This window comes from Vicugna pacos, chromosome 5 (assembly GCF_048564905.1).
Source record: "Vicugna pacos chromosome 5, VicPac4, whole genome shotgun sequence".
Lineage (NCBI taxonomy): Eukaryota > Metazoa > Chordata > Mammalia > Artiodactyla > Camelidae > Vicugna > Vicugna pacos.
In genome coordinates this window covers 39,023,633-39,308,450 of record NC_132991.1, presented here as the reverse complement: position 1 = coordinate 39,308,450, position 284,818 = coordinate 39,023,633, and the positions used below count along the sequence as shown (strand labels likewise).

At 36.6% G+C, this 284,818-nt stretch overlaps 2 protein-coding genes, 1 long non-coding RNA gene and 1 pseudogene across 12 annotated transcripts; 3 read left to right on the top strand and 1 right to left on the bottom strand.

Annotated features, from left to right (window-relative positions):
- The first annotated feature begins 31,174 nt into the window (after positions 1-31,174).
- SLC38A11 (solute carrier family 38 member 11) lies at positions 31,175-78,970 on the top strand. 8 transcript variants are annotated; one of them, XM_072962091.1, is made up of 12 exons: positions 31,175-31,236; positions 32,370-32,487; positions 34,336-34,410; positions 40,412-40,546; positions 41,480-41,545; positions 45,760-45,866; positions 48,266-48,345; positions 63,618-63,688; positions 64,372-64,533; positions 67,562-67,674; positions 70,568-70,699; positions 78,458-78,970. In XM_072962091.1, exons 1-12 carry the CDS (start codon positions 31,222-31,224, stop codon positions 78,749-78,751), a joined length of 1,368 nt encoding a protein of 455 aa, XP_072818192.1. In that variant the 5' UTR covers positions 31,175-31,221; the 3' UTR covers positions 78,752-78,970. The 8 variants fall into 8 exon arrangements, with proteins under 8 accessions (XP_072818192.1, XP_006202274.2, XP_072818195.1 ...); XM_006202212.3 differs by lacking the exon at positions 31,175-31,236 and adding an exon at positions 31,794-31,876; XM_072962094.1 differs by lacking the exons at positions 31,175-31,236; positions 78,458-78,970 and adding exons at positions 31,794-31,876; positions 75,665-75,754.
- Positions 78,971-107,157: 28,187 nt separating this feature from the next.
- LOC116280492 (uncharacterized) lies at positions 107,158-117,147 on the bottom strand. Its single transcript, XR_012073104.1, has 4 exons — positions 117,086-117,147; positions 116,742-116,832; positions 108,985-109,103; positions 107,158-107,418 (listed from the first exon to the last, which is right to left on the bottom strand). It is a non-coding gene; the product is annotated as an uncharacterized lncRNA (long non-coding RNA).
- A 457-nt stretch (positions 117,148-117,604) lies between these two features.
- Positions 117,605-119,235, top strand: LOC102531111 (keratin, type II cytoskeletal 7 pseudogene; annotated as a pseudogene).
- A 20,677-nt stretch (positions 119,236-139,912) lies between these two features.
- COBLL1 (cordon-bleu WH2 repeat protein like 1) lies at positions 139,913-281,915 on the top strand. Of its 3 annotated transcripts, none has more exons than XM_072961071.1 (16): positions 139,913-140,143; positions 140,816-140,930; positions 222,648-222,836; positions 235,580-235,781; positions 237,343-237,571; positions 238,385-238,423; positions 242,611-242,708; positions 242,821-243,057; positions 260,824-260,977; positions 261,448-261,522; positions 262,719-262,838; positions 266,719-266,953; positions 267,970-268,064; positions 271,701-273,379; positions 275,221-275,397; positions 280,638-281,915. In XM_072961071.1, exons 1-16 carry the CDS (start codon positions 140,134-140,136, stop codon positions 280,722-280,724), a joined length of 3,741 nt encoding a protein of 1,246 aa, XP_072817172.1. In that variant the 5' UTR covers positions 139,913-140,133; the 3' UTR covers positions 280,725-281,915. The 3 variants fall into 3 exon arrangements, with proteins under 3 accessions (XP_072817172.1, XP_072817171.1, XP_072817173.1); XM_072961070.1 differs by having other exon boundaries at positions 271,698-273,379; XM_072961072.1 differs by lacking the exon at positions 262,719-262,838 and having other exon boundaries at positions 271,698-273,379.
- The last annotated feature ends 2,903 nt before the right edge of the window (positions 281,916-284,818 follow it).

The window sequence follows — 284,818 nt, the reverse complement described above, 5'->3', positions numbered from 1 at the left end:
TTTGTTTTTTTTTTTAATGCAAGCACCTCCATAGTCCTGTTCAAAACAAAAAGCCTTCAAAAGAAGCTAAGCTCATTACTGTGCAATTAAGAGTGTCAATTTATATAGTTTATATAATTTCTAATTATAGAAATGTGGAAGCATCTTAAAAAGTGCTGAAAAAGCTAATTGTTAATATAGAGTGTTGTCAATTTGGTTAGTATGATATAAATAATATATACATATAAATATAGAAATAGAAAGGTGAGTCGCCTCTGTGTAACACAAATGTACCAACACCACTCATAGAATGTTATACTTTCATGCGAAAGTTAAAATTAAGAAAATTTAGTTGATCTCAGTAACATCCGGGTTCACTCTCAAAAACAACAGAAAACTTATCTACAGACATGTTGAACAATTACATATACGATTATACTTAAAACTGAATAATAGAAAAATCAATTTTACAAGTATCTCTATTTTTTTAAGATGCCCCTCAGAAGACAGAAAAAGATATGTCTTACAACCTGATAATTTTTTTTATTGAAGTACAGTCAGTTTGCAATGCTGTGTCAATTTCTGGTGTACAGCAGAGTCATACGTATACATACGTATATTCATTTTCTTATTCTTTTTCATTATAGGTTACAATAAGATATTGAATATAGGTCCTTGTGCTATACAGTATAAACTTATTGTTTGTCTATTTTATATATAATAGTTAGTATCTGCAAATCTTGAACTCCCAATTTAATAATTTTTAAATCAATTTTCCATAATTAAATATTCTCTTCCTGTGATCTCAACCTTTTAAAATTTCTATTCTTTTTCTCTGAAACTCACCTATCACTTCTATAATCATCTTAAGCTTCCCATGTCTACATCTGTTTTTTTTCCCTCATCCAATGGCCACGATCCACAACAAATACACTTTCTATATCCCTCTGATTAAAAACTTTATTGCCAATATTTCCAGTTTCAAAAACTCAAAAATTGGTGCATGGGGTGTTCAAGGACTCAGGTGGTCTCCGTAATTCTTCTGTGTAAACAATATAGGACACACAGTCTTTTCTCCCTGAGAAGTTAACACACACAAATTCTTTCTTCATCCCCTGCTCATATATTTTTCTCAAAAGTGCGTATGTGCACATGCCTTCAGGATGTACTGCCTCAGAGCAATTATGAAGCCTGTGTATGGAATGTCTCACTTTCCCTAATGCTGATTGTTCAAACTTTAAATTGCTTATTGGACTATGTTAAAGTCTTTATACAAAAATTTTCCTTCATGGCATTAAAGAGATGAACACTATCAATTCAAACATTTGTGTTAGACCTGCATTATTCTTACAGAGTGACAGTTTATTCAGGAAATAGTTTTGAAATCATAATTGTTACCAGAAAAGACCTTACTCCTAGATTATGCAAAATAATCATTCACCATACAAAAATCTCAGTGGAATCCAGAAATTTTAATTGGTTGAGGCAAAGAAAAAATAAATGAGGCAGCATATCCTGGATAGGAGTCCTGGGATTTGGTTGCAGGATAATTAATTTTCAATTAAACAAAAGCCACAAGAAGTGCTATTCAAATCAAACTGGGTGAATAAAGAAAGGGATCCAAAATGTACATTTATGCTGACACATATATGGTCTTGGAAAATGGGCCAGTTATGGGAGGGTCATTTTGTATAGTCAATGATGCAGATATTTCATGAATAAATGACTTTTTTTTATCCGTCTCAGTGCAATAAATCTAAACAAAAGTCATTTTCACTCTCTACTCGTATCCCAATTGAAGTATTAATCTCTACAACTCTGTGCATATAATAAAAAAGCATGGATTTACCCCCATGTTTGAACAAACTAAAACTTTCCCTGTAGGCTTAATTTCCTTAGTTCCCCATTTTAAAGAATTTCTCAGTAAAGAAAATGGTAATTTTTTAACTAGTCTCTGCTTCCCCTTTTACTCTCTCCTCTACAAGCCATCCAGTGTATCTTCCGTAATTTCTCCAAAGGGACTGAATTCGAATGTGAAAGCACAGTATCGAATTAAGTGGAGTGTTTAGCGACAATATTAAGGGTTAGAAAAGTCAGGAAAGAGAAAAATATATCCTTTCCTCACCATGGACTCTGTCCAAAAGTACTAGGTTTCTAAGAAACAGTGTCACCTGAAGTATGTCTCTTGTGAACTCCATAGGAATTTTGACCAAGAAATGCCCATCATTAGGATTGGCTTTGTGTAAGGACAAAGGACGTGGAGAAGAGGACAGCATCTTTAGTAATTTACAGGAATTTACAGGAAATCATGCAGTTATGTTTCAGGGACTCGTCTCCACATTAGTGCCCTGATTTGCATCCTGAAGAAATGAGACACAAAATGAGGAAAACTAGAATAGTGATAGAGGGAGGCAAAAACAGGCTCTAGGAATTAAATTGGGTGTCTCCATATACCGTCGCAGGGTCCCACAGATGCCCTTCAGGTAATTTACCATCTAACTTTTCACTTGGCTAGCTGCTATCACCTCTCACTTCACTGGATTCAGGAAGTTTTATTGAGAGTGTCTTCTGCACCTTATCTTGAACAGTGTAGGGCATGAAAGAGAAAACAGTCCCCACCCTCAAGGAGCTTACAATCTAATTGAGGGGATAATGCGTATGAGGCAAACACACATGAAAATATACTAAATGAGGGACTACAAAAAGAAATGGTAACAGAAAGCCGGCAAGCATAATAAGGGTGACAGAGGAAGAAGCCAGTGTAGGTGGGGTCCACCTATAAGAAATGGAGCCTGCAATGGTGTCACTGCTAAGAGATTTTGTGATATATACACATTTTTGCATGCAGCATGTTTAAAGGAGAGCATTTATAAATGTCCCCTCCCGGTGCTAATATACACCAGAAAAAAAAGTGTATCAAAATGTACTTTAATAAAAGCAAATCTTCTTGATGGGGCTCTGTAATTGGCAACTTAAATTCTAAATGTCGTAGTAACTTCTCAACTATGAAGACTAACAACTTGGTCAAATTATTTGGTTTTCTGCCTAGGTATTGGTATGAGTCACATAATATTATTTCTTCTGTCCTTTTAATATCAATCAGAGAGTGGTGGGTTTCCCCGCAAATATCTTAAGATTTTTCACATCACAAAGCCTTCTGGATACAAAGCAACATTTTGTAGGAGCAAATCTTAAAAGAAGTAAGATGCTACCCTCTAGTGGTCAATGTACAAAACTGATGAAAACCGAGTATTGTTCTTTCTTGTTATTGAACAGCAACCAAAGCTAGAGAGCAGTATTCAGGTTTTAATGGGTATGCAATTTAAAAGACTAGAACACATCGATGAGACAAAAGCAAATCCTTCAAGAAATGAAATTCTGAACCAGATGGGATTAAAGTGTTTTAAAACGGGACCCAGCACTCTAATTACCATGACTCTACATACATACAGATTTTTCCTGCAAGGAGTTCAAAATTTGACTTAAAATCCAATGATCGTAATTTCTGGTCCAATCCTTACCAACTAGGGAACTGTTCACACTAAATATTCAATAGAAAATTTATCAGAACCTACTTCTTGTTCCCAGCCAGATGCGTTCTTTCCCTGGTCTGAATTTCAGTAAGACTTGATTCTACATTTGTACAGGTCTTGTGTCTGGTTGGCAAGGAATATTTTTAGTCCTTTTGTGCCCATGGGCATGACACTTAGGGTATGCTTAATGAATGAATGAGTGGGAATTGAATGATAAATGGGCAGATGGATATGTAATAAAAGGTAAAACAATCACCCTTAATTTAGGAGAGAAAAAATACTATTCTTTGCACAAATACAAATACTTCCAAGGCTCTGCATTGGCTTAGAGGCCACAGCACACAACTATTTTTTTTTTAATCACAAAGACAAGAACAACTCCACATCAAGCCTGGGAGCCCTACGGTACTCTGCTGGCACCAGGAATGGACGCTGGCTCTGCCTGCTCCTTCTGTGGGCCCTCCGAGGATTACACAGGTGTTTGAGCACAAAAGCAGAGAATAAGAAAACTTGAGAAGGTTGGAGCAGGTTCCTCACCCTACTGTCCTCGGGAAATGCTCCTCAGTGGGTCACAGAACTAAAAGCGCAAGTCAAATGCTTCCTTGGAGCTTGGTAGACATGACATAAACAATGGCTTCTGGTGCACCCCAGAATCAAGTCCATCCCTGAGTTTCTGGTTCCGGCTCAGGTGTTCCATGAATGGTCCGTGATGTTGATGGCTGAGAAGTAGTAATATGTAACAATATTAAAAGCCTGCCCCATGCAGACTGTTTAAACGGCCCCTGCTTGCCCTTGAAGGAGCCAGCTGGGAGAGCGTGGATGTTTACAGCAGGTATCTACACGTAGCTCCAGGCTTCTCCATACAAAACCCTACTTGTCCCCTCCGCTGTGGGTTGTTTGAAGATTTCTGCTCTTCAGTCCCATTGGTCTAAGCTATGGACCTCGACTTCTGTTTTCTGAAAAGCTCTTTTATAGATAACTTGACTCAGTCATAAACAACCGACTTCATGACAACTTCTTGTATCTACCTCTGGCTGTCAGTACCACAGTGTGAATAAAAAGCTCAGTGTATTGCTCTGCTTGGCACTGTGACAACTGGATGATAGGCTTGCCTTTCAGCCAGGATTCCATTTCCCTAGAGAATAGGAGATATTGGAAGAGACAGGATCTAAGGGGCAAAAGTGAAAAAGGGAAAGTGGCCTCCACACACACAATGTATACAAAACAAGCAGCACATACACAAATACATGTGCACAATTCTAACCGCCAATCTCTCCTCTAAAGGATGTTTGAGACCAGTGCCATTTCCTTACCATATACTAATTCCTTGACCTCCTTTCACCACAATACACAGACTGTCTCTTAAGGAACTCCAGTGGCCTCCTTGGTGAATACCATGATCTTTCCTCGGTTTTTATTCCCTTTGGCATCTCCTCAACATCTGACACTTCTGGTATCTTTGATTACTCATTCCCAGACAGTCTCCTGATTTTCCTCTCAAGATAATCAATCATTGGTTAGTAGGAGTCCAAGCCACTTCCATTTTTGTAACAGTTCAAACAATTTGGAATGTTTTAAATGTGTAGTAATGAAATTAGACGTTCAATACATACTGACAAAATACGGTGGTGTGATCTCACTTGGAGATCATGTCAAAAATCTAAACTTGAAGTCACGATGACTATGAAGGGCAACTATGAGAGGACAGGGATGGAATGTCCTGCTTTCTATCTGGTTTCCACATCTCTTTCACTAACTCTTCTTCCTCTTTTTTGCTGTAAGATTCAGTCCTCAGTTCCAGTATCAATCCACTTACTTTCCACTGGCCAACTGATCCTGCCTCCTAACACAAATTATCACCTCCTGCTATGGTTTACACTCTTGTGATGGTTAATTTATCTTCAGCATATTTCAGTCATAAAAAAATGCTCTAAATCCATATTTTAAAATGATTGTCATTGCAGCATTATTTACAGCAGATAAAAAGATGGAAGCAACCCAAATATCCATCAATTGGATGAATGAATAAAAATAATGTGGTCTATACATACAATAGAATATTATTCAGTCTTAAGAAGTATAAGACTGATACATCCTGCAACATGGATGAAATGTTAGGACATTATGCTAAGTGAAATGAGCCAGTCATGAAAAGACAAATACTGTATGATTCTACCTACATGGCTTATCTAGAGTAGTCAAACTCAGAGAAATTAGAGTGGTGGTTGTCAGGGGCTGATGGAAGAGGGAGGAGAATGAGGAGTTTTGTTTTATTTTTTTAAATTGAAGTATAGTTGATTTACAATGTTGTGATAGTTTCTGGTGTACAGCAAAGTGATTCAGATAAATAGATATGCATATATATATTCTTTTTCAGATTCTTTTCTATTTAAGTTACTACAAGTTATTGAATATATTTCCCTGTGCCATACAGTAGGTCCTTGTTGTTTGTTGTTTGTTGTTTGTTTTTCATGTCGTAGTGTGTATCTGTTGATCCCATACTCCTAGTTCATCCCTCCCCACCACCACCCTTTCCCCTCTGGTAACCATAGACTTGTTTTCTATGTCTGTGAGTCTATTTCTGTTTTGTAAATAAGTTCATTTGTATCCTATTTTAGATTCCACACATAATTGATGTCATGTGGTATTTTGTCTTTCTCTGTATGACTTACTTCACTTAGGATGACATTCTCCAGGTCCATCCATGTTGCTGCAGATGGTGTTATTCCATTCTTTTTATGGCTGAGTAGTATTCCATTGTATATATGTATTACAACTTCTTTATCCAATTATCTGTCGATATACATTTAGGTGCTTCCATCTCTTGGCTATTGTAAATAGTGCTGCTATGAACACTGAGGTGCATGCATCTTTCAAATTAGAGTTTTCTCTGGATATACGCCCAGGAGTGGGATTGCTGGATCATGTAGTAACTCCGTTTTTAGTTTTGTAAGGAACGTCCACACTTTTCTCCATAGTGGCTGCACCAATTTACATTCCCACCAGCAGTGTAGGAGGGTTCCCTTTTCTCCACACCCTCTCCAGGATTTATCATTTGTAGACTTTTTGATGATGGCCATTCCGACAGGTGTAAGATGATACCTCACTGTAGTTTTGATTTGCATTTCTCTGATTATTAGTGATACTGAGCATTATTTCACGTGTCTGTTGGCCATCTGTATGTGTTCTTTTGAGAAATGTCTATTTAGGTCTTCTGGGGAGTTATTTTTTAAAGAATTTCAGTTTTTCAGGATGAAAAAAATTCTGGAGATGGATACTGGCAATGTTTGCAGAACAATCTGATTGTGCTGAAATACCACTGAACCAAACACTTAAAAATGATAAAGATGGTAAATTTCATGTTATATGTACTTTACCACAATTTTGAAAAATTGGAAAAATGACTCTCATACCATATCACTCATCCTAGAACAAGTGGGTAATTTTCCTTTCCTTTGCAATGTTTTCTCATAATGTAAACACTCCTCTTCTCAAACACCCCTATTCACACTGCATACATCCAGGGTTCTTTTTTCAAATATAATAACTCCAGTTGTGGATTACAGCTTTAGTTAATTCCAAATGGTACAGATTAAAGGATGATTTATTAAACCTTCAGATAACAAGAGACAAGCAACAGAGTTTTAAATAACCTAGCTGGTGATCACTTGCCCACCTGGTGTTTATATTTACTCACCTCACTGACTAGCCATCTGTCTTTTGTCTAGTGAACCTCAGCCTCATTAATCCACTTAGCAGCAAATATGATCACAGCCGGCAGTAATCGAAAGATGCTCCAACTTTAACAAGGCAGCTTGGATTTGTACAAAGTCATCTGAGTCTAAACCTGTGCTCCTAAGACACTCCACTATATCACCTCAATGAAACATAAAAACACTTTTTAAATAATAATTTACATTTTCAGCAATATATTCATATTACTTACAATTATTATATTACAAAGATTTGAGTCATTATACTTATTTAAAAAGAAAAATCTGAAATCATTAAAAGTAGTTTCATAAAGGGTAAAATGTGTGTATCAAATTCAGAAAGCCAATAAAAACACAAAAAACAGTAAATTAAGTCCTTTAAGATAGGAGGAAGGGAGTAATTTATAAAATCAACTTTAGGCATTTTTTTCAGAACTAAAAGGAAAATAAAATGTAGTTGAAGATAATAAAGAAGTTAAGAGACTTGCTAAACAAACTGTGGAACATCAACACCCAGGAATAACTCAGTAATAACAAGGTGCCAACTACTGACACACACAACAGCTTAGACGATCTCAAGGGCATTATGTGAGCGAAATAAGCCAATCTCAAAAAGTCCCATACTATTTGATTCCACTTATATAATATTCTCAAATTACAAAGAAAACTTCCAAAGATACATAATGCATAGGGAAGAAGAAAACAGTTAGTATAAACCATAAATTATAAAATAAAATAACAAAGTAAGACCAAAAATGACTTGCCACAGTAAACATAAATGGCCTAAGAGGAAAATACCATCAGATTGGAACAAGAGGTAAAATCGAAGTCATTGTTAATGACAAGAAGCATAAATTTAAATAAACTGACAGAGAAATGTTGGAAATTTCCTTGGGGCTCAAAGGGGTTCAGAAAGTTTCTACAGTCAAAATGAAGATGAAAAAGTTAGAGGAGCAGAGAGGTAAGAATATTAGAATCAAAGGGCCATGTATCAGGGCAAAAAATATAAAATGAGAAAAATAATTATTATATATTTATGAAAATTACAATGTACAATAAAAATATAACAATTGTGAACAATCCATATAGTATAGAAATACATAAAATAGAAACCATTAAAAAGGAAAGAAAAAATTTACTTAACATTTAGCGTAACTCTTTAACAAGTAGATCAAGGAGATGAAACAGAATTTCAAGAATTATAAGAAAAATCATAAAATATCAGTCATAGGTATGATTAGAGTTGGTATTATCCAGAGAACACCCTTCTGCAACATCCACAGAAAAATATTAAAATTGACTCTATCAGTTTTAATAAAGTAGCATTTTTACCCATCTACCCCAAAAGGTTTATTCTTTCCATATCCATTGTGCAGCCCAAGATGGTAAGAAATAATATTTTCCAATCCTTAAAAGATCGTAGCCATGAAGATAAGAGTTAGCCCTGATTGGGTAGCAATCTTATAAGACTCTTAGAGACCACATGCAAATAAAACTCACACCAGCTTCTTTATACACTTTACCTGACTATACCAGTAAAGGCCTCCAAACACATCCCAATCCGAATTCCCTGAAATTGTGAATGTTACCTGCTACGGCAAAAGGGACTATGCAGGTGTGACAAAGGATCTTAATATGTAAAGATTATTCTGGATTATTTAGGTGGGCCCTAAGTGAAATCATGAGTGTTCTTACAAGAGGGAGACAGAAGGAAATTCCACTGCAGAAAAGGAGAAAGCAATGGGACCCTCGGGGCAGAGATTGAAGTCGTGTGGCCACAAGCCAAGGAATGCTGGCAGCCACCAGAAGCCGGAAAAGACAAGGAATAAATTCTCAGTTCTCCCCTAGGACCTCCAGAGGGACATCTTGACTTCAGCCCAGTGATCGCGATTTCAGACTTCTGGCCTCCAGAATTGTGAGTGAATAAATCTGTGTTGTCTTTTAAGCTGTCAAGTGTGTGTTTTAAGCCACCTGCCACGGGAAACTAACACACAGATATTCTCACTGGGTGTCTACCTAGTTCTTCTCTCTGAGATTCTCAACATATCAGCAAATGACACCATTATTTTCCTTGTCACCCAATCACCACGAACTTCACCCTTCTTGTATCTATGTCCAAAGTCAGAGGAGGAGAGAGAAAAGAGTGAATTTTCATCTTATTTCCTTCCCCTTTAGTGAATAAATCACATTTGAAAATATCTCTACAAGAGATAACTAAATATCACTTTAAAGTGAAATTACCTTAGTTTGTATTCTTGACCTCTCCTGGGGAAACTACCAGAAATGAAGAAAGTATCTTAGCAACCTAAAGGCAGTGGACTGAAAAGAGAGGCAAGAAAAGCACAGAGCACCAGCCAAGTCTTCAAAACAGTTTCTTGCATCCCTTCCTCCTACCAAAACTTGAAGTTGCTAATACACTTATCATTATAATTTTATTTTTAATTAATGCTCTTAATGGAAAAGCAACGTGTTTGTTAGATGCAGAGGCTACAATAAAGCCATCTGTCCTAAGAACCATGAAGCACACAATCTCATTCAGTACTTCTTTAAAGATTTCCCCCACCTTGATTTACACGGGCCTTAATCTCAAGAGATTCAAGTTCAACAAAAAGTAGATCCTGTATTTCCTTCAAGATTGACCCAAAGGGACATAAAACAAACATTTCTTTTGATGCCAGTGGCCACTGTAGGAACTAGTTTGGGTCAGCTCAGTGTATTCATGCTTCTATTTTCCTTCCTCGATTGTTTAAAGCACTTTCACTGCTCTAAAGTAAATAAGAAACATTTAATGACTATGGATTAGTCATAGGCTAACCAGAAAAACAGAAACCGTTTCCAGTGTTCACAGTGGAAGGAATGGAAAGCACACAGGTTCATGGAGAAAGGAGAGGCTGAGAATTAAGCAGGACCCTGGAAAGTAACCCTGGAGATGGGCAAGAGCAGGAAGTTTTATCAGTCTTCAGCTGAAGGGACAATGGGAAAACAGGCAATTCCTGGAACCAGAAGGTGACGATGGCCCTGTGGAAACTGGAAACTCCAGTGGGTCTGGATGCAGTGGAGCCTGAGCCACAGAGGAGATAAAACCACTAGAGAAGCCATCCTAGGCTGAAAGGGGTGGGGAGGTCTTAATTTCTCCCTCCACCAAACCCCCTCATTACCTTGCCCTCCAATCTTCCACCATCGACTTAAGCCTGCCTCCCCTCAACTTAATCCTGCTAGAAGTCAGCTAACATGGGAGCCTGGAAATGTCACCTGCAGGGGATCATCTGTACAGGAGAGGAGCAAAGGAGAGCCCTGAGGGCAATCAGCCCCAGGACCCAACACTTTCTGACACAATGATTTTATAGTGTTAGATAATGCAAACTATCATTTAATTCAACTCCTTCATTTTACAGAGAGGAAATGAGGTCCAGGGAGATGAAACCATTTACCCAAGTGCAAGCTTTTAGGTCCAGGCACATAGAAGGCTTTTATTAGGATCTACTATTTACTATGACACTGTTTCTGTCTAATTGAAGCCACGTGGCGAAGTGCTTGGTCGCTGGGCCCATTTCCAATTGATCCCTAGTCTCTGATTTCCCTGGTACAGAGACAACACTCAAGAAAATATTTATCAAATTAATACAAATTAAAAGAGAAAACACAGCCCATCAACTGATTTGAGGAGTTTTAAATGTTTTCCAGTTAATATGGGTTCCTGAGCAAGTTAAACGAAAGAGTCTGCCAAAGCCACATCTCTTAAATGTTTTAAAGAAAGTGCACATTCTCATTGGCCTGTGATGGTTTAAGTTCTGTACCATTCAAAACAGGGACAAAGATATGATCCTCTTTGAACTACTGTACTGACCTTTTATCTGAAATCAGTGAAGTCAGCATCAGGATGTCAGCAATGAAAAACTGTGCCGGTTGTACAGGAGACAGATAAACAAATTTAAAAACTAATAAATACTTCTGTCGTCATATGTGGGAGGCATTGCCTAGAGTGTTTCCCCCACAGTCATGACTACGGAGCAGAAAAGGAAATGTAGGAAAAAATATATCCCAAGAGGGATATTTAAATAGCATGGTGGGCAGTGGGAGAACGATGACTAATACTGCTGTTAGTAGTGGTTTGGAAACAAAAGAAATAAGTCTAATAGAGATCTTTTGATTTCCTCTGTTACTGTTCCCCTTTAAAGCTAATGCTGGAAAGGACGAAGAAAGGGAGGGAGGGAGGGAAGGAGGGACAGGAGGGATAAATGAAGGAAGGGTGGACATTGGAGAGAATGCCAAGTTGAAAACCTATTTCCTGCCTTTGGCCAAACAGTAATATACATATTTAAAGCTCATTTTGCTGGAAGCCCAACTTAGGTCAAATTAATAAAACTCTAGCATTACTTAAAACTTTAAATTAGTTCACAAAAACTTAACATGCATTGAATCAACATCATAACACCTAATGGAAGTCAAAGAAACTGCAGTTCAAAATTTAGGGGGAGAGAAAATACTATTTAATTTGAAGTGGAGAGAATTTGAAAGGTAAAGAGAGAATGGCTAAATAAATAGAAAGGATTTCCTCTGAAATCACAATTGTTGGGAGATTTTTTTTTTTTACAGAAAGCTTCCTAGGGGTCAGGAAAGAATCTCTGACCCTCAGATCAGCCATCAGTCCACACCATTGACTGCTAATTTAGGGGTGAAAGGAAAAGAGACCAAATGCGTAAGAAGGAAGGTGAAGGAGGACAAGGAAGGGGAGAGGGGTCAGGAGGAACTATTCTGTTTCAACAAAACTATGCAAAGTGAAATTCTGTTAGAACTTTCTGAGTCACATTAGGGATAGATGTGATGGTAGGTTTGATCCTTCTGCAAATAATTTTTAAAATACTAATTTTTTTAATATAGGATTTTTTTCTAGGTGACTGAAATAAAATGAAATTTTAAGTATGATTTGTTAAATAAATTTGTTTTCAACAACTTACGTTAGAGTACTTATGTCAGGAGAATAGATATCATGGGATTAAGTTGAAAAAAAATGGGTATTAGACCTCAAAGTAAGTAAAACATAGGAGACAAGTAACTTAAAGCAATTTCAGCTGCTTCAGAGTTTTCCCTTTCTTTTCTTAAAAATAAAAATATAATTTTATTACCCTGGACACAGGTGAATAAACTAGAAAAAAAAATCAGGAGAGGAAATTCAAAACTTGCATAGAACAGGATAAATTCTATTTTAAAAAGGCATGTTTCTGTTTCACTTCAGTGCTGGCCAAAAGATGTCATTTCTTAGAATAAATGTAATATCAGAATTTAACATTTTTAAAGTCTGTATTAGAAAGACACATCATCACCTATGTAATATTTTTGTCAACATTACTTTGTCTAAAAATAATCATGAATAAGTAATCAGACAAATTCTAATTTAGAACAACCTATAAAAAGAATAGCTTGGACTCTTTGTTAACATAAAAACATAAAATAAAATAAAATAAACTAAGAAGGTAGAGAAACTGTTCTTCCCCTTTTGCATCCATAGGGTTGGATTGCACTTCCTGGCCCCTGGGTGGTGGGTGGGGTTAGGTGATTAGTCCTAGTTGAGGATAAGTGATGAGTAGTTGTGACCAACCACTTGTGGGCCAGAGCATCTAATTGTTGGTGAGAAATTCACCACAGTTCTCTCTTCTGTCTCCAGCACAGTAGACCAGCAATTTTCTAGGTGGTGGTTGCCCTACCTAATGAGTTTCTAAATGACTACCATGAGCAGAGGTCTCCTTTGTACCCATACTGGGTAGTGTGAGCAAGTGTGAGCCACCTAGGATGAGCAAGAAACACACATATTGTTCAAGCACTAAGATTTAGGGATGGTTTGTTATCAGAGACTTACCTAGCCTATCCTGACAGATAAATTAATCAAATTGAAGAATGTACTTGTAAAAGGTGTATGCTTCAGTAGCCTGGCCCATCATACAGCAAGAGAAGGGCTGTGGTACAGTACTCATATTGCTTAAATGTTTAACACAAAACTCCTGGTTTAAATAAACTCTTGAGTTCATCGTTTATTAAAGACATTGCAAGATGCATAATATTTGTGTAATTGGCTTTCTGTAAATAAGATATTCCCACAATTCTTTATAGAGTTATACTAGCATTAGATGGGTCATTCTTCATTTATCTTTACTGGTTCTGAGCAACTGGAATAAGAAAGAGTTACTAGGAGAACACATGAGTAGAGCCTCCTGAAAGGAAAAGGAAAAGTCCTATTTTGCAGATGGCATTAGTCCCTCTGTCAATTAAATGAAGAGAAACCATTCATGAGAACTTAATCTTAGGGAACCCAAGAAGTAGAAGCCAAAGGACAACATGTGGCGAAAGAATAAAGTAGCTAGGCTTTATTCCAAGAGTTCCACCACAAACTGTGCGATTTTAGCCAGGTCACTCAGATGTCTAGAATTTCTTTCAGGTACAGGTAAGATTACGTTAGGCCAACCAGGACAAGAAAAAAGATCAAGCTCTTGTAGGCCCTTTTGCATAAAGTGTGAAATTACCATGTTATTTGAATTATTTATTTATACCTCTACATTGTTACAAAAAGGATTTAAAACAGATTCCATATTATTTTATTCACAACAACAAAAAAAACCCTTGTGGTTTTCTGCTATCAGATTTCTGAGTCTTTCAAGCATACTGTAGAATTTATTCACTCATAGATTGTATACAAGCTTAAGTGAAAATGAAAATCTCTTCTCCAGAAACTCATAACACCTAGAAAGCACAGCAACAAAGAAAGAGGAAGATCACATTTAGAAGTTTCTGTCTGACTTCCTACGTGGTAAGTTTTCTGATGCCCTACTCCAGACACCAAAATAACTGCATTTACCCCCAAATAAGATACTCAAATCTCTGTAAATTAAGGATAACGATTTCATAATATACATATTTTTTATTTATAGAGTATGTGTAAGTTAATGATATCTTTTTTACCAACTAGTATTCGATATAATGGTATGGTTTTAATCTTCCAATATGTATGTATATCATCTAAAATATCAAAATATCACTGACCTTACTGTGGGTTTGTCACCAGTTGTGGGTTCTGGCCAGCAGAAGTCCCACCGAGACGGAATGAATTACTCAAGACTCCGTGGAAAAAGTCAAGAGAGCGAGAGGGAGCCAACTCCACGAACCTCTCAAATGCTCCCACATTTATTGTGTACAGTCAAAGGAGAAATCACTGACAGTTGTGTGATGGAATGCAGGAATTCAGGGAAAGACAGGGTGGGATCAAGATTGTAGAGTTTGGCTCAAGGTCAGAAGACCCTTTATGTTTTGGTAAATCATGTTCGTGTTGGCATCAGCGAGCCTTACAGCTTATCAGGGCGGAACATATGAGAAGCAGCTGCTTAACATTTTTCTTGGACTCAGGCGGCTGTGCCTGTCTTAGGTTGCCCCGCTCTGGGGATCTTACCCGACATTGGCTAACCAGCCTTCTCACCTCTGAGTCTGCAGCTTTTTATAACTTGTTTACCATTCCAGCCCAAGACTTGTTCCTTTGGGGGCCTACAATTTACCTTTAGGGAAGTCATGGGAAGAGGGGAGCAAGATACATTCTTATAGATATGTTAAAGCAGACCACCAGCCCAGCCAGTTCCTTGCTTTGGGGATAGAAGACTGTCTAACAGCAGGTACGCCCAGCGTTTATAGCCCAGGGCCTGGGTCATTGTTTTGCAAGGAGCAGAGTGCTATCTAAAACCCCAACTATGCAAGCAAGGCAGTTACTAAGCACATTTACTCTTCTTTAAGGAGACAAGCGGCTGGGGTCTGTTACAATTTGTTAGCCCAATCATGGGCTCCCACACCTTACAGTATAATCATATATAAAGGTGATTAACTTAAGCCAAATGAATTTTAACAGCCTATTTTTAAATATTTAAATGCTACGTAAATATTTTAAATTATTCCTTTTGTAAAACACAATTTTATAGGGTGTTGATAACTAAAAATCTACTCTATTATGGATTTTCAGAGGTCTTCATGAATATTAAATCATAAATTCTTATGGATTTCCCAATTGTTAAATGTCTCATTTCATTAGATACTGTATATAAGTTTTTGCAATGGAGTATTGGCCAAAGTAGGAACTTTGGAATTCTCCAAACGGGTTTACCAGCTTAACAAAGCACATATTGTATAGCCTTGGATAATCATCTGCTTAAAGTGAAGAGCTTCATCACCAACATTTCTAAATTGGGGATGGTAATCTGCCTTGAGGGTGGGGGGTATAGCTCAGTGCATGAGGTCCTGGGTTCAATCCCTAGTGCCTCCGTTAAGGAGAAAAGAAAATCTGCTCTCTCTAAATCAGGGATGGTATTACTCACCCTTTAGATATATTATAAACAATAAATAAAGCTATTCAATTACATTCAATAAGTTAACAACCCCCACGTGAATGCAACAGTAAAGTTATATACGTGTGAAGTTATATACCTGTAAAGCACTGACCAGAAACCAAACACCCATTAGTTAATCCTTACTTCCCCTTTTCCTCAACCCAACCCAAACTCTTAATAAATGTAAGGAGAAATAGGGACAGTTTAAGAAATTTTCTTCAACCAATAAAAACAGGATATCTGAGGGCTCATCCATTTATTTTAGTCTATAGATAGATTCTTTGTGACTAAGAATACCAAAATTAGACATTATTTTTATCTCTAAATTTCAAAGCAGTTGTTAAGAGCTGTGATTAAGCTACCAAAGTGAAGAATCTTAGAAGAATAACGAACATTGACTACAAATTAAACTGATGATTACATATTCCCTCTGGTGATTTGAGAGGCCACTTCTAATTGTACACTACACTTCAATGAAAAAAGTAGCATACACAAAGCAAGTACTTAAGAATAAGAAAAACTCAGACTTAAAATGAGCTGTCAATGTAATGTGAAATGTTAGAGAGGAATAATAATTAAAATATGCCTCAAGGGCTAAGTGAGGTTTTCTTCTGTCAAAGAATACTACAAAGGAGGGGGCATGAGGGTGAACAATTCAATCAAAATGGCCAGATCAATGATGCTTATAGGAGTTTCCTGTTCTTGACATCTGAGCCTCATTATAATGCTCTATTTCCTGTATTTCCTTGTCTCAATAGAATTTTGCTTCAGGCAACTTTTTGCTGAACTTCTGTGTGTAGAAACCAGGGACTCTTATTGAATTGTTTCTCACTGACTACTTAATGTCAACAAAGCATTGAAACAGACTGATGCCCTCAGTTGTGTGATGGAGAGTTCCAGCCTATCAGTTGGCTGCACAGAGCACACATACAGCTCATATGAGACAAGGCTAAATGCAGTTACAGAACTCAGAGCTGATACACAGAGGACTATCTTTTTTAGACAACTCACCTCTGAAATGCTTATAAAATAATTTAGTAAAAGATGATACAACATCTTTTTTTTAGGAAACAAAGATACCACCTAATATGTGGGTCTCCCCAAATACATACTGGTTTAAAGGTTCATTTTTAAAATAAGTTACCTAAAACTTGTAATACATTTTCATGAAGGGAAGTAAATTTTGAGTGATGACAGACAGGAAGAAATAAATGTGTCAAAACAGGAATTGAATAAAACATAAATTCAATAAAATGGTATAGAAAAATCAATGTTTTAAATTTATCCTGATTTAAATATAAAGAGAATTAAATTGAGGATGAGAAAATGTGGTTTCTAATCTTTGTTCTGCCACTACCTATGTGGCCCTGAGAAAACTGCCTGGGGATCATATTTGATAGACACAAAAAATTGTACAATTTCTTTTAAATTCTTGAGAATTAGCTTTAGTTCTCTCCTTTGATAATTCGTTCAGTAACTGATAAATACTAGAGAATGATTTAGACTTGACTCAGTTCCTCAGATGAGCTGCATTTTCTGTATTCAGTTTGTGTAAGTTCAACAAATATTTTTTGAGGGGCTTTTGAATTGTGGGTACTGTGTCTAAACAAAATATTTTAAAAGATACTTCATAAAAGATGATATAGGATGTTCAAATCACCAGTCATCATTAAAATGTAAATTAAAATCATAATGAGCCATCACTATATATCCATTAGTTTGTCCAATATTTTAAAGCTGTCAATATCAAATACGGGGAAGGATACAGAGCAACTGGAAGACTCATACATTGTTGATGGGAAGGTAAAACTGCATCATTTGTGAAGCTAAACATACACTTACCACGTTACCCAAAAATACCACCAAGCATTCACCAAGAGAAAACAATTTCCATATTCATAAATGTTCATAGTAGCTTTATTCAGAATAGCTGAAAACTGGAAATAACTCAACTATACAAGTAAATTGATAAAGTATTCTCTGTCAATTAGTGGAATACTATTGAGCAAAAAAAAGGAATGAATTAACAATATACTCATTGACACAAAAGAATCTCAAAATCATTATCCTAAGTTACTGAGGCCAGACACAAATGAATACATACTATATGATTTCATCTGCATGAAATTTTACAATGAAAAAGCTAATCTATAACAACAGAAAGCATATTAGAAGTTGCCTGAGCTCAGGGGTGGAGGAGAATTGACTGTAAAAATGCACAAGGAAACTCACTGAGTTAATGGGAATATTCTATATCCTGACTGGCAAAATGGTTACAAGAATGTATGTCTTTTTCCAAACTCTGAGCATACGCTTAAGATATGGATGGCCAGATTGCCAGGAGCTTCTGAGGGAGTGAACAACCTATGGGGTAAAGTAAAACGTACTTGAATTGAGAGACTCCCAGGAATGGAGGAGGAATATTCAGAGCCCGTGAAATCAATCCACAAGAGAAGAGAAAGCTTTCATCGTTTAAATCCAAAGAGAAGAAGCCTGTTTACAGTAACACCAGTCATGTATGAGCTTGAAAGAGAAGACTTTCTTAGATTTTCAAATGCCAGAGCTGCCAAAATCTGTCTGGCAAAATGAAGAGAGCAGAGGGGTCAAGGAAGACAGAGGAAGCCAACAAGTCCTCACTCTGGCTCCCAGACAACCAGTGCCCATCTGCTTCCCTGGAAAGCTTCAGTTACTGAATTGAGACCATAAGAGTTTGTTACCTAAACGTCATGGGTGCTGTTGAAAATACCATTTGGTAATGAGGGAACATTTTCCTAATGAATAAATTTTAAGGGGAGAATCAAGGAACAAAAATAAAGTTATGTTCTAATCACAAGGTTTGCTATGCCAAAGTGACTTGGAAATAAGCAAGGTAACATGACCAATCATCCCCGCCCCCTAGCCTCCTCATCGCTGGTTCTCAACAAAACGCTGAGAAAATCTTGACGCTTCCATCACTCAGTCAATCAGTTACAACTGGGAATAGAGCCATTTTACTAAAATGCAGATGCTGCTGTTCATCTCTTTGAAATGTGTGCAGGTATTAAAAATTAAAATGGTAAGGGGAGAATCTTAAAAAGAGCATATAAGGGAACTGTGCACAAAATTTAGGCTACAAGTAAGTTAACACAGTTAGCCTTTTCTTGCTCCACTGTGCACAATAAGAAGGACCTAAGTTCTTCTGCCCCGAGACAATGAAGACTTGACATCACTACAGCCAGGCTGGAATCTAGCCTCTGGGAAGAAAGAGGAGGGAAGAATGGATTGAGGAAATAGGTAGAAGGAAGAAATTTTAAAAAAAGAGAGACAGAGAGTGGAAAAAAAAAAAAGGAAAATTCTCAGATTCCTGAGGTAGATTCTACTTTGGCTACTGGTGACATGATGAGAAAATTTTTTTAATGTTTGTATCATCCTCTGGACCCCAAATGCAACTCTTTGGAGATGCTGTAGCCAAATTCACCACATAAAAGTCTGGATGGTCTGAGATCCCCACAATACTGATCCCAGGAGCTGGGCTTCTTACTTCTTTAAGGACTAGATCATGGGACCTTGCAAAATGAACTATGAATCATTTAACCACCAAAGACTATGTTTCTCTGACTGTGAACATTTTTGTTATCACTGCAGTCAGTGAAGGAGTTGCCTCCCTTGAATCTTATCAGCAGACACATCACCCACAAAAAGATGTCAGTTACTGGCTTACCAGAAAAATGATTAGAGATCATTTGAACCAATACAGAAACGTATCACAAATGGATTATGAAACAATAATAATTTCAGAGTTTGTTGCATTTTCCAATTCATTTTTCACATTATTTTAAATCCTACCTTTACCATAATATTTGAGTAGATAGCAAGAGACTTATATAAAACAAGTATGTATAGTCACATGATACTTAAAATAGAAAATGACTTCAAAAGGAATTTCTAAAAGGGAGATTTATCTTCTAATTAGGATACAGAAAAATGTATATATGAAAAAAATGTGGTTGTTTTTCTCTTTAGCTGAATCAATGAAGAGTTAATGTGCCCTGATAATCACTAGGGTGGGTTCTAATCTGTCAACCAGTCAATGGCCAGACCATTGGACCAACTACTGTGGCTTTCCTGCCAAGCACTAGGGAGTGGGGTTGAGGAAAATAGTTAGCTAAAGGTGGGCCTGTGCCATGGCCTGAACCATGACCAGGATAGATGGAAACACTAGATGGCCTTAAGTGTCCTCTGGAACCTGTAATTCCCCATTCTATGATATGAGGAAGGATTCAAGTTGGACCTTGATCATTAAACGTAAGATAAGGCAGGGTTGTGCCAAATTCCCCATATGGGGAAAAGGCAGAAAAGGGCAAAAGTGTACATGATTTATTTTCATTTCATTCCATTTAATTTAATTTGGTGTGTGTGTGTTATGTCTTTGGCAAAAGGGATGCATTCAACTTATTAGCTTGTTCTTTTTTTCCTTAGAAGTCACCCATAGAGAAGATTTGCAGGCTTTTTAGTAGGATATACTTCATACCAAAAAAGTTTTCTGATTTGTACATTAAATTTTCCCACACACTCACACCCACACACCCACACCCACACCCACACACTTGCACACACACTGTCTTCTTCTGGCCTGCTTGCTCTGGTTGTTGCTACTATTCCACATTTCCAATCGTTAACTCCATGGTTTCTTCCCTTTAGATAATTTACACTTTAAATGCAGTATGTTTTACATTCTAAGTTACCATTTTTTTCTGCCTTTGTAGTAGGAACACTTAAGGCCAGGGCTACATGACGCATACAAAGACTCAGTATGGGCTTTGCTGTCCAGTGTTTCTCACCACATCTGGGTCAGGTCCTTGCAAAGCAAGGTCGTGAGAATGTGACCGATGTCTGCACTGCTCTTTTCTTAGCCCTTGGAGACATACAGGTCCTTTTGGACACTAAGTTAAAGAAGGTAGTAGTATTTAGAACAAATACACACAGATTTTTACCATTCTTGCCCATACTATTTTAAAACTTCTTTTTATAATTGGGCTCAGCTCCTGACTGGCTATGTGGCAAGAGGCCACTTTGCTTACACTGACATTTTTCTAGAAAACATCTTAGAGTCTCTTATTGAGAAGGAGATAGGTTGGAATAGCTGTGGGAAAAAAAACACAGCTGAGAATGGGAAAATTAAAGCAAAATGAACTAAAATTAAAAAATGATTGCCTTTAAAAAAAAAGAAATAAAAGGCTCAAGTGAAAAAATGCTTTGTTTCATTCTTGCTTTCACATCATTTTCCCACATGGCTCTCAATACAGAAAAATCAGCCACTAGTAAGAATGAAGCTACTTATTAAAACATGTTATTTCTAACTTTATAAAATACTCATGGGGCTTCATATTTTTAAAAAAAAGTCTTATATCTTGGCAAATTGAGTACCTTGTCTACTTTTTGTTCAGTAGTAGATGTGTGGTACCTCCACAGGTAACAGGAAGAAAGTATTTAGTAAAGGTCAATATTACAAACTAAGAAGTAATGAGAATTAATAATAAAGCTAACTAAAATCTGCTTTTATCTAGTTCCAGACACTCCTTTCTCTTTCTTATTTTATTTACCCAAGTAAGACCTGGTTGCACTTTATTCCTCATATTGGGAATTGGCATAACCCTCCTCCCATCTTACTTTTCATGATCAAGGTCCAACTCAAATCCTACCTCACATCATGGAATTGGTAAATATCAGATTTCAGAGGACACTTATGACCATCTAGTGTTTCCACTTATTCTAGTCATGATTCAGGCCATGGCCCAGGTCCACCTTTAGCTCAAATTGTTTTCTCAACCCTATTCCCCAGTGCTTGGCAGGAAAGCCACAGTAGCTGGTCCAGTGAAAGGTCTGGCCATTGACTGCATGAAAGATTGGAGCCCAACCCAAAAGAGAACTCATTCCTGGGCTGGCAGCTTCCCAGGAGGAGGTGTGGTTCAAAAGGCTGTGCTCAATGGAGGTGAAGGTATTTAGTGAACCTGTCAAATTCACTTCCTCCAGAATTTGTCCAGGAAAATTGAGTAGCTAGCTGGTCAGTTGCAATAGAAGCATGGATAGATCCACAGAGAGAAGCCAAAATTCCATGAACTAAAGGTCACACTGGCCATGAAAGACAGAAGACAAACATCCAGGGCTATTGAGAACCCTGCCAGATTTTCCAGTGATAAATCCACTATGTAAATTCTTCTAGTAACCACCTCTCCTCATTCCTAAAGAAGCCCAAGTAAGTTTCTGTTACTTGCAAGCAAAGAACAACCAGCATCCTTCCTATCCTTCATCACCCCCCACAGCACTTTATCACACAACACCCCTGCCCAGTGATCATGCTCACGTTTAAGTATCTCCGGTAGAAGTTAAACACTCAAATTATCCCAGTATCTCTAGGAAATTAGATTACAGAGCCATTTCTTATACTGAGTGAAGCTTTATTCCCCTGAATCTTATATCATCCAGTCATTTAAATCTTCATAGAGCTGTTCATCATTCTGATTACTCTCTTCTGAAAATGTTGCAGTGTATTCGTAAATTTCCCAAACTGTGGCTTCCATAGCTGAAAACAATAGTCCATGTGTGGTATGACCAACACAGATGGCCTGGACTATCACTTTCCTTGTTCTGTGTAATATATTTCAAGAACTATTGGCTAAGACTTTTTTCAATGACATTGTTAAATTATTTTAAACTTATTGTTAGCCAAAAGCACTAAAAACTCATTTTTAAATGAGTTTCAGATAACCCACATGTCCCCCCTACCATGGGCCTATGTAGTGGGTTTTTAGCTCCAAGATCAGGATGTTAAGTTTGTAAGTTAAATTTTATCTTTGCTAGGCTAAATTTTATCAGTTTCTAGTCTTCCATCAAATGTCTCTGACCACTGACTCCAGCCTTTTATGATCACTTGATCCTCTGTATTACTCCAGCAAATACATCTATTTCACTCATTTGGTGCATCACTCATACCACTTAATCAAGTTATTTATCCTTTAATAAAGGTTGACTCTAAAGTATAGAGCTGATATATCTTGTTTTCAGAAACTAGCAAGAGCTATACTCAAAAGCCTTATTTGTAAATAGTAATAATAATAAAAAATGAATATTGTGAACATATCCAGTAGGTCTTACACTGCTTTTCTGGTCAACGTCTGTGAGCTTCCAGATATGTGATTCGAGTAGGTCTGGGCAAGGGAGCCTAGAACATTCTTTCCCTTCATTTTGGAAGATGAGAGGATAACCCTCTTGAAAAACAAGTGAATAATTTTTACCTTCAGCTGTTAGTATTTTGGGTGTCCTTTGCATCTATTTAAAATATTTCTAATAAACATTTACAAGACAGCACCTGTCACAGGTGTTGAAATGGCTTGATTTGTCAATGTTTGAAAATTCTCAGATTTAGACATTAACTCTACATGAAGTTGTACATACAGCTATAGAGATACACTAAAGAGATTAAATTACATCACTCACAAGAAATTTCAAAATCATGTCCTATTAAAACAGCACTTCATCTTTATGCATTATGAATAAATATATTTTAATATATCTTTATAATTATTGTATGAATCACAGAATGATAATACACTGTACTTTGAACTTAAAGGCAAAGAATTGATTTGTTAAGTGGAAACATTTAAGACCACATCACAACTTTGTGTCACTCTGCTCCATAATTTTTTTATTTTTTCCAATATTCTGGTTGCATTAATAAATGGAGATGAGCCAGACCTTTCTCAATTGCACAGAGGCCCTCGAGGCAAATGAGCATCACAATCTCATCACTGAAATATTCTCCTGATGGCCCTTATTTCTGGCCACATTAAACTTATTCTCACTTAACAACAAGGCGTTTTACAAGCTGATTCCTCTTGAGATTGTTTCTTCCATTTGGTACATTTTTAATGAGCAGCAGGAACTGTATGAATCACCATACTAGGTTCAGTGAAGAAAAAAACAACATCATTGACAGAACGAAATCAATGTGATCCTCTCCATCAAGGAGCTTACCGTTCCCAAAGATGAGTCCGCAATTACCAACAGCACAAAGTAAAGGACTGGGTATTGTATTTTAGGAGTAAACAAAACTACATGAGACCAGAAAGGAGACATCAATCAGATTAGAGATTTGGAAAGTTTGCCAGCTCCATATTTCTACAGTATGGACAATCCTGGCACTAGTAATAAAGTTCTTTTTGGTCCCTTTGCTCTCACTTCCTGATTTTAACCCCACTTGCCATTCTTGGTGAGAAAAGGTTATTTCCGACACACATCAAGCATGAGAAAGCAATGCTGGGAGAGGAAACACAGTCACAGTTGTTGCTAACACTTCTGCTGCCAAAACTGCACCCCACTCCTTGCTCCAGTCCTGCAAGTTCTTGGGCTGATTTAGTCCAAAATACTGTCCTGACGAGTCTCTGATCTTCCTATCCAGCCCATTGGAGGGATACACAATATCCTTTCTCTCAGTCTAATTCAACTGATACAGGGCTGAAATATTGCAAATGAAGCTTAATTAAAACAAAAGAAGAAAGATCAACATAGGTAAATGAGTCCTTCCTTATTTTAGTGTAACCTTCATAGATTACGTTGTCTGAAAGGCATGAACAGGCACACACACTCAATTTCATTTCTTCAACTCTGTCACTGTAAGTGTTTCCTCACCCAAAAATGTGGGCATATTTATTATCGGGTGATAAACACTGATACTCTTTGATTATAAATCTCAGGTTGCTCACCTTAGTCATGAATTATGTTATCCACCTTGTAGTGGACACGAAGTGACTAAGCTGTAAGAGCCATTCACCTCCAGCTTCCGGAACTTGGGAAATGGTTCTGATTTTACAAAGTAAATACCGTGAGGTGCAAATATGAGGGATCAAATTTAAGGTAAGATTCCCAATAGAGAGACATATTTCCATTAAGAATCTTAAGTCTTAGCCAACGTATGCAGAGAGTACAAGCAGTAGAGGGGAAGAAGCTGAGTGTACACTCACGTCAGAGTTAGAGCTGCCGTTTTGCTGGGTCAGTCTTCAGGATAATGACTAAAGGCAAAGAATCTCTGTGATGAGTGATGCAGACCCTGAAACAAGACACAGACAACCAGTGCTTCCCAGGCACCCAAGGATCTAAGGGTAAGATCAACACAAGACACAGGGAAGGGGACCCACATCATATTGAAGAAAGTATATTTCCCAGACATATTAGCCAAGGTTTATTACCAGTTCATTAGTAAGGCAAAACTAAAAATGTCAAAATCTAACAATTTATAGTTTATTATATATGCATGTAACAGTAAACTGTGTGTGTATATATATATATATGTATATGTATAACACACAGTGTTTAATTAAGCAAAATAAATCCTCCTATTACTTCTACAAGGAATTCAGTTAAAGAACCACATTAGGTGCTATAATAGAGAAATATCTGGATTGAATGAATCTTATTTGACTATTATAATCATAGCTTTGTACTCAGAGAAGGAGCATTAATAAAGATTCAATTTTTCTGTAAATGACAAATCACAAATAATAGTACTTTAAACATGATCAAGTTTACCTCCATTTCACACCACCTGAACAATCCAGATCTGGCAAGACCAGCTCCCTTCTATCTTGTTACTCAGACATCTTCAATATGAAGTTTCCAATAGGTGGTTGGTCCAGAATAAAGCTCCAGTTTCATCCATCATGCCTCTGCACTCCAGCCAGTAGGAAGGAGCAAAACAGAGGTAAAGGCATTACCCTTCTTGTTAAGGATTATATTCCACCTACATTCTTGGTCATGACTTAGCCACAACCAGCTGCAAGTGAAAATGTGAATTTTATTCCTCTTTGTAAGTGGCCATGGCCCAGACAAAAATCAGAGACTCCACCATGGTGGAAGAATGGAGAATGGGTATTTAGAGCCAAACAGCAGTTCCTGCCTCAGTAGCCAAAATTCCCTCTACCTTATATGACTTTGGCCTGACAAATTACATTTCTGTTTGGATAAAGCAGCAGCAAACATTTACTGAGAGCATATTTTGTGTCAAGCACTTAATTAAAACCTTTAATTGTGTCCCCCAATTAAGATATGTTGAAATCCTAACCCAAATACCTTAGAAGGTGATCTTATTTGGAAATAGGGTTTTTCCAGGTATAGTCAAGTTAAGATGAGGTCATTAGGGTGGACCCTTATCCAATATTGTTGGCATCCTTATAAAAAGGTGAACTTGGACACTGACACAGACATGCACAGAGGGAAGAGTGAGTAAAGAGTCACAGAGAGACTACCATATGAAGATGGAGCACTGAAGCGATGCATCTACACACCAAGGGACACCGAAGACTCAGTAAACCACCAGAAGGTAGAACGAGGCAAGAAAGGATTTCTCTGCATGTTTCAGAGGGAGCGTGGCCCCAATGATACCTTGATTTAGAACTTCTAGCTTCCAGAATGGTGAAAATAAATCTCTGCTGTTTTAAGTCACTCAGTTTCTGGTACTTTGTTACAGCAGCCATAGGAACCTAACACAAAGAGGTTATCTCATTTAATTCCCACAACTACTGCTATGTAAGAGGTATTCATAGCATGTTATTCTATGTTATTATGGCATGTTATTCTGTTATTCTTCGCTTTTTACAAATAAGGAACTTAAGGCTCAAAAAGTTATGCAACAAGCCAAGATCCATTGAGTTTTGAAAGTCCCCTAGGTTTTTCTGATTCCAGACCCGCAACTCCTAATCTGCGATACTAACTAAGGAATTAACCAAAAGCCCTTGTTTTTTAAATCTTCCATCCCTTCCCAGCTTGGGCACCACTAGAAAAAATTATGAAGTGCTATGCAAATATTAAATGGTAATACTATCCCCCAGGTAGGTGCCTTTGCAACATGATGCTGTAACTTTTCCTACAAACTGGGACACTTTCAAGAATGAAAATGATGCTATTTGTAATTATAGTGGAACAAGAAGCCTAAACCAGGACTATCTTGGGCAAACCAGGGCTTACAATTCCACTAATTTTAACTCACTCCAGAGTGCTCCACCCACCCTGACTCCTAGCCAGAAATGTCATTATAGTGCCTATACAAAATTCGATTATGTTAGAAAACATCAAAAACCTTAACTATGCAGTAATAATAACATGGTACCAGAAAAATAAGATATTCCTTGATAATGAACAGTATAGACCACAGCAGATAGCTACAAAAATAATTTTGTAAGACGATAAATCCACAAAAAGAAAGAATACATTATTGATTATTTAGCTAAAAGCATCTGAGTAACTCTTCCAGACCTCTAAAAACTGAACACCCCCACCTCCGGAAAGTTAAAAAAGTGGGAAAAAAAGGTTTATCTTGTTTGTGACTCTGCATGTGAAGGCTCTACTGATGCTAGCAGAATTAATAATCTAATACCGTGGAGAATATTAAGCATCCATTTTTATTTAAAAAAAAATTACCCCCTTCTAGACTCCTTTCCAAAGTTGAAGAAAAAGTTAACTTCCCCAGGGAGGTGGGTTGAAAATTGTTGTCTCTAGTCTCATGCAAACTTGAACCTTAACAATGTCAGAAAGAAGTCAGATTAGCCATCAGGAAGAGCTTTGTAAATTCAGACTTCTGCCAAGATAGAGTCTTCTCTGTTTATTTCTAAGAGACCTAGGTGCTCTTAGAGGTCACCTCATCTGGACTGTAACCAAATACTGAAGAAAAGTCATAATTCTACATGAGCATAGTGTACTATCTACATAATTGTACAATCTGCTGAAAGTTCAAATTTAGACTCTCTACATCCCTGAAAGTCTGGCTTCCATAGCCTTTATCTGGGGCTAAGACAGACTCAATAAAACTGCTGACATGCACATGAATATGCACTTATCCTCCACATCCAACACTGTATAATCTGAGTAAACTGTAAGGTTCTAAAATGTTAACTGTGTTTACCTCTGCATGGAGGGATTTCCAATGATTATGTGTTCTATTCTTTCTTCTTCGTGGTTTTTCATTGAGAATATAGTACTTTTGAAATTGTATTAAATTATACTTTTGAAATTAGAAAAAAAAAGGTCTTTAAGATCATTAAATTATATATTAAGAAATTTGTTTCTGGTCCAGCCTATAAGAAGCTGGAATATGCCGCTCTGTCTTAAACAAGAAGTAAAAAGCTAACCAAACTGAAAAATCAACAACTCCTCTTAGACCCTACAGAGAAGTGAGATCACAGGGAAAACTACTGCCTCCAAAATTACACAGATCATCAGACAAATACAGGAAGTCACAAACCTCCATGGGAACCAGTACCAGGTAGGGAAACCTGAGCTGAAACTGATGAATTGGTACCGAGTCATCAGGGGCCCCCACACTTCTGTGAATTTTACCTCCAGGAGCTCAATCAAGCTCTCACAGTATATACTGGAGAAAAATCTCCTCTTGCTTCTTGCAGGAGGAGGGGAAAGGAACCATTTTTAAACACTCCAGAGCATTCTGTTCTTCTTATGATGGTCTGCCCTTAGGAGAAACTATTTAACCAGAGCCTAACCTGCTGACATTTTATCAGAGCTTAACTGACCTGGGGGAAGAAAACACATAACCCCAGCCTACTATAACCATTCTGTTCCACCTAAGGAGGAGAGGAGTCCTGAGAAGCATGTGTGGAGTTCACAATCCAGGGGAACCAGCTCACTAAAGGACAGAGATCTACTCGTAGGACCAGCGAATGCTTCCTCTCCCTCCTCTTCACCATCAGGTTTCTAAAGGTCTATTTACAGCAGTTCCTTGTTCCCATTACCTCATGTCCAGCTATCAAGGAAAAGTTATACGACGTACTAAAAGATAAAAAATACAGTCTAAAGAGACAGAGCAGGCATTAGAACCAGACTGATGCAGGAGGCATGTTGGAACTAACAGACAAGGAATTTTGAAAACTCTGATTAAGATGCTAACTATTCTAATGGCTAGACAACATACAAGAACAGACAGGCAATGTAAGCAGACAGATAGAAATCCTAAGAACCAAAATAAAATGCTATAGGCAAAAAACACTCTCTAACAAATACAAATGCCTTGATGGGCTTATTTGTAGACCAGATATGGCTGAAGAAAGAAGTTCTGAGCTTGAATATATCCAAATAGAAACCTCCAAAAACGAAAAGCCAAAAAAAAAAAAAAAAAGACTGCAAAGAAAAAACTCCAGTCCCAGAACAGGATATCCCCAAACTGTGGGACGACTACAAAAAGTGTAATACATGCCCAACAGTAATACCCAAAGAAGAGAGAGAAACAGAACAAATATTTGAAAAAGCAATAAAAATTGCCTCAAATTAATATCAGATACCAAATCACAGATCCAAGAAGCTCAGAAAACACCAAGCTGGAGGAATGCAAAATTATACTACACATAACAAATATCATTTTCAAACTACAGAAAATCAAAGATAAAGTTCTGGGGAAAAAAATGGGAAAAAAAAACACCTGACCTATAGAGGAACAAAGAAAGGTAAGAATTATATCCAACTTCTCCTCAGAAACCATGTAAGCAAAAAAATGAAATGAAATATTTAAAGTGTTAAGAGAAAAAACCACCTACTTAGAAGAATTCTGTATCCTGTAAAAAATATCCTTCAAAAGTGAAGGAGAAATAAAAACTTTCTCAGACAAACAAAAATTGAGGGAATTTGTTACCGACAGACATGCATTGCAAAATATTAAATTAAGTTATTTAAGGAGAAGGAAAATTATATAAGTCAGAAACTTAGATCTACGTAAACAAAAGAAAAGTATTAAAGGAGGAGTAAGTGAAGGTAAAATAAAAACATTTCTTTTTCTTATTCTTAATTGATCTAACAGATAACAGTTTGTTCAAAATAATAATAGCAATGATATATTCAATCATATATGCATAGTGTGTACTATTAGAATGGCCAAAATGTACAACACTGACAACACCAAACACTGGCAGGAACTCTCATTCATTCATTGTATCATTCAATACAAAATGGTATAGCCACTTTGAAAGACAATTCGGTGGTTTCTTACAAAGGTAAACACTTACCAAAGGATCCAGCAATTGTGCTTGTTGGCATTTGCCCAAAGGCACTGAAAACTTACATCTACACAAAAACCTACACATAGGTATTTATAGTAGCTTTATCAATAATTGTCAAAACTTGGAAGCAACCAAGATATCCTTCAGTAGGTGAATAGATAAGTAAACTGTGGTACAATGGAGTATTATTTAATGCTAAAAAGAAATGAGCTATCAACCATGAAAAGAAATGGAGGAAACTTAAATGCATATTACTAAGTGAAATAAGCCAATCTGAAAAGGCCACATACTATATGATTCCAACTATATGACATTCTAGAAAAGACAAAACTATGGAGACAGTAAAAATATCAGTGGTTGTCAGGGATTAGGGGAGGGATGAATCAGCTCAACACAGAGGATATTTAAGGCAGTGAACTATTCTGTATGATACTACTGTGGTAGAAACATACCATTTCACATTTGTCCAAACCCATCAAATGTACAACACAAAGAGCAAACCATAATGTAAATTATGAACTGTGGGTGATGATGTGTCAATGTAGGGTCATCAGCTGTAATAAATGTACAACTCTAGTGGAGAATACTATTAACGGCGGAGGCTCTGGATGTATGGAGACAAAGGGTAAATGGGAAATCTCTGTACCTTCTGCTCAATGTTGCAGTGAACCTAAAGCCACTCAAAATAAAATAAATTCAATTTGTAAAACTTAATTAGTAAAGACTAAACACCTCCCCCCAAAAAGTACAGAAATCCTATCTTAGTTTTCCTTCGTTGTGTAACAAATACCCCCAAAACCAGTGGTCTAGAACAACAATAGACATTTTTTATTTCACTTCTGTGGATCAGGAAGGGATAGCTTGGTTGGGTGGCCCTGGCTCAGGCTGCATTTGGAATGTTGGCTGGGGGTGTAGTCATCTGAAGGGTTGACTAGGGTTAAAGGATCATTTTTCAACATGTTTTACTCACAAGGCGTTGGCAGTAGACTCAGTTTCTTGCTGCAGGAGCCTTGAATGTCCTCATGACACTGCAGCTGGCTTTGCCCAGAGCGAGAGGTCTGAAAGTGAACAAGGTAGAAACCACAACGACTTTAATGACTTAGTATCAGAGATCACACATGTCACTTTCATCATATGCAGTTTATTAGAAGCAATTTTGAAGGAAATCTGACAAAATATTAATATTTGTTACTTCGACAGTGGAGAATATATGAAGTTTATAATTCTCTTTAGGTTTTTCTCTGGTTTTTGCATGTTTCATAATTTTAAATAAATGTTTATGAAAAAAAACTTCTTTATTTGGTAAGTAGATGTTTTATTACACCTCTTACTATCCCTGAAACTGTTCTTTATGTATTCTGTCTCTTTGTGATTGAATATTCTCTGGGCCTGTTTCCTCATCTGTGAGGTAAGACGGGTGAAAAAAGGGTCATTTAAGATTCTTTGTAGCTCAGATACCTAAATGCCTTTCCCTTTCCATCCCCTGACACCCCACTCCGCTCGCTTTTAAGTTTCGTTATGCGATTCCATTATCAATCCATCTTCCTTTCCTTTGTGTAAATCTCCTTTTCCGAAAAGTCACCTGGAAACATTTGACCAAAGCATGCTTAGCAATCAGGTTTGCTAAAACTCTAGAGAAGTTTTTTATTTTCCATTTAAATGTTCTACATTTTCATCTGTTATCTCTGACATAAAAGAGGTGTAAGGAGCACGAGGAGGTGGTAATAGAGATGTTCCGTGGGAGCAGGGGTGCTACTGCGATCTTACCTGGACATCAGACTCCAGCCAAGGAGCAGCTAACTTGGGATGGACTAAATTAGTCCGTCTTAACTCTGTGTACAATCTGGGCAGGTCATCGCGGGCGGAACAAACCGTACTTTGCAGCTGGAGGTTGGAAGGGAGGGTAAAATCAGGGAGGGTGCGGGGAGAGAGGGCTGCCGGATCAGACACACCCTGTAGCATCTCCGCCTGAGGAGAAAGGTGCCCCTGGCTCCGCAAGCTCCGCAGAAAAACTGCGGAGGGCTGCTCGAGCCAAGTGAGCTCCGGCGGCAGCCCGCGCAGCCCGCGGAGGAGGGGGCGGGGGCGTCCGCGCAGCCTCCCAACCCGACTCTCCAGCCGCGCGCTGACCCCGGCCTGGGAGGTCGCGGAGGAGGCTGTTTCCGCCAGCGTCCAGCACCCAGGGCCGCGAACCTTCCACCTACGAGGGCGCTGGTGCAAACATGGGCTACCAGGGGCAGCGCCGGGTCGTCCCGCCGCAGGTAACGCTGGAGACGGGCGGGTTGTGAAGGCAGGTCCCTTCAAGTTTCATTCACCCTACAACAGGGTTTAGCTGTCTTCATTTGGTGTCTTGATTTAGCACCGCGGAAGGTTCTCCAGGAGAAAAAGTTTTGCCTTGATGTGACTTTTTTTTTTTTCCTTGGGAGGCGTTTTTCCATATAACCCCTTTAATTTCACAAAATCACGTCATTGGTTCCTCAGAGATCCTGTACTCAAGGATTTCATGCAGCAGTCCGAGAACTTGGCGCAGCTTGTGATCAGGGCACTTTAGGATGGCGTTTATTTATAAAGTTCTGTTGAATTACTAGGTATTATTGTTACTCTTCATTATCATCCTCATCATTATTTTCTTATCATTATTGACATTACTTATTACTACTGATTTCGTGTTAGTCTCTTACACTGCGTATTTGTCATAATTTTATGATTTTTTTGAGCTAGTCAATATGTATTTAATTGCTATTTTATATATAGAGCGATCTAGATGACAGAGAGACCCTCGTTTCGGAGCATAAGCACAAAGGGGAAACTTGTCGTCAGTCTGCTGCTGTTTTTAATGTTGTCAACTCGATTATAGGATCTGGTATCATAGGTAAGTTTTTTGTTTTTTGGTTTTTGGTTTTTTTTTTTTTGAGTAACAAGTCTCAGTTTAAAACATTTATTGTGTTGGTAGTATTCTTAGATTATTTTTAAAGGAAAAAATCTTTAATTATAAAATTGGTAATTTTTTCCCCATAAACGTCTTTCCTTTCTTCCAATGTAACAGTGTGCACACATCAGTCTTTTCTGCTGAGGGTTGTGATTCATACTCTTTCCATGTTTTAGAGCATCCTCTACATGTGGTAGATTAAGGTGAAGCTGACAATGGGAGATGCTGATTTTTTTTTCCATAGGCTTCATGATCAATTGATAACGTTAGCTAATTAATTTTTTTCCCCTTTTCCTGGAGTGACCACCATTACTTGAATCACCTCTGTATGACCTTCTAGAAGTGTAAAACCTCCAGGTATTTGGAAGTATTGGAGGTACAAAAATTTAATGTGAAAACATAACAATCTTGTGAAAAATTAAATCTGTGCAGTATTTCCTTACCCATTTATGTAGTGTTAAACTTTAAAGTACAAACTTACTATGATACATTAATTTTAAATATCATGTAATCAATACATAGAAATTGGTTAAATGTTTTTTTTTTTAATAAAGGAGACAAATAGTCAGAATTGAAAGAAATGAGCAGCTCATATTTTCCCAAATTGAAGCAAGGGAAAAATTCTGACAAAATTAAGTGCATGGCATTATAATAATAAAGGCAGGTTTTTTTTAGTGCTTATTATTCTTTTTATTATTTGAAAACATCCGATTTTAGAAAAAGCAGAGACCAAACAAAACCCTATAAATATTCATTGAGAATATTACTTTTTCCTATAAAGTTTTGACATTTTAGTCAGTCATCTGGATTGACTGTGGGTGTGGGTGTATGTGCATGTAAAACAATTATTGCACAATTTAAGTTGCAGGAATAAGCAATTAAATAGTATTACTTTTCTTAACTTTCACAAGTTGATGTGTTTCTTGATTTTACTTTCCATATATAGACAATTTGTTTTTCAAATGGTGGATAAAATTTAGGAACCTGAGGCAAAGTAGTAGGAAGTACTGGCAAAGGCTTGTTTGAAATTCTGCCTCAATGTACCACGGAGGTTTGGGCAAAATTCCAGAGCTCATTCCTAATATGAACAATTTAAGCTGATCCGTGTCAGCAACTTTAAAAAGTACCTTTTAATTAGGCTCAGCAGATTTTTTTCGGGGGGAATTTTTCAGAGAATACAAATCCTGGATGGAAATATTTTAAAGATGTTTTATTTTAAATATTATATTGTGATTAATGTAAAATTGCCCATTTCCAGAGAACTTCATAAGAAATAATGTTACTTACCCCCATCAGCTTTATAAAATATATTTTTGCCTCTCCTTTTCCTACAGGGTTGCCCATTTTGACCCCAGAGTTGCTCTTTCCTCATAGCTCATAACCCTTCTACCCTCTCATTACCGGCTCTGCTTTCCCAGCCAGCATGTGAAGAGAGCACGGACAGCCCTGGGTCATTACCCTCCACAGATTCTAGGTTATTTGTCCCCCTGACCCTGAAGTGAACATTTCTCATGTGAACTGGCATCTGTTATTCATCTGATGCTTTCTAATTCTTACTCTTCCATTTTATCAACTTGCTTTCTTGACAAGTCCTTAACTTACAATATTTTATTCTGAAATAGGTATTAATATGCTAACATTTAACTTTAGTATTCCTATGCACTGTTTGTGACTATGTGATATAAGCGTGCCAATTTACTTAGCCTATTATGTATAGGAATTGGGGGGAAATATCTGTATTTCTGTATATTTTATTAATGTGATGGGTGGGGTATTTTATGTTTTTTGCAGGATTGCCTTATTCGATGAACCAAGCTGGCTTTCCTCTGGGAATATTGCTTCTATTTTGGGTTTCGTATATCACAGGTAAAATACTATTTAATTGCTTATTCCTGCAACTTAAATTGTGCAAGAATTGTTTTACATGCACACACACCCACACCCACCGACCCACGCACACACACACACACACACACACATCCTGTAACTGAATTTTCCAATTAAAAAGTGCATCAAAGGATCCTGAAGAATTTAGACATTTATGTCTGAAGAGATTTTCTTTTCTTGCTAATCCTCTGAACAGATTAGAAAAGCATTATATATTACCAGGCCCAAATCCTTTTCATGTGCCTTTTTCACTTTATGCAGAACGTGGTAGATGAGGGAGTCATTTTAAAGATTGATTAAAGCTGAGACTCTCCTCTCAAAATGTAGACTTCAGGGACTCCTTTCCTGAAAAAACCATGGGCAGGTGCACACTAATGAACAACCTTTTCCAGCTCTGTTGGTGCAGGGGACACCGAGAGCCCTGGTGCTCAGCCAGCCTGGGTCACCACTCCCTCCCCACCCAGCCCTTGTCGGCCCGGGCTCCCTGCCTGCCACCGTCTTCAAGTGCAGCAGTAAGGTGCTTCGGTATCCTTTCTTCTGTTCTGCTTCTCACTTTTCATGTAACATGTTCATTCACACCCAGATTTGGCCACTCCACCGTTTAAGTGCAGGCGTTACAACTCTCAGTCATCTCCCCTCCTGATGTTCTCACCCCTGCCCCGTCATCCCACCAGCTCACCTCATGACAAATGCAAGTTCTTCCCTCTACCTTAGAATCACTGTGTGTGTATGTGTGTCTGTGTGTGTGTGCGCGTATCTGTGTACAGCAATCACAAAGAGACACTCCCCTGCAGTGGTGGCCACTGTGTGGGACCACCTTGATGTCTGTCCCCAGGGAATGCAGAACACCTCAGCTGTCTCCCTCTCCAGAGTGGGGACCTGGGCCTCAGTGATATCACCTTCCTGTGAGGTCATGAACCCCAGCCACCATTTCCCCACAGCCTTCAGTCAAAGACTGACTGGCAGAAGCCCCAAAGCTGGCTTCCCTGCATCCAGGAGGAACCAATGTGTGGTGCACTTGGAGCTCAGGGTGCCCAGCTCATGCTGGGCAAGGCTGCAGCTGGTCTCCACCTAAGACCACATCCCTGCTGAGCTCTCTCCCTGCCCTGTCCCTTCACTCCCCTTCTCCTGGGAGTGCTCCCTGAAATCCCTCGCCTAAGAATCTCTGCCTCAGCTCTGCTTCTGGAGACCCTGACCAAGACACCATCCCTCACAAAACCTCAGGTTTCCAAACGCAGCCTGTAATTCGGCTGTTTTTCCTTAGGCTGAGAAAGAAAGTAAAGCATGTGGTAGATAGCAAAGTCAGAGCTGCAGAGGCCCTGGCTCCCTTCCTCCCTGATTCTTCTCACCACACCGACTCCCCAAACCTGAGCTGCTTTTAGTTTTTACAGCTCTTAATTTCTAGCTTAAGACCCATAACTTGGTAACGTGGAACCCATTACTTTGTGCTTATTCAGAGTTGCTGGTATTTAAAAATTGCATTTTATTCATGAGAGCATTTATTACACTAAAAATTTCATTCAAGGATTTGCCCTTGTCATTTTTAATTTCCTCTTTCCCAGTCAATCAGCACTGACAAATAATTCATTTCCCCCCAAGTGTAATAACCAGGGCTTATCTAAGTGCATTGTAAACATTTATGCACATTGTAAACCATTAGATAGAGAAAATTTTAAAATATATACCACCTAAGGATTCAATCAATACTTGAGGAGAATGAATAGCTTCTTAAAGCCAAGTCACATTATACATCCATAGATCACAATGTGAATAACTTTTTCAACTGATGCTATACATAAACCTACAGCAATGACTATGAGCAATTCTTTGCAAAGCCATATATTGCAAAATTACTAATCCGTGGAAGTTAGTTACTCTTATTAATTAAACTGCAAGATAAAAATCCTTAAATGATTTTGATGAATAAAGGATGACCACACAGATGCAAAAAAAAATTGTAGACTGTGATTCATTTTTTTTCTTTTTTTCTTTTCATTTTATTTCGAAATTAGGCTTTTAAGAGCAAAATCTACAAATTGGGGTATAATATTGAATTGTTCTTTAAATTGACGCTATAATTATACAGTGGTTTGTTTCTACAATTATTCTTTTGTCTTTTTAAAGTCTTTGGCTTTTTAAATGAGGTATGTCCAGTTCAACAAGTAGTGTTTCTAAGTTCTGTTTTCATGTTTGTGAAATGTTGGGGAACGAGGAAGAATTGTAAATATTTACACCAAATAGTTTTATTTTAATTTGCTTTAAGATTCTCATATTTGTTGATAAGAGTAAAATAATTTTTATTGTCCAAGCATACATAATGATGGAAAAGAAAATTTCCCTCTTAAATAACACAGATTCATTCACAGATTATCTAAGATTTGCATAAAATATATTTAAAGTGAGATCAAAATGTTACAGGGATTGATGTTTGAGATTCTTAAAACTTTTTAAAGAAATTTATTTATAGCTCATATTTAACAAGTAGATGAAAACATTTATTATTAACCAAATTCTTAGCAAGTTGTTAACTTTAAGCAATACATTTTGAACTTTTATAAAGTTAAGCATTCTCATCCCAAGCATACAGTTCTTCACCAAAACTTCACAATATCTATGAAACTGGTTACCTCCTGTTACTCAAGTCCTCATTGATTCTCTTTCTCAGCCAGTAAGTTGCTGTTGAGTTTTCCTGCCTTTAGCATCTGTCTACTTCCTGATCTGTCCTCCATATTGTTGCAGGAGTTATCTTTGTAAAACTTCAGCATGGTCTCTGTTACGCCCCCACTCAAGACATGTCAACACCCTATAATGACAACAGAAAAAAATATATTGCATTTAAATCCTCGCATGTTTCAGCCACTGTCTACATTTTTTGTCTCATCTCCCCACTAATTTGACTTCTTTCACCCTGTCACCAACACTGCGATGTGTGGGATTTATGTTTTAGCCGTTCTGGACTATTGCATTCCCCACATGTAGAATATGCCTTCACACTGACGTTCCACGGACAGTCCCCCTGCTTGACATTTTTTTTATTTCACTACCTGGTGAAAACCTGTTTGAAGTATTTCAAAGCACTCCTCAACTCTTCTGTGTAGCTTTTCTTAGTTTTGAACAAAGAACATAGAATTAATTACTATGCCATTTGTGCTTGCAGAATATTTTAAAATATATGTATTAGGTCATTTATCATGTTAAATCTGAATCAGATATGTAGACGTCTAGCCATCTTGCTATACTGATCATAGATTCATTCAACAAATATTCACTGACACTGCTGCCATTATAGCAATGAAGACCATTATTCCTGCCTACATGAAGCTCACACTGTAGTATGTTAGGCAGGAAAAAAACCCCACATAATTATAATGTTTCATGAAAAATACCATAATACAAATATGTGCACAATAGGGATACTGGCATTTAACCCAGCTTTAAGGGTGCAGGCATGTTTGGAGGAGAAAGAGACACCTTCGCTGACTGTTAATGGAAAAATGTGAGTGAGCAAAGAAGATGAAAGGGTACTCTAAGCAGATGGAAATGTGGAAATGCAGAGGAGAACTGTATAAGTGATTCAGTCTGGCCAAAGTGTAGGGTTGATGTTCGTAAGTGGAAAGAGACGAAGTTAGGTTTGCAGAGGCATTTATGAAGATTCCCATGTAATGATAATCATTACCATTTCCTGAGGACTAGCTCAATGCTGAGCATAATGCAGCCACTATACTTTATCTCCTGACTCCATGAAGTAGGTATTCATGTTCTAATTTTTATGGAGGAGGAAATTGAGACTTTAATAAGTTAAAATGATTTGCCCAGAGTCTGCAGTTACTGGCAGCAGAGTTGAGGTTTTGGTTAAGTGCATGGATTCCGGGGCTAGACTGCCAGGACTCTTCCTAAATGGGACATCATAATAGCACCTACCTAGGGTTGTTGTGAAGATTAAACAAGTTAATATACATAAAGCATTTAGGAGAAGGCCTGACGCACATAAACTGTTGTGAAGTATTTGCTAGTGCTTTACCATTACCATCGGACTTCAAATACAAGGCTTTTTCCACCACCATTTGCAGCCTATAGATAATAACCAAGAATAGCACAAGTTCTCATTCCTTTAGCCTCTAGAGCATGCCAGGCATAGTGGTGGGCATTTAAACATCATCCTGCACACAGACTCTTCAAGGCTGGGCTATTGCCTTACTTTGCATGTGAGATTCAGGAAAGTCAAGTCCTTCACCCAAGATCCCACAGCAAATAAATGATTTTTTTCTGGAAAAAAATATGAAAAGGAGTTGATTTTTATCCAGAGGCATCAGAGGATTCCCCAGGAGGATTTTAAGCAGAAGGCATGGTGAGATTAATGCTGTGGTCAGATTCATCTGATAGAGGGAGAATGTCAAGAAACTCTTAGTAGGGAGGAGATGCCAACAAGTGTCTTGATCGGGGGCCAGATTGGTGGAGAGAACTATTAGGAGTTTTTGCAGTAATCCAGGTGAGAAGTGATAAAGGCCTAAACCCTAAGATTAAGCAGGTTAGAGACTGGAAATAGGAGACAGAGTTGAATAATTTATGATGCAGTAGTTAATGAATTTGGTGACTAAAGGAATATCGAAGGTGATGGATAATGAGAACTCTAGGGCGATTCTCAGGTTTCTGTTGATATTATTCACAGTTTGGAGAAATGTGGATACAGAAGCAGGTTCCCGAACAAATATATAAATTAGAAGTTGGACATTTAAAATCAAGATGCCTATGAGATCTCCAAGGTAAAATATTTATTAGACAGCTAGATGTAGAAATCTGGAGTTTTGGAGGAATCTGGGCTGAAGATACAAATTTGAGGGTTACTAACATCTGTATGAAAATTGAAACCACAGGCATGACTAAGATGACAGTAGGATATCTTGAAAAATGAGGAAAAAGCCCAAGAATACAGGGTTTGAAGAGAGTTAAAGAAACTGGAGAAAAACTGAGTATAATTGGCCCAAAATGTAGGAGGAAATCCAAGAGGAAGTGATGTCACAAAGGCCAAGGGAGGATGGTTGAGAAAGAGGGGAATGATAAAGAGGAAAAATGCTCCTGAATGCAAATATGATTGAGATTTAGGAGGTATCAGTTGGATTTATCAACTTGGAGCTCATGGATGAACTTGGTGAAAGAAGTTTCAGTGAAGCAGGGGGGACTCATAATTTGTCTTTTCTTCTTTGTCTTCAAATACATTTCCAAATAACTTAAAGGATCAAAAATTCAGCTGTGAATTTTGGAAGTGTGAGTGAGAAAAAAGAAAAAGCAGTAACTGTGTACCCAATACAGCAGTTGGTGTTCAAAAAACACCAAGTTAAATGAAAAAAGAGAGAGAGATAAACTTTTAATTATGTAATTTCTGTGTATTTGTATCTTCAGCTTAAACTCCAAAACTGGAACTTAAACATCTAAATGTAAATTAAAAAACAATTCTTAGAGTGCTCTCTTAACCATAATAACTATAAAATAAAGTTACTAGTAGTACTTTGTTATAAACACACGACTTGATTCTTCTAAATCTTTTTTTTTTCTGAATGCTTACAGCATTTTTTATTTTCAGTCTTTAAGCGTTGAATGCCTGTGAAATATTGGATTAATAACTATTTTCTATTGCTTGGACAGTTGAGCCACGTCTTGTTAATAGTTGTTGCACTGGTTAGGTTAGGAAAGTAAAATGGGAAACCAAAGCTTTAACTCTGGTCTTCATACCCTCTTCTGTCCAGTTCATTGCATGGATATGTTACGTATCTTTGCATCTCAATTGAAAAACATATAACGAAACAGTACAGTTTCATGAAACATAATGTTTTATGAAAAGAAAGTAAGCCTTGCCATGCTAAATTACTGTAGCATTAAATTCTTCTTAAAAGTTTCTCTTTTTCTTTAAGTCAAAACATAAAAAGAAAACCTTTATATTAAATATAATCTGACATTTGTTTAATGGTTATTTTTGCCACAGACTTTTCCCTTGTTTTATTGATAAAAGGAGGGGCCCTCTCTGGAACAGACACTTACCAGTCTTTGGTCAATAAAACTTTTGGCTTTCCAGGATATCTCCTACTCTCAGTTCTACAATTTTTATATCCTTTCATAGGTAAGATGAATGCAAAAATGAATATTGTAATTATTTGCATAAACACACAGCCATTTCTGAATAGAATAGTTTTAATAGTCATTAAATAGTCATTAAAGAATACTAGCGGTTGAAATATTTTCCACGTGAAGTGTTTATCTTTAGCCGTTTTCCCCTTGTTTTCTGGTTCTTTTCGTTGGTATTCTACATATTTCATTGAAATAAAATGAGGGTGATTTTCATTCAGTTAATGGTTATAATTCCCTAGTTTGGTGAAAAATAGAATGAGCTGGTATTACACTGAATGAAAGAAATAATAGATTTCTTCTGGGGCTGAAATATTTTTCGAAAACCTAAGGATCTGTGGACATGATGTACAAGGTCAACATGCTATTTAAAGTTTGCACCTAGCACTTCTTAAATAAGTAAAATGTTAACATTAACCAATGGCCAAATTGACTTCATTTTAAAATTAGTAACGCAGAAGCTATTGTTCAAACCACTGGTTCCTTCTGTCTACACAGAAGGCTAAGGATATATCTTCCCCAAATCTTACTTTATTAACTGAGGGGATATTTTGGAGCCTTCACAATTTTCTATTGTTGTTCCTCACTTTGAGCAATACATGTGTTCCTAAAACCGTGTTTAGAAACTGAGATTTCATAACAAAACGAATTCCATTTTAAATGACTACCAAAACTCACTATTATTTAAAGATTGATTCTGAAAGAATCGATTTGTAAAATGAAAATCTTTTTGTAATACAAATTGATATTATCCCATAAATCTGTTGTCTAGTTATTTTTAAAGTTGTACATAATTGTTATTATAATATATACTTGAAAGTAAGATTATGCCGATATTTGGGAAGTGATAACAGATTACTTTCAAAATATTCAAGATGAAATATGTGATGGCTTGTTGGTGACTGTATTATTTTAATTATGCTTTTAGCTATGATAAGTTACAACATAATAACTGGAGATACTTTGAGCAAAGTTTTCCAGAGAATCCCTGGAGGTAAGTCAATGAGTTTATTTTATATAGTTATTCACAGTTAATGTGGTCCATAAAAAATTTTTTCATAATAATTTTAAAGTAAAATATTTGCAAATGTTGCAATTGAGTGACTTCAAATATCTAGTAACATCTATGATCCAGTCTGATACTTAAGTATTAATGTCCTTTTAAATATAGTTTTGTTCTTATTTAACTGTTTAATAAATTATTATTTATATACTTTGAATACTTTATTTTTTTAATATTTTATGCTACATAGGTACTATTTGTGCTACACCATTTCTTAAATAAGCAAACTGACCTTTGTCCCCACGATTTGTATTAAGATATTTAATATTGTAAAATTAGCCCTTTTTAATGTGTAGTGCTGTGAGTTTTGACAAATGCATACAGTCATACAACCATGGCCACAATCAAAATACAGTCCAATTCCATTATCCCGCCCCCCAAATTTCCCTGTTCCCCTTCATAATCAAAGTTACCCACATCTCCAGCCCCTGGAAGTCAGTGATCTGATTTTTCTTCCTACTTTGGCTTTTCCCTCAATGCCTAATAAATGGCATCATATAGTAGGTAGCCTTTGCAGCTTGACTTCACTCACTTAGTATAGTGCATTTGAGATACATCCGTGTTTTGGGGTGTATCAGTAGTTTGCTCTTTTATCTTTCATTGCTGAGGAATATTCCACTACGTGGATGAATACAGTTTACCTGTCATCCAGTTGAGGGACACTGAGATTGTTTCCAGGTTCATGTAATTATGAAAAAGCTACTATGCAGGGAAGAAACTATATTCAATACCTTGTAATAGCCTATAATGAAAGAGACTATGAAGAGGAAGATAGGTATGTGCAACTGAATCACTATGCTGTACACCAGAAATTAACACAACACTGTAAGTCGACTATACTTCTATTAAAAACAAAGAAAAAGCTGCCACGAACATTTCAAGCAGAACTTTTCAGCATGCCACTACCCCACTCCCTGTTGGCCCTTTTACCATATCATGGGCTATTGGAATAATTCAGAGATCATGAGTCTTTTTCTTTGAAGAGTTCCTCATCCAAGCCACATAATCCCCATTTCGTAGTGACTTAACTCTATAGTTGTTTTATCGTTGAAACCGATGCAAAAACACCTTTCCTCTTAGTGCATGAATCAGTCATTCTAGAGACATCCAAACAGAGTAAAACGAAACCTAAAACTTACTCCTCTCACAGAGTTTAGTGGAAACTAAAACCAGGGACATTTGAGCATCAAATCACAGACCTACTACTTGCTAGCTGTGTGAACTTGAGAAGGCTAATGCCCTCTCTGAGTTCTAGCCCCTCATCACTAAGTTATGAATTAGAGTATCACCTGCTTCATAGAATTAATGTGTGAAACAGGAGAGACAACACAAACAAGGCCTTGCATAGGGAAGGCTTACCCAGCATCGTTACCTGTCGTCTGTAGTTGCTGTCCTAGCCCCCAACCTCCAAATCATGTTTTCATAAACTGAGATCATGTGAGCGGATAGAATGCGAAAGAAAATGAGAAGAATGTATACCTTATATACAAAATAATGTCAATTATGTAAAATATCTATTTCCATAAATAAGGACAAAATAAGAAAAATATATTCACATATAAACTGTGGTTATCTTTTAATTGTGGGACACATGGGATTTTTATTTTCTTTGTTATTTTTCAGTTTTTCAAAAGAGCATTATGATTTAGAAAAAAGCTTTTTATCACCTTATTTTCTTATTTGAGAAGTAATACATATGTGTGAGGACAATATTAGAAAACACAGCTAAGCAAAATAGAGAAGATAGGACATACTCATAATCTCCTTTTTTTGAGACAACCAAGGAAGGACAATCCTTCTAAGAGTTCATTCCTTCTTTCCTTTTTTCTTCCTTTTTAATGTATGCTTCAGAGTTTTAAGGATGCATGAAACTTCAGACATTCTTATAAATAACACTGTATGTCTTGTGTTATAACATGCCTCTTCACATTCTCATATCAAAATATAGAGATCTGTCCTATTTACTTTAACGGTAGTTCAGTATTCTATGTAGTATCTGCTGTACAAGTGAGATAGACCACAATTAATTTAATTTTCTCTGAAACATTTTGATCACTTACTGATTTTTAATTTCACAAATAATATATGAATACATACTCTTCATAAAAATAAAACATCATAGAGAAGTCTGAAGTTTCCTTTGAAACCCCCTTCCTGGTTGTTAATTTTATAATCATCAAAAATGACTTTTAAAAAAATAAGTCACATAACAAAGAGCACACTTGATTCTTATCACAGTTTTCTCATAGTTGTTAAATGGGATAGTTTATCATGTGTGGTTTGTTTGTATGTCTTGTAAAGCCAAATTATTTTTAGAAGTAAGGAAAATCCGTAGCAAAGTCATATTTTTCCCCTGAAATATATCACCAATGTCTTAGACTGGCAAGTGGACAGTTGCTTTTACTTTTCTCAGTTAACCAAAGCCTTGGTTCTTGATACAAGTTAAAGTAATGAGAAATAATTATTAGAAGTAGTGTGTGTAGATGATTTTGAAATTTTTCAAAAATTTCAATGTTCCACAACATTGTAAAATGATTATAAATCAGTAAAAATGTTTAAAAAAATTTCAATGTTCAATTTTCTTTACTATTGTTTAAACATTTAAAATCCTTGTTCAGGCACATTTCTGTTAAAAGACACATGTAGGTAATAGATCTCAGCATTGGATCGTTAGGGAAAAAAGTCCTTTATGCTGATGGAGACCCTCAGTTACTGGGCTCCTGCATGCTCTAGGGCTGTGAATTTTCCCAGTAGAAGGAAATATATTTTCTACCAAACATATTTGTAGAGCAAATGGCTTGAAGGGATACAAAGACCAGATACACAAATAATTTAATTCAAATTATGTTCACTGAGAACTATGTAAATAATTGAGTTCAAGGTTTTTGGAACTTGAACTTCCTGTTTTATTGTTTTGATTCACAATGTTAAGATGATTGTTTAGTTATGGCTGAATTGAATGAATACCCACGGTAAATTATTTCCATTCTGGTATATACGTGTGTGTGTGTGTGTGTGTGTGTCTGTGTGTCTGAGTGTCTGTGTGTGTACACGTGCATGTGTGTGTGAAATTTATGCCACATTGAAGTTCCCATCTTGGAACTTCCTTGTACGTTAGTGTATTGACCATTTAAGAAAATCAGTCTCACTTCTCAGAGTAATAGCTCTTTTGTTTTTGTTTTTGTTTTTTACCACACTCACTTATTTGACAGACTTGGCTTCTATAGACTTCAGAGTCTGCAGAAACTAATGTACACAGACTTGGTACCACTGAGAACGTTTCAAAAATAAATGACATGAACTCTGAAGGAATTTAATATGAGCTAAAAAATTAAACAATGGTGTCTTCATTGGTTAGCTTCATTTAAAGCTGTGACTAGCCAGCTTTAAAAATACATTAATTCTTGTAAATATGTTTTATTTTGTGTTTACTTTTGTTTATATTTGATCACACACACACACACACTCTCACACTCACACTCTATTATAATTTCCTTGTTATTAAAGCCAGGAGTCTGCAATGTACGTCAGGTTTCAGCAGCTTTCCTATGACATTTTCCCTATCCAAAAAGTTGCTCTGTCTACTTTCCTTCACTTCTTTCACAAATATAGTGAATATTTTTGTCTAAACCTTGATTTGTGAAATTTAAAATTTTACTCTTCAAATCTTTCTGGGACACAGAAGTTAAAAAACAAAAAAAAGCCTCAGAATATATCCTGTCCTCATGTAGCTTACTTTCTGACTGAAGGGCTTTGCCGTTAGAGGGTTTGAGACAAGGAGTGACATAATGGTTTTAGCCTTTGGAAAGGATCTCTGTAATTTCTAGGTTAAAAATATACTCTAAGGGGACAAAGGAAGATAAAAGCAGGAAAACTGACTGGGAGGCTATTAAATAATTTGAATGCAAAATATGATAACATTATTTGAACTGTAGGTTCATCCTTAAGTTATTTTGTATTTACATTTTTGTGAATTATTTCTATTTTTAGACAGTTTTATGGAATTTATTTACCCAAAATTGTCACTTACGTAGCATTTTGTATTATTTAAGTCATTTTTATAATTAAATATTTGACTGTTTTCTTGTGTCACTGGTGTGTTACTCGTATCTATTAACACTTCATAATATTTATTGTGTTTTTAGTTGATCCTGAAAACTTGCTTATTGGTCGCCATTTCATTATTGTGCTTTCCACCATTGCCTTTACTCTGCCTTTGTCCTTGTATCGAGATATAGCAAAGCTTGGAAAGGTAATTTTTACATTTTAAATAGGCACAGAAATGTACTTTGTTACCTGTGTTAATTCTGTCAAACTGCTGTCTATATGGCCAAGTTCTTAATTACAGTATTCATCTTTAGTTTCATTTAGTTTATAATTATATTAGAGTGAGCTGTGTTTGATATTTTATTTTAGGAAACTGATGGTTAAGTAATTGATGAATATGAAATAAATATGTCCTTTCTTTTCCTTTTTAAGGTAGGTTCTCTGATGTTAGACAGCACACTAAATTTAGAAGATATAAAGAACTCTACTTAAACCAAGTCTAATTTACTAAAAAAAAGTTCTATCATTTTTATAGATAGTAAGCAATTTAAAATTAAATTAACTTTAAGAAGCAAGAATTAATCACTTCATTGGCTTAAAATTTTTTTGTAAATTACAGTGTCTATTATGCCCGTTTTTCATCCTGTGAATTTAAATGTCAATATGTTGATTAATTAATTGTTAGGAGTCTGGCCAATACTTATGATTCTTATTTGCTAAAGAGAAATGATGATTTATTTCTAATGAAACCACCCAAATAAATATTCAGCTTACCACAAATGCTTATCTTCATGCATTAGCATTTATCTGACTGTATTTTATTTTCTTACTCTCATGGAATGTTTGTATTTACTCAAAATATTATTGGTGTTGCATCTACAGTATGCCAAGTATTCTAGTGAAACAAAATTTAAAGAGTTTTCATGTATTTTTTTTATATCCTATTTTGAAAAATTCAACAGTTGATTAATTTTACTTTTCACTGTGATATTTCATGTGTATCCACAGTTGTGAAGTCCCTCAGGTTGAGCTGAATGTGGAGATGGTCTTCCAAAGTTTTCTGACCACTCTGCCTTCCTTCCCTAACAGGCATACAGAGATAAACCAGAGTGTATTAAGAGGCATTTTTTTGGTGAATTATCTGAAATGTCTGAACTATTTTCCATTTCACATGGTTAACGTAGACATAAATGCTTTCTTCTGAGAGCAGAAGGCAAGAATCTATGAAAAGAAAGCTAATAATCTATCATATTGTTAATAACTGAACATTTTATCCCTAAATGTCCCTTTAAAATGTCATATTGAAGTATCTAAATAAATCTCCCAATGAGTGAAGCAGAGGGGTTAGGAGCCCTGATCCAGAGTCAGGCTGCACATTGGGCTCCCCGAGCCACTTCCTAGCAGTATGACTTTGGGATTCTTTCCTAATATCTCAGTGGATTAGAGGACTCATAATAGAACCTTCTTTCTAGTTAAAAACTAACATCCTAGGGAACAAAATTAATGACAGTAAAATGAATAAAAGCAATTTTGTACATTATATTTTTCTTATCAGACAAAAAAGTCTAAAATATGCTTATCCATTAAAAAATTGAGTAGCAATGCAGGTCTAATGTAATGAGTGCACAGAACACATACACACAGACCAGTTTATATTTTAACCAGTTGAAATAGTGACAGAAGAGAGAGGAAGAAGCAAAGACTTTAGAAACAAAGACCAAAGGGCAAACCCACATAGGAAAAATAGACTACTAGAGGTAGAAAGCATAAAGAAAAAAGCAGGGCACCCCAAAAGTATGTGTGAGTGGGTGGGTGTGGGGCGATGTGTTGGAAGGAGCAGGGTAAGATACAGACAGAAGCTAAAGAAGCAATTAGAAAAAAAGCACAAGTTAACACTGAAACAGAATCTGAAGGAAAAAGAAAGCATAATTTCACTTTATGAAATAGTTGTATTTGATACTTGTTCTATTATGGGGGAAAAAAACTAAGACTATGATTCTGACAAAAAATTTACATGCCTGAAAGTCAAGTATCATATGATATCACTTATATGTGAAATCTGAAAAAAAATGATACAAATAAACTTATTTACAAAATAGAAAGAGACTCCAAGGCATGGAAAACAAATTTATGGTTACTAAAGGGGAAAGATCAGGGAGGGGTAAATTAAGAGTTTAGGATTAACAGATAAACACTACTGTATATAAAATAGATAAACAGCAGGGTCCTACAGTATAGCACAGGGAACTATGTTCTTGTAATTTCTTATAATAACCTATAATGGAAAAGAATCTGAAAAAGAATTTGTATATACGTATATACATATATATACATACGTGTATGTGTGTGTATATATATATTTTTATATATATAAAACTGAGTCACTTTGCTGTACACCTGAAACACTATAAATCAACTATACTTCAATTTAAAAACAAAAAAGTTACATGCCTGAGATTATCAACACTAATCTATAGCAATAAACAACTAAAGAATTTTATTTTTAAAACTGCACATAAGTTTACTCAAGTAAAAAACAAATCACCTGTTCAATAAAATAATGTCTATTCTACTTACAATACATCTTTACATTTTCTTTTGCAGATCTCTCTTGTTTCCACAGTTTTAACAACTCTGATTCTTGGAATTGTAATGGCAAGGGTAGTTTCACTGAGTCCACACATGTAAGTTTTGTTGCTTCATTTGATTTATACTCATCATTTAGATGTTTATATAACACATTATAAATACAGAAATATAAAGTAATGATGGTACCAGAAGCATAATTTATCTTTAATATTGGACAAAATGAGAAGTGATTAAGTTTAAGTAGATCTGTATTTTTCCCCTGGACCCTGCATGGCTGATGGGATTAAACTTTATTATTTCAATGGCCTGCTGGAAGAATTAAAATAAGGAAGGGATTTTGAATAGTGAAAAACAGGAACAAAGTAGAGCAGTGATAGACAGCAGAAGGAGAAGTGGTAGATGGCAGAAATTTCTGTATCTATCCCAGAGATGGGTTTGTTCTTAGCAAAGTTTTCACCAGTCTAGGCTGAAATGAAAAGAATAAAGAATATAGTGCAGGTTTTTCTCCATTAAAAGAAATGCAATCACTTGAAAACCCTTGATTCTCTGCTAAGATTATATTCTTCATTTTGTGTTAAAATACTTTGTCATTTGTGAACTGCTGGTAATAGTTGATAGTGGTATTTATTTGTTTTTTATGTTATTATTCAGCCAAATAAAATGCTGCTAACTTGGTATTGGCTCCCCAAATTTTGTAAATGTTGCTTATCCATGAAATTCAAAGTGGGGGCACTGCTGATCTAAACTACACAGTTTTTATGCTTTGACTATAGAACAGATTCATCAGATAAGGCCTGGGTTGTTTATATCCACATTCCCAAGAGAATGCTGGAATGAAACTACCTTAATTGGCTTTAAACACAAAATTGAATTCCCACAATGCACAATAAGTATTTGTTGAAATAAATAATACGTTATGGAGTTTCCTTGAGACCTTAAATAATATTTTCTTTATCCTAAATAACACAAATAAAATTAATTTATAACATAATACAGTACAAGGAACATGCTGGGTCTTCAATTAATGTTATCCATGAAGAAAGAAAGAAACCTGGTGAATAGCTAACATTGATAATGACGTCCCTAAGGTAACTTATTTTTCCCTGTTGCTTAATTGTTGTTCTACAAAATCATTTCATTTTCTGCTATATATGTTTATATCTGGCTTCTTAATTTAGCAGGAAAATACCAAAAAGTATGCCTTAGATTTATTTGAAAGGAAATATAAAGTATCTAGACTAATTGCATTTCATATAGTTTTTTCTTTGAAAAACATTTGTTTTTTAAGAATTTTGATAAAAGGGAAAAGTATAAATATCTATCATGTTTATATTAATATTCTCTTTGAATAATGTAATCCTAGTTCACAGTTGAACTAGTCAGCTTGGCCTGCTGGAACAAAATACTGTAGACTGGGTGACTTAAACAACAGATTTTATTTTCTCATAGTTCTGGAGGCTGCCAGCATGGTCACATTCTGGTGAGGGATTTTTCCTGACTTGCAGAGGGCTAATGTCCTGCTATGTCTTCACATTGCAGAGAGTGAGAGAGACAGCAAGCTCTCTGGTATCTTCTTATAAAGGCACTAATCCCATCAAGAGAGTCCCACTCTTATGACCTCATCTAAACCTAATTATTTCTCAAAGTCGCATCTCCAGATACCATCACACTGGGGGATTAGGGCTTCAACATATGAATTTAGGGGGGGACAGTTCAATCCATAGTGATAGTATTTTTGAAATGTACCTAGTTCACTTCAACATGGCCATTTATTCTTTCATTTAGTAAACACTTACTGAATGCCTATTGTTTCTAACCATTGTGCTGTGCCCTGAAAGAAAAAGAGCAGAGAGGCATAAGCCAGCACTTACTGCAAGTTGTTCACAACCAAGAATGGAGAGTGGATTTATTTTTAGAACAGAAAAGAAAAAGAAATGACAGTACAGTATTAGAAGTACAAAATAGAAGCATAAGTGAGGGGCCGTGGCAGCACCAAAGAAGAGAATCCTTAATAGTCTGAATTAAGGAGAGCTTCCTAGAGGAAGAGAAATATGATATGGGTGTTTGGAAAGATGGATCTGAATTTTTCCAGAGAGTTAAGGGTGTAAAAAGGCCTTGCAGGCCTGGGAAAGATAAGCATAGAAGCACAAACACATATATTAAATTCTACTGACATTTATTGAGCACCTGTTGTATTGGTGCTGTATTCAGCTCTGGTTTTCAATTCATAGCAACAAAAGGCTAAAAGTATATTGAATAGAATACAATAAATAATTTTTGGTTAAAATTTTTAATTGTATAAGACAACTATTTTAATTGAAGCTTTTCTCAGGAAAAGTGATTCTGGAGAATAAATCATTAAGTTATAATAAAAAGTGTTATAGATTTGGTTAATAGGGTATTATGAGACAATATTGAGGGGAAAAAAAGCAAGTAGCTGGAAGTTGGAGGTAAATAAATAAGTCATTAATTGAGCCCCAGCAGAACAGTTTAATGCAATGATTGTCATCTCTGGCTTCACATTAGAATTACCTGACAAGGTTTTAAAAACATTGATGCCAGGGACCTACCTGCAGCGATTCTGAAGGAATTGGTCTAGGAGCCAGGTGTTTGGATTTATTATTTAACATTTGTGAGTCTGTGAACAAGGGTCTAAATCTACTCTTGGATTGAAGATTAAAGTCATTAGTGCACATTTTAACTGACACATTTCTAAAAATAGACTGAAGATTTTGTGTTATCTTAGTTATCCTTATATCATTATTTTTCATGATTCAGTCTTCACTTTTTTTTTTCAGTATCTTCTGTACGCAAAATGTATTTGAGACACTTCTGTGAATACAGAGAAAAAAATAACCTCTACTCTGAGGGGCTCTCAGTTCAGTGGGGAAGATAAGATGCTACAAATGACTGTCATATAGGTAGTGCATCTTGATACAAAGGAAAGGGGAAGGAGAGACCACTTCCTGGTGGTGCTAAATGAACTGATTTTTATGGCCAAAGAGCTGTTTATTTCTGTTGTAAACAGAATGTGGCCTGTATCTTTTTGACCTTCCTCTAGTGCTGGTATCAAATTTTATCTGAGTCTGAATGTTTTTTTAATAACAAGGATTATTTACTTAGCTCTTTCAATATTTAGATGTTAAAGAACTGTGTTTTTTTAATACTGTGCTGCCTTTTATTTCTGTTTGAATACTATTGCAAACAACTTCTGTTTGTCCAGATCTACAATCAGGCTAATCAAATCCCATGTTCAGGAGTTGGCATAGTAGCTAGTTAGGCAGACTTCTTTCTGAAAATATGACAACCACGAATGCTTATCATCCATAAAACATGAGAAATTCAATACTCATTTTTTCGTTCAGATGAATGATCAGAAAAGCTGTACTTTTTCATACGGCTTTTAAAGTGGTATTTGAAAAAGATCTTTAAATCCACTATCAGAAAGAAGGAAGGTCTACAATGGCTACTGGTACTGACCTTGTTACCATGGAAACACCTTTTTAGTGGTTGTATTTTAAAAATAAAACATACAATTCAATTTCCTTTTCCATAACTCATAGGGCCATAAATCCTGCTTTTGGATATGATTTGAAATATCTCACAGCCCAATGACTTTCAGTTCTTTTTGGAACTGAAATGTTCAGTTTTATTGTATTTTCTAACCTTTTACTTTCTAAAAACTGAGGTGGCAAACCAATTTAATTGCTTTCCAGAAAGTGCTAGTATCAAAATGCAATAACATAGTTCTCCCATTTTTTTTCAAACTGCAATCAGAGACATTATCCCTGTGAAAACTTCCCATTCTGTGCCTCATTAATATTCAGCTCTTTACATTCAGGATGGAAATGATAGCATGCAGTCCAAATTTACACCTATTTTCTCTTCATATAACATCTCTTTTATAGCATATAGTCAATCAATAGTGTAGTATCCCAAACATAATTTTTTAAATGTATCTATACTTTAACAGATATTTATCCATATAAACTGTGCCTTTTCCAAGGATCTCAATACATATTGGCTTTGTTATCCCTTATTCATTCTAACTCTGAAATTCTACAATTGTAGCAATATATAAAGACAAATTAGAGGGCATAAAAGAAAGATGAGAAAAAAATGGATAAGGACAGAGAAATGGTGCATATTTTAAAAAGGGGGTGATTAGCTTTGGCAAATACTAGCCACTGATTTTTTTGATGGTGCATAAATTACTGCCTTTTTTCTTGTAAATGACAACAACCATAAAACCATAACTGGTTGAACTCACACAGCTATAAAGTTCAAAAGTATTCCTGTTATTGGATTTGGTTGGATTTAGGAACTCAATCAATGAAATCATAGTTTCTCTTTTTTCATCTTTTGGGTTTGCTTCCTGTTTTGGCTCTAGTTTCTGAAAGATTTTCCCCTCATTGTAACAAGATGGCAATAGCAGTTCCAGCCTACATCTATTCAAGTCCAAGTCCATAAAAAGAGAAAGAGCTTTCTCTTTAATTTTACCTCAAACCTCACTTCCAGTATTAGTTCAGATTGACTCTAATAAGGACGCCCGACGATCATGGCTTGCGTTGAGTTGCTTATGTTTAGGTTACATGCCTACCCTTGATGCTACGGATAAGATCAGCTCAACTAAAGCACATAATATGAGTAGAGGGAAAGGTGTCCCAAAGGAACTCAAGGCAATGACACCAGGAGAAAAGGGAGTAGCCTTTGCATGATGCAAACTACAGGTGTGCACTTCAGGTGATAGGACGTTACTGGTAACCGTCAGGACATTCACCTACCAAATGATTAGAGAGAATTAAGACTAAGTGAATTTGACATAATCCCTCCTTTGTTTTTTAAGAGCATCAATGAGTGAAAAACCACATGACATAAGAGTGGATTAAGACAGTAAGAAATCTAAAGCATACCTTTTTTACCGTGGGAGATACGGAGCATGTTGTAGACTAAGCCAAAAGATGGAGCCAAATTCCCCCAGGAGATCTTGAAAAGTTGAAATTTATTATGTAGAGTAATCCTTGGAGAGGATTGAAGTAATGGGATAATAAAAATGATCTTAGGACAATAAAAATTTCGTATGGAAACATTCTCTGTCGAAGTAAATTTTCCTAAGTCTACTTCCATACTAGCAAAATTTGCTAACTCACTTGCTAGAAGACCATTTGACTCCAAGTTCTGCAGCCCTACTAGAGACAGCTTTGTTTTCCCAGACCAATTGCTGTGGGGAATCAACATATAGAACCATTGTTTGAATTGAATCTACGTGAAAATTGAAAGAACAGCAGCAAGACAATCTACTCTCAAAGAACATTAGTCCAGTCCCTGTGTTAGTGGAGCTGGAGGAGCAGCCTAGGCTTCTCAATGATAAGAGTTCATTCCACTCATCATCCATTATTTTTTATAGATGGCTGCCTTAGTGAATGAAGCTTGCCACCTGCCTGTTATTTCCAATTAAAAGCCAGACTGGTCTCCAAAGTAAAGTAAAAACCAAAGAGCAAAAATAGAGTAGCCTGTTCTTTTGGCCAATAAGCATTTATTAAATGTCTAGCTGATGCCAGCTACTCTTCTAGGTATTGAGGCTGCAAAGATTAATAGAGCACAGTCCCTGACCTCAAATATTTATAGTTTTGGATGAGGAGAATAGACATTCAATCTTAATATAACATTTAATAGAATTATGGCAAAGTGCAGTGGAAACAGGAAGAGTCCTTAGCCCACCTGGGAAGGCAGGTAATATTTCAAGATATGACAGTATGTGATCTGCTTTCAAAAAATGAGCTGGCATTAGTTGGGTCAAAAAAGGAGAAGAGGGAGGGCTGGGAAGGTCTTGTTTGTGGAAGTGAGGGAGGCCCAGAGGTGTGAAGTATATAATGATGGAAAGTTTTAGCACTAGGAGGGACTTGAAGAGGAGGGACACTGCCATTATTTAGGGGAACTGTCAAAAAAAATAAAGGTGTCTCCCTGGAGAATTTTCTCAAAACACTATCTTGCTTTTATGTTTCTCCTCAAATATATTTTTATCATAGTTTTAACAATGATCATGTCTCCATATTCTCTCTTTTGAAAAAATTGCCAAATAGGGTGCGCTTTCCTAATCTACTGACCTCTGCTCTCCCATCACCACCTTCTGTGTTTAGGAAGTAACTAGAGTGTTGGTGATTCTGAGTTGAAAGTTTGGCTACAGTGAACAAAGAAATGATTGTAGAGAGGCTGGTGGAGAGCAACATGGAAGGAAAGCTTCATGTGTACTGCTGAGAAAGTTGGATTTGTTCTTTGGTTGATGGGGCATTGAAAGTTCTTCAGCAGGACAGTAACCAGAGCGCATCTCCATTTTAGACTTCTCTTGCAGCAGAGACGAGGATAGATGGGGGTATAAAGACCTGCGAGGAGGTGATCTATAGCAAGTGTCCAGGCAGAAGGCAACTGGAACAATATAAAGGCAAGGTTGGTAGAAAAGAAGAAGAGGAAAAAGAGGAGGGTGTTGCCAAGGTCTCCAGCCTGGACAACCAGAACGGTAGATGGTCCAGAACTCCCCATCAACAGGAGGAAATGAGACAGTCTGTTTAGTCAATTAGTATTGACTGAATGCTTACTGGGCCAGTCACTTTTCTAAGTGCTGGGGCTCTGAAGGTCAATATAGCACAGTTCCTTACTGCAGGGCTCTTATAACTTTCTGGGGACAAGGAGAGGTGGATAAACATATAAAAGATAACTTCGAAAGACTAACAGAATTATGAGCAGGGTGCTGATGGGAACATAGAGGAAAAACCCCAGCTTTTTTATTGAAGTATAGCTGATTTACAATGCTGTGTTAATTTCTGGTGTACAGCACAGTGATTCAGTTACACATATATATATATACATATTCCTTTTCATATTCTTTTTCATTATAGGCTATTACAAGTTATTGAATGTAGTTCCCTGTGCTATACAGTAGGACCTTGTTGTTTATTCTGTTTTATATAAAGTAGTTAATATCTGCAAATCCAGCTTCTTGTAAGTTGTTAACAAGGATAAAAGAGGACACATATCTGGGAAAAACATGTTTTTAATGTTTTAATATCAATTTTTAGTAACCATTGGAGTGGAGAGAGAGGAAGAAGAAGGAGTTTTGAAAATGCCAGTCTGGCATTTAGGGAGAGTCTGGTATGGCCAGGATTGCACAGGGACAGCATATAAGGTGAAGAGAGGTACAACCCAAGTGGAACCTCAGTGGTAAACACTCTTGACCCTTGAACAGTGCAGGTTTAAACTGCTCAGGTCCATTTAGATTCTCTTTCAATAGTAAATTCTACAGTACTACACAATCACAATTGATTGAATCTGTGGATGCAGAACTCAAGGAGGGTGAATTTAAGTTATACTCATATTTTCAACTGCCCTAAGGGTCAGTGCCCCTAACCCCTGCATTGTTCAAGGGTCAACTATAATTATCTGAAGTTCACATCTGAAATTACATTTGTTTTAATATAAACCTTGAGCACTTGTGTTTAAAGACAAAAGGATCAGTTTTGATGTTTAGTGATACCCAAGGACAATCTTCCTCAACAGCTGTACTGTATGTGTTCCTAACAGACCACAGCTGTGTGTAGAACAGACTCAGAAGAAAAGTGATCTGGGAGTGAGGAAATGGCAGAGAGCTGTCAGCTGAGGCCGAGCTGGGAAGTGGGCAGGTCTGCTGATGTCACTAATAGCTTGTGGTGTGACAGGAAATGTGGAGCCTTTGTGTGTGTGCCAGCCACAGCACTTAACTCCTGGATGTATCTGATTGAAGAGGTTAATATGTAAGGCTCTCTTAACAAAAATGCAGGCTCTGTCGAGATTGTCTGATTTGGAAGGTGCCTGTGTTTAGCCGAAAAGAGTTTGGGCGATTACAACAGAGACGTGCTGTCCTGTCCTCCTGACCAGAGGTGTAATGTTCTGGTGATTAGAAGCAGTCTCCCTGAGGCTTGTTTTCCCCAGTCTGTGAGGACTGGAGATATATTTGGTAGGACTTGCTTCCTACGACTCTGCCTTATTACTACTTAGCTATTATAAAGATAAGGAAAAGTGTGTCTTTCAAGACAGGATGCAATGCCTGAATCCAGGAATCCAAAATGAGATAATTTTGCAAAATGAATTTAATCCCCCAAAACCTCCCCACTCCCACCTCACACACATAAGGAAAAGGCTTCTAAATTTTTTATAACTAAGCATCTGTCTGGATTTTTTTCAAAGTTAGAAAAGCAATCACTCTTTTTAAATTATTTGTCATACCAAGGCTGCAAACTGCTACAAGGCAGTCTCTTTTTTTGTTAGTATTAAAATAGGTTAGGACACTGGAAGCATTGCTCCTTAAATGATCTGAACCTTATAGTAAGCCTCTGTTATGTTGCCATGATCTATTTGAAGTTTTGTAAGACATTTTAAAAGACCCTGCCTCTTCCTAATATTGCTTTCATTTGGATTTATTTTCCTGAAAAGAATATTCACATATTTTTACGTGACCAAGTATTTCAAATTGCTTTATTTTATTTTATTTTTTATTGAAGTATAGTCCGTTTGCAATGTTGTGTTCATTTCTGGTGTACATCATAGTAATTCATATATATATATGTATATATACACACATATCCCTTTTCATATTCTTTTTCATTATAGGCTATTACAAGGTATTGAATATAGTTCCCTGTGCTATACAGTAGGACCTTGTTTATCTTATACATGGCAGTTAGTATCTACAAATCCCAAACTCCTAATTTACCCCTCCCCACCCCCTTTCCCCCCTGGTAACCATAAGTTTGTTTTCTGTGTCTGGGAGTCTGTCTCTATTTTATAAATAAGTTCATTTGTGTCCTTTTTTTTTAGATTCCACATATAAGCGATATCATGTGGTATTTTTCTTTCTCTTTCTGGCTCACTTCACTAAGTATGATGATAATGAAATAGAGCTGCCTTCTACCAAATCTTTTCCTATTTCAGCTGTATCTTTTGGCATTTACTTTTTTACTTATAGGGAATATGCTCGTAACTACTATTTATGGATTCTCACTGCTGTCATATAGTAGATGAGGATCTAGCTCTCTCAGATTTTTCTTCCTCTTCTACCATATCAATATGTGAAGACATAACACAACCTTCAAAATTCTGTTTCCCTTTCTGTACATTTTTTTTCTAGAATTAAGACTTGCTTCTGTTTTTGCTTTTAATCATGTTTACCTAGATGTCCAGTCTAGCTTTTTTTAAAAAAAATATATATATATATTTAAAGCAGTTTTGAGTTCAGGCAAAGTTGTGAGGAAAGTACAAAGATTTCCCATAAACCCTCTGCGCTCACACATGCATAGCCTCGCCCGTGATCAACATCCCCTACTCGAGTGGTACCTTGGTTACAACTGATGAATCTCAAATCAGTACATCATAATCCCCCAAAGTCCATAGTTTACATTATAATTCACACTTGGTATTGTACATTCTGTGGGCTTGGACAAATGTATAATGATATGTATCCATCATTATGTTGTCATGCAATGTATTTTCACTGCCCTAAAAATCCCATGTGTTTCCCCATTCATCCTGTCCCCTACCCCAAACCCCTGGCAACTACTGATCTTTTTACTCTCTCCATGGTTTTGCCTTTTCCCAAATAAAATCTGATTGAAATCATACCATGTGTAGTCTTTTCAGATTGGCTTCTTGCACTTAGTAATGTGCATTTAAAGTTTGCCCATGTCTTTTCATGGTTTGATGGCTCATCTGTTTTTAGTACTGAGTAATATTCTATCATATGGATATACCAGAGTTTATTTAGCCATTCACCTACTGAAGGATAGCTTGGTCCCTTCCAAGTTTTGGCAGTTATGAATAAAGCTGCTATAAACATCCATGTGGCAGGTTTTTGTGTGTAACATATGTTTTCAAATTCTTTGGGTACAGACCAAGCTGTGTGATTGCTAGATCCTATGGTAAGATTATGTTTAGTTTTGTAAGAAGCCATCAAACTGTCTTCTAAAGTGGCTGTACCATTTTGCATTCCCACTGGCAGTGAATGGGAGTTCCTGTTGCTCCACATCCTCACCAACATTTGCAATAGTCAGTGTTCTAGATTTTGGCCATTCTAGTAGTTTTACTTTTTTTCTTTCAAGGTATGTTGTACTATCTCAATGTTGTTTTAATTTGCATTTCCCTGGTGCCATATGATGTGGAGTATCTTTTCCTATGCTTGATGCTCTCAGAGTATCTTCCTTGGTGAGGGGTCTGTTAGGTGTCAGTGGATCTTTAGCCATTTTAAAAATGGGTCGTTTGTGTTCTTATTGTCAACTTTTACATGCTCTTTGTATATTTTGGAGATAGATGAGTCTTTCATGAGATGTGTCTTTTGTAAATATTTTCTCCTAGTTTAGTCTTTGATTTTGATTATTTTTATTACTCCTTTTCCAAATGCTCAAACATATAAGAAAATCTACCAATCTTAATATTTTTCCTGGAGCTTTTTTTCCCTCCCTGAGCCATTTTACTCTTGCTCCTTTTTGGACAGAGTGATTTCTCAGTTTGCTGCCCCATTCTAGGACTTCCTTTCACCTCTTTTTTGTGTTAGATACCCTGTATCTAGTTTCTCGGGTCTTTCTTTTTTCTTTATTTTCTCCTTTTGCTGGACATCTGAGTATGTGGTGTCTCTGAGTCCTATACACTCAGGGGGTTAGTGAGGTGAATTTCACATCATAGCTCCCTCTGTGTTGTTGTAACTTCTGTTCTCAGCAGTTACTTTGTAAACATCTGATTTCCTATTTTCAAAATGTCTTCTCCACTGATGTCTCTTCTTCTACTAACCTCTTCCCTGTGGATTTAGCCCCCTTTTAAATTCCATCAGAGCATCCTAGTGAGATTTGAGGAGAAATCAGATAAATGTATGTGTCCCATCCACCATGTTTAACTGGATGTCCAAGTTTAACACTTGATTTTTAATTTGCCTGCAGACTTAAGTACAAATTCAAATATTTTATTTAAAACATATTTTCATCTTTAAGGAAGTTATTTCATTGTTTGTGGGGCTTGCACTATGCCATGGAGGATGGTTTGAGAATTATTAAAATTTATCCAGTTTTGAATTATCTAGTGCCCTTCTTTGCCTCTTAGTTTACAGCTGCCATTGCTGTCTACTTGACTGAGAGATTAGGAAAAGAATAAGCACTACCTGTATTAGTACTTAATTGAAAGCTTGTGAAAAACAATGACTGAAATAAAATGTCACCTTGTTTTGCGAGCTGTTTCTTTATTTAACACCCAAAATTGGGAATTGATTACTCCTGCCTGTTATTTATGCATTTGGTGAAAGTTACCGTGTCTTCAATTTGGTAAAAATCATGAAAGATTAATTTTACATTGCTTCCAAAGGCAATGAAACAAACACACATACACACACCTCAAGATTTTATAATAGGTGCAAGGCCATTTCACCTTATTAAAACAAAATACAGGACCTGAAAATAAACCCTGAAAGTGAATGTTTCCTAATCAAGTAAGGTAGCTTCTGTCTCTCTGTAATAAGGTAGTGTTAAGTGTTCAAGAAGTGAACTTGAATGTCCCAGTACTTACATTTAATGATTTCAAAGATAAAATATAAAAATATCCTTTCATAATATTTCCCTGTGATGAAATACAAAAGAAAGACATTTTATCTTTGCAGTATGGACAGAATAAAACCCTTTCTATTATCAGAAAATTATATAACAAAAAATTAGTAACAAGAATAACCCTTAATTTATGTGTGTGTATATAGATAGGATCTTAAAAATGTAAAAGGTTAATTTTATACTTTTTTTTCCTTTCAAGTGATTAGTCTAAGATGTTATTCAGTGATTAAATAATCAGGCAATTTGCCTCTCTATCCATTTTAGATGTCAAATATCTTAAGGTTTAATGAGTGTCTTCTTTTATTCAAACGTTTAATTATCTTCCATTGGTGGTGATCTGTACACCAGTATAGCAAAACTTATCATATCACCACAGAGCAGCTACAGCCTTGCTGAGAAAACTGATGGCTGGGCCAAGACACAAACCCTGGAATGAGGTGAGAAGCTCCGAAAACGCTGAGATTGTCTAAGTGGCTTTATGCAGCTGGAATTTGTACCCTCTTGATAGACACAGTTATGCAGAAAATTGTTTGGGACATGAGGTGTGGATTAGAGTAGTATTGAATATTTGCTGTGACTATCCAAAGCATAAGTGAACCTTTTTGTCTTTTTCATTATCAAAACCGAAAGGCTACCCTTTTGCTTGGATGTGTGTTGATCTGTTATCAAGATTAATTATTCACTTATTTAAAATAAGATAAATTGCCTTTCCCAAGGTCCCTTCGTTCTCTAGAAGAATATGCATACCATGATGAAGATTGCATTTCATGTACTTGCAGGTCCTTACACCCAGACTAAGACCTGTATTGTTATTTTAATGATAACGTAAGGAAAGTGAAAAAGTAGAAGGCTGTCCCGTCCAACACTGATTGTCCAGTATACACCACTCTGTCATTCATTGGCTCATGAACCTTCTGTCTAAAAATAGAATTATTAATATTGTCTCTGTTCTACAGCAGAAAGAACTGAGACCATTGTCGTTAGGTAGTCTGCCCAAAGTCACCCTGCTAGTATATCATAAAGTTAAAATGTGAATCCAAGTCAGCTGACCCCAAAGCCCATTACTTTTTCCCATTTCAGCTTGCTATATTCCATATATTTTTTTCTTAGTCAAGACAAAAGTTGTCCTTCACAATGGAAGTTAAATTCATTATTGTCCTAGGTGTCACTTATTGGTAATACCAACCACAGTTTGATCTGTAGCCAGCAAATAATCCCATTAAATGAAAGAAGCAGGTAGGAGCCAAAGGAGGGTAAAGAGCTGGTCCATTAACACTTGCTGAAAAGATGCTGTGGACAGCAGTGGGCTAATTTCAGAACTACTGGCTTCCATTGCAAACTCTAGACACATACCAATGAATGCGGTTGGTTTCAGTTCCTCAGGGACATGAACTTTGACTGTGGCAACAGAAGAATCTAAAACAAAAAGAAATTGGAGAGTGGCTCTTATTTAGTTTCTTCAGAAGAAAACTAGCTTCTGTTTGTACAAAAGAAATACTTCTGTAGGTTAGTTAAGATGTTGGATTTTGAAAAATTATTTGAAAACCATTTGTTCTTTACAGGTAAATTATTCTTTAAAGTTTAAAAAAGGAAATGCTGATCCTATAGTTTGTAATAACAAAGTTTTTAGTTGATTCATATTTTATAGTATTTCAATATGACTAGTGTGTACTGTTTTTCCCCTGTCTTTATTCATAATGACAATGTCTATTTGTTTCTCCTAGTCTGTTGCTTTTTACATTCTTTTTTTTTTTTAATTGCAGATTCCCTAGTAACCATGGTCTTTGATAAGTTAACCAAGTACTCTTCTTGTTCATGGTCATACTCAACTCATTCTTCTACTTGCTTCTCAGAAAGTCCAAGTGGTAAATAGTAGCTGAAACTTAGGGCATAGGCCACACTGTAGGAAAAATGAAATACCTTTAAGTAGTTTCTTTAACAATTTTAGACCATTAGAAGATAGTGTTTCTGCAACAAAAATTACCTGTAGGACTCCTTTTAGATCTGTGCTGTCCAATACAGCAGCAATCAGCTGCCTGAGACTATCTAAATTAGATAAAATTAATTAAAATTAAAAATATTCCTCAGTTGCTGTAGCCATAATTTTAAATACTCAATAGCCACATGTCTAATGGTCACCATATTGGACAGCGCAGATATAGAACATTTCCATCAGCACAAAAACACATATAGAGGAGCGATTGGACAGGTATGCTGTGATCAGAGTTCACTGCAACAGGAGTAGAGGAGGCAGCAGGTGGCAGCAGCTCCCACTCAAAAAACTGCGAGACTGAGCAAACCTTGTAACAGCAGAATGCCTCTCTTTGGGCTACTTAGTTCCTTTGTGCCTGTAACTGCTCATTTCAAATATGGGAAGAAATGATATAATGCATAAACGCCACTAACTCTGACAAAACAAATGGGACTGTCTTGTGTCTACCTTGAGAATGAATAACAAACTTGTGAAATAGATGGGTTTACACCTTGTGCCTTTATGCTTTCTAGGACCTGTGTTCCCTGTCCCCCTCTCCTATCTTCGTGTATTCTTCTGGGTCTCACTCAAGCCTTTCCTTTTCAGAGAAGCTGGGCATACTTTTGAACATTTTGCTACCTTTTATTAAATAATAGTGGATAATAATAACAATATTAATACATAAGCTGTTAATACTAGTGACCATTTATTGAACACTTGCTGTATGCTAGGCTCTCTTCCAAAGTTTTACATATTTTTTTCATTTAATTTACACACTAACTCAATGAATTAGGTGCTATTATTATTATCCCCATATTATAGATATCAAAACTGAAGCACAGAAAGTAATTTGCCTAAGATCATACAGCTAATAAGTGGTTGAGGACAGAAGACCAACACAGACTTTCTGACCTTGGAGCCTGTGCTCTTCACTATTACCTAGGGATGTGTCGATCAGGGAGACCAATCCCTGCCTAGAGACAGGTTGGCAAACATTTTAATTCCACTAAGAGAGAGGCTTATTTAAGCTATTTAAAGTGTATGTATTTCCAAAACTTCTTTGAGAAGTGTATCCACAGCTGGGAATTTGAGGTGACTGGCAGTCCAGTACAGAAGAGATGGACAGATCAAAGAGACAAACCTCAACTTCTTTACTTACTATTTGTGGAAGCTTGACAAGATATGTCACCACCCAGAGCTTGACTTTCCTAGTAAATTAAATGCTGATAATAGTACTTGTGCTATTGCGATGATTAAGATGGCATGAGATAGCTCTTGGAACACAAAGTACTTCTTCAGTTAATGTTAGTTCATGTGTACCTTTCTCAATAAAGAGCAGTGCTAACTATGAATCTCCCTTGGGTAGGATGAGCCTGGAAGAATGAGTTAAAGCGAAATAAAGGGCAGCACTGATTAGCTGAGAAAGAACATTGCATTATTAATTTTTGTATCTTCCTCGATGAATATCTCAACTGATGAGTGCATAACAAATGTTTGTTGTTAAGTTGGTAAGCAAATGAAGTCACAGAATTGTCATCAATTTTAAATATGTAGAATTAAGAGTCTTTCCAAGTGTTTGAGATGCATTTTTGAGGAGTGAACAGATAACATTGATATTCCTCAGAAATTTACTTACAATTAAAAAAGATTAATAGGGTTCCCTTATTAAAATCTGACTTAAAGATACACAGTTTATACTGTGGCATCATTTCTTGTTCTTTTATGTGCTTATGCTTGCATTCATTTAATCATTCATCAAATTAACTGCTTTCTCTTCTAGACCAAAAACAGAAGATGCCTGGATCTTTGCAAAACCCAATGCGATTCAGGCTGTAGGTGTGATGTCGTTTGGTGAGTACATGGTTTCAAAGGCCCTTTCTCAATATGGAGTCTTCTGTGCCATGAAAAAGTGCTGTGTTTCATATTTGTGTCTGGAGAGCAGATGTCCTAAGTTTTAGACTTCCTATTAGCAGCATATGATCTAGTTTGTGCCAATATAAAATTAGTCTCAAACTTTTCTCACTCATCACTAAAATTTGCTTCAATTTGGACCAGGCTCTTGCTCATGCAGAAAATTCAACTAAAGTCATCTTGTTTCTTAACTTGAAATTCTAGCATGTGTTACGGACTTCTTCAAAACCTTGCACATGAAGTATTGTGAATTGGCCAGACATCTAAAGCAAGTCTGTTATATCCCAGATGGGAAAGGAAGTCTAGGACTGGAAATATGGTGTTGTTTAGATTTCCTTTAAGATCGGAAAGGCCATTAAGAAATGGAAAATGGGAGAGAAAGTTGGATAGGCCTGGTTTATATCAAGAGTGACATGAAGAGTTCACATAAGCCTAATGTGTATGAAATCTCTCATTTCTAGAGTTGTGAGAAAGATTATTTCTGACATATCTAGTAAATTGGTATAGTTGAATTTCAGTTCATTAGTATTTTCAAGGTAGCATAGATCTCTGAATTTTCAGAAGTAAAAAGAGAACCCTGGTGCTTGCTTTAACAATGCTTTTTTTTTTTTCTTGTATTGCAGCATTTATTTGCCACCATAACTGCTTCTTAGTTTATGGTTCTTTGGAAGAACCCACAGTAGCTAAGTGGTCCCGCATCATCCACGTGTCCACTTTGATTTCCGTATTTATCAGTATTCTCTTTGCTACATGTGGATACTTAACGTTTACCGGCTTCACCCAAGGTAAAATGAGAGAGTCGATCTTATCATACTTCAGTGCTCATGTGGAGTGGTGCTTTCACTTCTCATTTTAAGTACAATTATACCCCATGTTCTGCTTCAGAGTAGAACCCTTTCTCTCCCCTACCTTGCTGACTCTCCTAATTTTCCTAATTTCCTCCTTTTGAAACTGCTGAACTTTTTTCTGTCAATCATGCTCTCTCCTTCCATGCGTTCACTTCAGAGCACACTCCTCCTGGCTTCCCCCTCTGCTAGTCCACTGAGGTGCCCATTCCAAAGACACCAGTGTTCTCTCAGTCTTCAAAGCTAATGGTCTTTTTCTGGGTTCTGATTCTTATGGACCTCCCTGAATCACGTAACAATCCCAAACGTTCTTTCTTTCCTCACATAGAGAAAGAGCAGTACCGTCCCATCGTTCACTCCCTTAATAATTTTTTTCTCTTAGTGAGTCATCTTTGCTCTCTCTTACCTCCTCTCCCCCACCCTTCCACCTCATTAACTGGCTCGGGCAAGCTGGCTTTTTTTCTCTCAGTAAATTCTCTGGGAATTTTTATTGTTTTAACTCTAGTTCAGAACTTTCTTTTCATCTCCAGCCTCTTGCCTACAGGACATTTGTACTTAGTTGTTCCAGTCTTGCCTTAAACACAAAACAATCTTTCCCACAAAACCAGCCTCTTCTCTCCCCGCCCCCACCCTCATGGCAGTGCCCCACACTGAATACACTTCTTTTTTCTTCCGTTCATTCCGGCCCAACAACTTAGTGATCATCTCTTCTAGGTCCTTGACCCTTACACTCACTCATCTATGTAGTGTGATAGGGTATTTGGACAGCCTGCTAAATGCGCTGATTCATGCATTTCACAGCTTGTGTGGGTCTGTTATCTCATGTGTCCTTCAGACAACCCTAGGAAGGTAAGTGGAATAACTAGTTTTACCCCCTGCTTAAACACAGAGAGGTGAAGTAACTTGCCCAAGCTGGCTGGTGACAAAGTAGAAATCAAGTCTCCTGACGTTCAGTCCCGTTTTCTTGCCGTTCCATCTTGCTGTCTGCCCCGTTTTGGTCATGTATGACCCATTAAAAGCTGTCTCTTAGGCTCTAGTTCTTCTTAGCTTATTTTTCAGATGACATTGAGGTGGTACTCTTGGGTGGATGGTGCACTGTGCCAAGTGGAGGTTATAGGTGACTATGATTATAGGGACAGATTGCTCAAGAGATAAAGAAAGATGGCTTCAGAAAAGATTGGTAACATAATTCTAGTGCCATCAAAAACATAATACATGTGTGTATTGTTAGAAGGCAGTAATGAAGTGACCTTGAAAATCTTGATAAAAATTGTATTTCAAAAGATGGCCATGTATCACTATTGCTACATAGTTTGCAAAGACGATGGCCTATAGGCTCCAGGCTGTACAGAATCTTGGTTTTAAAAGCCTTTTCTGTGAGACATAAACTCTCTTAGTCACACCTTCCTGGTGTTTTTATCGGCAATTGTTCAAATATAATTAAGTCTTTATATAAGAAAGCTGACAGGTTGGTTTTAATTGTCTTTCTTTTTTCTCTCTCTCTAGCTGTAATTACCTAAAATACACTCAGACTCAAGCTAGAATAAGCTGACATGGTTCTTCAGGCCACTTTGCCTCAGGCAGATCTAGTCTTGTTTGTGTAAATGGCATGCTGCTTTTCCCTTTCATCACATGAATTCCGGCTTATGAGGCAGTAAGAACTCTAGATTGTTCTTGATTTCCTAATGACTTTTGAAAAGGTTCAGGCCCATTGTTTAGTGGAGGTTAGTGAACAGGGAGCTTGAGTTCTTTTCTTCTCTGTGTTGGAACCCTTTTAATTAACCTTTAAGCGGGCCTCTGTCACTACTGCTTTGTGGTTGAAGCTTCTTCTGCCCAAAAGGGTGCTAGAAAGTAATGTACATTTACTCCAGTTAATAAGGGAAGGGGAAAATAGTCACTCAAAGTTAGTCTTGGGAAGAGGCAGGTCATTTAGCTTTTTAATGAAAAAGAAGTAGAAAAGTATTGTTGTTTTGTTTTCTTTGTAAACAGTGTAGTAGTGTGGCTTTTATCTAATTTTCTATTCAGTCTAACTGAAAAATATGAACAACACTTTAAAATGTAAGCATGTTATATTTAGGAAATAAACAGTCCCAAATATCTTTTGTTTCCACATGGGGAAGTTTTTTACTGACATGACCTCTGTGCCCTCACTAGAATCCTGTATTTCTTTATAGGAATCCAAGAAAATACAGTCCTAAATAAGAATCAGTTCAAGGTTCATATACATGGTTCATCGTTTAGTTTGGAACTGATGAAATATAATACTCTGCCTGGGAAATAACCATATTTTCACAGTTTTGAATGAGTGCATTTACACTTGGGTTCATCAGAGACCATGGAAGATCCTGCATGTTTGTAATTCCTCGCTATCGCCCTGAGTTTGTGATTAAACCCTATAGCATGATATACAGGAAATTCAGCTCCCCACCTGCAGTAGTCTACTCTTCCTTTCAGGATTGTCCTTGATCTAAGAATAACATTTCAAAAGGAAATTTGTTTATTTTAACAGACTTTTTTTTTTTTAATAATGAAGTCACTTACTTACGAGAAACAAAGACCAGAAGCAAGTTTATAAAACCAATGCACAAGAATTTAGGGAGTTGATTCTGGTGTGAGTAAGAAGACAATGGATAAAAGTATTTTTCAGAAGTTGATACAAATTTAAGGCTATCTACTGAAAACAAACAAGAAGAAGAAGAGAAAAACTGATGAATTCACTTTCAAGTTGAACTTGTGCTAGTCTTAATATCCAGCAGTAATTACATAGTTATTGAATGCAAAACTTATATTTAGACTTGGCAGTCTATTCTATTAATTAAATTAAATGACATTTACATTCTATTAATTAAATTAAATGACATTTATGTAGCTTCTCTTATCTAATAAATATCCAGTATCTCATTTATCAGGTATTTATTTCAAATACCCAGCAGCTGTTAAAATAAATCTATTTTATATTATTCTCTAGGAGACTTATTTGAAAATTATTGCAGAAATGATGACCTGGTAACATTTGGAAGGTTTTGTTATGGCGTCACTGTCATTTTGACGTACCCAATTGAATGCTTTGTGACCAGAGAGGTAAGCATAGTTTCTCTCCGACACTTTACCTAGGTGATCTCTCTACTACATTAACTTAGGAAGATTCACAAATAATTTGATTCTGCAAATTCCCAAGCATATGACAAGTAATATTCAAATGTTTACAAGATAAGCTTTCAAAAGTTGGATTTGAAAATCATGTTTGGTGGTTTAGTTTATATTAAGTATAAATATTTATACAACTGCATTCCAGAATGAATGCCAGCCTTTAATAGAGTCAAACTTTTTTTAAGCGTTCTTTCAAAAAAAGTAAGTACTATGGTTTAAAATATGTTTTACAAAATTGTCTTTTTGCTAAGATATTTTATAAGTCAATATGTATTAAAGGCACCATATAACAGATTCTGATCAGTTTTATTATTTTTAAAAAACTAAAATACCTTATTTTTCATGAAAAACTAAAATTCAATTTAAACCATTAGTTTTATAGATATATTTCATTTATATATTTATTTATATAGATATATTTATTTATATATTTATACATATTTACTTGTATGTATATATAAATGTTTATTTATATTTATATACCATATAAAATAATATAAAGAGTATGTTATTTATTTACATCTATATATCGATATTTGTACTTATAAAGTCACCTCCAAGTTATGTTATATAGTCCACCTGGACTTGTGGAGGAAGATTAGGTAAAAGAGAACTAATTATTTCTGTGTAAAATTGGATGACATGGCTTGTCAGGAAGCCCTGCTGCAGTAAGCTGAAAATATACCGCACAAGTTAGCAGAAAACATGATCCTGCTTTATAGTGGTTCTTTCAGGAATTGCACTGAAAAGGCTTAGTCTTAGGATCTATTCCTAAAGGCTATTTACACAGCGCACCACGTCCGTGGGTCTCACGTGTGAAGTGAAATGCCTACAGAGCTTCAGATTCACTAACTAATGGGCAGGCTTCTAGAGGCAAACCAGTGGTTACCTTTTATGCCGATTCTGAGGATAGGCAACTGCACAGAGAAAAGGAATAAGGAAATGTTCAGCCCTATGAGCATCCTCTACAGTTAGCACTTGTCCCCATGTACAAATGCATAACTCACAGGACAGCTCTCCTCCTGGAACACAGGGAGATGTAGGTTGAACTTTATGAATATTTTTTAAATCTAAGCACTTTTAAAAATTTTGCTAACTATTGTTAGATGCAGGAAATGGTTCTATTTTAGCTTCTGCCCAGCACTTGAAGTTCAAATCTGACCTCTAGATCAGCAATAACAGATGGTGCATTCTCCTGTGGTTTCTGGTGAACTGCTCGTAGATGGTCTGAGTCACTCCACCTGCACAGCTTATGTCTTCAGTACTTGGAACTTGTGTTTCCTTTCTAGCTGCCATGACAGGAAGACAGAACTAAATCAAGATCTCTGCCGTGATAACAAATACTAGGCAGAGGAACTTTGTATATACCTCACCCACTCACCTCCTTTTTCTTTCTCTCCTTTCTACACACACACACACACACACACAAATATACAGTTGGCATAAATATAATCAAAGCCATTTCTATTCATAGGTCAAGTAGCCGGCCACGTACAAGGGAGCCAGAAAGCCTGTTTACCCCTAATAAGTATCTCTCACTAGCCTGCCCCATTAAGTGATCTTCCACTAAGGTATGATTACAATCATATCTTAGAAGCATCCATAAGAATGAACTTTAGATAAGATAATATTTGGAAGGATATTACCAATTGTAAAACCATAACTGAGTAAAAGTGATTAGTATCCCCAGTAAATTATTCACAGAGTTAGACAGCATCCAGGCTGTGGGGAATGTTGCTCACTTAGGAATGTTACTTAGCACAGCTTGTAGAGTTGGCTTCATTAAGGTCCCCCAGCATCTGACCCTCTCCTGCCATTTTCGCTTCTCGTCTTGTGGTTCTTTTGCACAATCACCACCCTTTTCGACTGTTTCCCCCGTGTCCCCCTAGGGTATTTTTCCTGTTCTTACCTCTTTGCTCTTTTTCACACTGTTGCTGCAGTCTGTAATTCTGGTCTAAATCCCATCCATGTTTCAAGCCCTGCCTCCAGTCAAGGTAAGGCAAGCACGTTTCAGGAATGCTGTAGAGCTGATTACTCTCAGGGAGACAGATATAGATAACTAAAGCTCCTTCTAGTTTTACATTGTATTTGATCTTTTTTATCCTGCCAAAAATTGATCACTGTTTGTTTCATTAGATTAGTTGGCTCTCTCCAATTAGGACGTTAATTCCTGAGAATAGGAACCATCTCCTAGACATTTTCTCTTAGCAAAACATAACACAGTGTGGGACACATTAAACAGGTAACTGTTGATCGTTTTCCTAATCTGAGTGTCAATGGAAAATAGTAATCAACTCTTCTCCATTTTTGTTGAGGAAAGACAAGATAAGGTAGGCTTAGCTTGTATCAAATAAGATTTAGATTATATGAAATTAATTTCCTGTTAGTAAAGGATATTACACATCCATTATTATTAAAGGATATTGTGGTAACTCCTTCCTTAGAGGCCATTCAAACAATCTAAATAGCATCTGTAGTTAGTGGTAACCTTGTTGGACTCAAAGAAGAAAGATAAGCTGACTTCCCAAGGTCTCTCTTGAGAAATGTATTTATTCACACATTATTATGACATGTTCTGTGTCTGTAATATAATCCACTGCCTGTCTAATAGTTCAACAAAGAATATTTGTTATTGATATCTGTGTGTGTATGTGTAATTACTTTGGAAAAGATGGAATATTTATTCATATGGCTTAAGATCTGATTGATTGCCTTACTGGTAGTATTTTATACAGTCCTGACTACTATAATATGAAATGCTCTCTTAATCGATCCTGCATGCCTCCGAGAATCCCTCTCTAAATAATCTGTTTTTATTTGGCAGGTAATTGCCAACGTGTTTTTTGGTGGGAATCTTTCACCATTTTTCCACATAATCATAACAGTGATTATCATCACTGTAGCCACACTGGTGTCATTGCTGATTGATTGCCTTGGAATAGTTTTAGAGCTCAATGTAAGTACATTTGAAGATTACTCCTTCCCTTCTAAAAACCCCATTTAAAATAATGTTTATATTCAACAAAAGGTAAATTTTTTTCCATAACAAATGTATCACTTTCTGATGTGGAATAAAAATGTGTTTGTTATATTATAGTAAATATTTATAATGATGATATTGTGTACTTTATAGGACTATATAATTTTAGAGCAATGGTTCTCCAGTGGGGGAAATTTTGCCCTCCCCCCACCCCCCATCAAGAGGTTTATATCCGTACCCCACATTCACCTACCCTGGCCCAAGTTATTTTTCTTTAAAATGTTTTTTACTCTCTCTAGGCCATTCCCTTGTAATCCTTACTTCTACCCCCAAATCCAGGTCCTCATCATATCATATCTGAATTAATGCTGGCATTTTGCTTTAACTAGCAGATATTTAAGTTCTGCTTCCAATTTATCACCATCTTGCTTAAAAATCTCCACTTTCCTCCCAATAAGCATAAACTCTATTGCTTCTATAATCTGCCTTCTATGGAAAATTATTTACCATTGACTTCCCAAAATCTACCCTCAGCTCTAGTCAGTCTTACTTTTGACCTATAAGTAAGCCATATTAATTCTTTCTTTTATCCTTCAGTTTATGTTTATCCTTTCCTATAATTATTATTTTCCTTTCATTTCTGTCCAAATCTTACAAAGATTTAAAGTCTAGGGCAACTGCTAACTTGTTTATTTGTTGATCAGATACATATTGAATAATTACAGTTGACCCTTGAACAACACGGGTTTGTGCTATGCGGGTCCACTTATACACATTGTTTTCGATAACTATGTACTACATGATCCTCAGTTGGTTGAATCCACAGATATGGAAGAACTGAGTATGTGGCGGGCTGGCTATAAATTATACATGGATTTCCAACTGCTCAGAAACTCCCTAACCCCCGCGTTGTTTAAGGGTCAATTATATTATGTGCTACATAGTAGAGTCACAAGGATGGGAGGAAGTCAGAAAAGATCCATGCTTTCTTGGAGCTTACAATCTCACAGATAAACTTAAAAGTTCAGCCGCCATATAGGCAATGAAGAAGACAAAGGGAAGTAGGTGGACTCCTAAAAGACATTTTTGAGAAGAGATTGCAGAATTTGGCAACAGATTTAATTGAGAGGACAAGGGGATAGAGAGACACATCAAGAATGACTTTTTGGAATTCAGCAATTCCTCTATCCAAAGAAAATGAAAACACTAATTTGAAAATATGTATGTACCCTGAAGTTCAATGCAGCATTGTTTACAGTAGCCAAGATATGAAAGCAAACTGTGTTCATCGAGAGATGAATGAATAAAGAAAATATGGTATACACGTGCAGTGGAATGTTACTCAGCCACAAAAATGAAATCTTTTCATTTGCAGCAATATGGTTGGATCCAGAGAGTATTACGCTAAGTGAAATAAGTCAGACAGAGAAAGACAAAGACTATATTATCTTAGTTATATGTGAATCTTAAAAAAATAAAAAAACAAACAAGCAAAATGGAAACAGACTCATAGATACAGAGAACAAACGAGCGGTTGCCCGAGGGAAGGTGGGGAGTGGGGTGAAATAGGTCAAGGAGATTAAGAGGTACAAAGCTCCATTCATAAAATAAATAAGCCTTGTGTATGTAATATGCAGCATAAGAAATATGGTCAATAATATTGCAGTCACTTTGTATGGGGACAGATAGTTACTAGACTTACTAAAATGATCATTTTATAAAGTATGTAAATGTCAGATCACCTGAAACTAACATAATATTGTATGTCAACTGTGTTTCAGTTTTTAAAAGTGACCCAAAAAAGAGTGACTCCTTGGTTCTGCTTTGTGGAAGCAAGATAATGATGCCATTTGGTGAAACATGAATAGAAGTGAATCTTCCACTTTATAGTCTTTAATCTTCTCTTTCTACAGTCCTCATGGAATTTTACTCAGAATCATACCACTTAGCATTTATTAATCATGCACACAGGGAGGGCAGGCTTTTACAAATGGGATCCCAAGTTATCATTTATTCACTCCAGTGAGAGTTAAGGGGTAGGTGAAGAAGGTATTATTGTCAGGGCGCAAGATATTATTTCCTCCCAATGTCCTTTGGATTTGAAGTTCTCAACAAAGGCAGTGGGAGATTCAGTCAGGAACACACTATTGAGAATTTTCTTGCCGCAGCATATGTGGAACGTAGGGAGTAGGCAGCTTCCCCAAACCACAGAGGATAAGGGAAACATCTATTCCACCAGCAACAGATAGAAAGCTCATAGGAGAGATGGCCAATTATCAAAGGTAACATTTACCTGCCTCCTAATTTTGCATAGGTTAGTAGGATCACTCAGAATCATTTCATGTTCCAACCTTGATCTAGGTAAATGGATAATGGCTAACTTAATGCACTAACCTGATTTTTGTATTATCTTGTATCATGTATTATTTGGGCTGTCCATACACTTGCCTTCCCTACCAAAGTGCAAGTTCTTTGAAGACAGGAATGGTACCTAGCTGCCTTCTCCATCCTCTTCAGTATATAGCACAGGGCTGAGAACACAGTGTTCAAATTACCATGTGGGCAATTGCCCCTTGGGAACACAGCTGAGGAACTCTTTCTACAAATGCTACTAGACATCAGAGACATTCTTTAGTGTAGCACCAGGAAATTAAGTGTTATAAAAAATTGTTTGTGTTGATAATAATAATGGTAATCCTTTAATTATGCTGAGGAGATGATCAGCATGATTCCCAGCTCTGTTATTTCTTGTTTTGTGAAATGTCTCATTTGAGTTTGCATCTTTGTTGGAATATTGTAGGATTGTGACATGAGAGAAAATATGATTATCAGCTGCTTTACCACTCACTATTTTGATAGCCTAAAGAATTTTCTTGTTCCCTTTAAGTTAACCAAGCATACACATGTTGCTTATTTTCCAGGAATGATATGTTTTTGTAAATTTGACCATTACTCTGTCAATTGTGAATCTTCCTGACACTTGGAAAACAAAATTATAAGCACATAATCACATTAACTATTCCCTGTTACAGTTATGTTGAAAATGTTTTGTGGTTAAGATGGTATTCTGGTATTGTAGAGTAATCAAAGAAAAATATTTGGTTAATAACTGTTATAAAGTCAAGATCTGAGCTGGCTTTGGAGAACTATTTTTAAGCATTTAAAACATGATTCTAGGTCCTTAGATTCTTTTAAAACCTGGTAATATAAACATTCATAAAATACAGGGAAGGTGCTAAATTGTCATCATCTAATAACTCAATTACACTAGTTTTAAAGCACTTTGTAGGAAGTAATAAAATCTAAGATTTCCATTCTCTTCAAGACTACCTGAGTGTGTATTTTTCCAGTCTTTTGGTATGTACAATGTCATATTCAGGTTTTTATTCAACTCCGTTTTGTGTAGGCATTTGTCATATTTAATAAAGCCAGATCAGGCATCATGTCTGTCGGTAATGCAAGTCAGGTCATGCGACACTTTTGAAGTAACTAAAGCATGTGGTGTTTCGCTTCTGAACAATAGTGTGAGCTAACGTGTGTGCAGTATTTACTATGTGACAAGTGTTTTGCATTCATTATCTTCCTTAATCGCATTAATTTTACAGATGAAGAAACTGAGGCACAGAGTGATTAGAGTGATTAAATAGGTCACACTAGTTTTTTTTTTTTAATTGAAGTATAGTTGATTTACAATGTTATGTTACTTTCAGGTATATAACTTAGTGATTCAACATTTTATAGATTATACTCCATTTAAAGTTATTACAAAATAATGGGTATATTTTGCACTGTTATACAATATACCCTTGTAGCTTACTATGTTATACATAGTAGTTTGTACCTCTTAATTCCCTACCCCTATCTTGCCCCTGCCTCCTTCCCTCTCCCCACATGGAACCACTAGTTTGTCTTCTGTATCTATGACTTTGTTTCTTTTTTGTTATACCCACTGTTTTTTTTTTGTTTAGTTTCCACATATAAGTGATAGCATACAGTATTTGTCTTTCTATGTTTGACTTATTTGACTAAGCATAATGCTCTATTGGTCCATCCACATTGTTACAAATGGCACATTTCATTCTTTTTATGGCTGAGTAATATTCCATTTTATATATCTATCTATCTATCTATATATATATATACACACACACACACACACACCACGTTTTCTTCTTTATCCATTCATCTGTTAATGGACACTTAAGTAGGTCACACTAAGTGGTAGAATCAGGATGTGAACGCAGGCTTTTGAACCCTCTAGCCCACATTTTTAATCATTATGCTAGTCTGAGGTTTCCTAAGGCTTTAAACTGTGTAAAATGTGTGTTTATTTCTCTACCCATTTTTAAGTTAAAAAATCTATGCATTGAGTTTACCTGTAAGTGAGGTTAAGAATAATTCATAAAATATAGGCATAGATTTTAATAATGGGTTAAAATAAATATGAAGAGATGAAATCAAAAGTTTCTCATCTAAGTTCATAATTTTTAGCTAATAGCTTTTACCTTAGTTAATAATTGTAGTACTTTAGGAATTCTTTTCTATTGTGGCTTCTGAATCATGACTAAGTAGAATAAGGATATTTACAGATGAAACATGTAATAGAATCAGACCTTCAACTTGCAAAGTTAGGGAAATGCTATACTTAGCATAACTAAAATAATATAAATTATTCAGGGTTATATTAGTTATTTACTAAGAAGCCAAACCCCATTTAGAACTTAGCTTCCCTTTTATTTCATTGTTTTCATGGCTGCAGACAACAATGATATATTTTCTAAGGCAAACACACCTTCCATTTTAGAGGATTCATTTTAGAAACAAATAAAATAAATCTAAGTTCCATTCTGAGTAATAAGAATCCAGCCCCTCGGCACTAGTGTTGCAGTTGGAAAAAAGAGGCACCTGCAGTAATTGGGCCCTATGGGTCTCTGCTTGCAGCAGTACAAAGAGAACAGATGAAGCAGCTGCTGCCTGTGGCCAGAGTAACCAGCCCAATCAGTGCCGTGTGCAGCTTGCAGTGGAAGGAAGAAATCAGACCAGGTACCCAGCGAGAGCCCACATACAGAGTGAGCAAGCTGTGGCTTTGGCTGTCAAAGACCTCCTGAGCTAGAGTTGCTTTTTAAGGTATAGGAACACAATTCATGAGTCCAGATTGACTACAAAGTAAAAATTTTAAAGATGTATAGCATTCTTTTAGTTTTCAGCTTCCTTGCATCATTTGAGAGGTTGCTATTCAGGTAGGAGAATTCAGATACTGTTCCACTCTGTATTGCCAGTAAAAATCTTTGACACCTTCTGTTTATTTCCCTCTTGCTAACTGCAAAATATCCAGGCATCAGTAGTGTTATTATCAAGGGACAGTGCTACCCTGACTTTATAAATAAGGCTACATTTTACTGTCTTTTTAATAAACAGCTATGGTATTTATGTCCTGTCAAGAAATTTCAAAAATTACTCCAAAACCAGTGGTATATCCTTGGCAAAGCTAGATTAAACAGGTCAAATTAGTCAGACTAATTTATAGAGAATAGAGCAGATGGAACTGTTCTATCATTTTATTAATGATCTTGGATCCTAACAACAATCTCTAGCAAAACGGAGCTTTCAAATATTAGGAAAGTAACTGCTCTCTAGACAAGATACTCAACTGGACTTCTTCCAGTACAAACATCAGCTATATAGTTTTCCCACTAATTGCTACTTTCTCAACTCTTAAGAATTACGACGTAAACAGAACACCCAGTGCTCTGCACTGCCCAGCAAGTTAGGTTTGGAAGAGTCCCAGGATGCTGACTGATGGCAGCTTCTTAGCAGCAGCTGGTGGCAGTTTTCATCCTGATAGCACTTTCACACTCCACAGTTCCAGATGACGTAGCTTCACATGTTAGCTCCTGTGAAGAGAAGACACTCCCTACACACACATGCACGCACACACTCACACACACACTTACATATATGTTTTTATTATTGTTTTCAGAATTATTTCATAGAAATCAGAGGATAATAAATATTATAAGCACAGATTGAGTTCTACAGTATTTTGCATAATTTTAAAACCATTATCAATTTCAAGTGTCATGATGGAGCCTAAGGAATCCATAATTCATTGAATTCCGGCCATATGAAAATTAATCCTTTATCCACTGTGTAACTTTGTAGGTATTCGTTTGTATTCAGGTGCTGTGAATGGCAAAATTGTATTGTCTATATATTTTAAACTAGTGCTTCTTAGTATTTTCTCACATTTGATCTCAGTAGAAATATTTTCCATTAAGTATGGTCCCTTTTATTCTTCCCCAGATTTTTAGATGCTGCCAGGCTAGTCTGATTTAAGTGTGCCCCACCTTAATTGGTATCTCTCTGGACTTTTGCTGTTTCTATAAACAATAAGAAAGTTATATTTTTAAAATCATAATTGTATATTTCTGGCATGAGAATAGTACTTAGTATAAAACACAATAAATTTAGTATGTGATGATACTTTAAAAATCTTTCTTTTAAAACTGTTTTTATATAATGTGTTCTTTTAATCATCCAATTTCAAAATCAGTTTTCTATGATTTTTCCCTGGGGACAGTCTACCAAAATAATGTGTCAAAAACTTTCAAAGTATAGGTGATTGGTGTATAAGATTTTATTATTCTATTCTTCCTACTATTCTGAATATTTACAAACTTCTGTGATAACTTTTTAAAATATGGACAATACGTATTTTATGGAAGATTTCCTTTTAATTCTAAACCATATACTTGTTATTGTATCTGTTTTAAAAAACTTATGTTTTATGATTTAAGAAAGTATTATTTGCCGTATGATTATATGTAATATACTTTGCTAATATGTTATATTTTGTTTACTATATAATTAATATTTAACATAATAAGAAAACTATATTACCTACAATGGATTAAATTTCAACATTATTCTTTTTGCAAAGCTGCTAGTGCAGATTTGGCCTCCTCAAGGGGAAAGTCTCTTTCCCTTTGAAGTCAATAACTAGTGGTCTTTTTATAATAGACAACACTACTCCCCATAATTTTCAGTCTGACATCCCCCCCTCAGGTTGGACTTATCCATAGCTAGTGTGGGGGATGGTGAATGAATCATAGTTATTTAGTTCTGCTGTCAGTTTCCTAGGGTAATTAATGTGTTTAGTTTGACTTGAAAGAGGATTTAGAAATGCTATTTCATGCTAAGTGCCCTTAGGGTTACAGTTTTCCTTCCTCATACAGCCAGGCACCTCCTTTCACAGAAACTCAAGTAAAGGAGAGAGAAGTCATAAGGCCTACATGCACCTCTCAGTAGTCCCTTTTTGTTCACAATTGATAAACAGATCTCTCTGATGTGAATGACATGGTAGATACATAGCAATTTGGAATGAAGAGTATAAGGAAATAGAATGTGACTGAAAATATGGGAAATTTTAAGAGTCTGCCAGGAGTCAGTCTTACCATCTGCTTTATTTTCTATATTTTTTCTGATTATTTTTCTCTAGTCTAGTTTACTAGTATATTATTTAACTTTTCCCATTTATAAATATACCATCCAAAAGGGAAAAACCTATTCCTAAGTCTTTCTTGGAATTATTTTTCTTTCCTTCATTTGGTTTAACTGAACCTATCAGACTTTTAGCATGTACAATGATAAATACATTTTGTATATATTTTTTAAAACTGTCCAAGGAATGCTCTAAATGGTAACATTATCTTGTCTCTTGTTTTCAATACCCAGGGTGTGCTGTGTGCAGCTCCCCTGATTTTTATCATCCCATCAGCATGTTATCTGAAACTGTCTGAAGAACGGAGGACACACTCAGATAAGATTATGTCGTGTGTCATGCTTCCTATCGGTGCTGTGGTGATGGTTGTTGGGTTCGTCATGGCCGTCACAAACCCTCAAGACTGCACCCACGGGCAGGAGATGTTCTACTGCTTTCCCGACAATTTCTCCCTCACAAACATCTCAGTGTCTCACTTTCAACTGACAACACAACCTCCCATTCTAAACATCAGTACCTTTCAGTGAGGTGACTGCTTTAAAAGACGTGGATTTTTCGTAGACTTCTAAACTGCATAATAACATTCACACATGTTTTAGTCTCTATATGATACAGTTGTTACTGGGGCATTGGTGAAGACTTGGTTTTCTTTACTCTTTAGTCCAGTGTAAAAATTAAAAAGACAAAGAAAATTGAATGTATTTTTATCTTAAACTGGGACAAAATAAATGCTTTGATGCACTGCACTAACTAATCTTAAATGCAGAAGGAAGAGTGAAGCCTCTGGCATTTGCTGCCGTCCTCTCAAAGCATTATTCTCTATGTAATATGTGAGCTAATATATTGTTGTCTAAAATAAGTGGATGGTTGTGGGTTGGAATTTTGTGTATGTGTCCTTTATGAGAAAAATGTGCTTTTTGTCTTTTAAAGTCTGTGTAATCAATGGGAAGGAAAACTCAAAGCTATTAATGAGACTAGACATCTCAGGAGCAAAGTAAGCTCTCCATTATAATTTCAGCTGCATTCCTTGTCTAGAGGGTACTGGATCCCTGGAGAAATGAGTAAAGTTCTTCCCACGTTACGAAGCATGAATAATAGACTGGATGTAGAGAGTAAGGTGTGTGAGGAATCAAAACTTACCTCTCAGGTTTTGATCCTGTGGGAATATGATGGTAGTGCCATTAAATATATTATAAAGCAAGGAAAAACCATAAGATGTTGTGAGGCACAAGCTCAAGAGATCAGTTATGCATCAGCTTTGCTCCTGTTGAATGTGAAGTGCTGGCATGAATTATCGTCGGAAGCTGAGCTCTAGACTGGAAGCTTGCAGGAAGAATCAGGGCTACCAAAGTGGCATTCTCACTGCTCCTGGGGCTCCTCAGAGAGATTCCTGGGAGCTCTTGTTAACTAGTTCTCCAGAAGCAGACATTAAGACGGAGTTTGGCATGGGGGCTATATATGAGGGATTATAAAGGAAAGGAGGGAGAAAGTGGGAGGGAGGGGGAAGAGGGATTGGGCAAGGAACATGGAACTTCAGTGCAGGCTGACAAAGCCTCTGTCAAGTCCGCAAGGAGTCTCGAGCATGCATGGCCCCTCAGATTTGTCCTAGTTCAAATGAACTAGCCAAGTTTTCATACCGCTGCCTCCATCAGTCCTTGAATGTGGGCAGCTCTTTGCAGCTGAGCAAACCCTAAAGGAACTGAGAGCTGAAGGTGGTCTGCTGGTGGCTGGGGCACCATTGCTTCTTTGTAGAGAATTCGGGAGGCACAGCTGTGTCCTCCACAGCTTGCCTCAGTTTATAATGAGGATTTTTTATGTCTCTTAATGAGCTTTCATGTTTTCACATCTATGACAATTTTTTCAAAGTCACAAGAAAATTTGGGACCATCTGCGTGGCTCCCTTAAATGAAGTATCATCCAAGATTTCACTTCTCACCTTTCATTTGTATTTCAATCAAGTTGGCAGTCCATAGTACTGTATTAGTTGTTGTCAAATCATGAGAAAATATCACTAGCAGAGCTAATACACACGTAATGTGTTTGTACAAATCACAGGCAAAAAAAGAAAAATAATCCCACAGGATCTGTATAAAGGATAGTTTCACAGCAGTTGGAATAAAGAGGTGGTGAGAGCTGAGTTGTCATGTGACTCCTAATAAGAAAGGCCTATTGAAAGCTCCCTTTGCAGGGCCACGCTCAGGCTTTGAGTGGTGATTATTTGCTTCAACAAAACATCATCCGTGCCACAAAATTAATTTAAATTCTGTTGGCTGTATAGCTTTTCTGTATGTAATCTGTAGAACTATGGGGTTTTTATAGTCATTTAAGAATCATAAGGTTAAGTAATTCGTGTCCATTTTTAGACTGATACATGTTTTGGTAAAGTAATAATAATAATTCATTATCATTTCATTCCCTCCTGGCAGAATATGAGATTTTTGCAGCTGTCCATCCCTACATTACTCAGGACTGAGAAACACTGACCCACATAGTTGTTAGATAAAGTCATGAGAGATGAGATTTCCAAGGGTGTACAAAGAGAAGTACGTCAAGGATAACGTAATTTAGTACTTAACCTTCTATTATCTTGTACTTTTGATATTGCTTCAAATACATTAACCTTGACTCAAGTAAGTGAAAAGCTCCTGATAGGAACTGAGTGATGCATTAAATCCTAATAAGTATTTGTTCTGTGTGTGTGTGTGTGTGTGTGTGTGTGTGTGTGTGTGTGTTTTCCAGACTCACTGTAGGACAAGACTACCTTCGACCTAGTTATTAGCTACAAGGATTACCAACATCTTTCAAATTATGATAGAATAAATGTTAGAAACTCCCATCTGTTTTGCAAGAATACTTGTTTTTTATGTTACCAACATGCAGAACTTCAAGAACCTCCCCCATCTATTTTCTGCCTCAATTTAATAAGAGATTTCCACTGAAGCTCATTCCCTCCCTGCTACTTCTTGCTCCTGACAGAACAATTTGAATCTTTAATCCAGTTTTTGAAATTGTCACTACATTTGACTTTATAAAGGTTTTCTTAATTTACAAAAGGAGGGAAAGGAATAGTATCTTCACACGCGGATGTAAACATCTAGCCTAGCAATACATTTTCTTTAAAGATATAGATTGGATGGCATCTGTATAACTTATAAATTGGGCCCTTGTTCATGTCATGTACAATAGAATCTTTCATCTCAACCCTAACTTGAACCATCTTCAAATATCACAACAGGTAGCCTGCCTTGCATCTGACTGGCTCCAGTGGTATCAAGCGATAATTGTTGCCTCTTGTTTCTCCTCAAAGGACTCAAATCCAAGTGATCCCACTAGGAAAATCCTAACCAGTCCTCTGCTGAAGACATACTGCACACATCTACCTAATTAAAGATTAATTTATTGGACAGGAACCAGCCTTCTTCTGGTTTATCTGCTGCAGTCTTCCCAGGGCAGTGGTGCTGGTCTGTTTTTCAAGAGCTGGCCACTGACAGGACCAGGTGTTGTCAGGTATTCTCAAGCATGGACCAGCCAGTGACCATGAGGTAAGGTATCCATTAATGCTTAACTGACTTTGGTGGAGGTAATTATTAGCTACAGTAATCAGATAAACTCCTTTAAGAACTTGTAATGATTCTAAGAAGTGTATAAAGGATTTGCCCGGATAACAGAGTAAACCTGCAGAGTGGACAAGAGACACCATGAGCTAGAGAACACATAGACAGGGAGAGAAAGAAAAGAGCGCAGTCTTTCTGTAGAGCAGGGGTCCACAAACTTCAACATGTTTCAGAGTCATTGGAGAGTTTGCTTACACACAGAGTGCTGGGCCCCACCTGCAGTGTTTCTGGTTCGGGTACTCTGGGCTGAGGCCGAAGAGTTTGCATTTTTGTTGAAAGTCCCCAGGGGATGCGGCCGCTGTTGCTTGAAAGGTCACATTTGGATAAGGATGGAGATTGGACATAAGAGAGATGGTAGATGGGGCCATCTCTTTAGAGGCTGTGCAAAAATGCAAGCGAGGTGTAGAAATGCCATGCTGGAGTTCAGGGAAGAAACTGAGTGGAGACAGGAGGGAGAGCTATTGGCATATGGAATGTACTTATCCTTTGTCTCTTTGAAAAATCATTTGGCACTTACAGAGAGGAGAGGAGAAACCAAGACAGTAAGATTAGTGAAGAGTAATGACAAGGGAGGGGAAGAGCCCTAACAAAGAAGAAAACAGAGATTACGGTCTAAAATCAACACAGCTGCAGTGGTTAAGCTGAAAGTCTGGTTTGGAACCTACAGGCATTCAGGGAAGGCTGCATGAGCTTCATAGCTCTTATGAGAAGGAAGAAAATATACCAGATCCTCGAAAGGACACCAAGTTTTCCTAGCACTAAACTCAACAAAATGTCTTACTTGGAAAAAAAATCTTACTTGGAACATGAGTAAAACTGGGTTATACTTACAATAACATCATGCAGATAAAAGACTGCATGTAACTTTTTTACAGGACACTCCAATAATCATTCCACTAATGTTTGCTCATTGACAATGAAGATTATGAAAAAATTAGCTTTGGAATTCTTATGATGTTGTCCATTTATAGTCATATGCTAAATGTTCCGTTAAAAGAAAAAAGGCACATACAGATTTCGCCTGTCCTTAATTCCTAACTCCTACCTGATTCTGGTCCTTACCAGCTCACACCCAGACTGATGCCACGGCCTCTTACCTGACCATTCTGCCCTCAGACTGTCCTGTCTTCAAAATGATTTGTGCATCACTCCAGGAAACATCTTCTTAAACGGATGCTTTGATAACACCACTTGACTGCTCAAAAGCTTTCCATGAAACTCTTGTGCTTATAGAATAAAGTACAAACTTCCTGGCCTGTATTCAAAGCTTTTATAATATGGCCTCAACATTCACTCTGGCCTCATCTCCCATGACTGCTGGAAGGAACCCTTTTTTCTAACATTAACAAAAGCATCGCTTTACACTAAAATTGCTCTCTGCCCCTTTTGCATTACACTTGAATTTGTGCCATTCTCTCACCTGAAATATCCAAACCCTTTCCCCTACCTCCATCAAAATTGTCTCAATCCTTCAGTCTCCCTGTGCCATCCCTGACAAGTCTAGCTGCAAGTTAGTTCTTCCTCCTTTGGAATTCTGTAATTCTTGTAGTTATGTTATGGGAAGAAACCATGTCCAGCCAACTAGACTAAAATTTCCTTGAGGACAGTGTGTTTTAAAGCCTCTTTTTACTCTTCGTAGCCCATGGTGTGGTGCCTTGAATGTTGTAAACACTTAAGTATTTGAAGGAGATTGATGGTATAAAAGGGAAAATGGCTGATTGTACCAATGGCCATACATACTGTTTTACTGGATTTTTTCAGCTACAATGATTGTCATTTGGTAAAGTAGCAACTTAATGTGATACAGTCATGTATCCAACCAGCTGGTTTAGATAATTAAGTTGGGTTTCTTGTTTTGCTTTATTACCATAGAACCTTCAGAGAAATTATTTGGAATATTCTTAAAAGGACTCTTCAAGTGCATACCAATCAGCACGTATCTTTTCACTTTCGTCTGCTAAATAAAAATTTACTTATCCCTTTCTTAATTATAAGTTCCTTGAGATTTAAGACCATGTCATATATAGTTTTCTTTTTTTGCCAGTGTATGCTCATACATCTTACTCATTCAAGATCCTTGTTAAACATTTGATGACATGAATTTACCTAATTTAGATATGTTCAACTAAAATTTACAATTTACCAGAAAAACTTACATTAAGTCCTTCATTTACTATTATTTATAAAGAAACAGTCAAAACTTTAAAGCACAATGTGTTTATGGTTCAGATACAATTATCACCTTGTTGAATCTCAGCAGGCAGCTCAGTAATTTGACAGAGCACTGAAAAGAAGAGGTGGTTTAGGAACACACAGGCAGCAATTTAAGAAAAACACCTCAGGCAACATATGAGTTTGCAGTTTAAAATTTGAAAGACTGAAAAATTTTATTTCCAAGGCACAGTGGCAGCTATGTATTTATCATTTTTTAATTTTGTTTTGTCAGAGGACAACAAAGCCAGTTCCAGAAAAACAAATCCAGTCCAGGCTCCTTATAATCAGGTTTGTCTCATAACAATATTGTTCTTTAATTCTTTAGGCTCTGAGAAAGAAAATAGTAAAACATCTTCTAAGAAAAAAAGAAAAATTATTTTATCCCAAAACAGCACCCTTTGGATAACTTCTGACTTTTCTTACACAATTTTGCATTCTTGTAAAGTCTTAAAAAGAATTTTCTAAGTTACACCTTTTAATTGTTGTTTCTCCACATGCAAGAGGTAGACAAACTGGAAGTTGAGTAATATGACCTTGAGTTTTATGTGCTGAATGTTTCAAAGCATTTCAAAATGAATTTAGATTTGTTTTAAACACTGCAAGAATAATCAGGGAAGGAAATGTAAACATTTAGGAAAATAGGGCTTAGAAAACTCTTGGGTTTTGTAGAAGAGGCTACTTGATTGCACACAGTGGGAGATGCTTCCTGTTCTAGAAGACAATCTGAACTTTCAAAGTAGGCATTTTAAACAGGGATTAAGAAATTTTAAAATATTAGCTTCTTTTGGGTGGAAATTTTCTTAGAACAAATGCTTTTAAATGTGTAACCTAAATGCCAGCTGGGGACTCCTCACCCCCAAGTGAACTGGTTAAACTTGATCTTAAATCCCATTCCGCACTCAGGAGCCCACTCCACAATTTCAGCAGATTAGTCTGGCTTACTTTCTCACGCTTCTCTATGCCACTAAAAGCCAGTGTTCTTTTGCTCTGTGTCTGAAAACTCCAAAATACTCCAGATGTGAAATACAATCCCTTCATCAATTTCCATCAAAATCTATTCACATCAAGCAGTGAGTGTATTTTGTATTGTTGTTGCATCTTCTGCAGATTTAGAGTACTTAGAAGGAAGCGTTGACCAATCGTTAGGTTTCGCCTTCTAAACTCCTCCTTTTTTCCTTATTTTTCATCTCTTTCTCCAGATGAACAAGCATCTGTCTCCCTCTGACATCCTCAGTGAGGTGCCAGCACCTCCAGGCCTCTAGAAGACCCCTCCTTATGCCACTTTACCCCATACTTGTCACTTTTTTTCAACACTAATAACATTCTCTTCCTAGGAAGAATTCAGATGAAAGCTGTCAGCATATTCATATTTTTCCATTTCCTTACAAATATGTACTCTGTCATTTATATTATGAATTATACTTCTGGTGACTTCACATTCCATAAAAAGAGAAGACCAGAAGACTTCTGCCTTGCATAAAATGAAAATTTGGGTTCATGGCTTCAAATAGGAACTATTCCATCCAAATGGGTTACAGAAAGTTGACCAGTTCCGCTGTGGTTTCCCAACATAGCGAACACACGTAGCTTACAGTTGTGCTCCCGTGGGCCCCTAATGTGTATTTCTAGCCATTGTAGTTTTCACCTGTACTGTTCTCCAAGCAACAGATGGGTGTCTACCTACTTCCTTTGCACGTTGGATAAAACTGGCCTTTTGAAATAGGTTAGAGCAGGTCCAGCTGTAGTGGGTGGGTAATCATCTGCTTTATAAGGGAGGAGAATCTGAAAAGTCTCTCTACTCATTTTCTCAAATATCTTGTGTAAATGATACTATGGTATCTGATATATTGTTGATTAATCTACATTAATTATAATAGAGACATCCCTTAACACTGGGGCATTAATTAGAGGATCCAGATAAACACTTAGAAAGTGTAGCTCTAAGAGGATGAGAATGTTGCTCTCTGCAGTTCTCTCTGCCTCCCTAAATTCCAGCAGCACTTCAAGATTTTGCCCAAATACTTCCTCCTCTTATAACTGAGCAGGCCTCCCCCATATCCTCTGCTGTAGCCCCTCTCTGAAGTACCCAGACAATAGTATCTCATACATACTTCCTTAGTTTTTCAGGTGTTAAAAACCACCACAAAATCTAAGAAATTAACTATTTGATGATTGTGAGCAATCATCTGGTTCCTAAGTATTGATCAACCAATCAGAGAATTGTGCACAGCTGATCATGTACCCTGGGCTGCCCCTCCCTCATTTGGTCTTTAAAAAGGCTCAGTTGAAACCGCCTAGGGGCGTTCAGGGTTTTCTTGAATATGAGCCGCTCCCCACCCTCAACCCCGCTGTTCCTTACTCGGCCCTGCAGTAATTCTTTCTCTGCTCCAACCTGTGGCGTTTAGGTTTGTTTGGCCTCACTGTGCGTAAGGCACGTGAACTTGCATTTGGAAACGAGCACGGGAGTCTGTGCCTATGGCAGATCAGCTCTGGCCAGAGGCATTTCCTTCCCTGGGTCCCAGCAGCTGCAGGAGCTCACTTTGCTCCCGTGAACTGGGAGGGACTCTCCCCAACAGGCATGGCTGCCCCGTGGCCGGAGGCTGTTGGAGCCCAGAAACATTGGGAATTGTGGTCCCCACTCGGTGTCGCCTCGAGGTGAGTCCCTCCAGCTCAGCACAGGCTGGGAATTCCCTCCACTCCATGTGGGCTCAGTCCCGCCGGGAGGTGAACCACTCTGGTTCCATTCTCTTTCGAGAGCTGGGCCCGTTTGTTTGGAGGCATGTCTGGGAGTGGAAGTGGCATTTTAGACTACACCTCCTCTGATTGTCTGTGCAACCATAGCTTATTTATTGTTTGTGTTTTTGTATGTGTCACGTAGGAGGTGAACCACTCTGGCTTGAGCAGGATGGGGAAATTGTACGCGCTTCACCTGGGCTCATTCCCTTTCACGGAGTGAGTCCTTCTGGGCTCACTGGGAGCCACTCTGGGTCTGCTCTCTTTCAGGAGCCATGCTGCTCTGGAGGTCTCCATCTGGTAGTGTTGTTTGTGTGTGTGTGCTTTGGCCTCTCAGATCGCCCTGACTGCTCCGAAGAGGTAAGGGAGGAGCTGGAATATATAGGAGCTTTACAACAAAGACCAGGTAGTTGGAACAATAAAAGATTACTTGTTATCTAAAGAAAACCAGGCATCTCAAGTTAAAGAATTTAGTGCTTTTCTATGTATGGGAGGAAGCAAACATTTGGGCCCACTGAATTCATTCCTTTGACAAGCACCTAGCTATCTAGGGCCAGTATCCTGTCCTTTCTTATTCTCAGTCCGCTTAGAGTGCACCATTGTGAGTGGCTGCAGAGGCTGGAGTGCAGGCCTGTCCCCACTGTGGGGGTGGCAGCAGCTGCTGATGACTTGGTTTCAGCATTCTTTATTTACTGATATGTTTGCAGTATTTTCACTCACATTGCAGTATTTTCGTTCACAGTTGGAAATCTCTCTTTTGGGGCTGGGGAACTGGGACCCTGAGAGATCATTTTTAAATTTTTATTTGCTTGATATTTGATAACATCGACCTTGAATAATTCATAGTCCCCCTACGGTATATTTTGCAAAACTGGGAGATCTTCAGCTATGCTCCTATAAATGAAAGAAGATATTTTTTATTGTAATACTGTGTGAGCTCAGTACTTCTTGAGATCTGGTGAACAATGTTCCCTAATGGCTCTGCTATTATGTCAAAGTGGGACATTTGCAATTTGGCTTTTATTTTGGGTGTGTGTGTGACAGTGTGTGAGTATCTCAGTACCTGAATCCAAGTCCTGTTCTCTCTTCCTGGTTTTGCTGAAAGTGAGGCATGTGATGTGAGCAAATGATACATATATTATTGTCTATTACTATTATTTCTTTAAATTGAAGTGGATATTTGGGAACTGAAAACAACAATCCCTAAAAATAGCCAAGATAGTAGGGTTTTGTAAAAGCACTTAGAGGAGGAGTTTGCATTTCTGTTCCTAAGCCTTTGAGATGTAGCTGATCTACCTGGACTCTCAAGGAAAAAACACAAGGTTTTTTAAAAAACTGGAAATACTGTGAGATCTCTGGTTCTGTCTGTCTTTGCTTTAGAAAATTAACTTGTAAATGAGCTCTATTTAATCGACTTAAAAGTAAGTGCTTGCAAATTATATAAATTAAATAATTCTAACCTTAAAAGAAGGTAGGCAACAAATTTCAGATTCATGTGATCTGGGGATTATTCAATACTGAGTTAATATCAATATTAAAAGTAGCTTAAGCTTGTTGGTATAATCAATACAGACATGTCTTTCATTGTACCTAGATTTACTGAAGGTCATTAAGTTCATGTTGTTTCTTTTACAGAGTTTTTCAACAACAACAAAAAAAATTAGCTTGGTACGATGAAATTCTTATGGGTGAATTGAATGCATGTGGGATAAGAGATTTTGGGTAAACTCTTTGGAATTGATTATGTTTTGGAGATGTCTTCTTAAAGGTGATCTCTCCCTCCAGGTATTTGGTGACTTGAAATTTTAAAATTGTGCTGGATTGGGTTAAATGATGGAAATTTATTGAATAGTTAAATAGCTAGTTCATTTCCAAACAAAATAAGACACTGAAATATTCACTAGAAGTTAAGATTTTTAAGGATTGAGGGTTCTAATTTAAATATGTAATTACAGCTATTAGAAGTAATAAAGGAAACATTTTGGCATACAGTAGAAAAGTGGGATATATGTTTTGAGTAAAAAGAAGTATGAGGAATGGAATTGCATTTTGTTTAAGGAGAAAGAAAGTAACTTCATCCTAGAATTGGTTGATTCTAGATGGGAAAAAAAATAAGGAACAAATTAATATGGATACAGAAAATTGTAGAATGTTTGTAGAAGGAGAGCCCTAAAACAGGAGTTCTGTGTGGTAGGCTGAGATTAGGTTAAACTTAATTAGGTAAATGGACTTTGTTATTAAAAGTGAGCTGGTATAGGACTGGATTTCATTCCTCTCTGTGAAGAGAACAAGTTTACTTAGAGTGCTTCTGACAACAGATTGTGTGAAACTTTGATATTTTTGACAAACTTCCCATCAAGTCCTAAATAAATTTCTTTTGACTTCTGCTGGCTTTGGGATGCTTCAGAGGGTCCCTGAGACATCGCAGAGAAAAACATTAAACTAACTGGGATTGGATGGTATGTTTAATTACATGAGGAGCATTGTCAAATGAGTGATAAGCCTCCTCAGATTATATGATATTGATAAATGTTGTCAGTATAGGTATTCTAGAAATTATATGGAGTTTCTGAAATTTGGATATGTCCTGGTATAATGCTGTCAGTCATTCTAGTTGTTATCTTGGACTGCTGTACGACGCAGCAACTTGATCAAGCTTCTTTGCCAAAACATTGTAATTGGATAGTTTACCTTCCCTTTTTGGGTCTTTTGCTATTCATAGACAGTTAAGAATGCTTTGCAAAACTGCTTCATCTTCAAGAAGATTCATAAAAAGAACTTCTTGACAAGTATAGGTTTCTTTTAAATCATACAACAGAGTTGGGTAAGATAATGGCGTTTTCACAGAGTACAACAATTCATGATGTATAGCAATGCTTGCTTTAAGTCTCCTGCTAAAAGCACATGTATGATGCTATGTAACAATTTGGTATAAGTGATAAAATGTATGGCCTATAAAGTATTTCACCGTTAACGTACCTCCAAGCCTACTCAGGATACCTGATTCATATTCCCCCAATGTGGATAACTAGGCAAATATAAAGGAGCCCTAGGACCAGGGATATGATCTGAACCTGGGGCTAGAGCCACCACCCCAGCACAGAGGGATAGATTTTGATCATCAGTGCTTTCTATTAAAAGATTTATAATCAAAAGAGAAAATGATGGGGAAATCTGCACATACTGAGGTATGGGGAAGTTATTCTGGCTTATGCATGGTTTGACTTAAACTTTACTGACCAATGATGCCTGTTTTATGGCCTTTTGGACATGCATTGTACATCTGCCTTGGCCTTGAGGAGGGGAATGTATTTGAAAGTCAAAATGGAGCAGCTGTGCTTCAGACATCCAAGGTAAAGCTAGGTGGCCCTTGTAGATGTGATTTCAGACATGATCCCATATTGTTGAGAACTCTAATTTTCTGGCCTGTGTTGTACTCCAGATGCCACCAGCCATCTCAAAGCAGTGTCTGCTGGCAAGTAGCAGCTACAATCTCATGACCTCAAGGTCTCTTCCTGTAACTATTAAATTTAGACAATAAAATTCTTTAGAGCAAATGTTAGCAGAAAAAAGGAGAGATGTGTAGTGGCCAACAGCTCTTCATATATATGTTAATACCACATCAAAAGTTAAAACCTACTCAGATAAAAGTAGGCCACTGGCCACCTGGCTACAGGTCTCCCTCAAAGTGCCAAGTCCAGACTGGTTTTCAGGCTTATTCTCCTGAATTCCTTAGGGAATGAGATCTTAATCATGCAAGACTTGGACCCAGGACTTGGAACTCAGGAATATTTCCCAGTTCAGTGTCCATTCCCCAAACTGAGGCAGGATTACACCCCCATTTCAGCACGAAGTAGCCAGAGTTGTCACTGCTTCATTCCTTGAAAGATGGAGCAGATGAAACAGGATTATAGATTGAAATTCAGTTCCCCTAAAATTGGGTTCCTCTGCCACATTTATGATTAACCTTTCTATCCAAAATATTATTCCCTTTCTTGTCCAACACCTGATCTCTTCAAGAATGAGGAGTATCCAAGAAAAGGAGGGAATTATAACCAAGCAGGACACTGTGGGGCCTTCCTGGGACAGGCCCCTCCCCCATATCCTCTGTTGTAGCTCCTCTCTGAAGTACCCAGATAATAGTATCTCATGCATATTTTCTGAGTTTTTCAAGTGCTAAAAACCACCACCAAATGGAAGAAATTATCTACTTGATGATCGTGAACACATAGCCCCCAGACCTCTGGTGCCTAAGTACTGATCACCACCAACCAGAATTGTGCGCAGCTTATCACATACCCTGGGCTGCCCCTCCCTCAACTGGCTTTTAATAATGCTCAGCCGAAACCATTCAGGGAGTTTGGGATTTTCTTGGACATGACCCTACCACCACCAACTTGTCCTTGTTCAGCCCTGCAATAAACTTTTCTCTGCTCCAAACTCTGGTGTTTGGGTTTGTTTGGTCTCACTGTGCATCAGGCACATGAACTTGTGTTCGGTAACACTCTGAAAGTTCTCCCAGCCTTTTCTAGCAGGCTATAACTTTTCTTCTTCTGCAAGACAATGGGTATATATATGACGATTAAAAGAAAGAACAATCCAGTGTAAACAAGAACTTTTTGACAGTGGAGGTAACTGCTGTTTGTATGGGCTACCCTGGGACCTAGTGAGCCTTCTGTGCCTGGAACAACTTAGAAGTTAGATGAACAATTGCTCACAATGTGGTAGGTGGTAGGGGCAGTTCATGTGCTGGATAAAAACTGAACTTGACAATCTTTAATGTCTCCCCTTAAATGCTGAGCTTCTGGGTACTGCCTTGTGTCCTCTGATCAAATAAAATAAAAAGCTTTTCTGGAATTCCTTCATTACTTATTTTTGCATGTCTTTTTTTTTCTAAATAAATAGTAAACATCTTTTAAAAAGTGGTCAATCATAACTTTTCAGTGCTTAGACCACCTTGCACAAATTACCTGATCAGAAAAATTTCTGGATTAAATCATAAAAGCTGGTTTTGAAAGGAGGTTAAGAAAGGGAAGGGAGGACAACCTGGAGAAGATAAAGCAGATCTGAAGCAGCACCACCAAGCTCCAAATTTCTAGGAATTAGGTTCCACTGAAGAACGAGAGCTCACAGAGAGTTAGAGGGCTCCTCCAACAGCTTCATGTCTTCTACCATCAGGTCTGGGCAGGAATTAGTGCTGCCACTGCTGACGAGCATGTGAGACCAATACTCATCCTCTTCTTCATCATCATTCCTGGTTTTCTATTAATGGGGAAGATATTTGCAATAGACACTAAACAAACTATTTAATAATTGTTGCAAATAGATCTGTAAATTCTTTGATTTCCCCCTTTGAATTAGAGGAAATTCTCTAAAAGCAGACCAGAAACCAACCACAGACAAGACATAGACAAATGCATCAAACCCATAACTGGGTTCACAAATGTACAGCATCTATTGGTGGTTAAGAGCTGGGAGGTGGATATACTGCCCTGCCCAGGAAGTTTGGTCTGTGGACCAGCAGCATTGGCATCACCTGGGAGCTCTTTAGAACTGCAGAATCGGAGGACTGGGAGGGATAGAGCTCAGTGGTAAAGCACATGCTTAGCATGTATGAGGTCCTGGATTCAATCCCCAGTAGCTCTGTTAAAATAGAAAGAAATGCAGAATCTCAGTCAGGCCCCATCCCAAATCAACTCGAACAGAATCTGCATTATAGCAAGAGCACCAGGTTATTCATGTTCAAGTTTGAAAAGCACTAGTGTACAGGTGGCCGTGTCCTTGTGAAGGGGGTTATCAGAATAAGCTAGGAAACTTAGTTAAATACGAAACCACCTCCCAGAGAGTCTATTATGCCCACATCAGGACTTCTGTTACTGATGAGAATGTGTGATAACACATTTCTGGGACTTTGGGGAGGAAAACAACTGTAAATCATTGATTTGTGGCAATAAAAATTAAGCCCATCTGTTTATTGTGTTTTTTCAGAATAATCAAGCATTTTAAAAAAGATTTTCCAGGACTGTCTAAAAGTTAAACACGCTAGCCATACATTTTCTTTAGATCATAACGTTGTTTTTGTTTTTGTAACTAAGATAGAAACAATGCTACAAATGAAGAAAACTTAAGACATCCTTTTGGATTCTAGTTTGTATGTAAAGAACCCTAATGAGTAAGTCAGAAAGTTTTTAGCATAAAAATGTGCTTTGAGTTTACATCTGTCATCAAACAAATGAGGGGCGGGAGAATGGAGTCAGGAATATAACGGCAATAAATGTTTAAAGCCTGAGCATAATATTTATATTTGAATGCATAAGGAGGACAACTCAATAAATTATGAAAGTCATCAAAAATACTCTTTCTGTTGCTTCTAGATTAAGTAGCTGATTAAACAAAATATTCACTGTCATAAGATGTGCTCTTTAATTAGACTGAAAAGCAGCTTAAAATTTGTTCAATAAAGATGAACATGCAATTACTTTGTCAACATTAAAAACTTTATGGAAGAAGTATGCTCTATTTAGAACTAAGCAGTAAGTGAGTCACACAATTTAAATTTAGTGAGGGTCTGGTATCCAGAGAAGGGAGAATATTCCTCATTCTGACTGCAAGAACCAAAGGTCATAGCCAGGTGAGGGCCACTGGGTTTCCTCAGTCACCAGTGTGACAAGGCTTGAGGTCTGAGTCCAAGGTTAGAAGGATGTATCTCAACCTTGTCCTTTTCCAAGTAAGCAAATGAAATCTAATAATGTAATAAATGAAACGTAAAATGAAATCACGATATCCTGGGTTTCTGTGAGAGCTTTTCCTACATTTATTGATCATTTGAATGACTGTGTACTGTATTTCATTTACTTATTTTCTCCCATTGGAGTTGCTTTTTTCTTGATGACTTGATGACATGCCTTTGTGAATAATGTGTTCAGTAACTTATTATTTATCTTTTAATCTTGTGATTGATTATTTACCTGATGAGGTTTTTTGCTTTATATAGCCAAATATATTTTTTAGTTTTTGTAAAAGTTATTCTATTCAAATGTACAGACAGTCCCCGACTCATACTAGTTCTGACTTATAATTTTTTGGCTTTATGCCAAAGTGAAAAAAATTCGGTAGAAACTGTACTTTGAATTGTGAATTTTGAACTTTTCTCAGGGTATCCCTGTGCAGGACGATCCTTCTGGTGATGCTGAGTGTAGCAGAGGCTCTGAGTCAGCCATATGAGCAGGAGGGTAAACAACCAGTACACTTACAAACATTCTGTACCCATACAAGCACTCTGTTCTTCACTTTCAGTACAGTATTCAATAAACCATATGAGATATTCAACACTTTATTATAAAATAGGCTTTGTGTTTAGATGATTTTGCCCAGCTGTAGGCGAATATAAGTGTTCTGAGCACATTGAAGATAGGCTCAGCTCCGCTATGATGTTCAGGTGTAGGTTAGGTGTAGTAAATGCATTTCGACTTGCCCTATTTTCAACTTAGGTTGGGTTTATCAGGACTTAACCCCATCATAAGCTGAGGAAGATCTGGGATAATACTTTACGCAAATCTTCTAGTTTTGAATTATAGTTCACTAATGTCTTTTAAAATACTTTTGTTATAAAATTAGAAAGCACACATTGTAAATTAAAATGGAATAACATAGCATGAAGGGAAAATTTAAATCACCACACTGTTAATATTTTGGTTTATTACCATACAGCCATTTTTCTATGTATATTTTCTCCAAGGTTGGGATAATGCTATTGTGACATAGTAAGAAATATATATTTGGATATATATTTGGTTCCTATCTACAGTTCCTGACACAGAGCTGCTAAAACCATTGCAATTTTCTAAGTAACAGGGTTCTAGAGGTATCTTTTGTCCTAAGAGTTGGTCTTTGACCCAAATTCCTGACATGAGAGCCTTTAAGACCCTTGGCATCTCTAGAAAGATAAGTGTGGAAGGGGAGTGGGGTTGGAGATAGAATTAATCACCAATGGTCAGTGATTTAATCAGTCATTCTTAAGTAATAGACTCTCCCAAAAGCTAAACAACAGGCTTCTGAGAGCTTCCTCCTCAGCAAGTGGCGTACGTGGAGAGGGCATGGAGGCTTCTTGCCACCCACCAGCCCTATGCATCTCTCCCAGTTGGCTGTTCCTGAGTTGTATCTTCATAATAAGTTAGTAATAGTGAGTAGACTGTGTTCCTGAGTTCTGTGACCAATCTTGCAAATTATCTCACTGAGGAGGGAATTGTGGAAACTCATGATATATAGGGGGTCAGTCAGAAATACAGTGGTTCTGGACTTGTGATTAGGATCTAAAGTAGGGGTGATCTTATGGGACTGAGCTTTTAATTTGTGGGATCTGATGCTAACTCCAAGTGGATAGTGTCAGAATTGAATTGAAATGTAGGACACCAATCTGGCATCAGGGAATTGGTCAGTGTGGAGAAAAAAAACTCATATATTTGGTGACTAAAGAAATGTTATCAGAGAAGCAGGTTTTCCTTTAGCTATCTATTAAGTTTGAGGCCTAATTTTTAATATATAATATTATGAGTATTTTCTCTTTTCATAAAGTAAACATGATTTTTAACAGCTACATAATACTCCATGTTTCATATATTCCCATATTTATTCTCCTGTTCTGTTTTTAGGGTGTTTCTCATTTTTGTTGTAAATAACATTAATGGTCATTCTTTAATGTGAAACTGCACCACATTTCATTATATCCTTAAGATAAATTTCTAGGAATAGAATTATTGAGTTAAATAATATGAATATTTTTAAGGCACCTTTTTTTACTTGCTGCAGAATTGAAATCTAGGTAAGCTAAAATTTCACAGGTGTACATGAAGTTCCATTTTGCCACACATTAACACTATATATTACCATTTAAACCTGTTAACCACTAGAGAAGAGCTATTCTAAATGACTTTAAAATAATATTTTGACTACTTTGTACATCCCTAAAAAGATTTGCTTTAAAAACAAAAAGAACATTAATAAAACTCCATACTTTTATAGAACTTTATTGATGGTATTTTTGGTAATGTAGGCATTGTTAGTCCAAGGATATTACATGGGTATTGTGGCTTAAGGCAAATGCATAATTATAATGATGTCCTTAAAAATCAGGATTTTTGGACATGGGATGCAGATGTAACATCTATAAAATTTTATAAAATTTCTGTAGCCCTAAAATTGAATTGAAAATATCTGTACAAATTCAAAAACTATATTATCTTTAAAGAATTAAAAACATTTTTTGTCTCTGTCCACTGGAAAAGCCTAGAAGCAATGACCAATGCGTAACATATTGAGCACAGCAATGCCAAAGCTGTGGGCTCCAAATACCTTTCCCACTAAAAGGAACCAAGGCTCTTTGAAGAAATGGCTCAATGCAGAAGTGGGAAAAAGATGTGTAAGATAAAAAATGGATGACAAAAAGAAAGCAGAACCATCAAAAAAACATGGAAGTCAGCTTGAAAAAATTTGATAGGACAATATGAGTATCAATCAGGATAATAATAGCAGTGGTTTAAAATGAATCCTGTATGTGCTCAAATTAAAAAAAAAACTCATTCATCATCTTTGGAGGATTCCAAGGAACCAGTGCATTATTTGAACACTACTAAATAAGGAAAATCAAGCATTTTTATGGTCTTTACAGGCTGTACTACTAGGTAATCAAAGAACTGATGAAAGGAAGTTTCTCTTTATTAAAATATTAATATAGTAAATGAAATAGTAAAATAGTAAATGAAAAGGGAATGATAGAATGAAAATATCCCCATTCTGTGACTCCTGATGACTGAATAAATATAAGCATTGATCATTTATAGCTTCTAACATCAAAATAACCCAATGTTGTTTGTTACCAATGGAAAACTGCAATCCCCCCATCAAATAGTCCAGAAAAAAAAATCAAACTCAAATTATCAAGCCTCTAAATCTAACTTCTAATTTTTAGAAAAGAAGGACAGAGAAATCTGTTATGACATCACTGGAATACAAATGGCAAAATTCAGACATGGAAAATTCTACAGAGCAAATGACTCAGTTTCTTCAAGAGATAAACTAAAAAGGGGGAGCAGAGAAAAAAGGAAGGGAGGAGAAGAAAGAATAGGGAGAGGGGAAGAGAGAGATGGGGGAGAAGGGAAGAGAAACTATAAATTGAATAAAACATGAGACATAATGTACCTCATCTTTAATGGATATGCACTGAACTATTTATTGGTGAAATATCTGAGATTTGCCACAAAATAATCCATTGGGTAAAAATAGTGGATGAAGGTATAAATGAAACAAGATTGTCCATTAAGTGATCATTTTTCTATAAATAGGTGACAGGGACATGGGCATTTGTTATGCTATTTTCTCCTTTTGTATGTGTTAGAAATTTTCCACAATAAAAATACTTTTAAAAGAACAAAACACTTGGAGTATCCCCCATGAGGGGAGAAGAGGGAATGAATCTAATCACAAATAACTTTCCAGGCCTATAGGGAAGAAATTGCAGAGTCTGACCCTTTTAGGAACTAATTTTTTAAATTGAAGTATAGTTGATGTACCATATTATGTAAGTTACAGGTGTACAACATAGTGATTCACAATTTTTAAAGGTTATGCTCTATTTATAATTATTATAAAATACTGGTTATATTCCTTATGCTGTACACTTTAGCCTTATAGCTTATTTTATACAAAATAGTTTGAACCTCTTCAGGAACTATTTTTGTTGATTATTAAAAAATTGTGTGATACAGAGGGGGAAATCATGACAAAACACTCTAATTTTAAGTGGGGACATGAATAGATATTTGTGTGCTGGTGTTTATAGCAGCATTGTTCACAATAACCCAAATATCTATAAATTGCTGAATGAATAAATAAAACATGGTACACACACACACACACACACTCAAACACACACAACAAAACTGTGTGAGCTCATAATCTTCTGGTCCTTGTGAAAGAAATGTTATCCGTGCCCAGCTTAAAGGAGTGTAAGATGATAGAGTTAGTTCTTGGAACTCAAATGATAGTAATTAGTAATACTTCATTTTCCTATTTTCAAAATGAAATGGAAATGAAAAAAGGAGGAAAATGAAATGGTAGTGAAAATATCATCAAGTATTTTTTCGTAGCTCTCTATTATTAATGTTACAAATGTAGTTGGCTAGAATATAGAATAAGCAAGCTTACCCTCTGTGTTGCAGATTTATAATTATTGTCTGCTGTGATTTTTTTTTTTTGGTAAACATAGTTTGCCTGTATACAAATGTGACTAAAAGACATACAGTTTCCAGATGGTGCACTCAAACATAAAGCATAAATAAGTCTCTCCTCAATGAGTTCCCTCTGACACTTGCTTCAGACAAGTTTCTGGGTAATCACAGCCGGGATAGCTCCTCTCAAGACCACACAGGGAAGATCACCGTTTTTTTCTTTTTCTACATTTCTTCCCAGCAATGCCCAACCCTCGTGCTGTCCACAGGAGCACAGCTCCCTCTGGGTACATAACTTAACACAACTCATTTAGGAACCCAGAATCATAGACTAAATCATTCGAAAAGGCTCCGAATCTCTATTACAATAGGAGAGAATTTCAGAATACAGGTTACATAGTGTTGAGGTAATTTTCAAGTACACTGTCTCACATTCCTCAGTAAACTTGGCACAAATTTAAAGCCTTAAACAGTCTGTTCTTGGACGGCTTCACTTTTATTCCCCTTACAGGCAGCTGGCTCCTCCTTTGGCCTTGACCCAGGATCACAATCCTTTCTTGCTAGATCTACCATCATCCCAGGCCTCCTCTGAGTTTTACTTCTACAGATTTCCTAGATCGTTAGAGAACCAGGCTCCTTTCCAGGCTGGGGTCCAAGTCAAGCTCTCTGCACTCTCAGGAAAACTGTTCTAGTAGCTCCAAATAGGAGCTGAGAATTTTCTGACCAACCTTCTTCTGGAGTCTGGGCAAAGATATAGTTTCCTGAGTTAAGCATCCTCTCAATCAGTATGTTCTGGGTTTCCTCTTAATTGTTTTACATTTTTCCTCTCCTCCTCCTATGTTTCAAAATTTTAAAGAACTTGTGTTCTCCTCTTCCTTCTACTCCTGATCACATACACCTAAGGATTCCCCACCACCACCCTCCACTCTAAATTCTAATCGAAGCTTCTCTGAAAATCCTAAGCTCTAGACGCATCCTTGGACTTATAACTTCTGCCTCACAGTTGAATCCTTATCACAGATGCTTTGGCCCAGCAAACTGTGCAGAACTCTGTTTCCCAACTTAAATGGCAGTTTTGTGACAGCCACGAGTAGCACACATCCCCGGGGATCACCTCGAGCCATGTGGATCCTGAGAGCTGACCTTGAGCTGTGGAGCCCCTTCTGCCTTTGCTCTCTGTAGAGTGAAGCAGAAGCTCCCGAGGGGCACTGCATTCCTGGGAAAACCTACAGCCAAGTACTGACCTGTGTGCCGGTTGGACAGCCTATCCTTTGCCTCAAAGTGGGACAAATCTAAGATGCCACTTAGGATCCAGAGCATCTCATGGAACCTGTCTGAGGCTGAGAAATCACCAGAAATTTCTTTCTTGTTGCCTTCTTCCCCCCTTTCAGTTCTGCTTTCTCCACTTCCTTACCTGCTTCTCCATGGAGCACCTCCTAAATCTCGAAAATTGATACATCAATCCTCATCTCAAGGTCAGCTTCTGAAGAATTCAAACTGGTCCATGCCATAAAAAAGCCAACATTTAATTACAAACAATCCCCTGAATTCTGTAAAAGTGATCCAAATTTGGGAGATTTACCAAAATTTGGGAGGAGAAAGTTTGTACCTCCATTCTAGCCCCCCAAAACTCTAAAGGTAAAATTATCCCCTGCTAATTTTTCATATTGTATTATTTTCTTGGGTATTGGCTTTTTAAAAGACTCATATTTTCATATTTCATATTCAGTTCAGTTCAATTTTCATATTTTTAGGAATCAATATTTATGTGGGATTTTTTTAAGTATAAATTAGACAGAAAAGAGATGGATTTTAGTTTATCCATATAGTAACCTGAATACAATCTCTTGACTTGTATTTTTGCTCCCAAATATTTTGGGTTATTTTTCTTTATACCACATGGTTCAGAAATATGATCAGCTCCAGAAGCCATTTCACACAATTAATTTGGTTTATAAGTCAAACCCTAATGCCTTTCTAAGTTTATTATAAAATATTTAAACCTTGTAACCAGGTACATAAAGTTCATAATTTGAATTTTTTCACTTAATGTTATATCCTTAAAGCTTTTTTTGTTACAAATAAAATTTTAAATACATCAAAAAACATATTAATGAACAGACATTTTTATGGTGAATAAATTTATCTTAATTTTAGTTTTTCTGATGTTTCTAAATTATGAATATAATACATTATAAACATTTTTTCAACTGTGTGTAAAAAATCTGGAGGGAAATACTCCAAAATACTATATTTATGTTAGGATATTTTCTTTTTTCTACTTGTCCGTATTTTTGAGATTATTATCATGAGAATATTTTCATAATGATAAATTTTAAATACAACTAGGCATAGAATCAAAGAAAATAGAAATGTTTAAAAAACAAAACTTCTAAAAATATGTAAGCTCACATAATTTTCATAGATGTTTTAAAGACATCTTTACTAAGCCACAAAGAAAATATTCTAGATTACGGTGGTTTATATTGGAAATCACAAGCTATGATTTCTCCACTTCGTAGATTGCCTAATACTAGAGCACAATTCATGTTTGCCGAATAAATAATATTTTATGGTGAAAAAGCTTTTATTTAGCTTTGCGTTCATTAACTGATTAAGCAAGATATGTCACAATGAGCATCACTAGGGTATGAGGCAAGTTTGTTGGTTTTTTTTTTGGTGCTTATATAACATATAGATTCAGAATTCATATCTACATGTAAAAGCCCTTAATCAAGGAGAAACCTATTTACATAAGCAGATTGAACATTCAGCAGAAGCAAGATACAGGAGCTTAATGTTTGTCTTCCCTAAATGCAAAGTAATGACTTGTGTTGGAGATTGACACTCATTGATAATCTGTCTATCATTTTACAGATTTAGTCAGTGCTTTTAATATCAGTCCTAACAAAACTAAACTTTTAGTCTAAAAAGTTCTTTATACACTGTTGAGTCACTTTGACTTCAATTTCAGACTCCTCATACTTCAAATGCCAACTTGTCCTAATACATTGGAAAGAATGTTGAGATTTATGGTGCTAATTTAAGAAATAGAGCCCTTCTACTGAGAAAAGAGTTTTCTCATATCAACAGGAGATAAAAAATGACTTAGTGTTGATATAAGAATTTCAGTCATTTGTAGGAGAGGTTGCACAATTATTCTTCCCTTAAATTTGTTTCCAATAAATTAAATATGTGACATCTCTATAACAACACTCAAAAGCACTAAAACATCTAAAATAGTAAAAGATCACCAAACTTTAGCTCCCACTTAATTTCCACTCAGGAATCACTATCATAGCATTTCTTTTGTTCAGCTGTTCTGTCTGCCAAGAGCAAAACCATAGTAAGAATGAACATAATTTTGGGTAAAAGAAATAAAAAAGGAAAAGCTTAGAAAAAAGAAAAAGCTTGGTAGAACAAACACTCCACCCCACCCCCATCCCCCCCAGAAAAAGAGGACAATTACCATGCGACAGCTAGGCTACCATAGCAAGAGGCTCTGGGTAGTCTGTCTCAGGGGTCTGAACAATAGAGCTGTCAGTGTGTGGTGGACCCATTTGGATTCAGGCTGAACTGTGTCATTTCTTGAAGACCTTTCTAATAGCATGATCTTGTGATTATTCATGGACGAAACTCTTCTGTGTCATCTACAAAATTTGACCTCTACAGCTTTAGCTTTATGGAAAAAGTGAAACTGGAAAAATTGATTTTCCAGGCAATGATTTCAGAAGGAAAAATATGTATGTGATGTCTTGCAATTAAGGTGCAATAAAACAAGCTTTTCTTCACCTAAGAGGTATTTTCATGGATTCAGATTAAAGTATATATAAATACTTACACACATATACATTACTGAAGTATCTGAAGGGAGAGTTAACATTTGAAGAGCACACGTAGTTAATGATATCTTACATGAATTCAAAGCAAGAGAAGTCAGTGTGAACAACCTTTGAATTGGAAAAAAAAAAAAAAGGCAGGTTGAAATGGCCTCAGTAATTATTTCGGCTGAATAAAGTCCAAAGCCAAGAAAGAAGTTCCAAAGATTTTTACAGAACCCATAGGACTCGACACAATTTATAAGCAGTGAAGTGTTGGGAAGAATCGTGGCTATGTATTTAAATTAAAATATAACAACCAGTAGAAACATTATTCTGGCTGTAGTCATCATGCACAATCCACCTTCACCAACTTTGTGAAGCAACTAAAAAGAAAACCAAAAACTTTTTCTATAGTTATTCTAGTAATTTTGATCAGCTATAACTAGTGTATGAGAACATACATTTTCTTCTAAGATACTTTGTCAGGCCCTTTATTTACCAGCCAGTAAATATTCCTTATATTTACATATCAATTAATCTTCTACCTTAGTTCTCAGAAGTATGAATGCAACTGGATGGGCCAAAGACAGTGCCAAGCTTTTCACATGGCCCCTTATTTATTAATCACACGTATGAAACACCTAAGAGATTTTGCTAGTGAAGTGTAGCACTTAGGTTGAAATCCTGGCATGGTTCACTGCCACAGGGATGAAATGTAGAGCACCCCAGGGACCAAGCTTTTTTCCCAGCATGTTAAGGCCTGTTGTAACATTATTTTAGCTTTTGCTGTCTGTTCAATACAAGCAAGTATATAAGCAAGTAGTGAATTTAATTCATATTTGTCCTTGGCAAGTTTCCTTTGCCCTGCACCCCTCTCGACTACTTAGAGATTCACCCTAGCTGCCTCTTCCAACTCTAGTCTGAGGAGTGTCCTTTGTTACCCTGGCTCCCCACCACATTTACCCAGGAAAGGCCAAAACAAATAGCACTTTTGACAGACATTACAAAATGTCTGTCACTTTGCCAGGGGCTCCAGCAGACTCACAAGCCCTCAGGGGGTTTCTAGGGGTGAGCTGAGCCTCATATACAAATCTCCAGACTTTCTGGAGCTCTCTGCTGCTATGGATCAATGCTCTTCTTGTAGGTAGGAGGTGAAGATAATTTCAGGATGACTCTTCTGGCTCGTTTACCAAGCTTGCCTATGGGTCTCTGTCTGAGTATATGAGAAGCAGAGACAATGTCCCTTCAAGAGTAGCCAGGTAGGTAAATAAGTGGCTGCCCAGTCTCACCAGAAAAGCAACAGGACTCCAGATGCACTGGGTTATGCCTGTCCACTAAAACCCATGGTGTAATAATTTTAAGTCACGTTGGACTTTATTAAATAACAATGGAAAATCACCAGAGGGCTTTGAGAAGAGGAGATGTGTTTTTAAAAGGTTATTCTGGCTGCTCTATAGAATACAGATCAAAGAGGACAAGAATGGAAGTGAGGGGATGAGTCCAGCGTCCACTGTAGTGGTGTAGGTAAGAGAAGATGGTGGCTTGGTCTGAGGGACTGGCATGTGGGCAATGTCAATAGGAAAACAGTGCTCCAGTTCAGAAGAGTTTCTCTGAGGACCTTCTTTGTGGCAATAATCATACAGCAGAGCTTATCACAAAGGCCACCCCCAAATACAGCTGTGTTATCTCTGTGTAACACTGTGTCTATTAGCTAGCCCCTCCAGGCTTCAACTTTCTCTTCCATAAAATAATAGCTAATAGTAGTACTTTTGCCTCTGAGGTTATTTTGAGAATGAAAAATATCAATACCTATAAAGCTCTCGGAACAGGGTTTTACATGTAGAGTACAAATAAATACAGCCATTGTTATTAACTTTATTACAAAATGACAAATGGGAGGGCATAAATCAAAGTCTTTCAGTCACTCTAATATAACATGTCGGATAAAAAGACAACCTTGCTTTACTGCACCGGTAAATATCTGATCTATGATGAGCTAGTCCTCCTAATTACTGACTCTGGCCTTGCAGCACTATGAATGTCTCTATTGAACAAAATTTGGTTTAGCTCATGGCTGATTCCTGCCCTCAGAGTCAAAACACCGGAGTCTTTGAAAGACACAAGCAAGATTTTGTTATCCTAACAGAGTTATCCTTGCAGGGAGAAATTAGAGTATTTCTTCCCTTCTCTCCTTGAGTCCTACAGGATCTCTGATAGTGCCCATGTCTCTTCCATGGCTCCAGCTCTTGCTAGTAGCACCCTCATCCCTTGCCCGGTGATCACTGTTCCACCACTTAGCATGGTGCTGGGTTTTCCTCTGAGTCCAGCTGCTGGTTCCTGGTAACCACACATTCATATGTCCTACAGTCTGAAGGCGGTCAGAACTTCTCTGAGTTGCCTTCACCAACCCTTGTCTAGCTTCTCTGTTTTCTGTCACCTCGGTAATCAAGTCCCTGTATTAATCCTCTTATTTGAAAGTTTGAGGGTGGTTTCTGTTTTCCTGGCAAGATGCTGAATGATAGAACATTCATGGCATCAGTATATTCATGGAGTTGATAAAGCAGAACACATTGGCAAAGATCAGAGCCCGCTATTCATAGAATTACATAAACATTTGGAGGCAGGAAATCTCATAGGTGGATGGCGAGGGGAATACTTTATCTACCATGAGCTCCCACAATAATTTTAAATAATGCTTAAACTTTTGTTATAAAGATAATAGCCACTTATTTTAGAAAAAAAACAGAGAAGTGTCAAAAATAAAACCTTTTTTATTAGTTACTATTAATATACCTTTCCTGTATTGTACTTGGGTACTTGACAGTAGTACTTAGGGTAGGGGACAAGGGGAAGCAGTATTCATATTTAACCAATTAAATTTCAGTTTGTTAGATCTGAGCTATTTAAGAGAGCATACATACCAACTTAACATTAATTATATGATGGCAGAGTTTGAGAGAGGTGGGGAGGAGAGGAATGAGGATTTATTAAGCCTCTTTTGAACCCCTTGCCTGCTGAATAAAAGACCAGCAGGAGGCGGTGACAGTTACTGAGGAGGAACAAGCAGGCTCTGTAATCCAGGAGCTTTCTGCTCAGATGAACAAGAAAATACAGAGAGAGAGAGATCGTTCCTTCTAGGGGCAGAATAGATATATTCCTTTGAAATACACTGAGGTACGCAACCTCATATTCCACCTTAATTCCTAAATAATTTCTCTTCAGAGACACTCTCGAGCTTTGTCTTGTTATCCATGTGCATAGAACATTCCTTGTACATTGTATATAAGAATACCAGCTCACGTGGCTGTAATTAAATCTTATCAATTAAATGTATTCTTCATGGTATTTGATAAATCCCAAAGACCTCAAAAATATACATAATTAAATATACAAGAATCACTCAATTTGAAAGAACTTACCTCAAAAAATATAAAATATTCTAGAACTTGCAAGAATGTAGAGTTTATCACATCTGTCATTTAGCCAACCAGGAAAGTCTATAAGCCAACCAATAATCATTAATTCATCTATAAAACTCATCATTAAGCTGCATTCCTTAGTATCTCTTCATTACTTGTTTTCCTGTTAGTCTGTGTCACCTTAAGATTCCAGAAAGTGATCAAACAGCAAGTGAGGGTCTCATCCCAACTCTGAGGGAAGAACTACCTTCAGTTTCACAGAGGCTGCAGACAGCCCGCCTTCTGTGCTGGAGGCCAGAGAAGAGTGAACAAACTCACTCCCGCTGGTCAGGCAGAGTTGGCAACTCTTCTTAACGACTGAATCCCAAGGCCAAACAGCTCTGCAACTCCTTGTTGCATCAGCCTCAGTCCGGTGAAGCGCACTTGGCATGTCCTATTTTTTAAGATTTAAAATAATAATAGATTTTACAACGCTCTACTGCAGTAGTTTAAAATCAGGATGTGTAATCAAAGTCTACCTCAGTTTGAAGCTGATAATAAAACATCAAAAAGTATTACAAAGTTAGAAACTGACTAAGAGAAGGTTGTGAAAATATATGTCTGGTATAGAGTATTAGCTGTGTATAAAAGGACTTGGCTTAATTATATTGCTTTTGGGCCTGAAAAAAATATTTGATTTTAAATTCTTTCCACATTAATTCCTAAGTAATTTTTCTCCAAAGACATATCTCCTGAGCCTCTTCTTCCGATCAACAGCACAGAGCACCGTCTGTACACTACGTAGGAGAATACCAGGATATTACTCACAGATCTTTAATTAAATCATTTGCCTTTTTAATTCTACTTCTCTTCCTTTCAGTCTCCCTCTTCCTTCTTCTTATGTTTCTTTATTTAGCAAAAACCTGGTCTGTAACACTTCCTTAAGTTCCAACCCCAGTCCTGCTATTCACTCCTTTCCTTTTTCCACAAAGTACCTTAAAAACATATCTACACTCACTTCCTAGCTCTTTAAACTACTTGAAATCAAGACTTTATCACCACATTAAAAAATTTCAACTGTTATTTGTTAAAATTAGTGACAATTCCCCTGTATCTCTAGCAATTGACAAAATTGGCAATAACGCTGTTACAATATTAAGAAAATTCATCAGCTGTTGGAAACCAGTTATGACGTACAGTATCCAGAATGTAATCTGTGTGTTCCCATTGCATCATTCACAACTCTCTTTGCTGTTTTCTTTGAGGCATAGCCTGGTCTCAGTTGTGCAATGAGTAATTAGGAAAAGATCTGTGTTCAGTATGGAGTAAAGAGGTTCTAAGAGCAGCATTTCCTCCCCTAAATCTGGAATGGGCAGAGTGGTGGTCTCAGCAGCCTCAGAGCAGCCCCAGAACAGCCCCTCAGGGGGGATGAGGAGACCTGGCAGATGAGCCAACTGGAGGGCTTTGTTTCTAAGCACCCCTAGGGCAGTAAACCGAGAAACTCACAGGAAGAGCTGAGGGAGCTCATTTCTGGCAGGTTGGGAACCCAGATCAGTCCGGTTTGGGTTACATGTGTCCCTAACAAATTTAAAGAAGATTAAAACAAATTTGTAGAAGACTCAGACAATAGAAAACCACACAGTGAATTTTCTGAATTTTAATCAAACACAGTAAACATTTGTTCAGTGTTTTCTAAGTATAGGAAAAGAAGGAAGTTGTAGCCTGTGTTCTTGAGAAATCCGCAGTCTATAGTAAAAACTCCAAATAAAAAGAGGACATCATAAGGCCCTTGAAAGTAGCCCAGAATTTTATGGGAGCGCAGAAAAAAGAAAAATGTGTTTCTGAGATGGGGATTCAGGTAAGATTTAAGTGGACCTGTGAGGGATGTAGTGCTGGTGTAGTCTAAAGAAGAAACCAGATAACACAGATGCAGGTATGAAATCCATTTCTATTGTGCACCAGTTAGGAATTGTGCTCAGGTATAAGCAACAGAAACCCCAAGGTATAAATTAAGCTTTGGTCTTTTTACCCAGCAAGAATTTCTGGACGGCTGACAGTGCAGAATCTCCTTCCCAGTACCATCAGTGTCCCAGGCTCCTCTCGTTTTTCTCTACAGATTTTAGTATTAGACTCTCAACCTGGTAGTCCCAAGATGGTCCCTGCTTCCCCAGGCTTCTCAGCCCTACTTCCTAAAGAATAAGGAGGGAAGAAGGGACATGGAAGAGACAATACAATATTGCCAAAATGCCCAGCAGACTGCCACCTAAATCTTCTTGGCTAGAATGACATTAGAAAGCTCACTTTTTGCTACAAGAGAGGTTGAGATATATAGTTTCTTGCTTTCTTTTTTGTTTTAGTTAGTCACACTGTTTTACCCTTCCCCCCCCAAAAAAATCAGGGTTCTGCTAAAGGAAAAAAAAAGGAAGAAAGAGTATTAGGTTAGTAACTACCAGGATATGCCACGTACCACTTACTAGTTGTGCAGCCAGTGTACAAATTACTAACACTTCTGAATGTCAGTTTCTTCACCTGCGAACTGGTTATAATATCATCTTCCTAGTCGGCATTTGGGTAGGGATTAGAGTTTATATATTTAGGATGGTCCTGATATGGTAGCAGCACTGGGTCACATGCAGCTGCTTTTATTACTGTTTGGTTGGTTGGCTGGTTAGTTGCCATGTTGATTAGGAACTGAAAGAGGAGTCAGATTTCAGTAGGTAAATATTGGAAGAATGAAATTTCAGATGAAGGAAGCAAGATGCCAAAAACGTGGAATTAGGTAAAATACATAAGAAAATCTAGAGTGTGTTGAGAAAAGTTTGTGTAGTTTAGGAAGACTCACCCATGTGAAAGAGAAACAGTGGATGGTCAAGCTAGAAAGTTAGGTTGGAACTGGGTCATAAGATGAATGTTGGCAGTGGCAGGGACAGGGGTGTAAGAGCCAGGTCAAGGAGTTTGGATGTCTGAGAAGATAGTGAGGAATCTCTGAAGGTTTCAATGCAAGATTAAAGTGCAGGCTGTGCTTTATCCTGACCACTCAGACAGCGATGTATAAGATACTTAGGAGCTGGAGAGAAATCAAAGCAAGGGGAAGAGCAGGGAAATTAATTTGTATCCAAGCAAAACGTAATAAAAGCCTGAAGTAAGATAGTAGCAACAAAATGGAAAAGAGAGACTGATGCAGGTGTCATTTTTAAAGCACTAATGACAGAGTTTGGCATCCAGTAGGACATAAACGGTCAGGAAAAAAAGACGGTGCCAAGGTAGTGAGCTAAACTTCCAGTTTAGTGGTGTCATTACCCAGGGTGGAGCGTCAAAGAGCAGGCCAGGGAGAAAGAAGACCAAATTTAAAAGTGAAAGAATGGAGAGGGAATTGAAGGGAGGGGAGAGATGGAAAAGTACTGAGAACAGAAATGTTTATCCATGTAAAGTAAAATGTATAAAAGTAGTTGTATTCTATATGGTTGTTTAATCTGTAAAAAGAATTTTCTCAGGCAAATGAATGAATGTGCAGCAGCTAGATGCCTAATCCTAGTCACGTGCTAATCTGGCTGCACCGGGAGCTCCACCCTGTACACTTTAGAACAGTACTTGCCAACTGGATTAGCATAGAAATAGACCAAAAGTATGCAAACAGGTTCCTGAGGAATTCCCACTCCTTAGTTTTTCTCTCTCATTAGGATGCAAAGTTATGCCTCTGGAAATATTTGGGCACAGTTTGTCCTTCCCCGAGGCAGAGGGATGAGTTCATTTACCTCTTTGGTATCACTTGCAATGTTCAGATTGTATGATTGATTCTTCATTCTGGGCTCCGTTTCAGCAGTTAAACGGTCACAATGGAAACCCAAGGAGAAAGCAGACTGCAGAATCGCTGCTGGAATCAAGGCACTTTGTCACTTTGAGAAGAACAGACTAAGAAACACAAGAGGTCTATTGACAGAATTGTTTGCTTATCGTTTTTAGCGCCAGACATTTAAAACTGGGCAGGAAAGACCTTTGAAAAATGATAATCCCAGTTTAGAGTTAATAGCATGCTTTCATCTCCATGTCTGGGATTTTTGGTTATTGAGATTTAACATTGTATGTAGCCTCAAATCATCTAAATACATTCTTAAGGCTGCAGAAAGGGATAATTAGATTCTAGAATCATAATTTTGAAGAGTTATTCTGAAAACGATTTCAGTGAAAGCTTTTATACAGCTGCAATCCTTGTCATTAATTATTCATTATTATTTCAAGTAAAATGTTAGTTCATTTTAAGTCAGAAACTCCTTTAAAAAATGTCATGATATGGGTTTTCTTTCAGTATCACGGTTTACTTTAGTAATAATCATTTCTCCCTGAATGAAACTCTACAGGAATTTACTACAGTAAATTAAATTTACAGTATTTAATTTAGTATCTGTTGTGCCTCAGGCACTTAATTAGCACTGATGTAAAAAGGCACAATTTTATTATGCTAAATCATCTCACTAATAATGTGTGATTAGGACTGAATAGTTTCAGGAGTCAAAGTGATCATAAATAAATTCACATTAGAGGGTGGATGGATTAAAAATCATGTTTTTCTCATCTTTTTGATTTTTGTTACATGTGAGGTTACAGAACCCATGAACTTATGGCACTTAACCTAAAAGCAGTAAAAGTGCTAACCTGGGTATTAGCTGATACTCATAAATCACCTGATAGTAGAAAAAGTCTGCGGCACATCCTGAAGTTGGCAGCCATCTGCAACAAAACTAAGCAGATTTCTTTCCTCCTTCAGATTCCTGGAGATACTCAGTCTTTGAATCTCACTCTGAGGTTTCCAACTGCTAAAGGAACAATGTCTCAAAGGTATACAGGACCTTCCTTGCAGAATTTTTGGCAAAAATGCCAATGTAGGAAATAGGAGCTATCTGTTACAATCTTCTTCTACATTGCCATAACCACATATTTTATAGAATTAAAAAGTAAGGGTTAAGTCAAAGTCATCCAGTTAGAGATTAATTTTTTTAACACAAGTCTAATGTTCCATTTATTATCTTATTTTTATTACCTTAAAAATCACACTCAGCATATAAGTTAGTATCTGAACCAAGGTATCATGCCTTATAAGCAGCTTGTTTAATAAGCGCATTTGCTCAGCACATAATGCTGAGTTAAAAGAATTTAAAGAACTCAGATTTGGTTGCTTTTAGTAATTCTCATTATGACCTACTAAATTAAATTGCAAATTGAAATACAGCTGAAATAACTCTGTCACTGGTGCTGTCGTTATGACTAATGAAAAGATTTCTAGCTCAAATACTCATCTGCAGAACATTTATTTTCATGGAAATATTCCATTTGCCAAGTACTAATGAGACATGTGTAGGACTCAAACATTGTGTTTGAATTCTTAAGAAAAAATCACAGCTCTAGACTCAGAGAAGTGTGGGGATGTGGATGGGATTCCAAGCAGTTTTATTCCAATTATTTCTGATTTCAGTTAATGCTGTTGATCTTCAACTACATGTCAGAGGCTGTGCTTGACCCCTTCATGAACACGGTGACACCTAATATTCCCTCAAACATGGTGGGGTAGGCATGGCAATCTCCACTTCACAAATGACGAAATTTCAGGATTCTGAAACATAGTGTGATGTCTTATCCATAAGCTTCAGAGTAGCAAAATCAGTTGACATTGTCTGCTTCTGGCATTGGGGCCCGAATAAAAGGTAGTATATGATAAAATTTTAGTATTGGTTAATTAATTTATAAACTGGGCTGATAGTATTAGCAAACAAATAAATTTATACTTGAATAAAATGAAACTTTAGCAGGGCTATGGCAGTGGAACATATTGTGGAACTTTATATATTTCCATTTTGTTTAAATGTTTATCAGAGTAAATATTAATTGTAACTAAAACAAGTAAATTATAGGAAAATGGTGAACTTTGGTTAGATTTCTTTAAAATTTGGCATTGTCCTCTTGTTTTAATTTGATGCTGAGTCTTCCTAATATGTGTGGTGAAAATAATAATAATAATAATAATAATAATAATAATAATAATAATAATAATAGAAAACATGTATGTTTTATATACTCAAACATGTTACTACCTGCCATGTATGTTCTATATATATTAACTTACTTATTTCTCACAACTAGTTGATTTAGAGATTTCTATTGTCTCCATTTTAGAGATGAGGAAGTTGCATCACACAGAAAGTTCAAGAACTTTCCAAGCCGACACATGTAGCAAGTGACACACAACCCAAGCAGTATGCCTCTGAATGCAGACCCTTTAACCCTACTCTGTTGCTGTGCCTGTTTGAACTCCCCTACAGTGTAGTTCAATGACTTATGAGGCAATAGATCACTTTGATAGTTGTACTTTAGCACTGGGGTCCCAAACTCCTATTCTCTACCTGATTTAGTAATTAGAGAACCAAATTACATTCAATTCATTTCAACACATACTTGCTGAGAACCTGTCAGATGCCAGTCTTCTGGATGCTTAGGATTTATCAGCTACCTTTGGACAGATGAAGTGGTAGAAGACAGAAAAAAAAAAAATTCTTTGCCTGAATTCTCCATAAAAAAGCAAAGCCTGTGACCAAGGGTTAATTAAGTGTAAGTGGTTAATTTAGGAATATGATCTCAGTGGACAGGAGTTAGATGTGGGATGAGGCTGGGATAAAAGAAGAATGGTGGAAGAATCAATTAATGGATGCACTAAGTTGGCCACCACTCTGGTTGAGTACTGTTCTGTCCCTTGGGATACTTTATGAAAAGCGGCCAGGAACATCTGCCTGAGGGAAGAAAATGCTCACCTCCCATTGGCCAATGGTAGCCCTACAAGATTAACTCCCCCACCTTTAGGTTACACTGATTTTGTACTCAGCTGATTCCCAAAGGAAGTCTGCAAAGAAGCCCTAAGGCCAGAATTTAAGATGTGAGTCTACAATGAGGCAGGGTCAGATTTCAGACAAGCTATCTGAAGTTGGTCAAAGCCCTCAGGGAACCAGTGCCCATAGCCAAAGCTGGAATCATAGGTGAGGCCAGCAGAATGGAGAGCTTTGCACAAAGTGTGTTCACGGCAACAATGAACAAACAATAGTAAATCGCATAGTAATTGAGAAAGTGACAAATGCTATTGGTAAACAAAAAATAAAATAAAGCATTTAAGGAGGTTTGTAATGGAAGGGTTGAAAAAATTAGTCTGAAACTTAGATACATTGATCAGGGTAGCCCTCATTAAGAGGAAAGTGATTGAAGCAATGACCTGAAGGAGGTGAAGGAACAAGCCACAGAGATAACTGAAACTTAAAAATAATCTGAGTACTATCAATTATTAAGAACTGTTGAATAATTTCCATCTATGATCTTTTTACTTTAGTATTTCTGGTTGAGGGGGTGGGAGGTGGATTTTAAGTGTTCATGCAAATCCATTATTAACCAAAATTTTGGTTTGGTTTTTAGGCATTCCATTAACTTCTTTCAGTTTATTCTGTTTTTGTTTCTTTCATGTCAAATAAGGGAACCTTTTATCACTCTTAATTAAGAACAACACGGTCATAATGTAAAGAATGTTTCCAACCCAGAACCTCTCCCTTGATTCCAGACCTGCAGATCTAATTGCGGGCTTAGCATCTCCATTGGCGTGTCCCATAGACATGTCAAACTTATCAAGTTCAAAATTAAACTCCTGATGTCCCCCTCACTGCAAATGTACTCATTTTACTTTTCAGGTCAGTACAATTCCATTTTTTCAAGTTTTCAGTACCATAATCTTGGTGCCATCCTTGTTTCTTTTCTTTCCTTTAATTTCCATATCTGGCTTGTTATTAAATCATTTCAAAACACATGTTTCTATATTTCAAAACAGATGCAGAATTTAGCGACTTCCTCCTAGCCAGGGGCTTGGTTTAAGCCACCATCATCCCTTACTTTTATTACCACAATCACTTCCGACTGTCTCCTTACTTCCCCGTTACTCTCCTACAGTCTGTGAAAATTTGCTTCAGATCATGTCATTCCTCACTTCAAAGGCTCCAGTGTCCTCCTGACCCATACACAAGCCAAAGTTCATCTCTGACTGCAAGGTTTTGTATGTTCTGATTACTCATTACCTCTCTGACCTCATCTCCAACTCCTTTCTTGATCCAAGCAGATACAATGCCTGCCCTTAAGCCTTTGAACTTGCTATTTTTCCTGTCTGAAATGGTCTTCCCCCAGATATTGAATAATGATGTTCTTCAGTTCCTTCAGATTTTTCTCAAATGTCATATTCTCAGTGCCCCCGACCCCACCTCCCACTCACTCCCCACTCCTAGCCCCAGCTTGAGGACTAGCACAAATTTCCCGCCCAACACTTCCAGTTGCCCTTCTTCGCTTCACTCTCCTCCTTAGCATTTGTCACTTTCTAATACCTTCCTTATCTCTGATTTATTGTCTGCCTCCACCACTACCACATAAGCACCTGACACAGTGCCAAGCACATAATGTATGCTCAAAAAATTTTTTGCCAAATAAAAGAATAAACAAATAGTTTCAGAGACATCCATTTGCCTCCAGGATAGTTATGAAGATGACAGTAGAAATCCAGGGAAAAAGAAAACATTCAGCTTTTGACAACCAAGGTGTAATTTTTCAGCTAGTCAATAGACTTGAATGTCAAAATATGTTAAGAAACAAAATATTTTACAAATTTCTTTAGCTCCCAATAATGTATTAAGAATAAAGTTGAGCAAATTGCATGGCAGGGTTTTATTACAAACCATGAACCCATGATTTGGCATCAGCAACTTTCTTTCAGAAAGGAGGAAAGAGCAGAAAGCCTTTCTCTTCCTGAAGAGGTGATACTGGGAAGGAAAGGAGAGGCAGAGAAAACAACCTTCCAGATGTGTATTATGATCTACCTACACCTCTCAGGCTGAAAATCATGGGAGATAGGTACTAGTTGAGTTGAAGGGAGAACTGGAAGCAGGAGCTTTGGCCCTGTCTTTCACTTTGTACTCTGGGACCAGTAGGTACCGTGAGACCATCCTCTCGCTGGGGCAGGGAGAGAAGAGTTGTAACAGTGTTGATTGAGGTAGTGGGTGGAAATGGTTAAAAAGGTAGTTACAATGAGGAAATCAGTGCATTCCTCAAAGCAAAGAACTTCAAGGCAGGTACCAGGGAGCAAGTGAAAGACACAACTAGAACAAATAAGGGATTTGTAGTGCCATCTAAGATCAAGATAGCATGCAGTAAGAGGGCAAATAATTAGGTTCTGCCCTAGTCAATACAAATAGACCATAATTTCCTAGCCATAGATTTCACTGATGAACACCAACAAGACACCCATAGATTGGATCAGACTGGATCAGACAAGTCGATGGATGTCAGCCATCAACCATTGCAAATCCAAGCCAGCACAAAACCATAATGGGGCACTCCATCCCTCCAATGAGGACCCTAAATTTCCGCTTCATCTTGATGCCCTCTTATAAAGGAGACAGGCACAGGACACATAGTCCTGACTAAAAAAAGTTGATTTTTGAATTGACCAACAGTTTATCTAATTAAATTGTTTCAACTAGAAAGAAACTATCTACACTGAAAGAAAATGATATACTTTGAATTTGCAAATTGAAGTTTTCCCCACCCCAGTTATCCTCACTGAATTATTGAGGTCTCAGATGAATTGTATCCGTTATAGGTAAATAAAAAGCCACACACATTTTTTGGGTACATCCCTGTAATAATGAATTTTCTACCCTACAAAGCAGAAGCATCATCCCTTACCTACCTGACCAGAAATTAAAATACTATGGTAGATCCAAAATGAACCTAATTAATCAATTCTTCATACGTTACTTCATACCAATAATTATAGGGACAGGATAGAATTTCAAGTCTGTCCAGAGTCTTAGAGTCTACACTTAAAGACAAGAAAAATAAGCTTTCACAGTAATGGAAATGTTGGCTCTCAGCATAATCTGGAATGTATCAAATGTAAAAATATATATGTAGAAAAAATACACACATAGTTTAGTCTCCTTTCTTCTCCCATGGTTCCAATGAAATTCAGATACATTTTCTGTATATTCATCATGCAGTCAACCAACACATAAAGTAGGAACTGACACCCTAAAGTGTTTCTAAATGGAACACCACCCAAATATACGGTCCTGTGACTGCAGGTAAAAAGTACAAATCAGGATATCCCTTAATAAATGTAATACTTATGAATGAAAATATTTTCTTTGAAAATAATATAAAATTTCTTATTTTTATTTAATGGCAATTTCTTCCTTTAACTCTGTGTTTATCTGGAAGAGACTAGTTCAGTGTCATCTGTAACAGGATCTCAGCTTTTGCATTGATCATGTAATAAAGAAGTTGAACCTGTCATTTGCTGAATTTAATTGCTATTTTTGAAATAAAAATAAGGAGTTATATCCTGTTGTTGTTTTTGTTTGTCAATAACTGGTTAGGAAGAGTTTCCTGGCTAAGCAATTAAGCTAATACCATAGTAATTTCTTAAATTATAGATTGGTATCCAAGATCTACTGAAGAAAATTGATGGTCATGAAGACTTATTGACTAACCAAGACCAACTATTCTATCCAGCTTATAAAATCTCCAGAATAAGGCAGGCAAGATAATTTAAATATTATTTGACAAAATATAATTTGATCCTGATTTTCAAGTCATTTAAAATACTGTAACTGGTTTTACTGTGTACATAAAAATGAAAGTCATTCTATAAGAAATCCAAAGGTAAAGCAAAATATATACATATTTCATTGTTCTTTTTCCATGTGCAATTTACTAAAAATAATTAGCTCATGTTCCTTATGAAAAATAATTTAAAAATAAATTTTTTTCACTGTTAATACCACTATCTTCCTATTACTCCTACTGACCACATTCTACACTCAACCATTGATATTTACTCCTCTTCCCCCAGTACCAGCTCTCACTCACTCAATCACAGTTGTTCCTAAATAAGTAGCATATCATAGTCAAAATGCATATTCTCTCAGCTTTCTTTAGTATAGAAATGACTAGAAGGGAATGTAGATATCAAAGCTATCAATGAATTTACTGATTGGAAAATACTGTTGCAAATTTAACACAAGTAAGACAATGATAAATTACCAAGAAATAGACCCAGTGATTTTTATGTTCAAACAGAGTGATAACCTAAATTAATTAGTTGATTTAGAGAAATTTAATCTTTTCCTCTCATTTAACAGAAATTTCCAGGACCAAGAGCAAAGTAATCATCAATGTTGCCATTTTAAGATTTTTAAAAGCTAATGGTTTAAAAAGAAAATTAAAACAACATGTTGGAGTAAAAATTCAAAGTTAAAAAATTATCAGAATAAAATTATAAAAAGTTAAGTGTGAAACCTAAAGTAGATTTAATTATATTTTTGATCATATATCACTTTTTAAAAGTTGAAAACATGACTGTAATACAAATATAGTGTTAACTGAAGAAAAACACATAACCTAAAAGTTGCAATTTATGTGTTATTCAGAGAGTACTTACTGCATACTATAGTCTGGGAGACAGGCTTTCAGACGGCTCTGAGGAATCGCTTCAAAGAAGAGGGAGGAGCCAGGATACATTGGCATTTTTGCTAGAAAAAAAAATGTAGTCAAACACCAGAAGATTATTGCCGATCACAAAAGACAGACATTTCAAGTTAATGACTTTGTTGCTTTTCTATGTATGAGTAGAAGCAAGAGTTTGGGCTCATTGAAATTATTCCTTAGATATGCATCTTAACTATCTAGGGCCAGTATCCTGTTTTCCTCCATCCTGAACTGCCCCCAGGCCTCACCGTCCTGGTGGCTGCTGTGCCTAAGGGCTTGATGGTGGGCAACACTTACTGTTTATCAGAATGGCAGGCAGTATTTTTTTTGTCTGCAAAAGAATAAACATGTGTCAAAGATTTTCTTAGCTCATTAATTAAGGAAACAAGATGTTAAATCTGGTTCCAGAGTCAGAAATACCAAAAATTACCAGTCCAGATCTCAAAAACTTGTTCTTTTTAGTGATGTAAAGTATGTTCCAATTTCATTTGAACTCACAAATATACAAACAGACACAAAATAAATGATCCCCAAATATTATCCCTGGATCATAAAATAAAATAAAATAAAATAAAATAAAATAAAATAAAATAAAATAAAAGGAGACTGGTCTTATTTCATTTTGACATGTGAGTATAGCAGGAGGAGATAATTAACTATAAGCCTCCTCGCTGAGGTCAGCTCCTCTACAGCCAAATAGCATTGAACAACAATCCAGGCCAGAAAATTAACTTTTGTAAAAATTTCATAAAGAATCTCAGATTGGGAGTTGGGCCCCCTGTCGTCCGCCGTTCAGCCCGGCCCAGCCCAGCCAGTATGTCCTTCCACTTCAGCTCCCTCTCCGCCGCCTTCCCGGGGCGCGGCACCCAGGTGTGCCTGAGCTCGATGTGCCCCGGCGGCTTCGGCGGCGGCGGCGGCGGCGGTGGCGGCGGCGGCGGCAGCAGCCTGGGCGCCTTGCGGCCGCGCGTGGCCATGCACTCATCCTACGGGGGCCCCGTGGGCGCCGGCATCTGTGAGGTCACCATCAATCAGAGCCTGCTGACCCCGCTGCAGGTGGACATCGACCCCTCCATCCAGCAGGTGCCCCAGGAGGAGCGCGAGCAGATCAAGACCCTCAACAACACGTTCGCCTCCTTCACCTACAAGGTATGGTTCCTGGAGCTGCAGAACAAGCTGCTGGAGACCAAGTGGGCGCTGCTTCAGGAGCAGAAGTCGACCGAGAGCAGCCGCCTCCCGGGCATCTTTGAGGCCCACATTGCCTGCCTGCGGAAGCAGCTTGAGACGCTGCAGCTGGATGGGGGCCGCCTGGAGGTGGAGCTTCGGAACATGCAGGACATCGTGGAAGACTTCAAGAATAAGTATGAAGATGAAATTAACCATCGCATGGCTGCTCAGAATGAGTTCCTGGGGTTGAAGAAGGGTGTAGATGTTGCCTACATGAACAAGGTGGAATTGGAGGCCAAGGTGGACCCCTTGAAAGACAAGATCAACTTCCTCAGGACTCTCTACGAGGAGGAGTTGAAAGAGCTGCAGTCCGAGGTCTCAGACATGTCCGTGGTCCTGTCCATGGACAACAGCCGCTTCCTGGACCTGGAGGGCATCATCGCCGAGGTCAAGGCCCAGTATGAGGAGATCGCCAACCGCAGCCGGGCCGAGGCCGAGACCTTGTACCAGACCAAGTTTGAGACCCCCAGGCCCAGGCTGGGAAGCACGGGGATGAACTCCGGAATACCCGAAATGAGATTGCGGAGATGAACCGGGCTGTCCAGAGGCTGCAGGCTGAAATCGACAGCATCAAGAACCAGCGTGCCAAGTTGGAGGCTGCCATCTCTGAGGCTGAGGAGCGTGGGGAGCTGGCACTCAAGGATGCACGCACCAAGCAGGAAGACCTGGAGGCTGCCCTGCAACGAGCCAAGCAGGACATGGCCCGGAAGTTCCGGGAGTACCAGGAGCTGATGAATATCAAGCTGGCCCTGGACATCGGGATTGCCACCTACCACAAGTGGCTGAAGGGCGAGGAGAGCAGGTTGACTGGAGATGGAGTGGGAGCCATGAACATCTCTGTGGTGAATTCCACCAGCAGTGCTGGCAGTCAGATGACCTTCGGGGGAACCATGGGCAGCAATGCCCTTAGATTCTCCAGTGGCGGAGGGCCCGGAGCCCTCAAGGCCTATTCCATTAGGACCACATCTGCCACTGGCAGGAGCACCCTCAACTGAGCCCCGGGCATGGGAGACTCTTATCCCCACCCCATAGTTACAAGACAACTCCCATCCCTGGTCCCAAGACTGCAAGGCAGTCTGAAAAATGATGTCAGAATAGCTTCCAATAAAGCAGCCTCTTTCTGAGGCCTGCGTCAGCCCCCCACCAAAGAATCTCAGATTGTATTTTCAATAGCCTCTATTATTGCAGATACAATTTTTAAAATGCTTTTATTGACTGTTTTATTTGAGACTAAGAAAAAAAATCAAGAAATTCACCTCAACAAAGTTCACCTGTTAAGATCTATAAATTTGGGTAAATTCTTCTTGCTTCAAGGTCCCTAAAATACAATGAGCTATTTGGTCTACCAAGGAGTGACATAATTTACAGCCTGAAAGCTCTAAAATGAATATCAGGCCAATATTCTGGGACTGTTTTATGAGTATTGGTTTCACCTTTGGTCTTCTCTAGTGGGCTGTTAATATTTCAGGATACAGACTTAACAGGTGTAGAATATGGATCATAAACTGTCACCACTTAGACTGTCAGATGGTACTGAAAGACTGAGTCTGGAATTTCGATACTCTTTTTAGCTCTGAAGAGGACAACTTCACAAAAGCAGACTGTGGCCTAATTTCATGCTCAATACTCCCTCTCTATCCTTATCTAAATGATATTTTCAGAGCAGTCAGAGTCATTAAAAAATACTAGTGTGGGAGATTTTTACACATCATTTCACATCGTTCTTAAACTTCTCTCTACCTCATGGAAGATGCTGGGTTTGAGTATGAACCTCTTTCCCAATTCACAGCTTCCCTCCCCCAGCCTTTTTCTGTCACCCCCACAAAAGACTTTAAAAGAGAAAAAAGGAGTTAAAGATTTAGCTACCCACCATTTTCTTTTCCTTTGAATTCTTGCTGCCAGTCATAGCAAAACATTATTTTCTTTTGAAAAACCAACCAGGTAATAACAATTTCTGTTCTGGACAAGCTTCTTTGTTAAAAGAAGGAAACGTTGTTCCTCAAGTTCCTGTCTTATAGTCCATCATTCTCTTCTTGTCCCTGTCTCTCATTTTTGATTCACAATTGTATTGTCCCTCCTCATCATCCACAAAGTACACAGTTCCCTGCATTAGAAGAGAACAAATACTGCTGTATTATTTTTAAGGGCTTTAAAGATGTTTGAATTGCTCATATTTACTGATAGCCCACAAGGTCAGAGGTGCTTCATAAAAGGTGTCATTTCTGTTCCCAAAGATGATGGTATTAATTGCTCTCAGTAATTAATTTACTGTCCAGACAACAGTAAATTATTACTCAGTGCTGATGAAATTACACAAATCCACTTACAGTTTTATATTCTATATTTTTATGATTGCTATCCAAAATTCACTGTGAAGTAAGAGATCATGAAACAAAGTAGTCCAGGAGAGGTAGAATCTGTAGCCTACTCAAATACATGCAGCACTGGATGTGTTCGTTGTCTTTCCCCAGAAAAGTATATTTCAAATAACTCTGCCTAGGAGATTTTTTTTTTAAATTGAAGTATAGTTGGTTTACAATGTTGTATTAATTTCTGTTATACAGTATAGTAATTCAGTTTTTAATATATATATATGTAATTTTTCATATTCCTTATATTACAGGCTATTACAAGGTATACAGTAGGGCCTTGCTGTTTATCTGGTTTATTTATAGTAGTTAGTATCTGCAAATCACAAACTCGCAATTTATCCCTTCACTGTCCCTCTTCTTTCCCCCTGGTAACCATAAGTTTGTTTTCTATGTCTGTGAGCCTATTTTGTAAATAAGTTCATTTGTCTCATTTTTTTTAGATTTCACATATAAGTAATATCATATGGTATTTTTCTTTCTTTTTCTGGCTTACTTCACTTAGTATGAAAATCTGCCTAGATTTTTTTTTATCAGATTTACACAATATAAATGTTAAAGAGAAAATTTGATATGACATATTGACATGATAACCCGCTATACCAGGGATTGGCAAACTTTTCTGAAAAGAGCCAGATAGTGAATATTTTAGGCTTTGTGAATATATATATCAAAAAGGAACATGGGAAGCACAAATAAAGACAGGACCAGACATAAGAAACTAAGAGACTAGGCAGCTAACAGGAAGGCAAGAGCTCCTCCGCTTGGGGATCCGGACTGGCTTTCGGTGAAGGCTGCCTGAAGGAGGGCTTATAGGAGGAGAACAATATCAGTGTTAAATATTGAACAAGGACATTCTGGTTATAATGCAGCTAATGAAGCTGCATTAAAAAAACAAACCCTGTGCACATGTCCAAATCCCCTCTTTTCTTAACAAATGATACTTATCCACTAATAATCTGTGAACTCAAATGTCAGAAAGCACAAAAAGTATTCCAGTTACCCTAAAAGCCCTGAAAAGCCTCTGTGCATTTATAAAAATTAGCAGCATTTACTAATTATTACACCCAGAAAAATCCATCTACTTCTCCCTTCAATTCAATCCAGCCTCTAAACCAATGAATTTCCATCTGAACAATACTTCTACTGTGTTTCAATTTGTGCTGTGAATACTTAGTATGTAAGAAGCACTAGCTCTAAGGGGATGTTTGTACCAAACAACAGTAATAAACTAGGTGCTAGGTAAGTAGGTAAGGTTTTCATCTGTATATCGTATATTTAACTTTGCTTTATGCATTAGATGAATGCCATTAAATGCTCACAATATAACATCACATCTTCTCATTGCCTTATAATGATATTTCAGAGATACTTAAACACTGAAGAAAGTTTATCCCAAAATATTGTTACAACACATTTAATCCTAGCATTTACTTTAAAAATCCCTCTTTACACACATATCACATACATTCTCAAGATTTGCTTACATTTCCACTGACATTTTTCTCTAACTTAGACAAGGTAGCTATCCAACCCTAAGTTATGCAACAGTAAGTAACAATTTTAATTTCCCTTAAGCACTATGTTAGCATTCAACAAATATTCCTATGATGTATTTCCATTAACATAGTTTGAAATGTTTTCTAATTTCCCTAGTGGTTTATTTTTTTTCACCCATGAACTATTTAGAAGTGTGTTAATTTCCAAGTACTTAAGATTTTCTCTAAATATCTGATTGTTACTAATTTCTTGTTTGATTCCATTGCAGTTAGAGAGTATATGCTGTATGACTGCAAATCTTTTAAAATATACTGAGTTTTGTTTCATAGCTCAGCAAATGCCCTAAACTAGTGAACACTCCACATGTACTTGAAAATGTGTATTTTGCATTTCTTGGGTATAGTGGATTGTAAATATAGATTAGGTTTTAATGGATTGTGGCATGATACAGATCATCTATTACTTTACAGATTTTTTTTTTCTGTCTAGTTGATTAGAACTAACTGTGATACAGCTCCCTCCTTCCTTTGCCCAGGCAAGTTCTTATAGGTGCAATGTTTTTGTTTTTTTTAAGAGAAAAAAATGGCAATGTAAGAAGACAAAAAGTAGCTTTAGACAGAGTTTAGAATAAAAAGGAAAAAGGAATGATTCATACAGTTGTTGAAAAATGGCATCTTGGTTTTGTGGTTTTGTTTTTTGGTAAGAAGCTGGCAGCTGCTGGAGTGTTTCTTCACTAAAAAAAACTTTAATAACGAAAGACATCAAAGAGAGCCACCCTTGCCTTGTCAGCCAAACCTCTCCCAGTTTACTGCCAGCCAAACTATGTCAAGTGGAAAGAGGACAGTTTAAAAAGGAGGGTGAGAATGGAAATAACCACACAGAATCAGAAGGTTGGGTACCAACTTCCTCACTCTCAATTCTCTCTCCAGACTGAAGCAAGCAGTGGTTGATTGTCCCTTTTGCTATAAAGAATTAGTCTATTCTGTTTGAAGCCTCTGTGTACTGAATGGAAGGATGGTCAAGTCATTCTGATCCTCCTAAGCCCCCTTCTGAGAGTAACATGGCAGGAGGTGATGAAGTAATCATGCTGCTCTATGTATCACTTTTAAATGATTCAGTCTCTTTCAAGTAAGGTTCAGTTTTGTAGATTTCTATTTCTACAGTGTGGCTTCTGGGCATATAGGGACTTCTGTGAACTCATGGAGGAAAGAGATAATGGTGTCAAAAATCCACACATGTGCCATGTTCTGGATCCTGCTGGGTCAGGATGGTTCCTGTACTTGTTACCACTATGATGCAACAGGATGCTTATTGCATTCAAGGCATCCTCAAGCCCTAGTGCTCTGTCAAGACCCCAGGCCAGCCTGTATCAGCCCCCTGGCTCTCTCAACACTGTCTAAGAGCTCCTGGCCAAAGAAGACAGCATGATGGAAGGAGCACCGTGTTGATCTTACTGATCTCACCAATCTTCTCCACCCACCCCTCTCACCATTGCGCCATATTTGTATGTCACCAAGCTGGCTCCTACCAGAGGCCTCAGGATGCAGGCCACACATTTTTGTGTTCTCAGGTTATCTTACACTCATCTGAGTATTTCTAATACAGTCCTTTTTCTGGACTTTCCACATTTGAAGAGGAGAGATGAGGATGCAGATTTTTCCCTGGCTCTGTCAGTTTTTCTTACCTACTCCCTTAGACTTGAAAAGCTTTTCTCCACTTGCCCTTCCTCTCTGGAAGTACGTCAATTTAGTAACAGCCTCCTTCTTCACGGATCACTTAGCCTGTTGGCTTAGCCTTAATGGTAGGTGTTGTGTTTCTCCCCTCAGTGGAAGAAGAAACCTTAAGACCTGGGCATACCAGGCATGTGCTCGAAATGCAAGCTGCTGCCACACTAGCTCTAAAGATAACTAAGCATGAAGATACGTTGGTGTATTACGTCAAATATAGTATTTCTGTTGAAGGTGCTTAAAAGTTTCCAGCATAATCTATAGTTCAATAGGGATTAAATTCCAGGCGCTCTGTAGCTGAAGGAGTTTGAAATGAAGCTGATGGAGGGACACCAAAGAGAGGAAAATATGGGAAGGGTGATTTTGTAGAAGTACAGACTTAATTTATCTCTTGTGTGTCCTAGACTATGAATTCTTCTATCCCATCAAGGCCAGGTCTGTGATCATGGAAAAGTGGCAGAAGACTTCAGGGGGTATTCAGTTTATGACAGAGTGATTAACTGTACTATTATTAGGCTGATTTTATACCTAGTTTTATATAAATGTGAATAATTAACATTAAAAGAAAAAACACTGAGATACACAAGACGCTTTAAGCCATCTGATCTGGAGGACAATTTCCCAGTGCCACTGGCTGTTTTTGCTTCATTGGTTTGTTGATTATTTCATCTTTATACATAACAGCACAATTACACAGTCACCAGTCCTAAGACATAGTAGTTATCTAAACTGTAAGTCACTTTCTCATGCTGTTTGTTGTACTTGTTTTTATAAGATAGACTGAAAAATTGAGCTTAAACCAGGATAAAGTATCTAAAAGTTGCAGGTATGATTACATGCTGTCTACATTCTTTAAGTAAATATATTGTAAATACATATGGTATAGACTAGTTGCCTGATTTTGGCTGAATTGAATCTCCAGTTTTAATTCTGTAAGAAGTTCAGAACTAAACAATGTAGATAATTGTTATGGGAGAGAGTATTACCCCAAACTGCAGTTAAAGTTATACCAAGGTTAGCTGTTAGCTGTATTAGAGTCATTTATGGAGTAAACATTTTCATAACCAGCAGGCAAACAAGACTGGTTGTCTTGGTTACACGTGATACCTATCGGAATTGGCCCGTTTCCCTTGTGTGACTTTCCATATTCTGAATCATGATTATTCATAATTATGTTAAACACCAGTAATCATAAATTGGCAGGTACAAATCAGTAGTGGCGTGACCATGATTTGTTTTCACACGTAACTTGCATACAGCAAGAGTCTTGGTGGAGGGAAATGTTTAAGCTGGCAGAAATACAGGGTATTAAAGTTCAGTCAGAAGCACCTATGTCAATTTAGCTTGACTTTATTTTTAATCTATGATGGATCATGAAAGCTAGACACTTGGGCTTATGTAGTAAGTATAAACAATAAATATAAAACAACAATTGTACAACTTTGCTCTCTAAAGTAGACAGTAGATAAATACCTCATGTGCTGCAGGACAACATAGAGAAAGATGACCATGATCTCTCTCAAGGAAGGATAACTCATGTCTCATACATACATAAAATGATTGTACAGGTAAAGTCATTTATGTATTTTTTTTCCTCGAATGAATGTTGCTTTTTGAATGAGCAGAATAATAATTATTATGAGTATTATTTCCTCAATGAAAGTAACAATGAAAAGAAAAGTAAAAATTACAAATAAATGAGAAGGTATCTGCATGGCTTTTTGTTTGTGTTAGGAAGAAATCTATAACTACAGCTACAAAATAAAAGAACATAATTTTCTATAACTATACAGGTCCAGTGGCTGAAATGTGAGACAAATCTTGGTAACAGAAGTCCAACAAACATCTATCTTACATGGTAGTTTAAAAAGACTAGGCCTAGCTCTAATAAAGATTAACAATTTGATTAATAATTCAGTGCAAATACAGACCTCCCAGAAATTTTTCTTTGGACAACCTTTAAACTTACCCCACAGCACAAGTGTGGGATATGTTCAGTAAAAATTAGACAGTAGAGAACTAATGTGAGGACACTAGCCCAGAATTACACAAGTTCAATGACATATTTAATTTAAAAAGAAGTTGGATTTTGTCTGATCAGTACTTCCTTTATTTAAGTATCTTATGTAAAGGCAATCATGGATATTTAATAAAAGCACATTTGAATGAGTGAGAGACAGAAATGAAAAAGCCTAGTGAAGGGTTTGTCCTTTATTTGTCGATCATAGGCCTTGGCTTACTTTCCTTGAAGGTGAAATGCTCTGAGTCAATATTACTATTTAAATAGAAAATCAGTAGCATCTTCTAATAAGAGCCTGTTACAGCCCTGTGCTACCTGCATTACACTTGTGAAAGAGATACTAGTGGCTCATCCTCATTATACTATAATAGATGAAATGCTTTTTGCAATAATGATTGTGAGTTTTCTTATCAGTAAAATGAAGGCAATAATATTAACCATGCTGTGTTTTTAAGACTCTTAAATAATGTCTACAAAGTGCTTCACACAATCCTGGAACTCCAATAAGTCTTAAATATACGGTAATTAGTTGCTATTGTTTTCTTGGCTTTTCTGCAGAAGATACAGAACTTGAGATTGTTTGTTTGAAGAAATATGAAAGACTGCTTCAAAAGTGACTGCAGAGAAGACACCTTGGACGATTTAAATAATCTTTTTTAGAGTTCCATCCTCCCTGGCGCTCGCTGGCTGGCACTATCTATTACAATTCATTATGCATCTGTATTGTTCACGGTTGCATCAGAGCTGTCTGTTTCTACAAGCAATTCTTTCAAGTGCCGAACCAGAGTTCCCTGAGTGCATCCACAATCTGTGACACAGAGCTGGCCAAGGAGGACAAGTCTGAATTCATTAATAGAGTCACAGCTGTGGCAATTGGTTGAACTTAAATGAAAATATCTTATGTGAAAATTCTCCATTATTTTTTTCCCACGTTTTCAAAATGATGACAGTGATAGCCAAGAAATAAGATTTTTGTGAAAAATGGGTTTGCTTTCTTTTCTTAAAACTTTTCCCCCTGGGAATCATTGTGTAACTTGACTCAGAAACTCATACATGCAGGCTACTGCCTGTCTTAGCCTCAAGTTCATTTCAATTTCAACAGAGAAAATCTTTGCAGAGTCTACGTGGCTGGTTTTTAATATCTTGTGGTAAAGAAAATGTGAATTTGTGCCTCCTGTGGGTCATCTTATAGAGCAGTTTGCTTAGGTAGCTGTCAACGGTGATCCAGAGATGCTACATAAAACAGCAAATGTTAAGAGTTGACAGAGACATTGAAATGAGAAAAGATCCAAAGAATGAGAGATTCAAAAACATTATGGAGCACATCAATTTCTTTTTAAGGCACTTTAAAGTGCACTTTCTTTTCATTTGAACCAAAACATACATAACAACAGAAACTCATTAGAAATGACAAAATTCTGAACTTTGTCTCACCACTTCTAAACATTAGTGTACACGGGCAAAAAGGACAACATCGTTTCCCTCTCCCAAAAAGCCTGCTTTGGGAAGCCAGCAATTTCCCTTTGTCCTTTCCTGGTTATGTGTAAAACTCTCAAGACTGTCTCCTGAATAGTCGCTCAGTTACACATTCTTAAAATTATCACTTATCAAAGGAATTTGGCCTTTGATATGATATACACATCCTACTGTTGAATTCAAAGATCCCCCTTGGTTTTGACAACATTTTATTCTTCAGTTTTCTAACAACAAATGCCCTCCCAGTCCGGGTCCATGTTGAATCTCACATTGAGAACTTATTTCAATTGCCACACATTAGGCCAAGCTGTTTCACAGTGAGGAATACTTTTGCACCCAAATTTTACTGATCCAAATTTATATCTGTAACAAAGCCTTCCACAGATTTCTTCCAACTCAGAACTTCTGGAGCACTAGCTTTCTGAGCCACCTGTTTTGCACATAGGGATATATTTGTGTGCCTCTATTGGCTCATGTGTCTAACTCTAACCATGCCTAGTAAATGTCTGATTGACCTTATGCACACTAAACTCTATGCTAAACACTGGGGATACTGACATCCTTAAGAATTTCTAGGTACAGTTAGGAATCTCACAGTTACTCAGTATATCCTCCAATTTTGGTCTCAGTAAAGACAAATGAGGGGCAATAGAAGATTTTTTAAAATGGTTTACCTCAAAGGTTCTCATATTTTGAGGTGTACTTTATACTTGGGCTGGAAGGGCAGGGTGAGAGAGGATGAGAAGACTAGGAATCAATATTTATAACATGTATACTCAGGGATTCTGCTGCTCAGCCAGTGTAAAATCCTCTGCCATTGATAAAGACCAAATCCTAGAAGTGTCACAGAATTACTAAACTCCAGTATTTACCCTTATCTATATACTTCTTTTAACCTCTGCTTTAAGCAGGATTTTGTTAACATAATTAGTGGCTGATGATAAATTAAACATTTTGAATTTATATTGCACTTCCCTTTAAGCTAGAAGTTCAGACATAGAATCTTAAACTCTTAGAGAGTAGAGATGGGGATTAGACTAAAGGAAATCCTGCAGGATTTTTGTCAATTATATTTGAATCTCAACATTGTGTTAGCAGATGGAGGGACTCCTAAATTAAGAAGCGCACCAAAGTGTGGGTTCTTGCCACAGGCTGTGAAAGAATTAACACAGCAACGAAGAGGCAGACGGATGAAGTGAACAGCTGCTTTATTGCTCAGAAGGGGAAATGGAAGGAAAGTGCTCAAGCAGGGAGAAGGGAAGAAAAGCACTCAAGCAGGGAAGAGGCACTTGAGCTGAGAGCTGTCAGCCAAGATGGGCCATAGGGACAGCTCGGCCCCGGTTGGGCCACATAGACTTTTATGGGAGGCTTCTGCCATCATGTCCTCCTTCTGGGTGTGATGAGCCAATCAGTCCTTGTTCCAGTTTTTCAGTCTTTTCTGGCTGTTGTTATGGCAACTGTCAACTGTCATGGTGCTGGTGGGTGTGTCACTTAGCACGCTAATACAATATAAATCCTCCACCATCTTGGTCTGGGTGGGTCCTAACCCATTCTTGTTTCTTCTCTGCAGCTGCCTCCTAACACTTGGATAAGAATAATCTTTTTTTTTTTTTATTTGAGGGAGAAGCAGGGGTATGATCCTGGGGGTAAGAGCCTTGGTAACAAAAGGGAAAATTGCTTTTAACCAGAATGCCTGTAATCTAGTGGATCAGCATCCCCCCAAAACACCATTTCCAAAGATTCTTTTCAGCCATGAAAGTTTTAAAGGGAAATGAAGAATAATCTCAGTTAATGGTGAGATAGGTGGTCAGAGTCATTGTCTCCCCCAATGCTTGCAGGCTTGTCCTAATCAGCTGCTGGGGCCTGTTCTTCTCTGACTCAGGGAGGCCTGGGAGACTTCAGCTTTTCTATAAACAAGAGGCAGGGGTGGGGGGTGTCCCACAGCGTCCTGCTCCCTTTCAATTGTTTATTGGTGCAAATCATTAGAGGAGGCATTTATCAAATACCACATTTTGTTTAGGTCTAAATATTAATTTTCATAAATATATTTTTATTAAAAACTAAATAATATATGTAAATAAAAAATAAGTATAAATAAACATAAGTAAATGTATAATACTAAACAGTAGATGTGTAACACTATTATAATACTTAAATTTATAAATAATATGAAGTGTACAAATTAAACAAAATGTATAATGCTATTTAATACTGGACTCTGCAAATATTCCCATTCACCACTCAGCTGTTGTTTTAACAGCTTCTCAACCTCTCCACATTTAGCAACCAAAAATTCCCCCAAATTACTAGGTATTTATCATCTCCTATGAGCTTTTACCCAGTAAGGATAGCTTTAGTAAACTTGAGTTCAGATAACTATAGAAAAAGATTGTTCCTCTAAACGTGCTATCTACTTAGGAAGGTTATATGACAAAAGGAAACAGCATTTTGATGAATTCTTTTTAAAAACAATTTACCCATTCATTCTTTCTTACAGGATTTCAAAGTATATAGTTTACTTTGAGGGGCATTTTACAGTTTAAAACACTTTTTATATTGTACTTTTCTTATAAAGTAGTACTTTTGGATAATGCCATCCTGGCATGACTGATTATTTTAAGGAGAAATGTGAAGGCCATTCCAATCCATTTTCACTCTATTTTGTTATTTACACAGTGATTGTAATATTATTATTATTAATTAGAATAACCTTAATCTAATATTAAAATACTGAAAATAATGTTATATTCCTTAAGTAATTTAAAAATGGTTCCTGGTGTTAAGGTAAGCTCATGTACTGTGTTCTTTACTGAGAAGTGGAGACTCCAGCACTACTCTTCCACTAATTTGTGTGTCCTTGGGGTAATCCTACAATAAATTTGAGCTGCGTTTTATTTCTCTTTAAAATAAGAATAATTATGCCTTCTCTTTGCCTTATAAGCATGTTGCAAGAATTAATTACACCTTTAAAATATATAGAGCGCTTTACTATCTTGCAAGTAAATACAACAAATATCAAGTGTATTATTACTATAATATTAGCCCGAGATTTTCTTTCTTTCTGGTTTGCTAAAAGGCACCATGGTGTTATAGTTTGCATTCTTAATAAAATCTCCTTTATAAATTTTAAGATCTTTTTAAACCATATTTTCTTACTTCATATTTCTAAGGAATATTTTTATAAAAGGAAATTATAATTTGGAGTTAGCTACAACTACTACTCTTGCTAAACAACATAGATTCTTAGATTTGGAGGATACCTAAAACATCGGTCCAACTTCCCACTCATAGCAAGTATCCTCTCTATAACCTGCCTGATAAACTGACTTTTAACCCCAATTTGACCTTTTTCCAGGGACCATTTCCCAGAGCAATGCATTGCATCTAAAAATTTGGGAAAAAGAACATGCAGTGGAGATCAACAAAGCCAAAAGCCAATTATTTTAAAAGTCTTATAAAATTGTTACACTTCTGGCAAGACTAACAATAATAAAAGAGAAGACATAAGTAAATGCATTTGGAATGAAAAAATGTGACAATTACAGCTTTTTTCAAGACTAAACAAATAGAATATTATCAACTTTATGTTGATAATTTTGAAAATTTATGAAATGATTATATTAGACATTTATATGAAAACGATAAAGTTAGACAAGGAGAAAAGGAGAAGCCTAAGTAAGAGCTTTGGCGCACATGCCCTCACTAGGTAAGGCAACTCAAGAGCCCTGCATCAGTTTCCAGAAAGCTCCCCATGCGACATTCCTGTCTACTGCTCTGTAACTGAGGCTGGTTAATATAGCAGCATGCCAGTGCTAAAGTCTTGGATTTGTTGTAAGTTACACACAAAAATGAATAAAGGTAGCTTGTGATGAAAAAAAAATACATTATAAAATAAGCGATAACAATCTAAACCATCAAGTTTATATTAGGATAGAGCTAGAAGATGATACTAAATCATTCTCATTCTTAGTTTTTCATAGCTAAGATTTTACTACCCCTAAAAATTAATCATTAACTTGAAGTATTCAGAAAATATGCCTACAGGAATAGCTGCTATTCAGCTCTGGTTCACATTGATGACCCGTTGAGTTATTCATGTCTTAGCAAAAATACAAGAAGAAACTCTGATTTTTAAATGTGAGCACTTTTCAAATTCTAAGAGGATGAAGTAATTCAGAGCTTAGTAACTGGAGTCGACAGAATCAAAGGTTTCCAATTAAATGATTCAATTGTTTCCAGTTTCTTATAAAATTATGGGTATGACATACGGTCATTTTGCTTTTCTAAAATAGAAACTATAGAACTTAATTCTTTGTAAGAGTTATGTGTAAACCCCTTAACTATTCATATTCTATTTCTTCATTAGTGTATAGTTAGCTATATACCCTTTGAAAAGAATTATGACACCTCTGTGGGTAGGCCTGCCAGATAAATACAGGACACTGAGTTAAATTTGAATTTCAAAGGCAAAACAAATAATTATTTAGTATAATTAAATATTGTATAGGATATACTTATCCCCCAAATTATTTATTGTTTATCTGAAATTCAAATTTAGCTGGGCATCCTGTATTTGTAGTTACTGAATCTGGCAACTTATTTATGTTTTCTAATAAATGTAATTGATGCTTTGAGTGAACAATCTCTAGTCTTTCTCAGATTTAACGCTGTATGATCCCTATCTATTACGGTTAGACTTTAAAAAAATATTTATTCTTAATTCAAACCTTGCAACATAGAATATGATACTAATTTATCACCAACTGCTTGATGAACAAAGTAAAAATTACAAAATTATTTTCCAAAACTTCCTTCATATATGGGATTTGAACTCTCACTAATAAAACTATTATAATTATAAAATTACTAGCTTCACTGAATTGACTTGACTTTCAAGTTTAAATGGAAGGATTGTATTCCAAAACTACCATTTACTGTGTTCCACCAACTTACTCTTAAATTCATCAACTTCCTCTAATGTTGGGGTTAAAAAAAAAAGGTGAGATCTTTCAGAAAGAATTGGAAGAAAGCTCTTGGGTGTTGAAATAGTAGTGTTAGCAATAGCTCAGCCTGTTCGATAGCATTGACAGATTGCAAAATTTATAACATGCATAAGAATCATGCCTGGAATTATGAGACAACACTTAATCCAAATCAAAATATATAGAGAGAAAGGTAGTCTTACATTTGCCATGTGTAAAACTCTATTTGAGTAACACTCCAAATAAAAGGTCACTGATTATCGTAAGTAGTTTCTATGCAGTCAGGGAATTAAGAGGTTAAAACTGATAGGGTTATATATCATTTTCATTAGCAGCCTCAGAAAGAACATCTTAATCCCATTTTCATATTTTTATTCCAAAAATAACTCTATATTTACTTAGAACATTCCCAGATCTCTGTATGAGAATATTTGTTCCTTTCTGACCTAAATCATTCACTTTATTTATTACAACAGGAAATAGTAAAGAGATCTAGGAAATATGTATTATTACCCCTGAAATTTATACAGAAGCTCATGTAAATATGTAATCATATAAAAACATACCTAATAAGGAAAATCACTTTATTCAAGTAATCTTATCTTCTACCTACTTGTCTTCTGATGTCTGATAAATACTGTAAACTCGAGAAAATAGTTCAGTCAACAGTGATCTACAGAGGTCCTTCTTGTATCTTTTTAAATTGCAGACTTAGACTGGTATGGCCAGAGCTGCTTCTCTGTATAGGCTAGACTTTCCACTAAGTCTTAATGAAATGGGTATTATTTTTCCCATTTACTAAATAAGCTTTAAAAAAAAAGCCTCAAAGTTGACACACTCACATACATAAACCAGTTTATAACTCCATCCTTTTCTGCTTTCCTATCATATCTTTCCACTTCTACTATAGTTACTAGACAGAATTAGCTAAAATAGCCAATAATTAATGTTAAAAAAACCCCACCATACCTGACGTGTGTTAGACACGGTAATTTCTATACACAAGATAGACTTTTGGTAGTACGTGCTTTCCGTCCAACTATCAGTATCCTAAATATACATTTTGTAATTTATTTTCCTTGTCTGGCTGCCTTTCATGTTCCCAGAGAGATCTTTTCTCCCTGTAAGTAGAGGAAAATACACAGTGTAATTAATTTAGCTGAAAAATTTTTACAGGATGGATCTTGCTAAGAATACAGAGGGATCTAATTCAACTTACACTTGTTCTGTACAGTTTTCAGAGTGTCTTGCATGGTTCTGTCATCCCACGGTAGAGCATGGATTATTAATAACAAAATTCTACATTTTATAAGTGCCTTAGTTCTTCGTTTGGTCAAGGGTAGGTAGCTCACTCCAGGATGCACCTGAATTTCTGATCATTGAACTTTTTGTGTTTTGCCTCCCGGACCTTCATATTCCTTGGATGAAACTGGAAACATCCACAATCTCCAAGTCTCCCCAGGCCAAAGTGGGTTCTTTGGGACAAGACAGGTTTAGGTAGTCAGTATCTTTAACACTGACCTAGAGTTCAAGGATGGGAAAAGATGTTCAGCATGTTGTTTATGCAATAACATTAATTTGCTGTGGAGTAACTTTAAACAATGCTATCCATGCAGCAAGGTAGCTGTAGTGTCACTGAAAAATAAAAAAAATAGACACCAGAAGAAGGAACTTTCAATCCCAGTGTTGTGGCTTTAGGTAGTCCATTTGCTTCAGTTCCTAGAATTGTAAAGTAGGGATACGAGTGTCTGTCTCTGCAAGCTCTTGAAGGGCTCAAACTAGACTCAGTGAATGAAAGTGTTTTGCAAGATGTTACAATGCAGTCTTACTAGTAATCATCCATGTATATAAATTCAATAGTTTTTGACACAGTGAGATTGATTACTCAACACAGAGGCAAAAAGAACTCAGAGATCATAGAATATTTATAGACTCATTATAGAGATAAAGGAAATGGAAGATTCCCTAGCTGAGTCACTTGATCAAGATCATCATAAGTATAAGAAGCCAGAACTCTCAGCTTGGAGCAGAAAGACAACTGCTTCATAGACCGAGCCTTAACCAAGACACAGAGGGCTCCCATTTGCAACATTCTTTAAGAAAAGGGTCTCCATTACCTCACTGGACACTTACTCTGTTTTCACTGGTGGTTTTTCTTTGCCAGGAATAGTAACTCCCCTCATGTCACCCAGACAATAAGCAGCCAAGCCAGGGATGTGAACTCAAATCTACCTGGCTCCAGATCCTGAGCTCTTAACTGCTGTGGAACTTAGTTAACCACACACATGCTCAGCCTCCTATGAGAAAAGACGGAGGAAGGGGTGGCGAGCCCTGCCAGAAGGAAATATGCTGAGACTTGTTAGCTTTTATGCCTGGAAAGCCAGAGTCGGTGGCTGCCCGGCTCAAAATTGTACATTTTGACATACATGGAAACTGACAAGCAATTAAGAGTTTACCAAGCTCTTTAAGACTTACAAAGGGAGAAATGTAGCTCCTAATTATAGTTACAACTCAACAGGCAATATTAAAATGCTAACCACCAAGATTTTGTTAGGTTTATTATATCAAATAAATATAACTCGAATTAATTTTTCATCCTTAGCCTTTTTTTCAAGCAAGGAAATATCCATATTTGAATGATGTTTAAACTTTAAATCACTTGGGTATTTTTTTTTTTAACAACGCTGATACTTCAGTGACATAAAAGGGCTTATTCTCTTCCAGCGAGTAAGAAATTTACTGCCAACCAGGAACAGATTATATAATCCAGAAACAGAAATTCATTTTGGCAAAAGGACATCTTAAAGAGAGAAGGAGAATTTTAGACAACTTAATGCTGACATATCAGAATCTGTAGCTTAGACTGTGGATGGGTACTGAAAACTAAGCCCTCCTGCATGTCCACTGTACTGAATATTTACACACCTGCGTGCCTGTGCACGTTTCCGTAGGCCTCACCTCTGTCCTGGAATGTGGGCATGGGAATAGGAGAGTCTTTGCCTAGAAATGGGTATGATAATATAGAACTACAGTGCCATTTATAAAAGACATAGCATACTAAACTAGGTATTTTTTCTTATGATATATAGGACTGAAAATACATTTATCTTTTTGAAGAGAGGTAGAGGATTCTACACTGATTACTGACCAATTTCCTTTAATTTTCACTTGGTTGAGGGCCACAAAAATATTACTGATGATCCCAGTGGTCTGTGAGCCCCTCCAGGGCAGTGGCAATATCTTTGCCATCTTTGTTCCCCGGGGACAATGCTTATATTGCTGACATTCAATAAATAGTCCCTTTATTGAAATAAAATTTAATTCATGAATATACAATCTACTTGGAAAGTCTGTTTTAAGAAAATGTTCGGTGATTGTCTAAATTTCAAAATATAAAGTCTGATGAATTAAAAGCACATGAAAATTAACCAGAAAGCGCATCTATTTCTATACTTTTAATCTCTAGAATGCTTGGTTATAAGTGAGCTTCCAAAAGATAAAAGGTATAACATGATAATATAATTATATTCTAAACATAGGGCCATGGAAAGTGTAACTTACACTTTTACTTGATAGACAGTATTGTTCTTTTTTTCTTTAAACTTGATATAAGTAAATATTAATTTTTTTAGAGAAAAAAGGGTTTTACTTATATTTTAGGAATATAATAGCCAAATATGACTTCTCTTTCTTCTACTTAACAGTATAAAAAGTGTAATATCTTCCACACTGACCCTCCAAAAACATACATGTGGTATGCAATAAAGAGGAGGCATACATTATAGTAAATACTTGATAACCTGAAGATTTGTATCAACACTTCATTCAAGTATGTCATATATTTCACACATAAATGTCATGAGCATTCTTTACATATAAAAATAACTATGATTACCACGATTATTAAAAGCTATATAAACAATAGGGCTTTTAGGTATTGTATTTCCCTTTAAATAAATTTAATTAACAATTGCTCTTAAAAAAAAATTGCTCTTGAAGTAATTTCAATGGACAAATTGAATTCTGTAAGTTCTTATAATCACATACACTAGACATTATATTAAACATGAAATGATTTAAAAAATTAATTTTTTAAAAATTTTCCTGTGTATATTTCTGTCTTCAATGTAAAAAGGAAAAAAGTTTTCCATAAAATCGTGCTTTCTGTATTAAAGAAATTATATTATTGCAAAAAATTATACCTAGTGAATTTATTTATTTTCACCTATGAAACAATTGTTGGACAGTTTTAAAGTAAAGGATATTAAAATAAAATTATATGAAAATGAATATATGTATTTTCATGTATTACTGAAGCATTATGCTGTACACCAGAAATTGACACAACATTGTAAACTGATTATACCTCAATAAAAAATATATATATATACAATAAATATGTAAATAAAATTATAAATAAGAATGAGAGAAGAGGGAAAAGCAGATATGCCAACGACAGAGAGAGGCGGTAGTGACCAAATAAAAACCCTGGCCCAGGATTCCTGGTAGCTAAGAAAAAGAAAGATTTTTGGTACTTTGAGATAAAGCTTTCTCATAGAACATACAAAACTTTCTCATGGAGCATTTATATAGGGAACATTGAATGTTAGCAACACTTGCAAAATTTTAACCTATTTTTTGGACTCTGTAAATTATAAAACGCTAAATGAAGATGAAATGATAATAAACTATTATGGATATATTCCAGACCTGGGAATAAAGCCACAACCCCAGTTTTTAGCTCCCTGTTGTCATAAATAAATTTATGCATAAATACCTTAATGAAACACATGCTTGCCTGAGATTAAGTAGCTTCTAGAAATACGAAGTCTGAATGAAGAAGTCCATTAAAATTGAGTCTTACCTTGCAACTTCTCTGATCTTGCTATGGAAAGACACACACACACGCACACGCACACACACACACACACAAAATATAGGAAGATATAAAATAATCACTTCCTTTATGTTGTAATATGTAGAAATGAAATGCATAGGAGGACATTCACCACCTCAGAAGTGTGATCTTTTTTTTCCACTTCAAATAATAAATCTTTTAAGTGGCACTTTTACTTGAAGAAAAGCATACTTGAACATTAAAAATGTTTTCATCGTTCCAAAGTTTACAAAATATTTAGACATACCCCAATTTCATTTTCTAACAAGTTTTGCATTGCCCACTTGAACCAGTGGATGTCTGCTTCTTTTTATATAAACACATGTATTTGCTAAGTATATAAACCGCTTTATTTTTTAATATTCTCCAGCAGAAATCTGAAACCTAGATTATCATCCAGAGACATATATAGCTAAATAGACCTTCTCTCTACCTGGTGATTTTGAAATTAAATCCATAAGGTAACCATGTGGAGAATAAATCTTCTCTCCCTAGCAGGATAAACTCAACTTTTATCTGTTCCATTTAAAATGGTCTATCAGCTGCTTTCAATTGTTCTCCTCTGACATGAGGTCCCACTTGCCTCTTACAAGTCTTCTGAGGAGGGGAGTTTTTAAAAGATTCCCTCACTCCTTAATTCATTCCACAAATATGTGCAGAGAGCTTCCTGTGTTCTTGGCTATCCTTTTAGGACACAAAGGATGAGAGTGGCCCCTTAAGCCATCCAACTCTGTTACTGTGTAAATGAATAACTAAAACAAAGTGTCATGGGGCCTGGCCCCACCTGGCAGAATCTAAAGCAGGCTAAGAAAGGGAAGGGCTGATTCTCCACGTACAGTCCGGAAAATCTTCCAGAGGAGATAACACCTAAGCACATGCATTAAAAATGCCTGGATGGAGTGGGGGAGGGGAGATTTCCAAACAGAGAATTTGAGCAGAATCTTGGAAACTTGGGCAATTTTGCAACAGTTCAGCACAATGAGAGGGAAGGATGTGTGTGTGTTTGGGGGTGGGGTAGTTTCCCACTATTATGTACAAAGATTTATAGCAACGTCCATTGCTATTTTGCTAATGAACTATGTAAGCAGCAGATTACAGGGGAGACAGTTTAGTGCCCGCCATATGAGAACACCAAGCCTAGACTATTAGGGATTCTGAAAGTTGTCAAACATAATTATATCTAGGGTAGGCTAAGGAATGCCAGACAACACACCACTCTATATTTTAGTAGCTTAACCCAAGTTTATTTCTTGCTTTATACAGATTCCTCTGTAGGTTCTGCGGCTCTCCAGGGCAGCTGTGCTCAGGGTAATAGTACAATTGTACAGGATCCCTCAGTCCTGAACCACCTTCATCTTAGTATAAACTTCCATGATTGCAGCAGCAGGAGAGGAGAGTATAGACTGTCAAGCACTGGCCCTTAAGTGATTCTACCAGGTAATGAAAGATTTTATACCTGCTCACATTTACTTACCAAAGCAAGTTACATCACCATGCCTAATTTCAGTGGGGTGAAGAGTATAATCCTCCCCTATGCCTAAAACTCGAAGGAGAGCAGGAGAGATTGGTGAGCACTCATAACTGCCTTCAGCAGTTATGAAATGTTATGGTAATGTTTTATGTTTCAGATTAGACTAATGGAGTCAATAAAATTACTAGCATGTCATAAATTAAGGTGGAAACTAACAAATGTTTAATCTTCATCTGGTGATGGAAAGTTATAGACTTTAAGTAGTTTCACTATTACTCAATGTTTACATTATTGTCTGTGTGAGCAACTGTAAAAACGAGTCATTTAGAGGCATAACTGATTCATGAATTGTTTAACCTGTGTTTAATAAAATCCAGATGGAGATAAAGGAATTGATTAGATTAATATTAATATTACATAAAATATTAAAAAGCAACTTTTTCTCATGTGGTTCCAATATTTTAACCCAAATAAACCACTTTTTTCTTTTCATATGGAGAGATACACTGAAAGGAGTATATTATGCACAAGAAGGAATAAATAATAATGACTGTCCATAAGAGACAAATGGTATATTACTAGGTACTTCCTAACATTAGTTTCAGCAATCTTTTTGGTTGCTACAAGGAGCAGTTAGTCAAGCACTGGTTCTAAGTATCAATTTAATTTTTACCACCTACCATGTGTTACTCTACTAAGGGTGAATTGGCTAACACAGATGTGTTACTTGATTCTAATACCACAGTAGAGGCCTGCTTTAGGATGCTCCTTCACCTAACCTCTCTACTACAGTTTACTGAAATATTTTTAAACTGTAAAGTTAATTTCTTAATTAATTTCACATTACTTTTCTGAATGCAAGCTTTAGGCCCATCAAAAATGGCTTGCACCTGACAAGAATTGGCACTTATAATAACATACAAGATATGCAAATATACCAGTTTGTCAGGTGTAAAGAACACCTAAAGAGCAGGCACGTGGGAACTAAAACGTACAAACAAGTACGGTTGTGTTTATGATTCCTTTCTTCCTGTAAAATTTAAGGTGAATAAAATCTATCATTCGATTCTTAGTTTATAGACTGTCATCAGACATAATATTGTTCAGTCCTCATGTCACAGCTATTATAGGCTTAAAATTTATATATATGCCTTTAAAAACGGGGCAAGCTTAAACCTGCCCCTGATTACAGTGTCAAAGGTATGCTTTTAACAGAACAGCCACCTTAGAGGTCAGGTTTAAAAAATAAAAACACACCACCACCCAGGACGAGGAAGGTCAGCCCGCAGGGAGGGCAAGCTGTAGGCCCCGTTCTGCGAGTTTCTGCAGGCACTTCCGCGGCCGCCGGGGTCCTCCCCTCAGCTGCTCGCAGGGCAGGTGCCCTCCCTTCCTCCCCACCTGTGCGGCCGGGGCGCGCCGGGCTTCCCGAAGCGACGCCCTAGCGGTGGGAATGGGAACACTCCGCGTGGGAGCCTCCTTTCCGTTCGGCTTCCCTCGCTGGACCCCAAAGCCCCCGAGCCCTGGGGGAAGGAAATTACCACTCGGTTCTCGCCCACTCCCTCCCCGTTTCTCTCTCCGGCTCGCTGCCTGTCTCGCTCCGATGCCACCGAGCCCGGTCGCCACTTCTGGGTGGCCGTCCGGCGGAGGCGGCTGCGAGCTCCCGGGCTCTGGACAGGGAAATGGGGCAGGGTGAGTGAGCCGACCCGGGGAGAGGCCCGGCAGCCGCCCGCGGGGCAAGGAGAGGCGCTGCCTCGGCCGGGCGGGCACCGGGCTGAGCCTCGGAGAGGCTGCCGCTCTCCCCTTCCTTCCAGTCGCGGCTTGAGAGCCAAAAGCGAGCGCGCTGGCCGGGGGAGGGAGGAGTGGGAGAGGAAGCCGCGGGAGAGAACAGGGAGCCTCTGTCTCTTTTTGAAAAGAAAGGAGCCTTCCCAACTTTTCCTCGCGAAAAGTTTTCCCAGGGCGTTTTGCTTGTGCAAACTCGGCCGGAGGAGCCCGGGATCGCACTGCCGGCGTGGCGGAGGTGCCTGTGCGCCTCGCCCCTCGCCCCGCTCCTCCTCCTTCCAGCCAGGGTAGCTCCGCTCCCTCCCCACGAGGCGCCAAATGGCTACCCAGTAACCCCACGGGGCGGGGGCTGCAGCGCCGCCTCCCGCCGCCGCCGCCGCCGCCGCCGCTCCGGGCAGCCGCTAGACCCGGCGGCGGCGCGCCCGCGGGTTGGGAGCCGGGCCCGCAGGTGGAAGCGCACCCGGGAGACGGGCGGGCCCGAGGCTGGGGCGGCTCGGGCCGGCTGCTGACGCGCGGCCAGCCCCGCTCAGTCCTCGGGAAGGCGCGCGTCCCGCCCTGACCCGCCGGCCTCTCCCACTCCAGCAGTGACGCGCCGCCTCAGAGCCGGAGCCCGCGCAGCGCCCCGCAGGGCGATGGACGGCAGAGCCCCGCGCGCTCAGGACGCCCCGGCGGCTCCCCAGCCGGCGGCCCCCGCAGGGTAAGCCTCCCGCTCCGCGCCGCCGATCACCGTGGACGGGGAGGGCGAGGGCAGCCGGGCCTCCAGCCGGTCACCTGGCTGGCAGTTCGCCGCCCCGCCAGTGGCCTGATTCTCCCGTCGCGGGACACGCGACCGACGAGGCTGCTTCCTCCCGGCCTCCTCCGAGGCTGCCCGGGGTCGGGGCTCGGGTCATTTTCGATTGCTTTCCTACCCGGGCTGCTGTGAGTTGCCTAAGGGCAGCTGAATGCCAGGAATTGAGCGAGGAGTCCGAGAGCAAAAATGGTAACAAAGAGCTCCTTGTTGGGGCTCTGGGAGAGCAGAGGAGGATACCTGTAAGTGAGCTCCTGGGAAGGGGGAAAAAAGTTTCCTTGGCCGAGGGCTGAGGCCCAGCAGGTGAGCAGTGTCAAGGTGACTGCTGGTAAGGGGCTTTCTGCGAGCGGGTGGAGGGCGACAGGAAGGTGTGCCAGCTGTCAGCCCACATGACAGTTCCGGGACCGGGCCGGGTGCGCGCCTCTGACTGGGGGTGTGTGTGCCTGTGGCCAATTGCTGGTGCCAAAGCCCAGCGCAGAGTCAGACTACAAGCAGTACTTTTCATCGTATCCTCACGTGTTTAGAGGAGATTGGAGGGGAAGGGGCTGTCACATGGTGAGTTAATATTAAATGAAGCATTTCTTCCTGCCAGATATGCTAATAATCACTTTGCTAAGCGTTTGGGTAAACAGTAATGAGAACAGGTAGTTCTGCAGGAGAAGGGGAGAACCTGAATATAACCTTGGTCTTGGTAAACAGTGAACGCTTAACATGGGCGCTAGATGAGCTTCCGAAGTGGGAAACCCCTTTGAGGAAGTGTAACGTTTCTCTGCAAGTGTCCCCCCAACTCAATTTCTTTTCTGATAGTTAATCGGAACACAGAAATGCCCTAAAGAAAATACAAAATTTTTCAGAAGAGAAACGCTAAGGAAAAACCGACTTTGTAACTAATCAATGAGAGTTGTACAGTTTTCCTGATTTAAGAGTAGAGAAGTCATTTTTCCCTGGAACATGACACGTGTTTCCTTAGAAGCAAGTCACAGCATGTTTATTCATCAGAGACCATGCGAATATTGGCAGTTGTCTAGAGGAAACATGGAAAAGTCTCAAAGCAACATGACTAATGTAAAAGATATTTATAATAATGCTTACGTAGAGGAAACATGTAGTATATGAATTAATTCTTTCATTTTGTTCCAATTAGTTATCTTCTCCCCTCTGCAAATAGCTGTGTTTCTGTTGACTTTCGTTCCTATTCTTTCCTCAGTTTTTTCATTTTTTAGATATTATATATTCTTTCATATATTGTCACATTAGGATTATGAGGAAAGACATATATTGGCAGAAACATATTAATCATAAAAGCAAGGACCTGCAAATGGAACCCAGATGTATTCAGGTACCCCAAAATAAGATAGTATTAAACTGGTGGATTTGAAGATGGATTAGGTTAAAGTACTGTTAAAAAAAAAAAAGGACCCAGCATATGCACATACACAAAATACACTAATACACTTACAGGTTGTTCAGAAATTAAATAATACTTTTGAGTAAAATAGTCAAGTGAGATCAGATGGTTCTGAGATAAAGGAAACGGAAAGAACTTTCTAGTGATGAGCATGACTGTAGTAAGATATGTCAGATTTTGCTTTTGAGAATTTAAAGGTTAAACTGATAAATTCTTTGCTTCAAAAGAATGTACAAAACTGCTTTATCTAATTTCTCAAATATGAAGGAAATACTTTTTAGGAATTTTGCCTTGTCCTTTCCAAATTTAAGGAAGGACATCTGGAAAAATGCTTCAACATCTTATCTCAAATACCACCTCCTTAATGTATCATTTTACTTTGCATTATTCTATCTGGAGAAGTTAACAATATCGGAAAGGTATAAACGTAAAAGAGAGTTTCTTCTCTACTTTTTCTTTTACTTGTCTGTCTTGTCTCTTGGCATATTCCAAGTGCCTATTATATAATATTTGTTGACTGTTCAGTATTCAGTGTTGCTTTTGTTCTTTTTCTCAAAACCCCAGAGCATTAAAAAGGTTTTAATTGTGGGGAAAAAAATTATCCTAGACACAGGTATTTGGGAGGTGGCAGAGGAAATCCAGTCAATATGTTATTATAAATTATTAGGTTTGGAAAGTAAATTCCTTACTATAAAACTAATTAAATCATGACTTATTACTCCAGTAGTCTATGAGGCCTAGTTTAGTCCTAATCCTTGGATATTACTGTTCTGAAGAATCCCTCTGTGCGTAATTTTCCAAGTTTTACATCGTTGTAACAGGTCACCTTGAAGGAATTTAGTTCGACTCCTTAATTTACAATTGAGAATCTGAAGCCGAGACGCAGTGATTTAAGTGAAGTCCTGGAGCAAATTAGTGGCAAAACCTGAAGGAAAACCCAGGACTTTATAGTTGCCCAGTTCATTGTGTTAACTGCATTTAATCTTTTCCTAACCACAATATGATAAATTTCAGAGTCAGTTGGGAACCTTATCTTTAGAACTACTAGTACTGGTTTTTCTCGCCCAAGAATACATATGTGTATATTTAACCCTATGAAATTTAAATGTCAAAAGTGTAGTTGAGTTTGTTTTAAGGGCCCTTAGTGTTGATTCTGAAACAAATTTTCAGAAATGGGTTAGAGTAAAAGAGCCTGTTTTTTGAAATAATTTTGCAGCACTGGCACTATGGAGTTGATTGAAGACATAGTAAAAATTAAGAAATGATTTCATTTCAGCTGCTGTCTTAAGCTTTTATTTGGATGCATTATTGGTTCTAAAGTTTTACTGGTTGTATAAACTTGAGTACTTCTTGACTAACATTTATTCACTACTTAAAAGTTGAATGCCTTAGCTGAGGTTTCAACATCACTTGGGTATCTTTAAAACTAACACTCAAGCTCTAACACCCCTATCTATTCTAATTTTAATTGGCCTGGGCAGGGACAAGGGCATGGGGGGGGGGGTTAAAATGCTGCTAGGTGATTCTAATATGCAACCAGCTCTGCGAACCAAACTGTTGATTAAGTCGATTTCAACAGCTGAGGTAGAGATGAAGCTGTAAATGGAATGAAGGTTGGTATTAATCAGTTTTTAAAGAGTCTAACTTTCAGCTTTATTTTAGTTTTTAAAAGATTCCATTTTGGTGCTTTACAGTATTGTTTAATTTTTTTTTTTAACTCTCTTTTGAGGAAGTATATTAACTCCATTTTACAATTTTGGAACTGGGATTCAGCTTAATTAACATACGCAAGGTCATACAATGCTAAGGGATGCAAGAGTAATAGAAATTAGGTCTGATCCCAAAACCTATGCTCTTCACTAGGCCTGTCACCCAGTATGTTTGCTACCACGGACTATACTGAATGTATTATTCAAAGTGGCTTTATAGATGCATTGTCTTGATTCTTCTTAAAATCATGTTCATAGCATAATAAAAAAAGAAACCTCCTACATATTCAAATGCATAAGAGAAAACCCAGTGCCTCGCATTTGAAAGAAGCTTAAATATTTGGTTTATGTCTTTAAAGTCGTATTTAACATTCTCACGTGTTTGGGATGATTTAATTTTACTCAGTAAATTGACAGCCTTCTTTTGTCAGATGACAGTCATATCTGTACTTAGTTTTGCTCTTTGGCGGCTGTTAAATTTATTATAGCATAATTCCGAAAGTGGGTTTTTGACTACCAAATAAGAAAAATGAAATTGTTTATGAAGACAATTCTAGACATTTTGTTCAAAGTCTAGTTTCCCCTGAATATGTTAGAGGATAATTGAATAACATTGTCACTTAACCTCATTATTGAAGTGCCAGGTATATTTATATAATAATAATTGTCAAGCTTCATGTTATTGAGACAGCTGCTTTTATATAATTAATCAGTCAAAACTTGTGAGCCCTTATTGTATATGAAACATGTTTTTCTAGGCACTGGGAGATTGGCTCCTGATATTAAGAGCTTTACTGAAAAAAAAAACTATCTGTAACTATGAAGGGAAAAAACAAAGGAAGGGGATATTAGTATAGAAGTGGTAGTTTGACATTAACTTTAAAAGTATTATAGCTATGCTTAGAACTTAAAATGTAACATCCTAGCTCACTTGTCAGCAAACTTTGGCTGAGCAAACTATGTCTAGAAGGTTGAAACGGGCCCTCCACTTGTTTATCTTTTTTCTTCTTTTCTCCTATTGTTTTTATTGTGGTATAATAGACATAAAATTTACCAGCTTAACCATTTTTAAGTGTGTATTTCAGTGGTAGTAGGTACATTCATATTGTTGTGCAACAGTCATCACCATTCATCTCCAAAACTTTTCATCTTGCGTAACTGAAACTGTACCCATTAAACAGTGACTCCCTCTCCCCCGGGCTCCCCAGCAACTGCTCTTCTCCTTTCTATCTCTATGATTTTTGACTACTCTGGTTACTTTATATAAGTCTTTGTCTTTTTGTGACTGGCTTATTTGACTTATTATAGTGTTCTCAGGGTTCATTCACATTGTATCACATATCAGAATTTCCTTACTTTTTGAGGCTAAATAGTGTTGCACATTTACTTAGATCCATTTATCTATCAATAGACACAGGCTGTATTTTAGTTATTATGAATAATATGGCTAGGAACATGCGTTCAAATATCTCTGAGACTCTGCTGTCAGTTTTTTTTTTTGCATTCTATTTAATTGAAGTATAGTCAGTTTACAATGTTGTGTCAATTTCTGGTGTACAGCATAATGTTTCAGTCATACATATACATATATTTGCTTTCCCATTCTTTTTCCTTATAGGTTACTGTAATAAGATATTGAATATAGTTCCCTGTGCTATAGAGTAGAAACTTGTTGTTTATCTATTTTTTATATAGTAGTTGCTTTCAGTTCTTTTGAAGTAGAATTGCTGGATCATATGGTAATTCTATTTTTAATTTTTTTGAGAACCCCCATACTGTTTTCCATAGCGACTGTACCATTTTACATTCCCGAAAACAGTGCGCAAGTCTTCTGATTTCTTCACATCTTTGCCAACACTTCCTATTTATTTATTTATTTTTGATGGCAGCCATCCTAATAAATGTGAGGTGGTATCTCATTGTAGTTTTGATTTGTATTTCCCTATGATTAGTTAGTTGAGCATTATTAATTGTGCTTATTGGCCATTTGTAAATCTTTTTGAGAAATGTTTGTTAAGTCCTTTGCCTGTGTTTCAGTTGGGTTAGATTTTTTGGTTGTTGAGTTTTAGGAGTTTCTCTACATATTCTGGGTATTAATCCCTTATCCTTTACTTGTTTTCATAAAGAGTATTCTTGGCACACGGCCAATCCCACTCATTTGCATATTGTTTATGGCTGCTTTCATAATATAGTTGAGTAGTACAGACACAGATATTATGGCCTTCAAAGCTAAAACTATTTGCCCTCTGTCCATATACAGAAAATGTTTGCTAACCCCATGGGCTAATTTATGAAATTGGTAATGAAGTAGTTATTATTTATACAAAATTTGTTTATGAGGGGTGTCCAAATATTGAACTTCAGTATAAATTGGAACAAAATGATGTTTTGTTTACATAAAGCAAGATATATCTTACAGTAAGAGATTTTGCAGAATGATGATTAGTGGTCTCTTTTTAACTCCTCCCCAAAGTAAAGACGTAGGCTTGGCCTGCTGGCAAGTATTGTAAAATTTTAACATTTATATGATATCAGAATATACCTTAAAGAGAAATTCTGAAATTCTGTCTTGAAGACACTTTCATGAAAAATGACTGATATATAGTTAAGGTGTTAGAAACAAATGTGCCTGAGAAAAAGTTGGACTAAAGGTAGAAGGAATTCCTGTCTAGTCTTTTTCAGTTTATGCCTATTTTATGAGTTAAGCAAACTGTCTTTAAAATTTTCAGCAAGTGTTTTTGTTGTTGCTGTTAAAGATATTTCAAATCCTTAAGCTTTTAGTGCTCTATCATTAGGGTGATAGTTGTTATATAAGACCTTTTTTTTTTTTTTTAATGACCTTGCTAAATTTTTTCCCCATCTGTTACAGTAAAAACAAACTAAAAGTATGGGAGAAAGAAGTTTCCCATGACTATTTATAAAGGGCCAAATGTCTTCAGTTTTCGTTCAGACTTCATATCTGAGGAATGAATCCCTTGGAAAAGAATCTCAAAGACTGACTAGTCTTTAGAAGAATGAAAGAGTGAGCTTTTTTTTTTTTCATATATTTTAAGTTCACAATGCTGTTAATAAATTTAAATACATTAAAACTATTTATTGACTTTGGACATTAAAATAAGAAAGCCGTGGAGTTGAATTGTGGAGTAGTTTGACAAAGAAAATGCTTTAGTTGGGATGGTCATCTCATATATAGAAAGATGAAAATGGTACTATTTGTAGCTTTTAACGTATTTTAAGTAGTTATAAGTCTATACAGAGATCCAAATTTCCAAGTTTCACAGGAAAAAAAATGAAAGTGTTTGGGTTTCCAGCATGTGCGGTGCCCCGCATTGGGCAATGTCCTGCTTATAGCTGTGCCTTCTCGTACTGTGTGGCTCAGAGGCAGGCCTTCAGGAATTTGGTGGGAGGACTGTGCACTGCAGAACTGAATCGTTTTCTTAACTGCCTACTCTCTAGGAAAAAAAAAAGTGTAGTCCCATCAAGTCTTTCAGGTTTGTGGTTGTGAGATGATGAGAATGGAGGTGCTAGGTGAACAGGGAGAAGAATGATCTCTGAATTTCTCATTTTAATTTCTTTTAGTTACTCTTGTTTCCTTCCTGTTGAATGCCTTCTCTCATTGAACTCAGAGCTTTAGAGATAATACAAATAATTATTTTTTAAAATAGACTATGGATTAATAGGACAGAGGTTTTCCTTTCTAATTGCCTCAGGCTTGTAGAAGATTACTTTGGATAGAATTAAAAGAGTGAAAATACCATCCATATTTGGGGGGATTTGCTTTTTAAAAATAACAAGTGGTTCAGAGGCAAGCCTCTGAAGTGGGGTCAAGAAAGAACCTGAGGTACAATAGTTTGATCCCAAAATCTGGTTGTGCTTTTAAAACAATAATTCTGATTTTCTTGTGTGGGGGGTGTAGGTTGACTTTAGATAGGATTGAATGTCAGAGGAATCAGAATATTTTTTAAATGATGATATAATTAGAAAAAGTGCATTGTTTCTCAGTGTAATTAATTTGAGAGATTAACACTAATTTGTACACATTCTGGTGTATTTTAAAAAATTAAATACACTATTTCACTTTGTAGCCTACCATTGCGGCCTCTGTTCTTATGCTGAGATATATGTGTAAGGAGGTAGTTAAGATGCTCAAATCTAGGTGGGACATTTATCACCAGTCCTTGTGGACTTCTGTCTCTCTAACCTGAACACCTGCTGTTTTATGCACATGCACACACACACATGCTATTATTTCTGGAGAGATGGAAGGGAGGAAGTATTAGATAACCCCAAGGGGAATAGCCAGAGTTTTAACAGCTGCTAGAGTCGTGTATCAATTTAGTTGTGCTGGAAAAACAGGAAATTGAGTTACCAAGTCTGAAAATGGCTACCACCTTGCCATTCCCAGGTCTGATGGATGTGCTGTAGTTTCTAGACCAATTGAGTCCACAATAACCAAGAAAATTATAAGAACCATTGAGTTGATTTTCTTCTTTGTGCTAAAGTGGATGCATGTTACATACAAAGTGGAAGTGGCAGAGAGAGGAGCAACCGTTTGTTTGTCTCTTCTTTTATGCCAGATAGGCAAGTATCACTGCTCCAGTAAAGAGACAGGGTCCTTGTCTTATAGACAACATCTGTGCTACGTGGTCTCAGGCAGTGCTCATTATTCCCAGGTGTCCATGATTCGGTTAGTAGTTGGCAGCAAAACTACTGAGCAGAGTGTCCTACCAGGTTATGCAAGTGATTTCTTCCTGTCTTTTGTTTCCATATAAGGTGGTCATTCCCAGAAAGCAGTTAGATGCTTTAACTTAAAGCAGAAATCATTTTTGCTGTGCTTCAGGAGAGCAGCACTGACAGTGGCAAAGCATCTTAGCAGGTGGAAGGAAACTAAGTTTTACATTCCGTGTTGCGATCCTATGATACCAGTCTTCTTCAGTTTTCTCTTTTGCTGAAATGGGGTAAGTTTTACTGTGTTAGTTTATTTCCTATGAACTTTTCCTCTCTTCTAGGAAAGTTAGGTGTGACTTCCTTTGAATGAAAAATATTTAACGCTAGTGATCTGAAAGCGGAAATAATACGGATTTCCCCCTCACGTTTAATTAGGGCAACTTTTGTATCTAGAACCTAGTCCAACCTGTAATCTACTCTAGTTTACCACAGTTTTATTTTTGAAATACAGTCTGGTCTGAAGGAGCAATGTCTAAGAGTAGTTCATATTTGTTTGTAGTTCTGTATGTATGTAGAAATACATAGGAAATTCGCTCTGAGATGATCCCAAGACAGTGCAGTCCTGAAGTTTGTACTGGTAACTTTGTGAAGCCTAGGAACGTGCTCCCAACTAACGTAGTGCTTATAAGTGGTAAAACCTAGAATGTACCTACTTACGGGCATTTTCAGAGTTTTCTAATCAAATTCAGGATTTCGTATACATATATTATATATATATTTGGTGCATCACTTGGGATTTTCATTTTTGTGTGAATGATAGTTATTTAGGACACTAAGCAGATTATGCAAGCTCAATTTAGTAGCAATTTTAAAAGTTATCTAAAGATGTTGAATGAATATTTGCATTCTTCCAGGTATTAAGCACATCAAAAGTTGAAGTTGGTTGTCATGAATCTTTGAATATCATGGACTTAGGGCATTCACAGTTTCCTTTTATCACCTAGGCAAGGTAGAGACCAAGTTTCTGGAACCCCATAGATAATTGTAATGGTTTGAATATAAAAAAACACCCCATGTATCATTGGTATTAAAGGAATAGCCTTGGAGCACCCAGAAATGACGGGCCATGCTGAAGGCATGCATAGTTTAGGAGGCAGGGAGTAAGTACACTGTTGGCTATTTAATTCCATCATCAACATCTTCACCACTATATCGGTCTTTGCAGAGGATAGCATACAATTTCCTGTCAAGAAGCAATTTTTAAAAATTCTGGCACTTAACCATTTTGTTTTAATAGTTAAAAGCTATTTAGAATGCTTCACTCTCCAATCAGACCTAGTCAAAGCCTTTGTTTATTGTCATGACTGTTCATTCTGGCACATGATTTGTGTGACTATTGAGGACCTGTCTCAGGGGCTGAGCTTTGCACACATTATCTCTGTGGCCCTAGAAGTATTTCCTCAGAATGATACTCGCCAATGCAGCCCTGTGTCAGCCATTCTTGTGGAAGCGATAGGTGAGTGAGCAAAAAAGGAGGGGAGCTCTTAGGAGTTGAGAATGGAGGGTTTTTTTCCTTCCTGAATTGTAGAGAACCAATCAGCTTCAAATTAACACTGCTAATGAGAAACAGTTTTCATTGATAGATGCATTTAAAGTCCCCAAATTGGCTATATCAAAGCTGAAAAATGTTGGAAGTGTTTATTTTTAAAATAAAATGGGAAAATTTTCAGAGAAATGGTAATACCCTGTACATATGCAATTTGATTTTTAATTTTATATTTAAATACATTAAGTGTATCTCAGTTGTCTATATAATACTGATTTACTCCCTTTCCTTGGGCCTCTTGTGATCTGCTTATGTTTGTATACTACTGCTTCCTGAAAAAAAAAATTAATTTCATGGGTTGTGAAGGGGAGAATTTTTCTGGCATTTATCCTGCTTTGGTTAGCCAAGTACATGCATGCTGTGCTAAATGGAAATGTAGAGATAATTAAAATTTTATTTGGGGATGTAGATGAAGAAAGGAACAGGAAAACAGGCAAAATACAGTCAACGATGGAAAAATGAAAAATGGAAGAGTCTCTGATGGTGGAAGAAAAGGCAGTGGCGAAAAACTGCTGGACTGTGCTGGCACTGAAACGACACTTCAAGGTGTGAAGTCTTTAACCTCATGTTCAGTTGGTAACTCTGGTACTGTTGGTTGGTGAAACACTTCTGCGATCTTAGGTTATTACAAAGCATTTTCTGCCAAAAACCATATATAACCTCTTCAGAAATACCATGTATGCTTTTTGTGGGGAGAGATTCCATCCAAAATTAATTGGTGATTATGCCAGTGGCAATCATTTTCTACAGTGGTGTTTATAGTTTACATCATTTATTCATTACTTTCCTAATAGGCAATATATTCAAATGACACAACATTCAAATGAGAAAAATGACATAACAATGAGAGCTCTCCCTCCCCCGTTCCCCTTGGTTTTAATCACCGAGGTTTTCTCCCAGAGGCAGGTCGTGCTACTGGTTCTTGTAAATCCTCATAGGATACTCTCTACCAGTGCTGTCCAATGGAAATAAACTTCAGCCACAAATGCAATTTTAAATTTTCTGGGAGACAGATTGAAAAATTCCATTTAAATGATACATTACATGATGCAGTGGTTAACATGCTTCTAGTTCTATAAAACAATGAAGTTGTCTTTAACAGAAAAATTATTTGATACTGTCAGATTTGCAATTTAAATAAATTAAGTAAAATTTAAATTTCAGGTTCTTAGTCACCTCAGACACATCTTCAGAGCTGAAAAGCCTCATGTTGCTGGTGGCTACTCCACTGGATAGAGCATTTCCTTACAGTTAGGAGCAAATGAATGTGTGTATGTGTATTATTTCTTACTCTTTATGCACAGTTTTATAATACTTTGCACCTTGATTTTTCCCTTAATAATATAACTTGGTTATTATTCCATTTTATTATATAAAGGGCTCTTTTCCCCCATGGGTGTGTATTACGTCTGTAAGAATGAACCATACTTTATATAACCAGTCTCCCTATCGATGGATACTTGGATTTATTTCTCCCGTTTGCTGCTATTAAGTGGTCACTTTAGCATCCTTTTAGAAGTGTACAGTCTGTTGCACTAATGCTCTTTCCTGTATGTTTGATTAAATTAACCAGATTGTGAGACCCTAAAAAGCAGAGACCATATTCTTTTTAAAAAAAATTTGATAGGACTTAAGAAGATTGTACACAGTAACGTGCAGGAATCATAAACAGCTCAATGAATTTCTATATATGCAAACATATAATCACCAACCAGATCAAGATATAGAATACTTGTGGGACCTTAGAGACCTCCCTCTTGCTCTCTTGTAGTCAGTATTTCCCGTGGGAACCACTGTCTCTTAGCACTCTACCTCAAAACTCTGTTCTTGGTTTGAGGTTCTCTTTTAGCGTTAATCCCTGCAGTGGTATTTATAAGAGATAAATGCATTTCATTAGGAGTATAAGTGAAAATTCCCAGTGATGACACTGCCATCTCACACTTTTAGAAGACAAAAACTTTGGCCATCTTGGGTAGGGTTGTTTAACAGGATGTAAGTGCCGTATTATTATTTGCAGCCTAGATAGTCCTATTTGAATAGTGATGGCTGAGTAACATTTGATTTACAGAATAGGTCATAGGTTTTGAGAGTGAAGCAATTAGTCATTATATAATTAATTAGTGCATGAGATTTCTCCTCATTTGTGCCAACACCCTGAAATCTAAATTGTCAAGAGCCCTGCTGTTTTGATTCAGTTCTTGAATTGGTAGAAGAAATTAGCCTTTTGCTGTGAACAGTGGTAGCTGAAAAGGGAGACCAAATAATAGAGGGTGTATTCTTCCAGTTCACAAAAGAAGAGATTGAGAATTTAGAAGTATCATGAATAAAGGAAATTACGTTGTCACAAAGGCACTTAGGAAAGGGAAATCAGTGTGAGTGCTCCTTCTCCCAGTGTTTTTGAGACTTACACTTCAAAATGGGTACAGAGCTGCAAATACTATAGTGGAAAAGAAGTTTATGCATTTTTTCCCCTAAGAATGCTTTTGGCAACAAATTGGCATTTTACATTGTTCCAAAATAAGATGAAATTCTAAGGCAGAACTCATCAGAAAAAAAAACCTTTAGCTAAAGAGTGATCATTTAATGCATGGGCAGGTGATAGAACATTCCATAAAGCATTTTAAGCAAGCCGGATACTCTCCATTTAACTCGGCAATCTAGCTCACTGTTGTTTGAAGCAGCGAACCAGTACACTTGGCTCTCTGGCATTTAACAGCATTTGGTTTTGGTTTCAAATAGAGCTGGTCCAGCCAGAAGTCAGAATAAGCGCTTGGCAGGCAGCTGTTGTCGAATGGACTTGGAGGCAGAAGACCTGGAACCGAATCTCTGCTCTGCCACTCACTGGCTGAGGCACTTTCTTTCCTCTCACTGAGCCTCATTTCCTCCGTGGTGGAAGGAGATGATGGCACAGAACGAAAGTGTGGAAGTAACACCAGCACACACCAGGCATTCAGCTTATGTCTATTAAATTTTAAATATTATCTGCTTTGCTGGGAAACAGCCTTTTGTAATACTGGCATCACTATGCTAATTGGAGACCAAGGAATGAGGGAACATGCTCTGTTCTTATTTTCCTCTCCCAGAAGTGGGTGATGGGGTTAGTTTTTTCCCTGAGTCCACTGTGAAGGTCTCTGTGACACATTCAGGGGAGTTGTTCTTGGAACGCTGAGTACAAAATGGGTACTAATCTTAGTGAAAACCACGATCCCTTTTAGAGGCGAGAAATGCCCTGAGATTAGGAGTATGCTGCCAAGGTGATTGTAACTCTCATTGGTTCCTCGCCTCACCATCGTGGGAATTGCCTTAGCTTTTACTATTGCACTTTTCTCCTGTGTGAGATGACAGTAACTCTAACTGCATTTCTTTGATTTTGTTAGGACTGATAGGCAGTGACTGAAAATGTTCAGTTGTAGTATCATACACAAGAACATCATTATTCAAAAGAGGGAGTCAGAATTTGAGACACCATTCCAATCATAGGCTGTCATGTATTGAAGAGAATTTTTTTTTCAGAGATTAAAATAAGATCTTTCACCTCCGGGAAACAAGAAATTGAGCCATTACACCTTACCACCAATGCTGCAGAATGAAATGGCAATCTAAGAATTGCCTTTAGTTATTGGTAAGAGGAAGAGGGATCTGTAACTGTTGACTCTCCGCCTTAAGGATGACTGTGACCACATCATTTGGCACAGAGAAGGCAGTGGGTAGCATTTATCCAGGTTGTGTAATATTGTAACTTCCTAGGGTCTCGTGGCAGCATGATACATAGTCTGAAAATTAACCCAGCGGCACCCTTGACTAAAAGCCTGAAGTACAGAAAATACAGTTAAATTAGCCCTATTTGTTTCTCTGGATTCACTTTTTTATGTAATATAGGAATATTTTCTATATTCTTGGAGGTAAGTTTTAATGTCAAAGAGGAAAGACTAATTTAAAATTTCTTAATGTAATATCTACTTTTTCTTTGTAAGTATAATGAAAATTTTCAGGCAGAATAAATTATACCTATTCACAGACTCTGCACTTGAAAAGTTTCCTGATCAGTAAGGTGTTCTGGTAAATTTACTTTCAAATAACGTGTTTTACAAGAATAAATTATACCTATTCACAGACTCTGCACTTGGAAGGTTTTTTGAGCAGTAAGGTATTCTGGTAAATTTACTTTCAAATAACGTGTTTTACAAGATAGTATGTGAAATCATACATATGAAGCCTCAATTACTTTAGAGGTTGAATGAATGTAAATTCATTCAGATTTCCACTAATTAGAAGGATCAGGGTCACAGTTGCTGAAGAGCAGTGGATGAGGGCTTGAGAGACTCTGGTCATGCAAGCAATGAGCATTTATGGAACACTGATGTTCACCAGGTTCTGTGTTAAATGCATGACATGTGCTACTGCATTCAACAGTCAACAACCATTCTATAAAATCAGTGTAGTTGTTACCCAGGTTGTGCAGAAGAGGAAGCTGAGGCTTAGAGTGTAACCTGTCCAGGGTCACGTGGCCAGGCAGTGGCAGATCTGACCGTGGGACCCACATGTCATTGCTTTGACCACTTTACATTCTGCTCCCCTCCCTCCCTCTCTCCCCTAGGGGTGACAAAGCCAATGTAATTAATAATAGTAGAGTGATGTTAAATGGGACTGAACCTTTTTTTTGCTGTTTTTTATTTTACTCTGATTATTAAATTGACATGCTTACCATAGAATATTTGAAAACAATAGGAATATGTAAAGAAAACATATCAGTATCTAGGCCACCTGGAGATAACCACTGTTAATATGATTTGCATTTTAGCATTTTCTAAGGTGCTTTCTGCATAGGACACAAGTTAACATGTTTTCCGTAAGAACAACTTCCATGGTCAAATAATTTGGGGAAAGTTTGGGTTAAACAAAATTAAACTGTTTTCTTCCTTAGAAGTCTTCTCAGAGTCTTTATTATGCTAATATGCATAATGCACTTCCAAAATGGAAACATGGAAAGTAGTATTTTCCAAATTTATTTATCAGAAGAATACTGATTTGTATCTTGAAATCAATGTTCTTTCAGATATGATTTAGGTAGAACATATCCTTCTGGACTTTTGATTAAACATTTACTGTTTTAAGTAGAAATACTATTTTTATGTTCCTTTTCTCCAGGATTTTGTATTATAGGTTTTTTCAGTTATTTAAAACTCATTTTAAAATGCTTTTTGAAATAGTTGTGTAAGAAACCATATGTGTGCCTGTGTGTGTTTGCATTTTTTTTTTAATCTTTCATCCATTGTTAAACATGTGGGCTATTTCCAGAGAAATCATTAACCTTGAGAGGGTTGGAGTTTCAGATCTGGGTGAACGTGATTCCAGGACTAAAAGACTGCAAAATCTGTAGCTGTGAGAAAACCAGCCCAGGGTTTGTTACAGCTGGACACTGTGAAAGCCATTATAAGTTTCAGAGAAATCTGTGTGGATGGCCCCATGACTTGCCATCCGAGGGAGACGTGCCAAAGAAAGGACACTCTTAGGAGGAAATAGGAGTAGTCAGTTATTAGAACGGGCTGGGAAGTTAGGTGTCTGTGTGTGTAATTCCTCGCTTGGTTTGGAAGTATGCATTTCTTCAAGTGCAGCCTGTGTGGTCCCCAGGCCAGACTTGGTCTCCTCCCAGCAGCACTGGGGGAGCCGGGGCACATGGGGAGTTCTGGTTATTAATCTTTGCTGGGGTCACAGAGGGTGAGAGGGCTGGGAGTCTCAGGCTTCTTTGAAGAGTGGCAAAACTGGGCTTGTGGACAGGTTTGAATTTTGAGAAGGGGTAGTTTTAAACTTGGATTAGTTGGAGAGCTTTGGGATTGAAGCTACTTTATAGATAACCCATTGTAACAACAAGAAGAACAAGAAATCCCCAAGAAAGAATCAACAATTCATTGATTTTTTTTTTAATTCAGCAGGTACTTATTGAAGGCTAACTGTGTGTCAGGTTTTGGGCTGGGCATTGGCAGTTAATTGTATTGAAAATATACAGTACATGGAAGTTATATTCATAGAATACAGTCACTTGGGCTGGAATGAAAATATGATTCAATCTTATTAAAAATACACATCTTTGAACAACCTCTAAGGCAGTGTAAACAGTACCCTCTCTGTTTTAAAATAAGGGAAGTCTGAATCTCTGAAATGCCAGTTACTATCCAGTTTCAGCTTTTCCTGAATATAGAACGGGTAAATGTGAATGTGCCCTCTCCCTACCCCCATGAAAATTCTCCCTGAGATTAGTTCTTCTCAGTGGACTCTGGGAAGTTCTTAGCATTGACTTTTCTTGGTCAGGACTGAATATCAAAACTATCTTTCTCAGCTGGGATTATTGATGGCAAGACTGGAGAATGCTGCCCTCACCAGGGCAGTGGACCTCAAGGCTTGGTAAGGTGCCAAAGGGAAAATTCCTAAAAGGAATATCCAGCAACCCAGGAGGCTCTCGGATTGTTGCTATGGCAGCAAGAAGTGGTTGACTCTGGCCTATTTCTTCCCTGCCTGGGGCTCCCGGGGCCCCCAGCTCAGCAGGCACCGGGCAGAGCTGCCAGTTTGACATCAGGCAACAGTGGAGTTTGTTCTTTATTTGACCAGACTCCAGCAGGCACCTTTGTTGCCTTAAATGTGTGACTTATCTGTGTGAAGTGACAATCAAGAAGCACTGGGAATAGTCTAAGGGACAAAGGCATGGCATTTCAGGGAGATCTGGTATTGAACCCTAGCTCAGTCACTGAACAGTTAGGAAATTTTGGACAAATTATCTCACCTCTTTGCCTCTGTTTTTCTTTTTTTTCTGTTATCTTTTTTCTTTTTTGAAAATGAAGATACCTACCTCATAGGCCCATGACTGGGATTAATTGGGAGTATTTATATGTGAAATTATGAAATATTGATAGAATAATAAAATTCATTGACTGTGATTTGAATTTCACAAGTAAATGTCTGTAGCTAAATTATTAAGGTTTTTGAACATCATCCACATGAAAAGTTCATAAGATTGTTTTAAGCTGCCAACTCTTGGTTTCTAACAAGTAAATTAGTATTTGGTTAAGGACCATTTTTCCCCAGATATAAATAATGTTGTTTTGTAACTCATTGGTTCATAGAATGTGACTCTCTGTAAGCAGGTGTTCTGGCCCTTTACAATCAGTAGAAAAGCCTCTACCTGGTAAGATGTGGAGATAGTGAGCACACAATGTGTATATTGTAAACCTTTATTCTTTTTCCTTCACAAAAAAATAACCAACTAACCAAATATGTTCTTTCACTGGACTTTATTGTAGGCAGTGTTTCCCAATGAAAAGACCACAAGTCTTTAAGACTACAAGACAGTCAGTCCTCTCATGTACAAGAAGACTAGATTACTATTTTGGACCTTCCCTATCCACGGCTTGGGTTTCATCCTTTTTTTTCAGGAGCTGCAGTAGCAGAATACAGGTCACACATTGTCTTACTACCTCTTACTACATGGTCACATGCTTTGCACATCTGTAAACTATAAATAACCCCTTTACATGAAAAATGGTACTTGGATGAGAACCGCTTATGAATTGTTTGTTGATGATACATGTCTTGAAGTAAATTGTTTGAATAGATGATGCATTTCCTTTCTAAATTCTTGATAGCGTTAGTTCTCTTGACAGCACAAATTCTCCTGGGTGTGGAGCGAGAAGGTGTTCCTTCTCATCCTGCTTGTTCGTGCCATATTTATGTCATGCCAGTTTCATTTCCACATGGATACTCATTCAATTAAAAATTGTCAGTGCCAGTTCTGAAGGAAGGAAGATTATGACTTTGGTTGTAAAGCAAACAGCTGCGTTTTTTTTCTTGTTAAGATATCCCAACCAGGTTACTACTGGTCATGAACTATTGAGAACTGGTGAGACCCCTCAAGGTCATGAAGAAAGAAGGTATGATCATGGAAGAGTGTAGCACACTATAGTGTGTTCACGTTTTGACTGGTGTGTTTTCTAAAAATGTACATGTTCTTATTTAAACTGACTCTATCTGAACAGTATGAATACTTGTAGACATTACTATTTTGTGATTTCAAAGAAATTGGCATTCTTAAAGATTTGTCAAGCATCATTGAGTTTGCTGACAGTACTTTTGTATTTTATGAAAATAACAGCATCTTGCTCTTTGCACTAAACTGTGCCAGATACAGAAGGAGTTCATGAAGTTAAAAAAAAAATCAAGGGCCATGTATAAAATAAATAAGAACCAAGGATGTATTGTGCAGCACAGGGGATATAGCTATATTTTATAATAACTTTAAATGAAGTATAATCTATAAAAATATTGAATCATTGTGTTGTACACCTGAAACAAATATAATATTGTAAATCAACTATACTTTAATTAATAAAAAAAAGAGCAAAACTAGCCATTCCTACCCTCTACCCCTTCTGAAATAACTAAACAAAAACCTTTAAAAATCTTTTATTTTTTAGATTCAAGGACATACTTTAAATGGGAGTTAGTGGAAAACTGGTCTCTAGATTATAAACAGAAGACACCTATCAAGTTTCTGAGCAATTGTTTCTTTCTCTACTTAATATTCACTTCGTGTTTGACAGTTTGGCATCTTTTCTGTCATCACTGAGCCTTCACTGCATTTTTTCCAGTTTTCAGTTTGATTAAAAAACAAATCACTTTCTACATTGTCAAAACTTAATGGTTTTCAGTCTAATAGGGGAAAATGATTGTGATTATTTCGCTTTTTAAAATTTTTATTTTTTCATTGAAGTGTAGTAGATTTATAATGTTTTAGATGTACAGCAAAGTGATTCAGTTATACATATATATAAATATACTTTTTTCCTGATTATGATCACTCTTTTCTTGATTATGGGTATTTTAAATTTGTATTTCATATATCATATATTCATGATGTTTGAGGAACTCTTAAAATGTTTAATTTTCGTTCACTTTTCTCCTAAAAGTCTACTTCGTATCGTTTATCTCATTTATGTTTCTATATTCATCTTTCTCATTGATTTTGTAAAAGCTCTTAATATGTATTTTGCTCTCAATATGGAAAACTTATTTTATGACTTAAGTTCTAAATATTTCCTCATTTTTATCATTTATCATGTAGCTTTGTTTATAGAAGCATTTTTAGCATGCTGGTTTCTTATTATTTGAGAGACAATTCCATGCATTTTCCTTTGTCTTGCTTGGGAATGAGTGTACTTTCTTAGAAATACATTCTGAGTCTTTAACTCCTTTATCTTAAATTTATGATAGATGAAATATTTGACAGAAACAAAGTTTATTCTTTAATGGTATGAAATAGGGTTTAAATTTTTTTTGAAAAGTTATTTCCTCAACACTGTCTACTAAACAATTGATCTTTCCCCATTAATTTGAAATGGCACCATTATTGTGTACTAAATTTATTTTTATTCCTGTGTTTGTTAATGGGCTTTCTATTCAGCCCGCATTGATTTTTCTGCTTTTCTATCAATCCAGAATGTTTTACTTGAATGTGTTAAGTGTCTCTTTAGTATGTTATAATGATCTGGTTAGGTAAGTCATAACGGTCAATTTTCTTTTTAGAAATTCTCCTGGCTGCTCTCAGGCATTTGTTTTTCCATGTTGAGTTTAGCATTGGGAATGAGAATTGATTACTTGTATTCAGTTTTCATAAAATTTTTAGGGAGTTAATGTTGCTACTCTGTCGAATTTTCTCATTCAGGAACATGTCCCCAGCACTATTTTCTTCCCCTGACGTCTCACCTGTCTATCACAGAACAGCAGATTTTACTATTAGGGAGGTATGCCTTCTCAGGTGCCCTCTGTTGATAGCAGATCATCTTGAGAGCTTCTGACCTGACCAGCTGTCTTCAATTAAGTAAGTTACTTGATCATTATGGTGTAGTGCAGTGGTTTTCAAGTGTGGTCTCTGATCAGCAGGATCTGTCAACTGGGAACTTGATAGAAATGCAATTTCTTAGACCTGCTTAATCAGGAAGTCTGAGGGTGGAGCCCAGCAGTCTTTTTTAATATGGCCTCCATGTGATTCTAACTCCTGGGAAAGGTTGAGAACTGGCGTAGTGGATAGAGCATAGCTTTGGAGTGATACAGCTGACCCTTGAACAACACAGATTTGAACTGTGTGGATCCACTTGTATGTGAACATTTTTCACTAAATACGTAGTATAGTAATACTTGATCTCTGGTTGGTTGACTCTATGGATGTGGAACCAAGGACACAGCTGGCTGTAAAGTTATGCCTGGAGTTTCAGCTTTGTGGAGGGTCAGTCCCCCTGCCTCTGTTTTGTTCAAGGGTCAACTGAGCTATAAATTTCCACTCTAAGCTGTTAGTCCAATGAAATTTTTGGGTAAGTTACTTGTATGTTTAAGGCTGCTTATCCTCATCTGTACATATAAAAATTCTATGTGCCCATAAGTAGCTATCATTGTTATTTGATTGCTTTCTAATAAGAGCTGAAAGGAGTGCATTGTGTGAGTATTGGACAGTAGTGGTGGTATCTAGGGGATGGAGGGAAAGGTCTGGACAGCAAGGGGTGTTGCTGGTTTTGATGGGCTCTAGATGATGCATGATGCCAAGAAGGGCATAAAAATTCCTGGTATGGGATAGTGAGGATAAACACTTTCAGTCTTGTTAAGGGTTAGTGCCTGTTAAGTGGGTGGACACAATAGCCTACTATTACTGAAGTCCCCGAATTCCATCTTAATGATATGTGTAGGATTAAATTATTACAGTTCCACTGTTAACATTGAATGAAATAAAACTTGCCATATTTCTTTAGTTTAAAAAAATCTATTGTAGCAAATTTCTAAGACATTTATGGAAGGATAGCTAGGGTACACAAGTGAAATGAGGATTCCTATCTTCATTCAAGTGGTAAAGATTAAAAAGATACAAACATAAGCAAATATATAAAACCTTATCAATTATTGGGAAACTGGAAATATGTTAATTTATTCAACATATTGATGAATGGAATGACTTTATGCCAGAAACTGGACTAGGTAGTCAGCATAAAACGATTAAGATTTAGAGATAGCTTATGAGTGGTTCATGATTGGGTAGTAGAAATGGCCAATTGATGTGATACGGTTGCTGGCAAGGCTAAGAATAAATGGACACGTGGATGGCTGTGAGAGCCCTGAGGCCTCCTGGAAGAGGGAACTCTTGAGGTGATCTTGAAAGACAGGTAGATCATACTCCAGGAGAGGTATGTAGAAAATGCTGTAAGAACTCACCCAGTGATTAGTTCTGATGCATGGCACCAGGGTTCTTACAGTGAAGATGTCTTAAAGATGAATGGGAGTTGCCAAACCAGAAAAGGAAGACGGATATTGTAAATGGAGATTTACATAGACCAGGAGGCCTTGAATATTGGAGAATGTGGAGGAGTCCAGTGTGAATAAAGCATATGGGCTGGTCAGGGGCAGGAGAGGCTACCGGCGAAGCTGGGCCCCATTGTGCAGATTCTCCTAAGATTATGGTGGACTTAAAGGCTTTTTGTTTTAATATTTTGTCTTGTTTTTGGGTAGAAGTTCTCAGTTGGTGCTAGGTCTTCATCTTTTTTTTTTTTTTTTGTAACCTATACCATTACATTCATAAGGAACTTAGGTTGAGTTCAGAAAAATATTTGTGTTACAAGTTCATGTTCCTATAACACAATTTTAATGTGGGTTCTAGTTAGCCTTTCTCAGTATTAAAGGCTTTCAACTTGTGGGTTTAAAAGTTGGTTAGTACTTTAAAAGTAGTTTAGACAAAGCCTCTTCCACCAGTGGGTGTGGTCTAGACTTATTCTTGCTGCCTAACTTGCCATTGTTGTGTGCTCTTGACATCCATATACCCAGGGCTTCCCCCACTGAGCCCATGGATGTTTCTTAGACCTCACTGGAGTCCTGCCTTGAACTTCAGGCCATTTGTCTGGGTCCTGACTCCCTGGCTAGCTAATCTTTGTCTCCTGGGGCCTAGATTTTTGTAGCCTCACTAACTAACCATGAGCTTGCTATACCCAGAGAGACCCACCAGGAACCTTGACCACATCCTCAACCTGACTTTTAGATGTTCCACAAGTGCTCTGAGACCTGGCTATTATGTTTCATCCACCAGCGGATACCCCTTTACTATAGTATAGCTACCCTTATAACCAATATTGAACCTGTACTCAGCAGCTTTTGGGGTTTATTTGGACTTTTGGTCTCAACATGCTGGTCAGCCCCTCTCATCCCAGCTCCACTTAGCTCACTATTAACTTTTATCCTGAGTGGAAGAAATGTCTTTGTACATTATAAGGATTAGAAATTGCTCAATCCTGTGGACTCTTACAATATAATGTCCTGAGGGGAGGAAAATAGCTCAGTGGAAGAGCTCATGCTTAGTTTGCACGAGGTCCTCGGTTCAACCCTAGTACCTCTGTTTAAAAACACACACACACACACACACACACACATACACACATATAATGTCCTTTTCAATTTCCATTTCTTGATGCTCTGTTTTAGTTCTGGGCTATTTTGATAGCCCCTTCTTGCTCTGAGGTTTTCTTTTTTAGAATTTAATATACTGTAGGGATATTTCCAAACCATGGGACAGTTGGTATCAAGCTCCTGCGCTCTCATCTGGAAGGTCTTTGTTGCTCGTACAGTGGAGGCCAGACTCTGCAGTTGGCACTGGGAATGCACAAGTGCCTGGTCCTAACCTTCCTTTCTGGCCTTGTCTCCCACCATCTCTTTCCACCCGCATTCTTTTCAGACCTGGGAGGCAAATTGTGGCATCTCCTGAATACCAGGAAGTTTCAGCCTCCTTGCCTTTGTCTAGTGTTTTCAGGGTGGAATTCTACTGGCCCAGCTCACTGAACAGAGCAATCCACACAGTTTTTTCAAGGCTCAGCTGCAAATTCCACTTTCCCCTCGAAGTTTTTGTAGATCCTTGAGCCAGATATACTTCTTCCCTTTTGCTTTCATGGTTCTTTGCCTCTAACTCTATCAGAGCATGTGTTACTACTGTCTTCTATTTTTGTTTATGAGATTTTTTCTCTATAGGTTGTAAGCTTCTGAGTGAGATTTATTCATATTTTTATCCACACTAGCGCTTGCTCACATTGTTTTGTTCACCGTGGGCTTTTAGTGATTGCTTTGTCCACATTAGGATTTTGGTAGTCTAAGAAACTTTCCTTTTTCCAATAGTTGCCCGTATCTTCTAACCTGTCCTTCCCCTTTTCTCCCTCTTGTACGTGTCAGCTAGAGGAATCTGGGTGAATGCTTGAGGCTGTAAAAGAAATGGTGTGGGAACACTCCCCATTGACCTTTAACTAATTAAGGAGATTGTTATGCTGTCTTTGAAAGCTGATTGAAAATAGATCAAATTCTTACTATTTATTGATACTGTTAAACCCAAGTACTGTGGCAGCACGTTCACATGCTCTGGCTCACCTAGTCCTCCCAACAAACATGTGGGCTCACGTTTCATCCCTTTTACCCAGGAGGACACTCTGAGGCTCATACAGTTTTCTTAACTGAGATTAAGGAAGGGACAGCACCCGGTTTTCATGTCAGGTCTGTCTGATTGCAAAGTCTATGTTCTTCATTACTGTACTGTCCTGCTCTACCTGGACATTTGAGAGTATGCATTTCTGACCCCACCTTCCTGTGGCAGAGATCAAATCAAGTTCAGCTTCAAGATCAGCTCGCAGTGGAAAAAATGATTTCAATGTGTGTCCTCCAAACTAGTGCTTATCAGCTTATAGATGCTTCCGGTGTCAGCAAGGTAAATTAACCTATAGGATTCAGTTATACAGAAGATAAGTTTAAAATGTAAATATTAATTCAAAGACATTTATCATATAAAGTCAGTCAGTGGACAAACACAAAAAAAAGATTTTTGGCTTTTCCTTCTTTGCTGTATGATTAGAGGACTGGTAATTAGATCCTGTTGGATGATGGTAGATTTCAGAAGATAATGAGAACTTACACATTTTTCTAGAGTTTGGAGTGATTACTTTCAAGTGGAGCAGGAAAAGCTATGAATTGAGATCCTTTTTATATGTATGTATGCTTAGTGTTTCTTTATATAATATGTGGAAGTTCTGGGGTTTTTTTTTTCTTTTTTTTCTTTCTCCTCTTTAACCAAGTAGGACTTCCTGTGAAGGACCATTTCTCCTCAGAGAACTTCTGAATCAAGACATCATTGTGGGGAAAAAGAAACCAGCAGAAAGGCAAAGAGAAATTATTTCACTGTCGATTAATATTTATGCACTGAGATAAAAGTGAATGGGAAATGATTAGGTGATTTATTCGATGTCTGTTGAGCACTTACTATATTCTAGACTCTGTTAGGACAGGGAATAAGACAGGCCCAACGACTTCCTCAGAGACTTTATAAGTGATGACCCAGCAAAGGATAAAGACTCTTTAAGTTTACATATGACAAGAGGAATGTACAAAGATTGAGCAGCATTTGTTAAGACCTTATTAGAAGCTAGGTCTTAATGCTAAGTTTGTTAAACATGTTAGAGCATTTGTCTTTATAACAACCTTGTGTGAAAGATACTGAGTCTTTGTCTTTATTTATCAGATGAAAAAACAAAACAAAACAAAACAGAACCCAAGACAATGAGAAGAGAAAGCAACTTCTCCAAGATTACACTTGCTGCCTTGCTACTGTGATCCAGCCATTCACGTCTATGTGATTTTAGTATACACCATGTGACTTTCTCCAGAGATTAGTTTTCCAAAACTTCTTTAAAAATAGCATTCCATCTGCCTGTTCTAAGTTTGTCACATGGACTTGGGTCTGAATTGACGATGTGACATTCTCTAACTGGGTAACCTTGGGCAAGTTGCTTAACCTCTCAGAGCCTCTGTTCCTTTGCCCATAAAATGGGGGTTTAAACACATTTTCATGTGTGTGTAAAAGCACAAGGTAGTCGGACCCTAAAATCTTAGTTCCCATTCTTTTTCTCTCTTACTTTTTTGTAAAATGGCTCAACACAATTATGAAACCATATGAAAAAGATAGTACTGATTTTTTTTTAGCTTGAGCACTAACAGTTTTCTTGTAAACAACTTGAGGCGTTCCAGCAACCCAGTAAGTTTAGTTGTGATGTTGGAAAGAAAATATTGGGCTAGAAATTGGAAGTCCTGTGTTTAGTTTGCTACTTTGCTGTCCATTTCTTATTTTAAGAGGGATGGAAATGCTTTCATTTAATAATTACCTCATGACTTTTTACTACTTGTTGATGATTGAAAGGGCTACCGACTCTGCAGTCAGGCAAAGAGAAATAATTCACACCCTCGATGCTCTGTTTGGATGGTGGGAGTCAGTTACATAATGGGAATAAGACTTTCTATCTCTTAAGCTAAACTAAACCACCATAATTCTAGGAAAAAAAAACAAACTTTCCTCACAGATAAGCTTCTTGAGTGCCCAGTTTGACTTTATAATTTTGTAACATTTGGTTACTGCCGTGAGATCTTTTCAAGGTACTTGGTTGTTTACCCAGTAGTTAAAGTAAATGCATGATTATGAAATCTTTGTTGTTGATTAAACAATGATGTCATATGACAGTGTGGACTTTCTTTAGCATATTGTTCTGTTTAGCTGTCTTGAAAAGCTGGATTTAAAAGTAGCAGCTGACTGCAGTGAAGATATGTAATACTGTATTAATTTAATCACATATACCAATCCATTTGATCATATACCTATATGACTCGTAACTAGAAGTATCTGTCACTTTCTAAAATATAATTCTGGAAAAGTTGTTTAAAAGTCGTTTTTTTTAATTTGGAAATTTAATTTTTGGTGGTATATGTACTGAAAGAAGTTGTTTAAAGGAATCAACAGTGAAATTTTGGGTGAGGGGAATAAGCAAGCCCTAATTAATTTGAATTTGCATAAATGAACCTTACTGGGTTATGCCATACTTACTGGGAAAATACAAAAAAGATTTTTTCTATCTTGGTACACAGTGGGTTGCAACTGCATAATAAAACTTAAACCATGACTTTCTTTTTATAAGGTCTATTTTGTGTTAAAATAAATCAGGATGCTACTTTTTAACAAAAACCAGGTAACAGTTACCAAGTGTGTACTGACTGTAAGCCAGGCATTGCACCAAGAGCTTAGCATGCATTTTATTTTTGTAGCAACTCAGAGATGGGTGCTAAGATGCTTGTTTAACAACTGGAGGACTTTGGGCAGAGAAAGGAGAGATCTTGTCAAGGTTAGAGACATAGAAGATGGTAGAAGCAGTGACAGGGACTTGTTCACACTAGTCACCACTAGTCACCAATGCTTCTGCGGTTATTTACACAAATGTTCACCATTTTATGAATATTTTTTCTATTTACATGAAATTTATCTTTAATATTTTATTCTAGAATATAAGTAGATAGGTAATAGATGGGAACTAAATAGATTATAAAATGTTCGGACTACAGGGAGGTATGCCTCACCTACTTCTCTGCATAGATCACAAATGCCTACCACACAGTAGGCCAGATGACTGATTTCTAAAAATTAAATCAGTTAAAATACATTTTTGTGGAATGGTAATATAAAAAAATTACATATGTATAATGAGTTAAATTTTTTTCTGTAAAACAGGCTTTCACGATAAAGGCATTCAGTGTTCTTGACTGACTGGTCTAGTTTCTTATATGATACCACAAATGTCAAATTATAACGGTTTTATTCTCTTTTATTTGTGGTGCTGGTTGTTGGTAAAAATAAGTCTCAGAGTACCTCGAGATAGTTGCAATGTCTTGCAAAAATGCTACCACAGAGGATTATAAATTTATATTAATAGTTGTGAGTAGATGTCTAGAGTTTGACTTGGAAACTATAAACAAAAACTGTTCTTTTCTTGAATTTTTGGAGACTGTTCAGATTCTTGATTTATTCTTAGCCTGAACTTGACAGACACTTGTACTTAAACTTTTCAGGTGTACCATTTTTTAAATTTGTTGATTCATCCTTTATGTCTTTCAGATAAGGATTTTTTAACATACAACTTTAATTTTTTTCTAGCATATCTTTTTTTCAGAATATCTCTTTAAAATCAGTAGTCACACGGGCAAGAAATTGAGAGAGAAACTGGTGCACATATTTGCATTTGGGTATGGGAAGTCTAACTCAGTATAGAACACTGGTCACACATGATGGCTTTTAGCCCTCTAATAGTCTTTAGATACACTGTATTTCATTGAATGTAAAATGCAATCAGATTTTAGATTCAGCATTATTTTATGTGCTGCTAAAAGAAAAAAAAACACCGCCAATTAAACTAGTACAATGTTCTTAATTTTTTAAATTAAGGCATAATTTATATATGGTAAAATTTACTTAGTTTAATGTTTAGTTCTGAAAGTTTTGACAACTGCAGTCATAACACACCATCACAACCACCATCAAAACTGAGATATAGAAAAAAATCTATACACATTGCATTACCATTTAGTTTTTGTATTATATTTAATGAAATTGAAAGAGATTTTAAATTAATTTGACACATTTTTGTTATATTATTCTTGTGCAGTCGTATAAAGGAACATATAAACAAAATAATCAAAAAATTTTTTTCCTTAAACTTCATATTCTGGTTCTTCTTTTGAACTCAGAGTTGTCAGTGAGTGTTACTTCACTCAGTCTTGTCCCCTGCAATCCAGAAGGTGGACAATGATACAGCACTTCTGGAAACATATTCTACTATTGCTCCTGGGGTTTTCTTTCAAGTTGATTATATCCATTACATAAGTTTCTGCTACCATTTTCTTATCTGACTAACTCTAGGTTTTGTTTTTCCCTTAGTGGGTAATATGTCACTGGAAGTTAAGCAGATTCTGTCAGTAGGAACTTTCACACAAATTGATGCTTGAAGCCTTAATGTTAGTCTTGCTGGATGCATTAAGTCATTGGTTTCATCAGCCGTTAGTTGCTTTCAAATATCTTCATCTTCTCCAAGAGATTTGGCAGTTTCATTACCTCTTATTGTTTTGCTTGGCTGGCAATACCAAATGTGTAACTGCATCTGTGCATGTAATTCCTTGGGATTGAAAAAACATGAATGCCTGGGAAGGCATGTGGGCATACCTGCATCATGACTCTCATCTGGCCAACAGCAAGTGTAAGATGCCAGTGAGTATAAGACACAACTAGATTTCATGTTTGTTTAAAAGTGAAAAAAGTGTGGACTAAAATTGGCAAAATATGGTTTTATGTACACCACTGCGTATTTTTATGCGTGAGGTACACAGGGATTAGTTTAGGGTCTTAGAGATCTTTGGGAGCAAAGCTGGGGCCAGACACTGGGTTTCTGCCTGCTAGTTTGAAGTTCTTTTCATAATACCTCTGGGTGAGATGCTTTGATCTAACTGGAGGTTGATGTGGTAGCAAAAGTACTGACTTGGTGGTCAGACAGAGGGATTGTTCGCATTCTGATTCTGCACTTACAAACCTGTGATTCTGGAAATTATCTTATTCCCTGTCTCTCATTTTTCTCATCTGAGAAATGGGGTGATGATGATACGTACTTCAGAGAATTGTGTGATTAGTAAATACTTGCATAAAAGATTGGACGTACTACTTCTCTTTTTTGAGCATCAAAAAATATTATTCTCCTCTCTCCACACTTTCTTCCTTTGTATGAAATTAAATCTATTGTCCCAAAATCTATGGTTTATAACCCTTGAGAATTTTAAGCTTCTCTATCATCTATTGAAATTCTGTGGTCCCTGTGTGTGTAATAAGTGTTCTGCTATGACAGAAAAATCCATGAGTTTGACCACTGACGTGAAATATACCTTTGGTAGTTCCTTCCACAAGTCATGGCAGCTCTCCAATTCAAGAAGTCACTTTAGCATAGTATGGACAGAAGTTTAAAGGATTTTGTGTTGCTTTACTCTCTGTATTTTGTTTTGCAAATTGAAATTTTGAAAGTTATAAAACTCATTCAAATTTTCACCACCCAGAAATCATTTAGCATTTTTTCATATCATTTTACCAACTTTTTTTAGGGCTGAAAACATTACAGATAAAGTCCTCTTTAAGCACCACTCCTTTTCTATTTACCTTCCAAGAAGTGACCAAAATGGGTTAATGGTGTGCTTATTTCTGATCTAATTTTTATATTTATATAAGTGTAAGAAATACATAATATTGGATGCTTTTACAGTTTACTTAGCTGATACACACCCTTTTCATATATTTCTGTATTTTTCTTTATATTTCTTTTCAAACAACTTTTGCTTAGGATAGATATTATTTTTTAAAGCTACTGTGAACTCGATCTCTGACATCTGAATTCCATTTGTAGAACTGCATAAAATCAACTGTAAGAGTTTTGAGCTTTGGTGATTTGGAAAATTATCAGTTTTTAAAATCTATTCAGAGCATAGATAATAAACAATTATCCAAAAAAAATTTGGATTTTAGGGTGTTTCCTTTAGCTGTTTTAAATTTTTTTGATCCTGTGTTTTTATGACAGTCATAAATACTTCTGTATTGCTCCAATCTTCATCAAAATTTTAATAACTATATCATATTCAATTGCATTATTGTATCATTTATTTAACTCTTATATGGCTCATTCTTTGTTATATAATTACTTTTAGATTATTTGCTAATAACTCAGATATTTAGAAATCAACTTTTTTTTTTTTTTTTACTTTTTTTAATTGAAGTATAGTCAGTTTACGATGTTGTGTCACTTTCTGGTGTACAGCACAATGCAAAATCAACCTTTTTTAAAAATAAAATTTCCTGATAAATATTTGCTCTGGAAACATGATGTGTGACATATTTATATTTTTAAAACATAACCCCTCCGCCAATCCAATTTTCAAATCTCTTTTTAAGAAAAAAAAATTTTGAACTGAATATATTTCAAATACCAGAAAAGGAAAATGTTCCATAGGCAAGCATCCAAAAATATGTTTATTTTTCATGAGACATATAGTTGCTAAAAATCTTATAACTGAAAGATGATATAGATTTAGGTTGAGATCTATGAAAGTGAATAATTCATTTTTTTCTTATACAGCGATATATTTCTCTTTCATGTGTATGAAAATATATCTAGTGGTATAAATCTGATATTTTACTTTTTTCTGAGATTAAAATTCTCTGAACATCTCAAAGTGAGATAGATGCTTTTTAATAAACTATTTAGCATTTATTTTAAACACAACTTTTTTGTTAAAATTGTTTACTAGAGAGTTTAATTGAATATTACTAGAATTGTGACTCTGAATACAAAATTCTAGTTATATGATATGAATGTCATGTGAATATATTTACTGCATGAAATTTTGAGCTGAGGCGTGTAAAGGTACCTAGGTTTGAAAGATTATGTATCATAATCGGAACAACTCACAATACTACAAAAATACTGACTCTAGGTGTTTCAAAAGTAAAAATAATTTTGTGTTATATTTAATAAAAATGATTGAGTATTAGTCTGTAATTCGATGAGTTATTCAGATACTTAAGGTTTCTTTGTATGTATTGATGAGGTTCAATTTTGTAACAGTCCAAGAATATGCTGTGTCCTATTATAAATACATCAATACATTACTATCTAAAGTTGATAATAAGTGACAGATCTCTGAATGAAAGAACTGCAAGTTTGTTTTGTCACTATTTATGTTCTTTAGAGCCCCCAAATTTGTAATTTACTGATGAAGTCATTAGTAACTAATAACATAAAGGTTAAATATTGTCATTTCTTCATACTCTGAGCCTTGGCTATTAGTTTTTGAAAGACCAATTCTGTACTATTGAGGTGTTTTACATTCACCTTAAGCAACTAATCCTGTAGAATTTTAGACCACAAAGTTATTTTCATGTTAATCTTCTGATCTTATAGATGAGAAATAGGGACCCCCAGCATGACTTTTCTCAGAAACAGGAATTTTGCTGTCCAGGGAAATTTTGATTATGCAATGTAGATAATTCATCATCAGATTTACTATTTAATGGTGAATATTTATTTCCTTTGTAGTTGGGTACTTATACCACATGGTTTATATAAATATTATTAAATATACTTATCAGAATATTAAAATGTATAAACTGCATATATCTTTCAACTTTATGGTTTCCATAGATATGTGGGAATAGATTGCTGAAGGTTACTTCTTTTCTTGAAATTCATAAAGTATAAATTTTATTTGTACCCAACTGAAATGACAAAATTTATTCTCTAAGTCAGAATATACTGTTTTAGACAAAATGGGAATATGAGCTACTTAATTATTGTTATTTTTTGAGGATGGCATAGTCTGATGATTGAAGAATTAAAAATCTGGTCTAGTGCTGTTCTCTCACGTAGGTACACTGAGGCTATTCAGTGAATGTTGTAGAAAGTACCACATTGTTTAGCTATAAAAAGAAATACTGTTCTTATTTTTAAAGAGTGGGACAACAAACCAGCTGTTTCTGGTTTGAATCAATTTCACTTTACTTAGTGATAAGTGTCTTTCAAATGCAGTTTTATGGAAAACACTGCTTTTAAAGTACTGTGGACCTTTGTGCTCTATACTTAAACACAAAATTTAAAAAACATTAATGTATAGTATTTTATTTTTTCAGTGTACTTAAGTACTTGTAAAATCTTTAAAAATAAAGTACCAGAGTACTTTAAAGTATTTTACTAAACTTTAAATACTAGTTAAAGTTACACTGTACCTTAGAAAACTAAACTGGGAATAAGGACTTAAGTAAATATGAGGTCAAAGTAGCTAAAGGCAGATGTCACAAAAGTCAAGCATTTTTCTCTAATGGCACTGACAGATTCATTACTCCAACTTTATCAAATTTTATTTAACATTTGATGCTAACAGATAAGCCTATTTGATTTCAAAACCAAATGCAGATGCTAAAAGTAGTGATTTAGAATAGTGGAGGTAGACTACCACAGGTGTGACACACTGGTAGCGAATGGTGATGGCTGAAAGAGACAGGAAACCTACTAGACCTGGACTCGAGGACTCTGCAGACCTTACTGTGAGGGTCCACATGTATGGGTAAGCCCCCAAAGTGTTATGTAATCCAGCAGGGTAGAGCAATGAAAATAATATTTACCAAGTTAAAAGAGACCATAAGGCATCAAACTAAGGTAAAATGTGCTTTTTGTATTTAAGGAAGTTGTAAAACTAATTATAGGCTGGGCCAGAAGGAAAACCTAGTTTATTTCCATAAGTATGAGTTGTACAGAGACATTCCTTGACCCAAAGATACTATTTAAAATAAAGCTCAAACAAGAACCACTTAACCACATAGAAATAATAATCAAATTCTCATAAGCTCTTCGGGTTACAAAGAAGAAATCAAAATAACAGTTATTGACTGTTAGAAAAACAAATGCTAATATATTAATAAATTATATTCGGAAGCAAACACTTAAATATTTTTATACTGCATTTTCATTATCAAACTGGAAAATGAAAGAGCATGAACTAAGAACTTAACTCATGATGCTAAAACAAAACAAATGAAAGGAGGAGGAAGTAAACAACACATAAATAAGCAGAAATTAGTGACTGGACAAATATAGAATTGAAAAACTAGGTTTTTATGAGTGGGGGAGGGCAACACAGCTCTTTTAGGATTTTAAAGAAAAAGAACAAAAGTATAGAATCGAAGAGTTTTTAAGTTAAAAGAAAAAATTATGGTAGTAGGTTTGAAATTCCAGATGAAATGGATGACCATTTAGAAAATACATAAATTAAAATTTTAATCAATAATTAGAGCTGTTGAATCAAACTATTATTAAAAAATAAGAAAAATGTTATCAGAGGGCTGTCCTCCAAAAGGCTCTGGGATTAGTCAAGGAGACAAGCTAATTTGTTCTTCTAAGGAACAGATAACATTCTTTAAAGATTTACAAAGCATAGAAAAAACTATGTAGCTTCTGTGTTTATTTTTATGTGATGAGTACATCTTGACTGACGTTTTACAAAGAAATCCCACAAAATGAAAGAGGCCATCCTCTCTTATAAGTGTAACTGTAAAAATTCAAAATAAAATAATGAAAGAATCTTTAGTAATAAAATAAGTAAATAATAAAATAATAAAATTTAATTGTCACGGAGTAGGATTATTATAGGAATTAAAAAATGGCTTATAGTTAGAAACTATATATATCACACTAGTAAATCAGGGGAAAATCATGTTCAAGGTTGCATGGTTTATAAGTGGCAGAACTAGGTGTCAAACTCAGTTTTGTGATGCAAAAGTCAGCCAGTCACTGTTCATCCCTGGGAAGTCACTCTTATTTCTCCTTACAAATTAAAACACTTATCCTAGACTCTCTGAGTTCATCTACCTTGCCCTGTCTCCCAGTTTTATCTCCTCTCTCTTGCTGAAATAGCTCCAAGAGAAGAGGCATATAATCTTCTGACCCAGTCTAGGTTCCTGACTGCATATTGTCCATTTGTCCTGTGAATGATTACTGAGTGTCTGCTCAGGACCAGCCATTGTGTTCGTATCTGGGGAGACAAAGGTTCTTTACTGAAAAAGTTCCTGGACTATCAATACTTCTCAATACTGTAAGAAACTAGTTTTGACAGGATGTAATTTTTTCCTTTTAATGGTCATTTTTATTCTGTATTAGAAAATAGTATCTATCAGTTCATGGATTTGATGCGTTACTGCTTAAAATAAAAAGTTAAATTGAGTAAAATACATAAATAAAACATTAATATTCCACTAATATGGTGAAAACCTTGAAAGGAAACAAAGATTGGGAAAGATCATATGGTATAATTGGAAGCTCAGACAGTGAGAACAGTATTTTTTATGGAACTGAAGTGTGTCTGTGTGTCTTTATAGCTTCTGCTTTATAATTATATACAGTTACATACATATAGTTATATATAATTTTTCTCTGAAGAGATTAAGCATTAAGTCTGGTCCTTCCACCACTGAATAGCTTTTCTCAAAAGATGATGGAAAATTAAAAACTCAGAAACCTAGACATGGAGGGATACTGATTAAACAATTGATTAAATAATATGTTTGCTAAGCCAATAAAATACATTATAGTTAATGATGAAATATATGCTGTTTTATTGAAATCAGGAATGAGTCAAAGATGCCTGCCATCACCATTACTATATAACTTTTTTCCTGAAAGCTCTAGCTAGTGCCATTAGATAAGATAGGGCAATGAGAGTTACACAAATTTCAAAGGAGTATGCTTTTTTCCCTCCCCAACCTCTTTTTTTCCTTCTTTCTTTTCCCTCTTTGGTAAGTAAGCTACCTAAAATCTAAGATTATCAGGGGAAAACATTTAAAACCAAGGAAAAGTTTTAGAAAGTTGTCTGGGTATAAAAGTTAGTATGCACACACCTGTTAGAATGATTAAAATTCAAAACACCGATAACACCAAATGCTGGCAAGGGTAGAGAACAGTAGGAACCCTCATTCATTGCTGTTGGGAATGCAAAATAGTACCGCAGGTGGGCAGTTTCTTGTAAAACTAAACATATTCTTAACCATACAATCCAGTCATCACACTCCTGAGTTGAAACTTTATATTCATACAAAAACCTTCACAAGATTGTTTGGATCGGCTTTATTCATAAATGTCAAAACTTGGAAGCAAACAAGATTTCTTTCAATAGGTGAATGGATAAACAAACTGTGGTATACCCGTACAATTTTGTTCAAGGATGAAAAGAAATGAGTTATTAAGCCATGAACGGTTATGGGGGAAATACAAATGTATGTTGCTTAGTGAAAGAAGCCAGTCTGAAAAGGCTACATCCAGTATTATTTTAACTATATGACATTCCAGAAAAGGCAAAACAATGAGACAATGAAAAAAAAAATCAGCTGTTAGAAGTTTGGGATGGGGAAGGAGGAAAGATAAAGTGGAGCATAGGATTTTGTAGGGCAGTGAAAATATTCTGTATGATGTGGTAATAATGGGCACGTCATTATGTTTTTTTGAAGCCCATAGAACTGTACAACCCAAAGAGTGAACCCTAATGTAAACTACAGACTTTAATAATGTTAATAATAATTTATCAATATTAGTTCATCAGTTGTAACAAATGTACCTCACTAATGTCAGATGTAAATAATAGGGGAATCGGGAGAGGAGAGGGTCGCAGGATATATGAGAACTCTTTGTCTGATCAGTTTTTCTATAAATCTAACTTACATTGTTTTTTAAAAAGTCTGTTAACTAAAAACTTTAATATGGAAAAATCTGCATCTTTGCCTCTTAGCCATTTTAGGCCACCATCATTTGCTTCCAGATCAGTGCAGTCTGCAGGGGATGGGGGAATAGATGACTCACTGGTGTGAGAAAGAAAATATTAGAACGTCTGTTAGTGTGTAATTTTTTTTAAAAGATTTTTTTCCAATATTTAAAGCATGAATAGGCATTGAGGATATCACTCAGTTTGTGGGTCACAGAGTCTGTGTGGTGCGGGAGTCATGCTGAGGGAGGAGAGTATGAGCTTGCCAGGCTGGGGCCCCCTTGCTAGCCTCATGCTGTTGTACATGTCATGTTATTTATAAACTAATTTTCATGGTGGGAAGGTGTGCATATCTGCAAAGACATTGCGTATTGACTATGATAAAAATATAAGCACCATGAACTACAAGAAAATAGCAAAGTCGACAGTTATGGTCTTAGTGTAAGCTTTTTGTCAGCCATGTTGTAAGACACAATGAGATCTGATGCGAATTGGAGCCCAAAAAGAAGTTATCAGACTACTTGAAATAAAGATTTACATCTACTTTTACTAATAATATACCATTAATAGCTAAAACGTATAAAATGTTTGTTTCACTTTATCATACATTTCAATTTCAATTTTGAAAAAGTACCCATGAGTACAATAGTATATGTTATTTACAGTTATGAGCACTGGAGTCAGCTCTTTCCTTGAGTTCTGTGATCAGATGCCCTTGGAGATTGCTGCTCTGGATTAGTCTACCTGGCTTTCCTGCCTCTGGTCTTGCTTTTCTCCAATCCGTTCTCCATATCAACCAGGGAAAGCATTCTAAAATGCAACTCTGATTCTGTCAATTTCTTGCTTGAAACAGTTTATTTCTGTGTTTTATGCTAAGGGCCAACTTCAGTTCTGTAAGATACGCTGATATGGGGGTCCTGTCTGGACGACTTTCGTCTCTCCCTTCAATAGGCTCTGTCTTTCTATTTATTTGGGCATGTTGAGCTGTCACTTCTTCCAAGAGACCTTTTTTTAATCCCTAAACCAGGTGAGGTACACCCTCAGGCAGCCCATTGCCCCATCTGCTTGGTCTAGACTGTTGCTGTTTGCTTGTCTCCATTGTGACAAACTTCAGCAAGGATCTCCAGGACTTACCGCCATGACTGTTGCAGTGTGTGTAATACATACGAGTAGGTAAGTTCATTAAAGCCTGTTTTAGAAGGAAAATGATCGGGGAAAAGGACTTTGTACACTGGTAATTAACTGATGAAAGATATAAGCTTCTTTATCCATCTAACATATTTTAGATGAAGGATTATAAAAAATGCTATTTTTTTTGCCAAACTTTGATTCTTAACTCTCCTATGATAACTTTTTAAAGGTAACATCACGTATTGTTACTAATAATACATGTATTGAAAGGCAGCAAAATGTGCAATAAATTAACTTAGTGTAAAATAGTTAAAAGTTACTTTCTAACTTCCTCTGAAAGTGTTGGTCTTTGTGACCAGTTTTACGATCTATGATAAGGATCACTAAGGCTTTAGATGGTGGGAATTTTTTTTTCTTATGTTTAAGGAGATATTTACATCATAAAAACTAAATTAAACCTACATTGTGGGAAAAGCTGCGTGGCTGATGACCAGAAGGTAAATATGACATTTTGGGGGGTGGGTTATTTTCTGGGTTCTACAAAGAGAAATGGACAAACAGATGGACGTTTCTCTCTCTCCCCCCAACCCCATTCCTGTACCTGATGTTTTCAGGAAAGCACTCTTTTGTGTGTGGAGATGGGACCTCGCTTAAGAATGTGTGTTTTTGAGTCTGACGCGTCTTGGAGCTCTTGGTGGAAACTTGCAGCCATAGGAGCTTCTTTAATCCGGTTCTTGGAGGGCCCTTGGTCTGTGGAGTTGAGTCTCTGCTGCATGAGTTAGAATTGTTTGCTCATAAAACTAAATACTAGTAGAGGCTGGGCTTCTAGTAGTATGTGGTGAGGTGTGGCAATATTTTTCATACTGTTTGGGGGCTGCTTTCCACATGATTACTTCTCAGTATTAGTGATCATAGTACGTGTCTCCTGATCCTTGGGATATTACCCTTCTTTCCCTCCTTGGTTTAAAACAGTTTATTGTAGAGGAATCCCCTTCCCTCCCCTAGTATATTGCAACCTTTAGTCCTTGATCGAAGTGGCAACTTTTATTCTTCAGAAAGGGGAGGACCAGTTAGTTCTATAATGTAATGTTGTCTGATTATTGTTTGATTTTGGACAGTATCATGTCTTCCCTTAATTATTCATTTCTGTTTGCCTGCCTCTCTCTTCCCTCCCTTTCCTTCCTGACCCCCTTATTTTATGTTTGATTTTTAAATGGTATTCCCAACTTGTTGATAGTAATTATAATTGGATATTTCTAGAATGGTATAGACTTTAAAAAGCAGTTATATATCAAAATACTGGTATGTTAAAGAATGAAAGCTGTTAGTATTAAAATAAAACTATCTCAGAATTTTACTTTAATTTGCTGAAATTTCCTATAGCCTACGTCTCTGAACATATGTGTGCTGCTCTAACTTCCTCTACCACATCCTCCAGGGCACCTTACTTGGAAAGTCAGACAGTGTTGTCTGATGTGTGGTGCAGTTGAAGCTGAGCGTACAGCCTTCTCCTGACTTCAGTCACCCCCATCCCTTGCTTTTTCCTGCTGTTCTGGGCCAAGTGAACTCAGTTTTTCCATATTCAAATCATTCCCTGCCCCCGAATTTATTACTGGCAGCTGCTCCCACACATTTAAAAGCACAAAAATTTAAAGATTAGCCTTCAACGTAGAGGGACGTCTTTGATCTGTGGGCTTTATGTTGGATATTCCTTTTCATTACATGACACCTGGTGGAATTAGTGAGTGCCCCCCGTGTGCCAGATACTGTGCTGAATGCTGTGAGGTCACAAAAATGTAAGTCTTTTACTTTTTTTGTAGATTCTTTAATTTCCCCACAGATATGCTTTTCTGTTTTGTTACTAGTTTCTGTGTTTCATCTTCTGTCTACATAATTGAGCATTGACTGTAATTAATAAATATAAAAGATGTTAAATATTTTGTCCTTTTTTGCATACATTTTTGTTTAGTTCCTAAACTCTGTATTTCCAGGTTCTAAGCTAAAATGAGCTTTCACACCTACTTCAAGTGTAGCTACAAAGAATTAGGAAAATATATTGTCCTTTTTATTTTTCTTTTTGAGTGCACAGGAACTAAAACGTGTGGTTCAAATGACTAGCAGTGTCTGTAAGAGTGTGTACTGTAGCTAAGTTTCTCTTCAGCCTCCAGAGCCCATCATTATGCTAGAAATCTACTGCACGTTCACAGGTAAGGGAAGTAAATGTGCTGTTTAATTTTGCGATTACTTCTCCTGGCGTGGATGTTTTTACTTTAAAGTGGAGTGGAGGCAGGAACAGATAAAAAATTATGTGGCAGTCTGGATATCAGTAAAAGCCATTAATGATTTTTGATTAACATAAGTAAAATTCACATTTATTGGACATACAATTCTAGGAATTTTGACCCATGCACAGAGTCATGAATACACCACCACAGTCAGGACACAGAGCAGTTCCATCCTTCCAGAAAAACTCTTTGTAGTTACACCCTCCCCCATGACTGACACCTGGTGACCACTGATCTGTTCTCTCTCACTATAGTTTAGCTTTTTAAGAGTGTCATTAAAATGGAATCATAACCTTTTGAGACCGTCTTCTTTCACTCAGCATAAGCCTTTGAGAGTCATCCAATTTTTAAGTGTGCCTTTTTATTGCTCAGTGTAATATTACGGGGTATGGATGTACTACAAGTGTGTTTATTCATTCACCCATTGAATGCTATTTGAGTTGCTTTCAGTTATGAATTGCTGTGAAGAGAACACTCTTGTACAGTTGGTTTTTTTAAATTTACATATATGTACTGTTCATCGTTTCTAAGAACAGTTTAGAGCTTTAGCTTTTTATACTTACATAGTTATCAAAGGAATAAATCTAACCACAAAATAAGAATCAACAGAATGCAGTAATCCAATCATAAAGAACAGTCAAATGTGCTTACACTAATTCAAGAAATCAATCATCTAAGTTACAAATAATAAGTTCATTTGTGTCTTTTTTTTTTCAGATTCCACATGTAAGTGATATCATATGGCATTTTTCTTTCTCTTTCTGGCTTACCTCACTTGGAATGACAATATCCAGGTCCATCCACTTTGCTGCAAATGGCATTATTTTATTCTTTTTTTTGGCTGGGTAGTATACCCAGTCTGTTGATGGACATTTGGGTTGTTTCCATGTCTTGGCTATTGTAAATAATGCTGCTGTGAACATTGGGGTGCATGTGTCTTTTTGAATTATATTTTTCTCTGGGTATACGCCCAGGAGTGGGATTGCTGGATCATACGCTAAGCCTATTTTTAGTTTTTAAAGGAATCTCCATATTGTCATCCATAGTGGCTGCACCAATTTACATTCTCACCAACAGTGTAGGAGGGTTCCTTTTTCTCCACACCCTCTCCAGCATTTATCATTTGTAGATTTTTTAATGATGGCCATTCTGGCTGGTGTGAGGTGATGTCTCATTGTAGTTTTGATTTGCATTTCTCTAACAATTAGTGATGTTGAGCATAGACACGTAGATCAATGGAACAGGATAGAAAGTCCAGAAATAAACCCATGCACTTCTTGTCAATTAATCTATGACAAAGGAGGCAAGAATATATAATGGAGAAAAGACAGCCTCTTTAATAAGTGATTCTGGGAAAACTGGACAGCTACCTGTAAAAGACTGAAATTAGAACATTCTCTAACACCATACAAAAAGATATACTCAAAATGGATTAAAGACTTAAATGTAAGTAAAACTTCTAGAGGAAAACATAGGCAGAACACTCTTGGACATAAATCACAGCAAGATATTTTTTGAACCAGCTCCTGGGGTAATGGAAATAAAAGCAAAAGTAAACAAATGAGATCTAATTAAACTTAAAAGCTTTTGGACAACTAAGGATACCGTCATGTACAGGTTTTCGTGTAAATTGTAGGTGGTTTTCATTTCTCTTGTATCTAGGAAAGTGATTGCTGGGTCATATGGTAAGTGTATGCTTAACTTTGTGAGAAACTTCCAAACCATTTTCCAGAGTGGTTGTACCATTTTGCTTTCCACCAACAATGCATGAGAGTTTTGTTTGCTCTGCATCCTCGTCAGCACTTGTATTGGCCATATTTATTTTAGCCATTCTAATAGGTGTGTAATGATAGCTCATTTTGTTTTTAATCTGCAATTCCTTAATGGTGCTAGATGTTGAAGAGCTTTTCATATGCTTATTTGCCTTTTGTTGATCCTCTTTAGTGAACTGCCTATTTAGGTCCTTTGTTGATTATTAAAAACTGGACTATTTTCTTATTGCTGAATAGTAAGAGTTGTTTGTATATTCTGGATATAAGTTCTTTGTCTAATGTGAGTTGCAAATATTTTCTCCCAGGCTGTGGTTTGTCCTTTATTCTCTTAACAGTGTATTTTAGAGAGTAAAAATATCTTATTTTGATAAGGTCCAATTTGTCAATTTTTTTCTTTTACAGATTGTTTCTTGGTGTCTTGTCTAAGAACTTGGTACCTAACCCCAGTTCATGAAGATACTTTCCTTTGTGTGTGTGTGTCTTAAGCCTTACAGCTTTTCATTTGTAACTAGATCTATTATTCATTTTGAGTTAATTTTTGTTAAAAGTATAAAATTTAGGTTTTGGGTTTTTTTTAGCATATGTATGTCCTGTTATTCAAACATCATTTGTTGAAAAGACTATCCTTTCTCTATTGAATTTGATCCTATGTCAAAAATAAGTTCTTCCTATTGGTGTGGCTCTACTTCTAGACTCTCTATTGTGTTTTGTTGATCTATGTGTCTGTCCATTTGTCAGTATCACACTGTCTTGATTACTGTAGCTTTATAGTAAGATCAAAATTGGGTAATACAAGTTCTCTAGCTTTCTTTTCTTTTTCAAAATTGTTTCTTATCTCATTCCTTTGCCTTACTTCCTATTTTACAATCAGCTTGTCTATAGCTACAAACAGTCCATTGGAGTTTTGACTGGAATGGTGTTAAATGTATGGATGAGTTTGGGAAAAATTGACCTTTTTACAGTTTTGAATCTTCTAATCCATGAAAATTGTATGCCTCTCCATTTAGTTAGGTCTTCTTTGATTTCTTTTATCAGTAGCATACAGGTTTCAGAATATAGATCCTATGTAGATTTTTATGGAATTATAACCAAGTAGTTCATTTTTGTGATACTGTAAATTTTTCTTGGCTATTAAATAGAAATATTTTTTATTTTTGCAAAAGGAAATTAAGAAAAGATAACTTTCTTTCTTTGCATTAAGAGACCCCTTCCCTGATCCTTGAGCCTGAGCTACGGCGCTTCTCTTTGCACTCTCTTTTTGCATCCATTATCTGCTTCTGAGTTTTGGGCTGCTTTGAGTCCTGGCTGGGGAATACTGATGGGAAAAATTGGTTAACTCATTGCCAATTCAGTGGTACTTTGACTTCTGGTCTTCTTCAGTCTACCTGCTCCAGTTTACTCTCAGAATCCTCCAACTGTTGCTTCATGCATTCTGTCCAGGTTTCATAGTGGTATTTTCTTGGAAAGACAGTAGAGTGTGCTTACCTCATTTTCCCGACAACTAGAACCAAGACCAGTTTCTCATGAAGTGACTGTAATTAAGTGTTTTTAGTATCACATATCAAATTTTGTTTGTTATTAGCAGGCAGTCCATCTGTGTGTTGAGATCTTGTGACATTTCTCCTTTGTCTACCCTCTGTTAGGAAAATTACAGCACAACTCTTCCCAACTCTGAATACCCAACTCATATTTATATTCTTAAAGTATTTATTAAAGGAAAATATAACATTTTTGGCTTAAATAATTGGAATTGAATATGTGATGTCAGAGTAACATATTTATGACAATCTTCCTTAAGGAAGACAAGTCATGAGAAATTATATTTGAGTTGTTTAAGACTGCTTGTGCTGGCAGTCTTGGCAAACTTTAGAAGGGATTGGAGAATTGATATTTTAAAAATAAATCTGTGTGTATAAAACAAATTGTGGGAAAGTTGATGTTACACATTTTAGAAAATTTATAGAAATAATGAGATGTAGAGGCATATATTTTAGAGAAGGAATGAACTTCTTTAATTTGCATAAACATTTCAGATTTTATTTACTTTTCATTCACTGCTTTAAAAAACAGCTAGTTTATCCAGAAATTCTGCAGTAAGAGTTTTAGCAATTTTTGTGTTGAAATTAGTGCAAATACATTTTCTTTTAAATTTGTTGGCTATTTTTGTGTTTAAAGTTGGTTTTAGGTGTGCCAAGCACAAACCGATACAACCATGGATTCTTGACCTCATCTCCAGTAATAATAGATCCTTTCATTGTAAATTTTAATAATTCTGTAGTCAAGCATAATCATTTAGGAATAAAAGTATATAGTTACAGTTTTAGTCTGATTTCCCTGAAACTGAAAATACTTAGTAACATTTGTGTCTGTTATAGCAGATGGCGAAAAAGAAAAAACAAAGGAGCGGCCAGTGTTTTGGTGGGGGAAGAAAGTATTCATTTGCTTTTTCAAAAGTGGGCAAAGTATCCTCTGTATTCTCTTCTGCTTTTCTTGGAAGAGAAATGTACGTTGGTTCAAAAAATATAATCGAAACATCTTGAAAAGACTAGCTGACCAAATATTTCAGTTATGCCTCATTTTGAGGAAGGATGGGCATCTAAAGGGAGGACTGGGTAGATGGCCATGATGAAAGGAGGGTGCATAGACTCTGGGGTCAGAAAGATCCCACAGGATTTATTTGGATATTTTTGTCAACCAGGTGAGCTTGTGAAGGTATTAGACTGATAGGAGAATAAGTTGCAGAATAAAGCATCATAAGTCAAGTAGTGATTGTATGAGTTTTTCACTACATGTGCCTGAGAAAACTGACCCTGTTAATTAGCATCTGTGTGGGTCCCCAAAGGAGATACAAACCTCACAGTAGGTTAAGTGGGAAGTTTAATGTAAAGAATTATTAACTATGAACAAAGAGTATAATACAAGAGCACACTCTGTAGTACTGTAGGGCAGAGGGAGAGTCACCAAGGAAGGACAATCTAGCAAAGGGGTCAGACCTCCTTGAAGATGTGGATCAGTCCCTGGAGAGCAGAGACGCTTGCTGGTTTAGCCTAGCTGGAGCTGCTCTGGAGTTTCTAGATAAGCAATAAGCTACTCTTCACAGTGTAGGTGTGGAGCAGGTGTGGACTGGCAGTGGGAGTCTGAGTGCTGGAGGGGGCAGAAGTCCTTTCCAGTGCCTGGGATGGTGGGAATAGGGAGGTTGGTGAAGGGTTGGGGAGGTTGAGTTGTTAGTCACACAGGTGACTGTGTGCAGGCCACGAGGGGCTTTGCCCAGAGAATCAGACACCAGCATAGGCAAGAGATCTTCAGTACATTTGGTCTGGGTTGGAGGGTGTGCTCAGCAAGGAGCCTTCGAAGGAGGCAGCAAGGTCATGCAGGGATGGTCTACGCCCATGGCTGGGTCTATCAGATGTCTTCACCTCTGCACCCCAGACTCCCCAGACCAGGCTGGAAATTCTAGGAAACCCCTTCCTCTTCAGTGTCCCAGTGCTCTCTAAATGAAAGCTTAGTATCATGCCAACTTTAAAGGAGGGATGCTTAAAAGGAATTCTGTTGTTTATCTCAGGGCATTGAAGAGTGCATTTGGAACTGAGAGGCACTAAATTGATAACTCACAGGGTTATGAGGGGTTATGCCAGCGTATCAAATCTAGACATTATGCATTCTTCTATCTGGAGATTATCTCTATTTACCCTTCAATGTGTAGAATTCAAGATCTGTTTATTCCCACACACATCTGTTTCTACCCAAATGAAATGCTGTTTTGGTCATGCTGGTTTATCAACTGCTTTTTTTCTGTTAGTGCTCTTCACCTTTCCATGCTGGTACATTTTCAGTTTGTGTAATACCTGGTACATTCTCACGTTAGCTCAATTGTCTCTAAAAGATTTACTTACTTTGTTCTAATTAGGATCTAATCTGGGACTTTGTTTTGCGTCTGGTTGTGTCCTATAAGCTTCTCAAGTAATGACACTGACTTTTGAAAGGACCTAGCCATTTGTCCTACAAAATATTGCATTTTCTGTTGCTTCCTTTTAGTGGTGTTAGCTTGTTCTTAAATCTCTCTGTATGGAAAAGTTAAATCTAGGCAACATGGATTCAAGTTGAGTGGTTTTGGACTAGAAGATATTGTCGATGGTATATATTCTGTAGTTTGTCACATTAGGAGGCACAATGTCCAGAATGACCGTCATTCATGTGACATCATGCTCTTTAGACCACAGTGCCGTTGCTGCTTTCTTAGTCTGCCGGCTTCTATTTCTTATATTTGGTATTATTGCATATTGAAGATCATAATGTTTCAGCATGATAAAAAACTTTATACATTCTTTTCAAAGTTCTTTTCTTCATTGTCTCGGGAGAAACTTTGAAATGATTTTTAAGGTTGTCAGTACACTATTTGCTTTTCAGATCTTTCTCTAAAATTAAGCATGTATTATTTTAGACTTCTTAATGTAGGAAATTCAGTCTCAAGAAAATACTGAAGCATCTTAGGTATTTTAGATGTTTGTTCTGTGTGATTTTTTTAAAAAGACAGTATAGCAATTTAAAGGCCCCCCCCTTTTCTTTTCTCCTTTGTGACATCTAATTTTTCTACCTGGTATATGAACAATGTGAACATGGGTCGGAAAAATCAGCTACACTGAAACACTCGAGCCAGTTTTAAAACAGAGGGGGCACAGACATGGAGAGAGCAGGGTAGAATTCCAGACCAGCTTTCTCCAAAGGGCTTGTCATCCAGGCCTGAAACCACAGGGACGCTGGGCAGGGTCATGCAGTGTGGACTTGGGGCAGGAAGGACTAGGACCAGTCACAGCAGAGACTGCGGCTGGGCATGAGTTTCTCGGCTGCTGGCCTCATGCTACTTGTTGAAGTCGATCAGCCCATTGGAAGAATCCTGAGAAGTCACTGGGTTTCTGCCATCAAGCTCAGGCTCAGTTTTCTTTGCATGCAGTCCTGGAGAGAGGTAATTTCATGGGAGGTGGTCATTGGGCAGTCTAGCCACTCCTGGTGCAAGAAGGGGTTAGTAGAAATTTGCAATGGTAAGTTTAATAAAATATAATATGGAATAAGTGGAAATGATTAGTAGTAATGACATGAAAAACATTTAAGTGGCATTGAATTCATTTTAATTTTCTAAACCCTGGGGGAATTGTGTATTTTTATCAAAAAGTAAAAACTGTCGTTTTCCTTCTGTACTTTCTTCTGCCTGTCTCCATCTCTCTCTCTATGTGTGTATACACATATACATAAACTCACACACATATATGCGTAACAAATCCCCTTCTGTTGAAGACTTTTCAGCTTATATCCTTTCAGCCTTGTCAATGCTTCAAAATACTGTGTCGCTTTTTTAAAAAAATGTAAAGGCTCTCCTTTTAGGATGTTGTTATGAAGGAGTAACTTGACAAGAAACATCTTGAGTAGTTTCCCTTTCAAAATAAACACATTTAATTCCTTGATATGTGGAAGCAGCTTTTCCCTAGAGACGAAGATGAGGAGCGTCCTAGAAGGAAGTGGACTTAGTGAAGACTGGTGACTGTGATAAGTATTTCTCACCATTCACTTCTGTTTGTATTGGCTTTTGCTGTTGGCGTTGATTTAGGAGGCTTAGGAATTCATATTCTTGGCTTTTCTGAACAATACTAGGTCTTAAACACTAGTACTTGTTGGGTGGGGAAAGGATTTGTGAGTTTAACAATGCCTTTTTTCTTGCGTATAAATGATATTGACTGAATAAGAAAACACTTGAGCAACCCAAGGCAGGGAGGGTGGAGAAAGCCAAAGCACTTTGTATGTGTGTGTGGGTGGAGCGGGGCGGTAAAATTGCCTTGTGATTCCTGGGGAGTTTAAGTACCTGTGCCATGTCTGTCTTGAGCCCCAGTTAGTCCTGTTCTTTCTTCTCCCTTCATCTCTGACTGTACTGTTCAGGAGCGTGCACTTGACTCAACAATGGAATTTGCCAAATGGTATGAAATTTGCTGAGCCATCACGGTACCTAAAGTAAAGGGTCACTGAAATGTCAGAATTCTAAGTATGGTATCGTACAACTTTTAAGGATGTCTGCATATCCCTCACCTGATTTTTGTCTTCTTTACCTGCCTCACCCCAACCCCTCCCTCAGATCACCTGAAATGAACTTTTATATGTATACTTCTGAAAATTCTTATCCGGACCTCCCCCAAGTATAAGATAGCCCTCAAACTCAAAGACATTCCTTCCACCCTTCATAGGTAACATTTAGACAAGGGCAGTTTTCTTTGATTTTACATCCATGGAATAATTTACATATACATAATTTAAGGCTTATAATAACGGGTAAGAATAGGTACTACTCTCACCAGGATACAGATGAGAAGCCTGTGGCTCAACTTCAGTTTTGAGGTTTGTATTTTTCCTTTTAAAGTAATTGGCGCATTAAAAAGGCAGTTCTGCTGTTACTTCCTTCAAATTCATTCTTCGTCTAAATATTTGTGACCTGGTGCTTGTAATGGAAAGCCATGTGATAGTGGGGGAGGGCAAGGTCCTAACTGTGACTGAATAATTAAATAACTTGTGTCAAAGCTGCTTTAACCATCTTGCAAAGTTTTTCAAATTATGAATTTTAAGATAGACACACAAATCTCTCATCTGTAATTGAAAATTGCTTTTCTAATAAATGACCCTAATGATTTTCATTCTTTATAACCCTTTACAAAGGAGAATACTTACCTTACTAGTTTTGCAGGTAAGCAAGATGATGCTAATCTCAGCCTGCTGTAAAATATGCACGTATACTTGGTTTTGAATTGCTGAATGCTTCCTCATGCAAATGTCTTCTTACTCTATGACATAATAGGATTTTTTTTTGCATTGTATTCCTCATCACATATAGACCCATTAATATTAGAAGGAGATTTCATATCGAACTTAACATGGAAGCTATAAAAACAAAAATCTGTCAAGGTACATGTTTCCTGGTCACTAATGATCTGAGTCATAAGGATCTGATGCAAGAACAAAGATTAATTAGGGTGGAACATTGTCATAAAAGTCTCTCACTTCTTTTCCTCTAGTATTTTCTGGCAAAATAAAATGTACGTTAAAGTCACATGCGAACATACTTGAAATTAAGTCTTGTTAACTAAAATATATCACATTTGTAAAAGGTTCAGTTTTACTAGTGCTGGAAATCTAAGATGGTATAAGCCTTTGTTATTTTTATTTTTTTTAAAGAAAAGGCCAAACCCTTCCTTTAAAAGAGTTTATAAACCACTATCATGTAGCAGAGTTCTGTTGCTGCTGAAAAAAAGTTCCATTTATTTCTACAATTTAAATAGTCTACAAGTCACCCTGGGAAGGGATAAATTGAGTATTTCAGAGATTTGAATCACATCCTACAAGGGGTGGGTCTGGCTCATAAGGGCAAATTTCAGAATTTCTGCCCCTCGTGGGGGATCTAGGAGCTTATTATCTCAGGACTTCATTTTGGAATTTAGAAGCAGAAGATAAACTTGGTGATTCTTTTTACCCCAGGCTGAGTGGTGATCCCTGATTAGAAATTCAGTGGAGTTGTGTGGTAAGAATGTTTATGGGTGGGAACTGCAGGGTGTGTCTCCCACTGGAATGTCTACTCCAAGGAGAGATCCAGGACACCGTAGGATTAACCCTGGGGTGGAGCAGCACTGGGTCACTAGTGTTTCTGAGCGCTGATTTTAGGGCAGGATTTAGCGCATATGCTTATGGGTCTTCTCTCCATACACGAAGCAAGAGTAAAAATAGATGTTTCAAAAATTTAAATGTTTTCTGAAAGTCGTACTGAGCCTAAAGAACTTTTAAGTGACTTGAAAAGGGAATTTTTTTTTCTCCCTCACGATGTCTAGTGCTTGTTAAGGTACGTTACATGTGTAATTTTAATACACAGTGTTTAGTAGTGTTTCTGTGTGGTTGGTATTGGTCCATTTGACGGTTGAGGAAATTGAGGCTTACAGAGATGAAATAACTTGCCCAAGGTCACATAGTGAGTCTGAATTGGACCCTAGGTCTTTTAAACTTGCAGTAGGTGTTTCTTAGTCATCCTATTGTTAAAAAGCTGACCATTTTCAATTATAAGATAACTGAGACCCTATCTCTTCTTTCTGGAGCCAAAGGGAATTCGTTCCAGAAGTGAACCTACTCCTTAAAATAACCTCCCTTAGGTGTTTATCAGAGAAGGATTTGGATTAAAAAAATAAAATAATTGAGCACTTATCTTTTTAAGTATTTTAATATAAATGTGTGGGATCAGTTTTCAGTTTCAGAGCATAAAAGAAAAACTTGCAATTTTAAACAGAAAAGGGAATAAAACTTAAAAAAATATTGGCAGTTTGGAGCAGCAGGACCTAGGCTGGGTCTTCAGATGTGGTCACACTGTTTATCTGGCCTGCCAGACACACTGCTGCCTCTGTGACAGTCAGAAGCTGCCCTCAGAGTGTAGCTGGGAACCAGGAATCACAATGATGTCACTGCAAATGTGACTCAGAAACCACTGTGTGCATTGTGCATTCATCCCAGGGGGCAAAAAAGAAAAAAAAGAAAAGAAAGAAAAGTGTCCCAGGGTTTGCTTTGCTTTTTCATAGTCATGAAATTAGTTACTGGGCAATGGGGTGCTAGGGCAGCAAAGCCCAGTGTCTCATGACTTTGCTTAGTCCACTTTCTTCTTCCTGATCTCATGCCTGCATATGTGATTAGCAGCCCCCTAGTTTCGAGGGAGCCTGGAAAAATAATGTATTGGGTTTTGGCCTCCGTCATACAGGAAGGCATACAGGAAGGCAGTTGGTATGGAGGTTGAGTGCCAGTTCACTATACCCACCATACCATTACCGAGGAATCCCTGCGATGGAGGAGACCTTGCTTTCTTTTCCATGACCACATTTCCTGACTGTCCTCACCTCTGACCCTCATTAAAATGCCACCTTTGGCCTTTCTAGTCCAGTGGAATATTTTTTGACTTTTCCTTTCCAGTGTTTTGAGTGGGTATACATACAGACGATGAGTTTGTTTTTTTTTTTTAACAAAATAATTTCTGAGAAACTGCCATCATAATGTATTAGCAGCTCCTAGATATAATCTGTTTGGTGTTAGGATGTTTGTTCATTTTTTTTCCTTGCAGTTTTATTGAGATATAATTGACATACAGCACCGTGTAAGTTTCAGGTGTCCAGCATAATAATCGACCTTACATATATCATGAAATGATTACCACAGTAAGTTTAGTGAGCATCCATCATCTCATACAGACTAAAGAAAAGAAAGAAAAATTTTTTTTCTTGAGATGAGAACTCTTAAGATTTCCCTTCTTAGCAACTTTCATATGTAATATACAGTAGTGTTAATTATATTCATCATGTTGTACATTACATGCCTAGAGTTGATCTTATAACTGGAAGTTTGTGCCTTTGATCACCTTCATCCAATTCTCCTTCCTCCCACTTCCTCCTCTGGTAAACACAAAGATATTTTTTAAACCATGCCATTAGGAACTGTTTCAGTGAATGAATACTATTAAAAGAAATATTTGGTTAATATGTGAAGTTATACTTTTTTCTTTAATTTTGAGAGGTTGGACATTATAAAAAGTGGGGCAAGAGATGCCAGAGCTAAACTCTCTCTCTTTATTCCAAAGTACCAGAAAAAAGCAGTTAGCAATGCAACTCTAGGAAAGTGTCCTAAATCTATTATGTCTCTGAGAGAGTATTCTGCCAAGTACTTTTTCAAAGGTAAGCTGCGGAGAATCAAGTGTGTATACAGTAGAAACTTAAATGTGTATGCACCTTTTTTTCTGAATGGCAAGTAATTTAGATGTGGATTTTCCTGGAGATTTCTGATGGGAGTTATCTTTTGGAGAGCATATTATAAGGCGATAGTTTAAGTTATGCAGAAGCGTGGGAAGGAAGGAAGTCATTCCTAAGCTAGAATTGTGTCTTTTGGCCTTGTTTTAGATCAGGTGCCTAAAACTGTCAAAAGCTGAATTGGCTTCCAGAGAGAATTACCGTGTCCTCCAAGCCCTTCTGTCAGTGACCGAGGCCGTGTTACGTAAACCGTGTTTTCTTTTTGGAGTTCCTTGTGTAGTCTTTCCTTTTTAAGTTTTTCTTACCTTCTTAAAAAGTTTTTATACTTAGTGAGCAAATATAAGATACCAGTTTATAAGTTAAAAGAAAAAAAATTGAATAAGAATGGCAGTCTTTGGTTCACATTTAATTATAGAGAATTTGTATTTATATTTTTATTGCCTTCATCTGTTTCCTCTCAATGCATTTGAGTATAAGAAAAAAACAACTGGTAAGCTAAACAAAAAAAAAACAGCTGGCTGTTTTGGAAGTATTCACGATTATGTAACTGGCCCAATATGTACAAAACATCCATCAATTTAAGGGCAGGAAAGTAAGTAGTAATCTTAGCTGAGAATTATCCAGTTGTGCTCAATTATTACTTATTTTTGAAAACGTCCTGTAAAAGGGGTAATTGCAGAGAGACTATCTGCAATTACAATCTAGAGTTTGGTATGAGAAATAGGCTTGCTGATTATAGGTTTTCAAGTAGATATTTAATTAGGAATTAGATTAATCTTCTCACCTATTCTGAAATCTGAGTAGAAATAATACAATGCTGAAAATACGTAGGTTTTTGAGAGCTAGTGGATTGGCTGAGTATTCAGCGGAACCCTCTGAACCCCTGCTCGGTGACAAACACAACTTCCACCTCACACCTCCCTCTCCTTGCCTGCGTTACTCGTTGTCTTCAAGAACATGGCATTTCTTTTGGAAGATGTTTTCCTGATGACAGTGGTAATATTAATACTATCTTTTCCCTGTGCTCTGATTTTGCTTCATATTATCCTATACCTCACACCTCCCTCTCCTTGCCTGCGTTACTCGTTGTCTTCAAGAACATGGCATTTCTTTTGGAAGATGTTTTCCTGATGACAGTGGTAATATTAATACTATCTTTTCCCTGTGCTCTGATTTTGCTTCATATTATCCTATACTCTTGTCAGAGAGGATATAAAAAGGCAAGAATTCTCACGACCTTGGAGATTCATATCGGCTGGCCAAACACTCCTGACCACGTTCATAGCTGCCCAGCCCTCACCAGTTTTTTCTCAGCCTTCTCTAAACTGTCATCATGATTTCTACTAAGTTGGAGTATTCGACTCACCTGGTACTCCATCTTAATGTTTTGTGTTTTTTTTAATTTTAAAAACAAAAACAAACAAACAAAAAACCCCTCCTCTCTCATCCTGCCATCTGTCTCCCTCGTCACTGACTGGCATTAGCGTACCTCTGAAATGACACATTTAGGAATTTCACTCACTCTACAAATTGTCTTCCTCCCTTTCTTACTAAACCTATTGTACTGCTCTTTGCATCTCCCGGATATTTATATATATATATTTTTATTTATTTGTCTGGCTTCTTATGCATTTATTTCTTTGTTCATCTAAACTCAAGGATCAGTCATTTTAACCCCCTTCAGTAGCTGGCTCAGTTTCAAGTTTTCTCTTCTCCCTAGACAAACTTTTGCTCAACATGCCTCCAGCCGTAAAACTGAATCAGCCTAAATTATACTGTCTTCCCATTTCAGTTCTCCAGCTGGTGGGTGCTACTGGAGGGAGAAAGTGGGCCTGGGTAACCTGATGGCAGATTCTTTGCATATCTCTCATGTAATTTTCCTACCCTCCATGAAGTTACTGTTACTGTCTTTTTCTAGATAAAAAAAAAAAAAAGATACAAAGTTGATTTGATCCCAGGCCTTCTGATGATCCCAGGCCATTGAGCAATAGATGCAGCAGTTCCAAGTGTCTCATCTGCACATCAGTCTTTCTTGGGGAAAAAGTCTCTGACCCTGATTGTCAAAGAAGACTCCTGGGCTTCACCCTGACAGCTTTAAGCCGCAGTCCCCATAACAGTTCCTATAGCCAGAGTCATGCCAGCCTCAGATTGGTTTGGGCTTCAGTTAATGCCAATCGCAGTAGTAAGGCTGTGAGAGTTGGCTGCTTGTTTTATGCCAGTTAGGGACCACTTATGTGGCAAGCTTATGGAATCAATCTCATCTAGTCACCGGAGCTGCTAACCTGTGCAAGAGGTAGGAAATGGGTGCTAAGGAAGCAACTGACAAGAGTCTGTTATTTTTATTCAGTGTAAAGAAAGGGCTTCTTACATTTTCAAGTTCTAATAGTTTATTTCAGATTTTGGTACAGAAATTAAGACTAATTCATAAGAGAAGACAGTCTGAAATCAGTAATAGAACAATTTTGTAGGGTTTATTTTCCTCAGAGGTCTCTTAAGGGAGTAGGGAAGGCATTACTACAGTAATTCCAAGTTGGGATTTTATGAGCCATAAGCTGGAAGATCAAAGATGCAAAGTTACTGAGATTGTAGGTGAAAGTGTAGCTCAGGTGATTGGCCAAGTTGTTCTATGATGGATGGCAAGTAAACGAGGCTACAGTATTTGAGGGATCAAGTTCACAGAGCAGGGGATGCAGGAGTGGAAAAGGCATAAGAAGTTATAATCAGAGGATGGGGTATTAAAGTTTGGTATTTCTGATGTGGCAAGCTTTCAGGCAGTGACAAGGTCCTGTGGTGATGCAGTCCAGGTGTAAGGAGGCCAGTTCACTAGGTAGGATGCTGAATGAACCATCAGTATGCACACTGAAGTTTACAGAGTACTGACAGCAAAAGGCAGGGAAGTTTGCTGTGAGCCAAATATCAAACTTCTTCATGTTTGTAGAAGGCAACATGGAGTTAAGTGACTAACATGGATAAAATGGCAATGTGCCTAGATGGTGAGACCGTTGGAAGAAGAGGCATGGTTGTTAATAAAGTAGAGTCATCCATCAGCATGCACGGTGCAGAAGGGATTCAGGAAAACACTGACTCTGCTCCCTTTCCCTGATCTGCAGAGGCAAGGGGAGAATCAAGTTTGAGACGTTTATGATGGAGATGGTGTAACCGAGAAACAGGGAACATACATTAAGGCAAGGAAGTAGAGGAAATCTTCGTAGAAAATATTAAGAATGGTGTACCATGCTTCTTGGGGATTGGATAGCAGTTCCAAAGGTATGATAGGTGTGTGGTTGGTGAGAAAGAACAGGGGAGAGTGACACTCAGGCCACTTGAGGCAGTGATTATGGACTGTGGACCTAAGGGAGATGGAGCTGTGAAATAAAGGCTCTTCATTAGGCTCTCTCTGGTGTGATTCAAGATGAGTTATTATTTTTATTTTATAAGTGTTATTACTGTTGGTTGCTTGAGTCATTCCTCCTAGTCCAGCCTGTAAATGAAACTTCTTTCTTTCCTTAAAGCCCCACTGATGCCTGTTTCTGCTCACACCTCGTTCCTACATTCAGTTTTCAAAAAATGCCTCTCTGAGTCCATCTCAACATCTAACATCCACAGCCCATGAGACCATGTCCACCCTCACCTCCTCCAGGATGTTTTTCTTCATGCTTCTGCCCAGATACATACTGTCTGTTTTATTTGTCATGACTTTTAAGATGCTTTGTACCCATGTTATTTTGTGTGTATTTACGGCTGGACTGCCATTTTAGTACATTTCTGGTACTAACATAGTGCCTTGCCCTTTACATGTATAAAACACCTTTGTGAATATGGACTCCATTTGGAGTCCCTTTTATATAGAAAGTGCCCTCCAGTTTGCAGTTACCATCCATGTGTTCAAATATTCTTGATTCACTTCTCCATGCAACAAGGTCAACTTTGTTAACAAGAAATATTCTTATACTTAGGAAAACTGTAAACTGAACTTAAGACATTTATCTGAAAAGTTATATTTATTATCCTTTTTATGTCATTGCTTCACTTCCATCCCTTTATTTCCTTTAGCCTCCTGTTCTATGCCTGTCTGTGTAAGAAAGTCCCCCCTTTGTGGGGAGGGGATTAGGGTTCCCTCCAGCTATTTTTTGATTGAAGAAGACCTCAGTTGTTGCCCACATATCAATTTCCTATTTTCTTCCTGGCGAATAAGCCTCAGATGTTATTTTTCCTTTCTTGGCTTCAACCACCACTGAAAACCCCCCAGCAAATAGATAGCATAGTTAAATGATGACTGAAATATCTGTATAAGGTTTATTTTTGCTACCATAGCAACTGCTAGCAATTACATTGTCTCTCATTTTGGAGCTCCTAGCTCACATGAAATTGTTTGGTGTCACTTCCCCTGCTGGCAGTTGTGACTCTCTCCCTGTTTCATCAGGAAGAGGTTTGCCTATTGTCTTTTTTTTTTTTTTCTGCTTTCAAAATCAAAACAACACAAACAAAACCACACACAACCCAACTCTCTAAATCTTTGACTTCATTCATGAGGTTCTAGAAGTTTTCTCATGAATGCACAAATACCCTTATTTTTATATCCATTTACTTTTTATATTCATCTTTTAAAAAAACATTCATTGACTCTTCTAGTACCAATGGAATTTAAAAATGAAAATGACAAATTTCCTGCCCTAAAAGAATCCACAATGTAGGAAGGGAATAGATAAAGGCCTAGTAAGTATCATATAGAGCTTTTGTGCTCTGGTTACCCGTGAGAGGCCTCCTCTCACGTGAACTTAGTGAACTCAGTGCTTAGTGAACACAGGACAGTGGGCTAGGAGTTTCCAAAGGGAAGAAGGGGGACATATTTGAGATGTCTTTTTAGAGGAGTTAATATTAGAACTGGCCTTTTAGAACCAATGCTCTGAACAATGTATATGCACATATCACCAAGGAATTCATGGAAGCAGCCATGCAAAATAATTATGTATGTGAATCGAGCACCTTCTGCATGCTTTAGCAGTGTGTAAAGAACTTGGGGGACTAAAGAAATATCTAAGAATTATTTTTAAAGGATAGAATTTAAAAGTTAGTTACACATACATAATGCAGACCTGAAAATATAACAATAAGATGGTCTAGATTATAAGCTTTCCATGTATTTGTGGTGTGACTTCTGCCTGCCCTGCCTGTGGTGATAGCAATCCCTTCTTCAAGGGTCTTAAAGTCTATTTGAAAATATAAAACGTGCATAAATGGAAACTTAGCATTTTAGTCTATCCATGAAGTTAATATGAATGAAATTAGAGATAAGTGCTGTGAACACTGTGAAATGAGAGAACTCGTCATGACCTGAAGAGAGAAAAGAAGCCTGAGAAGGTTACGGTGGTCCACTTAGACCTGCTGTTTCTCCTGCCTGGACCCTGGTCTTACCACCTCCTCTTTATGGCTTGGTTTGGTGACTGTAGAAAGAGTATGACAGTATCCACTCCTATCAGTAGTGTTTGATGGTTTAAACTTCATTCTTACCTCTTTGTTACAAGAGTAAAGTGTCCGATACCACTGTCTCTAAATCTTGGATGTGTCTGAAATGTCTGTGGTGGAGGAGGAGCATTTAGTGTTTGATTCTGGCCAGCCCAGCTAGGACATATGTTTCTGGCACTCTCTGATTGGATGGCCTTTGTCAGGGCCACAGCCCACAGCATGAGAGGTGTGCATCCTGCCTTTCTGAAAGACCTGTGGAATTTTGGTGTTTATAGTTGGATTATTGCTATGGAGGTCCAAAAATATATAGTCATCATAATCACATGCTGAAGACTTAATCTTACCTTTGTAGAATATAAGAAACAATGTTGGAAAGAAGGCAATCTACTCAACTGTTGATAACATTTTAAACCTAACCATTTTATTTAAAATATAACTTTCTTAGGGAAGTTACAATTTTTTAGAAGATAAAACTCACAATGGATTTTCTTACTATTTCAGACAAGCTAAACATTATTTTGTTAAATAAGTTATTATTATTTAATAAGTTATTTAATAAGTAATTACATATTGTTATTATTTAATAAGTAATATATTAATAGACATGTTACTTTTGTATCCTAATTGCAGTTATGGAGTGTAAATCTTTCATCAGACGTCTACGTGTTATGTTAATAGCAGTCTTAAAATATATGGCTTTTTTTTAAATTGTGATAAAATACACATAACATAAACTTTACCGTTTTAACGATTTTAACACGTACAGCATTGTAGCATTTAATACATGTGTCATGTTATGCAAGCACAGCTATCCAGTTCCAGAACATTCCATCATCTCAAGAGGAAACCTGTAACTGTCAAGCAATCACTCCACATCTTCCCTCCCCCAGCTGCTGGCAACCACTAACCTGTTTTCTGTTTGGTTTTTAATGTATATACTTTGATGTTGTAGTTTGCAGAATAATGGAAGTACTTAAGTTTGGTCTTTATTGCTCAGTTTTCATAGTGGTATAATAATACTTTTCTATTCGGTGTGTTAGACTCATTTTCTAATCATGTGAGTATTTTTAAAGGAAAAAAACATTCAGCAACACAGAGTTTCCTTAGGGATGTGCAGCTGTACTTTAGAAATTTTCTTTAATATTAAAACATTAGTAATTTTATTAATGGAGTAAAAAAAAAACTCATGAAATTGGAAATAAGTAGGTCAGGCATTTCTTTTAGCTTTTATAACACTGAGAATTAAGTATTATAACCATGCTAGCCGTGAAGATTATTCACACTTCTGTAACCTGTGGAATTCTAAAATTGTAAAGCATAAAAGTAAAAGGCCATGCAGAGTAACCGAGGAATTAAAAGTATCATCTAAATGAAACATGCCCTAAATTACAAGAATAAAAATTCCCTTTTTTCTACTGGATAGTCTTCTCTGAGGCTAAAGAAAAAATACCATTATAAAATATGTGGCTTTGTCCAGGTTTAAAAATTATGTACGTTGATAATGAATAATGTCATCAACTTATTTAGGAAAGCATTTGACATCTTCCTTAAAAAGAAGTGATGACATTTGAATACCTTGTTATGCTCTCGATACCGGTTGAAAGTAGGTCTATTTTACTGGTTTTCTCTGTGCGCCTAGTTCCCCTACGATTTTTTTTTTTTTTTTTTTTTTTAGTGTTTTGAGTACAGTGCTTATAGATAAGCTGTTTCACAGCTAAGTCCTTTGAAACAAAATCGGGTTAGAAGATTTAATTTGGAACACATTTAAGAATTAAATTTGACTTTAAGTTCAGCGGATAAGCGTGCAGGTCTGGAGTCAGGCCACTTAGGTTCCCATCCTGCCCCTCATTGTACTACGTCAGTGAGTGACGGCCTCTCTGCACAGTTCTTATCCCTGAGTGTCTTGCAAATAAGCAGAGGGCCTGTTGGTGGGCTGTTGGCAGGGAGAACGGAAGAGGGCCTGAGAGGCTCTCTCCAGAGAGCATGCGCTGCTGTAAGTGTGCTGTGTGTGTGAGCTGCTGCTCGGGACCGGGGGATGCCAAAGCCTGCTTTTATCTAAAACTTGAAATGTTAACCCCACACTTCTACAACTCCTGAGGAAGAATTTCACTTTCACAAAACTGTTCCAATCCCTCTTCGTAAGTGTTCGCATACTGTTTTTCTTTGGATCCATTATTGTGATGTTTTTGTCATATGGATTTGAGCTACCCTCCCCCGCCAAAAAAAGACTTTTTGATTAAAAGGAAAAAAAGGTCTAATAATGCAAAGAAGATAAATGGCTGTTTTCTCTGTTATTCATGGTGATTCAAGGTGTTGAATCTTATTTTCATGTTTTCAATTTTAGAGTAGTGGAAATTACTTTTACAATTAAAATACAACCTAACTTTTACAAACCTAAAATACAGTAATTAAATTACAGGGGAAATTACTCACTGCTGGTGAAATTCTGGAAGGGTGTGTGTGTGTGTGTATTTAATATTCTCGTCAAGATGAAAGAAACACCCAGGGGAAAATATGAGCATCACAGGCAAGATACTTTTAAAGGGTGTCTGTTCTAGAGTTTGACCAAGTGGAAGAGCAAATTGTTGACTGGGGATTATATTTACCCCTTGCCCAGAGACCTCACAAAGGGGCAGCATGTCTTCATGAAAACATAGCATCTCCACTGTGTCTTTGCCTGCCCTGCCTTTGGACTTCCACTTGGCCGGGCAGAGACACCGGCAGCACCGCCCAGGGCAAACAGTATTTGGTTTCTAAATAAGGAATGAAGCTGAAAATACACAGAAGTGCAGTGGTTGTTAAATCAATATGAATTGTGCAGCTTCTGTCCATACTTTGTGGTGATGGTGTCTCTGTCTTTGTGGCGCTCGTAACCCAGTGTCCTGGGAGTTAAGGAAAATAGTATTTAACTCTTTAACTAATGTTTAATGATTAATTGTTTTTCAAGAGGAAACCACACTAAAAAGGTGGTGTAGGAAAAACCCGTATAAAAAATCTCAAAAATTTTCCATGAGACTCACTCAGAATCCTTAAAAAAAAAAAGTGTGTGTAGTTGCTTGTGTGCATCTTTAAGTTTAAATTGACTAAACTAAAAAAAATTCAATATTTTATTTTTTTACAGTTTTATTGAGTTAATCTTTTTTTAAACATTTTTATTGAGTTATAGTCATTTTACAACATTGTGTCAAAGAGTTATAGTCATTTTACAATGTTGTATCAAATTCCAGTGTAGAGTACAATTTTTCAATTATACATGAACATATATTCATTGTCACATTTTTTTCACTGTGAGCTACCACAAGATCTTGTATATATTTCCCTGTGCTATGTAGTATAATCTTGTTTATCTATTCTACATTTTGAAATCCCAGTATGTCCCTTCTCACCCCCCGCCCCCTTGGCAACCACAAATTTGTATTCTATGTCTATGAGTCTGTTTCTGTTTCGTATTTATGTTCTTTTTTTTTTTTAAGATTCCACATTTTTTTTTAGATTCCACATTTTTTTTTAGATTCCACATATGAGTGATCTCGTATGGTATTTTTCTTTCTCTTCCTGGCTTACGTCGCTTACAAAATAAATTTTTTTTTTACTGTTATACCTTTTTTTAAAAGGGGGTATTGAGTAGAATCAACTTCACTTTCTAAATTGTTTACCGTGAAGGTCTGCTGCTGTTCTTTTTGGGGCATTAGAACACTCAGTAAGTATTAGCTGTGTCAGTGCTGCAGGCACTGTGCTGAGGAGTGAACCTCTATTAACGTACTAAATTTTCACAGTAACCCCGAGTGCACATTTCTATCGCCCCCTTGCGCAGATGAGGATCTAAGGCAGAGTGAAGATAAGTGACTTGCCCTGGATCACACAGCCACTTAATGGCTAAGCTGGGACTCAGCCCAGGTGTCAGCTCTGTCTTACTGGACTGCACCACATTGAGCAAAAGTAGCACTTTGCTTATTGTAAGACAGGGGAGTGTTGCTGTAATTATGTATCTAAGCTACAAAAGGAGTAAAAGTAATCATATCATGGTTTTACAAAAGTGCTGGAGGCAAGCTTTGTTCTCAAGAGGCCTCCTTTCAGGCCTACCTGCAGGAGGAATTCGTTCCACAGGTGGAGGCCTGACCCACATTTTCCACTTGTATATCTCTTTCCTACTTTTAATTTTGCATCTAAACTGGTGGAGCTCTACCCGCTACACGCTTCTTCTTACCTCCCAGACTGAACTCCTGGGCCAGTGGCTGGTGGAGGGACCCTCGTCTGTGCAGTCTGTTGCAGGGGCTGGGGGCCTTGTTGGTAGCGGTGCTCACCAGGGACCCCTCTGCTCTGAGGAGACAGCCTGCCTGGGGCTGACTGTCTGTGGGAGGCTAGGAGGTGTCCTGCAAGTGAAAAGACTGACAAGATATCTCTTGTCAGAATTTAAATTCTAAGGGGAGCTGGCTGGGGAGGACAGTCAGACTGACAAAATAAATGAAAGAAGAATGGCAGTGATATGTGCTATGAAGAGAGTTAAAATGGGGCGAGGTGATAGCCCTATTTTAAATGGTTTGCTACCGTAGACGAGATCCCTGAAAGTCTTGACGAGAAGCTGAGATCTCAGTGATGAGGAAAATTCAAGGGGAAGAGCATCCTAGGCGAGAAGAGCAAAGGCAAAGCCAGGGAGCCTGGGAGGGCTCAAAGAAGGCAGCCCTAGCAGGAAGCCGGGGTTGCCGGAGCCCAGGGGCTCATGCAGGCACTGCGAGAGCCAGAGAGGCCAGGTTTGCTGGGATTCATTCACTGGGATGAGGCTTTTGGGATTCATTCTTAGAGCCAGAGGAAACCTTTGGAGGATTTAAAACAGGGAATGAATTGATGGAGTTTACGTTTTAAAATGATCATCCTGGAAGTTTTTGGAGGAGATTGGATTGCAGCATGAGTGCAGATGGCAGAAAACTGTAATGGTGGTGCAGGTGGGAGGGGATGGTGGGTTGACCTGGGATGGCTGTAGTGGAGATTAAGTGTAGGGATTCAGCATCTATTTTGAACTGAATACGGGTAATAAGGAAAGAGAGACTTAAGTTTAATTCTTTGGTTTTTGGCTTCAGTGGGGCTGTTTATTGAGTTGGGAAAGAGCAGAGATGAAAGTTTCATGTTTTGGCATTGTCAAGTTTAGACAGTCAAGAGGAGACGTAAAGAAAATTGGCATTAATACCCAGGTAGGATGACCATGTGATTGTGCAAGCAGGGACATTTTTGAGAGTGAAAAGAAGGTGGAGTAGGATTTAGGTTTTAAATACTAAAGCTGGGACAGCAGAGGCAAACTGGGACTGTCTTGGCAAAAATTGGAATGTATGATAGTGGGAATCTGCTTCCAGGCAAAGATTTCAGGATTGACAGTATCAGCTGTTTAGAATACTGCTAAGAAGTCAAGTGAGATAAGAACAGAGAACATGAGGGTCATTGGTGATAATAAAAATCCTGGACAGCCTTATCTTCGTGGAGCTAATGGGTGGCAGCCAGATGGGTGTGGACTTATGAGTAGATACAAGGTAAGGAAATAGAGATGGAAACTACATATACCCTTTCAAAGAGGCTTGGTTGTGGAGAGGGATGTAGGTGAAAAATATCCAGAGCTCTATAAGAGATCATTGAGTCTCTTCCATCAAAACTGGAAAGGAAATCCCAGGGGAAGTTTTCATTTTATTTTAGGCTAAAGCTGCATCAGAAATATTACACATGTGGAAGAATAAATATTGCTTCTATTAGTGAAAATAATGGGACATGCAATTTTGGATCAGGGTTTCTGTTGTTTTTATTTGAATAATCCATACTTGATTGTGAGCATTTCTAGAATTGTTGCAAAGGTGAACATTGATTTGTAAAAGAACTGACTGTAAAATCTAGCCTTTCAGACTCTAGTTCATTCATATTGGGGCTCATATCGTTCAGACTAGTGGGGTGAAGCCATGTAACTCAAGTGTCAGCCTCCACTAGCTGTAGTGGGGTTTCCATAAAATGATGCTTGTCTTGAACCAGTTGGAGCATCCGCAGGGCGTTTACCTGGTTCCTTTGCCTCTTTACAAAATTGAATACCTAATCTTTTCTCTGAATCTGATTTTCACATACCCACCTTTCTTCAAACTACCTACAAATAATCTAAGATTTTTCTTTAATATTATGTAGGCGTGTTTCTTTTTTCTTTTTTCTTTTTAAATTGAAGTATAGTCAGTTACAGTGTGTCAATTTCTGGTGTACAGTACAATGTCCCTGTCGTGCATATACATGCTTATATATATTCATTGCTTTTTTTTTTTACATTTTTTATTGATTCATAATCATTTTACAGTGTTGTGTCAAATTCCAGTGTTCAGCACAATTTTTCAGTCATTCATGGACATATACACACTCATTGTCACATTTTTTTCTCTGTGATTTATCATAACATTTTGTGTATATTTCCCTGTGCTATACAGTGTAATCTTGTTTATCTATTCTACAATTTTGAAATCCCAGTCTATCCCTTCCCACCCTCTACCGCCCCCCCCGGTAACCACAAGTCTGTATTCTCTGTCCATGAGTCTATTTCTGTCCTGTATTTATGCTTTGTTTTTGTATTTTAGATTCCACATATGAGCGATCTCATATGGTATTTTTCTTTCTCTTTCTGGCTTACTTCACTTAGAATGACATTCTCTAGGATCATCCATGTTGCTGCAAATGGCATTATGTTGTTGGTTTTTATGGCTGAGTAGTATTCCATTGTATAAATATACCACATCTTCTTTATCCAGTCACCTGTTGATGGACATTTAGGTTGTATTCATTGCTTTTTTAAATCTAATTTTATATATAGGCATGTTTCTTAATGCTAATATCTGATGATTAAATTATCTGGTGAGATATTGCTTTAAAATTTAAAAAAATTGTATATGTTGAGAATTGGCAAGCATTTTAACTTTATAAAGGAGACAGAAACATTGAATTCTCCAGTTTTTAAATTGCTTGGTAAGTTATTTTTTAAAATGACAGTGTAAAACACATTCTCTTCAGAAAAAGGTCCTGTGAAAATGTTACATGATCATTCCCGGAATGATTTTGTAAGACCAGTGAATTCCTTCTTTTACATATTTGCCAGAGGTAAGGAGTGCCTGGCACTTCCACACATGATAAACAGTAGTGTTAGTAGCAGAACAGGACAGACGGTTTAGCATTCTCAAAGTGTAAAGAGCCAAAGGAACGGGACTATTTCATGAGACTTCCTGAAAGAATTGTAAGTATATATGACTTGCAAAACTTTTAAAATAATTTCATATTTTCTAATTGTCTGCTTTTAAAAATGGTCTGATATTTTCCTTTGAACTACTATTACTCTTAAACACTTTTAAACATGTGTGAGAACTCATTTAGTCAAAATTTTTATAGAAAAGCTGAAGAATTTATGGTTTTTTGATTTGGAGAGTATATTATTTATTTTCCTTGACACATTAAATGTGTCACAGCCTGACTCATCACTTTGCTTAGAGTAACGTACTTCTTTTTAAAACATGCGTATCCCAGAACTTCATTGTTTTTTTTAAAGACCACACTAACCTCATCCCTTGAATAGATACCTAATATTATGTAATCATAGATGAAATATGAAAATGAGTCTTTTTGTATATGCTAAAATTTTGAGGTGGAATATCTGGAGGTTTAGTGACTTAAAAGAAATAATAAAATGAAGAAAAATTTGAGCTAACGTTGTCTTGTGGTGGAAAATGTTTTTTTCCAGCTTTATTGAGATGTAATTGACATTATATCAATATAAATGAGACATAATTGACATAATATTGCATAAGTTTTAGGTGTTCAGTGTGTTGACTTGATACACTTATATATTATAAAATGGTTGCTGCCGTAGCACTAAGTTACCATTTCTTTTTTTATGATGAGAACATTTAAGATCTCTCTTAGCACCTTTCAAGTATATAATAGAGTATTATTAACTATAATCACCGTGCTATACATTAGCTCTCCAGAACTTACTCATCTTGTAACTGCAAGTTTGTACTCTCTGACCAACATCTCCCATTTTCTCTAGTTTTTAGCTCCCAGGAACCTGGTAACTCTAATTCTCTGAGTTCAGCTGTTTTAGATTCCACATGTAAGTGATATCATACAGTATTTGTTTTCCTCTGATTGATTTATTTCACTTAGCACAATACCCTCAGGGTCCATCTGTGTAATCACAAATGGCAGGATTTCTCTCTTTCTCATAGCTGAATAGCATTCCATTTTGTGTGTGTGTGTGTGTGTTTGTGTATGTGTATGTAATATACAACATCTTTTTTCAATGTTAATCCATTGATGGACACTTAGATTGTTTCCATATCTTAGCTCTTGTGAATAATGTTGAAATGAACATGTGAGTGCAGATATCTGATATCCTCTTTTTGTTTCCTTTGGATGTATACCCAGAAGTGGGATTGCTATATCATATGGTAGTGCTATATTTAATTTTTTGAGACACATCCATACCGTTTTCCATAGTGGCTGTGCCAATTTACAGTTCCACCAAGAGTGCATAAAATTATTTCCTGTAACATAGCTGTTTAGTTTTTAAAGAAATCTTCTTAGAAGTGATAAGATTTTTAAAAACTTAGAGTAGAGGAAAAGTAATAATTATTTGTGCCTAGGAAATATTTTATGTGTTTAAATTATAAATCAACTTGCTATTATAAAATATGTCTTAAATCTGGAAAATAATTTGTTAAATAAAATCAGAGTAGTTACATTAAATTAACAAGGGCTAAGTTTCTAAATACCTTGTAGAAATCTGACTTGCATAATTCAAATTTAGTCTTCCTAAAGAAATAAATACATGAGATTTATATTTTTCAAATTTCACTCACAAAGAAACTTTATCATACTTAAAGTTCAACTAAGTCAAAACAACAAGAAAATGTAATATCACCATATTTTATTTTAAAGATCAAAAAGATATATCAAGTTATTATCTCCCTCTGATTAACTGCTGCTAAGCACACACTGAGGATTAAAAACTAAACAAATCCATTTATCCATGTAGGCCATGAGGTCAGATACTTGAGACTATAAATAGGCAGATTTAATGATGCCGTTAATAAGGAAGAAGAGAATATACTTCTGGGGTGTCTTGTTTACTTCCACTAAGCATATGTTCTTTAGAAAACAAATTACTGAACCAGGTGGAATAAGGGAAAAACTAAGGTGAGTAACAGAATTATTTAACACAAACCCATTATACATTCAACAGTAAGAGTATAATTATATTCCATTTTCATATTTGAAATGATTGTGTGTTAATCTTTAGAATTAAATTTGAGTGAGTATTTTCTGCAGAATCTTGGAGATATATAGTTATGACTTTAAATGGAGTGTGTGGATGTCTTCCTATCACTCAATAACCTTGTCAAAGGAAAGAGGATAGTTATTCATACAAAGATTGCAGTGATTATCCATAAGCTATACATATGGAGACATAAAATTGGAAACATATTTTTTCTAAATCCTACTGTTTTCAGCCTGCCCACAATGCTGTCCCTGTTATTGACCCTATCCCACTCCCTCCTTTTTTAAACTTCAATCTATTGTCAATTGTGTCATTGAACCCTCAAGAAATATGGATACTCCACTGATGAGTCTATTTGTTGGGGTAACTTGTTTGTTAATAGTTTTCACTTGGGTACAAGTGTGCCCAAGCTCATTTTTTTCCTCCAAAGAGAAACTGTTTGGAAAACAATGTAATTAACTGTTGTCTAAATAAACAAATATTGGAAAGAGTTTAAATTGATGGCTAGTTACATTTGATTGAGGTGGGATTTTTTTGGAGAATTATTTTTGTGGAATCACATGAAGATGACTTTCCAATTTTCATAATGAATTGGAAAAATGGTTGATCAAAGGTAGCTGTCATTTCTTGAAGTGCAGATGTACTGTAAGATATCTCACCTAGTTCATGAAAATAAGCAATAATCCATCAAAGAGAAAGTTAAAATAAAGGATTAGTTTTGCTTTTGAGATAAACTATAGCATTTTTATCTTTTCTAGTTTTTACTTTTTACATTTTTAGTTTTTCTTAAAAATGGTAGAAAGAGGTTAAGAAAATAAAGTAAGAATAACATGAGAATGGTGCTTATGAAATTTGGGGGGACTAAAGAGAATGTAATGATCTTTTTGGGAGATCATTGCAGTAAATATATCCAATTGGTTTTTATTTTAGGATCAAAAAGTGAATGTGTCATTATTATTTCAGTTCTTTATCTTGGCTTTTGTAATAACAGGAACACACCTATTATACTAGACTTCTTGTGCTTAAAAAAAAAGTTGTTTTAATGGCTTTGATATTCTAAGGGCTATTTTTGAACAAAATCTTTGCTAAGACTTTGTGCTGCATTGACCATCAGTACTTGGCATGTTATGTATGGCTTTGTTTCTAGTTCCACCTATTTCCTTAGGGAAAGTTTGTATAAATGAGACTACTGTGTATTTCTTTGTAATTTCCTTCTGTTGTTTCTTGGGAGGAAGAATTGCAATAGATTTTACAGTATTTCTACACTAGATTAGCTACCTTTCTGTGGAAATGAAATACATGGTAGTTGAGAGGGCCAGGAATGGTATTTTAGGTTGCTTAAACCAGGCAGATGACACAAAATTTACTTTTTAGAATGTGGGTGATTTCCTTTGCTTGTTATAGAGCATGAAGGCATGGTTCTGATGAGTGAGTTAGTCTTTAGCACACACATGCCTCACGGTTTTCTTCTGGTGAGTCAGTGCTTCTTTTAGATGTTGTTCCAGAGAAAATAATAATACATTGTATTTATTGGATAGGTTCACACAATGTTGGGGGGGTTTTTTGGTTTGGTTTGGTTTGGGTTTTTTTTTTTTTTTTTTTTGGATCTGTCACTCCAGATCTCCTATTGCTATTTCGCCAGCGCTGGATGCCCACAGTTGGAGATTCAGCAACAGAATGCCATGGGGGAAAGGAGACGGGCTTGGAAATGAACTTCCCTGGGTTTCAAACCTAGATCTGCAATTTACTGTGACTGAGGACAAGTTAATTCTCCTCTTGGGGATGTGTTCCTTATGCTGTAAAATAGAGATTACAGCAACTCACAAGGTGGTTGTAAGAATGAGCTGTGATACCTGCATAGCTTCCCCCACATCGTAGTGTAATACTGTGCAGTGTCCATGTTGTTACGTGTGCTCTACCAGTGCTCACTGACCGATCAAACCGAAGACACCGAAAGAGAAAGGGAGAACAAGGTAACATTTGGGGCTTTCTATGCATAATTGAGCAAAATTGTATAATAATAAACTATTTTTCCAGTACAGGAACTGATGTATTTTTTTTTCTATCCAAAGCCAGTGTAGGTGCTGAATAAATGCTTGTTGTATAGGAGTGAATTAGAGAAATTAGAATTCTTTTTAAAATTGAGAAAAGATTTGAGGACTTGACTCTGTATATGTTGTGTGTATCTGAAAAAAAGAATTCATTGGAGAATTCATTCATTCAACAGTATTTTATTAAGCATCTTCTTTGTGCTGAAAAATATTCTCGATCCTTTAGAACACAGCATTAAACCAGAGAGTTAAAGTGCTGGTCTCAGCTTCCATTCATTAATTAGAATTCACTAATCTGAACTAATTAGTGGTCAGAATTGTGACCATTTATAAGAAGCCAATGAACATTACTGTCGCTGGATGAAAAATAGAGTATGTAAGCTGAGATTTCTTTGCTTAGTATGCCATTTGTACCTAAAAATAAGGAAATAGGAAGGTAAACTCTTTCACAGAGATATCTAGCTCTTTGTCAGTATTACTTGGTTTTTAATTTCATTGTGATGTTTTAGTTATGATGACATAAATATGATTTTAAGTGGATTATTTATACTTTTTATTAAGTTATTTTCTTTGGGATTGAAAATAATAGTCATGAAAGTAAGAAAGGGATTGTTTCAGATCATTCTTCCCTGAATAAAAGGGATTGTTTCTACAGGAGGATAAAAATGATAGTTTCTGGAGAGTTATACTTATGTATTTATAGCTTAATACTGCTTAGATTATTATTCTGTTGAGAGAATTATTCGTATCATTTCTGACGTGTGATCTGATTTTTTACTACCTTTCTTACAAAATTAAGAGGTAGCTTATGTGTTTTTTGATTGGCCTGCTAGTATTCAAGTTGATGAACTAACAAAATTGAGTTCTGGGCCGCAGTTTCTTAAAGATTTGTCAGTGTATGGATCAGAGTTTTCTAGCAATGCTATGTCTAGTAAGATTGTAGAAGCTCTTAAACTTCAGTGAAATCATTCACTGAGTCAAGTAAAATTTCCATTCCCTCAGTAAAATATGCCGAATGGCTGTTCTTGGCACATTGAACCCCCAAAGCCTGTAAGATACTTCCTAGATTGCCCATACATGCCTTTTTTATAAAAAAAAATCTGTTTTGACTGTTTCCTAACCTGTTAAGGCCTGTTTTTACCATTACTTATTGTAATAATGAAATTTACCTAAATATTATAAACATACGATTTGAATTCAGTAAGAGAGTTGTTTCTGTAAAAGCAAAGTTAAGTACTTCACAAAGAATCTTTGGTGAGTAGGCCTCCTGTACATACCCCTCCCCCCCAAATGTACTGTTGAATTATATGTGAATGAGAGAACTAAAGAATGAAATAAAATGATAAAATCAAGGAATTTGCATTCAAAATGCTTGCAGGTGTCTTGAAATCTATAGCTCACTTAAAAAAAAAAGAAAAAAGAAAAAGGGGAAAGGAAGGCGAGCCTTTGTGTGCTGCTTATGCCAGAAAGACAAGGTGAAAATCCAGTCAGTGAGTACAGTTCAAATATAAAAATTTCACTCTGCATCGGAGATCCATGAGTTAAAATATATCTGTGTATTTTAAATTAAAATAAAGTGCTTAAGGTTTACTTGAACTTTTGATTTCTGACTTTAAATGGCTTTTTAAAGTAACCTACTGATTAGAAATATTAAAGGGTATTTGGTATATTTGCATTCCTTTTTGATCATTATCCTAAATCACTCTTCTCAGATTGTTTTCTGTAAGATAACATTAATATCTATTCTACTTACATATTTAAAAACTCAACAGATTTCTTTCCCCAAATGAATTTAAATATATAAGAAAATACTAAAAATACTTATGCAGTTTTGTGTGTGAGTTTAAAAGTACAATTTTGAACTACACATTGTTGTGTAAGCAGTACTTACGGAGGGATCTTATCTTTTCTCGGGTTTAGGTAGTGAATCCAGTGGAAGTTAAATGTAGTTGTTTTGTGTTTTCATTATACCAACTACCTCTTCCTTTGTTAGGTATTTTAGTCTCTTCAATGATTGGTACTTTGTATCTTGTCTTAAAACAAATATGTTTAATTATATTATTCATTATAGTGATTGTATATTTAATATTTGTACTAACCCCTTGGTCTGTAATTGCAAGAAGAGTTGTTTAATGGAAAAGCAGAATCTTGTGGTCCTCGAGCTGTTTTAATTATAATCAAAATGCTTCTTGGATAATCAATTTGTGTCTGAAGCTGTGTTTTGTATAGTCTGTGTGGCTTATAATTCTTCAGTATCTATTGGTCCTTCATGAATATGTGGTAATTTTAAATGCCAGTGACTTCAGATAACTTTGGGAAATCATGACTTTAAACTTGCCATATGCCTGGTGAGAATTGGCAGTAATTGCCTAGGGCTTGAAATGGGTTAGGGTTAGTGCAAAGATACTAGAAAGAAAAATGATCTTTACTTACTTCAAGCATTTACTACGAATATTAAGGTGGAAGAAACCTCACACATTTTTTGCTATAGCTTCTCATTTTACACATGAAAAGGCAGCAGAAATGACCTTCATTTAGGAGATTAGTATATATTTGATCTAAATATATTCTAAATATATATTTTGATTACCTTAGTAGTTTCTTTTATTTCAGTTACTGTTTTCAATTTTTTTTTGTTCTGTTGTACCATGGAACATAAGATTGTTTTTTGTTTTACTTTAGTAATTCTTAAACACAAAAGGAGGGAGTATTTATTACTTGTCATCCAGCTTCAAAAATGTTTGCCTTTCTTGCTTTAGCTAGCTCCTTCCCTCTCTGCATTTTCTTCTTTTTTTTTCTTTTAAAGAAAAATCCCACCCATAGCCATTTTACTCGTAAGTATTTTATTATGTATGTATGAGTAATAACTTTTATTTTTAAACATACCTTCCATGGTATTATTGTACCTAACAGAATGAATGGTTCCTTCTGCGTTTCATCTAATACCCAGTTTTTATTTAAATTTCTCTAACAGTCACTTTGTCCAAATTGGATTCCGTTTCACACATTACTTTGGTAGTTATGTCGCCTAAATCTCTCACTCCATGTAAGTCCTACCTGCCTGCCTTCTGCCCAGCTTTCCCCGCATTGTCAGTTTGTTAGAGGAACTGAGTTGTAGACTATCCACATTCTAGATTTTGCTAATTATTATGTTTGCTAATTATTATATTAAACAGCTGAACTATTTGAGCATAATCAGGAAATGACTAATTTTTCATTCAAAAGACTTAATTTTCTGTGGAGCTGAGAGCAAGCAAGCAAGCATTTAAGAGCTTGTAGCAACTGTTTAAGATAGAGATTAGCATTCTTCCAGAAATGAGCAGCCTAAGGTGTTCTAAAACTTGATGTATTCTCTGTTATATTTCTCCTGGTAATAAGACAGATAGAAGACAGTGGAAAACTGTGATTTAATTCCTCCCTGAGGAAAAGGTGAAAGGGGACTAGTAGATGTTAGACACAGAGACCCCCAACATAAATGCAGAAACCATGGGTCTGGGGTTTGAAAGTTGTGTCACTTAGTGAACGACCTCTGAGGAGGGAATAACTGAAGTAAGTCTTGCCAGACTTCTTGGGTTTGAAGTCTTACTTGGTCGTATATAGGGTAATGTCTAGGCTGATCTTTTAATGGTTTATTTTCCAACAAAAGAAGCTTTTAGATCAAATACCTCAATGCTTATGTTTATGTGTGTAGTTTACTGACAGTACTGATTTCACATGGAAGCACAAGTAAGCACCTTTAGTAGACATTTAATGAGAATGTGTTTTCCCTATATGCCTCTGTTTTAATAGCATAGGTTTTTTTTTTAATACCAGCATTTTCACTTCTGTATTGATATATCAGATTTGTGTTATGAATAATGATATTTGCATTTTCAAAATAGATTAAGAATTATTTTCATTTGTATGTCTTTCACTGAGTATAAATGAGAGCCTCTTGGCTCAGTAAGATAGTCTGTGAATGCGGTTCTGTATAGATTCTTTAGCAATTAGCCATCAAATGGAACAATATACATTGATGGCAATCATCATTTTTCTTTCCAGTACCTTTGCCTTTATTTTGGTCTACTGGGTCTCAAACTGTTTATATGTACTGGATCACCAGTATATATCACCTGGACCCCGTATGCAGATTCTATTTAAAAAGGTATAGTGTGGGGCCACCCAAGCGTGATTTAGAATCACCCAAACATGATTCTAATGCCCATCGAATTTTGAGAATCACTACTTTAAGATATATTTTTATAGTAAGTTTTTAAATTTTTAAATAGTTTGATTTGGAAGAAGTTGCAAAAACAGTGCAGAACGTTTCCCTCTGCCTTCGCCCAAGCTTCCCCCAATAAGAATGTCTTACATAACTGTAGTAGGTTATCAAAACCAGGGAAGTGACTTTGGTGTAATACTGTTAACTCAGGTACTGACCTTATTCAGACTTCAGCAGCTTTTACATGCATTCAGTATCTTTTAAAAATTTGTTTTGATTTATAATTCTGTGAAATTTTATTACATGTGTAGATTTGTGTGACTTCCCACAATCAGAATACAGAACTGTTGCATTACCACAAAGGATCCCTTATGTTACCTTACTAATTACACCCTGCCTCCAACCCTGGCAGCCAGTGATCCGTTTTCTAAGACCGTAAGTTTGTCACTTTGGGACTCATGTAGATGGAACCATACAGTATGTAACCTTTTGAGACTGGCTTCTTTCCCTCAGCATAATGCCCTTGAGATCATCTAAGGTGCTGAGTTTATCAAGGCTTACTTTTTATTGCTGAGTAGTATTCCATTGCACAGATGCATCACAGTTTTCTCATTCTCATTTTGGAGCACATTTGGGTTGTTCCCTATTTGGGTTTGTTATGAAGAGAGCTGCAGTAAACATTCATGTACAGGTTTGTGTGAACATAAAATTTCATTTCTCTCATGTAAATACCCAGGAGTAGATTGCTAGGTTGTATAGTTTGTGTATGTTTAATTTCATATTATACTGACAAACTGTTTCCCAAAGTGACCGTACCATTTTGCATTCACCTTATATATGCCACATATGAGAGATCTAGTTTCTCCACATTCTTGTCTGCACTTGATACTATCAGTAGTTTTTGATTAGGTGTGTGGCGGTATCTCATGATAGCTTTAATTTGCATTTCCCTAAATGGATAATGATGTTGAACATTTTTTCATTTGCCTATTTACCATTCTTATATCCTCTTTGGTAAAGAGTTCAAACCTTTGCCCATTTTATAAATGGATTCTTTGTTTTCTTACTATTGAGTTTAGAGGGCTCTCTCTATATTCTGGATGTAAGTCTTTTTGTTAACTGTGTTACTCACAAATACTTTCTCCCAGTGTGTGTCTTGTCTTTTTAATCCTTTTAACTGGGTCTTTCACAGCGCAAAAGGTTTTAATTTTTGCTGAAGTTCAGTTTATTGATATTTTTAAAAATCTTACTAATTATGTCTTTGGTATCATGTCTGAGATCCTTTTGCCTAAGCTTTGGTCCCAAGGGTTTTCTCCTATGTTTTGACCTAAACATTTTACGTTTGTTTTACATTTAGATCAACTTTAGGTTAATTTTTGTATAAGGTATTAGTTTAGATTTTAATATTTCTAAACTGTGAGACATTATCTCCAAGTAGTTTTTCTAGCCAGTGTTTAACAAAACTTGTAGCTAGGAAAATTGATTTGGAAAAGTTATTTCAAAGAGTTTTCTTTATCCACATGCAGTGAATGTTGTGCTTTTGAATATGGTTGACTCCAACTCACACCACTCCCCAACATCGATTTAAAACTTTACAGAGACTAATGACTAAATGCTGTTTAGTATTTACCAAAGTACATTTTGGAAAGTAGATGATTGAGATTGTGACTTGAAAGCAACTTTTGCTTTCATTTTGTGGTTGGTTAATGTACCAGTATGTTTGCTTGGCTGACATATACATTCCCACCATTTAATATGCATATGTGCATATATTTTAATAATTATAACACCCACATTTAATGTTTTATATAGTTCCTTACCTAGCATTCTTTTGAAAACAAAAAAGCATCCCAACTAAGAACTTTTTTTAAAGAAAATGTTTTTAGAGCAATTAATTTTAGGTTCACAGCAAAACTGAGCAGAAGATACAGAGATTTCATATATACCCTCCCCCCACATTTGCATAGCCTCCCCCAGTATCAGTATCCCCCCAGAGTGGTACATTTGTCACAGTTGATGAACCTGCAAGGACAAATCATAAACACCCAAAGTCTATCGTTTACACCAGTCATCACTCGATGTTGTACATTCTTCAGGTTTGGACAAATAGATAATGATATGTATTCATCTTTATAGTGTCATATAAGATATTTTCACTTCTCTAAAAATCCTTCATGTTCCACCTATCCCTCCCTCCAACTCCTGGCAACCCCTGGTCTTTTTAGTGTCCCCATATTTTCACTTTTTCCAGAACATAATATAGTTGGAATTGTCCAATATGCAGCCTTTTCAGATGGCTTCTTGCACATAGTAATATGAATTTAAGATTCCTCCATGTTTTTTTTTTATGGCTTGATAGCTTATTTCTTTTTTAGTGGAAAAATGGAAATAATGGAGTAATATTCCATTGTCTGGATGTACCATAGTTTATTTGTCCATTGACCTACTGAAGGACATCTGGGTTGCAAACTAAGAACATGTTAACTTCCTTTTAGGGGTGAAAATTTCTTTCTTTAGATTTATTCTTTCATGTTTTCAGAGAGCATACTGAGTAAAACAATTGTGGATGATTTTTTTTGTCTTAAATTTAATACATATTTAACCTTATTTGAAAAAGTGGAAATATATCTTTATAAAGCTTTTTATACTTAATTTTTATGTGCCAAAGAAAAAAGAAGCCCAAGAAGTTTTGCAGTTCTCTCGCCCTGTATGTGTGTTATTCATTTTTGAATGTTTGAATTGTATTGGAAATCATATTTCTTACCTTTTCAGACTAATTTTCATAAACTGCACTGGCTTTCCCATATACACTGTCTGCAAGGCATCAAATAGAAAGTTCAGAGGAAGCTTTCAGTAGATGATGCTGAGTGCAGTTGCTACTGCCATTTATCACTTACTGGGCGGAAGGCTCTGCACACAGTGAATGCGGTGGCAAGTGAGCTCTGGGTCATGGTTTTGGAGTTTCAGTTTGTTTTTGAGAGAAATTTGCTAATCTCTACAAATGTTTATGAATTCAATAAGATAAAATTTTTTTTAACGCTAGCACTTGTTTAAAGATTATCTGTGTAAAACATTTGCACAGGTCCTGGAACTAGATAAACATTCAGTTAATTTAGTTTTTGTGGGGTCTGTTTAGGACATCTTTGAAATGGTTTGAACGGATTCATTTCATTTTTAAGCTACTGATATTAGAGGACCGCATGTGGTATTTCTTTAATCTACCCAGATTCTTTCTACAGCCTGAGCACACAGTGGGTGCCCAGTTGTTGACTGTCTCATGACTCATTGTTTATATTGCTTTCAAGTCTGTTTTGTCAACTTTGCTCATTTGTTTTGATGAAATTTTTTTATCTCCTTTGATATGCTCATTTCTACTGAAGGCTTTCCTCATTTTCCTCTTGTTGATGTTTGACTTTCTTAACTCTGAATAAAATAAACAACCCACTTAAGATACTTAGGAAAGCCCAGAGACAAGCTGAAATTGCGGCAACGTTTATAAGACAGATGTGAGAAATTTAATTTTTAATTTATAGGTACATTTTCCTACTCTATATCTTCGTCTGTGGGCTGGTTCCTTGAGTGTGTATATACATATGTAAAAATATATTCACTTATATTTGTACATGTTTCTGTAAGTAAATTATATAACTCTGAAAAGTATCAAGGGAAATTTGTTTTCCTTCCTTTCATAAGGAATTTCCTTCTTAGATAAAAGAAAGTAAGAATATAATGGGGATTTAAATTTAGAAAAGTTATTAGTAAACTCTGGGACTACTTTTAAGATTTGTTATATTCAAGGATTCTGAGATCTTCCTGAATTTACACGAACTTGATTGACCTAAGTAGCAACCTTCAGACAGTGTTTCAGAGTTTACAAAATTTCTTAGAAAAGTAAATAATTAACTCTAATGGAATGCCTACTGTCCATCAGGTGTCACGCTGGACCAGTGGTTCTCAAACTTGGCTGCACTTTAGAATCACTTGGAGAGATTGAAAAATAAAAAACCAAACCCACAGCTGGTTAACTCAAAATTTCTGGGAGTGGGACCAGAGCCTCAGCATTTTGTAAGACTCTGCAAGGGAGTCCATTGTGTAGCCAGATTTGAGCACCACTGGGTGAAGAGATGGGTGGCGGTGAGTGTTGGCACTGCTTTTGAGTGTCAGAGAATACCTGCATGAGGAGAGATACTAGATCTGAAGTCTGAGCTGAAGGAGCAGGCATTTGAAGTTCTTTGGTTAAAGGCATATGGGCCGAGGGAGCAGCTCTGCATGTCCCTCAGATGCAGAGGAACCTGCTGTTTCAGGAAGGGACTGAATGCCTGTGTGAATTACACACGGAGTTGAAGCTGAGTCATTAGAGGGACGCTCAGATGTTGGCGGGGGCTGGCTCAGTGATCTCTTAGGCTTTAGTGTACATCAGAGTCACTTGGAGAGTTATCAGAGGTGAATTGCAGGTCTCCATCCCCGGTGTGGCCTGAGAATCTGCATTTCTAACAAGGTCCCAGGTGCTGTTGCTGCTGCTGTGAAATCCGACTTTGAGAATCACCAGGCTGGCTCATCTAGGGCTTTGCAAACCAGGGACGGGATTCAGGTTTTATTCTCAAAGCACTGAGGGACAAGTGAAGGATCAGGGATGTGATGTGATCTGATTGACATTTTAAAAAGATCCCTCTTGACTGCTGCAGAGAAGAATAGGTCTTGAGGGACAAGAGGAGAAGTGGGAGAGACCAGTCAGGTGCAATCCAAGCAAGAGATGACGGTTTAATTGCCAGGATGGTAGCAGAGGAGCTGGTGAAAAGCACACAGTCAGGATATGCTTTAGAGTTAAAATCTCACAGGACTTGATGATGGGAAATAGGAGATAGGGACAGAGAGGGATCAAAATATACCTAGGATGTTTGCTTGAGGTAACAGAGTGGTTAGTGGGGAACCGTTTGCAGGAATGGGAAATACTGGAGGAGGTTTGGATGCATTTGGGGATTGGATGTAAAGAGGAGAATCAAGAGTTCTGATTGTGAGATGCCTATGGGACATTCAGATGGAGAAGACCATGAGATTCTGGGGCATGTAAGATAGAGCTCAATAAACAGGTCAGGTTGGAGACATGAATTTAAGACTTGTAGTTGATGTTTAGAGCCATGGAGTTTCATGAAATTACCTGGGGGTGAGGATTGTAGAAAGAGAAGAGAAAGGAGCAGACAAGGAGCCCTGGGGTGCCCCAACATTTAAAAATCAGGCAAGGAGATGAGGGCATTGAGACTGAAGACTGGCAATGAGAAAGGAAGAAAACAGCAGATTGTATGGTCACACCAAGAAGCCAAGGGAAGAGAATCCCCAGCAGAGGGCTTGAGCAGCTCTGAAATGTGTCCTTGTTGAAATTTAGGAACTTAACTCAAATGTGACCCAGACGAGATGTACCATTTGTCTGTTAAATTTGGGCACGTAGGTGATTGGTGTCCTTGACAAGAGAAATCTCTGTTGAGAGTCAAATAATGCCTTGGGTCTCCCCTCATTGCCTTTCATTACTGCTTAACTTTTGATGTATATATATATTCATTCTGATTAGATATAAGGCTCATCCAGAAAAGGGACCTTTTTGTTCTTACTTGCATACCCTCAGGCATGTAGCACAATGTTATGCCTACCACTGGAGCAAATTTTTGTTTAATAAAATCTTCTCTTGTTTCATTAAACCCAGAAAGAGACTCTAAGAAATCGTTTTGAGGTATTGGTCTCTACTTTATTGTTGAAATGGATAGATTAGGGGCCATGAAAGCATTGCCAGAAGGACCGCTTCCTCAACACTGACCACAGTGCATCTAATGTTTGAGAGCCCTCTGCCCTGAGAGGGGGTGGCTGTTAAATTTCCTTCCAGTCATTAGAATGTAATATTTTAAAACCTATTGTCTTAAGAATTATAATTCCATTCTTATATTTTGTCTTTAATATCAAAGTGGTATTTTGTGTAGTAGTTCTCTGAATCTGTAGGGATACGATATAAATATAGCAAGCAGATGAGATCCCACTGGACTTGAGTGGCTTATTAAGGATGCAAGTATACCTCATGTACAATTGAAAGCTTTTTCCTTTCAAGCTAAGAAGAGGTATTTGAGTAGATTTCTGTTGTTTTGCTGAGCTTCTGTTTTATCCCTTTTCATTTAATTGAAGGATATTAATATTGACAGGGATGGAGTAATGATAACAATGGACACATGATTTTGAAGTGCTTTGTAAATCAAGTGGTTAAAAAAAAACAGTAGTAGTAGCAGGATACCATTTGAATTTTGTGTTAAAGTTAAATTAGGGTATTTTTACAATAGTGCATAATATGAAAATGTACCTTAATTTTCATGATGAAAGTGGAGTATAATGTTGACAAAATTTTAATGAACGAAACAGTGCTTTACTTAAGCAGTAATTTAGTGTGGCTTGTAATTTTTAAGGCTTGATGAATGAATTTTTGCCTTGATACAGAAATGTTTTCTGTCCCAAATATCTTCAGTTTAACCTTCTCTCCACCACCCTTGTGTAAAATTTGCTGTTGTTACTGTTGAAGGTAGTGGCCTCTGAGGAGCAGAAACTGAGTCAAACTAGGCCACTGGTGAAGAAGAGCTTATGTGAAAATCCCTTGAGTAGGAAACTGGCTCGAACATCATTCCTACTTAAAAGGGGTGGGGCACTTCAATGGCGGTCACTGTGATTTTAATATATTAATGAAAACTAGTATTCTTAATCCATAAATTATAGTTGTTATTGCATGTAGATTTCTTACATTTCATTACCCGAATTTCCTGCATTTAGATTGTTAAAAACTTTGATTACTTTCACAATATCTTTGGCTTTGGGTGATATTTGATTTTGTTATTGCTTCAAAGCATCTCAACCAAAAAAACTTCAAGTATTGGTAAAGATGTGGGTAGGTAAAAGGCATTTTAAAGATTTTGCTGGTGAGTAAAAGGTCAAATAAATTAACAAAGTCTTAAAGGTACTTGGGATTCAGGCCCAATCCAGGCCTCTGCCTGGTATTCTCTTTACTAGACTACACAATGTAGTAAACAAACTTTAACTAGATAGACACATTCCTGAATTTAATGTAAATAGATCACAGTTGGAAACCGATTTATAAATGATCCTACACCTCTCTCTGCCTAAATACTTCTTTTCTTTGAAGAACTGAGTCACATATCTCTTCTCTTTGAAGTGTAACTCCGTACCTGCCTCACACCCCCACAGAGCTCATTTCAGCTTGCTCTCATTGCTCTGAAATTTCATGCTTACCCATCAGTTTTATGCCACTTCTTTCCTTGCTTTGTGTTTGATGTTTACTTACTTACACATTGCATTTTGCATGTTGGATTTCTGATTCATCATGGAATAATACCCACTATGCTTTCCAATTTTCAGGACCAAAGATGACAAATGCTTTATTATTTAAAGTAATGGGGAACACTAAGCTGTTCCCAGTAGAAGTTCTATGTAAATAATATTTCAACTTGTGCTTTGTTTTGCTTCCCTTTTTTTTTTTTTTGTTGGCTTATCTTAAGTAATTTAAGGTGGGTTTTCATCATAGACTCAAAGTACTTTAGGAAGTAAGACAGTCATACATACTTAGAACATTAAAACTGTTTGTTGCAGTCTGCAGTAGACAGGGAAAATGTCCTAGGGAACTGTGATTCGATCTGGACCTTGAGGGTTAGATAATATGTGTAAAGGCAGAGAGGATGGGGAGGGCATTCAAAGAGGAGCAACACTTGGAAATGGGAAGATGCCTTCGATGATGGAAGTAGGGGGCGGGAAGGTAATGGTGGCAGCAGGAGTGCCTATCAGACCTTCCATGGTGCCACTCCTCTTGAAAGCCAAGTCCCCCGTGGGCAATTTGCTCATGATGCTTTACCTCCCTGCATGCGGCACTTGGGCTTGTCTTCTGATCTTTCCCGTGAAACTCTTCTAAAGTCCTAAGGTTCCCAATTATCCTTTGCTAATAAATCCAGTGTAAAGTAAAATAAAAATAAAACATAATACATTCATTTCTAAAATCTAATACAGGCAATCCATATGTAGCGTGGTGGTAAGAACTTTTTTCCTTCCCAGTTATATGCTTAAGTAGCTAATTTTTGTGGGAAGTATTCATTAAATTCATTCATTCATTAAATATGAGGGCCTGCTATGTGGCAGACATTGTTCCAGAGATTCTATACATTAGCAAACGTGTGACACTGGGCAGTGGGGACGAGTCCCTGTACTTATGGAATCAATTACTCTAATGGAAGGAGATGTGATAAACAAATATGTCAGTTGCTGATAAGCCCTCAGGCAAAAGTAAAGCAGAGAAACAGAGGTGTTTTCTTAAGGCCTGGAGCAGACCCTGTAGAGGGGACCTGAGTGTGTTCAAGGAAAAGACAAGAGTTCATAGGATTGGAGTGCAGTGAGCCCAGGGAGAAAGTGGGAGAGAGGAGACTGGAGAGTCTAGAGGTAAGGGAGGATGGATTGTAAAACTCTAGATCTTATTTTGGGTGAGGTCAGAAGCCAATGGAAGGTGGGAAAGGAAGTTCGGTGATCAGACTTAACATTTTAAGAGGATCACTCCAGCTGCTGTGTTGAGAACAGAGTGTAAAGTGACAAGGCTGGGAGCAGGAAGACAGGTCAGCAGCTTGAACAGAGGTGTTTGGTAATCAAAGTTGTCAATGGATTCTGGGTCTATTTATAATATAGAGCTGGCAGACTTGTCAAATGGATTGGATTGGATGTGTGTGAGAGAGGAGATTTTTGGCCCAGGCAACTGAAAGAATTATGATTTACTGAGATGGGAAGATTTGGAGAGGGAAAAATGTGGTTTGGAAAAGTAGGGAAGAGGAATTGGAAGTTAAATTAAGTTGGAGATTCCAGTTAGTCATCTGAGTCCAGATGTCAAGTAGGCGTTGGGTTTACAATCTGGAGTTTGAAGGGAGAGATCCAAGCTGAATATTTGGCATTTAAGATTTCTTCATATAGATTTTATAAAATTCTTGTTATATTTATTGTAACAATTTAAAAAATTCATTTGTGTTGCTACTGTGGAAGAAGTTTTTTCTTTCATTATACTTTGACTGGTTTTTGCTTATGTTTACATAGGCTATTGACGTTGGCACGTGTACCAAGCCACCTTACTGAATTCTCTTATTTATGAAAGCTTTTAAATTGATTCACTGATTTCTCGTCTCCTTTGACTTCACTGTGGAATTTCACCCAACTCTTGAATACTAAGAAGTACCACTTTCATGGCTCGATTTGCTTTTCTCTGCCTAAAATATCAATTATTTCTTGTCTTTCCCTGTGAGTTTCTATTCATTCCCCCAAACCCAACTCATGTTTCCCATCTGTAAAACGCTTCTGGATTCCAGGGAGTTTCTCTTCCTATGAGCTTCAGCTGTACCATCTGTGTTCCTATATTGGAACAATCATCAAACGTTATTCCAGTTTTGTATGTATCTGTCAGTCCTTTTGGGGTAGGAGAACTGGTCTTGCTATCTTTACATCTCCAGTGTTTAGCTGAATCTGCTACATGATTGTTGTTATAGGATAAATATTGGTTGAATAGATGTGTGGTCAGTTTTGGCAGATTAAAAACATTTAGAAATTGGATAAACTTTTTCTTCATATAGATTTTATAAACATATATATTCAAATACTTACAAAAGTTCATTTTTGTCACTATTGTAAAAATAAATTTTTTCTGAAGCATAATATAGCTATGTAGTTAATAGTCCTAAAAACTAGAGGCCTATTAGTTTAGTAAGTTAATGTGCAATGTAGGAAACTTGTTTCTGCTTTTTCATGATGCTGAGTACACAAAAATGCTTGGATTTGTGAGACCTTAAATTTTGAAAGTACTGAATGGCTGGATGTTACATATTTACCTACAAAAAAGCCCTTTTATCTTGCTTGGTTTTTATTTTTGCCTAGGAGAGGGAAGAGGGAGAAATTAAAATCTGTATCTTCTGAATATAAAGTTTTTGTTCTCCCAGAAGCAAGCTGGGGGTGGGCAAAAATAGGTGAAGTCGGAATTACGAGGTACAAACCTCCAATTATGAAATAAATAATTAAAAGCTCTAATTTTCAATACTTAAAAAAAAAGTCCATATCCTTACTTATAGTTACTTTATGTTCATCATCATGTCTCATTTTTTTCAACCCATCAAATCATTGAATTAGCCCATGTGACTTTTTAAAGAATGCCTACTACTGTTTTGTTATAAATTAGTGAAGGGGTTGTCCTAGTAAGTGACAAACTTATTTATTGGAATAGTTATTTATAACATTTTTAATTGAAACAGAAACATAATTTATCAAATAACCTATCACAGTTCATTGTTCATTGCTAAGCACAGTGGGAAACACAGCATACTTCTTTCTTACAGGGAGTAATAAACATAGGCAGAGAGATGAAACCTGGTACCTAAGGGGAGAAATGGAAGAAAATGTTACATTTAAGGAATCTGCTGTATGTGCCGCATAAGGAGACACTGAATATGGAGGGGTGGGAGGAGGGTGGTTTCAGCTAGACTTCGAAGGATAGGTAGAGTTTATCTGGATAGAGAGGCAGAATTCGCTTGGTTGGAAAATAACAGAGTGAATGGTACAAAAGTAAGAGCTATTATGAGGTGTGGAATGAGATACTGATCTCCATCCTGAGACAGTAAGGGTTTTTATAATTTGTCACATCAAAGAAAATGCTATACTTTTGCTTTGCTATGGTGAACACACACTAGTTGAATTTAATGAAGGCCAGTATCAGATCTCTTTGTGATCATGTTTCTTTGTATTGCCAAGTAATGCAGGCATATTGTAGAAAACAAACAAAATATGATGATTTAAAAAGGCAAAAAAAAAATTAACTCCATCATCCCTAGTAAACTGACAATTAACATTTTGATGCTTTTTTTCCCTAGATGTGAAAAACATATACACACATTTGTGTTTTTATTAAATAGATTATATGAACAAGTTATTTTTAAAATACATGTATTTTATGCTCTGTGTTTTGTTTTTATTTTAGGAGAAAACCAAAAGCCAAAGCACCACTTCCTCCAGCTGAGACCAAATACCTTGATGCCTCGTCAGCTGACAATTCTGTAGAATCTTCTACTTTTATCATGGAACAGAAAGAAAACACGATAGATAAAGACATTGAACTCTTAGTGGTTCTACCTGGGGATATTATCAAATCTACTACTGTTCATGGCAGGTACGATGGGGTGAATGAAATACCAGGACTTCCCTTTCTTCTTCTGTAATTGAAACCCTCTGTTGTATACTTCTTGATTTTTTTTCTTTGACAGAACACTTCATTCATCACTCAGTAAAAAAAAGTAAATGCTGCAGGGTATTCAAAGTTTTTCTAACAGTGTTTGAAATATCAGATCTATGAACACCAGTGAAGTGACTCTTGAAATTTGGAACTATGTTATATTTTGTTAGTCATTTAATACGTTTTTTTTTTAATAGCCTTTCCCAGAGGAATGATAATCAGTTGCATTGATTTTGTATGTCAAACTTACAAAGCAATCCAGGGATCCATGAAAAAACCCTTTCCTGTCCTTTCCAAATTACTCTTTCTCTTTTAAGCTGCTTTTCCAAATTCGATTTTGCAGAAGTTACAAACTACTCTTAAAATGTACTACTCTCTCATTTATCAAAACAGATAAATATATCTGTAAAACTAGCAGGATCTTTCATGTCATTGAATGACTTAATAAATTTATTAAAAGTGTGGATACATTTAACAGAAATGTAAAGTTAAACTTTAACCCAGCAAGAAGGGAAGATGTGATTTAGGAGATTTATATTTTTAACACGTGACTAAAAATTGGAAAAATGGAATAAAGCCAAGTGTAATTTTCCATTTCATTTTGAAGTGGAAAGTTACGTGAGTTGCGTACTTGGTCTTGTTCCACCTTTCACCTCAACTACCTGTTTGTTATTGAGTCCTGTTTTAGAAATTTAAGCTGTTTTGACCTTAGTATTACGTGTGTGTGTGTGTGTGTGTGTGTGTGTGTGTAGAATAAAAGAAGAAGTAAGCAACATATTGGGTATTGCACTTTTCCAATGTGGTTTTGTCTAAAAGAAACTCATTCAAGATAATCTTAAGACTTACCCTTAAGATTATGTATAACTTTATGAAAGTACATGAATATAGAACAGTTCAGCATTAGCAGGCAGTACATAGCATTGTGTATTAAATTCTCATTAAATTTAGGTAATTTGCATTTTGCCATTTATTTTGTATTGAAAGTAGTTTTGGAGATCGCACGTTGAACCACACTTAGGAGGCTGAGAACCCTGTGACTGACTTCGGAGTTTTTCTACCTCAGATGCAGCTAAACACCTGGGTTGTGCCTCTTCTGGGTGAGGAAGGAAGCTTGTAAGTGAGGGACAATGGCCATCATATCATCTTCAGTCCTTGAAATCATACCATTACCTTGGTTTTAAAGTAATAATGTAGATAAAGTAAAAACGATAATGGATATGGCTAGGGATGATAAAGGCAATTCTTCGCATGTTCCCTGAATTCAAGGTAACTTAAAAAAAAAGTCGGTATTTTTCCGAGTTCTCCACTGATGCTGACAGGTAACATGGTTTCATCATCAGTGCTGCTTAACGTTATTTCTTGAACGTAGCCGTCATCTGTTTGTATTGCTGTCTACCCTCCTATCCGCCCTCTGTGTCCTTTAGATTTCTTTTTTTTCAACCTCAGTCACTGCAGTATTAGAATCACGGGTTTCCTCTCTAGCCTGTCACCCATCATTACTTTAGAGTTTTCCACATACTACCCTGAGCTAGCTTTTCTTCCGTTTCCTTGCCTCTAAGAAGCTACATCCATCGTCCTTTCCCCCTGTGCACCTGGACGGTGGTGTCTCGTCACCCTGAAGTTGTTCTGATACTGAGATGTTAGGGCTCCCTCTTTGACACAACCGTTTTGAGATCTGGCATATCCACTTTTTCTTACATCGATTTGTTCTTCATCCTCCTTATAAGTCTAATTCCTGACCTCTCTGCAGATTGCTGTGTTGTTCTTCATATTTGACTTGGATTCTGCAGCAGTCATTCCTACTGCATTTATACTGAAGAGGACCCCAGATTTTCCCCACCCTTTTGACCTTCCGGTGTGTTTGCCTCCCAGGTTCCTAAACCGGAGTAACTTTCTATCAGTCAGCTTTTTGTTTCTGGGCTGCCAACTGTTGTTGAATTGCCTCAGTTTTCTTATCTATAAAAAGGTTTTATAACTGAATTGTTGTTGGGATTAAATGAAATATTATCAGTGCCTGGCACATATTGGTCTCCTCCATTTTGTATTGAGAATTATTTTTCTTAACTCCGGGCTCTCTCCACTTACTCTCCACCCTCAGGTTAATCTGACTGAAACACCCCTCTGTTTGTGGCACTCCCTTTGATAAAAGACTGCAGGGACGGCAAGTCAGCACCAAATTAAGGAAGTCCAAGCTACCAAGCCTGGACGCTGGGGCACCTTATTTTCTTCTTCTCTGAGGTGAGGCAGGCTTTCCTTGCCTACTACCCTTTGAATATCTTAAGCTTCTGCTGCATGTGACTCTTCCGTCCTACAGAGTCTCTGCCTTTTCTACCTCCACACTTTTGGGAAGGTTTTTCCGTCTGGAGTACCTTGCCACCCACATTTTCTCCAGTTATGTCATGGTGCTCAAGGGACACTTTATATAGGCTCCCTGATCTCCCCAGAATGAACTGTTAGCTCTGACTTCTAAACTCTACTGAAACTTAAAACCAGGAATGGTTATCACATCTTGTCCTATCCTATAATTTATATGTGTGTCTTATTTCTTAAATAAACCAGAAGCTCTATGCAGGTATCATTACTTTTCTTCATGTGCTTAGCACAGTTTCTTGCAATGTAGTAGGCATTTAATAAATTCAGAATGTCTCCCTAAACTGTTGTATGTAGATGGGGGTAGCAGCTTAAATGGTGTGTCTTGAAGCGGCATTTGGGTAGGCCCTCGTTGCTTTCCCAGGAGCTTTTAAATAAAGATACTTTCTTCAGGTAGACTGCAAGGCAAGAATGCCCCCAATTCTGATTGCTTTTAAAATTCTGTTTGGGGCCCCAAAACTTCAGAGAGCAGAATTTGTTTCATATCCGTGTTTTTACTAGGGGCTTTGATTTAGGAACTTTGTTCCTAATAGTTTTATCATTCAGGACTGACTCAAGTTGTAGACACTATGACTTGTTTTTTTTTATTTTTAGTGTTTATGATTTAAAGTGGTTCTGTGATTCTGGATATCTTAGGAGTGATTCTAGATATTTCAGAGTGCTATTCATGATACCTTAAGACTGTGATTTGGGGGTATCTTGAATGTTGCAGCAACTGCTGGCTCATTTTTAAAAAACTCAGTGTTTAACAATAACATCAACAACAAAAATGTATAAATAGAAAAATACATTCCTTCTGAAAAATGTTAGCTCCTGAATGTGAAGACCCATGACATAGATAACCTAAATTTCTTTATGGTCTTGTTACTGTAATAACAATAGGAATAGGAAAAATTTCAACAAAATGATACAGGAATTTGGTGGGGGCGTAGGGAAGAGTAATTTTAAGTAAGTTTAAGGACCGGAGGTTTTCTCAGATAAATCAGAGTTCTATATGGCACTGTGAAAGTTCTCTAATACAATTTTTGAGATCATCTCTTCTTGATTTGTATAAATATTCCTTGTATATTCATTTTGATGGCATTATACATGTATATTTCCTTTGAAGAATAATATCAATATTAGACTGAAGTAAATATTTAGAAAACTTATCATATGCTTCATTTAACTTTTCAGACTTCTGTTTTCCTCAAAATGTATTCTTGGGGAAGATTTCTGCAAGTTTTCCTCTCTCTTATTGTACAGCTCATGCAGAGGTATGCTCAGAATGTTCCATTTGCGAGAATGTAATGCACAGCATTATCTTCAGAAGAATGTACTTGTTTGTACATTGATTTTTTTTTTCACCAAAGAGCTTATTCAGATTAGGGAACACAATAAAGTTGGAGGTGGTAGTAGATGTGCTCCGGGGGAGACTAAAAACTTATTATCCTGAATCAGGTTAGTAGCCTTCTGCAGGCTTAACAATCTCTTGGTACCAGAGCTTAATGATACCACCTCTTTAATGACCAAAACTCCCCCTGCATCTGCCATCCTGCCTTCTGATCTTTTGCTTACAGTGAGGGTAGCTGCAGTGCCAGCATGAAAACTCTTGAGCATTTCTGTGTCCTGCTATCATGGATAACTGGATTGAATGAAAGAGAATTAAAACACTTTAGTTAAATGTAATATCCATTATACTGTAGTATTGGTAGATATGTGTGTACACGTATATATAAGTGTGTGTGCTGGTCGAGTAAATGGCCTTTTTTCACCAGACAGAGCAGTTCTCTGCTTTACTAAAAGTGAGGATTAATGAATCCTGCTTGTGAGCATTAGCGACCAGCTGCCTAGGGCTGTCCTCAGAAAATGTCATACCTGCAGAACAGCATAAACAGTGGTGCCTACCAGGATTTGGGAAAAGATAATTTTTAATGAAAAGAAGCGTATAGGTTGACCTGTTCCAGACACTACAAGAGAAAAAGAAAACATGTTGGTATGTGTGCACATCCCTCCAGGGCCTTACCTTATAGTCAGGTGTCTGCCCAGTACGTAATCCTTTGTCATCAAGTGAGTGTTTGTTCCTTTTTCCTCTTTCTTTTTCTGGAACACTTTAAAAGCAGTTCTCATTTGGGAAATTTGATAAAAGATTGACATGAATCCTCTTTGTTTGCCTAGAGGGAGAGTATTCATGGCTATACTAGCATACTCTCTTGTCCTGTAGTTTATGATATTTTCTGCCCTGAATGCTATAAATAGGAATTAGTTTTGATTTGAGCAAATCTGAGAGTACTAGGAATGAAAACACAAATAAAGAAAGCACAGAACTTGAAGTTAGAAACCTCAGGCTCTATAGTTTATTCCATAACTTGCTACGTGACCTCAAGCAAGCCGCCTCACCTCTCTGGCCTTTCTGGCCAGAGTTTTGACTCGCACTGGGTGGGTCAGAGAACAAGCTCAGGAGTGTTTTACATGGACTACAGTGCCACCTACTGGGAAAAAGTAAACTATGAAAAGTGACAAGATAGTACTGGATCAATGTGGGTCAATTTTTGTTTTAAAAAAATAGTGATACAAAGACGATATGGATTTCAGAAGTGTTTCAGAATTTCATATATACTTATATTTATTGAGAAGAGTCAAATGACATATGGGGTAATTACATTATGTAATAAGCTAGTAGATTTTAAAAACACATTGCTGAGAATCTATTGCATGGCACACTCACGTTGAATGCCATAAGAATGCTTAAATTTTGATTTAGATACTTATTCAACGGAAGCTGCTTAAAGTTGGGATTTCACTGGTAGCTTATTTAAGTGTAAAGTGCTGCCCGAGTTTCTACCTGATGGTTATCCTGCAGTCTAGGCTCAGGTAATGCCCCCAGCAGCCTGGAGCCAGGGTGCATGCAAGCCTCTGGTGACTGATTGCTCTTCTGGTTGGGCAAGGGTGACAGAATACACACAGATGGCCTCCAGTGTCATTCCTAGGAGGGTCATCCTCACCACCTTCCCTTCTCTGGCATCTACACCTTATAACAATGACTCTTGTTAATTTTATTTTTAATTTTTATGCCTATAAATGCAATAGTTGGACATTACAGAAAGTAGGAAAATACAGATAAGCCAAAAAAACCTTAAAACACCATGTCATTATTCAGCAGACAGATTACAACTATTAACATTGTTGTCTCTAACCTTTTATCCACACACATGTGCACAGATACACACACACAAATGTATATCTACGTACCTACCTCTATAGGCACCCTTTTCTCTTTGCTAGTGTGGTATCATATTGCACATTCTGTCTTGTAACCTGCCTTTTTTTTTCAGTTAATGATTTCTAACTTTCATGTCAATAAAATTTTATCTTATTCTGTGTCCGTATTTGAATTGCCCCAACTGCAGTGAGATATATTAGTAGTATTTCTGTTTTTATAAGGGGTGTGTGTATGTGTGCTTAACAGATATGTTCTTAAATCACAATTTTTATGAAGATAATTATTTATAATTAATCTTGAAAATAACATCCAAGATAAATGATCAGGTAGAGTTTAGGTGAAAATGGGGAATTTCATTTTGTTTTTACATTGAGAAATATGTTTTTCATATTTAAGACCTTTTATCAATTTAATACTACTATGATCTATCATTGTCTTCAAATTTTAATTCTGTGTTACTCTCTTCAGAATGTTTCCTAATGCATAATTCAGTAAGCACTCTCGACTCTGAGGTTAGGTTTATTTGTTTTATGTACCAGATCCACTTCATTTCATGCACACAAGTATGGTTAGAGAGCGTTACTTGATTCCTGAACTCATTATTGAACTAAGTGGGTTAGCTTAAGATAAACAAACATCAGTAACAGTGGGGAATGTTCTAAAAATTCCCGTATTGCTGTTGATAAGTTTAATTGAGTTGTTGGTATGCACTTGTAAGGGACAGCTGGAACCAATTCAACTCAACTCAGTTTTGAGGAAATTGGGTAAAATACTTTATCAGCTACTGGGGCAGATTTAAATAATCATACTAAAGAAGTATCTTATTCATAGAGTTCAGCCCCTTATCAGATGCTTGAAATCCATCTAGTCATAGCAAGTACTTACCATCATGCATCCTCATTTTCCTATGACAGTCCCTCTTTGTACCTATCATCCCAGAGTAATTCCCAACGGTGGCCCCCTTTCGCTCTCCGGTGTCCCAAATTGGATGATAAATTACATAGCAGTCCTTTTGGAAACTCACCAAGGCAGTTGTGGAGCTCCTCTGAAACCTCTTCGGTGAACTGTGACTTTGACTTTTGATACTTAAAAACACAAAAATGAAAGTCTTGTCTTATCTAGCAGGTGATAAAGCTAGGACAGAATTACCCTTAATATGTGTTATGACCCCACCAGGGTCACTGTGGATTTAGGGGCTAATTTAGTGATGTCATCAATCTATGAACTAAAACTGCAGCAGACAGCAGATAGCCTGTTGCAAACCATCCACCCTATCCTGAATCCTGATTTATGGGGTCATGAAGCTAAGATGCAGCTGGATGAAGAGTCAAGACATTTTAATCCTGACTGCACCCTCATGTGATGCATGCCCTTCATAATCTGGTCATGTGACTTCTCTAACCACAGTTTTTTCATTGGTCAAGTGGGAGTAGATTTGTGGTGGTCGTGAGCTCCGATGAGTTAATAAATTTGAAATTAATACAAGGGGTTATTATTTCTAAAAGGAGTAGGAAATCTCAGCAGTCTCTTCCATTTCAAAGAAGAGTTAAAAAATGTTTTTAAAAATCTACCCTCTAGGAAATCATTTTACTTTACAAGAGAAGAAAAAATCCATAAATAATATTAATACAAAGTGGACTCTGTTAAATAATATAATAAACCAAAATCCAAAGTAATGTAGCGAAATAGAGGAGAAGACTGTTTCTTATTTGAATGAGGAAATGATCAAACTCAGCCAGTCCTTTTCAACTGTTAATTATTTGGCTGGGTTTCAGGTGGACTGCTGGCCTGTGCTCCCACCTTAGCAAACAGGAAAACATGCGTCCTTTCCGTGGTGACCCCGTGTTGAGCCTTTTAGCCAACTGCTGCAAGGTGCATCAGCTTAGGATAACTATCCTCAAACCAAAATTGTTGTTTTTGGTAGAAGTAGCTTGGCATCCAGGTGGATAATTCTAAACCATACTCAAGAGATGACTGTTTTCCGTAGGAGCATTTTGTGACTAGTTAATCCCAGAAGCAGCCCTGCTGCATGTGGGCCCTGCCTGAAAGTTAATGTCCTACTTTTATAGTGTTAGGGCTCCTGTATGTAGAGCTAGCTGGTCAATAATTCCCGCCCTCAAAATCAGCAAGGTCAAGGTCACCTCATCTGTGCTTTTAGTGCCAAATGCTGAGCCTTCAGTTAAATACTTCAGCCAGTTAAACTGGTCTGAGGCTGTCTGGGGGAAAGGTCTTAGCCCAGCTTAATGCTTATGTCCCACCTCTCTGTACATATGCACTACAACAAGGCTACTAGTCAAGTTTGTTCATTAGAAAACAAAAACCAAAACAGCTTTCTCACCTATGTGGTTTTCTTGGAAAGCATGTGAATCTTCTTTCAACAATTTTTCCTTTGCATGCAGACACTGTACAGACAAATCAAATGCATATTGTCTGCTATATGTTTGAGCTCATGGGTGTTGAAGCAGAATTACCTAATAGATAATCATTGGTTCCTATAAATTCCTTATTCAGTGACATTCACCTTACTATGTCCCTGGGAAGAAAGACTGTAAGAGGTGGTCCTGCTAGAGAGGAGTTCATGTCTAGATATCAATGGAACCCAGTTTACATCTTTAGAACATTCTGCTCTTACAGTCTCCAAAATGTTGACCTGAACCCCTATTCCACAAATACCCTTTGTAATATTATTGTAAATTCCCGAGGGTTTATGTTCTTGGAGCTACCTTTGGCTCTGACTTTATATCTTATTTTTGGATTCTTAGTTTCTAGTCTCTATTTTTTGAAATTTCTTTTCTCTCCTTGATTTAACCCCTCTTAAAGCTACGAGGACCTTAGCAATGCTTTGTGGGTCACCAGGAAGAGGTTAGTAAGCATATCACATAGCAAGTAACTTAAATTAGCATTTTAGGCTTCCTGTTGAGTCCTTTCAGCAACCCTGCCACTTGGTAGTGTCTCTGCAATCCTGGCCTCTTTCTGCTGGTTGGCTCCATTTTCTGTCTTTTGAGTAATTTTACCCTTTCCTTCTTGCATAGAATTTAATCAGTCCTGTCACCTCCCTACAAAATATATCTGGAATCTGACTAGTCTAAGCGACCACCATCTCTCATCTAAATTTTTTGCAGTAGCTTTGTAACTTCTCCCCAGACTATTCTGAATACAACAATCAGGATATAATCCTTTTAAAATGTAAAGTAGTTTGCATCACTCCTCAGAACCCTTCTGTGGTTTTCTATCTCAGTTCATAAAATCATGAAAAGTTTTCACTAGGCCCTTCAGCTCTATAAGATATCATGTCTACAGCTTTCACCCTAGCAAGCTGGTTTCTGTTTTCCCTTAAACACAGGGAGCATACTTCTGCCTCAGGGCCTTTGCATTTGTCAACCCTGCCTGGTATGTTCTTTCCCCAGTATCTCATTCCATTCAGGGCTCTGTTCTAATGTTTGTTTTTTCAATTAGGACATTTTCTAATCTTCTTCCTTATCTTATTTTTCATTGCAGCATTTATTGTTATCTGATTACTATACAATTTACTTGTTTCTTTATTCTCTTCTCCCCACATCACTGGTTTGAAAACTGTAGTATGTGTCAGAATCAGCTTCCCTTGCCTTATCCCTAGAGCATCTGATTCAAAGATCTGGACTGGGGCTTGAGCATTTGCATTGGTAACAAGTTCCCAGCAATACTGATGCTGCAGGTTGGTGAATCGCACTTAGGGAATCAGTGCACTAGAGCTACTCTGTCCGATAGAGTGGCCATTCACCACATGTACATTTAAAGTATTTAAATTGAATTTAAGTGAATTCAAATGAAAAATTCAGTTTTTTGGTCCACTCGCTCAATGTATTTCAGGTTTTCAGCAGCCATATGTCGTGACTGGCTACTCTATTGGACAGCACAGAGACAGCAAATCTCCGTCACTGCAGAAAGTTCTCTTGGGCAACACTGCTCTAGAACAGAAACTACATGAAGGTGGATTTCTTTTCGGTTTTTTCCCCTCAGCGTTATATTCTCATATTTATATATCTGGCCCATTGGGCTTACTTTAGTGTAAAGAATAAGGTAGATACATAACTTTTATTTTTCATCAGATTTTTCCCAGTACCAATTGTTGAAAATTCAGTTCTTATCCCAGAAATTTGAAATATCATTATTATAGGCAGTATTAAATTCCCGTCTGTATTTACATCTGTAATGGAACTTTCTGGTCTTTTGCATTTATCAGTCTGGAGTTAGGAATATTTTCTAGACAAAATTGGGATCTGGAATTACTGAATTAAAAATTGAAACTGGAATTATAGAGTGAGAGAATAAGATCATAAAAAGTTCTATGACTTATAGTTGCCTTTCCAAGAGTCGTTTTTATTAGAAAACATTTAGACAGTGAATTCAAAGGTCATGACATGGCTCTAGTCGGAATGAAACTTCTTTGCTATGAAATCCGGTATAGTGTGCAAAGGTTATAGAAGACCAAATTGAGGAAGACCAAATAAGGGAATAGGCCATTATTAGAATATTCTTGGCCTGTTACCCACTATCCCTTATTAAATTAGAAAATTTATATATCACATATAGAAATACAGTAATTCATTAAGGCATAGCAGAAGGGTTAAATAACAGGTGTGTATAAAGAGTATTAAATTGTCTTTATCTTAAAAATTTTTTGAATATCTTTTTCCTTAAAAGTTTATACATTTGTACATAAAGGGATGAAAAATGGTAGCACAAAAATAGGGACTAACAAAACAAAAACAAAACTTTACACTAATAAGTATTTTTGTCTTGTTAACTTTTAGTGAATATTTCTGGCAGAGAGTCTAAAGAACTGTACATTTAAGAAATAAAAGATGTTTGAGGTGTAAAGTTTAGAGTTTTTACATTCATTAGTACATTCATACATAGAGAGAAGGAGAAATAGAATCTGAACATATCACTATTTACTCATAGACCACAGTGGACAGCTCTCCATTTGGTTGGTAGTGAAAATTCTCTCCTCTTCCAGCTTAACTGTACTTATATTGTATTCACCTAGACCTTACTTAATCCTTCTTAACTTTACCATCGGAGAAAGAAGCACCATTTCCAAAGCTAGAATTGGTATGTAGCATCAAATTGCCGTCATAGAGTACTGCTACCAAAAAGTGAACTTCAATAATAACAGTATGCTAGTCATTCTCTCGATGAAATTAAATGTGTACTATCCAAAGCCAAAATTTGGGCAATTATAAAAAATTTATGTGAGCATACTAGCTCAAGAGAAGGACATAAAACTCCTAAATATTACTGTGCAAATATTTAATAAAGACATAGGAAATATATTTTTAGAACTGAAATATATTCCAGAGAACATTTTTTTTTCCTAAGGGACTTAGTCTTTGTTTTTCTTGATATGTGTATAATAGGGGTGCAACTGGTATTTGGGAGAGAGAAAGGGGGTGAGAGTCCCATTATGAAATGTAGCTCTTTATCCCATAGAAACTGGGATGGCTTAAGAATGGGCAAGATCCACAAATGGTGAGGGTGAGGTCGGGGATGGTTTGAAAATCTATATGAAGTGTTTGACCTGAAGATCCCACGGTGTCAGGCAACTTATTCATCCCCAGCAGACATTGCCTCTCTGGAAAGACAGAACCAAAGAGGCTACAGACTTGGGAACTCCACTTAGGAGAGTGGGGTTGGGGTGCATATGAAAACAGATTGTACTAAATTAAAATGGGCATACTGAACAGTGAGATTTTTAGCCTCACTTCCCTGTCGAGTTTCTAAAAAACCAATAGCCAGGTTCATGTATCTAGTCAAGAAATTGGAGAATTGTTTTTTATTGACATTTGTATTTCCCATTGGAAAAAAAATAGCTAGCCACCTGATTACTCTCAAGTGAAGTTCATCAACCTATGTACCTCAATTCATGAAAATAGGACTTTTACATACTGTGTTAGTGCTTGAGTCTTAAATATGAACTAACAGCTTAGAATTTCCAGATATTTGAGGAAAGCACATAATACAAAAGTTTTTTGGTGTGCTTTAAAGGCTGACAATTAAAAGAGAGTCAGAGACCACATTGTTCTGTTGATGGTGTGAATGAGAAAACAAGTCTGCGTCAACAATTGGACTCTGTGGAAAGGGAAGCAAAAATTAGGAAGTGTCTCTGAATCTCAAGTTGGATTTGCAACTTCCAATTGAAATAGGTTGTGTATTACCATTAGCATTTAACATTTAATTACTGTTTGAAGTTATCTCATAATTTACTTGGTTATTTTTTCACTGTCTAGCACAGGAGTCCATAGACTTTCTCTGTCTAGAACCAGATAGTAAAAAGTATTCGGCTTTGCGGGCCACACAGTCTCGGTCACGTCTACTCAAATCTGCCGTTGTAACACAAAAGCAGCCCTAGGTGCTATGTAAACAAATGAGCATGGCTGTGTGCCAATAAAACTTTATTTACAAACACAGGCTGTGGGCCCACCTTGACTTGCAGACCATAGTTCGCGGACACTTGGTCTAGTCCATCAAGCAGAGTGTTAGATCTCTGAGAGAAGGTATGCCAGAACACTTGTACTGGCAATGCATAGAAAATATTAAATGCTGCTCAAATGAATTAAGACATCTGTAGGACACTCTTTGGGATTTTGTGGACTTCCTCACATAGATACTGTCTAAGCTGTCTAAAGCCCAAAGGGTGGTGGTGGTTCTTAATGCTTCATTCTTATGAGAACTTTGGAATATTACTAGTTCACAAGCTGAAGACTTCTCATATTCCAAATGATACTATAAAGGAGCATCTGCTAATCTAAGCGACAGTTTTTGGGTAAGGAAAGGGCTTTTCCTTCCCTGAAATCTATAATATGAAGACAATTTAGCAGATAAAATATATGTAATATTTAAACCAACACAGGGAACCAAGCTCTCTTGACTACTATTCAGAATTTCTAAACTATTATAATTTTGTCTGCTTAAATATCTTGTAGTTAGATTTTTAAGCTGCTTTCACAAATAGTATTTTGTAGCTTTGTTTTATCTACTGAAAAGAGGTCCTAAGAAAAATGTTTGAAACGGTGACTTTGACAGTTAATGACATTGTTCTATGATCAGCATTACTCTTGTTTTACAGTAAACCTATGATGGACTTGCTGGTATTCCTCTGTGCACAGTATCACTTAAATCCATCAAGTCACACAATTGATCTGCTATCAGCTGAAAACAACCCCATTAAATTTAAACCAAACACACCAATAGGAATGTTGGAGGTGGAGAAAGTAATTTTAAAGCCAAAAATTTTGGATAAGAAAAAACCTACACCTTTAATACCAGAGGTAAGATTCTCACTGTAGATTTTGATATCTTATGACTAAAATACTAAGTTGATTTTTTAGTCATTATCTGCAGCTCATTGTAAATGAAACAAAAATTGCCTTTCCTTGTCAAATTTGATGCGAATGTGATTATCATGTTTTCCTGGGCCACTTTGTTTAGGATTCACTTGGTTATTTATCCTTGAATTTAACTAGAACTTGGGGAATATAGATTTTTAGATGTTCTAAAATTATCTGTGTGACAGTATCAGGATCTGACAATTATGAATGATCTATATTTTAAGTTACTTTAAAAAATATATTTATTTTTAAAAAGGTTTTGTAATCTTTTAATACAATTCCTTTAAGAGTTTATTCAAATAAATTTTTGCCCTCTCTACTTAGTAAGTGGTGGTTGTAACTCACTAACTTCTAAATTATTGTTAATTTGAGTTACACAATGGCTCAGTTTTCTGTAATGTGTGAATTTTAAGCAAAAAATTTTAACCATAGTGATTCTAATATCTTCAATTCTCCTTTATTTATAAAATCTTTTCCATTTCTATAAGCAACAGGGATGGAAGTTTATGGGTTTCTAGAGATGCTCTTTCATTAGGAATAGTATCAACCATTTTTAACTCCAGAAAATATGTAAAGCTTTATATATTGAATTAGTTCATTTATGTATGAGTACATATAGTCTCACATTTTCTTTATATTCTTCTGAAGCTTTTTTACAAAAGGTTAGCTTTTTTTTTTAACAATACTAAAACATGTTTGCTTTCTACAAAATGTGATTGAATATTAAATATTAACTGGGATATAGGGCTATTTTCTATCAAGATGTATGCTATTATTTATCTAGATCGAAATAGTATTATTTATGCTACAGCATGAGATTATATATGGTGTTTTAGTTTTATGAATACATGCTGATGATTTGTAGTCTGTAGGTTTTACTTAGCATAGTCACATGTTCCTAAACTCTATTTACATACAGAATTTAATTCAATCACAGCAACATGTTGAGATGCTTAAATTCATCTCAAATAATTTTGAATTAGTAGTATTTAATGTCTAAATAAGGAATATTTTAATATTGTTTACTAGTATATTAACAAAAAAATTAAGTGTTTTAAACAAAATACTCCTTTTTCCATTGAGAACTGACAAACCATTAGAAAGATAAATATTCCTCAACTTAAAAATAGAATAAAACACATATAATTCTGTATTATTAAGTATGTTTGCTAATTTTAAGTAAATATTTTAAGGGGTAAAGCAAAAACATCTATTTTTTGTACTAGATATGAGGCTTTTTTATTTCTTTTTGGATTTAAATCTACTCAATACTTTACAAGAGTCATTAATTTAATCTAAATTATTTAATAAGCAAACTCCAAGAATCCGGTTTGGATTTAGGAAGTAACATTAATCAAAAAGAAAATCTTATACCAAAATACAGAATACTGTTTTTTTATATGAATATATAATTGTAGAGTATCTCATTATTCTAGACACCATTGTAGAAAGTTGGTTTCAGTGACTTATGGTATAACTATGGCTTTTATCTGTGTTTCAGAAAACTGTGAGAGTAGTGATCAATTTTAAAAAAACGCAGAAGACAATAGTGAGAGTTAGCCCACACGCACCACTTCAAGAACTTGTCCCCATTATATGCAGCAAATGTGAGTTTGATCCATCACATACACTGCTGTTGAAGGATTATCAGTCTCAGGAGCCCCTTGACTTGACAAAATCTCTTAATGACCTGGGACTAAGAGAATTATATGCCATGGATGTCAGCAGAGGTAAGTAAGACTTTTCATGTTATTCATTTGATAGGATGTGCATATATGTGCATGTTTTGTGTTTATGTATGAGTGTTTTCAAATTCATAATGGCACATATATGGATCCTATAGCTAGAAGTCAATATATGTCATTGGGAATAAGATGAGAAAACTAAATGTAATAAAATTTAACTTGAGTTCAGTTATTAAAATTGGAATAAAAACGTATCCTTCTTAGCTGAGATCCACATTTTCCATTTTCCATCTACCTATGAATATTTTGGGCTGTAATTTAACTTAATTCTTTGTGGCTTTGAGATTTAAACAGAATATTAAAATTTACATGTAAATTCATCACTATTCTGATGAAGTGTGAACTATGATACACTCACCGTGGTTTTGTTTGAATCTTATTATCTTTCAAACTTGGAAATTTTTCGACAAATCTTTTTCTTAGTTCCGTATCCAAAATCAACTGCCTTATAAATCAGTCTAATTTGAAAATTCTTCTAAATAGAAATAGCTTGGAGTACTAATCTATAAAAGTAACAATGTATTAAAATTTATAGACCTTAGATAGTACTGGTTTCTTGTAGTGATTCTTATAGATAAATGCAAGTTTATTTCTTCAACACAAATCTGTTTTAATAGGAGAAATAAAAGTTTAGTGAAAAATGATTACGTCCTTTGTGTATAGAGAACTTCAAACTTTATTCTGAGATAGTGGCTTTATATAATCCATAGACAACTGTTTCAACTCAGTGATGTTTTATACTTGAACAAACACTATCTTTACAGTCAGTTTAACCTCTTTTACCCCCTCCTTCCATAGCCACTTCTGTTACTGCCTTCAATAACTCATCTTTACAAGGTAAGACATAATGAAACAACAAAACAAATTATAATGTGAAATAAGTAGAAACAAATTAAAATATGAAATCATTATTTCTATTGGGTAAATTGAAAATAAGCTTCTAATTTTACTTGTTTTCTTAACATTACTATTATGTGTATTCTGTAAGAGACTTTAACTTAGAAAGTCCTTGGTTTTTATGTCCCCAAAAAAGAGTTTATAAGCTCCCTACCTTGATTTTTTAATTTAATACAATTAATACATTTCAGTAATTGTTTGAAATCAATATTGTCTTAAGAATGTGAGAAACATATCTTGACTCTCAGACAAGTAAAAATGATTTTGCTATAATCTTTATTGGGTATAAATGCTTACAGTTTGGTGGTTCCATGGAAGGGTCTCAGATTATTTTCATTGAAACAAGTATTCATAATACTCAGAGTATTATTATGATGGGAAATTTTTGCAGTATTAAATTGTGAATATTTTGTAATAACATGGAAGTGCTTATGCTAAAATCAGCTGTTGAAGCATTTAAATGTTTCATACAGTGTATTGAAAAAACTTTTACATGAAATTTCTGAAAAGAGATATAGAAAAATTTTAATAGTGGATGCCTTTGGGTGGTAGGGCTATGGGTGGCTTTTTAAAAATTAATTATTTAATTATTATTTTTATATGGGTGGCTTTTTTCATTCTTTTCTTTATAGGATAGAATTTTATATTGGAAATGTATTACTTTCATAGATGAAAATTTTATTAAAAATTAGCCAATAATAATAGAGTCTGGAAGTCTGTTTTCTTTTCCCATTAAAAAAGCATAGGCACAGGTAATTGATTACTATGATAATTACCACCCTACAAAAAAAAGTAATAAACTTTACTCATTATGTGTTCTTGGATTATTGGAATCTTCTTTCTTTGCCTCTTCTAATTTTTCCATAACATAATGAACCTCTCACATCCAAGAATTAAGCCAAGAATAAGTAATAGGGTGACTGTTTATTTTTGGTGGATATCATGAAGATGAGCCTCATCAAAGGAGTTGAAAATTCTTTTGATATATTGAAGTGTGCACTGGCTAATAACCAGAAGATAGGCATTTTAATTCTGATACAGCATTAACTGTCAAGCTCACTTGGCAAGCTGATAGGACAAAGGGCTTTGTCTGTCTGGAGCTCACCGTCCACTTCTATAATAATAAAGAGGTGGGGAAAAGTGTTTTCTGATTCTTTCCAGCAACAACATTTTGTTACTTGTACTTGGTTTTTGCTTCTAACTTTGCCACTCTGTACATACATAACCCAGAGCAAATTCCATAAGTTACTGGTACTGGCCTTACTGTGAAGGTGCTGAATGCATTGATTTCTAATATCCTTTCCAGATAAAAAAGTATATGGTTTATGCAGAGTATTAAATGTTGTGAACATAATATGAGGAGATTGGAATGGGAAATTTTAAAAAATTTCCTTTTACAGTGTCAGAATCTACAAGTTCAATCCAAATGTAAATGCTCCTGTCTCCTTATTTTGTCTGATGTTATCAGAAGGCTTAGAACTTCGTGTGTAATTTACAGCCTCCCTTTGGGAAACAGGAAACTACAATATTTCAGTTGCTTTTCTAAGTAAGCTCAAGTCTCTGTTGTCTTACTGTTTAACTCTGACTTGTAGTGATCCCTGAAATTGAGCTTTAAGTGAAGAAGGAGTTAACTAGTATAGGAGATGCCTGGGTGCCTGGAAATTGCTTTACCAAAAATAAATATGTGAATACTCTGCCTATAGTTACTGCACTGCACCACCATATGAATTTTCTATCTACTATTTCAACTAAATTTAATTGTATGTCTACATTCGATTAGTGGAGGTGTCTATCTTAAAACGAAATAGTAGCATTTCTTTTTAAAAAAAGAGAGAAAAGAATAAGTTAGAGGTGTTATACATCATCTTTAAATGGATACTGGGTTCAGTTCTATCATTTAACATCTGTGTGTCTTGATGTAAGTTACTCAAACACTTTGGTCACCATCACCAAGGACTCAGACGCATAATGAGGTGATGCCATCTGCTTTTATTTCTTTATATTCCCAAACTTTGAAAAAGAGCTCAGAATAACAACTTTAACATCTACCTCTCAGGATTGTTCTAAGAAATGAATTAGGCATGTGAAAAAATCTTTTACCATAAAGTACTGTCCACAGGTCTATTATTACTAGTTGTTAGCATTGTCAGTTAGCTCACTGTACAGAATTCATAGTGCTTATTTAATATTTGAAGCCCCAGATTTATGAAGTTTGAATTTGTGAAATATGGTTCTCCTTTAATGTCTTATTGAGACACATTGTGTTAATATGTTTATTGGCATCAATTTTGCTTCCCTGGACTGGCCCCAACTTTGTCATAATTTATTTATTCTTCTTAACATTTCTTTTAAATAGATAGACTATACATTTACTCCTAAGAAAGGGGTATGTATTTAAGACTATACATTGAGCTCTAAGTTCTGCTATAGATACATCCCACACATTTCAGTGTATAGTACTTTGTTTCCAGAGTCACTGAAATCATATTGTGGTTTACTGTAAAACCCATGTGTTTCATAGGAGAAATGTTTTTAAAATGTACAGATCCCCACTCATTGTGTGTGTTTCTTTCTCTTTCTCTTTTTTAAATTTGGGACTTATTTGTTGAAGAAACCAGGTTATTTGTCTTATAGAGTTCCCCATGTTCAGAATTTTGCTGATTGCACCCGTGGTCCCACTTACTGTGTTTCTTTATGCTCTCTATTTCCGGCAAATTGATTCTTAAATCTAGAGACTTGATCAGAGTTGGGTGAGATATTTTTGGCAAGAATACTTTATAGGTGGTATTGTGTTCTTCCATTAACAAACATGTAATTACAAGGTATCTTTTTTTGATGTTAGCCATCAGTAATCATTAGCTGTATCTTAGTTAATTAGGAGTTGGAAAATAATTACAATCTGTTGCAAATATTCCTTTAATTATTAATTGAGATATTTCTTTAAAAAGCAAATTTCTCTATGTCAGCTGTTTTGTTTCCATAGATAGAATCCATTCAGAAAAGGCAGGATAAAAGTGTGATTCTTTCTCTTACTCAGTTTTTTAAATAATTGGCAATGTGGATTAGTTATCTTTTTAGTTCTAGTATGAATTCATGGAGTGAAACATATGTGCCCTGATTCAATTTATTGAATTATTCTTATGATGCCCAAATTGTCCTGACTTCAGCCAGGAGAAGCCATATCAGATTGGCTCCTGAAATGGTTCCTTTGAGTGGGAAATAGTATTTAGAGGCGGTCTGGGCCAGGATGACTCAGCACCACTAGATTTGTAATCTCTTTCAGTGAACATTAGGAAATACTTCTTTGAAAATGAAGTATTATGTGTACAGCCTTGAGGTTGGGTGTTTGCCTTTCTGATAGAAATGTGGTTTAATCTTAGCACTATTGACATTTGGGGACAGCTGGTTCTTTGTTGCTGAGGGGCTGTCTTGCACACTGTAGCGCGTTCAGCAGCATCATTAGCCTTTACCCAGTAGTTGCCAGTAGCACATTCTCTTCACCCTCCCCTCAACTGTAACAAGCAAAATTGTCCCCAGACATTTTAAATGTCCTCTAGGGGGCCAGGGGTGGATGCAAAATCATCCCCAGTTGAGAACCACTGGATTAAAGAAATCATGTTTTTTAAATGTTTAACAGAGTACCGAGCAATTATAATGAATCATGTTTTGGAGAATTAAATATTTCATAACAGTTTAGCTCTGAGAAAAATTATAATTCAAAATAAAGGGACAAACTGTATGATAGCAACTTCATATCTCATTTAATTAGAAAGTCCTTTTTACCTCTGAAATGTTGGTAATTGTGTAGGGAACACAGACTCTGAGTCACAAGGAACTAGGTTTATGTCCTACCCGTGTCATTTCCTGACTGTTGGCCTATGTATCTTAGTTTCTGTAAGCTTCAGTTTCCTCTGCTGTGGGATAGGAACAATAATATTAAATTTCCTTATTGCTTTGAGAATTAGATAAGATATAAGATGCCTAGCAGAGTGCATGGTTCATAGTAAACCATAATGAGTTGCTTTTAGCATTAGATGAAGTAATGAAGGGAAAGTAATTGAGAGAAACCTTGGAGGTGAACATACAACCCCGTGTACAAAAGTAAGGTGCTTTTCTTCTGTTTTTAGAGTCCTGCCAAATATCACAAAACCTAGACATTATGAAGGATAAGGAAAATAAAGGTTTTTTCAGCTTTTTTCAACGCAGTAAGAAAAAGCGGGAGCAGGTACGTATTTTCTTATATAGCATTTTAGAAGATTCTTCTAATCTGTTTTTAATTGCATGTATTTTTTTCTCTTGAAATTACCTGTCGATTTTGCCTTTTCATTTTTCATTAGACTGCAAGTGCCCCTGCAACTCCCCTGGTGAGCAAGCATCGTCCAGCTTTTACGAGGTACAATACCATTTCCAAGCAGTATATTTCAAACACCCTGCCATCGGACGCACCCAAGAAGAGGCGCGCTCCATTGCCTCCAATGCCAGGGTCCCAGAGCGCCCCCCAGGACCTCGCTCACATCCAGGAGAGGCCAGCTTCGTGTCTGGTGAAATCTTCGAGTATGGATGAAACAGACGAGGTGTGTAAATTTGTTTTGTTTTGTGTTTTTAGTATGGGGCAGGGAACCATCTGTTTTTCCTCTTACCTAACTTTTCCACGCAGGCTGCTAATAAGGTTAGTAACAATTACTAATATGTAATAAGATGAATAACTAGTTACTAATAAATTGGTACTGTGGAGAGATTATATAGGTACAGTTCTTCAGTGCAGTAAAGAATATATACGTCCATTTTAAGAATAAATATGTCCGTTTATATACAAGCAAATAAATTGTCCATAAACCTTAAAGTCCTAGTTTATTAAGGCCCAACCAGAGGTTCTTGCTTGATACATGTATTAGGAATGAAAATACTTATTTCTGAATACCACTTTTTTGTTTTAAAACAGCAACACAATCTTTACATTGCGTTTCTAACTATTAGATATAGTCAGGTCTTCTTAGCCTGACTCTGAGATTCTCAGGCAAGAAAATCCTTGTGCCTGCCTGGTACATAAATACTTTATAGTAAAAAAAAAAAAAAGTCTTTTTATGTAGAATATATTGCAGTTACTGTCATGCACTCTTATGTTCAAGGTGCTGTTCTAGGTGGACCTTTTCCCCCAAACATTCTTATGGTTGCTTCTCTTTAATCCCAAATTTTCCTGGACATGCTGTTTTGTAGAAATCCATTTGCAAACAACTTTTCATGCCTATAAAGTCTGTCTGTTCCTTGCTTTATTCATGTGAATTATAAGTAAAGTTTTAAGTAAATATAAGTGAACATAAGACCATATACTTTGTTGCTTGCAATCAGACAAATGATTTAAATAGCTTTGAGAGCAAATTTTATCTTGAGATATTTGAGACACTGAGAAGTTTTCTTGTATCTAGTTGAAGGATTTTATCTCCCCCTTGGTAGCTTAGTAAATTCAATGTTCAAGTAAATTAACCTTTCCTTACCAGTTAATAAACATTTCTGTACTTCCTTAACCTTAGAAAAATTTTAAGTATAGTTTTTTAAAAATATTTTCACATGCATTTTCTTTGTTTTTGGGGTTTTTTGGGGGGTAATTATATATATATAATTATTATAATATTATATATATATATATTTTTTAATGGAGGTACTGGGGATTGAACCCAGGACCTTGTGCATGCTAAGCGCAAGCTCTACCACTGAGCTACACCCTTCCCCCTAACTCTAGTTTTTAATGGTAATGTATAAACTATCATATGTATCTTTAGAAAGTAAATAGCAACTGGATTAGATAAAAATGAAGTCCCCCCCACCAAAATACTGAAACTCAGTAGTTACTTGGAAAATCATCTATTAAGCTGTCTTATTATTTCTATTGACTTTCTTATCTAATGGTTGTGGTATGAAATCTCATCATACAAATCAGGAGGATAATTATTTTTTTTCAAATTATAGAATCATTTGCTATAGAGTTTTCCAGGGCAACTGCTTCGTAGTTGGGTTCAATCTTAAAAACCGTGTGGGAGTGCATTAGTCAGGCCAGAGGAACCCTGTTGAAAGATGAGGGAGTGGGAAGACTGCGGCTTGCCTGGGCAGGAGCAAGAGACAGAGGCTGGAGCTGAGTGAGATAAGCAGAGACCAAGTCAGGGTCTCAAAGACTTCATTTTGTAGGCGAAACTAGTTTGCATTTCTTCACAGTAAGTCATTTGAAAGGTAGCACTTTTGGGATTGTTTTATGTTTTTAACAACCGTAAAACTGCAGTGTAAGAGTATCAATTATTATACTCTTGAGTGGCTACCAAAGTCTGTCGTTTTCTTATATAGAAATAAATCTTAGCCCCTGCTGACAAGCTTTTATTCCCGATGACTTCATCCAGTCTATTCCAGTAAATGTCCCTTGTGTTTGAATCCCAAAGGGTCTGCGTTATCTTTCTGATAGTCTGCTTCTTAATTCTAGGCCGTGCTACCAGTGACCTCACTAAAAGCCATTTCTTTTCACTCTCACCCTCTGCTCTATGACCAGGTAATGCGTCCATATTAAGTACTAATCTTTTTTTTTTTTTTAGTGTGTTGTCTTTGGCAAACTAGACATCTTTGTATAATTTTCTAATTGTTGTTTCCTTTGATCTGGACATCTGGATAGTTCTGCATTGTTTCATAGGACCTGGAAGTATTTGTTTTTTTCCTGGACAAGCTGAGGAACTTTAAAAAAAATTTATTCATTGCAGAAGTTCTTAACAGGCTGTGGTTCTGTGTGTGTGTGTGTGTGTGTGTGTGTGTGTGTGTGTGTGTGCGCACATGTGTATGCTCACAGGAATTCATGCCTCTCGAGGCGTCCCAGCACTTACTTCCTTAATTTCTCGGCCATATTTTAAGAGAATGATCACTCCTTGGTCTTGATGTTTCTGTCTTCCTTGTTATAGCTCAGCTCTCTCTTCCTTTTGCTACCAGTTCCTTTTCCAGTTTGTAAATTTGGAGGTACCTGGATCCATGGTCTTAGCCTATATTTACTCTTTGAGAGAAAATATTTATTCTTTGTTGAGTTCTCCACTGTAGTGTTTTGGATAATATCCCCTGCAAAGATATATCCAAGTCAAAGATCTAGAGATGAGAAAATCCTGCACTTAAGTTGGGCCCAAATCCAGTGAGCAGTGTTGGTTTAAGAAGGGAGACACAGGCACAGAGTTGCAAAGGAGACGGCCCTGTGACGGCAGAGACCGAGGGTGCAGTGATGCTGCCACAGGCCAAAGAAGGCCAGGAGTCTCCAGAAGCTGGAAGAGGCAAGGAAGGAGTCTCCCCAAGTGCCTTCTGAGGAATATGGCCCTGCTGACACCTGGATTTCAGATTACTAGCTTCCAGAACTGTGACAGAATAAAATTCTGTAGTTTGAAGACGCCCAGTCACAGAAATTTGTTACAGCTGCCCTAGGAACGAATACATCAGCTCTGTGTTCCAATTTCAATATTGTTGTACCTGCAATTTGAACTCATGTTTGCTTGTTGACTCATCACTACCTGGAAATCACCATACTTAAAATCAAACTCACCTTTTTTATTTTCTCCCAGATGGAAAAGCTCAAGATCATCTTTGATGTTTTTTCTTGTCACATCCAATTAGCAATTAATCCTTCATCCAGTATCCTCTCACAGTGTCTCCATGTCCCTTTCTTTCATTCCCTCTGCTAAAGTCATGCCTCAGGGAAACCCGGGGTCAGAGGGGTAAGGGGAAGGTCAGTACATAACTTGTCTTGCCCCTTCTTGTCTTCAGAACACAAAGAGTCTGACAAGTTGCCACATAAATATTTTGTAATCATCACTTCCCCATTCAGAAACTTTGGATAGCTGGCTGTTATTTTCTGGGCATTCAAGGCCCTCTGCAAACTGATCACAGTTTGAGGGCGGGGGTGGAAGGGGCTACTTTGCTTCCTTCTTCCTTCCCTCCCTCCCTCCTTCTTTTCCACCCTTTTTCTCTTTTCAGCTTTACTGAGGTATAATTGACAAATAAAATTGTAAGATATTTAAAGTATACATTGTGGTGATTTGAAATACGTATACATTATGAAAGAATTCTCACTATCTATTTAATTAACATATCCATCACCTCACATATTATCTTTTTCTTTTTTCTTTTCTGTAAGAACATTTAAGTTCTACTCTCTTAGCAAATTTCAATTATATAATATATTATTGTCAACTGTAATCACCACATTTTACAGTTACATTAGATTCTTAGGCTTTATTCATCTTATAGCTGAAAGTTAGCCCCCTTTTACCGACTGCTTTCTGTTCCTCCCATCACCACCCCCGCCCCCCATCCCTTGCAACCTTTTTCTGCTGTTTCTATGAGTTCGACTTTTTTTTTAGATTCTACATACAAGTGATACGATACAGTATTTGCCTTTCTTTGTCTGGCTTACTTCATTTAGTGTAATGCCTTCAAGATCCATCCATTTTGTTACAAATGGCAGGATTTCCTTGTTTCTCATGGCTGAATAATATTCCTCTGTGTATGTGTGTGTGTGACATATATATGTATATATATATATATGTTTAACATTTCACATCTTCTTTGTCCATTCATCCATATATGGACATTTAGGTCATTTCTACATCTTGGCTATTGTAAATAATGCTGCAATTCGAAATATAGGAGTGCGGGTATCTCTTCAATATCCTGTTTTTATTCCCTTTGGATACATCCTCAGAAGTGCAGTAGCTGGATTATGTGGTAGCTCTATTTTTAATTTTTTGATGAACCTCTATACTGTTTTCCATGGTGGCTGCACCATGGGAAAAAAGGAGGGGAGGAATTTAACATTCCCACCAACAGTGCACAAGGGTTCCCTTTTCTCCACATTCTTGCTAACAGTTTCCCCTTATATTCTTGATGGTAGCCTTTCTAACAGGCATGAGGTGGTATCTCATTGTAGTTTTGATTTGCTCTTCCCTGATGATTAATTATGTTGAACACCATTTCATGTACCTATTGGCCATTTGTAAATCTTCTTTGGAAAAGTGTTTATTCAGTTCCTCTGCCCATTTTTTTCCCACTCTTGAGTTGTATGAATTCTATTTTGGATACTAACCCTTTATCACATATGATTTTCAAATATTATCTCCCTTTCTGCAGGTTGCCTTTTCATTTTGTTAAAGGTTTCTAGTGCTGTTCAAAAGCACCATTAAAAAAATTACTCATCATTTTCAGTATGCTTCTAACTCTGTCCAAAAGATTTGACATCACTTGTGCAAGACCCTGCTTCCTATCCTTTCAGAATAGAGTGACCCCCCTCCTTCCCAGCTCCATCTTCCTCATTCCTACTCACCCACTCAAATTTTACCTGTTCTTTTACCTGCTTCACAGAGAATTTTGTAAAGATGCTATCATGGGGTGATCTTGCTTTCTCTGAATTTGTCTCTCTTGTGCCTTTTTATTTTAATTTATATTTATGTGTAGGTAGTATATTCATATATTTATTTCTAAAGATAAAAAGGAAACTACAGTAAAAATTCTCCTTTCCTACCCTGCCCTCAGCCAAATTCTTCTAGAGGCAACCACTAACAGTTTCTTGTGTATTCTTCCAGACATAGTCGATGCATGTTCAAACCAATATACATCCTACATATGATTTTCTTTCTTGATGGCCATATGTTACATATACCATGTTATACGTCACTTTTTGATACTGAATGATGTATTTGGGATATCTTTATCAGTACATAAAGGGCTTCCTTTTTAAAGGCTGCATAATATTCCATTGATGGATATAACATGTTATGGGGTAGGTACCCACTCCTGTAAAGATAAACATTAAAGTTATTTTATTCTCTAAATTTTATAGCATTGTTAAATTCCTCCCCCCTTTTTTTTCTCCCTCAACCAGAGATCAGGAATTGTGTTCCCCAGAAAAATTCTGCAACATAGTAGGTGTTTAAGTGATAAGTAAACTTTAACCACAGCTTTCACACATGTACAATATATACAATGAGAATGTCAGTCCAACAAAATTTTAGTATGTCACATGTGATTTGGTAAATTTTCAGAAGTACTTGGATAACTTAAAAATTGCTTACATTTACTTTTATATTAATTGGCCCAGGTAATTCTTGACAATAATTTTCTTAAGCTTTTACAGAAAAGCCAGAATTTTGGCAAGGTTATATTGAAAGCTTAAGGACCAACAACTAAAATGTAGTGTGTATTGTTACACAATGCAATAAATCAAAAGATCCCTGAATTGAAATTTTTATATAGCCAGATGAAAATATTTAGGAGATTCAGCAAAACATATACAGTTATGTATGAATTTTACTTATTTTACTGCTTGCTTTTTTAAATTTAAAATCAAAGATTGTCAAAATAGTCATTATCACTGTCCACATTTATATCTATTTTAACAATTTAGTTTTGAATTTGAAATTTTAAAAAGGCACTGTTTTTTACTGATTAAAAATAATATCAAGCTGGGAAAAAAATAAAGACATAACCATTTCCAAGTCCGTGAAGAATTTTGGATACATTCTTATCCTGTAATTTTTATTGTTTAGGAGGTAAAATAAACCACAAGGGTGCGCTGTTTAACAGAAGTACAGCATTCTGATTTTTCCGATTTTTTCCCCCAAAGCAACCTTTGAATAAAGCAGAAAGAAAATGTTGGAAATAGTTAAATTATATTAGAAATAGTAAATGCTTATCTCTTTTTGGTGAAGTGCCAGAAAACAGAACTAGAGAGATAAATAACAGTAATGCATGAAAAGTGGTTTATAATTAGCACAGTTTTATTCATTTTGAGATTTTATTTTAATGTTCTTTTAAGTAACATTGATATTATATTTGCCTTAGACAGACTTACAGATAAGTCAGTCTATCTGTAGCTTGGAAAAATGTTGTGAACCACATTTATTTTATACATTTTGGCTGTCTATATTTAATATTTGCCTTATTCCTCAAAGGCATTTCTCAGTACTGGCAAATTAAGGTATTTGGATAATGATTTTGGAGCTTAAACTGAAAATATTCACATAAAAGGCCACTGGTTTTCTGAGCTAATTTTGGCAACTGATTGTGCAGTTTCCAAAGAGGATTCAATGATGATCCCAGTTAGTAAAATAACTTATCCTGACCTTTTGAGGGAACATTTCTGCATCTAAAATGATTTCTACCCACCTAAAGAATATATTTAAAAGAATACATAGTTTACTGTCATTCCTACAGTGTCCTTTGCATGTCCCTAAATTTCCCTGTATTTTCACAGTTTCAAGTCTTATGTCATTTTCCTTATAAAGGTGAATATACCATCTTGTATAGAAATATTCATTTGGAAGAGAAAACCATCCAATTAGAAATTCTCTGGCAGTTTTCCTTGGTACTTTTTAAGCATTTTGTGAATATGATTCTGCCTGAAGATGTGAAATGTCATTTGTGCAACAGCATATGTAAGGGCTGGCCCATGCTGTCATTTACATGGACTAGCTCACATGTATTACTGCATAAAACGTGTACAGTTATGTACATAAGATTGTCATTTGTTTCATACATGACAGAAGTCAGAAATGCAATGACATTGACTTAAATTAAAAGTGACTTAGAACTCTGGGATTGAAACTAAGTTCAGAAATCCAGTTCTGCATTGCGTCTCCTGACCAAATATCTGTGAAGAGCACATTTAACAAAGTCAGTGGTGACAGGATGTCCTAGTATTATTGACAAATTAGCCTTTTAAGCCTCTTTTACATTTGAAGAAGAGGAAGAAGAGCTGGACAGAAGCTGTTGGTAATCTTGACCCATAGAATTCACAGAACCTTCTGGAGAATTCATTTTTGTACATTAGGGGTGGCTTTGCTGCTGGGAGTCATGTGTGACTACAACAACAAATTGCTTTTCCCAGGCTGCTAGCAAGGCACCTCGTTTTCTTTAGGGTGTTGGCTTTTGGTTGGAAACACAATAAGGAATCCTCTTGATTGGGCATGTTACTTGGTCTCATTTTGCATTCTGCTGCAGACAAACATTCAGATGTTGAGAAACTGAAATTCTTTGCCATACAGTATTATGCAAGTGAAATTTAATACTTAGACTGTTAGTTTTTTAACAGCTGATGTGTTTTTTTAAAAATATTTGACATTATTCATCTTTTACCCAATTTTATCTTTTAATATTTATCATGCTTTACAAGCAGATGATAGATTGTCATATGTTATGAAATGTGCAAGTGTACATGTCATCTTAGTTTCACTTAATGAATTTCATCTAGTCATTTTATGCAGAGTCATTGAGGGTGTTGTAACAGAGCATGTATCTATAATTTTTCAGAAATATACTTTTTAGTTTTTCCTTCAGGTTACCATATAACATTTGATTTTCACCTCCACTCGCCACTTATAGTTATTATATAGAAAGTGGACCACACACATAATTCCACAATTGCCTAGGAACAGTGGTTGCCATGGCATTTTCAGCTTGATATACAGGATACAGCTGTCTGTACTTCCAAAAATATGACTTGTTTCATTCAGTCGAGAAATGCACCAGCACGGTATAATATTTAATATGCTTCCTCTTTAAAGGCTTTCCCAGGTATGAGACACAATTTGCGTTGCAGTTTTCATCAGATTTTTCAAAGGGTCATAATCACACAAGAGCAGACGTAATGACTAATGCTTATATGGCACTTCCTAATGTTTCAGACAAGGCTCAACCACGTTACCCATATAATGTTCATGAAAATCCTCTGAGCAATTTCTTTATAGGTTTCTGCCAGCTTTACCTCTGATCTAAATGTAAAGAACTGTGCTTATTATAAAGTTGTTAAATTTTAAAGAACAATACTATTCAAAGAACAATAGGTCGTTTATGGAATTAGTGTGGATTTCTCTTCCTTATCTAATAGTTTATAAAAGTTGTGCCTCTCTGAAGTACATACTGAGTTAATAACATACCATTGAAAATAATCAGTGTTAGGAGTCTTCCTTTAGAAGTTCTCATAGTATGACGTTCACTTAGCCTTTCTACCGCTGTGACACTTGGGACCTCACGGGGAGACATGCCTTTCTTTGGTGACCAGCATGTATTAACAGAGGTCAGGGTGGAGAAGAGCAGGCCTCTTTTTGGAGCCACAGTGATAAAACGGTGAGGTCACTTGGATAATGCCTGCCACGCAACCTGGACTCTCTTCCTGGGAGGAACTGAGTTGGCCGCAGTTTGTTCCCTTGATTGCTGCTTTCCGCTTGTCCAGGGCCCAAATCAGTTAGTTACCTGTTGATATTGAGTGTTCTCCTTCCTGCCTCTAGACACCCCTCTGTCTTGATCACTGTGACCACAGAGAACCGTGGTTACTGCCATCCTCTGTCTTTTTAACTGAATCCTGAGCTCTGCCTTCTGGTTCATCTTGTCTTTTTCCATCCAAGATGTATTACTGAGTTAGCATTTTTGGAATTTGAAAAAAAATGCTCTAAGGAAGGAATTATCACCAATAAGACTTGGTTGTATGCTTTCTCAAGGTACTGTAGGGTTGGTGACATGAAAGCAGATTACCTCAGGAAGAGAAAGATAAAACCCTTGCAAGGAACGGTGTGACACAGGTTGTAAAATGCGTGTTCTGGTTTTATTCTGATGTGCGTGGAGAAGGGCTGGAAAGAATTATATTGGGACAGAAGAAACCCTAGCCCGGCTTGAGAGAGTCTTGGATCTATAATAGGTCTATTATATTCTTCTTTGTTTTGGGTCATTTCTCTCATTGTTTTCTTCATCTTCTCCCTTGAAAAACAAGCCATTGAACTTCTTTATGGCTTGGGTTTCTCCTCTGTGGAATAAGGTTTTGTTGCTAAATTTCCAAAAGTCTTTTTCAAGACTTTCTTTCTCTGCTAGTACACAATTGTTTTGGTGGTGGTGGTGTTATCTCATATTGGCCTTTAACAAATGAAAGTGCTCTGTTGCAGGGACCTTTGGTTTGATCAGTGTTAACCAGATATTGTACCTAATCATGGTATTACTCCTCTAAAGATTTTTGAACCCCAGAATACAATAGCAAAATGAAACATTGACTACCATCTTTTTTCCTGAACTCCTGACTGTAACACAAGAATCAACACAAGTGTTTTGGGCATTACTAAAAAGAGGTAAAAGATATAAAACTTGAAGAAGATATGTTCAGGTTAATGAGTTTATTAACCAGAGAACACAGATGTTATCTTTGGCTAATGGTGAGTTTAAAACTAGATGATTTTGAGAGAAATCTAGCAGCAGGCTCAGTCACTCAGAATCCTCTGAAGAGGTCTAACTTTTGTTAGTAACCCCAAGTTGGTGATGATAATTTAGACACCTATAAGTGAATCCAGCTCTAACTGCATTGCTTCCTCTCATAGAATTTATTTCAGCAGATGGATAGAAACACCCTTAGAATTAGTAGAATAGATGGGCTCTAATACTACTGCCCTGTTTCTCCTTTCTCAGTTACAATAATCTGGTACCTGAAATGTCACCCCTATGTTTTACACCCCTTACTGGTATGATTTTTTTAAATCTAAGTTGACTCAGACAGGCTAAGACTTCCAGTGCTCTCAATCAAGGATCTTAAAACAGGTTTACAGAGAGAATATGAAGAGAATGTACAAGTCTTGGATTTTTAGAAGTCAGGAGGAAGTGCTACCCAGGGGAGCAAAGGGTATAGAATAAGGAGATTTAGGGCAGCAAAATAAACTACCCTGGGCCCACCAAAAGATAGCATGTTAGGGGGGCAAAAAACATCATAAAGAAGGAGACAGACTGGCATGTATGCATTCATCTAATACAAGTCAAAATATGTGCATGTGTGTTTGTGTGTGTGTGTGGACAGATATGAGATATTTGTGAAAGGTTGGACACCAAGACTTCTATGAGGTGACCTATATTTGTTGGAATTTACAGTAACTTTTCTTTTTTTCCTCATCAACATATGAACTGTTTTGCATCTCGTAGAAGATTGTGCTAATTTTATAATCAAATCAGTAATGAAACTGATGTCATTATAATTTTAAAAAAACTTGTCTTCAGAATTTTGCCTATTTTGAAAATTCAATAAAATTTTACTTATACTTTTATGTTGCATTCACTATGATAGAATAAGTATATGTTTTGAAGTTTAAGAAAATTGATTTATTTGTTTAAGGTGTAAAATTACTTCAGAATTCTTCCATCTAGAGTTAAAGAGTTAAAGCTTGGCCTTCGGTTGTATGAAAGTTCAGTCCTTAGGTTACAACTCATAGTAAATTAGGAAAACCTCAGGTTAATTGTAAGGTATTTTATAATATTTCATAGCATTTATTGAGAATGTCCAGGTTGGAGAAGAATACTGGGAGCCTGTCCCTTAAGAAGAAAAGAAAATTATATGAGTTTTAAGACAATTTTAAGAGATGGCTTAGGTTCTCTTTAGCCCCACCCCTCCCCACATGTTGAATCATATTATAAACAAACAAAAATCCAAAAGCTTCTAATACAAACATTTAACAGTGTCATTTAACAAGTTGGGCCATTGAATTTCCATCCTTTGATATAGTCTTTTTTAAAAATTATTTTTCTTTTTGTATTCTTTTAACTCTTTTATACAGAATATATTGATTTGAATAACCCACCTCTTATAATTCAATTATGATTAACAAAGTGATCTGATAACCAGTACAGAGCTAGTACTAAATAAATCTATTGAATGCCATTCAATTCTATTTTCTTCAGCTAAATTTAGTTCCATTTTGAACCAGTGAGTTCTGATCTGGATGTGAATTATGAGGGATTAACTATCTGGCATGGTTTTCAACTTGACCTTGCCACTTTCATTAGTGACTTCTGTTTCCCTGTGCAGTGTTTTTCTTTTCACAGACCGTAAAATTCAGTGACGTGCATTCCTGTTAGAGGTGCAGTTTTCACTGAAGGCAGGCAGACTTAGTGACTCTAAGTAAAGTAAATAATTGAATATCTCTAATCATTAACCCAAGTGTTTTTCCCGTAGTGAGAAGAAACCCCTCTATTTTCCTGTTTTGTAAATCGTTTGGGCTTAAATATAATTTGATCACAACTCCTTTTAAAAGTTTCAGTCATACTTTGACCAAAGGCACCTTAGCTAAGTGGTAAAAACAAAGGCACATCAGCAGTTCTTTTCATTTTAATTGTTCACATTAAATTTATGGAATATTTCGAATTGGTATACTCTAATACACTTCCCTGTACCCTTCACTAAGATTTAACAAACTGGTGTAAGATATTTAGCTTTTATTAAAGTCCTTTAAGGTAGGATGAAACTGCCTGAGGTGAGTTCCAGGTGGAGTCTACACACAGCAAATGTGTCTTACACGTGGACTGAGCACCAGTCCATGCAGTAGCGTCTGGGTGATTATAACTCAGGCTGACCCTCGTAGGACTCCTACCACCGTCGTCACTGAAGAGAGTGCAGTCTTAGATGAATACCTCCTTTTATCCACACTCGTTAACCTCCACATTATAACTGTCATTTGCTTATCTTGTTTATGCTGTCACATACTTGAAAATAGACAAATTACTCGTGGTAATATCAACTACTGTTCATGGAGTGTGCACTGATGCCAGACGCAGCACTAAGGACTTTACACAGGTCTCTTCACGTAAGCATCCAGCCCCTGTGAAGCCGGTACTGTTACTTCTCCTGCTTTGTGGGTGAGGAGGCAGAAGTTTGCAGGGACAATAAATGCCACGCTCCCTAGTTTAAGCCCTGGCATTGACTCCAAAGCTCCTGTGTTTGGTAACCATTACGCTGGCTGCCTTCCAACTTGCAAACCCTCTGTCAGCTTCACTCCAGTTAGACAGACTCATACTCAAAACTCGGGGTAGCTCAGCCCTGACTAATGCAAGAGCAGCAGTACTGGGAGTCTGGTAAGGAGCATATTACTGAAGTGCGCAGGAGGAAAAATAGGGTTTAAGAATGCATTGGTGGCCTTCTCGCCTTTCTCCTTTCTTTTTTTCAACATTTTATATGGGAACTCATGATGTGTTTACTTAAATAACTGTGGTAGTTGAGTACATCTGGTTTTTAGCAAACTTGTGTGCTGGGTTTGTATTATTCTGTATGTCTCCCACAGTATACACTGGTTTTCTTGGCTACAGTCTGTTTAGGAACACCTAGGTCTTCTACCTAAATACCCCTTCTTTTCCTGCAGGCTTTTACCCAAGAGAAGGATGTTTTCAGTAGATACAGGATTCCAGGCGTTCTTCCATTTTATTATTAATAGTGACATTTTAGTTAACACAGAATAACTCCAAGTTCAACTTGCTCCTGGCTGCTGCTTAGCTGATTCAAATTCTTTTCTAACAGTCTCTAAATACACACACACCCACAATAAATTTAAAAACTCCTGCCTCTGTCTTATAGGCAAGAAGAAATGTATATTAAGCTATTTCCTTGAATGCTAATACTAGTATCATTCGTATCTCAGAACCAAACTTATATTCCTATTAATAACCTATGCTGATAATCTAAACTCACCATTCTTATTCCTCGAAAACTCCTGCCTTGGCCCATCTTTAGTCAGTTGTTAAAGTTATATTTTTGTCATACAATTCGTAAGTTTTAACCACTAATTACATCCTTAAATCCAGTTATGCAGGTAACATAAGTTTATCTGGTGGCACTGGTGACAAGCATGTTCTGTTCAGATGTCTTTGTTCCGAGTGTCTGTGATCCAATTGCAGGTCTAGAAATATAAGTCTGTTTGCTTTCATGATACGCCGTGCAATACAGTAAGGGGGTCAGTCCTGCAGAATAAGGTTGTAACATACGTGCTCCCCTAAGATGTTCATGGCTTTGCCCTTCTAATGTGCTCTCCCTCAACTGTCTCCACAATTGCTATTAAAGATATTTTAGCATTTGTAATGCTGAAATATGTGTATTTTGACAAATTTTAAATTCTTTATCTATAGAAACGTAAATATCCTGTACAAAAAAAAGAGTTAGCTTACTTTAAGACCTCTAGGGTAATAAATGAAATATATGAGTTTATTTTTATTCTGTCTTTGAGTTATTAGGTCCATATAAGTTTGTGAGTCGGTATATATAAATTCCTCCCTTTTTTTTATTTCTATGCTATCTGCTTTATTATATTATAACCAAAATTTAAGAGCTCTAACTCCTAAACAGATACTATTGTCTTGAGAAATTCATGTTGTGACTGCTTTTATCAGGTAATAGAAGAGGCCAATAAATGACAGTGACTGGAAACCTGACCTAAAGGGGCACAGGGCTTGCCATGGTAGATTGCAGGGAGGCAGTCAGTCAAAACGTGGGAAACGCGTTTTCAGCGCAGCATTAGAAAGAAAAGCAAATCCTGCCATGACTTCATGTTTCACTACTTACTTACTGATCACTTACTGTGTTCCTGCTGATAAACCAGGTCTGTGACAGGAGTGAGGTGTGAATAGGGCTTTACAGAAGTAAACTCATCAAGAAATACTAAAATGACATCTGTTTTTGATGTTTTTAGATCAGTATTTCAAAAAGTGAAGTGCCACATTGTTTTAGAATGTTTGGCCTTCTCCCTAATGATCCCTAAATTTGTTGCTTTTATAAGATAGCAAGTGAAAGTTTCTGAACATAGAGCCGTATCATCAGTATGAAGGTTTTTATTTAAACTGTGTTCTATTCAAAATGATATTTAAATACTGCCAGTCCCTCACTGCATTTCTTTCTCAGCTCTTTATCACCGAGGGCCTTCTCCTAATTATTTCAAGGGCCAAGCAGCAATTGAGGATCCACCCATACACCCACCCAGGCAGAGCCGGGGGTGAGGGGTGATCCTCAGATTCAGTTGGAATTGGCTTTAGTGACTCTGAATCAAAACCTAGGTTTGGGTGGCAGGCTTTAACTCTTCTCATGCTGGATTATGGAGATGGCTGAAGAGTTCTGTGGAAGGGACCAGAGTAATGAGAGGAGAGGAGGTTGGTAACTATATTTACCAACTTGGTATGGAAGCAGTTTAATGGTTTGACTACCAGGAAGGTCAGCCTGGTGCCACCCTGTCCAGCCCCCTTGTTGAGATGAGTTAACCTTAGTGAGAGGTGTGTTCCGCCAAGAGCCCCCCCGACTGTGGACCTGACCCTGCTTCTGTCCCGGAGATGAGCTGCCTTCCTCTTCAGTACCTCCCACGGCTGGCAGGCAGGGCAGCTAACTCAGGCTTTGCTCTGTGGGGACAGGCTTCCCTTCTTCTCTGGCCGAGATATTACAATATTACAAAATAGTAAATTGGCCAGATTTTTCTGTGGTGTGTTGCACGACATAATGACGAATTAACATCTTATGAATGAGGCAGCTTCCCTTAGTTGTACTTACATTGTCTCGTAAGATCGAATGGCCGAGCTTTACATACTCTCCTAAGTCCAAGTTTATAAAGGCCTTTTATTTGCAAATGAAGAAGGCAGTGTTTGGTTCATTTCTTCCATTCACTCAACAAATGTTTATTGAGAAACTTCTATGAGCCAGACTGTTCTGGAGATAAGCAGTGAGCAAATTAGGAAGGAAAAAAAACCCCTGCCCTTATAGCATACCTGGTGGAAGCAATAATAAACAAGGTAAATAAGCTAACTTAGTGGTATGGTAGAGAGTTATTAAATGCTGCTCATAAAGATGAAGCTGAGAAGAGGGACAGGAAGCGCTGGGGGTCAAGGAGCTCACTGAAAAGGTGACATTTGAGAAATGACCTGAGGAAGATGAGGGGAAAAGACGTTAAATTATCAGAAGAGCCTTTCAGGGACAGGGAACAGCAAGGGCAGCCACCCTGAGGTGGGGATGCCCCGGCTCACCTGAGGAGCTGCCCGAAGGCCAGGGAGGCTCCCTCCAGTCCACACCGGGAAAAGGAGGTGATTGGAGAGGCCTAGGGGCCGGGTCGCCGCGGGCCTTAGAAGTTACTACAAGGACTTTGGCTTTTCTGTGCCAATTGGGAAACCACTAGTGGGTTTTGAACAATGTGCCTTCACCTGATTTTTGTTTTAACAGGATCTTGTGCTGCTCTATTGAGGAAGGACTGTAGGGAAGCTATGTGGAAAAAGATAATCCAGTTAGAAGGCTCTTAGTGATGATTCAGACTGTGGTAGCAGTCGAACCGGATGAGCCAACAGGATGGACGTGACAGGGAATATGTGTGTGTGGGAGGGTGGTGACCCCAAAGTTTCTGGCCTGGACAAATGGAAGAATGTCTCTTGACTGATACAGGGAAGACTATAAGAACAGGACTATTTTTAATGGGGTATGGGAAAGAAGGAATTGGCAGGATCTTAGTTTTAGACATGCTGAGTTTGAAATGGCCTTCTACATTAAATGGAGATCAGAGGTCCACGGTGGAGGCAGAAGTTTGGAAATTATCAACATATAAAACATAAAACCCAGAGAATAGTGGAGATATAAGAGAGTGAGTGCAGATACCAAAGAGGGTATGTCCAAGGACTAGCTGAAAAAGAACCAAGATAGAAAACAGAGTTCAGATCTAGGCAGAGCAAGGAAGTATCCTGGAAGTAAAAAAGAGAAGATTTGAGAGGGTGATCAACTCCGTTTAATGCTGCTAATAGGTCAAATAAGTGCGTTCTAAGAAGTAACGACTGATTTAGTCATGGGGGAGGGCACTGATGACTTTGATAGTGTAAAGGAAAGACAGATTTCTACCCATGTAGGGGAAACCCAGTTCTTCCCTACTGTGTGTTTCTTCTCTGTGAGTCTCCTTTGCTACTCACACAAAACATTTTACTTCTGGTCAGAAACGTGTGGAGGTTTTCCCCTACACCACCATGCAATTTTTAGACACCAGCAGGTTGTCCAAGAATTCAACTAAATTCTGACACCATCTATCCAGAGACAGCATCTGATTCTGCAGGTTAAGGGCTCAGTCCCACAAGACTACCTTCCCTTCCCCACATACACTTCGGACACCAGTCACAAGCCCAGGTTATCACCTGTGCTCCTGACCAACAGGATATAGATTGGAGGTTCCAATGATCCGCTCCTTGGACTTGAGGTGCCAATCACACGACCCTGTTGTTACCTGTACTTCTGACTGACTGGTTATGAATCAAAGGTTCCCTGGACCTCTTCCTAAGGTTCCATTAATTTGTCAGAGCGGCTCACAGAATTCAGGGAAACACTTGGTTACGTTTACCAGTTTCTTAAGGGATATGACAAAGGATATAGATGAATATCTAGATGGAAGAGATATATAGGGCAGAGTATCTGGGAAGGGGCACAGAGCATCCACGACCTGACCAGTGCCGCTCTCCCAGCTCCTCCACGTGTTCATGGAGCTAGAAGCTTTCTGAACTCCATACTTCTGTGATTTTATGGCAGCCTCATCAAGGAGGCACGATCAGTTGTTAACTCCATTTTCAGCCCTTCTCCTTTCTCATGAGAATGAGGGCAGGGCTGAAAATTCCAGGCTTCTCATTGTGACTTCCCCATGACCAGACCTCATCGAGGAGCCCATCCAGAGTTGCCTCATTAGAACAAAAGACACTCCTATTACCCAGGAAGTCACAAGCGTTTCAGGAGCTGTGTGTCAGGAACCGAGGTCCAAGACCAACATGAGAATAAAAGATGCTCCTGTGTGCTTGTCACTTAGGAAATTGCAAGGGTCCTCTGTGCTGGGAACTAGAGGCAGAAACCAATGTATATTTTCTGTTAACTCACAGATAGGAACAGTTTTAATGGATCAAAGGGTGGGAGAAGTCTGACTGAAGGGTTTCAAGTGGAAGATGAGAAATTGGAGACAAAAGCTATGAATAACTCTTTGAAGCAGGTTTGTTGTAAAGGGAAAGAGCAAGGTGACAGGGCAGTGGGCCAGGAGGCACCCGCCAGCCTGCTGACAGTCACATGCTATGAGTGTGAGTGTTACTGTGTACCGAGCCGACAACCTCAAATGACCTTGCCTTGGGTAGACGTAGAGATTTTTGAAATGTTTGTCATTGAGATACTGTGCTAAAAGAGAAAGGTGAATCAAACCAGTCTTAATGTACAGATGTTATTCCCCTTTTTAATTTACATTCAGTGTTTTCTCCAGATTTTTCTTTGCAAGTTAGTTTTTAACTGTGTTGCCTATGAGTCTTCTACATTTTAATTAGTTGTTGACATGACAGCCTCCCACTGTAGCCTACCTTTCTTGAGAAGGACCATATTTTATTTTTCTTTACATATCCATTTCTGGCACAGGGCACATACTCCATAAATGCTTTTTGAATGAATGGCCATTGTATTCCATATTGGCATATGATGTGTTTGATATAAAGGTCAGTGTCTTTCTAAAGTTTACTGTTCATTTCTAAATAGAGATTATGTTTGGTCATTTTCTTTTCCACAGAATCCCTGCAGAGCAAGCAGAGTGAGGACAGGCTCTCTGCAGCTCAGTAGCACATCCACTGGGAATTCATCTTTGAAAAGGACAAAGCGGAAAGCACCTTCTCCACCCTCCAAAATAGCTCTGCAACAAAGTGATGAAAATAGTCACGTGACTGGTAATGGCACTTTCCCCGTTAACATTATGTTTCTGCTGTTTTTCTTTAATATACAGTAGACAGTAGAAATAACAGATCATAAATTATGCCTCTTTATTAAACAATAATAGTACTTAATCCTAGGCTTTTAATTGATTTCAACAATAATACTTAGATAGTCCTTGATGATTCTCTTTTTAAAATCTGCAACATAACAAAATAAAATGAAAAAATTGTACAGCTCCATTATCCTAAAATGAGCATGTTATAATTTGTGAATCTATTCAGAAAGATACTGCCTTTCAGGATTGGAATGTAGGAATGGGGAAAGTAGATTTTAGTTGTATCACAGCTGGACAGTAAAATGGCTTCTAACAAGGTTACGGCTATCTCTTTCTGAATTATATAAAAATTACTAAGTTAAGCTACTGAGGAATTGTTTCATTTGTGAATGTGACTTGCTCATAAGTTGTGTTTCTTCTGTCTTCCAGCTGGGCAGTCAGTACCTACAGTTCCTACGGACAGTGTTTTGGAAGCCAGCCTTCCTGAGGGCCTGTCCAGCCCAGGTATGGCACCTTTATTCCGCGTCATGTACCTACTGAGAAAGCACTTCCAGGATAGATGAGGAATGAATCTAGTTGTAATGCTCTGAATATGAAAGAGACACAGATGTTTTGACTCCATTTCTCAAATGTTATATATTATGAAGTGAACCCCCCCACCCGCCCCCAAGCCAAGTTCAGAGTGTTGGATACAGAAATCAAAAGTTCAGTTCTGTGATGTTCCTTGAGTACTTTTCCTACATGGTCTACATGGTCTCCTGCTTTTCCACATGCAGTGTCAGGTCACCATTCACTAACCTTCTACCTAAGAGGAATGACACATCTTAGGAATGTACCTTGGTGTGTTCAGGAGAAAACTTACATGAAGGTGTAAAGCACCCTTTCTGCAACTGTCCTAGGTATGAATTCATAGTGGACTAATCTTGTGGTAAATATTTATTATGCAGTATTTTCTATTGTATGGTTTTGTTTTAGATTCTCTCGAAATATGTGAAACGCCAGTTTAAAATAAATTGAATCTAATACTATTTCCTAATTTTTTAATAATAGCTATTAGTAACTATTTTAAGAATAAGTATGATAAAGTTTCTTAATCCTTAAAGTTAGATGTAAATGAATATGACAGCCTAATGTTTAATCAAAAATAGAAATTACTGTATCATACTTCAGCACGGGGATTTTTGATAGGTATGAAAATTTCTTAATATAACTTCTCATTTTTATCATTTATATTCACAAATACAGGAAAATTCAGAAGCACCCAAATGCTCCTGAGTCTTTAACCCTTAGTTGATACTTAGAAATTTCAGAAATTTTAGAAATTTGACATAGAATTCTCCTTTCCTCTGTGATTAAAAACACTGTTATTAGATGATGAGTAATGATTTTTCTCAAGTCTTACCCAGAGTAGTATCGATGATACCATTCTGTTTCACAAAGGAAATCTACTAAATAATATCAAACTAGCTAAATGAAATGACAAGGTTCTGAAGTATTAGAGAAAAGTGGCTGCTGTTAACACTTTGCTTGATAGCTATGTCTCCTTCTCTTCCCTCTTTCCCCTTTTCCCTCTTCTTGTTTCATGCGTGGCTAACGGTGAGCTAACAAATCTGATTTCTTCCAAAATCCTTTTTAAGATCTCTGTTTGCCTTGACCCTGTTGTCTAAGTGCTATTTCCACAGCTTTTACTTCTTTGGCAGAAGCCTCCCCTGGCCCTGGGCTCCCCGGTCGCGAGCAGAGCGCTGTCCCCACGCTGCCGGCGGGGGCGCCCCTCCCCGAGTGGCCTGCAACGCCCGAGGCAGCCGCTGCATCTCTGCCGTGTAGGTGACCTGGACTTCCCCGCCTGCTTTGGTGAAGACAGACAGATGTCATCACATACAGACTTGGTTACTTGTTGATTCCTTGTGTTAAAAAACAAAAGTAGTCTCTCCCTTTTTACTTGACATTTTATACCTTTTTTTAGGGTTTGATGTTTTCCTAATCATATAGTGGATAAATATGGCAACATATAAAATGAGTAAAATCAGTGGCTCTAAAGGATTTCAGCTTCTCTTCTATTGGCTTGCTGCTTTTTGGCAAAACTGTTTGAATTTTATGATTTTCAGTGTATAACTATAAATATAAAAATGCATATATATCTTTTCTTTATAGGACTACTCTTTTGTTATCTAGATGCAGCTTATTTTCTATGGTAGTACTTTACATTGGTATTTTTATATTTTAATTATTAGAATTATTTTGTTACCAGATTGCAGAGCGTTATAGTTAGGTAACACTTGAATTCAATCAGAAGTAACTTCACTTAATTTTTCAGTGACTCAGAAAGGGTCCTCATCATTCTCAAACCAGTTACTTAAAATTAGTATACTATCCCACACCCCTTATAGGACTGAAGAATTGTGTGGCCAGTTCAGAAAATAGTTCAGGAGTTTTTAAAAAAAATAAACAAGGATTCATTTTCTACATGACCCACAAATTCCACTCCTAATAATTTTCCCAAGAGAAATGAAAACCAATGTGCATACAAACACCATGTGAGTTTTTATAGAATTTTTATTTGTAATTGCTTAAAATGAGAAATAATCTGATGTTCCTAAACTGAGGAATGGATAAACAAAATGTAGTATGTCCATAGACTGGAATACGAAAACCTACCCATAAAAAGCAACAAATAATTAATACACATAACATGGATGAATCTGAAATGCATTATGTTAAGTGAAGGAATCCAGACTTAAATGGCTACATGGTATATTTCATTCACATGACACTCTTGCAAAGGCACAACTAGAGGGATGACTGTTGACAGGGCTGGGGTTAGAAGGTGGAGCTGATTACCAAGAGGCATGGGGGATTTTGGAGGCTGATGGAATTATTCTGTATCTATGTGTGGTGGTCACACAAAGTTTTGACATATATGTATTTGACATATGTGTGTGTGTATCAAAACTGGACATTCCATAAAGTATTCCAAAAGTGGTGAATTTTACTGAATATAAGTTGTACCTCAGTTTTTAAAAATGAAAGAGAAAACAACTCTGGCAGCAACTACAATAGTGTCTGACACAGAGAACATTTTTTTGAATGAATGAATTGGTTAAAAAGTAGTTCACCAGAATTTAGATTTAATACAATTCTGTTTTAGCAAAGAGTAGTATCTGTCAGACAATTTTGCCCTTTTGACCATCTCCAAGAAAAATATACAAGCTATTCCAAAAGGCTTAGTGCAATTTTAAGCTTTAACAACTTACAAGTGCTACAAACTTAACGAAGACATCTTTGGAAAGTTTAATTATTTAAATTTCTTTTATACATATTGTATTTTGTGAGTTTTAAATAATTTTTTAATTTCATTTTTTGTTTCAGTCAAATCTTTTAGAGGGACTGAAAAATTAAGATAAAAAACATTCAAATAAAGCTAAGTAACTGTAAAAGAATTTCAATAATTACACTTTCAAATGATTTTTTAAAAATTTTTAAACATACTTTTGAAGTTGTTATATCTTAAAACTACACTAAGATTTTGGATACTCCGTGTTCTTTAGAAGTGAATTTTCTTCCTTTAGAACATATGAAGCTGGAATATTACAGTTGCGACATAACATTTGTGAAAATTATTCAGTGTTCACAGCCCCACTTCTTTTTGTTGTTGTTGCTGTAGTCCTAAAACTTGGCCGTAGAATAAGTCTGTTAACACAGACAAAACCAACTTGATTTAATAAAGCTTGGGAAAATCTGAGCTAGTCAAACAACAAAGTGTGAAAGTTCTCTGGGATGATTAGAATTTTTTAGAAGAGTCGCAGCCTTATGTAAGACTTTTAATGATAGGAATGTATTTCAAATATATATATTTAGAGAATTCTGTATGATGCTTGTATCTACTAAGTTATACAACCCCAGAAAAGTAATTTGAAAAGATTGTTGAAGAATGTGACTCATTCTTCATATTTTAAATAATTGAAACCAGTTTCTTAGTGAGGACCTCATACTTAAAGTTGTATATCGCTACAACATTTGTGATGGTCAAGAGAGAAATCAGAAGAAAGATCGATAATTGGCTAAATGTTACCTAGGTTACTATAATTTCCAAAAGAGCTTAATATATACCAAGGAGCCATTTATAAAACACATTTGCATCTAAACTATATTTACCTTTCGTTTTTCTCAATACACAGATTTCAAGTTACATAAATATACTCTTACTATATAGGTATAATAGGCTACTTATTATAAAGACATAATATTATACATTGGTATCAAAATGCCTATTTCACATGTCATGATAAAACAAGATTTACATATATAAAGTCAAAGATTTATATATATTAAAGTCAAATTCTTTAATTTTTTCATTAATCTATTTTTATTTACAACAATGTCATTAAAATTCCCCATATTTGTTTATTAAAAAGCACAATCGCATACTTTTTTATCTATATGCCTAAAAATAAGATTAAAGACATTTTAAGTATTTCAGATATTCTTCAAATATGTCAAACTTTTTATTACATTTTCTAACTGGGCTTATCACTATAATCCAGGGCCATACCACCTTTTGTCCCCCTCTGTTGTAGTAAAATTAAAGTTCATTCAGCTGCTATTTTGTAGGTGGAAGCATTGAATTATACGTAAGCAAAGATCCAGAACCTCATTCTTTGGTTTAAATTTACTTCCACAGCTACTGTGGACACTAACTGCTTAGGAGGTCTCCCTCTCTTTCACCCAGTTGGCCATTTGTTGTCAGTGCTAAGAAATAATGATCACACATTTTTATACAATGAAATATTAACCACAGCTATTGAAAAGAGACACACACACACACTCTGATATGGGACTATCTTTAAGATACAGTTAAGCGGAGAAAACAAAGTTAGTGGAAATCATCAGGTATCGTATAGTTCCATTTACATTAAATAAACCACCAAGAAAGAGAGAAGGAAACATGAGTATGCGTATCTGCTCATTATACTTTGTGATAATGTAGAGGGAAAAAACTGTTAAGGGAAGTTGCCTCTGAGAAGCTAACTGAGTGGAAATTAAAATTAATCTTCATTGTATAATTCTTACAGAATACAAGTAGATACTTAAAGACACAAGTAGACTTGTATCTTTAAAATTATATTAAGCATCCAAGTAAGTGGCTTTTAACCCCGGTTGCACACTAGAATCACCTGAAGAACCTTGAAACTTGGTGCTACCCTTCAGAGATTCTGCTTTACCAGACGTGGAGTAGAGTGTGAGCATCAGTATTTTTAAAAGGTGCTCAGATAATTCTCAATCATAGGCATACTGGTAACTACTGAGTCAAACTTCATATGAGTACACTTGTAGCCAATATAAAAATCTTGTGTACTTGTTACTTACATTTAAAGCTACTACATGAGTGTAAAATAATTTAAATTGAAAGATTCTTAAATGAAATATGTAACTTGAAGCTTATAAGCTTAAATAACCTCTTCTTTCCTACCACAAATAAAACCTAGAGTGACAGCATATTATTTTTAGAAATGTATGTCTGAGATAATCTGATTATATGTTAACATACTTACTCACCATTAGAAAACTATTTTACTACATTAGCTTTGAATCAGAATTTAAGAGTCCAACTAATTATTATTTTAAAAATTCCTTCCTTGCCAGGATTGCATAGGACAAATGAGGGAAATTAATATTTAGGACTATATCTTCATTTCTTTGCAGCTGGAATGAACTCTGATTACAGCCTTGAAGAGATAGATGAAAAGGAAGAACTGAGTGAAGTGCCTAAGGATGAGACTGAAAATACTTCTGTGAAGTCGCCAGACGTTCCCACTGGATCTACTGATATAATAAATCCACTGAAAAACGATCCTGACTCAGCCCTTGGCAGTGATACTGGAGAGTCCTCACAGAACTCCAAAGAAGAAAAACAAGAAACTAGAAACACAGATGGACAGTAAGTAGTCTGTATGCCAGAAGTGTCCGGTGGTGGTTTGTTTAATTGATACTAGTCTTCTGAAATATACAACTGATATTTTAAACACAAACATAATCATTTCTTTAGTTTATATGTTATCCCTTTTACCATCATTATAAAAATGTTTATTCATAAAGTATCTATTTATATGTGATTGTTTTAAAATAAAATAAATCAAAGCTACCAGTTCTGGTATCTCTGTGTTAGATAAACCACAACATGTAGTTATTTTTTATGAATATTAGAGTTTTTGTGTTGTGTTTGTTTTGCTTATTACCTGTTTGGCCTAAATTAACTATTTGATTTCAATTTTCACCAAATGCTCCTGAAGAATTTTTACTAACTGGTATACAAAACAATTCTGCCTGTTAGAACACAATGTTAGATCACTAATGTTATTTTTACAGTCAACTTTATGATGCAGAGAATGCTCTTTCCCCTTGGTCCTAGGAATCAAAAGTCATAGTACAGTACACTTAACATTAGGTTACAAATGCCACACCATGAATAAAGATGAAATCAAGTAGGCAAAATAAGTTATTTTCATCAAGGTTTTACTATAACATGCATGGGATTGTCTCCAAATTAAACTCTTCTATCACCAAAAAACACAATGAGGTCAACCCATTCTGACTTGCCAGAAGCTGCCCTTGCCAGATGCAAGAAAAATGTCTTTAAAGGTAAACTGCATTTAGTTCCTTTTTCTTTAAAAAATAATTAATAATAACAAAAAGACACTTTTGGGGAAAATTTCCATTTTACCAAGCTTCTTACATCTTTCTTTGTAACAGGGCCGCCATGTGAAAACTAATGTTTCGTAGCAGAATTTCCTCTCAGTTGTATTTTTTTCTTTGCCATTAAATTTCCAGTATTTGGCAGAAAAAGATGATTATTTCAGCCCATCTGTCTTTGGAAATTATTGCCTGTTTTCTCATCATGTACGTGTATGTGCGTCTGAATAGTATCAATGTATAACATGCAGTCATATTTTGCAGTGGACCGCACATCACGGTGTATAATGCAAGCAATGAAGAGAGGGTGGTTGACAGTGTAAGAAACTTGAAGTCACTGGGCCCAAACCAGGAGAATGGTGAGTTCTATAAACACTAATCGCCAACACTTTCATAGCACTTACTATGTGCCAAGGACCTTTCTTGAACACTTTACATATGTCAACTCACTTAATCTTGTATATTAACTCAGCTATGGGTATTATCACTTTAGTCCCATTTTACAGATGATTGAGCCACAAAGATACTATGTAACTCAGTTGAGGTCTCACAATCCAGACCTTAGATTTGAACTCAGGCAGTATGTGTTCTCTATGTGTTCACTCCAAAATGTGCTTTTTACCACTGTGTGTGCTAATTTCATTGCTGTTGTTAAATCTTAGAAGGTATCTCACTTAGGTCTTAAAGATGTATGCCCCGTGCACACTTGTGGTCTATTTCTCTTTTTTCCTTCTACTGACTCCCTAGTCCAAGCCTGTTTGACTTCCTAGTCAACTTGCTATACCTTGGATGAAACTTGTCTGCCTAATTTTTTTCAGACCCAAACCATCAATTTATGTAACATTATGTACCAATATTTCCCACTACCCACCCCCGAACCAAGAGTTTATTCTCTTTCTCATGGTATCTTTCACTCAGTTCTGTCGTTAGGCCTATGCTCATTTTTATCTTTGCCTGGGAAACAAATTTCCACCTATCTTCAGCCATTCAGCTATTATCCAAATCCTGCCACTTCACTTATTTTGTTACTTGATGACTAGAAACCATGTAGTTCTTTGGTTTCGATTCCTCAACTAGATTGGACAGTCTTGGATCAGAGAATTTATATCTGATACTTTGTTTGAATTCCTTATAGCACCTAGCAGAATACTGAGATATTGTTAAATATATATATTTAGGATTGAATTTCAGATAAATGATGCTATACAAATAGAAGGTGCAAGACGTATACAACTGTATAAGGGAATATGAAGGAAGTGGCTTATGAGTTCTCATAGTCCAATCTAGTATGTTAATATATAAAACTAGGTTAAAATTCATAGAAAACATAGGGATATATATATATTCGTATTTGTGATATTGGGCTACTCCATGTTTTTTTCCAAATGTAAATATAGATATAGATATATGTCATCTTATATATGTGGTATGTGTTGGTTAATTCGAATATGAAGGTCTCTGATTCATTTTTCCCTTGGTCAATACCATCCTGAGACACAAGGATCTAACTTACATATTTGTACATAATTTCCCCCTTTTTTCTTCTTGACTCAATTTTTTTAACAATATATATTATGATGGCAATAGCATTTCTGTTGAGAAATCATAATTTAAAAGCTGTGTCCTTTTTAAAATAGTCAAATGAAATCATTTTTGCTAAGATTTTAAAGCATCATGTTAGTGCTAGGGTCACAAGTACATTTCTGTAATAACATTTCTTTTGATTTGCACTTGATTTGCAATGACCTTTGTCAACGTTTTGTAATTTTTAAAATTAATTTGTTATCCTTAAACTGGTTTTGTTTGTCTTTCTCCTTTTTTTAACCTACCCTGTACACTTACCCAAACCATCCTTTCATCTGGTTTTGATGTTGGTGTCAGTTTTGAGTAGGAGGAAGGACAGGATAGTACAAACTATATCTTCTCCCTCTACTGGCCATTCCTGAAAAATGACCTATCCACTGACATTTCTAGCATTATTATCAGGTTTGTAGGAGGATAGACTAACTAATAAATTCAGTAGTGATTCTAGGTGTCCAGGCCTGACATCACTGAGAATTTTGAAATTTTGATGAGAAATTCAGAGTTAGACAATGGTAAGGAAGGTGTAACCCACAGAAAGTGTGAAAAATAAAACTTCAGAACTAAAAAAACCCCAACAAATTAGGGTTTGTTACAGGGGATTTAATTTAAAAATTTTTTTTTATGTTGATTTACTTTCTTTTGGAAAATACCTATATTCAGTAGAAAATTAGAAATAAGAGAGAAGGAAATACATTTAGGCCATTTCCTGATGCCAGGGACCACTTTTTAAATTTCTTTTGTGCTCATATCAGCATTGAGTGTACTAATTTTCATACAGGTATTAAAAACACTTATGAACCAAGTAAATAAGAGCATGGGCAGAATTGTGCCTCTTTCATGATTCCTAATCACATGTCCTTAATTTTATAAATCACAGAAGTTAATAATTATTAGTCATTGAGAAAAGAAATCACTTGTATAGACAATATATATTCTGATAATCCAGTTGCATTTCATTTGGGAAGAATAAAAGTTCCATTTTAAAATTATGTATTTAATACAGGAAACTTGCAACATAATATAAAATATAACCACCATAATCAAATAATTGTGCAGTTACTCAGGGTTTTAAAATATGAGGATCTTTTAAAAAATTATTTGTATCCAAATTTACCTGGCAACATGATTTTTATTTGCATGCATATCTTCCTTTATTCCTTTTTTTTTTTCTTCTTTTTTGATAAAGGAACTATTTTAAATAGCTCATGACATTTTAGGCAGTGAATTTTATCTTATAGATGAAACTAATGACAAAACTACACAGAAATACTTGACATCCTTTCACAATTTGTTTTCCAAGGCCCACATTTCACTTGTGCTGTGCAAACTTTCATATTTGAAAGCAGAGGCCACTGAGAATTTTGAAGATGAGGGCTAGTTGGTTATTCAGGAAAATGGATTCCTCAGGGCATTTGACAAGAGGAGCACAGTACGTAAATCACCTGGCTCAATACAAGACATACGTGCATGTTCATAAAGCTGCGTTTCCTTCTAGATGCCTCAGTCCAACTGTTTGCCATCATGCTATTGGCTGGCAACTGTTGCTTTGTTAACCTAGACACTGGCAAGTGAGTTTCCTTTTCAAGAGTTCTGAATTAGAATTAAGAGGAAAAGTAGTGCTGGGGAGAGGGAGCTTGTTTTCTCTACCTGGATTCTGTCATGAGAAAAATAAGGATACTTTTTCTTGCAGAGGAAAATCAAAACCCACATGATTGTTTCATGTACTGAAACTACCCATATTGTGACTGAAAACAAAGTTCTCTAAAAGTCTCTAGCAGGACACCTAATACACGAAACAGTAAACTTAGGTTCTGTTTTTATTTCAGCTCTTAAAAGGGAAGGTTCTGTTGTCTGCCTTAATTAAAATGGATAGCATTTGCTGGGATTGTTTCCCTTTTAATATTGGGTATGAAATATAAATAAAGTAGGGGTTATAGAAAAGACAGTATATTAAAATGAAAAAAACAGAAGAATAAAAATACGTTTTTTGAATTTGTCAATGTCTTTTGTTATGTTTAACAATGACTGAAATATGGTCTTTACTTATAATAAGAAACATAGCTGTCTCCTGGGCAATATGCTATCCTAATAAGCATGTTAAATAAATAATAATATATAATACACATTTTCACTTTTTACACCTGAGCAAACTGAGGCTCAGAGAGGTTAAGTAACATGATATGGCCACACAGGTTGTAATTAATCAAGCCAGATCCCAGACTCAGTCTCGATAGCAAAGCCCATGCTGTTTTCTCTGTATGCCGCTACCTGTGTAATTTCTGTAAAATTAGTGAGTTGAAAATTATCTGTATAATTCAGACCAGTCTTTTTCAGTGTAGGGGAGGCAGGCATTGAAAACTTCAAGTTTTTCTATCTCTTTTCACATACTTCACCATTTTTTCTCTCAGTAGACCAAGATGAAATAACTGTCATTCCAACAAACACAGAAGATAATATGAAAAATGGAGTGAGAACAGAAATCAATGTAAGAGGTGTTGCCAAAAATAGCAACGTGGACATGGAAGTTAACAAACTACCAAACTATCAGGCACATAAAACTGATACTGCTAGAAGTTACAAGGAAGATCATCTTGCTGTTTCATCAATACCAGATCAAAAACTGAATCAACCTAGTGCCGAAAAGACAAAAGTGCAAGATGCAGCAATTCAGACAGTCCCTTCCTGTGACAGTTTCAGTGGGAATCACCAAGATCATAATTCGTCTGACGTCAAAGTTGATGAAAGTGTACAAACTTCAAGTAACAAGTCAACTCAACACTCATCTTTAAGTCCTCAAGATTCTGTAGATACCTCAAGAGAATTCAAGTGTCAGGGCCCACTAATTGTACATTCAGAAGATCAACTAGCCATAAAAGATCCAGTTTATGCGCATGGTAATGATGACCTTTTGCCTCCTGTAGATGGAACTGATAAAAATTCAGCTGCTTCTTATATAAAGAATTATCCACTTTACAGACAAGACTACAATCCCAAGCCAAAACCTTCGAATGAAATTACAAGAGAGTACATACCCAAAACTGGGATGACTACTTATAAAATAGTGCCTCCCAGATCCCTAGAAATATCAAAAGATTGGGAATCTGAAACCATAGGGTATAAAAATGATCAAGAGATACCTGCTTTAGGGAAAAAGGACACCCATGAGAATGTGAAAGAAACTGCAATCCAAACAGAAGATCTGGTCATTTCTGAAAGCCCAAAGGAGCCACAGGCAGACCTGAAACCAAAGCCTACCCTAAAAATGGACCATCAGGTGCAAAGTGTGGAGAGCATGCCTCTCAGCATGATGGCGAATCCTCTGAAACCTACTCCCAGAGTGATGAGAGACACTGGCACGGCTCCTTTTGTGCCAAACTTGGAAGATATAAACAATGTTTTGGAGTCAAAACGTAAATCTCGGGTTTCAAATCCCCAGGCCAAACCAAGTTCTTTTTTCTTGCAGATGCAAAAGAGAGTTTCAGGTCACTATGTGACATCTGCAGCTGCCAAGAGTGTTCAACCTGCGCCTAGTCCTACACCAAAGGAATTAATACAGAAAGAGGTGGAAAGGGATACAATACCTCCTCCAGAGCCAGCTCTTTCCCCCTTAAGTAAAACAACTCACTGTCCTCCACAGCCCCACATTAAACACACAGTTGACAGCAGTCAGAAGACTACTGAGGCCTCTCCCCCTCCCGTGGCCTCTCCCCCTCCCGTAGCCTCCCTTCCTCCTGTAGCCTCTCCTCCTCCCGCAGCCTCTCCTCCTCCTGTAGCCTCTCCCCCTCCCATAGTCTCTCCCCCTCCAGTAGCTCCCAAACCAACTGTTCCTCTTCCTGGGAGTCAGTCAGCAGCACTGAATCTGAAGGCTCTGAAAACTTTTTGTACCCCTCGACCATATTCCGGCTCTGCTCCTTCACCGTTTGCCCTCGCTGTGGTGAAACGGTCACAGTCTTTCAGCAAAGCCCGTAAGGAGTCGTGCAGTGAAGAGACCTGGGGCGCACACTCGCAAACTCCAACTGACACAGAGGAAGGGAAGATTCCTTCCGTAAATACACTTGTGGACGTCCCACAACTAGGTGTGAGTGATAAGGTAAATGTAACCTTTTTAAAAATAAGGGAGTCTTACAGAACAGCGTTTAAATGGGATTAACAAGTATGTTGGTATGTTTGTAACTTAACTCTGAATTCATATTAATCCACTATCAAGCTACTGTTAAAAAAAAAAAGAGTGGTAATACATAGAATCTGATTATTTACTCAGAATTACTATAACTCATGTAACTTGATCATTACTATAAGAGCATCATCATATAATTGCAGTTTTAGCAAATATTTTAAAGTTTCTTTGCTTGTAAATGTGTGTAGGGTTCTAGTTTAAACTCTATTTTTCTGTTTCGCTTATCTCAATTTATTTATGAGTCTTCTGGATATTCTGGTTTATTTTCTTCTCCAAGTCTCCATAATAAAATAGTTTTAATTAAAAGAAACATAGCAACATCAAAGACTAGATAAAATAATCAAACATTTCTCAGCTACATGTTTTCTATTGTATACACTCAACCTTAGCTTACCATTATTATATATAAATATTTTAAATTGAAACCAGAGTTTAAATATGTAATTTTCTTAATTCCCCATTTTATTAATTCAGTGTCAACTTTCAAGTTATATGTATGTCGACCAAAATATCACTTAGCCACCATCTAACCTTAATAAGGTACAAAAAAGGGGGGGTTTGTTGACTTTGTGTTTGGTCAACTGAGTGATATAATGTGCTAGATCCAAATAGTCAAAGGAAATGATGAAATTCCCAGTATGAATTATGATAATCCCCATGCAATTTCTTAAAAAAATACTTACATTGTATACTTTTACTCTGATAGTGTTTAAAGAATACTTTCATATTTGTATGACAGTTCCAGAAGTATTTTTACTATTTTTTCAAACATTCCCAGAGTAACAGAACATTAACCATATTGCCAAGTAAAGATTTTCCCATAATTTTAAAGCAGTATTTACCTTGAAGAATGTTGCTTCATATATTTCACATTTATGTTTATTACTTTAATATAATGTCCAGGAGAGATATATGATATAGAGATTAATTCTTGGGAATAAAGCCTGTAGTTTTTCTTAGAATGGAATATCATTTCTAAACAACAGAAGCTTGATTAGATAATAGTTTTTAAGCCATTGCCTGAGCTCTGTTTAGCTCATCTTTTGTAAAGATATTTACTTGGCAGTTTGAAAAAGACATTTTTAAGTTGGAATACAGTTGCCAGTAAAATCAGTTACTAAATATTCCTTCCTATGAAGTTTAATTAAATTTTTGATTCTTAAATTTGGAAATTCCTAATATTTATTTTTAGTCTCATGGGAGAAATAAAACATGGCTATCACTGAGTTCACGTGACTTCCAGAAACACAAAATAAGCTGTTACATGTGACATAGTCATTAATATTCCTTTATTAGAAGATATGTTAGATTCCTCCAATATGAATTGCCAATATTGGTCCTTTTGTATGGTCAAAAATATTTCACAACCCTAATATATTGGCATTATGCAAATGGGTTATTTTTTTTGACTGTTCAATTGTTTATTATTACTTTGGCTCTTCTAGCCAACTCCATTGGAGATATCAGCATTATTTGACTCAAAGACAGTAAAATTACCACTGTATTCATGAAACAATGAGAGGTATCACTTTTCTTCCTTAGCCTCCTGAGTTCAAATGAAGGAAAATAATGCCTTCATCTTCCAGCTGAGCTCTGGCAGCAGAGATAACTCAGTGGAAGAGGAAACAGAGCTGTGCCTAAAACACCACTGTGGCAAATGGTGATGCTTAGAGCTTTTGATGATGAAAATGTTTTGAATAATGGCCCATTCTTCACTTGGCGTTCGTATAAATATTTCACATTTATTTTTATAGGAAAATAATTCTACACATAATGAACAGAATCCCCAAATACCATCTCCAACTGACTGCCCATCGTTCACCCTTAAGAGACAAAGTTCTTCAACATTCCAAAGCTCTGACCCAGAACAGATCCGACAGAGTTTGCTGACTGCAATCCGTTCTGGAGAGGCTGCTGCCAAATTGAAAAGGGTAAGTTTTCTTTATCAGATGGGTGACAGGGGGTTTATTTTCAACACTGTCAAACTAATACTTAGGGGGAATTGTTTTCTGGCTTTCAAATCTGAATAGGGAATATGCCAGAAGTTACTCTTTTATGTCAAGCGGTCATTTTTGAAGTATAAGCTGAGAGAGTCCAGAGTATTACACATACTTAAAAATATGTCAGGTCTATTTTCCAAAACATAGGCCAGGTGCAGAACACGAGTTTTGCTCGTTATTATCTAACTATATATAGAAAGTGCTCTGGACTCTTATTTTAAGAAATTGTGTTACCACAGCAAGAGAGATTCTGTGCAAAAGAAAATCCCTCCTTTATTCCAGAAAAGCTGCGCTATTGTAGGAGTCTGCAAGTTTTCAGTCATAGCTCCCAGTGATCCAAGTTATGACCGTACGTGGGAGTGAGTGGTTGTGGTGCGGGTGGGGAGTTTTATTGGTTAATCCAAAAAATGTAGGGAAAATCTAGAGAATTCAGATGAGACCTATTGCAGAGATACAGATCTTAATAATGCCCTGCAGGAGTCCAGATTCTCCTTCCTGAGATGTAGGAGAGCAAGGAGGTGTGCTCCTTCTTGGGCAAACACCAAAAAGCATCACAGGGAATTATCTGTAGATGAATTTCCTCCCTTTGTCGCCTCCATCCTCTGAAAGAGGACGTGGTAAAGCCCTGCGTCTGGCATCATCACTTGGACTGCCCAGAGGCTGTGTCTTCCTAAATGTCTTTCTTGTTCTTCCCTTAGTCATCTTGGTTGCAAGTTCCTCAACACCCGAGACAAGAAAAGTACTTATTATTTCACTGACTCCCTAGGCATTTCATTTTGTGAATTGCTTTTCTAATCATTTTAGAAGCTATTTAGAGAAGAGTAAGAGACTTGTTGAGCAAAACACTGAACTCAACAGAAATGAAATCTGCGAAGGAACAGGAATGCTGCAAAGATAGAAAGGGGAAGGCCTCCGGGCACATCTACACGGCCAGCCTTGCCTGGCCAGCCAGCATCCCACGTGGGTTTCGGTGGAGCTGTGAGTGACAGCCGTTTTCATGGAGGACTTGGCACTCCCATCTGGGCCCACATAGAGACAAGAGACAAGGCAAGAGATTGCTTGCTCTTAGGAGTGGAGGAAACATGAAGGAATAATTTAGGGGATTAAGTATGAATTTCATAGATTGGTTGTAGAGTTTGAATTTAGGTGCCAGGCAGCAAAAAAAATTTGGTATTTCACAGGTCATGAGATTTATATTTTTGTGGGGACTATATGCCCCTGTAAAAAAAAAATTGTACATCCTCATTTATGTAAATAATTATAATATTGTAAATTAAGGATAAGGTTCAAACCAGTCACTTCCAGTTTAAAGTTTTCTCAATTCAGTCAATTTGATAAGCATCTTTTTTTAATGCAGAAAAATACCAAACATTATCAGGGATACAAAATTGAATAAAATGAAGCCTCTACCTTCTGGGTATTTATAGTCTGGGACTGAGAAACAGTGGTACATCCAGCCCACAGGAGAACAGAAAATAATCTCAGTATCTTTGTATTAAGTCAGTGGATTTATTAATCAGTTTCAATGAACTAATTGCAGAAAACAGTGCATTAAGTTGGACATGCCTTTCCAGCCAACAGTATTGTACCGGCAAGCAGCTGTATGCTTGGTGTGTTATGGGCTCTGATTTGGCAGCCTCTTCGCATATAAAACTCTCAATGCTTCCAGAATGAGCTGGATGTGAATCAACAACAGAAAGCAGGCACTAAGTGATGATCCTATAATTGTATCCTGTTTATAACTCATTACTTTAGGTTCTATTGAGTCTAAATTTTCTCTCTTTCAGTAGGAGGTTATTGATAGTTCTGACTCCACATAATGCCAGCTCCTAAATTCTGTTTAATGAAAACTCATTACATAATCCCTTTTCTTCCACTAAAGGTAGACTCAGGGTCCAGTAAAGTTCATGATATCCACACTCCATGATCAGCACCTTCACCTCTAGTTATATGCCCTACAGATGCGCTGTTATGTACCAGGACTCACATACAAGAATATTCGTGGAAGATTGTTTATCACAGCTCCCAACGCAGATAACCATAATAATATCCAAAAATAGAATAGTAGTATATTCAAAGAATGGACTATCAAGTAGCAATAAATCTGAAAAAATACACTAAACAATGTAGATAGAGACATAAAAATATACACGCAAAACTAAATATTATTTGGTAAAGCATGCATTATTATATTTCAAAAAATTGCAGAATGTTGTAGGAATGGACACAAGAAAGGTCTCATTTCTTGTGATCTCTGCTTAAGCCTCATATTTCTGTCCTGTACTGAACATTTCTCCTGGTTTGTTTTAAATTCTAACATTTCTTTTATAGAACAACAGTTACGGTGCCAAATAAAATCTCCAGTGATTTTGACAGTGAGTTTAGATTGTTCATCAGAAAGTTGGCTCCGTGTTTCCCTGTATTTTGGCACCCAAATGTTCAATTTAACTCCAGGTACCAACCTGCCTTATGGCTCTTGTTCATACCCAAGCAATTAACCTTCATTATAATAATTGTTCTAATATGAATCAACTGTCTAGTTGATTGCTCTAGTGTAAATGCAGTCATGAACATGCCATGTTTTTTCATGTTTCTTCATGTTTCTTAAAGCTTTTTCCTCATACCTTACCCTGACTCGACACCCATATAGTCACAGTGATTTGTCTTGTCTTCATATAAAGCATCCATAAATCTAGCACAGTATTTTTGTGTTTGATGTTCAGGTGTATATGAATCAGCAAAATTGTTTTCAGAGAGGAAGACAGAGTAAGTCATCTATTATCATTGACTTGTGTTGACATAAGAATTTCTTTGGCTGTTTTCAGTTCTTGACGGTGCTTGATTTACTCAGGTTATTCCACTATTACAAGGAGAATAAAAGTTTGTAAAAAATAAAGTCTGAAAATAAACTGACAAATGATAGTTAGTACTTGGTATTAAGTGTTTCCTCAGAAAGTGAAATTTATCTTTAGATAGATAGAAATCTGAAGGGAAGAAAAAACCTGGATAAGTCACCCAGAATCTTGCTGGCTTGTTTTGTTTGTTTAATTAGTCTGCTTTTTATTCGTAGTTCTTTGGTTTGAATTTGAGCAATCCAAGCGTTTCAGGTTGGCAGCTCTTTCTGTATATATTTTTTTCTTTCTATATATTTTTAAAGTAAAAATAAATGATAGTTTCATAGTTATTGCTCCTTATGGGAGTATGAAAGCTATGTGAATATTCCTGAAAATTCCTTAAACTTCAAGGGTAGATAGTCAACTAGAAGATGCTCACAGCAGTAAATTCTTAAATGTTAGTTTTTAAAAATATCTTTATTATGAGTGTCCAGTGATCATTGTTCAAAAAATTCAAGCAATACTTTTTTACTTTATAAATGTTCATAAAAACTTACCTTATTCCATTCAAGAAATAGTCATTGAACTAACTGTGCCAGGCACTAAAATAAACATGAGTATGAAGTGGGTACAAAGTGGCATTAAAATAGCAAGTTCTCTGACCAAAAAATTCATAGAATAATATTCTAATGATATCTTCTCATGTTTGAAAGTTAAGTAAACAATTTCTTAAACATCAAACAAAATATCACTTCCCCCCAGAGTAATTGCTTTTGATAGAGTACAGTGTGACCTTTTGGACCACTTTTGTAATATATAAATACTTAGTTTTTCTAACAAAAATGGAATCTTCTATAAAACATTCATAAACATGTCTCTTGGAAACTTTCCATTTTATTACATACATATCTATCCTTTTCTTTTAAGACTACGTAGTATTTGACTATGTGAATGAACTATAGCTTATTTGTTCTATATTGGTAGACTTTTAACTGGATTCTAGTTTTTCACTCTATAAATGGTGCTACTTCTAGACATTTAGAACCATCAGAATGTTTTTGAAAAGCTTAAACCAAATTTTCTCTCTTTTACTTGACAAAGAATATGAAAACTGTAATGTTGGCAAGAATTACAAAAATAACCCCTCAAGCATAGAGTTTTTGGACCAGTGTTACATAACAAAAAGTCATTACCTGTCAGTTTGTTGACTGTACTTGGAAAGAAACCCTACATGAATACTGAACAGGGTGCAGATACTGTTGGCAACTTTTCTTCTTAGCTATTTTCTTTCAGGTGGATAGTGTCTGCCCTGCTCCATCCCAGGTTCATAAGACAGTCAAGAAAATTGGTTAGTTCAGATGAACAATCTTTGTTTAGTAAAAGGCAAGAACTGAAGCACCAGGAAACCAAAGCCAAACTAAATTTGCCAGTTTTCTTTTCCTTTTCACTAACTTACTCCCTTGCTAGCAGAATCTGTGGCTTTTTGTACTTCAGTTTTCTTGGGTGAGAAGAGGATAATGTTTGGTTATAAAACTAAACTAAGTCAAAATATAATCTAGACATAAACCGTTTTTCTTAAAATAAGGTCATACTTTATATATATATTTCAAAATATTATACCTATTTACTATTCAGAATCAAGATGATTTTCTTTTACATTCTTGGAATTTCAAGCTATTTAGGAAATTTTATTTTAGGGTTTTTGTTCACTTATAGTTTGTCAATAGGAAACTTTGCTGTAGAAGTTTGGAAGATAGTTTATTTACTAGGGAAGAAACCTCCTTTCCATCCTGCAGTTGTTTTGGCATAGCAGTTATAGATTTGACTTTTTTAGCCCTTTAGGAAGGCATTTTAAAAACCAAAGCTATTTTTTCTTATACATATAAGAGGTACCTGGGACAGTAACTTCAAGTTAATATGTGTCATCAATACAAAAACTGCAGAATTCACTGCTTTATGGAATTCACTTTCTTTTTCTGCATTCTTCTCGGTACTTTGGGGAAGCCAGAATTAATCTAGCTAAAAATGCACTTTAACAGCTTGGCCTGCAGTCTGTTTGTGCTCTTGTCCTTTGAGTTGATTTGGTAATTTTGTAAAGACTAAGATGTGTTAGTGGATTATTTAACTTGTTTGTTGTGGAAATAACAATTCTCTTATTTTTAATTTCATGGTAGAATGAACATTTATTCTTGATTATTTGAAATTTGTTGAATAATAAATACTAAATGTTAGCATTTACCATTAAGCAAAAGTTAAAATGTAATTGTTGAAAACTGAAAATCAGACAGCTCTCCCATGTTAAATTGATGTGTGCAAAGTGTGTTTCTTCCTTCTCAGGTTACTGTTCCCTCAACTACAGTATCTGTGAACGGAAGGTCAAGACTCAGCCATTCCATGTCCTCTGGTGCCCAGGATGACCATTAAAATTTGCCCCACCATACTGCACTTCAGCACCTCTCCTTCACAGAACAGCTTCATACTAACGGAGAATGTTGGCAAATGTATATTCAGATGTACACTAATATATTATCTATTAAAGCATAAGAATTTGTGTTGTGGCTTCTAATGCCAGAGGAAGAATTACTAGAATTTATAATTTATAATAATATTTTTGGCCTTTTTTTGCCTTAAGAGCTGAATATGCTGCTTTAGAACTTTAAGACAAGGTGTTAAGGACTTTCATTTTTTTCAAATGAGAAATAGTTACCTTTTGTTGATTTCACTTATTGACATATTCTCTACAATGGTGACTTAGGCAAAAGGATAAATTAAGATTCATAGACTTCTATTTGTGTGACACATAAATAGCTAGGCATAGATCTGACATTTGCTGCCTCAATGTTACAGTTTAATTGGAAATGTTTAAGTTATATTTAAAGCCTCTTTGTGCTGAAAGTATGATCTAGAAAACTAATGATCAAGCATATTCAGTTTAACAGTTAATTTCAGTGATGAATCACTTAGTGAACAAGTCTTATCTTGTGTGTTCTTTATGTAATTACAAAATCAGTGTCAAGTTTATAGAAATTCATACTATTTTAATATTTTATTAACATGGACACACTTAGTTTTTTAATCTTTAGAACTTAAATTGCACAAGGAGAATTTTAAATATTTTCTGTATATAATTATGATATTATTGTCACACAGATTACACATTTTATGTGCCAGAAGCCTTAAAAATCTTCCTGTGAAAATGTTGATATATTGTGACAATTACTTCAAATTCGATATGTAGGGAGCAATAGGGGTTAATGTCCATATTGGAAAACTTCAAAGGCTACTTGGAGGTTTTAGGAATCCTGGTTTGAATTACAGTGATAAAACTATGCAGTTCAAACGCTAATATTCTAAATAATAATATATATTTACATTAAAGCTAAAACTGTTAAGGAAAATAATGCCTGATTTGTTGGCTTATAACTTGTTCTGGGGCCTAGAGCTTGTTGATGTTCTGTTCCTGCTTTAAGAATCTAATTGCTCACTTGTTCTAAAAGCTTTGTCAAACAAACAAACCGATGTTAGGTTGGTTTTTACTAAAGCTACTGGGATAGCTGCCTCTTTGGAAAAATGTCTTGATTTTTTTCCCCCTGTTTAATAAAAGCAAGTTATATATTTGGGATGCTTTTTTTTTAAATGCAATTTGTGTCTATCAATCAGTATATTTGTGTATTTCACCTGATGAATACATCTCTATCAGCCACTAAATAAACAAGTAATAGTAAGACCTACCATTTATCAGGCGTTAAATAAGCCTGATACATAAGCCAGGCGTTCTAACTAACTCCACAATTTATGATCTAAGCATGTAAAATGTTTAGCAGAGTTCCTGACACATGGCAAGTACACATTAAAAGTTACATGTTGCTGCTAGTTTCTTGCATCAGACTTGAAGAACCTCATATATTGAAACCTATGTTATGTCATTATAAACCAATAGGAAAAGTGGTAACTTCTTAAAAAACTGTGTTTGATTATCCACTTGGAAAGTAAATTTGAACCTCTACCTCAAACCATAAATAAATATTTGAGTTAAAGACAACTCTTAAAAATAGTACTTTAAAAACTTAGATGGATATATTCAACATTTTTCATACCTTAGCACAGGAAAATTATTTAAATAGGGCAAAAAGACACAGTAATAAAAGATTTGATACATTTAAAAATATTAAAATTTAAAATTTATATGTATATTAAGTACTATAAAAGTGAAAGGTTATAAGTAAGATGTTTTTAATATATACAAGGGTTAATTTGTAAAAATGTAAAAAATTCCTAAAACTCATGAGAAGTCTACCCAATAGAAAAATGCACACCCTGAAAAAAGAAGAGTTATTCCTTACAAGAGGAAATCTGAAAGGCCAAACATCTGGAAAAAATACTCTTCACTAATAATCAAGGAAATACAAGATAAAAACAAAAGTAAGTATATTATATCACACCCATCAAATTAGTAAAAATGTAAGTTTCAAAATAACAACTGTTGTCAAGGACAACAAAACAAGCTCATTGTTAGTAGGGAAAATACACAGCACAACCATCAAATTTGCAACATCTAGCAAGCTTAAAGATCTCTTACCTTGTTACCTTACAGAAGTACTTATGTATGTACTTAAGGAGACAGACTCAAGGCTGCCATGAATATTTTTAAAAGACCAGAAAGGAGTCCTAACCAGCACTCAATGTTGGTATTATATTTATATAACAGATTTCTGTACAACAGTTAAAATTGAACAAACTAGAACTATGCATAGCAACATCTCAAATGGATACATCTCAAAAATAATAAGAAAAGCAAGTTGTGGAACAATGCTTTTTTTATGATACCAGTTGTATAAAATATAAAATACACAAAGTGACACTATATATTATGACTGTAAATATAGAAAAAATAAACAGGTTTACTAGTGGGAATCAAGAAACGAAGATTGGATTGGGGAGATTTACAGGAGTCATTAACTGTGTTGGCAGTACTTTCTTTTTATAAACAGCGGTTTAAACACAAGTTTTACTTCAGATTTTAGCATACTTGCAATAGTTTGTAATTAAAATGTCTTTTAAAGGTCACACAGGATTAGGGGGATATGCACATAAACCATTAATACACATACATTCTGAAAAAGTTGCCTTAGCCACATTATTTCAGTAGGAAAACTACCCTCTACTCAATTGGGAAAGAAATTTGAGACATAGTTTTCACTAGTCATGTCCTTAAGTAATAGCAAAATTAAGACAAGGATTAATTTAGAATCAACTTTAAATTTTCATATTTAATTTTTGGCATCTAAGCATCTTGCTTTTCCTTTTTTTCCCCCATCACATTATTTTTCTTATAGTACATATTTTCAAATTATCCAGATTTTATTGGTTAGTTGTTTGGCACATAGCTCATTTTAAAAAGCTACCTATTTTTAATAGTACCATAAGCAAACAGGTACTATTTATCTAATATATTTCCCATCCTCCTGAAGAGTGACCTTCCCTCCCATTTTAAGATCAGATTTGGCCTTGGCCACCTGAGATAGCAGAATCCACACTCTGCTTCTAGCTCCAAGTCCTTGAATGAGACCAGAGTATCACTGATACTTAAAAGAGTCCCACTGATAATTATTTGCCTTGTGCCAGTTCATTTCTACCCACCACCAGTAGAGACAAAAAACAAAAAACAACACACACACACAAACACACACAAGAGCTAAGAATCAAACTCATTTAAAATCTACTGACTTTGATAAATGAAAAAAAAGGGAGCTTTGCAATTAGGGGTCACAACAAAGATTTCCATGGATTGAATGTTTTTCTTAGATTATTTTTGATGTAAGAATTGCTAATCTGGTGTTTTAGAGTTTACACAGAATTTTTGTTGTTTGATCCACACAAGGAACAATAAAAAAGTACACAAAGAAATTGCTACTTTACAAAGGTCGTGCAACCAGACAAGTGGCAGAACCCCACATCTGATTTCCAGTCTGCTCTTTCCGATCGCCAAACTTTGCAAAAGCTGGAGAAAATGGTGCTTGATTTCAAGGGATACTTAAATAGTAACCTACTTGTTCTGGATCTTCACTTGGTTTTCCTTTTCTCTTAAATGTTACCACTTTCCTGCAAGTTTTCATCCTTAACACCTCAGACTCTTCATATGGGTAGATGGATTTTGTTTATGGCAAGAAAAAATGCCACCATGTGCTCTCTCAAAAGAGCTTTTCTGACAGGTATTTCAAGAGGAATTGTGAAACATTCTGGTAATTTGTGTAGAACTGTTGGCATTTCTGCTTCACAAACTGGAGAAATTCACTTGGAAGTCTTGCAAATTACTCATCTTGAAGAGGAAGTGCTACAATTCCAAACTTACAGTTTTGAAACAAGCAACTTCTTTGCCTCCCAATTTATTCTTACCCACCCCTTGTGCAGATGACAGTGATGGCCCTGATTCTTCACCTCACCTGCATCCACACCTTTTGCCACATGACTGCACTTCCTCCCACTAAAGGGATAGAGCCCATTTTGCAACGCATAGA

Excerpts from the sequence above, each read along its gene's own strand:
- SLC38A11 (XM_006202212.3), top strand. The coding sequence starts at position 31,838 with ATGGGCTACCAGGGGCAGCGCCGGGTCGTCCCGCCGCAG. Across the intron at positions 41,546-45,759 it reads TTTCCAGAGAATCCCTGGAG|TTGATCCTGAAAACTTGCTT; the intron begins GTAAGTCAATGA and ends TTGTGTTTTTAG. Across the intron at positions 64,534-67,561 it reads GTTTACCGGCTTCACCCAAG|GAGACTTATTTGAAAATTAT; the intron begins GTAAAATGAGAG and ends ATTATTCTCTAG.
- COBLL1 (XM_072961070.1), top strand. Across the intron at positions 140,931-222,647 it reads CAGCCGGCGGCCCCCGCAGG|GAGAAAACCAAAAGCCAAAG; the intron begins GTAAGCCTCCCG and ends TTTTTATTTTAG. Across the intron at positions 243,058-260,823 it reads GTATGGATGAAACAGACGAG|AATCCCTGCAGAGCAAGCAG; the intron begins GTGTGTAAATTT and ends TCTTTTCCACAG.